The 288,358-nt window shown below is 40.7% G+C and overlaps 3 protein-coding genes across 4 annotated transcripts; 2 read left to right on the plus strand and 1 right to left on the minus strand.

The window, feature by feature from the left end:
• Window positions 1-14,275: 14,275 nt before the first annotated feature.
• On the plus strand, window positions 14,276-138,678 carry MAOB (monoamine oxidase B). Of its 2 annotated transcripts, XM_057717749.1 has the most exons (16): window positions 14,308-14,443; window positions 27,052-27,242; window positions 55,345-55,439; window positions 56,842-56,979; window positions 100,679-100,783; window positions 101,534-101,625; window positions 106,450-106,591; window positions 110,299-110,448; window positions 111,427-111,586; window positions 117,324-117,420; window positions 118,447-118,500; window positions 120,808-120,865; window positions 123,461-123,558; window positions 135,894-136,005; window positions 136,559-136,621; window positions 137,678-138,678. In XM_057717749.1, exons 2-16 carry the CDS (start codon window positions 27,185-27,187, stop codon window positions 137,828-137,830), a joined length of 1,575 nt encoding a protein of 524 aa, XP_057573732.1. In that variant the 5' UTR covers window positions 14,308-14,443; window positions 27,052-27,184; the 3' UTR covers window positions 137,831-138,678. The 2 variants fall into 2 exon arrangements, with proteins under 2 accessions (XP_057573733.1, XP_057573732.1); XM_057717750.1 differs by lacking the exon at window positions 27,052-27,242 and having other exon boundaries at window positions 14,276-14,443.
• LOC130841623 (NADH dehydrogenase [ubiquinone] 1 alpha subcomplex subunit 5-like) lies at window positions 106,792-110,292 on the plus strand. The gene has a single exon (XM_057717751.1). It carries the CDS (start codon window positions 106,978-106,980, stop codon window positions 107,317-107,319), a length of 342 nt encoding a protein of 113 aa, XP_057573734.1. The 5' UTR covers window positions 106,792-106,977; the 3' UTR covers window positions 107,320-110,292.
• Window positions 138,679-160,735: 22,057 nt separating the features above from the next.
• On the minus strand, window positions 160,736-234,954 carry LOC130842280 (amine oxidase [flavin-containing] A). The gene is made up of 15 exons (XM_057718917.1): window positions 233,973-234,954; window positions 215,025-215,119; window positions 205,234-205,371; window positions 186,404-186,508; window positions 185,301-185,392; window positions 178,192-178,333; window positions 175,470-175,619; window positions 174,883-175,042; window positions 173,900-173,996; window positions 170,125-170,178; window positions 165,134-165,191; window positions 163,854-163,951; window positions 161,592-161,703; window positions 161,324-161,386; window positions 160,736-161,137 (listed from the first exon to the last, which is right to left on the minus strand). The coding sequence occupies exons 1-15, from the start codon at window positions 234,952-234,954 to the stop codon at window positions 160,991-160,993; spliced, it is 2,493 nt and encodes an 830-aa protein (XP_057574900.1). The 3' UTR covers window positions 160,736-160,990.
• Between the last annotated feature and the right edge of the window lie 53,404 nt (window positions 234,955-288,358).

The raw sequence follows: 288,358 nt of genomic DNA on the forward strand, positions 1-288,358 counted from the left end.
TTGGCTCACCCAACTCTGAAGGCTGAGAAAGTCCCACGATCTGCCATTTGCAAGATGGCAGTCCAGGAAAGCCAATGGTAGACTTCAGTCCAAATCAGAAAGCCTGAGAATCAGAAGGGCCAATCGTTTAAATTCAAGTCTGAGGGCTGGAGATCAGATGAGATGTTCTAAGTCAAGCAGGCTGGCAGGAAGAAAGAGGGGCAAATTCCTCTTTCCTTCACCTCTTGTTCTATTTAGACCCTCAATGGATTGCATGATGCCCACCTACATTGAACAGGGTGATCTGCTTTACTAAGTCCACAGATTCACATGCTAATCTCATCCAGAAACACTCTCATAGACACACTCAGAAATAATGTTTAATCTGGGCACTCTGTGGCCAGTCAAGTTGACACATGAAATTGACCATGACACCAGGGGTGGTGCTAAGCATCCTACAATGCTCAGGACAGCCCCTACAACAAAGAATCTTCCTGTCCAAAGTGTCAACTGTGCAGAACTTGAGAAACCCTGATCTAGCCTGAAGCAATTTCAGAATTTAAATCATGTTCTTTCTTGGCCTCAGATGCTTTTAAAAAGACTTTTTAAAATGCATTTTAAGTCTGCCAGACCAGAGAATATGCTGTTCTATTAACACTTTCATATCAAAATGTTAGAGATCTAAGATCTAGTCTCTCACTTTTCAGTGTTCCAGCTCAAGAAACTTAACACCTATATTCTGGTTGGATAGTTCCCAAAATACAATCCTTAAACCACTAATGGGTGACAAGGGTTCCCCTGGAGAGCTGTAAATAGACCTAAAAATGTAAATTTTTACATCACATCAGTGTTTCTGATCACGTGCAATTCCATAAACTTTTGTTGAATTTTGTTGCACTAGTTCTTTTTCTACTGGAAAGTGCAATGAATAATGTCAACAGCTACGGAATCTTTTTCTCTGCTGAAGCCACTCTCAGTCAAAAAACAATTGAGAACCACTGCTATGAAAAACTTTTCTTTTCAACAGCTTCTCCTGCTCAGCCCCCTGCTGAGATGGTCCATTCCTTCTCTCTGCTACTCTTTACCTATAGATCTTGGTCTTCCTTCAAGACCCAACTCATGTCCCCTTACACCTCAAGTCCCCTTACACTCATGGATGTATTCATTTGTTTGTTCATTCATTACATACATTGAGAATCTACTAAACACTGCTACCACTATGCTAAGGGCTGAGGACATGAGCAACCCCCCCAAAGACAGAGTTCCTTGAGTAGCTCATCGTTGGAGGAATTCTGACCTCTGTTAATACTTCCCTTTCCCTACACCCCACAATTTAATACTTAATTATATCGTGCTACTTATTACTTTGACTTTTTTATGTGCTGATTTCTCCTCCTGAAGCAGAACAAAATGTCTTTTCAGGCTAGGGTTGCCAGAAAACTGGGCCATCCAGTTAAATTGAATTTCAGATAAAGAGCTAATGTTTTCAGTATGAGTGTGTTGCGAATGTTGTATGGGACACATTTATATTTTAAAAGATTATTCAAACAACAAGATTGTACTGTATAGCACAGGGAACTATATTCAATATTCTGTCATAAACCATATTGGAAAAGAATATGAAAAAGAATGTATATATATATATATGTATAACTGAATCACTTTGCTGTATAGCAGAAGTTAACACACATTGTAAATCAACTGTACTTCAATAAAATATATGAAAAAAAAGATTAGCAAAATGTAACTAAGCATCCTGTATTTTTATTTGCCTAATCTGACAACCTTGTTTAGAGCAAGGGTTCTCTAGTATTTTCTCTACATCTCCAAGGACATATGAGAGAGGCCTGGATGTGCAGTGAGGACACAAATAAGCACTCAAATAAGCAATTGTCTCATTCCTTTGAGGAACACAGAAAGTTAAAATATTCTCCCTCCAAAGGTAGGAACAGTGAGTAATTTGTTCTAGTTGATAGTGACATCATAGTTAAATCAGTTGTGATCTGAAGAAGGAGCAGGCTTCCAGGAAATGGTGGAGTTTAGGATGTAACTTCTAAAATATCAAAATAGGAGAGAAGAGAATCCAGGCCCTAAGTATTTTCTTCTTCCCCCAGGAGGATAAGGTGGAGAACAGTCTGTCTTTTAGCCTCATCCATTCCAGGGTGAGTTTCACATAGGGCATTGGTATACTGATAATGCAGGGAAACAACTTGTTTCAGTCTCAATTATTTGGATAATTAATCAGGGAAATTTGACCACAAATATTATTTTTTGTTTTCTTCTAGCACTTTGCTCTCAACGAACACTGTGCTATTTCTACAGTCAACATTGTAACTGAAAATACCCGGAGCTGCTCCTGAAATCTCAACACTGATGAAATGACTTGATTTAAATGCCCAGAAAGCATAAACAGCCATTGCCAAATAGCATCCATTTTGAGCCCAGCAGGTCAGAGTTTCTATTTGCAGCCCCAACTACAGGTGTTGCTTTTTGGAGCCTGAAAATGCCCTGCTGTGTGGAATTGGTCGGTAAATGTCACCCACACATAGCCCAAGTATTATACAAACAGGAACTACTGTCACACAAAATGCCATGACAACTTCATGACCTGTGAGCTTTTTCATACTTGTTTTTCATTGCCAGGAGTCCTGCCTTCTAATCTTGGCTTATAAATGGGTGCTATTGTTTGCAGGAAGAAGCGGTATCAGAGATGAAATTACTTCCTGTTCCTATTTAGAGCCTTCTGTCTGTCCCGCTGTCTCACTATTAGGGCCTGCCTGATGCTGACCTTGCTCCTTGTTCTCGAGCCTTTAGGTGGGCTGCTATAGGGATGTAACAGTGTAGATGTAGACCAAGTATCTCCAAAGGTCTTTTCCAGCTCTGTGGCCCATATCATCAGTCCTCTTAAGATGGAAAGGTATTAACTTCTCCTCTGTCTTGAGGAGACGGAAAGTTTATTTGAATTTGCTCTAGGGTATTCCAGGTGGAGAACCAAGAAACTGAATGATTTACTAGAGTAGGAAGTAAGGAAGATGGGGAAACTTTATTTTCTTTGGAATATAGCAAATCCTCTCCAACATCATTGGACAGTATTTTTCAGATTAACACAAATTTATCAGCCAATTACCAGTTTTCAAATCTTTTGAACATAATAAAATATGCTTAATAAAATTAGTCAACAGATTTTTAAAAATATCTTACTCTGAAAAATTTCATAAATGTACACAAGTAGAAAGAATAGTATATAAGTGAAGGAAGTTAGATAGAGAAAGACAAATATCATATGATGTCACTTATATGTGGAATCTAAAATAATGATACAAATGAACTTATTTACAAAACAGGAAAGACTCACAGACATAGAAAACCAGCTTATGATTACCAAAGGGGAAGGGGTTAGGGGGAGGATAAATTAGGAATTTGGGATTAGCATATACACACTACAATGTATAAAATAGATAAACAACAAGGATCTAATGTATAGCACAGAGACCTATACTCAATATTTTGTAATAACCTATATGGGAAAAGATTCTGAAAAAGAATATATATATATATATATATATATATATATATATATATATAACTGAATCACTTTGCAGTATGCCTGAAACATTGTAAATCAACTATACTTCAATAAAAAAATAAGTATAAAAAGTATAATTTATTCCTCATATACCTATCACCCAGCTTCAATATCTATCACTATTTTGCCAGTCTTGTTTTATTTACAGCAACCACTATTTTCTCCTAGTGTATTTTAAAGCAAATCTCATACATTAGGTTGTTTTGCACTCAAATATTTACTATGCATCTCTAATTGATAAGGATATTTTTACATAACCACCATGCCCTTATCACATATATCAAAATGAACAATAATTGTTTAATATCATCTACTAGCCAACCCATAGTCAAATTTCTCTATCTGGTCCCAAAATATGATTGGTTTACTCTAATCAAGATTCAAACAAGTCTACACATTGCATTTGGTTGAGTCTCTGAAGTTTCTTTTCTAATGAGCACATTTTAATCTTTTTTTGTTGGACAATTTAGAAAATATTCCAGGATTTCAGAGACTCTTGGAATCCTTAGTATAATAATAATTACACTGCACATGGCCAGATATCTGTGAGTAAGTGGTTACAGTATATAGAATGTCAGACTGTGGTTTAGAACTTTGGGATAGAGAGCTTCTTCCAAGTGATACACAAAGAACCAAAGTGAGACCATAGCCTTTGTCACATAGCTTCTTTCAGAAAATGTGTAAAGGACTTAGTTGAGCTTTGTTGGCTCTGTTGTACAAATGCTTTAGCTAACATTTTCCAATTTAAAACAAACACCTCCAAAACACTACCTAAAGTCAAGACTATCTGACAAATCACAGTAAAATTTGAAGACATTTCTACTGCAAGATTTGTATGGGTGTAAAGTATGTCAAGAAAGAGCTAATGGGTCATTTGATTTACTGAGAGAGAAAATACACCATTTCCAGTAGAATGAGAAGCTTAGCCAAAGCAGCTAGCTAGGGTCAGGAAGTTGGGGAAACCACATGGCAGGGGACCAAGAGAGAAAGAAAAAATCAAGCAGTGGTAACAGAAGCTATTGGGTTGGCCAAAAAGTTTGTTCGCTTAGTGAATACGTTGTTCAATACAGTTCTTGGTGAAAATGAAAAATGTCTTATTTTTACCTAAAATTGGACGAACTTTTTGGCCAACCCGACACATGAGGTTTCAGCCAAATGACTCAGAAAAAGGTAACTGAAGAGGGTTAAGAGGAGAAAAAAAATCCTGACTTTGTGCATTAATCTACCATAACAAAATATCATACACTGGGTGGCTTAAACAACAGAAATTTATTTCTCAGTTTTGGAGGCCTGGAAATCTGAGATCAGAGTGCCGACATGGTTGAGGTGTGGTGACGCTGCCTGGCTTGTATGTGGCCACTCACTGTATTTTCACAGGACAGAGGGAGAGAGAGTGGGGTGAGGGGAGGGGGAAGGAGAGAGAGAGTGCTAGAAAGCCTTGATGTCTCTTTCTAATAAGGGCACAAATCTTATCATTAGGCCCCCACCCTCATGAACTCATCTAAACCAAATCACCTCCCAAAGGCCCTACCTCTAAATGTCATCACACCGAAGGGCTTCAACATATGACTTTTGGGGGAACATAATTCAGTCCATAGCACATGGGAACCAAGGGCATGGAAAGGAATGAAGGACGTTGTAGTGCCAATTGTCTCAAGACACAAGTGCCACTGTTCTCTTGGGAAAAGCAAAGACACAAAGTATATTTAACAGTTTTCCTATCCCTGAATAGAAAGGGCAACCTATGTATGCCTTGGATGCAGCAGGAAAAAATGAAAGTGATCATATAAGAAGCATGATGCTGACCTATATAAAGTATACGAAAGCAAGGCTCAAGAAAGGCAGGCAGCTGTTTGGATTTTCCAACTAGTTTTGAGTACAGATAAAGCTGTTGAACACCTGGCCTTTTAGCAAACTGCTGAAAACTAGACTGAAAGCTCTCTAAAGATAGGGTTTGGGTCTCTACATCGTTACTGTCTTCAACGCTTAACACATCTGCCCTGTGATGGGTATTCAATCCATACATGAATAAGTGAACTATTTAGTCCTCACGGAATTACAGTGACAATACATGTGCAATGGTTACTATGCACCTGCCAACCTGGCCATATCAAGAGCTGTGAGGATGTGATAGCAAGTTTCCTGCCCTCAAGGTAGACATATGCATTCAACAAATAGAGTTTAGGGGACTTCCCTTGTGGCGCAGTGGTTAAGAATCCGCCTGCCAATGCAGGTGACACGGGTTCGAACCCTGGTCCAGGAAGATCCCACATGCTGTGGAGCAACTAAGTCTGTGCGCCACAACTAATGAGCCTGTGAGCCACAACTACTGAGCCCCTGTGCTGCAACTATTGAAGCCCACGTGCCCAGAGCCCGTGCTCCAAAACAAGAGAAGCCACTGCACTGAGAAGCCCGCACGCAGCAATGAAGACCCAACACAGCCAAAAAATAATAAAGCTCTCTTAAAAAAAAAAAAAGTTTAAACTGAGTGACAGCATTGGTGTTTTAGGGATTCCGTGTAGGTGGAGGTGAATTGGGCCTGAGCACCCCGGAAGGTTAATGGGAGCAGAGAGACTGATCTAGACATTGCAGGAGAGGCAAGGGCCTTGGGGAGTGGGAAGATAGAGCAATCTGGTGATGGGTTGGCAAAGACAGAGAACGGGGAAAAAGCAAAGACACAGAGGCTGGAATGCACCTGGGTGGTGATGAGGAGGCTTTTGCTCAAAAGGATATGCATGGGGAATTGTGGGGAGGGCTGCTGAAGGCAGGGGGACCAAGGTCAGCTCAAGGGATGCCATGAAGCCAGGTAAAGGGTCTTAGACATCATGTGGAACACCACGGGGACAAGGTTGATCACATTTACCCATCTTTTCTCTTAATATTTCTGCATTTGAGTCACTGTTAGGAATGTTTTCCTTACTCCTAGTTTATAGAGGATTTCTTTTAGCACTTGAATAGTTTAATCTTTTACATTTAAATTCCTGATCTGGGGTAGGAGGGAGACTCAAGAGGGAGGGGATATAGGGATATATGTATAAATAGAGCTGATTCACTTTGTTGTACAGTGGAAACTGGCACAACATTGTAAAGCAATTATACTCCACTAAAGATCTGAAGAAAAAAATTAAAAAAAATAAATTCCTGATCTGTTTGGAATGCATTCTGGTATATAATGTGAGATGTGGATTCAGTTTTATCTTTTGCTTTCTGGCTGTCTAGTTATTTTAGTACTATTTATTAATAACTCCATCTTTGGAGGGACATGTCAGAAAGACAAGTCAGCTTGAAGGGGCACCTCAACTCACAGACAATTTGGACATCAAAATAAATAAAGATAGTAGTGGATTATAACTTACTGAATAAAATAAGGATCCATGAGTCCATCCTGCTGTAAATAATGATCAAATACATTGAAGTTTTGATGAGGAATAAGATATTTACATAGTCTCAAAGTACCACGGAATACTTATTAACTACAAGAGAAAAAAATGACTTTATAGAAGAAGCCTGGAAGATACCACCTTAACCAAGATATCAAAATTAACATCACCAGTAACGGGACCAATTGAAATTGTACCTAATAGGATATGATTAGGAGAACACAGACAGACTTTGGTGATATTTCCGCCAAAGATGCATAAAATGAATCTAACCACAAGGAAACATCAGACAAACCCAAATTGAAGAGACATTCTACAAAATTCCTTGACTAGGGTCTTCTAAAGTGTCAAGATCATGGAAGTCAAGGCAAGACTGAGAACTGTTCCAAATTAAAGGAGTTGAAAGAGACAGCACAACTAAATGCAATATATGATTCAGGACTGGGTCATTTTGCTAGAAAGGACATTATTGGGACAATTGGCAAAATTTGAATGGAGTCTGAAGATTAGATCATAGTTGTGAGACAATGTTAATTTTCTCATTTTGACTTGTTCCTGGGACATATACACTAAAGTATTTGGGGGTCGCGGTGATGAGACATTGTGTCAACAACTTAATCTCAAATGCTCCAAGGAACAAAAGGTTCTTTGTATCATACTTGCAACTTTTCTGTAAGTTTGAGACTGTGTGAAACAACATAGTTACAGAGAAAAAACAACCTCTATCTTTTCCTGATTTGAGATTCACCTTTTATCACATGGTAAATTTCCATATGCAATTGAATTAATTTATGCAATTCTATCCCATTGAGCTGTCTACTCATCAATTAATGCCACTCTGTTTTAATCCTAGAAGTTTTTCTCCTGTTAAAAAACAAAATTCAACTGAGTAAATAAATTTAAAGATCTAATTGGCTTTATTCAATGATTGATGACTTGGGCAGCCTCCCGTCTAGCAAATCGAAAGGAGCTCTGAGGAGCTGTACAAAATGGAAGGTTTTTAAAGACAGGGCAGTGGTGGGCCAAATAAATCATAAACAAAATGATGAGTTATTTCCTTTGAGTGAAGGCAGGGTCTACTAGGCAGATTACCTCACTGGACTGACTAGTTAAGGTTACATTCCCAGGGAAAGTTGAAACTGCAATTAGATTAAGTATTAACTCTTGATTTGGTGATATGGGTTTAGCACAGTTTCTTTTTTTTAAACGCTACCTAGTAAGTCCAGCCCTCTGCTTCCCTTTATTTTTCTTCTTCTTTTTCAAGGTTTTCCTAACTATTCTAAGGTAACTGTCCCTATTTGCACATTCTTTTGTAAAACTCAAATCAACAGAAACAAACTACACATGACAAGAGATTTTCTTTTACTATTTATTTGTTTCTTTAAGTATAGTTGATTTACATCATTAGTTTTAGGTGTACAACATAATGAGTCAATATTTTTATAGATTATACTCTAGAGTTATAAAATATTGGCTATATTCCCTGGGCTGTATGATATATCATTGTAGACAAAGATTGTAATAAAGTAATAGGTTACAGAATAAATATACAAAAATGAAAGTCCTCCATTAAAAAAATATTATATTCAAAAATGTAATGAAACAAAAGAACTCATTCACAATAGAAAAAAATACCTAGGCATAAAATTAACAAGATACGTCTAAGACCTATATGAGGAGAATTACAAAACAGTTTGGAAATACACAGAATCATACTTGATCAAGTGGAAAAATATTGCATGTGCTTGGATAAAAAGAGTCAACATCATAAAATTGTTGGTTCTTCCCAAGTTAACTTCATAAATTTAACAGATCCCAGTAAAATCTGTCAGCCCCCTTTAGGGGTTGCCTCAGCTGTTGAAAGCTATGTCACCATCCCCAGGCAGTCCACAGCCAGTGGGGGATTGAGGCAAGTGTACAAAGGCCTGGCCCCTGCCCCAAGGGGGAACAAGTCTGCAGGGCCATTCCAGTCCCAGAATTCCCTGCACAGTTGGCTGAACCTTCCACTGGAAGTGAATTACAGGTCAACTTCTTTAACTTCCTGCTTTCTTCCTTTCCATCCTGCAGTCCTGGATCCTGAGAGCACTCCCTAATAAATCTCCTGTTCACTAACCTCCATTAAAGCAATTAAACACTCTGATGCCTTGCAAGCCTATGGGAGCAAACCGATCCCTAACTCAGTTCATGCACTTGTATCCAAGAAAAGGAAATTTAAGAACAACCAATCACAAATAGCCAACTAGGCTTTTCCCAAATAGGCAACTGCTTCAGCTCTAGCCAATCAAATAATTCCCTTGCTTTGCTTCCTTCTCCGATGTGTAAAAGACTTGCCCCTAGCTCCTGCCATCTGCGTGTCCCCAATCACTTTTGGTTTGGCACTACTTCATTCAAATAGATTTTTGCCCAAATAAACTACCCCAAATTTTAATGTGTCTCAGTTTATCTTTGAACACCTCTTTTCAGAGTCTGTTTCCTGAGTAATCTAGACTGTGACCCAGGCTGTTGGATTTGGCTTGATTTGTGAGCACATAATCCTCAGTCCTGTAGGATTAGATTTGGTACCCTCAACTTCATGTTTTGGGTACAAGGCTGCTCTCTACCCCTGAAGAAAATTATCTCAATCTCATTATGATACTGCTTGGGTTCCTGAGGAACAGTAAACTCCTGCCATGTCTCTAGTTTCCCCCTTCTCATGGAGTATTTTTCTTCCCTTCTAGATGTGGGTGTCTGACTTACAAAATGTGATGATGCTATACATCTTCTGAACAGCCCCCCATCATCCACAGCTGCTGGTCCTCATCCTGGCTGTACTGCCACAGACAAATGGATCTCAGTGTGCACTGCCGAAGCCCCGTATTAATTATGTAATATGTTGTATCTACTTAAGATATATTATTTTATGTGAATAGTTATATGGCTAATTGACATAGACTACATTAATATATGTATATGTAATATATAATTCTATTATTATATTCAATATATTACTATACATTACAGAGGTGCACTCAGATTTTCTACCTTTCGTGATACATTTCCAGTTTTTGCAGTAGATTGCGCAGTATCTGCTTCAATTATCTTTACAGTTGTTCAGAGTGTAAACCCCTAATAGTCACACCATCCATAGTGAAGAATATTTTTTTTTCCTTCAACACCTTGATTTCAATCATTTCTTATAAAGTGAATGTCTATTACTTAGAAGAGTTCAAGTCAGCTCAAGCCCCAGCTATTAGCATCATTTTGTAACATGTAACCCTCCCCACCAGGAATATGTCTTGCTGTGGTGGCCATTGATAAGGGGAGTTCTTCTTCTTATCTGATTACCATGGTCGCCAGACTTGATTGCAATCATCATCTGGAGTCCATTTCTTATAAATGACATAAATATCTATTTATAAGAAAACATGGAGAGATTATGTAACACAGGGCTACATAAAGATAACCAAAGGACTGATTCTGCATCTGCGACCTCACACGATGAAATGAGAACCATATAAATAAGAATAACTAATTGCAAATAACTTTATTCAAGAACCAATAGTTAGTATATGGGGGGGGGCTCTAATACTCATTTCTAATTTCTTCTTCCCCAAAGAATTAGTGAAAACCCTTAACACAGTGTTCTTGGGAATATTCTGAGCTTCTCTTCTTCCTGAGCTGAATATTTTGCAGTTTGCTCTTCCTCTCTGTGTCCCCTACAATCCTTGTCACCTGATACGTCACCCCTTGTTTAGGAAACCTTACTATGATTAGTAGAAATATTCTTAGTTTTGACATACAGTCACTGTGAAAAAAAAATCGCTTTCGGTCCAGTTGGTTTAGCACTTATATTGCAGATAGGATTTGTTTTTCTTCATCAAGCTCTGCAACATGTCTAGGTATGACCTCTGTCTTTCTGAAGCCTTGCAGCTTGGTATTTTGGCCTGAGACCATATATTCTGGGGCCCGCCCCTCTGTGTTGTGCCCCTTTGTCCCAGTCCTGCCCTGTTGTGGTAATGAAGTTATGGAGGAAAGAGCCATCCTCTGGTTCTTCAGGCACGAAGAGTTGTTTCTCTTCCCTCCCAATCTTGTGTCTATGAGCCAGCTCAGAGCATCCATCTTGCTGCCGGCCTGTTAAGGGGGGTCAAGAAGACCCAGATGTCCTCTGCCTTGCTCCCTGCCAGCTCTACTTTGATCCAGTTCCTGACCAGTTCCCTGGCCTTTGGCATCTTAAACCAGTCTATGAACTTTTTTTTTTTTAACCTGCCATCATAAACAAGATGCTGGCAGCACTGCTTGCCTTTTTTTTTTTAATTTATTTATTTTATTTTATTTTTTTGACTGTGTTAGGTCTTCATTACTGGGCGCGGGCTTTCTCTAGCTGTGGCGAGCTGGGGCTACTCTTTGTCGTGGTGCGTGGGCTTCTCATTGCAGTGGCTTCTCTTGTTGTGGAGCTCGGGCTTTAGGCGTGCGGGCTTCAGTAGTTACGGCACGTGGACTCAGCAGTTGCGGCTCACAGGCTCTAGAGCGCAGGCTCAGTAGTTGTGGCGCTCGGGCTTAGTTGCCCCGTGACATGTGGGATCTTCCCGGATCAGGGCTCGAACCCATGTCCCCTGCATTGGCAGGCGGATTCTTAACCACAGAGCCACCAGGGAAGCCCAGTCTATGGATTTTTGAGTTGGATCGCAAGCTTCTAGCCCAGTGTCCTGTGAAGGGCTTTGACTTGGATTGAAGCTGAGCTCACCCAACTCCTGGCTGCTTGAGGATGTGATTCCCCTCTAAAGCAAGTCCCTGAGGCCAAAAGTAAGCTCTTGGCCCATTGAAAGGTCCCCTACTGCCTTTTTGCTGTCCCCAAGGAGGGAATTTGGACACTTTCAGATTAGGATGCAAGCTGATGATGTACTTTTCACTTGGCAGAACCAGGGGCCATGTAACGTTTAACCATTGTTAAGTTGTTAAAATTCCTGCTTAACATTGTTAAAGAGCAGCCATGGCTGAGACTCTTTCATCATTTGATACTTCCAAGTTGTTTCAAAAAAGATTAACAGAGAAGTTTGGAAAAAGAAACTGGTAAAGTCTAAAGAACCTAATTTAAAAACAAATTTCCTATCCCCTGTCAAGCTTCCAGCTGTTTAAAAAAACAGTGAAATGTACAACTTAGATAAGATCTGGTGAACTCTGTTCTGCACAGCCTGCCTCTATTGAAACCTCCTGTGGCATCACAAGAGACTCACCCAGATATCTGTTAATGAAAAACTGGACAGCAAGAAAGAAGTAATAAGGACATTTTATCTCTTTGGCAGTCTTCTAATTAAAAAAAAAAGAAAGGAAAGTAAGTTCATTTTAATTGATGAAAAAAACGTGGCTTTCATCAAGTTGGAAAAGGCAGACAAACACTTCTTGGGGCAAACAGCATTCCTCTCTGCTTCTTGGTTAAAGCTGCTGAGCATCGCTCTATTGGAACATGAATTAGGTTCATGGTAATTGTCTGTTTTCATATTTGGTTTTCCTAGGATTAGCATCATTTCTTATTGATAAGGGCATATTTCCAATGATGAGCACAGTGCCTGACACAGAGTTGGTGCTCAGTAAATTGTTCAGGAATGGATGAATAAAAGATAATGCAAGATCTCTTCCTGCAGGAATTTATTATCTACCTGGAAAGAGAAACACACACACACACACGATGCTTCCTATCATTTTATCCATTGTTAATATTTTACTGTTATTTATTATTTACTAGTAGTTTTGTAGTGTTTGTAATAAGTCCTAAAGGTGGTAAAAAATGTTCTTTGTACCCTGGACTGTGTCCATTTTTTGCAATGCTCCAGCCTTGGGCTTGCCTCCCAGCTCTACCTGGCGTGCTCATCTTCCTCAACAGTTGATTAACCCCTGTTTATCCTTCACGGCTCAGCAGAGTAGATGTTTCATAAATGCTTGTATAATGAACAGACATCTTATCATTAAGATCACCTTGAGATAGGTCAGGGGCTTTGGACCATGGAGCCAGTTCTGCAACTGATGGGGAGCAGAGGCCTGGAGGAGAGGGGTGTGGCTTAAGGTGTGTCGTCCATACACAGCAGCACTGGCATCACCCGGAGCTTGTTAGAAATGCAGCTTCTCAGGCCCCACCCCAGACCTGGGTGATTTGTACACACATCCAAGTTTAAGACGCACTGCTTTTAGAGGCTTCATCTGGCCACATGATGCCAAGGGAGATGATGGACCTTGGGAGTTACCCCATCTAGGAGACTGAGGACCCTGAACAGGTTTGGACAACTGCCTGGATGTGTTCTGAACAGCACTTCACAATTATTTTTTGAAAAAGCCACCCTACATTGCTTCTTTCTGCTTTTGGTTCTCAGAGTTGGCTTTCTGAGTGGTATGAAGAAATACACCTCTGTTTTACTTGAAGCTACCTCAGCTTAACCACCTGTCATCTTGTTGAATCACCCTACGTCTGGCAAAGCCCAGACCCATGTCCCAGGGCCATAATTAATCCCCCTTGCTGACTTGGGCGGGGGGGGGGGGGTTTCTGAATTCTACCCAGCCCATCCAAGGCCTCACCCTGATACCACCAGTTTCCTGCCTCAGCAGCTCGCAGAGGGGACACACTAAGTTGCTCAAGGAGCAGTTGGCTGTTTTGATCACTTGCAAACATGAGACTTTTTAAGATAACCTTTAGGTGTTGCATGGGCAATACTAGGGAAGAGCCTGCTTGAGTTCACTGTGGGCATAAGGGCAGGGAAAGTGGGGAAAGAAGTGGGTATTTGGAAGGAGGTGAGAGGGCTTAAAAATCCCAGTCAAGTATATGCCAAGATAATGGCAATATTGTGTGGTAGATCAAGGTGGGTCTTGGAATCTTCCTAGCTTTTGAGAAAATTATGTCTGGTTTTTTACCTTGCCTTTGCCCCTGGCTAACTACTTTATCTCAATTTCCTCATCTGTAAAATGGGCTGTTGTGAGGTTTAACTAGAATTATGCATGTAAAATGCTTAGTAAGGTGCCTGGTATCAGAAAAGCCCTCATTTACTGTTTGCTATTCCCTCTATTGCTCCTTTCCAGGGAGTCATTGGGGGTGCTGGAGAAAGATACCCCAATCTGCCATCCTCCCCGCCCCCAAGCTGAATAGCGCACCAGGGAAGCTGATGCGGCGAAAATAGCATGCAGTGCAGAAGGCCAAAGGGTGGTGGCTCCGGGGATGGACTCTCGCAGGCCCTAGGTGACCTCTCTGCCCTGGCATCCTCCCTTCCCGGGTTTGCGCTGCGGAGCTCCGGGCGGGGGCGGGAGCTGTGCGCTCCAACCAGGCCGGCGCGTAGGCGGGCGGGCGGGGCTCCGCGACCCCACGCCCCAGGCGGACAATATAGCCGCCCCGCGAAGGCGCTGGTTCGCTGGGGCAGCGCAGCGGGCGGGGGCCGCGATCCAGACACCGGAGCGGCTGGCACCGGGGTGGCCCGGAGAGGGGCGAGCAACATGAGCAGCAAATGCGACGTGGTCGTGGTGGGGGGCGGCATCTCAGGTCAGTGGCGGCTGCGCACCCTCCCTCCTCTTCCTCCTCCAGGGCTCCGACAAGTGGCCGCCCAGGGAGGCACGCGGGGCGGCAGTGGGGTGGGATGTCCCCAGGAGTCCCTAGACTCTCCGTGCGCCGGCGGGGATCTAGAGGGTCCCGAGCGCTGCCTACGGAATCCTCCCTCGGGGGGAAGGATTTGGTGCGCCCCTGGACAGAACCCGGGGGCAGGAAGTCTGTTGAAGGTATGGGACTGGATTTTGAACTTCTCCCCCGAGAAAGCTGCCAAGCCTGAGCTTGCTGGAATTTTCAAATCGCGGGGGGAGGAAACGGGCAGGGGACAGCCTCTTACTAGGGGGCTGGCTTAAAGGTCCGTCACTCGCCCCAAGCAAAGGTCAGTCATTTCGCTCCAACCTGACCTGGACACTGCCCCCTTACTTGGAGCAGGCGTGCACCACTGCGTGTTGTTATTTTGGAACCAGGAAAACGACCTTGAACAGCTTCCGGTTCAGAAAGAAGGGATTGGACCCTGGGGCAGTCAATTACCAGCAATCCTCTTGACTCGGATTCTTTGTGGTTCCATGATTGCCATGGGTCTACCTGGGGCTGCAGGGCTTTCTTGTCAAATGCCTCTTCTCTCATTCCCTGCCCCCCCCGCCAGTGGAGGATGGCCAAGTAGCCCTGCAGGGATGGGGACAGAAACTACCCTCAGACACACAGAAGCCGGGAGAGGGACCATGCACACAGCAGGCCTCCCCCCCAAAAAAGCCAGAAGCCAGAAGAGGGATGGGGTCAGTGGGGGAACCCACCCTCTGAGGAGGGTCAGGAGGATCCAGTGGGGTGGAGTCAGTGGAAATGGCAATGCTTCCAGAACCACCTAACAGACACCTATGGATGCTTTGGCTGAACCCCCAGGACCTCCTGGTGCTTGAGCAGTAATTAGGACACCTCCGAAACCCATGAATGTGTTGGTTAAGCTGTGCGCTAACCGGATCTCAGGAGCAGGGCTCCACCATGCTCACTGTGGGGCAGGCAGGGCAGAGGTTGCCCTGACTCTCTTGTGCCAGGTGAAGAAACCAAGGTGTTGGATGTTGGGTGCTGCTCCTTCACTCCAGCCTTTCTCACCTTTGAGTCAGATCTCAGGCTACCACTTCTGTGTGCCTGGTCCCTCCTGAGCTCACCCACGCCAGGCTCTGTGGTCGGTGCTGCAGGTATACGGCTACATAAGCACAGCAGCACGCTGTGGTGGGCTAAGCCTATATAGATGCCATTGTCTTTCAGTATTTTTGACATCTTCTCTCCTAGAGGAACTTGGACTCATAATCACATGTACTTAGGTGTTTTAGAAAATATTGCTAGGTGCGTCTCCATGCTGCCTTGCACAGCACGCCATCTTATGGAAGCTGAAGGCTCTCTTTCTAGGCCCCCAAGGTCCTTTCCTTGCCCAAACTATGTCTAATGGGTTCAGATTCTTCTGTGTTGCCCCTTATTTTGGCCTTTCTGAGTCATACTCCACACCTTCAAGCTCACTCAAAAGTATTCATGTTAGACTCATACGGGAAGGATAGATAAAGGTTTAGCTATTTTTACAACAGTGGTGAATCTCTACTTTGACCCCCCAAACTCTCCAAACAAGGGACTGGTGAGTAGATCTGTCTTTTTTCAAGAACGTTGCATGGAATAGGCATTGTTCTAAAAGCCAAGAAAGCAGATTTCCCAGGCCTTACTCAATTGCTTTATCTGCTACATGAGGATAACACCAACCAGTCATAGCTAGATTACAAGGTCATTGTGAAAGGTAAGTGAAGCAATGTGTGTGAAAATGGCTTTGCAAAGTCTGGCATATGTATGACACACATTCTTTGCTCATTTATTCAAACAGTAGGCATTAGGGCAGGCTGCAGTAGAGGATGCAAAAGTGGATCACACTGTTCTTGTCCTGGAAGATTTGTCAGTCCAGGAAGGGTGATGAGGTATCCAAACAAAGACAATACAAGATAGAAAGCGGTAGGTACCACAAGAGGGGTCTATTCATTAATTCATTATCCATTCATTCCAGGAACATTTGCTTCCTGTCCCAGTCTTATCCTAAAGAGAATGAAAGATGAATTGGGCAAAACCACTGCCCCTGGGGTACTCACAAGCTGATGTGGGAGGCGGAGTCATGAACAAGTAACACTAATAACCTATGATAGATGCCTTAGTAGCAGAAAGTTCTAGGAAAGGTGAATGTCAAACTCTGCCTGAGACTATCTGGGCAGACTTCACATAGGAGGTGACATTTGAAGTAGATCTTAAGGAATGGATGTGAATTCACCAGGAGACTGAATGAAGAATGTATTTGAAGCTAAAGAACAGCTTATATAAAATCACATATATGTGAGATGTTCTCATGCTTAGGAAACATAAGAACTTCAGTGTGGAGAGTTAGGGGGACAAAGGTAGGTTGGGATGAATTATGGGGAGCCTTGTAGGTCATCGCCCAAAGATTTAGTTCCTTCTGTGGTTGATGAAGAGCCACTGATGAGTTTTCATTGACAGAATGATGTGTCGAGTGACAGGAATATGGTGATGCAAAAAGAGGGACGTGCAGAAGAAGAAGAGCAGGTTTGGGGTGAAAATGGGACATCTGGAGTTGGAGGTGCTGGGTGAACTCCCAGGGAGAGATGTCTAGCAGCTGGAAGTGCAAGGAACAAGTTGGGCTGACAGATTTGTGTGACAGAGACGTTTTAGTTGAAGCCACTGAAGTCCATGAAATGACCCAAACCATGAGTGGAGAGAGAAAAGAGGATACCCAGGAAGAACTTACTGGATTGGGGGGGGCGGGGGGCTTACCTCCTCTGCTGGGAAGACGATATTTATAGTCATTCTTTATCGTTTGATGAGAGAGATGAGGAAACTGAGAAACTGCAAAACAGTTAACCTCAGATCTTAGCTCAGGTGTCATTTCCTGGGGCAGCCTTCCCAAATCCCTCTAAATGGGATCAGATACCTTTGTTTAACTCTTCTCTGCCATCTTGTTCTTGTCCATGAGTTTTTAATTGTTCACATATTAACATCATCTCTCGTTCAATATCTTTCTCCTCCACTAGGCTGTATGCCCCTGGAACCTAACCCCCAGATCCAGAGCTCTGCTTAGTCCAGTTGGCACTCAAAATGTGTTGAATTAATGCATTTGAACTTTACACCAGCAAAGCAGCAAGTTGATTGGATCTGATATTCACATCCATTCACTACCAACCCTCTTGCATGTCCCTGCCAAATCGTATTGAGAATGGGAAAAAGCGGTAAAATCAGAATTTTTAGGATTTGTCGGTGACTGACACAGCGGTTTAAGAGAGTCTGAATGAGACTCTGGTTTTTTAACACTGTTAATTATTAAACTTGGGATATTCTGGTCATTCTGGTAATTCTCTGGTAATTTTCAAAGCTGTCAGCAAATTTTAATCACTCCTTTTGGGATGAACAGCGATGTACTAGGGGTACAGCTGGTTAATATATAACTTTCTTTTTTATTGTTTGAAAAATTCTAAGGCAACTGTAGAACAGCTTTTTGTTTTTGGCAATGGGTGTGGTGTATAAATGCACACCTACTGAAATCTCTTTCACCCAAGGAGCAGGTCATCTCTGGAAACTTGGCAGGGTAGCAGCATTTCCCACGTGGAGCTGGAGCACAGCTTATGACTTCTGCTCCGAGTCTCGGTTTTCATGTTTTGGTTTGGTAGAACCATGGAAACTATCTTTTGCAATTCTGGAGTGGCTCTTGCTCAAGCCTCAAAATCAAAGCTAAAAAAGGGAAACTTGAAGCAGAAAGAAGAACATTTTTCCCCCCAGGCTGGAGAGAGGAGAGCTGGCCATCTGAGGGTGGCAGGCACTTGGCCAACAGTCTGGAGGAGTGAGAGCCAGCTTTCCAACTGGTAACCAACATCTGGGAGGTGATCTGTGTGACCGGGAGGGCAGCCTGCTGCATGCTGGTGGGACTGGCCTCGACAGGGTGTGTCAGAGAGGGCCCATGAGGGATTGTGAGTTGAGGGATGAAATAGGCAGATGTGGCCTGTGTGTTAGTGGCAAAACCCCCACCTCACCTTTGATGAAGAAAGATGGAGAACTTCCCTGGACTCCTATAACCCACCTGAATGTTCTAAAAAATAGTCATCGGATAGAAGTGCTTGGAAATTTGTGTGTCCTAGTCAAGGACAGGATATAGAGAAGCAGTACGGCAATGTTTAAACAGCATACATCAAACATCAAACAGACTTGTTATGAATCCCATGTCCTACAATTACCTATTGCGTCACCTTAAAACTTCCCTCACCTCCTGTTCTTCAGCTGCCTTACCTTTACAATGAGGCTGCTAATAATGCCTTTATTAGTGGAGAGCTTGTTGCTAGGATTAGAAAGAATGCACATGAAGGACTGTACACAGTGGTCATTATGGTGTCAGCTTGTACCTTTTGGAAAAGACATCCTTTTTTAGCTTTTAGGGTTTTTTAATCTGTGGGAGCAGAGGCAGGCACTTCTGTGTAATCACATCTCCTTCTTTACTAACCAGTCATTTTTCTTGCTGTGAGGCATTTATAAGGTGGCAACAGGATGCAAGGTATATATGCAGGCATGGTTCCGGCCTCATCCTGCCCCACCCCTATCCCTGCATTCCCTCCAGTGAGGAACTTAAGGAGCTCAGACTTACCCTGGGCTTCAGAGCCACTAAATCCACTGTGTTCCTCTTCAGAAGAAATTTTAGAAGCCCTAGATCTGTATTTCATCACTGCTTCAGCCTGGCTATTATTCCAGTTCTGACCTTGTCCTCATTTTCAGCCACCTGATTCCTGTCTTAATTATAAGAAATAATAAATGGGACTATTATTTATTTCTTTAATAATGTTAATAATAAAAGAGCCAACATTTTGAGTGTTGTCTATATGCTGAATTGAATAACAGTGAAGTGATCCAAATATTAGCATCTGCCGAGCACCAAATGAATTAGAAATCTTTGTGTAGAAATCTGTTCTGTGTTTAGAACTTCTGACATGTTTATCTCTTAAATATATATTAAAAATAATTGGAGTTTGAGATTTTTCTTGCAGTTTAGCTGCTGACTTTCTTATATCATCTGTGTTCGTAAAAAGAAAGTAGGGCTGCGAAGTAGCATCCCTGTTACAAGATAATATTCCATGAGTATGTGTGTGTGTGTGTGTGTGTGTGTGTGTGTGTTAGGGTGCATGCATGCACAGCCACTAGCCACCTCCTCAACCCAAAGTTTGACAGTGGAGTCGACTGCCACCCTGACACTTCAGATCCACTAGTGGTTAGTGGTCATTCTGTCAGCCTAATTAACAATAATGGCCAAGGTCTGCTGTGTGCTTGCCACGTGCCAAGCCCCATTCTAAGCAGCTTACATGCATTCTCTATTTTAACCCTCCAAACCACTTTTTGAACTATTATCCCTACTTTCTAGATGAGAAAACTAAGGCATGGGAAGATTACCAATTTCACTTAAGGTGGCACAGCTGGTTGTGGTGAAACCACGATAAACACCATGCCTTAACCTCTGTGTTCTACCACTGCTGATTTCCTCTGCTCGCAGTGAAAACGTCACTGCAGGAGCAGTTAGTTCCTGTCTCTTAACCTTTGCCTGTCATCAGAACAGCTATTTCCTCTGTAACAATCACTTAGAATTTGTTTTGATATAATTTGTTCACACTGGAACAATGGAAAAGACATACACATTGAGTAATACAACTGATATGTAAGTCATCAAAGTTTGAAAATCAGCTGTTTTACAGCTCATACAGTTTAATATCAAAAAACCAAACAACCCAATCCAAAAATGGGCAGATGATCTAAACAGACATTTTTCCAAAGAAGACATACAGGCATATGTAAAGATGCTCAATATTGCTGATTATTAGAGAAATGCAAATCAAAACCACAATGAGTAGTTGACCTCACACCAGTCAGAATGGCCATCATTTAAAAGTCTACAAATAATAAATGCTGGAGAGGGTGTGGAGAAAAGGGAACCCTCCTACACTGTTGGTAGGAATGTAAATTGGTGCAGCCACTATGGAGAACAGTATGGAGGTTCCTTAAAAAACTAAAAACAGAGTTACCATATGATCCTGCAATCCCACTCCTGGGCATATATCGGAGAAAACTCTAATTCAAAAAGACACATGCACTCCAATGTTCATAGCAGCACTATTTACAATAGCCAAGACATAAGCAACCTAAATGTACATCAACAGATGAGTGGATAAAGAAGATGTGAGGTATACATATATATATAATATGCATATTATATATTATTTATATTATATGTTATATATATCAATTATATTATATATAATAAAAAGAAAGAAATAATGCCATTTGCAGTAACATGGATGGACCTAGAAATTATTGTACTAAGTGAAGTGAGTCAGACAGAGAAAGACAACTATCATATGATAGCAACTAGATGTGGAATCTAAAAAAATGATACACATGAACTTACTTACAAAATGGAAATAGACTCACAGACATAGAAAACAAACTATGGTTACCAAAGGGGATAGCGGTGGGGGAGAGATGTTAGTAGTTTGGGATTGACATATACACACTACTATATACAAAACAGATAACCAACAAGGACCTACTGTATAGCACAGGGAACCGTATTCAATATCTTATAATAACCTATAATTGAAAAGAATCTGAAAAAGAATATTTATATGTGCGTATATATATATATATAAATCACTTTGCTATACACCTGAAACTAACACAACATTGTATATTAACTATACTTCAATTAAAGAATGGTTAAGAGAAAAAAGAAAGAAAGAATATACACAGATGCATGGATTATCACTGAAAAAAAAATTGCTTCTAAATGCAACTGGTAGGGCAAGAAACAGAGAAAGAAAATCAGCTGTTTTGATGATTTCTGTATTTTTGACCATAAATACACAGGTGGCCTCTGTCTCAAATTTATCCTATAAACTTGAAGAGAGAATTTAGCTTCTACTAACTTATTTCTCTAATATTTTGGGCCTTGGTAGCATTTTCATGTTCCGTTGACATGGTAAAGTCAATATAATATTCTGGTGTCAAGTATTTCTCCAGATACCAGTAATGACAACAAATGTTGCTATCATCAAATTCTAATGTTCATACATTTTTTTTCCTGTCAAGATTCAAACTATATACATATATGCACTTGACTGATATATGCTGAATTAGAACTTCTGCAGTTTAAATAACATTTAAAATGAGTGAATATTGAATTATTACAAGTGACAAGGTCATAGTATCATGGCAGATGTCAAGTCAGCATCTGGGACAAATGAGATGTGTACAATATCATGTGACTCTGTAATAGAACTCCCACTTTCGTTTCATCTTTGGATTTGATGGCCATTATACTTATAGTCTTAACAGTGTTCCATGTGTATGTCTATTACTGGATCTCGTTTACCATGTTTAATTTAAATTACGTACTTAAGCATCTGTGAACCTTCACTTGGTCATAGGCTGCTCAAAATCAGGGACTCTGTACAGTGTTATCTCCCTATCTCTGGTGTTTAGCAAAGAACCCAGCTCACCCTAGTCCCAGAAATTTAATTAAATTCATAGAATCCCCTGATCAGGATCGTGGGCCTTCTCAGGCTTTGGATCCAGAGAAGGTAAGCCTTAGAAGCAGAAACCTGTTGAAAGAATGGGGCTAACCTTTTACCTCCTGGAGGAAGCAGGATAACACAGAAGTTAAACGCAAGGACTCTGGGAGCCTAAGACTTGGGTTTAAATCCTACCTGGGTCCCTAACTGTATAGCTTGGCTTAGTTACCTACTTCCTGAGCCTCCACATCTTCACTTATTAAGTGGAGTGATGGTCCTGGGGCTAACTTCTGGAATGCTCACTCGATATTAACTCTGCTGTTTCTACAAGTCAGCAGGCAGTACAAAACTGAGGGGATTCTGGAAACGTACAAGATTGAATGCACTTGTAAGTCCAAACAGTGAGCCAAATGGAGAGGCCATGTTCAGAATGAATGTTTCTGTCCCCATAACAGAATACTTTGGAAATCTTCTCAGGTGAAAAGTGCAGCATTACCATTTGGCAAGGGCCCCAGGTTTTTTGGGCTTAGCTTTTTAGGGATCTCTGAATAAAAGTCATTATTTTCCTTGAGAATGGTATGAAATTCTTTCCTGACTTTGACCATCCAAATTGCATAAATTTCTTCCGAGCAAAAAAAAAAAAAAATGCTTGCTGTAGGGAATTCCCTGCGTCCAGTGGTTAAGACTGCACTTCCAGTGCAGGGGGCACAGGCTCGATTCCTAGTCGGGGAACTAAGATCCTACATGCCCCCTAGCAAAGAAAAAAAATATTTGCTCTAATAGAATCATTGGTAACTGAAGATGGAAGCATCTTTAGTTTTACCTACTGGTGAGAATATCTGATATTCTATTCAAGGAAATGGCAGGCCAAGAGAGGCCAAAGAGCTGGTTCTCGGCCTCATACCCACTTCTTTTGAATAAAATCACTGTCCTGGAGGATGAACCCTTAACTTTAGGAGGAAGGGCAATGGGAACAAGAAACTGACCAAATGATGCTAAAAGTGGAAGATAAAAATCACTAACATTTCGAATGCACTGTTTCTACTTTCAAGTTCACAAAACGGGTCCGTCTTCAGTCTCCTCAGTTAACTCTGTAAACAAAGGCACTACAGAAAACCAAGTCCCAATAAGCAATGATCTCAAGTTAGCATGTGATAGTTTACTTAAGGGAGGTACAGAAAGAAGAGTAAGACCAAGTTCTTATCCTCAGAAACTTAAAATGCAATCAGAGACACAAGACCAGCACATACAAGCAATGAGAAATGACTAGAAATAATAAATGAGTTCTGGGGACTTCCCCAGTGGTCCAGTGGTTAAAACTCCATGCTTCCACTGTGGGGGGTGGGGGGCGGGTTCGATCCTTGGTCAGGGAGCTAAGATCCCACATGCTGCTCTGCATGGTCAAAATAATAATAATAATAATAATAATAATAATAATAAATGTTCTGTACTGTGGGACTCAAGAACTAAGTTAGATAGAGGAAATCACTGAAGACCCCAGGAATTGGAGAAGTCCTCTTTAAAGGAGTGGATTTTGAACAGTTCCTGAAGAACAGAGGTTTGGGGTTGGTAGAGAAGAGAGAGGCTTTAAAGATGGGAGGAATAATATAAGGCCATAGGCTCCAGCTGACAGGTGATATTTCTATTTATAGGAAGGTAAAAAGTGCAGCAAGTCTAGAATAGTGGGGTGGGGACATATGGGTAATAAAATTAGAAGGAGGAGGGCAGGATCAAGCAAGGAAATGTTGAAAAGCAAAATGAGTTAGTTAAACGCATATATAAGGAATCTAGAAACATGGTACTGATGAACCTAGTGACAGGGCAGGAATAAAGCCGCAGACGTAGAGGACAGACTTGAGGACACGAAGGGCAGGGGAAGGGGAAGCTAGGACAAAGTGAGAGAGTAACATTGACATATATACACTACCAAATGTAAAATAGATGGCTAGTGGGAAGCTGCTACATAACACAGGGAGATCAACTCGATGATGGGTGATGACTTAGAGGGCTGGGATAGGGAGGGTGGGAGAGAGGCTCAAGAGGGAGGGGATGGGGGATATATGTATAAATACAGCTGATTCACTTTGTTGTACAGTGGAAACTGGCAGAACAGTGTAAAGCAGTTATACTCCAATAAAGATGTATTAAAAATAAATTTTAGAAAAGGTGAGTTAGTTACGTTTTTCTGTGGTTGGAAAAAAAAGGAAGCATTGACAATTTTTACTATAAAGATAAGATGGGCAGTTGTGGGCCTGATAGGTGAAAGAAGGCAACCCTAGAGGCAGGGCAGCCAAAAGATGGGTAGTAATTCAGGAATAGGTTGAGAGGTGATCAGCTGATTATACTGAACTGAGTCATCTTGAAGCTCAAGGCAGGTCACAAGAGAAAGGGAGGGGAGGCAAGAATGGGAAGAAGTACTTCAATGGTGCACTCTGCTTTTTTCTATTTTTCTGAGAACATACCCAGAAAAGAAGTGTCACACAAAAAATTAATATTTCCTCCCTGAAGTTTTATAATTGAAATGGACTTGACTGTATTTTTAAATTTCCTTTTTTTGAAAAAATACAAGATCAAAAGATTTTCTTCCTAAGGGTTGTGACCCAGCTTGCTAAATGACAAACACACATCCTGGGCAATCTCAAACACAAAGTGAATAGTTCATCCTATTTTGTAACATAGAAGTTGTCATTGAAACTTGTTGTTTTGTGAGAGAGAGAGGGCAAAATCAGAAAGCAAGTTCAGGTAGGTCTGGCCTTTCAAATGTTAGTTATATTACCAATAGTCTCCATTTATGGCATCTGAAATGTCATAGTCTAGTTAATTTCCCCTTCATGTCAGAAGTTTACCCTCTTGATCTCATGTTAGTCACCCCCTGCCTGGGCCGTTTTCCACTCTGGACTCATCATCACCACCATCAACATTTATCAGAACTGCACGATGATGAAGGTGTCCTTCTAGGTCCTTAGTTTTATTTGCTCGCCTTCCAGTCTAAGTGATCCCCCCCTTTTTGTTCACCTTGCAGGCATTCCCAATGATTCTTTTATAGCAAATTTGGAATCCTGACCTTATCTTTTGGAACTGGAGCTACTTTTTATTCCTGTGATCCCAGTGGTGTTTCTGTCTTAAATTGTGTCTTTTATAATTATGTTTCATTCTATCTCATTTCTTTGGGTTCTTTTCCAGTTAAAACAACAAGCTCTTTGGAAAAGTTTTGTTATCCAACATGGCCCCCTTTCAGATAACTTAGGGTATAGTGAAGGATTAATAATCAAATTAATAACCAAAGTTCCCTCAAAATTTTTTAGGAAGAAAGGCCACTGATGGAAGATGAAATCACATTCCTTCTTGGTGATTTACAGCTTAACAATTGTTTTGGAGAGGTTGGAACACTTTTTAAATACTGTGAATTGCAAAAATAATACATATTTATTGTGAAAATCTGTAAATTACAGAAAGAGGCTGAAAGAAAATGAAAATCATCTATAATCGCCCCCCCCACACACACACAAAAACTGGCCATTGTTACTATTGTCACCTATATTTTCTTTCTTTTTTTAAATTAATTAATTAATTTTTAAATTTTTTGGCTGCATTGGGTCTTCATTACTGCGTGCGGGCTTTCTCTAGTTGTGGCGAGTTAGCGGGCTACTCTTCGTTGCATTGCGTGGGCTTCTCATTGTGGTGGCTTCTCTTGTTGCGGAACACTGGCTCTAGGTGTGTGGGCTTCAGTAATTGCAGCACGTGGGCTCAGTAGTTGTGGCACGTGGGCCCTAGGGCTCACAGGCTTCAGTAGTTGTGACGCTCAGATTCTAGATCGCAGGCTCAGTAGTTGTGGCACACGGGCTTAGTTGCTCCACAGCACGTGGTATCTTGCCAGACCAGGGCTCGAACCCATGTCCCCTGCATTGGCAGGCGGATTCTTAACCACCGCACCACCAGGGAAGTCCCTTTTGCAAACCATCTACTGTATTTACCACACTCACTGGTAGTTCTTTTTAAATAAATAGTATATTATGAGTGTTTAACCATGTCTTAAATGCTCTTCTTGTATATGATCTTGATAACTTTCTATTATTTCATCTGATTATATTTATTTACCAATCTTCTATTGCTGAACATTTGTGTTGTTTCCAAATTTCTGCTATTTTAAACAAAGCTATTATGAATATCCTTATACCTAAATCTTTGTGCATAATTCTGATTATTTCTTTAGGAAATTCTTAGAAATAAGTGTTGGGAATCCTTTTAAGGCATTTAGTAATGATTATGAAATTGTCATTCGAAGAAAATTTTATCAATTTAAGGTGGAATTTTAATAATGGGCTTCTTAGTTACTTCACTAGGAAACCAGTATTTTTCCCTCTCTGACACAACACAGAGAAAACCATGGTTCTTCACCAGTTCAGAGTTGTAATTTAATGAAATTGGCGGTACCAGTTTTTATAAATGATCTTTAGTCTTGTAAAATTTCAGTGGTGGCAAGTAATTCTTGCTCTCTACAACATGCAGGCAAACCACGTTTGCAATTAATACTTTATGCGTACCATTATTTACTAGGTATTTATATATTTTTATAGTGCTTTAAAGTTTTTTGAATACCATTATCCTGTGCTTCTGCAAGTTTGACATCATTAATTAGATAATTCTGTTGTGTTCCAGTGCAGAAAAGCAAAAAGAATAGTCCTGTAACAAACCATTTTCTATGATTATTTTTACCCGTCTAGATAAGACATGAATATAGCCTTTGTCCACAGTCTATTGTAAAAGCTGATCAAACAACTGTTTCATGTTTTACATTTTAATTTCCTCTCTAGTTTGCATTCAAATCCTATGATAGATTTTGGTTTATTTAGGAGTCCTAGAAGATACAGTTGACTGTTTCAGAATAGCCCTTTTATGCAATGCCAGTTAAAATGAAACAGTCCTTGTTAAGTACTGATGATAAGTGCGCAGAAAGGCATACACTCAAATGAGTTCTCCTCATTTCATCAAACGTGTTTTCTTATTTTGTTGTTTCTGCAGGGGAGAAAAAGAAGTCAGGTTTGCCCATTCGTTGATTCATTCATTCATTCATTCATTCATTCAATAAACCCTTATCGAGTGCCCTATTTACCAAGCATTGGGCTAGGCGTGGGAATATCCAGATGCGTAATCCATGTTTCCATCTTTGAAGGGTACACCAAGCAGAGGGAGGCACGTGCAGCTACATACAGGTGAATTCTCTGAGGGGCAGTGGGTGCTGAGAAAGATAAGTACATCTGGTTCTGATGACACAGAGGAGAGGAAGATGGCAGTTTCACCTCAGGACCTCAGAGGACCCAAAGGAAGACTTGGTGATAGGATTTATTGGGTAGATAATTAGCCAATTCAAATATTCTTCCATAAAATATAGCACTGAGTGGTTGAAATTTAAAGCTACATTCTAATATACACATGATATTGAAATTTCAGTTTTCTTCTTACTGTTAGCCCTGAAATGGCAGTGTAGTGGATGCTGTAGTGGGCTGCCCGAACCCCCTTTAGGACAGTAATTCCCCCACCTGTTGAGAGTGTTGGCTGCTGCTTGTTCACAGCTGAGTCCCTCTCTGGAAATTGCCCTTGACTGGGGGCAGCTGACTTCCTGCAACAGATATGGGGGTGTAGAGGCCTGGTCCCCTTGCCTCAATGCAGGACAGCTCTGAAGGGCCATCTCAGCTCTGGAGCTCCTTGTAGGATTGACTGAGGCCTTTGCTGTGATTGCATCTCATTCCGACTTCTCCCTCTGTCCAATTCTGCTTCCCTTACATTTTTACTCGTGTTGAACCCTGTTAAAGCTTCTATATGCAAATCAGGCTCAGAAGCTTCTTGCCATGGGCCCTAATCTAGACAGAAAATAAATTTTTGCTCTAACCACAAAGCTTCAGTCAGTTGGAGGTGGAGGCCGTTAAAGGACTTGGCTTTGTCCGGGATGCAAGATGCCAACAGGGCTGGGAGGGTAGTAAGCCTCATCAGTTCTGGATAATCTCTCTTAGGTGTCCTGAGAGTCCCTGGAACAGGGGTGGATGGTGGAGGCTGACCACTACACTGGCCCAAACAAGCTCTGGGAAAACCAATTCTCTCACCACTGTGTGTGCTAATTTAGAGGTGAGATTCATAGGCTCTGATCTGGACTTGCTACAAATATGGATGTCTTTACTGGGGAAACTTGTGGCATAAATTATGCAACAGACACCTTTAATCTGTGAAGACGATTCATATCAGGAGCCAACCATCTCTCCCAAGCTACCATTTTGGATCCAGCTCAGATTCTGGGTTCTTGGCAAAATGATGCTGTTGGTATCAACCTCTGTTCTTCCCCTAATCCTACAACCATTTCATGCAGCTTCCTGTAGGATTTCTCACAGGGAATTGGAGATACTGAAAGTGGTTCTAGAAATGGATGAGGGAATCCCAGATGGACAAGAGAGAAAGCAAGATGTGAGGGAGCTGTTGGTAGGATTTGAATGGAAAGGTTAATAGATTGAGGGTTTTGGGTTAAAGGACATTCATATTAGATGGATTTGAACAAGTGAACTAGAAGGACAGAAGATTGTGATTATGAGGGAGGGTGCTGTAGAGTTTGGACAGGTAATCTTTTGACTGTACTTCCTGGAAATGACAATTAATAGCATTTAAATAAGTTGCAACATTTTGAATCAGCATGTCCAGAGACAGGATTCTCTGTGTGATTCAACAAACAATTTAAAGACCAGAAAAATTAATGCCTTTTTTTTTTAAAAATAGTAATCTGCTCTTGGTTTTACAATTGGGCAGAGGAGATAACTATTCATTTAGTCTAAGTTTAGGGATGACTGGAAAGCCCCTCTGCTGGATTGAGAAAGGCAGGAATCCTGTGATTTGGGTCCTGAAGATTCCAAGTAGAGGTCTCTGTTCAAATTGCACGCACATCACTGAAAGGACAACCCCTCAAATGCTGAGTTGTGTGTGACTGACAGACACAGAATAGGGAGGGGACCCAAAGCAAGGTGCTCCAGGTCTGGCTGTGCAAAGCAGCTGGGAGACAAAGAAAGACTTTCCCTACCAGCTCATTTTTTTTTTGAAGTTGATTGGAAAAACATAGAAAAAGGCAAGGGCTGTATATAATTCAGCATTATATAAAGTCCAGTAGGGACAACACACTGTCCCATTCCACGGCAAAACAGAGAGGAGAGAGAGAGCCTATCCTTCCCATGTCCCACCAAACCAAATGTTATAGAGCTAGAGTATTAGTATTATGATGACATTGACACTTTAAGGATTCTGTTCTCTGATTGGAAAAGGGGAAGCACATTACTTATGGAAATGTATGTAAAATGAAATTGTAGGCTAGTTTTTAATCCTGTGATTCAGCCTCTTCTGTTTACTATCTACCGGAAAATCTTGGCTGGCAGCCTGCCAATCTGTCTCTGTCCATCTGCTGCTAGTCTTTGACTGAGAAAACATTGAGGGCCTTCTACGTGCCAGGTGCTAGGAATGAACAATCAGAAAACAGTTCCAGTTTAACACAGGCACACACACACACACAGGGAATAATGTTAAATTACATCTCTTGTGCTTATTTATTGTTGATACATGCACAAAAATGTCCCTTTGCAATGAAAGAAGCCTCCGTGTACCTTTCAAGAGATCACCCTTGGACCAAGTCAGAATAGATGCTAAGATAACTTTGCTTTGGGTTTCCAGGTGTTGTGTCCTCTGTTAGCTTCTTTAGTCTTACTCATAGATGGTGCAATATTTCTGGCCTTAGGAGGGGTAAGGAGAACATCACAAATGCCTTTTCTGTCATCAGAAATTGGGTTGCATGCGGGAATGGTCACAATCTGAAAGGAAATCACATGGTTCGCCCTAGTTAATAAAAGGGAGAACATCGAAAATACACTGCCTGTGATCTGCTTTTCTTCCCTTGTTCCTTTCTCTCTGATTTCATGAAGAATATGTCCAAAGGGAAATGAGTTTTCTGTAGATAAATCAGTGTGCCGGTCCACAATATTGCACTTCCAGTGGACAGGTCTGAGAAATGGGGAAAAATACAAAGAGGTTGAGCAGACTGCAAGGTAGCAAAGACAAAAACATTTTGTGTGGAAAAGAAAAATCATTTGGGGCTTATGCTTGCTTTATTTCTGGGTTTTATTTGTAAACAATACTATGAGAAGCTAATGGAAATGAGAATGCATTTTTTTTTCTCCTACTGTGTTCTTTAAAGGGTATATTTCAGTAAACAGATATCTTTTAAATCTGGCTTCCTTTCCCACAGATAAATTCTTTTGAAAGGAATTTATAGGTTTAAAGATTGCATGAGAGCAAGTTTAAAACCATTCTTTAAAATTGAAAGCATTAGTGAATTGTAAATTTCCAATGAATACATGTGTGTGTTAAGATATTTGAATACTTTTTCTTAGAAAATAGGGGTTTTTAAAAGTATGAGCAATTAGAATTTAAACCACTCTTCAAATCATGCATTCCACATATAAATTTGTGGCATTATTTTTCAATATTTTTTAAATACAATGGGTGAAGACCTCAATGGCAATGAAAAACGATGTCTGCATTTTTCAAATTACAAGTAATTTGTAAAGCGAGAGCTTATTCAGTCTTGCTGCTGAAACCATTGCAGCTATGTGTGAAGAACAAACAAAGCACATGTGCAAAATATAGTAACAAAAATACAACATCTCCCTGGCATTTCTAAAGGACCATGGTTACATATAATTCTGTACATATAAGAAAGGCAATATTAGGATTTTTTTCCTCCACAAATATATCCTTCCTGTAAGGTGGTATGTTCAGTATATTGATTTGTATAATTTTATACTAAGTGGAAAGTCAGAAGGAGATGGAGTGTGGAAACCCACTGAAAGCTTTTATTTCTCTCACACTCTTACTTGTCTGGTTAAATATTGTTTCCTCCATCTTTGGCATCTGAGCCTTGTGGTACAGCACAGTATAAGGGTGTTTGGGTCCTATAACCTGTTATTTAACTGATACCGTTTTCGAAAAGAATTCCCGCTGTCTAAAATATTTTAGCTTCTCATGCTGTGGGTTAACCAGGCATTTTAAACCATCACTTCTCATCACTCCCATGATCCCAGCGTTTCCTGCTTCCCTCCTCCTTCTCTAGCTACTCCTTCAGCCTCCTGTGCCAGCATCTACACACGTCACCTCCAGTGTTCCCTGTTTTTGGAAATAGTATCACCTTCAGACCAGTTTTCAAGCCCTTGACACTGATAGAAGACATTAGAGGGGTCCCACCATCTCCCCTCGGCATCCATTCTTACACACAGGGACCTATGGCTTCTGAGTGCTGCAGATCTTTGCCTGAGGGCTTTCTTTGCCCACTGGAACCCATAAGGGCTTCCACTCAGGACAGGCCAGCAATGGGGTGGGGTTAATGCCGCCAGCAGCAGCCGTCTTCCTAAGACTGACATGATCAATCAATCCCCTCTCAGTCGGAATCACTAAGGCGTGTGCTGCACAGTTTCCCAGAGGTCTTGAGTGGGATCAAGCCCCAGTTGCCCACAGTGACAGCCTGATGGATACTGTGCCTTTACTGCCTGCCTTCCCTTCCTTGTTTCATCTCCCCAGAGTCCTACCAGGGCTTTTGGACGTCACCTCCCAAATAAAGTAGTGGCATCCAACTCCTTGTTTCAAGGTCTGCATTTGGATATTAAAAAATATCTTTACTCCTTTTCTTATTCTTAAAGCCCTATCAGTTGCAGTTTTAAAATATAGCTTGGATGTGTCCACCTCACCGTCTCCGTGTCCCTCCAGACATGGGGTTACCCATGTGGACGGCTATAGTTTTGAATCTGCTGGCATATGTCCCGTCATTTGGCCCAGCCCTTCTCCAGTCCATTCTTTTTCTTTTTTCTTTTTTACTGTGATAAAATATATATAATGTAAAATTTACCATTTTAAGTGTACAATTCAGTAGCATTAAGTAAATCCATATTGTTGTGCAACCATCACTACCATCCATCTCCAGAATTTTGTCATCTTCCTAAATTGAAACTCTGTCCCCATTAAACACTAACTCCCCATTCCTCTCTCCCCTCAACCCCTGGTAACCTCCATACTACTTCCTGTCTCTATGAATTTGACTACTCTAGGAACTTCATATAAGCGAAATCATACAATATTTGTCCTTTTGTGTCTGGCTTATTTCAGTTAGCATAATGCCCTCAAGATTCATCCATCCAGTCCTTTCTTACACTAATGGAAGAATAATTTGTTTTTAGTGGGAAAGGGCAAATTTGATGTTTCTAAGTTGCAAAAAATATTTATTGTCAGAAGTGATGTAAACAAAATTGTTCAAAGACAAAGCTAACTACCCATCGGCCTGTATCCCATCCCAACCCTTCTGAGGTGACTCATGTTTACAGCCTGGCATGTATCCAGGAGAAAAGTCTGGAAGGATAATCTTTCTAAAATATAAATCTCATGAGGTTACTCATGTGCTTCAAACCCTTCAGCGGCCTTCCATTACACCCAAGGTCAAGTCCAAAATGATGACTGTGGCCCAGGCACACTGCAGACCTGAGCCATCCCTACAGTGGTAGCCTGATCTCCCATGACCTCTTCAATTCACTCTGTAGCCACGCTGGCCTACTTTCAAGTTCTCAAATAATCTACCATAGTCTCTGCGGTCTCTGGCTTTTGCACTTGCTCTTCACGTGGGTGTCTTCCTAGCTCTCCTCCTGTTACTGAAAGTGGGATCTGGCTGCTTGCTGCTCAAAAGCCAATAAAGAGGCAAGATTGGTGGAAAGGAAAATTTGCTTTATTTCCAAGGCCGGCAAACGGGATGGGGAAGGCCGACTCCTGTCCAAAGGCTGACTTCCCCTCCACTGACAATCAGTGGGCAAGAGCTTTTATAGGCTGGGAGAGGGGGCTACATGCAGAAACAGTCCAGTCAGCTCTGACACTCATCTTGATATTAGTCATCAGTGGTCTTACCAGCGTCTACGGCCTGGTTATCATGTAGTTAACTTCTTCCACCTGGTGGGGGTTTGGTATCTATAAGATGGCTCAAAAAATATGGCTTGGAATATTATCTATAGCCCTTGAGGAGGAACTTAAAGGTCCTTGACTATGTTTAATGACTAAACTATTATTATTTAATCTTGTTGGACTGTTCCTGCATTTTCTCACTTCTCTGATTAAACTTATTCTTTGGCTAAAGTTTTTACACAGACAAAAGGCAGGCTGGGGACATGGGGGACAGGGACCATAGGGTTCTGCTTCATTTCACTCCTTCCCACCTACCACTTTGGTAACTCTTGATCATCTTTCAGAGTTTATTTTAAAACTTACTTTTTAGGGGGAGGGTCTCCTTATCTGATAGCTTTCCACAAACTACACTGCACCCCCAGTTCTTCCTTCCTATGACACCTTGTTTTATACCTTTCCTGCCCTCCCTAGATAAACTCCAGGAGGGCAGACACTCTGTCTTGTTCACCACCTAGCACAGTGCTTGCACCTAGTAAGTTCACAGTAAATATTGATAGCTAATTAAGCCTCTCTTTGAGAACTGATTTTAGAACTTTGGGTTTTAAATTGCATTTGGACCCCTCTGTGTTATCCCTCTTTTTTGAGTTACTTTAATGTAGTTGTTATCATGGCATAGTAACTATTTTTTTTTTCCAAATAACATGGTTCACTTTTTTTCAGTTATACATATACATGTATCTATTCTTTCTCAAGTTCTTTTCCCAGTTACATTATTACAAATCATTGAGCAGAGTTCCCTGTGCTATACAGTAGGTCCTTGTTGGTTATCTAGTTTAAATATAGCTGTGTGGATGTGTAATCCCAAACTCCCAAACTAGCCCTCCCCCCATCCTTTCACCCTGGTAACCATAAGTTCGTTCTCTAACTCTGTGAGTCTGTTTCTGTTTTATAGATATGTTTGTTTGGATAATTTATTTTAGATTCCACATATGAATGATATCATGTGATATTTGCCTTTGTCTGTCTGACTTACTTCACTTAATATGATAATCTCCAGGACCATCCATGTTGCTGTAAATGGCATTATTTCATTCTTTTTAATGGCTGAGTAATATTCCATTGTATATATGGACCACATCTTCTTTATCCATTCCTCTGTCGATGGACATTCAGGTTGCTTCCATGTCTTGGCACTGCAATGAACATCGGGGTGCATGTATCCTTTTGAACCATGGTTTTCTCCATATATATGCCCAGGAGTGGGATTGCTGGATCATATGGTAGTTCTATTTTTAGTTTTTTAAGGAACCTCCATACTGTTCTCCATAGTGGCTGTACCAATTTACATTCCCACCAACAGTGTAGGAGGCTTCCCTTTCCCCCAGGCCCTCTCCAGCACTTATTTTTTGTAGACATTTTGATAATGGCCATTCTGACTGGTGTGAGGTGATACCTCATTGTGATTTTGATTTACATTTCTCTAATAATCAGCAACGTTGAGGATCTTTTCATGTGCTTCTTGGCCATCTGTATGTCTTCTTTGGAGAAATGTCTATTTAGGCCTTCTGATGATGGGTTAGTAACTATTAAACCACCTAGTTGGCTGGCAAAATTATATTTTTAATGAAAGGAATGTCCTCATTTTCCCTGTGTCTTCTTGTCCCATTTTCGACATCTGTGTCCTCAGCACTTATTTGATGGCAGCTATGGCTCTAATCGACCATAATACAGGCCACGGTCCCTTATCTGCATTTCCCAAACACCCAGAGCTCTGAAAATTGAAAGTGTTTTCAGGAGCTTTCGGCAAGAGCTGACCGAAACTGATGTGTCTGCTTTGCTATTCGTTGTATGTTTTACTGCAGACATAATAATGCTGGTGATCTCAGAGTGATTGCCCCAGTTGCCATTAGTATTATTACATAATATATGCCTAGGTAGTTTTGTCTCTCTAAAATTTGAAAAATTTGAAGTTCTGAAATGCATTTGGCTCCCAAAGCTTCAGATCAAGGCCACCTTTAAAAATATAGGGCTTCCCTGGTGGCACAGTGGTTAAGAATCCGCCTGCCAGTGCAGGGGACACGGGTTCGAGCCCTGGTCCGGGAAGATCCCACAACTAAGGCGCCCACGTGGTACAGCTACTGAAGCCCACACACCTAGAGCCCGTGCTCTGAAACAAGAGAAGCCACTGCACTGACAAGCCCGCGCACCACAACCTAGAGTAGCCCCCACTCGCTACAACTGGAGAAAGCCGGTGTGCAGCAACGAAGACCCAACATAGCCAATAAATAAAAAAATAAATCAATAAATTTATTTAAAAAATAAATTAAAATTATAAACTAGAGGATGGAGTACTTTGGAAAATATAATACCTAAAATGAGACAGCCATACATTTGTTTTGTTCATCGTGAGGTTTTAGGTTGTTAGTTGGTGGGGTTTTGCTAAGGAACACAGTTAGTTCATTGTTTTCAGAAAAGACCTGACTATTCCCACCAAACTTTTCAGCAAAAACTCAATATGTAGGAGTCCCAACAAAGTTTCCCAATTTTAAGCTTTCAATACTTGGGTGGCAGTTCTTCCATGGTGTCTGCTGTTCTGTCCCTCTGAGTAGGGCCATCGTGCAAGCTGAACCCCAGAGGACAGGCGGGTTCCCTACTCGCCAAAACTTGGCTGACTCTGGAACCTTCCATCTGCTAGTTTCTGCCAGCCCTAGTGTCCCTGTTCTGCTCCCTTGAAGCCCTTGCTTCTGTTTCCATGGACTGGAGATGCTGCAGTCGCCCCATCCACAGCACTGCACTGGGAGCTGCTCTTTCTACACCTGTAGGCTGAGGCCTCAGAATCCTCTGGTCTGAACCCCCAGGGAAGACAGTGCATCCAGAAATCCCTGCTCCAAAGGCCACCACATTTCCCAAGCAGCCTGATATGTAAAGAGGGGTTTTGTTATTATGGCAATTGAAGGAAATTTGGCATTATTTGTAAACCCAAGTCAACAAAATCTAATTCTAAATCTCTCTCTCTGTGTCTGTGTTTTTTCTTTTAATAACTTAACCAATTATCATCATTCTAGATCTTTCTAGTGGGGCAAGATATGACTATTATTTGAGAAGGAAAAAAAAGTAGCATGTATCTTGGCTTGGGTTCCCCTAGAAGCTGACCCTCAGACAGAATGTGAGTGCAAATCGTCTGTTTGGGAAGTGATCCCAGAAAACCCCAGAGAGGGGTTTGGAAGCCTAGAGGAGGTAAGAGGGTCAAAAAGGATGAATTTTCAAGCCTGTTTCCACTGTGGGTGACCAGAGCTCAATCCTGCTGGGGACACCAGGGGAGATAGTGAAGGATACTCCTCAGTTATCTCCACTGAGTTGTGAGGCAGCTGGGGTACTTTTATGGGTTTAGGTGGTACCTGCAGCCAGAAACCAGCCCTCGGGCAGAGTCAGTCATGGGCTTAAGTAGAAATGAATGAGGAGGGGATGTGGGGCGGTGAGGGGGGGGCGTGGACAATACCTGCTACAACATCTTTCATTAAAACCTCAACATAACTTTAAAAAAGAATGATCATAATTGTAAACCTCATTGAGTTCTAAAATGTCATCTTCTTAAGGTTTTTAAATGACAGCTTCATTGACATATACAATTCACATACCATATAATTCATTCACTTCAAATGTACAATGTAATGGTTTTTAACATGTTCACAGGGTTGTGTAATCATGACCCCAGTGTAACTTTTGAATATTTTTGTCCCCCCAAAAGGAAACCCTGCAACCATTTGCAGTCATTCTCCATTCCCCATCACCACCACCACAACCACCACCACCATCACTACCCACCTACCCTCAGCCCCTGGCAACCACTAATCTACTTTCTGTCTCTAGATATTTTCTTGTTCTAGACTTTTCATAATGATGGAATCATACCATAAATGACTTTTATGTCTGGCTTCTTTCACTCAGCATAATGTTTTCAAAGTTCACCCACATTGTAGCACGTATGAGTACTTCATTCCGTTTTATGGCTGAATAATATTTCATTGTATCATATTTTATCTGTTCATTAGTTGATGGATATTTAGGTTGTTTCCACTTTGGGGCTCTAGTGATAGTGCTGCTGTGAACATTCATGTACAAATTTCTGTGTGGACATGTGTTTTCATTTCTCTTGGGTAGGAGTAGAATTGCTAGGTCGTATGGTAACTCTATGTTTAACCTTTTGAGAATCACCTTTCTAATATTTTTAAAAATTTTATTGACATATAGTTGATTTACAATGTTGTGTTAATTTCTCCTGTACAGCAAAGTGACTCAGTTATATATTCTTTTTCAAATTCTCTTCCATTATGGTTTATCACAGGATCTTGAATATAGTTCCCTGTGCTGTATATACAGCAGGACCTTGTTGTTTATCCATTCTATATATGTAATAGTTTGCCTCTGCTAATCCCAAACTCCCAGTCCTGCCCTCCCCTACCCCCACCCCTTGGCAACAACAAGTCTGTTCTCTATACATAAGATTTTAAAATGTCATCTTCAGTGGTTTTCTGGATACCACATAGCGTGGATGCATCTAGAAAGTTGGTATTTTGTGGTGCCTTCTGGGAAGAGATGTTGACTGTATTAGCCCAGGAAACCGGAAGGAGACAGGAGGGGCTTGGCCAGTTGAGCTGCCTGCTTCTCCCATATGCTTTTCCCAGATGGCTGGGACTGGAAGAGATCCTTGGGGCAAATTGCCCCAACATTCACAGGAAAACCCTGACCAAAGAAAATACTTACTGGTGTGTTTAAGTATATGCTTAGATATAAAATGTGTATATTTACATGAATATATTTATGTGTATATTTAGTATTATATTTAACATGTAATAAGTATTTTCTTAGTAACAATCTTCCCACGAATGTTGAGGCATTTTAGTTGGCCCGTGAGCCTGGAATACAGATCTTGATGCCAAATTCAGTCCCTTAATGGGTGAACGATAATTGCATTGTATTCGTCAGTCTAGAAAGCACAATATAAACAATGTTATTAAGTTCCAAAATTTACAGGGTAATCTAATAAAGATGTATGGGTGGTGTTCAAAGAAAAAGCAATTAAGGGAAACAGCTCCTGAGCCTTGAAAAAAATAACATACATCCTTCGCTCCTTTCCCCACTCTCAACATCAGGTTGTCATTGAAGTAAATTTCATAAAATATCTAGTAGTTGAATTTATTTTTATTAGATTTGATATACAGCTTTGGGAAAGCACTTCTGTTGATTTACTTGCATACAATTTTTTTCTGAAATAGGGAAGGTTAGTGGCAATATAAAGACAGATAGACTATGATTTACACAGAAGTTTTGCAATTATGTGACTCTAAGTGCTTAATTTTAGGTCTCTAAAAAGTATAAATTTATAACAAAAAGTCAATCATTTATACAGTGGATCCTGGAAATAGCCCAGTAAATGAAACTACTCATATGGCATCACAACTAATAATTTTTTTTTACTAATTCTGGGTGAATTATTTTCATTAAGTTCATTTTTAAGTCTTATCATCCAAAGACAACTACTCTTAACATTTGAGTATGTTTTATTTCAGCCTTTTTTCATGCATTTGTTTGTTTTCTCTTTGTGTGTGTGTGTCACACATTTATATTTATAGACATAGTACAGACACAGTTTTATATCTTTTCACCTGATACTAAAACATAAGCATTTTCCACATTATTACAGTCTTAATGAATACAATTTAATGTCAAATAAGCTTACCATAGCTTCCTTAAATAACACCAGATTATTGGACATTATGTGTTACATGTGTGTGTTATAAATGACATTGCACTAAAGATCTTTAGGAATAATATTTTTTCCACATTTGATATTATTTCTTGGAATTGAATCATAGAGTAATAATTCCCGATTTAAAGATATGGACAGTTTAAAGTTTTTGACACATACTGCCGAATTGCTTCTTTCAAATGTTTTACCAGTTACTATTCCAACCAGCTTTGTTTCATCACATTGTTGGCAGCCTTTCATATCACCCATTCTTTTCAATCTTTCTCAAATTGTGCATGAAAATGGTATTTCTCAGTTTCTCAAATTGAGAGATGAAAATGATTGTTTTTAACTACTAGACAGTTGAACATTTTTCTTGTGTCTATTAGTCAATTACTTTTTCTGGGAGGGCTATTTTTATTTCAGTTTTTTTCTTAATTTGAGGTTAGAATATGGGATGGAATCTATTTTTCTTTTTGAATAAACCAGTATTTATGTATATGTTTCTGAACTAAGTGACTAGTATTAGAAAAACTTTAGCCAAGATGTTTAAATGCTCCTTGAGAATCATTATACCCTTCTAATGCATGTAGTCTTCTGTGAGCTTCTCATCCCCTTTCAGTGTACAGATTTCACACCCATGTGTAGGGCCAAAAGACACGGGTTCTGGCCATACAATTCTGATGCTGCAATTAAAATGGTTTAATCCAGTAAGTAGACTTCCTAGAACATGTTTTCCTTGTGGTATTATTCTATGCAAAATTTGTAATGTGATTCTACTACTTTTACAAACCCCCAGGGGAACATAGTGGTTTCAAACTTCACCTGTGCTAAAATGACTCCCAAATAGCTATATATGTTCAGCCAAAGTCAACAGATGGGAAAATAAATAAATAACTATTGGCTTTGTAGTTGGGTCAGTTATGAGACACAAAAGGAATTGGGGAAGCATGGGATACAGATGGACATAGTGAGACTGAGCTAAGAATGTACACGGAGATCCACCCAAAGATATACATGGAGCAGAGGAGCCCCAGAAATAGACTCATTGAATCAGAAATTCAGAGGGACAAAGGGGCACAGAAGAACAGAATATCACAGCATAACTTTGCAGATTTAGAATTTTGTTACTAAAGGCTGTTAAATGTATTTTTGCAACCGTGGGTGTAAGTGTTGACATTGGCATTTTCAGTTCTTTTTGCTCCTTTGTCTAGGAGGAATTTGTCAAGGATCACAGGACCCCCAGGTCTGGATTACACCTGCTTTCATCAAGATGGAAGCCACCTCTAGGTGGCTTCACCTTTCAACTTGGAATGCAGATTGGTATTACAATTTGGGGCTATGCCCAAAGCTTGGGAGTATAGAGTTTAAGGTACTCACACACACACACACACACACACACACACACACACACACACAATTTCAGCTAGCGCATAATATTAAAACACATTTAATGTACAAGAAATTTCTGTAAGCAGCTAGTGCAACATAGACCAGGTATCTTTCTGTTCCACAACCTAATGGTGCAGGCTTAGGATTTAAATGCCCCAGAGAATTCATAATTAAAAAAGCTTTTAAAATACCTCTTCAAAATATCAGATGCTTAAGTGATCTTCAGCTGAGGAAATAGTTTCGTTTTCTCACCAATGCCCAGACTGTGGTATTGATTAAAGGAAACTCTATAGCCTTTAGATGTGAGGCAGGCAGGTTCTGGCACTGACATTGTACTGTTAATATTTGGGGACCTGTTTGAATTCTTGTCCAGGTGGAAGACTCCATTTCTATGCTGACCCTTTTTCCCTTGCAAATTTTTTGTAATAAGTTTGTAATTAAAAAGATACTTAGGGACTTCCCTGGTAGCGCAGTGGTTAAGAATCCACCTGCCAATGCAGGGGACACAGGTTCGAGCCCTGGTCCGGGAAGATCCCACATGCCACGGAGCAACTAAGCCCGTGTGCCACAACTACTGACAAGAGAAGCCACTTCAATGAGAAGCGTGCGCACCACAATGAAGAGTAGCCCCCGCTCACCGCAACTAGGGAAAGCCTGCATGCAGCAGCGAAGACTCAACACAGCCAAAAATTAAAAAGTAAAAAAAAAAAAAAAAAAAAAAAGACTATAGTCATGATTTAAAAAAAAAAAAAGATACTTAGAACAGAAAATTTGGGGTTGAAAATTTTAAAGGGCACTTGTGATCAAATGGTTACATTGACATTAAAATAAGATTTTGAGTAGAAATGCATTCTGGTGAACCCACTAGAGTAAGTCCTTTGCAAAATGAACCCCTGTTAATCCTTTGCAGCTGAACTAGTTGACTTGTCTGAGTTGTTTCATGCCAGCAACAAATATTTATTGAGGATGTCTACATGTCAGATATTCTCCCAAGTGCTGGGAATAAAGTAGGAAACAAAACAAGTAAGACCCTGACTTCACAGAGCTTATAATGTAGTGAGGAGAATCACACAATAAATAACCAATGAATCAACCGAATAAATACCTACCTACACACATACAAAGTACTACCAGTGGCAAGTAATCCATGAAAACTAAAATAGATGGTGTGATGGAGCAGAATCAGGGAATTCCTCTTCCTTAGAGATGAGGTATAAGCTGAGATCAGAGATGTTGAACATGTAAATATCAGGGAAAAGAGTATTACAGGAGATGGGAACAATTGATGCAAAGCCCCTATGGTGGGAACAACTTTGAAGTGTTCAAGGAACAGAAGGAAAATCAACATGGCTGGAGTGGGATGAAGTGGGTACTAAAGCAAGATACGTAGGCAAGAGTGGGTTCATATATGGCCCTGTAAGTTAAGTAATGAGGTGGGATTGCCTCTCTGCGATGTCATTGGAAGATTTGAAACAGGGAAATGTCTTGAATTTGATTTTGCTTTAAAAGATATTCTATCCTATGTAAATTGAAAACCGAAAAGTAAGAGTGGAAGCAGTTGCAAAGCTATTGCAATAGTCCAAAGGAGAGACGCTATCATCTTAGACCAAGGTAATAGCAGTACGGGTGCTGAGAAATGGTTGTCTTGAGGTAGTGTTGACTTACTGATGTATTGGAGGGTGGAGTGGCCAAGGGAAAAGAAGAACAAGGACAGTTCCTGGATTTTGGCCTGATCAGCTGGGTGAGTGTGGTACCATTACTGAGATGGAAAAGACTGCAGAAGAACTGATTTGAGGGAGGGGACTTAACTCTGTTTGGGTTATGTTTGAGATGATTATTAAATAGCTGAAAACACAATTAAGTAGGCAATTTATATATCAAGCTTGAAGTTTCAAGTCTATAGGACTGAGTGAGATCACCCAAAAATGATTAAAAAAAAGAGGGGGGGACTTCCCTGGTGGCTCAGTGGTTAAGAATCCACTTGCCAATGCAGGGCACATGGGTTCGAGCCCTGCACAGGGAAGATCCCACATGCCATGGAGCAACTAAGCCCATGTGCCACGACTACTGAGCCTGCGATCTAGAGCCTGCAAGCCTCAACTAACGAGCCCATGTGGCACAACTACTGAAGCCTGCACGCCTAGAGCCGATGCTCCGCAATAAGAGAAGTGATCACAATGAGAAGCCCGTGCATTGCAATGAAGAGTAGCCCCTGCTTGCCACAACTAGAGAAAGCCCGTGCACAGCAACGAAGACCCAATGCAGCCAATAAATAAATTAATTAATTAAAAAAAATTTTTAATTAGAAAAAGATAGAGGTCCAAGAACTGAGTCCTCGGGCTCTCCAACATTTAGAAGCTGGTAAGAGGAGAAAATACAGCAAAAGAGTCTGAGAAAGAGAGAGGAAGAAACCCAAGGAGGTGTGTGGCCCAGAAACAAAGTGAAGACAGTGGGTCAAGGAGAACAAGGGAGTTCCCTGGTGGCCTAGTGGTTAGGATTCCGGGTTTTCACTGCCATGGCCCAGGTTCGATCCCCGGTTGGGGAACTGAGATCCCATAAGCTGCGTGGCACAGCCAAAAAAAGAGATGTTAATGCAGATCCTAAAGACATTAAAAGAGAGAGAGAGACAGAGACAGAGACAGAGAGACAGAGAATAAGAAGGAGGACAAGACCAGAAGCTGCTAAGAGAACAAGTAATTTAAAGACAAAGACTGGACCATTGGGTGTGCAATATCAAAATCACTGGCATCCTTGACAAGAGTAGTCTAGGTGGAATGGTAGCGTGAGAAGCTGACTGAAGTGAAGTGGGGAAATAGAGGTGGGTGAAAATAACTCTTTGAAGAAGTATCGTGAAGAGATGCAGTGGGCAGGGGTTGTAGCTAAAAGAAGATATTGGGCCAGTTAGGTATTTTAAAGATGGGAGATACCAGAGCACGTTTGTGTGCCAATGACAGTGATCCAGGAGAGGGGGAGAAATTGATGATGCAGGAGAGAAAGTATATGATTAGAGGATCAAAGCTCTGGGGGGAATAAGATCCAAAGAGAGTGGTGAGGGTTGACTTCCTTAAAGAAGCCACTTCATTTAAGTCATAGGAGGTAAAGCGGCACATACAGGCACAGGTGAAGATATATAGGTGGATTTATTATGGAAAGATAAATGAGTCCTTTCATTTTCTCAATAGAAAATGAAGCAGAGTCATCAGTCAAAGAGGGCTAGGGGCAGGGGAGATGGTGTCATGGAAGCTTAAGAAGAAAAGGTAAGAAATAGCCATTTTGGACAGTGGGAAATTACACACTAAGGTTCAAATATATTATTCATTTAATTTCATGAAGGTATCTGTCAATTGCAATAGTCAATTTTAGAAAAGAGATATTAAAATATTCTTTCTGAGGATGATTAATCAAAAGATACTCCTTAGATTGCTCCAAGTCCCTAATAAAAATGTTATCAACAGAGAAAAATTTGCTCTACCTCTTCCCTACTATGGTCCGTGGGCATTTGTCCAATCTACGATACAATTTATCCATTTGTTTTCTTATAGGTTAAAAAGAAGGTGGTTTAAGACCCAGTCATTTTTTTGTATGATGTACAGTTTGAAGAAATAAGAAAACATGGGAGGTTATGCCAATATTGTAAGACATGCGTCTATAGATAAATCATCTATACTGAATCAAAGGATGATTAGACATGCTATAAAAAGCCTTGAGTTGCCAATAAGTATTTGTGGGGAGGTGGAAGTTAAGGAGACGTAGAGGCATGATTAATTTCCAAGCCCAGCCTGCCTATCACTAGATAACAACAGCAGGCCCAATATATGCAAGTAATTTTGCACACACAATCTTTGTTTCAACTCTGCCTGCAAGGTACATCCCTGTTTTATGGACTGGAATTAGGAGAAGTTCAGAAGTTACTTGCCCAAGATTCCACAGTGCCTAACAAAGTGGGGTCGGAACCTCATTCCTCCAATTTCAAAGTCAAATACTTCCTAAGATGTTGGATTCGTTTATTGGACAGATATCTGTTGATTACATACCATGCAGCAGGCAATGTGCTAAGAGCCTTATATATTTTGCCTCAATTTCTTTTCACAACTACTTTAAATATTTCCACTCTTTTATAAGTTAGGAACTTGAGGTTTAAAGAAGGGGATAAATTTAATCACTTAACCAATGGTAGACCCTGAATATGAGAGGTGTCTAATATTTTAGAAAGATGAACGTTTCCTTTTTGAAGTGATACAAAGCCAATTTCACACAAGGAATTAATTAAAACAATTGGATTGGTCAGGGTTAGGGCCCACTGCTCAGCATGCAATCTAGGTATTTTGGCTAAAAGCACCTAAATTTGTTTTTGATTTGGGATAACTGAGTAGATGTCCTAAAGTGAATGAGGAACCTTGATCCCAGCTACAGATACCCCAGAAATAATTTGCCCCGACAGCAATAGATATTTTGTTTTTCTGTATGTTTTGGCACTAGTGTTCATTTCTGTGTGGCAGGTCCTCTTCCAATACTAACCTAACAACTGAGACCAGGGCCTCTCACTGAGATTTAGACTGATCCTTTTTTTTTTTACCTTTTTTGAGAGTATAATTTTCCCTAAAAAGAATTGAATGTAATGAACATATAAGTAATTTCATCTGAGTTCCATTTGAGGCCTTGGCCTCACAAACATTGCCAGCTTGTTTTGACTTTCTGGAAGCCTTTTATCAAACCACAAGCTGGGTTTTGGCCAGACATGGAGAGCTTTCAACCTATCTCCAAACTGTTGGTATGAAATAACAGGAAAAGCCTCTTTCCAAAAATAATTTGAGTGAAAAGTTTAAAATTATAGGGCTCCCAAAATATTCTTGGGGATTTAGATGCAAATTCTGCCTCAGCCTACCTTCGCCTGGCCCACCATGGTCTCCTCATTCTTATTGTAGGTGATCTAATAAGGGGTAAAGTATTCATTGCTATGGAAACCCTAACCCTGGGCTCCTAACAGACCTTGGTGCGGTTGGTTAGGGCAAATTGTCTAGAGACAGCTATATTTTGGGGGATAAGATGGAATTAAGTGAAATTTTCCCAAGAGAACAAAGGCCTGGAAACACTAAATAGTGTGGGATATGGAAAGAACCACAGGGGAGGGGTTTCAATATTGCTGGAGTATAAGGTGCAGACTAGAAGAGTTGGCCGAGGCAAAGTCATGCTGGATCTTTAGGGCATTAAGGGTAAAATGGGACAAGCGATCAGGAAAACTCGAGGATAAATTCCACGTTTCAGACATGGACTCCTGGGCAAATGACTGGGCCCAAGTTATGAGTCAGAAAAAAACCTGGGAAAACGGACAGGATTTGATCATTCATTAGTTTCAGGTTGGTCAGTTATCCTTACATTGTAAATATGCGGAAAACTAGGGATTTCCTTACTGGTTTGATGAAGAGCACTGCTTTGGAACAGGAAGAGCCATCATCTTTGAAGCCATGCAAGGAGCTGACGAATTAGTAATAACCCAGGGAAATGGTGCCCTCTGCTGAAGCCATATACCTATTAATGAGATAAGATCCAGATGGTATCTTAGAGCAGAGGTTCTAAACTGGTAGCCCATGGGCCTTCCTGCAGCACTGCATGTCTTGAAAGAAGAAGAAAGAGGGAAACTTCTAGTTTTTTACACTGTTGTTTCACCATTTCCACTTGGTGGAACTAAGTACACTTCCAGCCACCCCAGGAAGCTCCCTTTCCAAAAATATTACAGTCACCCTCTTCCCACCCCTGTGGTGCCTCTCCTGTTAGGCTTTGTTCTCCTCTAGAAGCAAGTCACGCTTGGATATCAACGCCTTGATAACATGCAGCTTAAGGACAATGGTGTGGTTGAAAATGTTTAATTTGTAGGGGAGAAGAAAGGAGGGTTTTTTTTTTTTTTTGAGGGGGGTTCTGTGACCAACCCTCCACCAGTTTTAGCCACATTGACCAAATGGACCAGTTGCTTTAGGTAGTATTTCCCAAAATATGTGAGGAGACATTTCTACCCTTGAGAAAATCGCTTCCATCCCCTGTCCCCAGTAAGTTATAGAGACTAAGAAATTATGTAAATAATATATATAGTATCTCCTGATGGAAGTATGCAATACAATAATTAAAGACTCTGAAAGTCCAGCTGGGTAGAAACCAGTTTAACATTTTTGGGTGTGTGTTTATTTTATTTTACAGCAGCTTGATAGCATATTAGCAACAACCATTGTTTTTTTTTAATTAATTAATTTATTTTTATTTTTAATTTATTAATTATTTTATTTTATTTTTATTATTTTATTTGGGGTCTTAGTTGCTGTGCACTGGCTTTTTCTAGTTTTGGCAAGCGGGGGCTACTCTTTCGTTGTGGTGCGCAGGCTTCTCAGTGTGGTGGCTTCTCTTGTTATGGAGCATGGGCTCTAGGCCCTCAGGCTTCAGTAGTTGTGGCACGTGGGCTCAGTAGTTGTGGCTCACAGACTTAGTTGCTCCACGGCATGTGGAATCTTCCCAGACCAGGGATCAATCCTGTGTCCCTTGCATTGGCAGGCAGATTCTTAACCACAGCACCACCTGGGAAGTCCAGTACCAACCATTGTTATACAGAAAATGTCAGCAAACATTTGAACATTTGTACTTAAGCAGTGTTTCATTCATCTTTAAGTTGGGCAAACCTTAAGTATTTTGCAATTTAAAAAAATATATATATATATAAAATCTGAGAAAATCCACCTATTTAAATTATCATCTTCATAATTTTGATTTTATGGCCAGTTTTTTAAAAATTGAGATAAAATTGACATATATTAGTTTTAGGTGTACAACATAAAGATTCAATATTTGTATATATTGTGAAATGATCACCACAATGTGTCTAGTTAACATCCATCACCACACATAGTTACAACTTTTTGTTTCTTTGATGAGAACTTTTAAGATCTGTTCTCTTAGCAATTTTCAAATATACAATACAGTCTTATTAAACTGTAGTCACCATGCTGTACATTATATCCCCATGACTTGCTTATTTTATAGCTGGAAGTTTGTACCTTTTGACCAGCTGATTTAACTTTTTTCCAGAATTTTTTATTGTGAGAATTTTCAAGAAATTATACAGTCAACACTCATATGCCTACCCACTAGATTCTACAGTTAACACTTTTGCTATCTTTGCTTTGTTCCATATTATCCAACTATCTATCCATCCCTCTTTTCATCTCTCAATCCCTCTTATTTTTTTCATGCATTTCAAAGGAAGCCACAGACATCAGGACTTTTTACTTCTAACTACCTTAGCTTATCCTTAACCAGCTTTGTTTGAATCTGCATTTCCTTGTCCTACACAAGCACAGAAATCACATATTCTTTATTAACACCTATTGATGTCACTCAAATTTGATGCTCCACAGGGCAGACTTTGGGCTAATGTTTTGGGATTATGAAGACACCACCTATGTAATGAAATCTCAGATTATTTAAAATTGTTGTCCTGTCTCATGTACATTAATCACATAATGAAAGGGGTTAATCTAATCACTTCATTTTACAGATGGGGAAAGTGAGGCCCAGAAAGGTGAGGATTCTTCTTTAACGTCATACAGCCCATTAGAACTATCAGGCGTAGAGCTTTTCTACAGAATGACGTTCTGCCTTGTCCTTGAATGAGGCTATGTTTTCCTTCCACTCTGGTCCTTGCACACCGCTGACTGCCTCGGTCTTTGGCTCACAAGGGTGTTTCAGGGGCAAAGTAAAACTCCTGGGCCATACTCCAAGCTAGGCTTCCAAATAACTGCTTTGTAACTTCATTTCTTCCGGTTACTTGTCACATCTCATCCAGATTTCTTTTCCTTGGCAATGTCCACATTTTATTCTGTTCTTCTAGAATTCCAAATTAATCATCTCATTTTTGGTGAAAGGAGATGTTTAAATGAAGAAGTGTTCAAAGTATTCTACAGCAGGCCCGTGACCCTCTTCTGGGCATCTGTAACACCCAGCTCTTTCAGAGACTAGGATCTAGGGAGAGGGTGAGTCAGAGAGGGAATGGTAGCTCTCCTATTTTATATTCTACTTTAAAGATGTTTGTTTTTCTAAAAATCATGTTGGTAAAAAAAATAAAAATAAAATAAAAATCATGTTGGTAATCTATAGGAGAGCTACGATCATGGCAATGAGATATTTCACCCTTAAACCACAGTCAAGGAAACTATCGTGGCATCATGATTATTTTCGATACTTAAAAAACAGTATTCTTAAAGGAGTGTGTGTTTATTTACATACATTCCATTGCATTTCCAAAAGAATTTGAGGCAGGTGAATTAAAGATTGGTTTTCTGTAACAATTTTTAAAATGAAGACTATAACACAGAAATTTGGAAAAGACAAAGCAGTAATTTTGGGTTTGCCTCCTGTTTTCATAGGAGAGCATGTTGAGGTAAAGCAAAAACAAATTTTGTCTGGCACGATGATAATACACAGAAGAGAACCCACTCCTTTCACACAACAAAGAAAGACAAGAGCTTGGCTATGAAACAAGACTCATTATGACTGCTGACATTTTAGGAAAATGCAATAATTTACATATAAAGCGCGATGAAATAATTTTTATGGTTTTAGACGTATTTTGAAAGGCCTTGGAAGGCAATCTCATTGTAGTGTCTCAGAAGCGGCCACACCTGGAGAAAGGTTTCTATGGCAGCTCATGAAAGCTTGATGTTCTTTTTCTCCTTTTCAAGAGCATAAATCATCCCACGGCCTGAGGCTTCAGTAAAGGTCTCCTTTATTTTAGAAGCTATTGCCATTTGTTTTGTGTTGTATATTTTGACTGTCTAAGAGAAAACAGAGCAAAGGGTTTCCAAGAGGGCTTGGAGTCTATCTTTTTCAAATTTGGGAGCAAGATGTGAATAATGTAACTCTAGACTTCGCTTCTCAGGGATCAAAATGATGGTACACATGGATATGTTTGGTTTATATCATGTGTTATTTCAGTTCAAGAAAGTGATCAGGAAAGAGGAGTCAGTCTGGACTTAAGGAGGAGGGACAGTTTGGCCACAGCATCTCTTAATGAATAGTTCAATGGCGGAGTCCGAGAGGACACTGCAACGCTCCAAATGTCTTCAGATCTGTCTGTAAATGATATGGTCCCAAGGCTTTGGGCATTGACAGGTTCCAGGTGGTTTTTATCAATATATTCTTTACAAGAAAGTTAAGAAAGACATATTCTATTTTTAAAACTCGGCATGCTTTGAGAATTTTTTTTAACAGCCTTGGCCTTTGTATGTTACAGGAAGTAATGTGACTAATGAAAAACACACAAGACACAGAAACAGAGCCAGATTTTAGACCGAGCTCTGCCATCGCTAGTTGTGTGATGCTGAGCAAGCCCTTGAATCTCTCTGAGCCTCCATTTTCTAATCTGAAAAACAGGAATAACAATGCGAGCCTCAAAAGGCTTATTGTGAAGAACTGAATGTGTGTGAATATTGGAAACTGTAGTGCTGTACCAATATAAGGTGGTTATTATAATTGGTTGGGCAGCTTTCTTTCCAACAATTTTTCTTTGAAAAAGTCAAGGGTATCCCTTCACCACTTCCAGTGTGATGAGAAGTCTGTTTCAATGTGTTTCAATATTTTAGTTTCTTATACTATATTAAATATATTATGTTTATATAGACACCATTGCAGCCATTTGTTTATTTCTTGACTAAGTAATTAAATGTCATCTTTGCTGAAGGGTATTAAATGAATCCATTCAACAAACATGTTAATGCCAACTGTGTACTGACATCGAGGACACAAAGACTAGATAATTAAATTCTTATCATTCAGGAAATAAGTTTTCTGAGCTTCAAGGCCATGTCATAAGCTGTTTTGGCTGATGCAGTGAACGAGGGGATGCAATCCAGCCCACACTCGGCCAACCAAGCACAGATGGGAGCTGCATTCACCCGAAGAAAGGATGCTGTTTTGAAATTTACCTGCCATGAGAGTGTGCCTTCTTGTAATTTGCACAAAGACCTAGAATGTGCTAGCAGTGGCCCTGATGTTTGTATGGTTCATGATGTTCTATGGAAGGCTTTCGGTGTTTCACCGTTAGGATGAGGAAGGCTGTTAATCTTGTTCGTTATCTGGGGTCATATTGCCTCGATTTGAATACTGGCTCTGCCATTCGCCAGCTGTGTGACCTCAGGTACATTATTTGACCTCTCTGTGCTTTGCTTTTTACATCTGCCCACTTCGTAGAGTTGTTAGGAGGATAAATAAGTTCTTATAGGTAAAACACTTGGAATAGAAACTGGCATGCAGTCAGTGCTCAAAATGTTACTGTTTTTAGTAATATCTTTACCTGTCTCTCTACTGTGTGTTGAAGAGTTCAACAGTTAACGTATGAATTCTACCTACAAATGCCGCTTTCCTTTAATGAATTTAATCTCACATTGGTGATATTTTTCTTCTTACCCCAGACCCTTTTGTTTGTGTGTGTGTGTGTGTTTGTGTTAATAACTGAAAAGGCATTCTCTCTAGAGATACCAAAGAATTACAGTTCTTTGATCAGAAGGTCACTTAGTTGTTTCTAGAATTTTCTCATAAAACCATTTGCTTTGTCAGAAGTGACAGAGGTGATGAGGGCTACTTGCATGCTTTTGGCTTCTATCCTTCCTGAGCGAGTGCTTATATGGTTTGCCAGTGTTATAGGGTTAGAGATGCTTTGAGGTACAGTGAATTTTTTTTCTCTGTTTTGGTTAACATGACACTTTTTTTTTTTTGGTAACTTTAAACTGAGAAAAAGTCCTTATGTAATATCAAAGTACTGATGTTTCATAAGGTTTTCAAAACAATTAACTTTGCCTTTTTTTAAATTGTATTTTTAGGCTGCCTTGGGTCTTTGTTGCTCTGCGTGGCTTTCTCTAGTTGTGGCAAGTGGGGGCTACTCTTCGTTGTGGTGTGTGGGCTTCTCCTTGGGGTGGCTTCTCTTGTTGTGGAGCATGGGCTTTAGGCACGCAGGCTTCAGTAGTTGCAGCACAAAGGTTCAGTCATTGCAGCACTGGGCTCAGTAGTTGTGGCCCATGGGCTTAGTTGCTCCACAGCATGTGGGATCTTCCCGGAGCAGGGATCGAACCCGTGTCCCCTGCATTGTCAGGCAGATTCTTAACCACTGCACCACCAGAGAAGTCCCAACTTTGCATTTTAAAATGCCCAAAAATTCTGTTAAATACCAGATCTTGATAGGAAGGACATGAGACATTGACAAAGCAAAGAGTAAGGCAGATGGTGATTTTGATTTTTCCCTTCCCTTCAAATTCCAACTCCTCCTCTGTTCTTAAGACACCAAGAAGAGGCCCCTTCATTACCTGCACTATGTACTTTTCAGTCTCCTACAGTATCTAACTCTTGGGCCATTTTCCGTGGCATAAAACTGAAAGCATAGAATGTTAATAAAGCTGCAAACCACTGATTTCTAGGTGTTTAAAATAATTTGAGTGTCTAATACAAATTTAAGTATCCAAATAATGGAAAGAGTCATCACTTTGATGAAACATTTTCCAAGTGAACTACCTGGGAAGGGAGATGAAATATTTTGATCATTTCATGGCATTAGGTTTTAATCTACCATTACTAGGGTGTACCATGCTGTGCTTATTCATCCAAGGGAGACTCCCTGAGCCAAAATACTGCAGATCCTGCACCATTTAGAGGTAACAAATGAAATGAGCTTATCAAAGGCCTGTAAGGGACACGTAGGGGCTGCCTCTGAAATTGCCAAGTGATCATTTGTTTGTGAAGTATTAATTGATCCTGCATGTTAAACTCAAGTTTAATTAGCTTTTTAAAAGTACGAAGTGATCATGCACTTGGTTCTAAATTGCTTGCAAAAATTAAATATCTGTTTAAGAGAAAAACAGATATTTTAAGATTCTTCTATTTAGATGGAGAGCAAAATGTTTTAAGACACTTTGCAACAATCAGTGTATAGAGTTACTGCATTTTTAATTTTTTCTTTTTGGTCCACGGGTGGTGGCAAAGAGTTCAGGTTTGGGGCTGAACCCTGACCCTGACATTTACTAATTGTATAATCTACAGCAAGTCAGTGAATGTCTCTAAGCCTCTATTTTTTTTCTTTTTAAAATGAGGATAATAACACAGCACTGTGGTGAAAATCAGATGGGCTTTGTGTGTGAAACGCTACTTCTTGACACAGCAAAGCAATTCTCAATCTTTTATGATGGTGGCTGTTATTACTGTTGGTTTTTTTTTTTTTTAGCTGTTATTGCACTGTGTCAGGAAATGATTGCTTAAGTGTTCCAACTGTGCCGATTACATTGTCTAGCTATTTCAGGGCACATGTAATTCTGCTACTTTATGATTTTTTTTCACAATAGTATTGCATTTTAAAATTCCCAGACTTCCCAGAAAATGTACAATCTCTTATATCTTTGTTCTGTGGCAAAATGTGTTAAAAGTTCCAAACGACTGACATAAACATGAACTCTTGGGAAACAACCCTGTTGTAAGCAGGGGCGGCTCTGGATACTCAGTTGTTTGCTTATTCTTTGATTAATCAAACATTAGTCCTTTGGCCAGTCATCACTGAGGAATCCCTTGAGAGCTACATCTTCACGATCTTTTTAAAATTTTATTTATTAAAAAAATGTATCGAAGTATAGCTGATTTACAGTGTTGTGTTAATTTCTGCCGTACAGCAAAGTGATTCCATTATACATACATATACATTCTTTTTCTAATATTCTTTCCCATTATGGTTTATCATAGAATATTGAATATAGTTCTCTGCACAATACAGTAGGACCTTGTTGTTTATACATCTTAACAATCTTAGTCACCTCTGGACCGGACTCCAATTCTTCATTTTCTTTGGTACCCCAAAAATTCCCTCCTCCTAAACTGCAGGGACTTCCTTAAACCATTGGTATTTGGGTCAATTATTTTTCAAATCAGTTTTTGTCAGTTGATATCCAACAAACATGAGTGAGTCAAGTGATGAGGTATTTCCAACAACGTATTCTCATATTGCCCTGTTTAAAGATATTTTCGTAATTTCTATTTATGCCTTTTTAAGGCACATGAGCATAAAGAACTCTATTCAAGGGTTTGACAAGACCCTGATTGTTTTAGGAAAAGTTTCTGTTTAGCATCTTATACTATTGGGTAACTGCACTTACGCAGTAGTACCTTTTGTGGAATACAAAATGCTAGTGTATATGAGTGATGTTGTGTTTCGTTCGGAGCCCTTTTGTTTAAGCCTCAGCATGCTCAGCAAGTCTATCTGAATTCCATGATAACAGCTGTTACTATGGCTGCATGTTATTTCATATTTCATTTGTCGAACTGATGCTTGATAAGAGAAATGGCATTGAATCGTCTGCAATTTTGACTCTAAATAGAAAGGTTCTCTCTCTCTTTTTTTTCTTCCTCATAAAGGTAAAGTTAGGGAACTGGAGTTAAAAATCCAAGCCCCGTATTTCTAAATTAGGGTTGTGCAATGCTTGTGCACACTGCGTGGAGGGGCTGTGGACTTTGGCACCATCACCCCACCACCAACCGGAAGTCCCGGTCTTGCCCCCAAGGACAGGGATCAGAAGATGGATTGACTCAAATAATGAAATGTCATATCAGCTTCTTTAAAAAAAAGATGGGTTTCTTCTTTTAGGACAGCTCATAGAGGGTGAATGAAGCTTTGGCTTTTCATTATGGCTTTTACGTTTGGCTCACATCTTATGTTCCATGGATTCTTATAAAACCACAAGATACAAGTGTGTTTTAAAAACATGTTGATCCAAACAAAGTGAAAAGTATCTTTTGAGATGTAATTTCTCCCTGAAGCAAAAGTTGAGAGATGCGATCTCTGAAAAGGATGGCTCTGAGGCCCCATGGAAAGCAATACTTGTAGTGGTTATGGAAACGGACACTGGAGCGAAACTGCCTGGCTTTTCTGCCGCCTCATTATGTGACCTTGGACACCTCTTTGTGCTTCAGTTTCCTCAGCCATAAAATGGGAATATCAATAGTACCTTTTTTTATTGGATTGCTGTGAGTATTCACTGAATTAATACATTAAAACACTTAGAATATCATCTCAAATGTTGTGAGCACTGTATGAATATTAGCTCTTTTTATAGGAATCTTTTCTTCTCACAGTAGTAAGATCTAAGAGTCCCAGAACTATTATTTTTAAAAGACAAAATAGAAACTGTTTCATTTATCTGTAAGGCACAGCATCTTGGCATTGCCTTGATTTTGTTTGGTCTCATAAAGCAAATGAGTAAGGTATTTGGAACTGAGCAAATTCAGTTCATCATGGAAAGAGCACCAGATGTCTGAGAAAATACTTACAAAACTCTGTAAGTTAAAGATGCAGAATTTTAAGATCTGTGAGATCAAAAACTACCTCCAGGATATACTTATACTAAAACTACATATTCGAGCTCTGCACTAAGCTTTATACTTTATGAAAAGTTACTGAACTCACTGGGTAAAGTTTTTTGTATATAAATGTACCTCAGTAAAACTGTTTTTTTTTAAGTTGAATTCATGATGGTGGGAATGTAGTAGGCATACAATAAGTATTTTTGACTATGTTAATAGTTGAATGAATGAATGGAGTCATTTCATTCTTCAGTGATGGGTCATGTGGGGAATTAGGACAATTAAGTGGGTTGAATTTTACGTCCTTGGTTTTGAAACTTCACATCAACTTCCAAAAGTTCAATTTTAATAGTATATCTTAGGTCCTCTTACATGTTTTGAAGGCCAACTCTCCCCCTCCTCCCAAATTTACCAGATTTTCAGATTTGCCTTGAGAATGAAGTCAATGGCTGCATTTGGTCCTGGGTTTGCTTGGGCTTATACATTTCTCTTTTGTGTGGCTTTGTGTTTTCTTTCATGTTGTCAAACACATAATAATGTAATTTAGTCTTTAAAGATAGACATTTTGATATCGTGACCAAAGAAGTTTTTAAGATTTGAGACGTTTACCAAGAATGAAATCCCTTTTACTCTTTCTAGATATAGCAGTTGCTTCCCCAGACTTGGAATCTGGGTCTCTATTGAGAAACCCTAGCCACTAGTAAGTCGAATAAGTTGAGCGTGACGATAAGCTATGTGTATGAGCTAACGTGGACTTTTCTTATTGGCTGTTAGCATGAGAAGCTTATCTGGAGTCCCTGTAGAGTGTTTGATGGATTTCTTCTTGTATTTTCTCCCAGGTATGGCAGCAGCCAAACTACTGCATGACTCTGGCCTGAATGTGATTGTTCTGGAAGCCCGGGACCGTGTGGGAGGCAGGACTTACACCCTCAGGGTAAGACAATGAGGATCGGCTGGAGAAATGTGACACTGAAGCTGAGTTTCTTTTTTCTTTCTGGAAGTCTTGAACTTCATTTGACTCGTTTTAAGAGAGTGAAAATTACTCTGAAACACTCTCCACAGCCTCTCAGTTTGCTTCCTTTTCAAGTCTTTCTTCTGTCCCTTTTCTCTTCTCGCCTCGTGACACTTGGCATTTGCCCAATAAATGATTGTACATATAATTAGGTGTTTGAAATACTTTAGTGAATAAAACAGAACTCCCTGCCCTTGTGAAATATATGCCCCCCACCCCCTTTTTTTTTTAGCGGAGGAGCTATGCAATAAACAAACAAAAACAGAGAAAGAGGACCTGCTCTGGTGTCCCTGACTATTAGGAATCCAGTTATGTTTGGACGTGTTCAAACTTAAGGAGTTTTTCTGGTCACCCTTTTTCAAAGGTTGGTCCTTAGTCATTGCAAGTGAAGTTAATTTAGAACCATACGAGCAATTTCTAAGGTTAGAATTAGGACCAAATATCCCCTAATGCTATCCTTCAAATGTCTGGATTAGCAGACCACAAAAGAAGTGGTCGTTTCCTGGATGGGCTTAGAGTTTATCATACTAAGTGAAGAAAGTCACACAGAGAAAGACAAATATCATATGATATCGCTTATATGTGAGAGAATCTTAAAAACTTCTTAGAATCTTAAAAAATGATGCAAATGAACTTACAAAACAGAAATGGACTCAAACATAGAAAACAAACTTGTGGTTACCAAAGGGGATAGCGGAGGGAGGGATAAATTAGGAGTTTGGGATTAACAGATACACACTACTACATATAAAGTAGGTAAACAATAAGAACCTACTGTATAGCACAGGGAACTATATTAAATATTTTCTAATAACTTATAATGGAAAAAAAGAATCTGAAAAAGAATATGTGTGTGCGTGTGTGTGTATACACACACACACGCACACACACACACTGAATCACTTTGCTACACACCAGAAACATTGTCAATCAACTATACTTCAAAAAAAAGATCATTTCTCTTCTTGCTTTTCTTCTAGCATTAGGTGCCTCAGAATTAGCCTGAAATGCTAAGTAAAGAGAAATTCATCAATAATTCATAGCTTACAAATCTAAGCCACTAAAACCCAAAGCATGTTGTGGTATGTCCTGAGAATGATGGGGTTCAGAAGTCTCTTGCCTATTTCAAGTTCTATCAATGTTGCTTTAAATGAAGGAGGGATTCAACAACTGCTAAGCTGGGTGAATGAAGTAGAGTTGAGAACGGAATTCAATTTTCTATGAATACACCTCAAGGTGTGTTTAGAATCTGTGAAATGTCCATTTGTCTTTTTTATCTTAGGAATAACGTTTTCACAAATTTTTTTTCCCCATGGGAAAACAGAACCAAAAAGTTAAATATGTGGACCTTGGAGGATCTTATGTTGGACCAACTCAGAACCGTATCTTAAGATTATCCAAGGAGCTCGGATTGGAGACCTACAAAGTGAATGAAGTAGAGCGTCTGATTCACCATGTAAAGGTAAGCCTGGACCAGCCTTTGAAGGATCTGAAGATGTCTCTGTAGGTATTTCCATGTACGAATTCCAGATCCTCCCCTCAGACAATCTCCTTCATCCTTGAATGAAGCAATGTATTTTATAAGTATATTTCAACCAATCTGGGATTTTTTTTTTTTTTACTGTTATCAAAGGAAAATTCTAAACCTATTTGGGAAGGCTATTGATGAAGTGGTATTGCCCATTTGATAAAAAGTTTAACAAAACCAATAGAGAAAAAAAATTGTGATTGATTTATTAAATACCTCTATTAAAATAACTGGGGCTCTTTCATGTGATACAAAGACCCATGTATAGTTTTAATGCTGCCCTAGACTTCACATTATAGAGTATTTGCAATATGTCTAATGTAATATTTTGAAATTTGGTCATTATGTCCTATATATAGGCTAAACTCACTCTCTTTTGGAGATTTACATAAAAGTAGGTCAAGTCTCAAATTCCATCTTTTGTGGGGAAGCTCCATGGATCTCCCCCAAATTCCTGTGAGTTTCCTGGGTTTCCAGTTCCCATGATCATTTGTGGCTCGTGGTTCTTGCTTTCATGATATTTATGCTTATTCACATTCGTGGCCTGTGATGCTCTTCTTTCCTTTGTTCTATGTCAACCTGGGTTCAAATTCACCTCTTTATCTTGATTTTCTTCAGACCACCCCAAGCAGTTGTGTACAGCAGACTTGACTGAAGTTTTGAACAGTGGGGGTGAGGGGTTCAATTGCAGAAACATAAGCAACTTAGAAATGAATATTCGACATTCTAATTCTAATAAGCTCTTCAAACAGTGTGCCCCTGGGGATTTCTTACTGGCCACATTTCTCTGTGGATCCTGGTCTCCCACCATGTTTCTGCCTTTAGATGCTTCTCGCATCTCGCTGATCCTTGTTTTCCCAGCATCATTGTCTTGGTCCAAAGTGTCACTGATGTTCTCTGACAAGCAAAGAGGCACCTACCCTGGACGCCACTCTGAAGTCCCTCAGAAGGATGGGCAGAGGTTTTGAATTTCAGTCTTTCCTCTCTCTTCCTTATTTGCCTCTGTAAGTGGAAGCAAGCAGTATAGAGACAAGTTCCTCACCAGAAGAAACCATGCCCTCAGGAGACAGAAGAAACTCGCAACAGTTAGTTTTGATTTCCATCACAATGTTGACACCTGGATGTTATTTGTGGATGATAGTATCAAGGACAAATAAGAGACTGTACATTGTGAATCATTTAATAAACAGGAAATAAACATCTATCTGATTTGGTATAATGTGGGTAACATAAATACATAAATGTTTTGGTTGACGTTCAGATTTTCTTTTATGAGCCTTTTCGCCTTGCTTCCCTATGTGTCTAGAGGAAAAAGAGACACAAGAATTAGAAATGAAAATGTAGCATGATTTGTTAAATATCCATCAGTAACACTTAGTAAACATCCTTCATTGCATTCCTTGCTTTTATATGTAGGTCATCTTGACGGATTTCTTCTGTCTTCCTTGTCCTAACATTTAAGACTTGCAGAGACTGAATTCCCAGAACACTAAGATCTCTTTCAAGTTTCTCCAGACAAAGGAGATGACTAGAAATTATATTCACTTTTCTGTCTTTGTGTGGGCAGGGTTTCTTGGCAGTCAGGAGCTATGTTCAAGACACTGTTTTTCTGGAAATCTTACGGTCGACATTATGTTCCTTGTTTGAAAGAGATTGATCACAATCATCAATTGTGGAAACGATGTTATACTTGAATTGTTCAGAGTGATGGCTGAATAATGATCCTTTCTCAAGCTATTTTGTATAATCCACATGCAGCTAAGAAAATATTATTAAGCAATATCTCTGACTTGATACAGAATAAATACATAGGTCAACATTGCTCTTTATGAAATTCAAAATAAATGTTATTGCTTTTTAATTATTACAAAAAGAAAGCATGTTTATTGTAAAAATATAATAAGAAAATGTGGCTAGAGAAAAACAATTTTAAAAACCCTCCAATAATCCTATCTAGAGAAAATCACTCTAAAATATTCTTTTGGTACATAGATTTTCATGTTCCTGTATTGCTGTTTTCTGACCTCTGCTGGAGGAAATCAGAAATATCAGTATACTTAAAAACATTGTATTGCAGGTGACATGATATTATACATAGAAAACCCTAAAGACTCTACCAGAAAACTGCTAGCACTAATTGATGACTTTAGTAAAGTAGCAGGATACAAAATTAATGCGCAGAAATCTCTTGCATTCCTATACACTGACAACAAAAAAGCAGAAAGAGAAATTAAGGAAACTCTCCCATTTACCACTGCAACAAAAAGAATAAAATACCTAGGAATAAACCTGCCTAAGGAGGCAAAAGACCTGTATGCAGAAAACTATAAGACACTGATGAAAGAAATCAAAGATGATACAAACAGATGGAGAGATATACCATGTTCTTGGATTGGAAGAATCAACACTGTGAAAAGGACAACACTACCCAAAGCAATTTACAGATTCAATGCAATCCTTATCAAATTACCAATGGCATTTTTCACAGACCTAGAACAAGAAATCTTACGATTTGTATGGAAACGCAAAAGACCCCGAATAGCCAAAGCAATCTTGAGAAGGAAAGTTGGAGTTGGTGGAATTAGGCTTCCTGACTTCAAACTATACTACAAGGCCACAGTGATGAAGACAGTATGGTACTGGCACAAAAATAGAAAGGAAGATCAATGGAACAGAATAGAGAACCCAGAGGTAAGCCCAAGCACATATGGGCATCTTATCTTTGACAAAGGAGGCGAGAATATACAATGGAAAAAAGACAGCCTCTTCAAGAAGTGGTGCTGGGAAAATTGGAGAGCAACATGTCAAAGAATGAAATGAGAACACTTTCTAACACCATACACAAAAATAAACTCCAAATGGATTAAAGACCTAAATATAAGGCCAGACACTATAAAACTCCTAGAGGAAAACATAGGCAGAACACTCTATGACATACATCAAAGCAAGATCCTTTTTGACAAACCTCCTAGAATCATGGAAATAAAATCAAGAATAAACAAATGGGACCTAACGAAACTTTAAAAGCTTTTGCACAGCGAAAGAAACCATAAACAAGACAAGAAGACAACCCTCAGAATGGGAGAAAATACTTGCCAATGAAGCAACGGACAAAGGATTTATCTCCAAAATATACAAGCAGCTCAAGAAGCTTAATACCAAAAAAGCAAATAACCCAATCCACAAATGGGTGGAAGACCTAAATAGACATTTCTCCAATGAAGACATACAGATGGCCAACAAACACATGAAAAGATATTCAACATCACTAATCATCAGAGAAATGCAAGTCAAAGCCACAATGAGGTATCACCTCACACGGATCAGAATGGCCAGCATCACAAAATCTGGAAACAACAAATGTTGGAGAGGGTGTGGAGAAAAGGGAACTCTCCTGCACTGTTGGTGGGAATGTAAGTTGGTACAGCCACTATGGAAAACAGTTTGGAGGTTCCTTAAAAAGTTAAAAATAGAACTACCATATGATCCAGTAATCCCACTACTGGGCATATACCCAGAGAAAACCATAATCCAAAAGAAGCATGTACCATAATGTTCATTGCAGCACTATTTACAATAGCCAGGACATGGAAGCAACCTAAATGCCCATCAACAGATGAATGGATAAAGAAGATGTGGCATATATATACAATGGAATATTACTCAGCCCTAAGAAGGAATGAAATGGAGCTATATGTAATGAGATGGATAGACCTAGAGTCTGTCATACAGAGTGAAGTAAGCCAGAAAGAGAAAAACAAATACCTTATGCTAACTCATATATATGGAATTTAAAAAAAAAAAGGTACTGATGAACCCAGTGAGAGGGCAAGAATGAGGATGCAGATGCAGAGAATGGACTGGAGGACACAGGATTGGGGGGTGTGAAGGGGAAGCTGGGACGAAGTGAGAGAGTAGCATAGACATATTTACACTACCAACTGTAAAATAGATAGCTAGTGGGAAGTTGCTGTGTAACAAAGGGAAATCAACTTGATGATGGGTGATGCCTTAGAGGGCCAGGACAGAGAGGGTGGGAGGGAGTCGCGGGAGGGAGGGGATATCTGGATATATGTATAAATACAGCTGATTGACTTTGGTGTACCTCAAAAGCTGGTACAAGAGTGTAAAGCAATTATATTCCAACAAAGAGCGTAAAAAAAAACATTGTATACATATGCATGTGCATATGTGTATATGTTTGATAGACCTCTTACTCTCTAATTCTCATCCACTAATGAATTTATGAAACAAAGGCTTTTTTCAGTCTTGATGAGGGTGCTTATCTGACCTCTTTGTGGTCGTATCCAGCGAAGCGCTACATGATAATAAATTACAGTAAAGACCTCAGAGCTAAGAAGTCCTCCCCAAACAAATATTTGTTCTCCACCATCATCATCTCCATGTCTTTGCTCATATGTTGTTTTTCTTATTTTGAACCTGCAAAAAGCATCTCAGATGGCTCCATCCATTCCTGGAATTATTGACCAGAACTCTGACATTTGATCTCCTACTACCTGCCAAAGAATATAGTTCAGAAATTTGCCTCCTCTGTCATGGTAGGCAGTACTTTGACCATTTGGACATTACTCTCTGTTACTTATTTCAATAACTATTGTTCCCACGTGCAAATGATGGTTCAGGCAAATATCTAGTATATTTGTGCCTTGTTTCTTCAGCGGATCTGCATGTATTTCTCAACCCCAAACCTGAGAATATCAAGAGTATGAAAAGTATGTTACTTCTCATATTGTCAGATCCTGTGATTCAAATCAGCCTGCTCAAAGACTCTGTTTTTTCAATTTCTTACATGGTCGTTAAAGGAAGACAGAGTTTGATGTGCAGCCTTAATAACACTGAACTAAGGAATTGGATATGATGGTTGGAATTGAAACCGGTGAAATGGAGCTACTCACAAAAGGAGGGTGGGGGAGGTGCTACAGCATCCCATGATAGGATAGCTATCCAAAGGAAAGGAGTGTTTTTCAAGAAGTGAGGACTCCCAGTATCACCAGTTCTCTGATAGTGCTAGAAGAAATGGTCTGTTGGGAGATGTGTTGTGCTCATAAAGGCCGCCTAACACGCGTGCATCAACCCCTGGTGTGCTGTGATGTGCAGGGAATTTTGCTGTCTGCTTCCGATTTGCCAGAAATGTTTCTATCTACTGAGTGGCATTCATTTTTAGTACTACAGTAGATCTGTCTTCTGTTGCTAAAATATGGTTTCCCAAACCTTGTTTGTGAATCAAAGATGTGATACCAAGCTATATTGGGATTTAATTAATCAGTGGGAAAAGTCATCGCTTTAGCTCAAATCTATATAATTTAGAAGGTATTTTCCGCACTTCTCAAACCAGTGACACAGTCCTTTATGCTTAGCAATTATTGTGAAACATCTGTTGAAGTTTTTAATCTGTTTCACAAATAGTCATGCCAATTTCTGCTAGGATTAGTTTAGAAGGCAGCTGTTTACTTGCCTTGGAAGTGACTTGTGAAAAATGTTCCCTTTTAAGGACTATCTCATAATTAAAAAGAAGATAAAAAATATAAACCTCTTAAGGGATCTTGCTGTATTTTGACTTGTGCGTCTTCCTCTTTCACCGTGTGTGTGTGTGTGTGTGTGTGTGTGTGTTTCCATGCTCACATGTGTGGTGGTTTTGTTGTTGCTTGGTTTTTGTTCTTTTGGATTCTTACTTTGAAGGAGTTGGAGAAAATTATGAAGTTTGGTACAATTTAGGCTATTGGCAAATAGAGTTCCTCTGTCTCAGAAGCTATTGTAAGTCTGAAATTTGGATCTAGTGTCTAGTCAAAGCATGAAACTGCTTTAGGCCCAAAGGCTGAACCGTTAGGAGTTTGGTGAATGTAAAGAGGTAGTGTGATTTAAACTTAGGAGCCCAACTTCACACTGATCATCATTTGCAAACTTCAGCTATCAGGAGAAACTGAGAAAAAAAGATGCTCTGGTCTTAGTCTACTTCCCAATGAGCAGAAGTCAAGCTCACTGTCAAAGTCCCTTTTGTGTTGTATGTGGTCAACTTCAGTGCTTGAAGAGGCCAATGGATGACAAGCCATCTCTCAAATATATTGCCTGCTGGTTGCTGCTACAACTGCTGTTGCTCAAGCAGCCTCGTGGAGGAGGTACCATTTGGCAGAGCCCTTCAGTTTGTTGAGAACTCTGAAAGCCAGTGAAAAAATGCAGTACATCAGGGGTCCCCAACCCTCGGGCCACAGACCGGTACAGGCCCATGGCCTTTTAGGAACCAGGCTGTACAACAGGAGGTGAGCGATGGGGGAGCAGCGAAGCCTCATCTATATTTATAGCTGCTCGCCATCATTTGCATTACCGCCTGAGTTCCACCTCCTGTCAGGACTATGGTAAGTTGTATAATTATTTCATTATATGTTACAATGTAATAATAATGGAAATAAAGTGCACAATAAATGTAATGCGCTTGAATCATCTCGAAATCACTCCCCTCCATCCCGGTCTGTAGAAAAATTGTCTTCCACAAAATCTGTACCTGGTGCCAAAAAGGTGGGGGACCACTGCAGTACACAAAAAGCACATAAACGCATAAAGTGAAAACTAGATCTCTAACGATAAGACCAGTTGAGTGAACTGCTTGGAAGAGATCACTGTCTCTCAGTGCTGGGGAACAGCAACAGAATTAGAGGCGAAATGTTGAAAAAGAAAATATTCAAAATTTAGTTTTGTTTGGCGAATGAAAACTGTCCTATGGTGTAGGACCTCAGCATCTCCCAGAAATCAGCGGACCGGGAGTGTCCAGTCTTCTTCAGACTCTTAGTATCCCCTTCTGCATGCTTCTCCCTCCAATTCTGTTAGTCCAGAGAGGCCTGGATCAGAGTCCAGGGTGTATGTGTTTCTTTCATGATGACAGAAGAATCCAGGAACAAGTTAGACAAAATCATGTATTTCACCCAGGAACCGCTGCCCCTTTCACATGAACTTCACATTTGCCACACAGAGCTCACTGGTTCTGAGAGTCTGCCCTAGCTGAGATGGGCTTCCTGAACCTTCTATTCCACCCCCACCCCCACTCCATTCCATTTACTTGTTGGAAACATATGTCTTATCATCATGGGAGATTCCCCCCGCCCCAAATGTGTTGAATAGTAATTTCCTCTTCAGCAAGTGAAACCTAGTTGTCTAGCGATCATTGTGAAGCTTGTGTTAAGTTATTCTGGAAACCAAAGTGCTCATTTGTGTTCTTTAGAAAATACAGGCAGATTTTCAACATGTAATCATTTGCTGAAAATGATGCTTGCAATGGCTAGATGTGGAGCAATATTTGAGGGATATGAGATGAACTTATTCTAGGCCTTCAAGGCTTCCTTTTAGAATTTAAAATACGATAAAATCTGTAAACGTATTCTCCATGTGCAAATACACACACACACACACACACACCCCTGGATAAACTTGACAAAAACTAGACTTGTGGGTAACACAGAGTTAGTTTTAAATTTTACTGCAGGTGAAGGGTAGAGAATGTGTGAGAGTATACTTATGATGGTGAAATTCATGAAAGGAAACAAGCCTGTCGCTTAAATCCTGTGTGAAATTTTATAGCCTCTATACCATGTCATCATGGGGTATGGCCAGCCAGGTAGTCCAAAGGAAATGCAATGACACGGGCTCAGCTCATCAGAAGATGGTGACTCATAAGGGTGATCATGTAACAGGTGAAAGCTTCGGGAGCCTGTAGGGATTGGCAGGAAGTACAAGATGGCCTAAAATGTGTTAGCCTACCTTGCCGTACCCTCACAGAGCCCATGCCTTTCTATTCGCCTCTGCTTCAACCAGTAAATAATACCAGTGGTAACGTTGCTCTGGTATGGACATCTAGAACCTTGCAAGAGCTTTCACACATAATGTCTTATTTGGACCTCACAAACGTGAGTCCCAAATAACTAGAAGTTATTTGGCTGTGCACTAGAAGTTTTGTCCCCATTTAACAGGTGAGAATGTAAAGGCGGAAGGGATTAATTGCATATGGCCAGAAGCGATGGAGTCAGAGCATGAACTGAGGTGCCAAGAGCTCGCTGTCCTCAGAATGGGAGGCTTTCTGTCATTTCCTCCTGAGCCCCAGCCCCTGGCTTGTTCACCTTCCTTCCCGCCAAACTTACACTCTCACATCTTGGAAAAACCCTGTTCAAGGTCCACCTTTCCTTAACATTTTCTGCAGTTGACTCCATGATTCCACTGACTCCGTCCCAAGTCCTGTATCCTCCTCACTTTCTTGATTACATTTTCTAAAAACCTGTTTGGAGGTAGGAAGAAGTCAGCTATTTGTACTTTAAGATTACCCACCACCACCACACACACACACACACACACACACACACACACACACACAACATATTTCGTTTATGTTTGACATTCTTGGGTTCTTATTTTTATACTTTCACATAAAGAAAGTTTTAGGTTTGCTTTTTCACTTATAAATATTTCACAAGTATTTTCCAGTGTCATTGAAAGCTCTTTGTAGATACCATTTTAATATTCTGTCACAAGAACATTCTGTAATATAGTGGATATTTTGCCAATCAGTTACTATTAAGCTTCCACACTCTATTCAAATCATCTAACGTGTAATGCACATCTAATATAGTTGGCTACTAGGCAAGGCATAGGGCTAAATTATTGAATTTGAGGCAATTTGGGGTAAAGTCAGTGTGGGATTTGTGCGATCAAAGATTCTTTTAATATGAAAAAAATAAACAACAAAAAAAGGAAAAATGACTAAATAAAATAAAGCAAAAAAAAAAAAAAAAACAGATTTCCATGGCACAGTTAAACCAGGAAAAGACAGCAGCCATAGATCATAAAATTTGAGAATTGATGACAAGAAAGTGTTTCCAATCCTGGCTCTTCAATCCCAGAGCTACACCACTGCTGAAAGCAAACATGTTACAAAGTCAAAAATCAGTAACAACTCCAACCATTTCTCTTAGAGATGCAGGGTTGGTAAGTACTTGGTCTGCCTTTCCCAGTCATCTAGGTGACAGTTTTGCCAATGCTTTACCAGTTTCTCTACTTTTCAATCCTGTGCCATTTCTTTTCTGGGGACCTGTATCCTGTCCACTACACTAATGACACACAATTTAAAATTTTGTCCTAGCAGCACTCCACTTCGAGGTATCATCAAATGATGACTCCAAATAAAGAACTAAGGAATGGATCAGCTTGGATGAAATTGGCGCTGAACATTAAATACGTTTAAATAAAGATTTAAACAAAGAATTGGAAGAATTACAATTGTAGTACAGAATGTACTACAGATCTTTTTTTTTTTTAAAAAAAAGCCTTTATATGGTAAAAATATATATATATAATCTATAAAATCAGAATGTGGGGAAGGTGAGAAGGGAAGAAGTATTAGAAAGGTGCTGCTGAGATCTTCCTTCATAGCATGAAATGAGTATACACCAAAATTATGCTTGTAGCTAATAAAAAAAACAAAAACTCAAATCTCTTAATGATTTTTATGATCTTCTGACTTTATGCTACAAGGCCCTTTCTCTTGGGTTATGCAACATATATTTGAAGTTTAACCCCTTCTTCAGTTCCCTTCATTTTATATTTCTTCCGTTAAGTTTAAGTACATTATGTCATTGAAAACCAGCAAATACAATTTGATCCTCAGATATTTGTATTTCTTTCTTTGCCCTTTATTTCTTCCTTCCTTTCTTCCTTTTTTGTTTCCTTCCTTTTTCTCTCTATTTGTTTGCTTGTCCATCCATATCAACCATTTATCCACCCATCCATCTTTTTATGTTGTAGATGCTTACACAGAGGTCTGGAATGTCATAGCTTTTTTTTTTTTTTTTACCTGCATGGTATGAGTTGAGGCAATTTGTTGCCTTCATCATTGTATTTTTGAGTACTGCTTGAACTTTTTATGAAGAGCTCCTCTCATTTTTATTTTAAAAAATGTAATTAGACACTATTTTTTTCACTTTCTTTTCCATTATAGTTTATTACAAGATATTGAATATTCTTTCCTGTGCTATACAGTAGGACCTTGTTGGTTGTCTATTTTGTATATAGTAGTGTATATCTGCGAATCCCAAGCTCCTAATTTATCCTTCTCCACCCCTTTCCCCTTAGGTAATGATGTTTGTTTTCCATGCACATACTCTACTTTTGAGAGTTCGTGGTTGATGAGACAAGGTTAGGCCCAGTGTTTCCAGCAGATCTCTGTGATTCTCGCCTGCCTAGGCAGCAGTCTCCTGGGTGACATGTCTATTAACAATATCCAAACTGCTTCCAGCCAGGCTTAGTGACTGAGCTTTGACCCTTTGAGTTTAGACAGTCTAGATGCCAAAGCAGCTGTTTGAATGCAGACCCTCAAAGACTCTTATCCTGGTATTACTGGGCCACAGAATTTTCCCAGTGTCTGCAACACACACACATACACACACACACACACACACACACACTTCATCATTGACTTTTTTTGTGACTTTGGCCATATTATTTATGCTTTTGTGCCTTGATTTCTCCATTTGCAAAAGATGGATATTTGTACGTGTCCTGCTGAGTACTCTGAGATTTTAGAGAAAAGAGAACAGAAGATACTGATTAACATTATTTTCACCTGGAAGACTGCTGTGATACACAAGATACTAAGGTTGTTTAGATAGAGCTTGTTCTCTTTCCTTTTGAAAAGGAACTTTTCTAATAGGCTCTGAGGAGTCTTACTACCAAGCAAAAATTTAAATGGTGAGACACCAGATAGGATAAAGCTCTACAAATTCTTTTCAAAAGAGAACCAGGTCAATAAACTTATCCTGAAAATATTTTCATGGGTTCCTTACACACTGAAATATAACTTCACTCACTTTAAAATCCAGTCTTCTCGTCTTCTTTGTTTATTTCCCATATTACTAATAGGCTAGGACATCAGCATTTGGCTGCATCTAGACTCACATGCCCAGACAAAGTAAATAGATAATAAAAAAAAAAGAAATTAAAATCCCCTTTTTTAGTTGTGTTGCCTTCTAAGTTTCCTTCCACTGCACTCTGATGTCTTCAGATCCTGGCATACGAGACAGTGGGTATTATTTGGCCCAATTGAGACCCTTTCCTTTGGGTTACTGAGAGCTTATATTCTTTTTTTTTTAAATAAATTTATTTATTTATTTACTTTTGGCTGTGTTGGGTCTTCATTGCTGTGCACAGGTGTTTTCTAGTTGTGGTGAGCCGGAGCTACTCTTCCTTGCAGTGCACAGGCTTCTCATTGCAGTGGCTTCTCTTGTAGCGGACCATGGGCTCTAGGCGTGTGGGCTTCAGTAGTTGTAGCACATGGACTCAGCAGTTGTGGCTTGTGGACTCTAGAGCACAGGTTCAATAGTTGTGGCTCTTGGGCTTAGTTGCTCCGGGGCATGTGGGATCTTCCTGGCCCAGGGATCGAACCCGTGTCCCCTGCACTGGCAGGCAGATTCTTAACCTCTGCACCACCAGGGAAGTCCCAGAGCTGATGCTCTTGTAGAGCTGTCAGGAGACAGTGGGCATGTCAGAGTTTACTAATCCCTAAATACCCAAGTTTAGAGAATCAAAATACATGAATTTTCCCCCTTTTGACAAATATGTGAAATCTGGGAATACTCATGAAAATAGCTTAAAGCAGCACTCTCCAGTAGAAATATAAGATGTGCCACGTATGCCATTTAAAATTTTCTAGTAACTATATTGAAAAGTAAAAAGGAAGGGTTAAATTAATTTTAATAATATATTTGATTTAATCCAGGATATCCAAAATATTATTATCTGAACTTGTAGTCAATATAAAACATTATTTAGTAAGATATTTTATATTCTTGTTTTGTATTAAGCTTTTGAAATTTGGTATGTATTTTATAGCACATTTGAATTTGGACTCCTTCCCTACTACATGCTCTATAGCCACATATGGCTAGTGGCTACTTTGTGGGACAGCAGAGGCCTAGAAAGTTAGCAGATTCTATGTATTTTTTGCAAATGTTTCTAATCCATCTTTAGTTTTTTAAAAACCTGTTTAAAACATATGTCTAGATCTTACAACATAAACCGTACATTATGGCATGGTTTAATTTTACTTATTCTGGCAACTCCAAATATATGGCATCACAAAGAACTTGGAAGTAAACAAACAGTGAAATTCCTTATGTGCCTGTTGCTTCCTAAGGGCAAACCAGCTTAGAATCCCTTTCGAAAAACTCTCCTAGGTGCCCAGGAAGACCCCATGTCCTTGAGATTTTCATGCATAAGGCAGCGAGCAAGTTGGAACTAAATGAGGTCGAGGTGGTCAGAGATGGTACCATAGAGAGTGCTTTGGACACTAGTCAAAACCTTAAAGGACATTGCTAAATAAGTCTAACAGGCTGACTTCATGGAGAGCATAAATCCTTTTTTGTATGATGGCATTACCTTAATATTATTTTAATAAAGTTGTTATATTGTCCCTGACTATGACTGACACTGGAGAAACCACAGAATTGGCTCAAAGTGTTATAAATGATTATTCTCTTAAAATATAGTTAAGAAAGATTCCTACAAGTAATGAATTGTAGCGAAGATAAGGCTATAGTTCAGTGGAAGATGTTTATTTATTCATTTCATCTTTCAGCACACATGCTCCATGCAAAACTCCAAGTAAAAGGGCTGCAAAGTGACCTGGAGCCTTTTACTGCTGACATTTACTGTTTCCTCTTTTTTAAGTTGGCAAATGTTAAGGGCAGCTGCTACAGACAGCGTCTAGTCATCTGCAAACCGAGAAAAAAAAACCCACAATTCATAATCACCTATAGTTTAGGCTCTCACATGGGGCCAAACACACATGTGCATTGTGGTTCCTGGAAACTTGGTTCAAAATTGAACTTAGTAACCATAGCCAACACCTTTTGAGATTTGAATATATGCAAAGCATCATTCTAAGCATTTGATATTCATTACCTCAATCCTCAGGAAAGCTTGATGGCTATTATTATCTCTTATTTACAAATGAGGACACTGAAGCACAAGGTATCTGGGGGATTTGCTCAAGAGCCCTCAGTTGGTAAGTGATGGAGTGGTGACTCCAACGCTGATCCACCTCACTCCAGAGTTTGTGTACTTGGCTCCCCAGCTGAGGTGCTGACCTACACAGAAAGAGTTGGGGGAAGTCTCAAGAAAAACAAGGAAAAGGGTAAGGATGCTGAGAACTTAACTGTGGACTCAAGCCTCTTCTTTCTGTTCAGGCTCTTGCCCTCTAATACTACTTTTCTTCTGCCTTATGCCTCATTGCTAATTTTTTTAATCCCCACTTGACCTCCTGAGACCCACCTGATCTCCTAGTAGCATTAGGAGCCCACGGAGGCCACTGACATGAACTTTCCATTTGGTTAAATCAAGGGCTATTGAGAAACATTGAACCATCTCATTTCATTCTTAATCCATGAATTTTAAGAAGTATTAAAGCTGCTCATTCTGGTAAGACTTCTGGAACTCTGTTGTATCAGATAAGCGTGAAAGTAGACAGCCTCACACATATCTCACATTCATTTTCCCCACTGCAAATTGTAGACATAATATAGTTAGAAGAAGCAGTGCTTTATGTACAATGTCATGCTTAGGCAGAGAAGAGAAGATAAAACTACACATTTAAGGGTGACCTATGTAGAGGAGATGTTTTGGCAGTCAAAGGGGGTCATTATGATACCTAATGACGTTGATCCTTTGGATTAGAAAGGATGAGAGTCCATCTGAAAACAACAGGTTGTTTTAAGCTGCTACCTCTCTTTCTAAGGCCAGGGTAGTTGTACTACTGCTATTTTAGGGACCTCATATTTCTCCATTATTACTTCTAGGCATTTCTCCCAGATCATTCTTGACATGTTGTCTATGTATCCAGGCTGGTTTCTTGAGTGTACAACCCTGGGAGAAAAAAGCAATAAAAAATACAGTAGAAGGATGAATGAAACTAAATTTTTATTAGGGCCTACAAGTACCTACATGATATGCCCCTTCCAACCTCCTGACCCAGCCCACTCTAATCCAGGCACTCTGGCTTCTAGTGTGTCAAGTTTATTCCTATCCCAGGGCTTTTTCACTTTGAAGCAGGTTAAAAATGGCCACATACAGAATCTAAAACAATGATACAAATGAACTCATTTACAAAATAGAAACAGACACAGAATTCAAAAACAAATTTATGGTTACCAAAGGGGAAAGATGGGGGTGAGTGATAAATTATGAGGTTGGGATTAACAGATACACACTGCTATATATAAAGTAGATAAACAACAAGGTCCTACTGTATAGAACAGGGAACTATACTCAATATCTTGTAATAGCATATAATGGAAAAGAAATATATATATATATATATCTGAATGACTTTGCTATACACCTGGAACTAACACAACATTGTAAATTAACTATACTTCAGTTTTTTAAAAGTTAAAAAAAAAAGATGGCTAGATATCCTTTGACACCCCTCCCATGGGGAGGGAGAGGTGGCTTCTATGCCCCCTCCTATTGGGAGGGCTCTGTCGCTGATTTGACCAGTAGAATATGATGGAAGTGATGCTGTTCCAGTTTTGAGGCCCAGGCCTTAAGAAACTGGCAAATCCACTTCTCTCTTGGAATAATCACTCTTGGAGCCTTGAGTCACATCATGCATGAAGTCCAAATACCCTGAGCCCACTATGTTGGAGAAGCCACATATACCTACTCTGGTCTCCTGTCCCAGCCGAATCCAGCCTTCCAGCCTTACCTATCAAGGCACTAGACTTGGCAGTGAAGCTGTCTTGGACGTCCAGCACAGTCGAGCCTTCAAATGATTCCAGCCCCAGCTGCTCTCTGATGTAGCCACACTAGTAACCACAAGCAAGAACAGCTCAGCTGAGCCCAGTCAACCCATAGAACTATAAGAGATAATAATAGGCTAATGTTTTAAGACATGGACTATTTCTTTATGCATCAATAGATAACCAAAACATACTTCCTACTTCTTCCATTTGGAATGCTCTTTCACAGGTCTCAACTCAGATATCCCCTCCTCAGAGAGACCTTCCCTGATAACCCTACCTTAAGGAGTAGCCTCTCCCACCCCACCTAATATTCTGTATCCCTGATTTATCCCTTCCCTGCTTTATTGTTTTTTCAATGCACTTACACATGCTTAACATCATATCATATATGTATTTGTTTTTCATATGCCTTCTCTTGGTAGGATGTATGCTCCATGAAGGCAGAATTTTGTTTCTCTTTTGTCCATTGAGGTACAGCCAATACTTGGATAAGGACCTGGTGCATAGCAGGCTTTAGGTAAATGTTTTTTGCCTGAATGACTGAACGAATAGGTCTTTGCCCCTATGTGAGCCTGTCCCTTTTAGAGTACAATTGGGCAGACCTTGATTTAGTATAGTTCTTAGGGGCAAAAGTGAAATATTTTAGTCAGAAGTAATCTAGTCCTAGAGATAACAAGTGCCTGCCTCATCTGATGTCAAGAAACCAAGAGACCCCCACCCCCCTCTCAAGACATACACCACCAGCTCCCACCAAAATTCCACAACTGAAGACTACTTTCTTTGTCCACAGTTAAGTTGCAAATAAACTTATAAAAACAGAGGCAAACAAAACTTACAAAAATCCTTGCCCTCATGGAGCTTACATGTTAGTTGGGTAGGACCAGCAGTAAACAAACAAAATATATAGAAAACCCAACTTATTGACCTAAAATAGAATTAGAATTAGCCATGCTTGATTTTATATCACTTTAAACTTGCAGTAACCGCACAATCAAGAAATATGATAAAGTGCAAAATAAAAAAGAGTATAAAATATGGATTTTCTTAAAAACGAAGTTAATTTAGAGTACCCAAAATTCATATATTCCTTTGTATGAAACTTTAAAAAACTGCTCTTTCTTAATTTAACGCTCTCAACTCTAATGGGTATAGGAGTTGATTTTCAAATATATTTTAGAGTTAAAAATTGGTTAATCACCAAGTTGTGGAATTATGCAAAAAGCTTTGTTTGGCTTTTAAAATCTGTTACTTTTCCCATGTCAAGATTTAATAATTTCTACAAAGGGCTTAAAGTTTTTAACTAGATCTGCTAAATCTCCTATATACATTAAAGCGATGTGTAATGAAACATTAGCTCAGCCATATTGAAAAAAATATATATATACATATATATATTTTAGGGCCTCACCAAGGAGGTGACATTTCAACAAAAACCTAACCCTCATCTGTAGGGTTTGCATGATGTAAATACTTCACTGTGGCTCAGGTCAACCTACCAACTTATCATTAAGTAATACAGAGCTGAGAAGAGAGGAGCATAATCAGTTCTCCTGAGTCCGTATGCACAAGCCCCAGCACCACGCTGGAAGGTCAGAGGACCTATAGGCAGTTATAAGAACATTGGCTTTTACTGTGGGTCATATGGGAATCCACTGGAAGATTTTATGTAGAGAAGTAACATGATCTGACTTTAGTTTTAAAAGTTATATTCTACAGACGGTCACTCATGAGCAAGTAGATACTCTGTGTGTGTATGTATGTGTAGGCACACATGCATATATATGCACATGAGCACGTGGTTATACGTATATTTCTTCTTCATAGATGTCAATTCTGCCAACTCTGCTCTTTCTTTTGGGTAGATAGGAAAGAAGAATACACATTCTTTCCTGTGAAGGTCTGATTCTCTCTCTTCATTGAGGCATTTAACCTAGAGCCTGCTGAAATAAAAATGCCATACGTTATCATGGCTTTTAAGAATATGTGGCTGGACATCCTAGATGGCACAGTGGTTAAGAATCCACCTGCCAATGCAGGGGACATGGGTTCGAGCCCTGCTCTGGAAAGATTCTACATGCCACGGAGCAACTAAGCCCGTGCACCACAACTATTGAGCCTGTGCTCTAGAGCCCATGAACCACAACTACTGAGCCCGTGGGCCACAACTATTGAAGCCCACGTACCTAGAGCCCGAGCTCCGCAACAAGAGAAGCCACTACAATGAGGAGCCCAAGCACCACAATGAAGAGTAGCCCCCGCTCTCCACAGCTACAGAAAGCCTGTGTGCAGCAACAAAGACCCAACACAGCCAATAAATAAATAAAACAAAATAAATTAAAAAAAAAGAATATGTGGCTTATTCAACTGTAGAGTTTCTCATAAAAGTGAAATTAGGCAAACATTGTGAAGCCTTGAGTTGTCACAATTAGTTATATTACTTCATTTCATTATTTGGTGATGAAAGGATTCTTAGGATCCTGCTCTGTCCTCCAGGTCTCAGGCTCATAGCATTCTATTCAAACGAATTTATGTACATTTAGGAAACGTAAGGGTTGTCAGCAGACATTCAATAACTTTGAAGGGGAGCATTTTGAAACTATACTTTGACCAGTCTGCATTTCTCATTACTATGGTCATGTTTAAACTTATTTTCAGTCAACATAAGTTAGCTAGCACCCTGTGGGCTGCTTTGGAATTCAAAGCGATCATATGAGACAATATCCCTGAATGGAATTTTACAATTGAAGCTATGCATAAGAATGGTGTTAGAGGTATTTTAGGAAACTTCTAAGTTAATAGATTAATTTTGAGTGAGTCTAAATGATACAGATCAAAGAAAGAGAAAATACTTGTATGGTGACAGACTTCCTGAACATAAATACACAGGCTTGAAGATGAAAAAAGTGAGATGGCTGAAAATAATGTCTAGAAGAAGAAAGAGGTAAATGCTTATAAATTTAACAGAGGCCATGAATATATCTTAAATACAATACATCTTAAAGAGGTCTCCCCTAGCTATGAGACAAACAGCCTTGGTCTCGGTGATCTTTTGCTAATATCTTCCAGCAACTTGAAGATGTGTTGGTGTTATAAAGTTCCTCATAGCCTTGAAAATATGTTTTGGGGGAAAGTCAAAAGATAAAACAACCAGCCCATCTGTAATAATATAAAGATTGGGATCATAGGCTTAGAACCCAGAGGACCTGGATTTGAATTTCTGGCTCACTACTTATTAGCTGTGTGATTTGAGGCAAGTTTCTTAACATCTCTGTGCCTCTATTTCTTAATCTAAAAAATGAAGATGATGATAACACCTTCCTTGTAGGGTTATTTATTGAAAGAGAGAGAAAAATTAATTAAATTTGTAAAATCCTTAAAAGAATCCCTGGTACACAGCAAATGCAGAGAAAGTGTTAGCCATGGTAATGATGATGATGATGATGATGGTGATGGTGATGATGGTGATGATGATGATGGTGATGATCGTGATGATGGTGATGATGATGATGATGGTGATGGTGGTGGTGATGGGGATGGTGGTAATTATGATGCTTGACTATTACAATCCTTATTTCTCTTTCCCACCTTCTTCTTGCTCATGACTTCTTCTTTGCATTGGTGGGTTTTCTTAAGCATGTGCGTGTCCATCAAAAGTACCCCTTAGATGGAAAAAGATATTCCATGCAAATGAAAATCAAAAGAAAGCTGGAGTAGCAATACTCATATCAGATAAAATAGACTTTAAAATAAAAAATGTTACGAGAGACAAGAAAGGACATTACATAAAGATCAAGGGATCCATCCAAGAAGAGGAGATAACAATTATAAATATATATGCACCCAGTATAGGACCACCTCAATACATAAGGCAAATGCTAACAACTATGAAAGAGGAAATGCAAGGCAGAAATAGAGACACAGGTGTAGAGAACAAACACATGGACACCAAGTGGGGAAAGCGGGGAGGGTTGCGGGGGAATGAACTGGGAGATTAGGATACCGAATTGTACACTCTAGATATATGCTGTTTATTGTCTGTTAACTGTATCTCAATAAAAGTTCTTAAAAAAAAAAAGTACCCTTTAAGTGAATTTCTTTGAAAACTCTTTCTTCCTGAAAATAATTGTTTCAAATAAGAAGATGCCTCTGGGATATTTCTTTCATCTCAGTCCAGTTGGTAAAGTTTGAATTTCCTTAGTGTCTTCGGAGTGTATGTAAAATTCACAAGTTGCCTCTTTGCCAGACTTGCCTCTTTCTTCATCTGAATCTCACTCCAGGTTTCTCCTGCCATGTCTCTTCTCTACTAGATTCCAGAAGGTTTCTCTAATTGGGATCTGCTCAGCATCCTTCTTACTGCCTCAACAAGTGACTCCTTTAAATCAACACTATTCCACCACCAGGGATTAATGTTCATAGCAGCAAAGCTCATCTGGGGGCCAAGGAAACCTTCCTATTTATGCGTAAAGTCTCTCTTGATTTATTCCAAAGTGGAGTTCTTATTTCAAAGCACTGAATTTGAAATCTTGGAATCTTCTGACTCATCTAAGTGAATCATCATTTTGGTCTGTGCTGTTAGAGAAAGTAAACATTTCCCCTCAAACTATTTATGGAATGAAGAGCTGGTTTCTTTACTGGCATTAACCAGTGGCCGACTTTGGAACTGGGTGAGTTATTCAGTGGAAAGTAGAATACATGTTGTGTTGGATACATTCAAGGGTATGAATTTCTGCCTTGTGAGGACCTGTCTGTAGAGAAAGGCAGACTAACTCTGGAGTCACAGCCCTTTGTTAAAGTCCTGGGCTTCTAGTAAATTCACTAAGGACCCCAGGCATGTCATTTACTGTTTCTTAGAACCCTCCATTTCTAGTCTATAAAGTGGAATTATGAGTTTCTACCTCCCAGTGTTGTCATGAAAATTAAATATGATAATATATAAAATGACTTTATAAATATCAGGTACTTTTACTATTTTAAAAAATCTTATGTGGTAGAGAAACCCTTCAGGAGGGAAATTTTTTTTGATAACTTGCTTTTTACACACAATTTTTCTAGACCTAGACCATCACATTTTCTCAGATTTCAAAATGATAGTCTGCTAACCCACAGAGGATCATAATTGACATCTGAGAAAAAAAACCCATTGTGAGAAAAATCATTTCTTTTAGAAGTCTTAATCTCTTTCTCTTTCTCTCTCTCTCTCCCCTTTGATGTTGTCTGTTCCCAAGTTACAAAGAGCTTTTTCATCTCCTGACTTTATATAGTTTAGGGACATCAAAAGCATTCAGATATCTTTGAAAGACTGGGGACGCACCTGTCGTCTGGCACCTGTGACCCCAGTGAGGCTACAGTTGGACTAGGAAAGGGGTGCAGTTGTTTGGGATTAGTTGAGCTGTTCTCTGAGGCTAGAGTTCAGGGTCCAGGTCTGGAGATTCATAGAGTTCTTGACAGAGAAGGTGGTTAGATGAGCACCTTCCCTGACAAGGCTATACTGGGGTGAGCAGTTGGAATTGACTGTTTTCTGCTGGTAAACTCCAGCATGCTGAGTGATGTTGTAAGGGCAGGAAACTTCACGTCTTCCGGTACAAAGTCATCCATGGGCTTATACAGTGGAATTTCCCTAGGGGGCCCCAGGGAGATGTGTTTGTAAAGGGACATTGTAGTTATTAAAATAGCATCCTTCTAAGCAGTTTACATATAGTATCTCATTTAGTCTCAATAATACCTGGAGTTAGGTATTATTATCCACATTTTATAAATGACAAAAGTGTCAGTGATGTAAAGGAGCTTACCTAAGGTCATAGAATCAGTCTGTTTCTGGAGCCAACGCTCTCAACCTCTACATGACGGTTGGTGAATAAAACAGAAGGAAATAAGGCCATGTGCAGCAACATGGATGCAACTAGAGATTATCATATTAAGTGAAGTGAGGAAGACAAATGCTATCTGATATCACTTATATGCGGAATCTAAAGGACACAAATGAACCTGTCTAGGAAACAGAAACAGACTCACAGACATGGAGAACAGACTGGTGGTTGCCAAGAAGGAGGGGGGGTGGGTGAAGGATGGAGTGGGAGGTTGGGGTTAGCAGATGTGAGCTATTATATATGGAATGGATAAACAACAAGGTCCTACTGTAGAGCACAGAGAACTATATTCAGTATCATATGATAAACCATAATGGAAAAAAATATAAAAAAAGAACGTGTGTATATATATGTGTGTAACTGAATCACTTTGCTGTATAGCAGAAATTAACACAATATTGTCAATCAACTATACTTTAATAAAAAAAAAGAATGAGAGTTGGCAATACCTTTTGTGGAAAGAAAAGCGTAGGGACAGGAGTGATGACATTAGTCAGTATTTACGCATTTGCTATGGGCAAGGCACTCTGTTAAGAGATGTATATGCATCATCTCACTGCTTGCTGGCAATGATACCATGACATTGATTCTATTTACAGCCACATTATACAGAGGTCAGACTGTGGAAGTCATTTGCCTGAGTTCACATGGTTACCTAGTGCCATGTCGAACATCACAAGCTGTGCTCTTACCTCTAATCGCATGTATGTAGACACAAAAAGGGATCTTTTTCAAGTGACTTCTGATGTCTGAGTATTCTGAAATAAGGGTTGGCCATGATTATGATTAAGCCAGTGTCCCATTTTTGCTAGTACTAATTGAGTCAGGTTTTATTTCTTTAATGTCCTACAATTCAATCACCTGTGATCTATTTTCCACTCACAACGCCTCTGACACCAGATATGTGGGTTATTTCCCACACCAACCAATTCTTTAACTCTCTGGGCATCAACTGGGTAACCTATAGTTCAATTCAATTCTGCCACTAACTACCTGAAGTTAGCATTGACTCCACAAATTAAGGGCTCAGTCCCACAAAACTGCCCCCACTTCAGATGCCAGTTGAAATTTCCAGGCCTCACCTACTTCTGACTGACCAGCTAGAAATCAAAGGTTCCCGTGACATACTCTTCAGGTTCGGAGATTTGCTGGAGCCGCTCACAGAACTCAGAGAAAACAGTTTACTTACTATTACTGGTTTATTATGAAGGCTACAGATGAACACCCAGATGAGGAGGTACATAGGGCGAGGTCTGAAAGGGTCCTGAGCACAGGACCTTCTGTCCCCATGGAGTTGGGGTGTACCACCCTCTGGGCACGTGGATGCATTCTAGTTCACCGACCCAGAGGCTCTCTGAACTCTCTTGCTCAGGGGTTTTTAATGGAGGTTTCATTTTGTAGGCATGATTGACAAAATCATTGGGCATTGGTGGTTACATCAAGATCCAGCGCTCCCCTCTTCCTCCCTGGAGGTCCAGGGAGTAATTAATGATTGGTTGCCAGGGGAACCAACCACTAATCACGTGGTTGGTTCCCTTGGCAACCAGCCCCCATCCTGAAGCTATCTAAGGAAGGGCCCATTAAGAGTCACCCTCATTAGCATAAACTCAGATTTGGTTGAAAATGGTTTGTTACGAATAACAAAAGACACTCTTCTCACTCCTATCACTCAGGAATTTCCAAAGGTTTTAGAAGCTCACAAGAAACTAGGGAAAAGACCAAATATACATTATCCAATATCACACTATTGAAGTAAAATTTTCCAAACCATAAAATATCTATATGAACATGCAATTTTACCACTCTTTAATAATGGTTATTTTAACAAGCATTCTATCAATTTTTTTCTATGAAAAACCACATTGGATTTATTAGTTAAACTATAATATTAGAACTGGGAAAACTATCTTTCCTGCAAATTATTTATGGAGGATTTTATGAAGTCTTTTAGTGAGACTGAAATGATCTTTTGTCTAATTTAAGATTACATATAAGTTAATGCAGCTAGCAGAGCACGTTAAAAATGCATAGAAGGGAAGATTTCAGTATTTAGACTTGTTTAAAATATATTGGAATTTGGAGGTCATGTGAACTTTAACTCCCAGGTCCTTTCCTAAATAACTCAAAACTTACAGTAGTAATTATTTTTTTAAGGCCCTTGGAAACATTTTTACCATGGCAAATTCACTCTTGCTCCTGTCACACACCTCTCTATGAACATGAATGGAATTTTTAAAATTATGACCTATGATGTCAAAGTGAGCTCTGCTTTGTAGGTACTCTATTACCTGAAAACTGGGTTTGCATCTTGGTGGGTGTCGAGCCAATAGACACAACCAAGCCAAAACGAGGGAGGGGGAAGGATTCAGTATTGTTTGCAGCAAGTAAGGAGAACAATGGCGATCTTTTCCAAAGCAGTGTCTCCCCAACAGCAAAACTGGGGAAGTTTTAAGCAAAAAGTTTATGCATATTTATGAGGGGGCTTGAGCAGAGGCGAATTCAGCATAGAATTGGGGTCAAAGTCTACAGAGTCCAAGGTTTAGTTGCTTCAAGTCAGGAGGGTCAACATCATCATTCCATCCACCACCTGGGTGGGGGCCTTAGTTCCTGCAGAACTCAAAGATATTGTTATGGGTATCACTTGAGCGGGAACCAGGACCCTGCTTTAATCCCTGCACTATTGTTTCTTGGCTGCTCCTCCTTTGTTTCCACATCCCTCTTCCTTCCCTAATTAGCAACAGTTTGAATCTGCACTTTGGAACTCAGGGAAGGTCAGGGAGGCTGAATGAAGCCCATTTCCTACAAACAAGAAACGGGAGACATAGAAAGGATTTGTACCTGGGAATGCCACAGGGTCTTGATCAGTTTCACTTAGATTCGATTACAAACTTCAATTACAAACGTTCTCCTCTCAATTTCCCCCTGTCAGTCTGTTAACCTATCTGAATATGTTTGTAGCAGCTATGGCTGTCTTTCTCATTTCCTTCAGTAAGTCTGGTGAGGATCGCGGAGAAGAAGATTGGACCTCCCCACTAATCCTCTCCAAAGAAAACACCCCTATTCTCAAAGGAGGTCCTGTTGTGCCTGGTTCTACATGTTTTCCATGTGGTTTGGGCCCCCTTAGAGCCTTGGGGGGATCTTTAGACATTGCTATAGTCTGTTGTGCCTGTTCCATTGAACGGCTGCTGTGGTGGAGTTTCCCAGGAGGCAGACTCTGAGATGGAGATGAGTGGGCACAAGGGTTATCAGGGGGTGCTCTGGGCATCGTCAGCTGTGGATAGGAGGGGAGAGAGGCAAGAGCTGGCAGAGGGAGAAGTCAAACTGTTGCAGGGAGGAAAAGGTGGGGCACAAGAGGAGGGTCACATCCCAGGTCTTGGATGAGTCCCTGGGACAGGCTGCCAAAAGTGGGTCCTTGGCTTTGAGCAAGAAAGAATTCAAGAGCAAGTGCTGCAGAAATCGATCCCACAAGAAACCAAGCACCACACTCGGAGGGTTGGAGAACTCAGGTTTATTGAGCCGGCGGCCCCAGACGAGCTGACGCTCCACAATTCTGGGCCCCGTTCTAGGTGAATTCTCTCCTTATATAGGTTAAGACACATAGCTACAATTGGCATTAATTGATTGGCTACAGTTGGCATTAATTGACTGGATTAATTGATTGGCTACTCAATTTCCATAGGTTACAGGTGATTACAGAGCACAAGCATTGCTAGGGGTCACATGCAAAGGTTTTCAAATGAAGGCAAGCAGGCATAAAGCTGTGAACTCCAAATTTTTCCTCATCACAAGCTGTAGTGAAGTGAAAGCAGGTTTATTTTAACACACTCCACAGACAAGGGTGTGGGCCATCTCAGAAGGCAAGAGGCCCCAAAATATGGGGCGGTTAGTTTTTACGGGCTGAGTAATTTCATAGGCTAATAAGTGAGAGGATTATTCCAACTATTTTGGAGAAGGGGTGGAGATTTCCAGGAATTGGATAACCACCCACTTGTTGGCCTTTTATGGTCAGCCTCAGCCTTTCATGGTGCCTGTGGGTGTGTCATTTAGCATATGCTACTGCAGTGCAATGAGCCTATAGTGAGGCATGGAATATGGTCTGGTAGAAGTCAACTTGTCCACCATCTTGGATCTAGATGGTCCTAACCAGTTTATGTCATGTCCTCAGTGGCTGTTATTCTTTTAAAAGTTGTGCCCTGCCCCATTCCTGTCTCAAAACTGTGTTATATTTTCAATGGAAGCCTCAGCTAACTCTGCAAGGGATTCTGAAGATGGGATGACACTTGAGAACTGTCTTGAGTGGGGCAGGAGTGATCTCGGGTGGCCTCGACCCACAGCAACTTGAAGCAGGGTTTCGGTTCCTGGCCAGTGATTGAGGTCGGGTAGCAGCGGTGAGAGCACTGAATCCTAGCCACTAGACCAGTGTTCAGTGACAAGGCCCTGGCCCTATGGCTTTGCAGAAAAGAATTCCCACAAAGATGGAAAGTAGTGAAACAAGTAAAGTATTTATTAAGAAAAAAAAGCAGAATATGTGTGGATAGACACACGGGCGAGCTCAGAGAGAGTCTCACCCTTGTGGCAGTTTGAATCACTTTTATAGGGCATTTCTTCCATGTTTCCTTTGATCAATCATTTTGATTTGCCTGGTTCAGAGTCCATATTTGGTGTATCTCAGGATTTTCCCATGTGTGTGTGCACATCTCTTTGCCAAGATGGATTCCGCCAAAGAGGCCTATGGGTAGGCTTGGCCACTTGACATCACTCCCCTTTTAACCTCCAAGGAGACTTTCTGTGCATATGCAGTCAGGGGAGTTCTCCTGGCTATCGGAATGAGGAATATGTGGTCTCTTATCTTCTATCTGGGCAGGGCCCAGCCTCTTCTCTCAATTGTCCTGTCATTCCCATCTCAGAGTATGGGTCCACAGGGAACGAACTCAGACCATTTGCCCTGGGGGCCCATCTGTCTCCTGCCTCAGGAGGACAAGACCTTTCTATCTTCACATCAGTCATTGGAAGTGTGCTTCCCAGAGAAGGCAGCATAACCTTGGACAAAGTGGTTTTTCTGCAGCTGGGATCATCTCTGAAGGGGCCTAAGAACCAAGGGCTGCCTGCCAGGAATACTCCTAGCAGGTGAAGAAATAAGACCCTTACTTCTGAAAGGGGAGATGAGCAAGCTTATCACAATGTCCACCATATTGACCACTTGGGTAGACCACTCTTCTCTTTAGTAGTTCTAGACAAAGCTTTACTTATTGGGGCTTTTGTGGACCTACTAATCTGGCTAACAGAATGGCTGTGGATGGAGAAGCAAAGGGGTGTTTGGGGTAAGATAGATGCAGTCATGAATCCTGCTGACTGCACTCTCCATGAAATAAATCCCTTTACTGCAAAACTGGGGATTCCATCAAGGGGCCTTGCAATACACAGCCATGTAGCCAAGTGACACCATGAAGCCAGCCATGTACCATGTTATAATTATGGTGCTGTAATTCTGTTTCTGTGGACCTGCCTCTCCAACTAGACTTTCGAGCTCCTTGGGCCTGGGATCGTGTCTTATTTCATTTCTGTGTCTTCAGAGTGTCACATGGTGCCTGTCTCATATCTGTGGTTAACAGGCTTTTACCGAATGAAAGAAATTGTCCAAGTGTTCATAGCACTTAAAAGTATGATGCCTAGAGATTTTTCCTGGGCCTATCCAAGCCTATCAGTAAAGCAATTTTAATTCTCTTTCATCATTTAGCTAAATATAGTGTTAGTTCTAATTTAGAATTATCCTTTGCTTAGGGCTTTTAAAGTCACAAACACTTTTAAGCAGACAGAATGGAATGGCAATGAGGTGGGCCTTATTGGTGCCTTCTGTTGCCTGTGCCCTGGTGACCATCCAGATCTTGGATCTCCTGCTGCATGAGGGGTGGTATGAGCTGGGGAACCAGCTTGACTTTAAGCACGGCTGAATTTGAACTTCTCTCATTAGCTAGGTGATCCTGGTGAAGTTGTTTATCCTAAGACTCACTATCCTCATCTGTAAAATGGGTCAATATGCAAATGTTCATGCAGCATTATTCTAATAGCCAAAAAGTGAAAACAAACCAGATGTCCATCAACAGATGAATGGATAAATAAAATGAAGTCTCTCCATACAGTGGAATATCATTCAGCCTTAAAAAGGAATGAAATTCTGAAACATGTTACAACATGGATGAATCTGGAAAACCTTATGCTAAGTGAAATAAATAAGATGCAAAATCCACTTATATGAGGTACCTAGAATAGGCAAATTCATAGAGACAGAAAGTAGAAGGAGGGGACTAGTAGGAGGGGGAAATGAGGTGTTAGTGTTTAATGGATATGAAGTTTCTATTTGAGATGATGAAAAAGTTCTGGAAAAGAGATAGTAGTGACAGTATGGTACTGGCACAAAAATAGAAAGGAAGATCAATGGAATAGAATAGAGAACTCAGAAGTAAGCCCAAATACATATGGGCACCTTATCTTTGACAAAGGAGGCACGAGTATACAATGGAAAAAAGACAGCCTCTTCAAGAAGTGGTGCTGGGAAAATTGGACAGCAACATGTAAAAGAATGAAATTAGAACACTTCCTAACACCATACACAAAAATAAACTCCAAATGGATTAAAGACCTACATGTAAGGCCAGACACTATAAAACTCCTAGAGGAAAACATAGGCAGAACACTCTATGACATCCATCAAAGCAACATCCTTTTTGACCCACCTCCTAGAATCATGGAAATAAAATCAAGAATAAACAAATGGGACCTCATGAAACTTAAAAGCTTTTGCACAGTGAAAGAAACCATAAACAAGACTAAAAGGCAACCCTCAGAATGGGAAAAAATAATTGCCTATGAAACAACGGACAAAGGATTAACCTCCAAAATATACAAGCAGCTCACGAAGCTTAATACCAAAAAAGCAAATAACCCAATCCACAAATGGGCAGAAGACCTAAATAGACATTTCTCCAAAGAAGACATACAGATGGCCAACACACACATGAAAAGATGCTCAACATCACTCATCATCAGAGAAATGCAAGTCAAAGCCACAATGAGGTATCACCTCACACCAATCAGAATGGCCATCATCACAAAATCTGGAAACCACAAATGTTGGAGAGGGTGTGGAGAAAAGGGAACTCTCCTGCACTGTTGGTGGGAATGTAAGTTGGTACAGCCACTATGGAAAACAATTTGGAGGTTCCTTAAAAAACTACAAATAGAACTACCATATGATCCAGTAATCCCACTCCTGGGCATATACCCAAAGAAAACCATAATCCCAAAAGAAACTTGTACCATAATGTTTATTGCAGCACTCTTTACAATAGCCAGGACATGGAAGCAACCTAAATGCCCATCAACAAATGAATGGATACAGAAGATGTGGCATGTATATACAATGCAATATTACTCAGCTATAAAAAGGGATGAGATGGAGCTATATGTAATGAGGTGGATAGAACTACAATCTGTCATACAGAGTGAAGTAAGTCAGAAAGAGGACAAATATTGTATGCTAACACATATACGGAATCTAAAAATGGTACTGATGAACTCAGTGACAAGAACAAGGATGCAGATACAGAGAATGGACTGGAGAACTCGAGGTATGGGAGGGGGCGGGGGGTGAAGGGGAAACTGAGACGAAGCGAGAGAGTAGCACAGACATATATATACTACCAACTGTAAAATAGTCAGTGGGAAGTTGTTGTAGAACAAAGGGAGTCCAACTCGAGGATGGAAGATGCCTTAGAGGACTGGGGCAGGGAGGGTGGGGGGGACTCGAGGGGTGGGGAGTCAAGGAGGGGAGGGAATACGGGGATATGTGTATAAAAACAGATGATTGAACCTGGTGTACCCCCCCCCAAAAAAAAAAAAAGAGATAGTAGTGATGGTTGTACCACATTGTGAATGTACTTAATGGCACTAAATTGTATACTTAAAGATGGTTAAAATGGTAATTTTATGTTATATATATTTTACCACAGTAAAAAAAGAGTTAATTTTATGACATGTGAATTATATCCTAATAAAGCTGTTATTAAAAAATAAGATTACTCTGTGGTGACCTAAATAGGAAGGAAATCAAAAAAAGAGGGGATATATGTATACATATAGCTGATTCACTTTGCTGTACAGTAGAAACTGACAGAGCAGTGTAAAGCAACTATACTCCAATTTTAAAAAAAAAGGTTAATAACAGTACCTAGTCCATAAAATACTCGTGAGGATTAAAAATGATATTTTATACATACTAGTAGATAGCCAACAAGGACCTATTGTTTAGCACAGGAAACTATACTCAGTATTATGAAATAACCTATAAAGGAAAAGAATCTGAAAAGAAATATATATATATATAAATGAATTGCTGTGCTGTACCCCTGAAACTTACATGGTATTATAAATCCACTATACTTCAATAGAAAAACTTTTTTAAAAACTTAAAAAAATGATATATGAGAAGTACCATGCACATGGTAAGTGCTTACCAAAGGTAGTTGTTACTAAGCATGACCTAGAAATTAAGCTTTTGTTTTAATGCAAAGGACCCCATAATTCTAAAAGGCAATGGTGCTTAAGGACTGAAATGTGCAGCTCTTTCTCCGGCCTTGAGATGGGTGCAGGAGTCTTCTGTAATAATAATAATAGTATATATAATACATATATATAATACATAGTATAATTATATACACACACACACACACACACACACACACACACAATTGGGTGAGAGCTGTCCTTTCCCAGAGGAAAAACGAAGTGCTTCTCCACTGTACCTTGACCCATTGTAACAGAAGAGCATCTGTTTGACCTTGATCACTGCGCTCCCACCAGCCTGAGCCACCCTGTGGTCTGGGATAAGTGTTGTCAAGACAGATTCAGTGGTATTTCAGTTAATCACCACGGGAGAGTGACCTGACTTCACGAATGAAGAACTCGTCATGAGCACCTTCCAAATATGTGATTAAAGTACAACTGCCCTCTTGGCATTGCTACTATTTGTTATGAATCTCCTCTGGCCTCTCTACACATGGTTTCAGATGAACACAGCATTAGATTTTTTTTTTTTTTTGGCTGCATGTTGCAGCATTGCAGGATCTTTGTTCCCCAACCAGGGATGGAACCGGTGCCCCCTTGCAGTGGAAGCCTAAAATCCTAACCACTGGACCACAAGGGAAGTCCCTAGATTTTTATTTATGGGTAATTGTAGATCATTCATTGTCATTGCTATAGGGCATTCCATTGTGGGACTAGAACTCAGTATGTTGGTCCATACTGCAGTTAATGGACATTTCACATTCTTGTGTATGTGTTTGGAAAACACCTAGAAGTGGGTCGTAAACTGTACGCATAAGCATCTTTAGTAGATCCTGCCAAAGAGTTTTCCAAAGTGGTTATACTATGTCACACTCCCATCAGCAGGACATGACAGTTCTGGTTTCTTCTTAATCTCACCATCACACTTTCTCAACCTCGAATCCGTGCCTCTTGGGGAAGGGCCCAAGATAAGTTTCAGTTACACTCTCTGGTTTTATATACAGAATTGCTTGTATGTGTCCACTTTACTGGAGAGATTACATCGTTTTCTACAGCGTTTCAGAGGGGCCCTTGTCCCAGAGAAGAGCAAGGACCACGGCTTCAAGTTGGCTTTCTTATAATCCCTAACGCTGTGATGGTACACACAGTGTTTACTTGAGCCAAGATTTCTCTTAGGAAAGCTAAAACTGCTGGGTAGCTGTCTCTATTTTTGAAAAGCACATTATGGAAGGCCAGAGCACGCTGGCATTTTGCTAGTGCTGGTGCATGTTGGGTAATGTGTTGGCAATGTTCAAAAATACATGCCCTAAAAAAAGAGATGATGTTTATTGGGATATTCTAGATGCCTGTGCTAATTTGATCAAATAAACACTTATGTGTCTACAAATTGAAAGAGTGAAAAAATTGGCACAGGAAAATGGATTTTAACTGTGGGCGTTATTCTGGAAACGCCTCTTGACGCCAATGGTGTGTCCTGATGGTTTGCAATGTGATACAGCTGGAAATGGCTAATACAAGCAGCAGAGAATTAGGGGCACAAAATCCTGCATCCTTCTCAACACCCTCTTATTCTTTGAGGTAAATGTATGGGCTAATTTTGGAAACTCTCCCCTGTGGAGACCTCCGTCTCCATCGGCAGGTGTATTTACAAAAGATTATAAAAGTAAAGAGGACAAAGATATTGATCAGGTTTTGGGGGAGGGGGGAAGAATTACAATTTTCAGCTTCCTGGTTGAAACACTTCAATTTTTTTCAGAAGATATTTTCATTGTGTTTAGAAAACAGTCAGACTTCTGTCTCAGACTCTAAAGCATTCCTCTTCTTATTTTAATATTATTTGCCTCAGTCAGTTTGGGCTGCTATAACAAAATACCATACATTGGGTGGCTAATAAACAACAGACATTTATTTCTCAAGATCTGGAGGCAGGGAAGTCCAAGATCAAGGTCGCTGGCAGATTTGGTGATGCTGTCTGCTCGCTGTATCCTCGCTTGGCAAAAGCTCTCCAGACTTTCTTTTATAAGGGCATTGATCTCATTCATGGAAATGCAGCCCTCATAACCTAATCACCTCCCAAAGGCCTCCACCTCCAAATACCATCACACTGAGGGGTTAGGTTTCAACATATGAATTTGGGGAGGGACACAAACATTCAGTCTTTAGCACTGTTTATCTATCCTTCCATCCTCCCATCCATCCAATCATCCAATGCTAGTCAAACACCAATTGAATATATATCACTCTTAAGCATTACAGCAGGAGGCAAATGATTGATTCTTTTCCTGAAGTAGCTGGAGAAAGAAGGCATACTAACGTGGAACACCTTGAGAATAATATCAAGGTAACAAGTACGTATAAATGAAATCATATAATATGTAGTCTTTTCACTTAGCAAAGCACATTTAAGATTATCCATGTCTTTGCAAGGTTTAAAAGCTCATTCCTTTTTATCCCTGAATATTTCATTGTATGGATGTACCACAGTTTATTTATCTACTCACTTGTTGAGGGACATCTTGATTGCTTCCAGTTTTTGATAATAGTGCATAAAGCTGCCGTAAACATTCTTGTGCAGATTTTTATGTTGATGTGTGTTTTCAAATCAGCTGGGTAAATACCTAAGGGCATAATTGCTAGATTGTATGGTAAGACTATGTCTAGCTTTGTAAGAAACTGCTAAACTGTCTTCCAAAATGTCTGTACTTCAGTACATTCTTTTTTTTTTTTAATTCTGATATAGTCCTGAAAAAGACAAAACTATGAAAACGATAAACAAATAGTGTTTGTCAGGGGTTCAGGGTTTGGGAAGAAGAAAGATTTGAATAGGCAAAGCACAAGAGATATTTTAGGAGGGTAAAACGATTGTGTGTAACAATGTAATGGTGAACATGTGACACTATGCACTTGTGAAAAGCCTGAAAACTTTATAGTGAGTGAATATTAATCTATGAAAATTTAAAAATCATTTAGGTGGTTAGGGAGGTCTCAGAATGGGATGCAAACTGTGACGAAAGAATCTAACTGTATTACAAGCGTATGAAACAACCTCACTGATGCGAGTGAAGGAAAAAGAGGCTGACTTCAGTAATTTTAGAAACGATTGAAATCTGTAAGGTTAAAGGTGAAAAAAATGTAAAAAAAAAAGGATAACAAGCACAAACTGCTATGGTAAGGACTCAAAATGAAGTGAACTTTATGTTTCGAGCACTGATGGGGGTTGTGAATTTCAGAAGGCTGCTTGAAGAAAGTGAGTCTTGAGCTGAGCATAGAAAGTAGTTTAAGCTTTGCACTGCTGGAGATGAGAAGGCAAAGGAGCCTTCGAAGGGCAGATGCAGCAACAATGCAGTGGTGAGGATGGTCTGCTGAGATCAGGGCACAGAGGCCACCTCCTTGGCAGCCGTCTTCTTCTAGCAGCCTTGAGAACCAGGCTCAGGAGCCTGCATTTGTCCCAGTGAGCAAGAGAACATCCCTGCAGAAGAAGAGAGAGGATGAATCTGCCTTCCTTTCTGTTCCTTGCGCAGTCCATCTCAGGATGCTTGCTGGGGCCTCTGCCTGAACTGCTCTCCCCTTCCTCAACTGCCCACCCCCCCCCCTCCACCCTGCCGCCGAGAGTCACATGGTCCCCTCCTCTCCTCTCATCTTTTCCCTCAAATAGTACCTTCTCAGTGTGCCCTTCCCTGTCCACCTTATTTAAAATTACAATCAACCCCAAACCACCAACACCCCCTCTTTGCTTTTCCTACTCTCTTTTTCTTCAGAGCACTTATCACCTTCCAATATACTATATGATTTTCTTCTTTATTTTCTTTAGTGTCTGTTTTGTTTGTTTATTTTGTTTACATGTATTAGAAGGTAAACTCCCAGGAGAGTAGAGACTTTTGTCCGTTGTCTCTCACAACTGTGCCCCCAGAGCCTGGAACAGTGACAGCACATAGGAGGTGCTCGAGAAATATTTGTTGACCTATGTAATTTTAAAATTTGTAATAGCTGCATGGAAAAAAAATAAGCAGGTGAAATTAGTTCTTGTTAATCCTCTCGGGTAGCAATGAGGGAGCTACTAAAGAATTTTTTCACAGCGTTATTGAAGTATAGTTGACATACAATAAACTGCATATATTTAAGGTGTAGAGTTTAAGATTTGACATATGTATACACCTGTGAAACCATCTGCACAATCAAGATAGTGAACATATCCACCACCATCAAGGCTCTTTGTGCCCCTTTGTAATTTTATATGTTTAATAGTAGATTTTATTTAACCCAAGTTATCAAAAATAGTCATTTTACATGTATTAAATATGAAATTGTTAATGAGGTATTTAACATTTTTTATATCAAATTTTCAAATTCCAATGTGTTTTACACTGTGTGTCTTGTTTCATACCAAAAAAAACAAGAAGAAGAAGAAGGAGAAGGAGAAAGAGAAGGAGAAGGAGAAGAAGAAGAAGAAGAAAAGAAAAGGAAGAAATATTTGTTGAATAAATGAGTGAATGAACTGGCATGGAAGTCATTTGAGGATGGGCTGGACTAGTCCTTGCCTGGGATCAGGAGGGAGAGCCACAGAAAAGATCTAGCTGGTCACTGAACCCATCATCAGCTTATACCTGATTTGTAAGAATCTCAAGTCGTTACTGGATCTAAATGTCTTCCAGAGACCTCCTTTAAACCAACTGAACAGTGGCTCACAGAGCAGAGATCTAAGTAAGAGCTTGGGCTCTGAATGCACAAACCTGAGGTTAAATTATGTTTCTCCTGCATGCAAGCTGTGTGACCTTTGAACAAGTTTCTCAACCTCTCTGTGCCTCAGAACTCATCTGTAAAATGAAACATACAAACAGCAATTTTCTCACTGGGCTGTTGTGAGAACTAAATTAAATAATTTAATTACAACTGTTAGCCTAGTGTCTGACAAATGGTGTTCAATAATTAGAATGAAGAGCCTGGGAAGTTTCACGATCAAGAGCTTTGGCCTTGGAATGTCTGAATTTCAGTCCTGCTGCCACTCAGTAGTTGTGAGACCTTGAGTAGATGACAGTCATTTTACCTCTCTATGTCTCAGCTTCTCCATCTGAAAGGGTGACCATGAAGATTAATAAATCAATACATGCAAAGTGCCCAGAACAAGGCCTGAATGGGGTAAACACTTGCTGTTAGCTGATGTAATTATTGTTTGTTATTATTATTTCTGCAGCCAGTACCACATGGCTAATTTCCTAATTTCTCAGCCAGTATCACCCCCATTTTCCCTATTTCTCCCTATATGGACGATTCTGTTCCAGAAAAGGGGACCCTTTCCAGGGCCCGAGAGTGGGCTCTTGTCTAACGTTAGCTCCAACATGAATTGTCTGAGGAGACACATGTGCTGACAAAGCAAGAGTCTTTATTGGGAAGGTCACCTGGGTGGAGAGCAGGAGGGTAAGGGAACCCACAAGGACTGCTCTGCCACGTGGCTCACAGTCTCGGGTTTTATAGTGATGGGGTTAGTTTCCGGGTTGTCTCTGGCCAATCATCTTGTTTGGCCCATATCTGGTCTGACTCAGGGTCCTTCCTGGTGGTGAGCGCATCTCTCAGCCAAGAGGGATTCCAGCGTGGAGGACTCTGGGACATTGGTCCTCTCCTCTCTCTTTTGGCCCCTCCCGAATTCACCCTGTTAGTCTTCCGTGGCAGCACCCTGTTTCTTATCAGGACCTCCTGTTGTGAGACAATTCAGGCAAGCGGGCCTGGCCAAGGCGGGCAGTTTCGGTCAACAGTTCCCTAACAACTCCAGGCCTTTCCTGTGCTAAGTGCTGCTGGCGTGTTCCAAAAATGTTGTCATTGTTGTCTGCCCCTCCCTGCAGCTTCGCCCATGTGATGATGCAATCAGAACACCGTGTTGATGCCAGGCTCCAAGGGCTTAGAAATGAGAACACGTAAACAGAAGAAAAAGCCATTTGCCTAAGTAGAGCGTCCTTCCCTCCTCCCCCACAGGGTAGATTAAATTTCTTTTTTTCCAAAAGTTAAGCTTGGCCCTCCTATTTTGTTTGCCTCCCAAGCATAGTCCTTGCCAAGCGCTGTAAAAATGATTGAGTTCTAGAGGGGCTGGGTGGCCTGCTCCAGTTCCCCGCAGTGAGGAAGGCAAGATTCCCACGAACAGCAGAGAAGACACCCAGAGGGAAATGTCACTGTCGAGAAGCGGGATGGAAGAAAGGCCAGGCCACCTGTTCTTACTGCAGAGACTGGGGTCAGCCTGGGAAATAAGATGGCAAAAGGGCTTCCCAGATGGGACAGACTTTAGGGGGTGCGGTCTTTGCCTCCAGACAACAAGGGTCAGGAGAAGAGCAAGACATCTGGAGCATCAAAGTTGACATGAGTGATGTGCCTGCCACCAAGCCAGCCCGTCTCTGAGACCTCTGGCCCACTCGTTGGGGGGACAATTGAGAAGACAGATTTCAAATGTTTTTCCTGAGCCTGCCGAGGCTCACGGGCTACAAAATAAGGCCATGCGATAATCGAGTTGGTTGCTGGGTTTCAGCAAGTCTGCTTTAAAAAGTTAGACATAAATCTTCATGCCAGGATTTCTGATTCTAGGAATTTACCCAAAGGAGATTAATCAAAAAGGTGGGCATGGATTTATGAGTAAAAAGTGGTTGTATAAATGATGGGGCATTCATCATGATGCCAGAACTGTCAGCAACATCCATTTAGTGACTGCATCCTCTTTGCTATGTACCATTTCAGTTAATTCTTACAATACCCCTGTGAGATGGGTACCATTATTCCAAATCTAAAGATAAGCGAACACAAATATTGAGCGACTTGCCTCTATCACACAGCTATCACGTTTCCGAGCCCATTTTGAATCCGTTCTTCGGTCTTTTAAAAGCCACCCTTCATTCCTTCTCCTGTGGTTCTATTCCAGCCCTTCTCAGACTTTTACAGTTTTGAAAGGTACTGAGAACCTCAAGTAGCTTAGGCTCTAGTGACTCCATCTCTTTGTATTTTCCATATTAGAATTGAAACTGAGAAGTTTTAACAATATCTATTAATTCACCTGAAATAACAATAATAACCCTATGACAAGTTAACATATTTTTATGGGAAAAAAGTGATTTCTAAAGCAAACACGAGCGAGTGGCATTGACTTTCACTTTGGCTTATGTCTTCCACATCCGGCTTGAGAGAAGACAGCTAGATTTTCATATCTGCATTGGCATTCAATCTGTTGTGATATGTTGCTTTGTTCCTGAGCTGGGGACTTACTCTGACGTCTTCTCATGATTTCTTCAGATGAGACAAGCCTCCCTGGACAATGTTCTAAATAGTAACAGTCACTAGACTGCTTCTACAATAGCCAAATCTGAGGTACAAAATTCTCACAGTACCTTTGGTCATGTCAAAGAAATTTAGACATTCCCTCCCTCCCCTACTTATTCCATGAAGCTTGAAGATTTGAGATTTTTGTGGCTCTAACAATAGTTCTTCCCTGGGTTTATTAGAAGCTTTCTCTAATCTTTTAAAAGAATACAGTTGGCTCTCCGTAGTCACAGATTTAACCAACCACGGATTGGGTATTATGTTTATGATCGTGGTTGGTTGAATCTGCAAATGCGGAACCCGCAGATACAGAGCGCCAACTCTGGGACTTGAAAATTCGCGGATTTGCGTATCTGCTGTGGGTCCTGGAACCAGTGCCCCGAGATCACCGAAGGACGACTGTAATCATTTGTATAAACTTAGCTAAGATGCCACCTGCTTGGATGTAAGACACCAAAGACTGCCAGTAAATGAGCACATAAAGAGGGTAAAGTCTTTTCTTCTTCTTTCCTCTTTACATATTGTTTGGTTTCCATTTCCTCACACAGAGCCCTTTGTGGTGGTCACGTCTCACTCTGGTTTTGGCTTTAGAGTTCTGAACACACCTCCTATCTAAGAGCGCTCCTGATTTAGGAGGGCTTTGGCAGCTGGTCTTTGACACTATCGCGTTGCTGGAAGGATTGCTGTCGGTGCAGCCTCCACTGTGTTTAGGACACCCATTGAATGAGAATCCCTAGGCTTCAGCTGGGGTAACATTTAAGCTGGGCTACTAAGCTGGCATCTATCAAGTGCAATTTTGGAAGCCCTACCCCACCTCCATCATATGCCTTCCATTTGACATATGCTGTACAAAGACCTTATCCTTGAGAAAGGAGGGAGGGATGGTGGAGAGGTGCCCATCTCGCAATGTGTCCTTGAGTTGAAGGTTAACAGGGAAGGAGAAACCGGTTACTGTTGTTGGATGGGGCTCCCTGTGCATGTCATGGTTTTCCGGGTAACTCTGCCCTCACCCAAAAGCTGATCTTCACCTTTTCCCGGGCCAAGCTACGAGTCAGACTGGAGTTCTGAGTTTCTGAAGCAATTGTCCTTATGTTCCCAGGAGCTGCTGTGGCTGTTAGTGCAGACCTCAGCAGTGACAGAGCAGACACCAATTAAACAAATCTGCTGGGCTCACACTCTTCTTCAAGTCACCTGCTGGTGATTTCTGGCAGAACCAAAGTGTTTGTGAAAACAAACACAAAGCCCTGAATAACTAAATAGTCTGGCTGACTACTAATTTCTTCCCCTCCATTCTTGGTCCTAAAGGTTTTTGCAACAAAAATGGGCTGCTCTTCTTATTGAAGGGGTGGCTATTTGACTTGCTCGTGGTTTTCTCTCTTTCTGATCCCCTTTACCTGTCGGCACAATGCCACACTGAGGAGTCCGGGGAGAGGTCTTTGTATGCCAGTCTCGGATGTACTCTGCCCTTGCGAGGTAGCATGATTTGGTTCTTCACGATGAGAGTTCCATCTCTCATCCCCTTTGTATAAATGGGTCTCTGGTGTGTGGCAAGAAGGGGGGCAGTGTTGCTGGTGAGGATATGCAGAGGCCAAAGTAGGTGACTTAAAAACCAGGAAGTTAATAATAGCATAGGAAACCTGCTATAAACTGAATGTTTGTGTCCCCCTCAAATTCATATATTGAATTCCTAACCCCCAATGTGACAGTATTAGATGATGGAGGCTTTGGGAGATGATTAAGTCATGAAGGCAGAGTCCTCATAAATGAGATCAGTGCCGTTATAAAGAGACCCAGAGAGCTCCCTTGTCTCTTCCACCATGTGAAGATACAGTAAGAAATGGCCAGGCTTCCCTGGTAGCATAGTGGTTAAGAATTCGCCTGCCAAAGCAGGAGACACGAGTTCGATCCCTGGTCCGGGAAGATCTCACATGCCACAGAGCAACTAAGCCTGTGTGCCACAACTACTGAGCCCGAGTGCCACAACTACTGAAGCCCACGTACCTAGAGCCTGTGCTTTGCAACAAGAGAAGCCACTGCAATGAGAAGCCTGTACACCACAACGAAGAGTAGCCCCTGCTCTCTGCAGCTACAGAAAGCCCACACGCAGCACTGAAGACCGAATGAAGCCAATAAATAAATATAAATAAATAAATAAATAAATAAATAAATAAATAAATATTTTAAAAAAGGAAAAGAAATGGCCATCTATGAACCAGGAACCTGGTCCTCTCCAGACACCAAATCTGCCAGCATCTTGATCTTGGACTTCCTAACCTCCAGAACTGCAAGAAATAAATTTCTATTGTTTAGAAAGCACCCAGTCTATGGTTTTAATGTTACAACAGCCCAAACGGACTAAAAGAAAACCTAAGGACAAAAGATCTTTTTAGAATTCAGGGCATCGTATGTGAAATAAATAACATGTTCAAGGTCACACAGCTGAGATGATATCCAACATTTATGCCAACAGATCTTAGGCATGCAAAAATAGTAATTAAAACAGTAACAGCTGCAGTAATAGCAACAACATTTATTGAGAACTGACAACATGCCAGCCATTGTTCAAAGTAACTCATGTGAATCATCTCATTTCATATTTCCAGTACATCTATGAGGTAGTTACTGTTATCCCATTTTACGCACGAGTAAACTGAGGACAGAAAACTTAAGCAACCGAACACAGCTAGTGAGTGGCAGAGCCATGACTCGATCCAGGTAGGCTGGCTCCAGAGTCCATGATCTTGTAGCTTAGAGTCCAGTGGGTGAAACAAAGTGGTAAATGCATGAAACTGGTGCAGTGGAATTAGTGGCAGGTAAAAGGTAAACGGAGAGCTCTGGGACACTGAAAAGGCCACCTAAGCCAGTTGTTTAAGGTAATCTGGGCAGGCTTCCTGGAGGAAGATGATGGGCCCAAGAGATGTTGAGTTGGAACAACAAGATTAAGTAACTCACTTGCTCGGTGTCAATCAGCTTCGGAGAGGCAGTGCTGCGATGGGACCCACATATGCTTTGTGGAGAATGGTCTTATGGCTCCATCCATAGGTTTCTACCGAATAAATTCTATGTGCTGAGCTCTGATGGAGGCATCAGTAGAAGTTTAATAAAGTCAGCATACAAATTGTATGGTATGTGAATTGTATCTCAATAAAGCTGTTTTTTTTTTTTAAGCCAGCTTACACCTAGTTGATTCTATTAAATACGACTTTTTTAAAAATAAAAGAAATGAAGTCTCCTTGGAGAAATGGCAAATCCTAGGGCTGGGGCAGAGACAATAGACGATGAGCTTGGAGAGTCTTCTAGTTCCAGAAATGAAGAAAGTGCTCAAGAAACAGAAGGATGAGGGCATGTCAAAAGGACACAAGAGCTCCCAACGACCACAGATGGAACAATTTGAGCAAGAAAATAAATAAGATAGTATTGGATTATAACCCAAAGTATAAAGTGAATAAGTCCATACTGATATAAATGAAAGAGTGAATAAATAAACAATAGGGGAGAAAGAGACAAATATTCCTTAGAGAAGAATTTTAAAAATTTATGTGGATACCTCCCTCCAGGAAGTAGTAGTCATCTCCTCTTGAGGATGGACTAAACTTAGTGACTCTCTTCCAAAGAACAGAGCAGGGAGAGGGGAAAATATAACTTTATAGTGGAGAAAGCTGGCAGGCACCACCTTAACCAAGGAATCAAGTTAATATCAGCAGGGATAAGTCAGGTGCCCCTAGAAGTGATGTGATGAGAAGGGCACCTTGCTTGTGTTATGTTTTTCTCCCGAACCCACGACCCCCATCTAAAAATGAAAAAAAAATTCACACAGATTCAGATTTAGAGACATTCTACAAAATACCTGACTGGTATCCTTCAAAACTGTCAAGGTCATGAAAAACAAGGAAAAACTGAGAAACTATCACAGACCAGAGAACAAGGAGACTTGGTGACTAAGTGTGATGTGGTATCTTTTGCAAGATCCTAGAACAGAAAAAGTACATTAGTTGGCAAACTGGTGAAGTTGAATAAAGTCTGAAGTTTTATAAATAGTGATGTACCGGTGTCAATCTCCAGGTTTTGAGAAATGTATGATGGTAATGTATGATGCTAACATTAGGGAAAACTAGTTGAGAGGGATACAGACACTTTCCGCACTCTCTCTGCAACTTCTCTGTAAATCTAATATTCTAAAATCAACAGTGTACTTAAAGCATAAAAGTCAACAAGTGTTGGTAAGGATGTGGAGCAAGTAGAACTCTCATACATTTCTGGTGAGAATGTAAAGCAGTAGAACCACATTGGGAAAATGTTAAACTTGAAAAGTTAAACATACACCCACCATACAGCTCAGCCATTCTGCTCCTAGGCATCTATCCAAGAGAAAAAAATATCTGTCTAAAAAAAGACCTGTACAAGGATGTTCATAGTAGCTTTATTCACAATGAATCAAAACTGGAAATAATCTTCAACAGAGGAATGGATAAACAAACTATGGTACATCTATACAATGGAATACTACTCAGCATTCAAAAGGGACTGACTGTCAAGCAAAAGAAGCCAGATAAAGGTGGAATCATACCACATTTTTAAAAAATTTTAAAACAGGCAAAACCAATCTATGGTGACAAAAGACTGATCAGTGGTTGTCTGGGGCTAAAAAGGAGGCAGGAATCGATTGGGAAGGGGCAAGAGAGAACTTTCTGGGGTGATGGGAATGTTTTATATCTTGATTGTGGTAAAGGTTACACAGGTGCTTACAGTGTGTCAAAAACTTCCCAAATCATGCATTTAAAATGGTTTCTTTGGGTGTAAATTATACCTCAATAAAGTTGATTAAGAAATGTGATAGTTAATTTTATGTGTCAACTTGGCTAGGCCACAATACCCAGATATTTGATCAAACACTCTTCTAGATGTTTCTGTAAAGGTATTTTATTTTTATTGTTTAAATTTTTATTTTTATTTTGGGCTGCCTTGGGTCTTCGTTGCTGCACTTGGGCTTTCTCTTGTTGTGGCAAGTAGGGGCTATTCTTTGGTGCAGCGCCCTGGCTTCTCAGTGCGGTGGCTTCTCTTATTGCAGAGCATGGGCTCTACACACGCAGGCTTCAGTAGTTGTGGCTCGTGGGCTCTAGAGCGCAGGCTCAGTAGTTGTGGCGCATGGGCTTAGTTGCTCCTTGGTATGTGGGATCTTCCCATACAAGGGATCAAACCCGTGTCCCCTGCATTGGCAGGCGGATTCTTAACCACTGCACCACCAGGGAAGTCCCTGTAAAGGTATGTTTTTAGATGAGATTAACATTTAAATTAGCCTTTGAATACAGCAGATTACCCTCCATAATGTGAGTAGACCTCATCCAATCAATTAAAGGCTTTAATAGAAAAACACTGAGGTCCCCCAAGGAAGATGGAATTCTGCTAGCAGATGGCCTTTGGACTTGAACTGCAACTCTTCCCTGGATTTCCAGCCAGCCAGCCTGCCCTGTAGATTTTGGACTTGCCAAGCCTCTACAATTGCCTGAGCCAATTCCCTAAAATTAAATTAATCTCTCTCTCTCACTGCCCGCTGCTCCCCCACCCCCAACATCCTATTGGTTCTGTTTCTCTGGAGAACCCTGACTAATACAAGAAGAAAAGTAAGCCTGTATGATAACTACTCCCTGAGAACCTTAGGGCCTTGTTGGAGAATGAAAAACAATATGAGCATAGAAATAATTATTAAAATATTTTCTGTGACTACAAAATCAGTGTGAGATGAATCTTTGCCGAATGACTGAGAGTTATTGTGAGATTTTGGTTGACTGTGGACCTTGAGTTACCCCAGTTTGGTTGCAAGATGATGTCAGAATGCACAGCCTGACTTCTGACTCAGGTTTTCAAATGAACCTAAAGTGGTTTCTGTGTCTGTCCCTGAACTGCCGTTAACAACTTAAGCCTCCCAGAGACGAATTGCATGCTGTCATATTAGTAATCCTTGGAGAAATACATGCCCTTTGTCTCTGTGTCAAGGTGTCTCTGCTCTTCTGGGAGAGCCAGGTAGTGTAAACATGTCACAAGCAAAACCTTAAAGTTGTCTTTTTTTTTTTTTCTCTGGCTGTGCTGCTTGGCTTCTGAGATCTTAGACCCTGACCAGGGATGGAACCCAGGCCACAGCAGTGAAAAACGCCAAGTCCTAACCACTGGAGCACCAGGGAACTCCCTAAGTTGTCTTTTCTTTCTTCTTTGACCTTGATCTCTGGGAACTCCTCTGTTGACCTAGCATATCTGATTCCTTGCAGACGCTTGCTGGACCCTGTTTTGTGGCCCTTCCTACAGATACCTGCATTCCTGAAATTGGTTTTTCATCACCTTCTGTCTTGGGTAGTATTTACAGCTGTCATTTTCTGACCCTCCACCATGCAGAGTCTCCTGGCTCTGAGATATTTGCAACTATCATTGGCAAGTATGAGATTAGGTAACCCCACTTCTGTACTGGCATTTACATTTTACATGGTAAGGGTTCCAGTTTCAAAAAGAAACCCTTTCTATTGTGTTTGGTGTGGCACCAAATTTATTTAGGTAACAGGGAATTTTGATGGAAATCTTTTTTTTTTTATAAATTTATTTATTTATTTAATTTATTTATTGGCTGCATTGGGTCTTCATTGCTGCACATGGGCTTTCTCTAGTTGCTGCGAGTGGGGGCTACTCTTCATTGTGGTGCGTGGGCTTCTCATTGTAGTGGCTTCTCTTGTTGTGGAGCGCGGGCCCTAGGCACATGAGCTTCAGTAGTTGTGGCACATGGGCTCAGTAGTTGTGGCTCACGGGCTCTAGAGCACAGGCTCAATAGTTGTGGCGCACGGGCTTAGTTGCTCCATGGCATGTGGAATCTTCCCAGGGCAGGGCTCGAACCCGTGTCCCCTGCATTGGCAGGCGAATTCTTTACCACTGCACCACCTAGGAAGTCCTTGATGGAAATCTTAATGCTGAAAAGTTAAACTGGGTTCTGAGGACACAAGGAACTAAAACACTTAAGTGTATATCACATATTGATAACATGATTTTGCTTACAGATATTTAACAACTTGGCATACTTTACTACTTTTCCATTGTAGTAAATGTTTCCTTTTAAAACTATCTTGTATCTCACAGGGCAAATCCTACCCCTTCAGGGGCCCATTACCACCTGTGTGGAATCCAATTGCCTACCTAGATCATAACAACCTTTGGAGGACAATGGATGACATGGGACGAGAGGTAAAGCTTCCTAAAGCTTCTTTGATGACAGTTGTATTCTGCATAATAAGTTTAGTATTTAAAAGAAAGAAGATGAAACATGTCACCAGTGTCTAGCACATTGTGTAGGACAGTAACTTGTCAGAAAGATTTGTGAGATGAATAAATGAACTTGTTTCTAAAAGTTCAAGTTCAAGTTCAAGTTCAACTTAAAAAAGAATGAGACATCCAACAGGCTGCTATTTGCCTGCTACTGATGAGAGGGGGGAAGATCTTATATTATCCAGCCTTCCTGGGATGATGTTTCTAATTTAGAATATACTCAGGACATAGCAAGTAAGACTTCTGGGTCTTTGAGTCACCACCATGCCCAAACCTGCAGCTCCTAAGTAAATATAGACAGAGCTTAACCTGAAACTCCAATTTAGACATGATTTAGTGCAGCTGTCTGATCTTTGTTAAGGAGTTGAATTTCTGAATTGTTCTCTCTAAATTATAATAGTAACTTAGTAGTTGATATTGGGAAACAGCCCGATTACAACATAGCCTTCATTTATGGTACAGGAAAAGTTATCATAAATTAAATATGGATTAAGTGAATAGGAAAGCTACACAGACAACATGGATTGTGCAGTAAAAAGCCACTATTGGGGGAATTTGGAAAACTTGTTTTTTCCTTCTTTGAATTAGAGTTTTTAATGCTTTTGAAATAGTTATTTAAAATGGAAAATTACATTTGCTTTTCCCCTCTGAATTGTCATCTGAATATAGATTCCCAGTGATGCCCCATGGAAGGCGCCCCTTGCAGAACAGTGGGACTACATGACAATGAAGGAGCTGCTGGACAAGATCTGCTGGACAGAGTAAGACCCACCATTAGGTGCAGGCATTGACTGTGACCCTCTTTCAGGTTTATTTAGCAATTCCATTCAGCAGCTATGAGATGAGTTGCTGCTTTGTGTCTCTGACCACACCATTTGGCCAGGTGGAGTGTTGAAAAATATTGGAACCATGTCCCGCCCTAAAGATGTCTATATATCAAATCTACTTCTTCGGAATAGTTTTGCATTGCAAAGGTGGTATTACCCCCTAAAGTCCTCAGGACGGACCACATTGTGCCACCTCCCTTATTTAGAACAGCTTAAAGGCCATCAGCTTAAAGATCTCATTTATCAAGCTGTTGATGTAGGGATACTTGTATACTCCTCACTGGTGGTCAAGTATGGAGAGAGTGAATCAGCACATGCATTTCGAACACCTATGGGATGGAGTGCCACTCTTCAAAGCTTTGAAGAGGAACTTCTAGAGAAGTTCTCTGGATAGTTCACAACTGTCCAGGAAACATAGATGACTGGACTGACTGCACCCCATTAGGGAGAAATGTGTAGCATTGAAAGAAAGTGTTCATATGAGTCAAGAATTAAACTATGGTTGGCAGAGTTGGGAACTATATGTGAGCTGTGGAAGCTATATAGACAGAGAGTGTGAAAAGGCCTCACTGCTCTTGGACAGCAGGGAAAAAGGAAAGGATGATAAGCGTTCCATCCCAAGCACGTGGTGAATGTGTGGTAAGCAGAGTAAGAAAATGGCATTCCTATGAGACGGTTCATCCATGCTAAACAGCATTAATTGCAAATAAGGCTCTGGGGTTGGTCTTCATTCTCTAGGCATAGGGCAGGGAAGTTGGAATATTGGCAACTAAAAGTAAAAAGTTTTTAGGGATATCTGAATCTCAGATATGAAAATAACCAAAAGACATAAAATTTACATACTTCTTCATATGTAAATTCAACTCTAGAATTTAGCTTAAAGAAGGAGAGAGAAAAGAGAGGGAAAAAGAGAGAAAGGGAGAGAGGGAGATTCAAAGCATTATTTTTAAAAGGAAAATCTAAATGTCCCATAATAGAAGATTGGTTAAATTAATTGTGGTTTGTCTGAAAACTGGAATGCTCTAAAATCTTTAAAAATCGTGTTGTAGAAGAATATTTAATGGCTTGGAAAAAATCATAGTGTTAAACAGATAGAAAAGCAGGCTGTTATCAAGTATGTACAGTGTGATATATGACCTCATTTCTAAAAAGAAAACTGTGTGGGCTCTGAAAGCAATGGGCATCCATCAGAATGTTTTTTAACATTTAATATTACAGTGCAAGCAGTTACCACATCATTAAAATTCTTCATCAAACATCATATTTCACGGTTGGTTGCAGACTATTACATGGGAAGTAGATACCGTAATGTGTGTATCTGTTATCATTTGACATTTTAGTTCCTCTATGAGGAACATGTATTTCTCCCATGTCTTCGGCCTTGGAAAGCAACCACTTTTGAAAGAGTAAAACCCTTTTATTGTCACAAAATCAATGCTTATTATTAATTACATCCTTTTTAACACTCATCTGATGCTATTTACCACTTGCTTTGAGAATGTAGTTTGTAATACAACTTAGTTTGTAATAAATCACAGTGTTTACTTTTAAATTTTATACCTGAGATTTTCAAATATAGTGAGTATTTTTTACCTGCATTTGTTTTATAACTCCTGCTCTAAAAAGCTTTTAATAAATTCATTTGGTCTTCTCTCTCCAGAGACCTTTGAAGCTCATTGAAGACAGGACTAATTATACTTCTTTGGTCTCATAGAGATCTGAGTTTTTCTGCCATAATCCTTGGCCTAATCCTCCTCTTAGTGAATATTCTAGGTTCCTGGCTGACAAAATAAAGCATTCTGAGATGTTAGGAATATATGAACACAAGGCAATTTTTAAATTTTTCCTGAGTAAGATAAGCATGATATCATTTCCTGATTTTCAAGGAAGTAATCCCCAGAATATCCAACCAACCATGGTTCAAACTAAAGCACAATCATACATTCAAAGACTAATGTTGATCATTCTTTCTGTTATTATCATTTATAAAGTGCTTTTCAGAAATATAGATTAAATTTATGATGTGGTCACAGATATGTAAATACACTTTTTAAAACCTATAACTAGAAAAACAATGCACCGAAATGAGTCTAGGGATTATCTTTTGGGGGGCAGAAATGTGGAAGATACTCATTCTCTCATCTTTTTATTTTATAAATTTTCCAAATTTTATATAATATGTATATATTTTTCACGTAGAAAATATAATAATGTTTATTTTTGAAAAAGTCAATGGGGCAAAGAACATGAAAATATTATTGCACTAGCTTCCTTGACCTTCCATCCCTCAGGTACTGTTCCTCTCATTTCTTTTCTCACTAAAGTTCCCAGAGTAAATCAAATAAAGGATTAGGAATGGCCTGGCCCTCCAGAGACAATTACTTTTAGATCTCCCTTGATTTCAAACCAGGGTTATTTCTTCCTCACCAAATAGTCAAAGGTAACAACTAGAATCACAGCACTATTTTTATGTTTAATATTGGTTATCTAGCTAGGGCAACATTGGTTTCTAGTTATACAACTCCCTTTACCTTATACAATCTGAATGCTCCTATACAATAAACAACAAAGAAAACAGGACATCAGGAATCAGCAAAGGATGTTTTCACTTTGAAGTAATAATTTAAACCAATCTTTGGATGTTTGCTTTAGAGAGATGCCAAAAATTGCCTCTGCAAAGAAAGCATGAGTCAGCAATTTCCATCCCTTCAGTTATCATGAGGAATGTTGCAAAACTAACTTTGTCACTTCAACATACATATTATACTATTTGCACGCTGAATGATGGGGACTGTCACAAGGTGGTTATGGTTGCAGACATTGTCCCAAGTAACTGGTATGTGTTTTGGGTGTGATTCTACAAACTTCCAGAGTCAAGGGACACTTGGGTAGAGAGATGTCCCTTGACAAATATTTGTCCCTGCAAAGTTGTCAGCTGACTATTTATAAAGTATTTTGAGGTATTAAAAGTATGAGGTTTGAATCAGGTATAATGTGGTTTGCAGTTGTACAATTTGGTGAGGTGTGCGCTACATATTATTAACTTCCGGAGACTCAGTCTCGGGGAAAACTAATAACTGTTATTTTTATGACAGATTGATAAGACAATGGGTTTAAAAAACCACGAAGTGTGAAAGAGTTCAATAAATGGAAGATGGTATTATTTATTGCACCCATTGTCAGCACTACCAGGGCAAATTCTGCCTCAGTTATAACCAGATTAACAACACGCAAACTTTATGTCAAAGTCAAAAGTGGGGTTGGTCCTAATTAAAGATATCCCAGAGTACACATTACTACTGGTGAATCTTAGGATCTGTTAGATTTAACTGAGTTGTTGGAAGTGCATGAGATCATTCACTTTCTGGTGTGGCTCCAGGTAGGATATAACCTCTCATCATTTAGCTGTCAACCTCAAGCAAAAGTTCATCTATCTATACTCTGTTAATCACTTTTTCCCCTCATCCATTCTTTGAGCTGGTCTTCCATTAGATAGTAAAATAACTGAATAGCATATCCTTTGAGCATTACGGATCACTTAAAAATAATGTTTAGGGAGTTCCCTGGTGGCCTAGTGGTTAGGATTCCAGGCTTTCACTGCCGTGGCCCAGATTCAATCCCTGGTTGCAGAACTGAGATCCCGCAAGCTGTGTGGCATGGCCAAAACATAAAGTAAAATAAAAATAATGTTTAATTGGTATTTCTTATCAACCATGTATTCATTTCATCTAACAAGTAATCTATTAAGTGCTTACTATGTGCCAGACACTATTTTATTAAGAGGACACTATGGTGAGCCAGAAAGTTAAGATCCCTGTCTCACTGATTGGTATTATAGTAGGGGAGACAGCAACAAAAAATAATAAACTGATAATTAAGACAATTTAAGACAGTGAAAATAGTTTTAAAGATACTACACTATGGTAAAATGATAGAGAATGCCAGGGTGCTGAGAATGTAGAAGCTGGCGCTCATTTGCATAGACATATAAGAGTTCATCTTTTTGAGGAAACAGAATAAGTAGAGAAGGTACAGGATGAGATAGGAAAGGTAGGCATGGGTTAGATCACTTAGGACTTTGGCGGCCATGGTAAAAGATTTGAATCTTATTCTGGTTTTGATAGGATGCCACTGGAGAGTTTTAAGAGAGGGAATGGCATGATTTACACTCTAGAAACAACACCATGGAGGGGAGGGCAATAAAAAGGTTTTGGCCTCAAGTGTGGTAAATAGATATTAGGTGAGGACAAGTGGAAGGAGAGAGACCAGTCTGGAGGAAATAAGTGTAATAATCCTGGCCAGAGATGATGCCAGATTGGTGGTAATGAAGGTGGAGTGATATGGTGGGAGACAACAGGACTTCCTGGTGGATTGGATGGGGGGAGAGGGATGGAAAGAGAGAAATTAAGGTTGATTGCTGGAGTGTTGGCCTTAGCAAGTGGGTGAATGGTGATGCCTTTTACTGAGACAGGGATGACTGGAAAAGTAGCAAGTGTGTGGGGAACAAGCATGACAGCATATAATATGGAATACAAGCTGATTCTGAGTTAGGTCTTTTGATTAAGGGGAAAACACATCTCATTGTCCCAAAATCTCTGATGTCATGCTTTATAATATGTGATTCTAGTGACTGTTTTCTGCAACTTGCCAAATTGTGCTCCACTTACGCAAGTAAGTTTACCGCTTGAATAATTTCCAGAGAATGAAGAAGATGCTTCCTTGCATTTGCCAATTTTGCTCTTCTTTCTTCTTGAGCAGATCTTCGAAGCAGCTTGCTACTCTCTTTGTGAACCTGTGTGTCACTGCAGAGACCCATGAGGTCTCTGCTCTCTGGTTCCTGTGGTATGTGAAGCAGTGTGGGGGCACGACCAGGATCCTCTCAACAACCAATGGAGGGCAGGTACCCATTCATACCCCGACTGTTCCAACAGAAAACCACCACTGCCTAAATGAAAGATTGTCATCATCCTTCAGTCATAAAAGGATGAAGCAGGAGACAGGCTTGTGGCTTTTTGAGCCTGATCATAGCAGCTCAAAGTAACTTTTGAAAGGGACGGTCTGTTGTTAGGTACCCAGGGCGACAACCCAGTGGCCAATGTCATTTTAAAATTAGGCTTGTCTCTTTTTTCATATATTTTTTGCAATTTTCCATTTGGATATACATCCGGTGATTATTTGATCAGTTGGCAAGAGAGAATCTGATGAACATAACTTGAGTATTTCTTGGAAAGCTCAACAAAGTCAGAAACATATTTTCAATTTAAAACACACACACCAGGAGCTGTCATGGCGAGCTTGCTTAAGAAGACCACTGGCCTTGTGGGATTGGCTGTATGTGAGACTCCACATGAGAGGTTAAAAATATTGTATACAAAGATTCTTGATGTTCTTGGACAAATCCCTAAACATGCAGCATATAGAAAGTATACAGAACAGATTACAAATGAGAAGCTGAGTATGGTTAAAGCGGAACCAGATGTTAAAAAATTAGAAGAGCAGCTTCAGGATGGCCAAATAGAAGAGGTGATTCTTCAGGCTGAAAATGAGCTAAGTCTGGTGAGAAAAATGGTGCAGTGGAAACCATGGGAGCCTTTAGTGGAAGAGCCTCCTGCCAACCAATGGAAATGACCAATATAAACATCATTAAATGACTTGTGTGTTGATGGGAAACTGATGTAATTAAATATTCTATTATGTTAAAAATATTTCCATATTATTGACATCTTATAATCAAGAAAACTGATACAGCACATATTTAGGAGATTTGTTAGAATCGTTGATTATGGTAATAGGGACTTGTGAATCAGTTTTTGATTTGTAGAGCATTCATTCAAATTATTTTGGAGATATTTTTTAAAACAGGGGTTGTGGGAAGATTTGAAAGTTAATTGGAAAAATTCCTATAGATCTTCAGTGCAGGAGCCATATTCAAAAGGTGAAGTATTTTTAGTAGTATCTTCAACACATCATTTTTTTTATTGTGAAAAAACATAAAAGGTACTTAATTATTATTGTTTAAACAAATTTGTAGGTCACTGTTTGAAAGTGAAGTAGTAAGAAAAAAAACTAATCAAATTAGAATTGATTGTACACTTGAGAAAATTGATTTGGTATTTGAAAGAAAGATTTTTATTTATAGTGGTAGTTGGAAAAACTTTTCCTTTTGTCTCATTTTTAAGGAAGTTAGCTTTCTGGCCCTTTGCCTTTAGTTTTCTTGATCAACCAAAGTATCAGTACATTAGGATAGAGATAGAATTTCTGTAAAAGAAGAGACACTAAGAGTTCCTAAAGTTTATTCAACATATATATGATAGGCTTATATTCAAAACATCTTAGTTGTAAGGTTATAACTTCCAAGTGGAATCATTAAGTAGTTTTCACTAATTTCCAATATGAGTGCAGCTGGGTATCAAACAAGATAAATGCTATTCAAAGAAGAGGCAGTTTGGTAAGTTTAAGGTTAAACAAAAATAAAATTACTTTTCATGTGTCCTCACCTTTTCTACCTAGCCTCCTCTCATTTCTCAATATTTAATTAAATTTGGCAGTTCTTACCTTCAAAGATAAGAACAAAGTACTTTTGTTTTTGTGTGTATGTGTGCAAGTATGCGTTTTACTATCTCTTGTGGCAAAACAAAACCTTTCAGAATGAAGAAAAAATGTATTTTTCTTTTTTTCCAAATTCCCCCTCTTATCTAGCTATAAATTGAATACTAAATGAGTATTTATAGTGGATTGAGTTAAATTTTAGCATCCAGACTGCAAGAGAAAGCTTCTGTGTGGGAAGTGGGAAAAGTATGAGAGGGCGAGTCAAGTCCAGGGGCTCTCATTCCCAGGTCCTAGCACTATCCTGAACTCAGTGGAGCTCACTATCATGACTAAGTGGAGGCAAGCGGACAGCTTCTCAAAATGACCTACTTATTTCCTTCTCTGTAAAAGAAGTAGAATTTGTGATTTATAACTTCCTTTTCAGTTCTAACCATTTGCTTTAATATATAATCTTATCGAGGTCAAAATATATAATTTTAAAGCATGTTTGCATAGCTGCGTTCGAGCTATTTTTCTGGCCAACCATTTTTTCAGGTCCTTTGGGTACTTGAAAACAGAAAGATGACTTGATACATACTTCCATTTCTCCCATGATCCTTGGGCATCCTATATATTTCACCAGCAGTGCTCCTGTGGCTGTTAATAAAAGGGGACTTTATATGATGTTTACATTAGAAATGCTAGTTGTAGTAATCATTGTAATAATAATGACTAATGTTTGTTAATGTTTGCCAGGCAATTTTGTAAGTACTTGAGTAATGTTATTCATTGAATCTGCCCTACAACTCTTAAGAGTGAGAAAAAAAAAGAAAAAAAGAAAACACATGCACCACATGGAATTCATTCATTCTTTTGTTTATTGCATATTTCCTGGGCCCCAGCCTTGTATAAGGCGCTAGGCTGGGCACAGTATGAAATGGATTAGAGTCCTTAGATAATCTCCTTGACAGTCATTTTCCTTTCCTCCCCTTCCTCTTCCTGCCCCCTCCTCCGCCTCATCACCCTCTTTCTTCTCCTCCTCCCCCTCCTGTCTCTTTCTCCTTCTCTGTTACCTTCTTCTTCCTAGACCTATTTGAAATAGTCTTTTTAAAAATTAACTGAACTGAAAATTTAGGAGGAGGCAGTCAGTTCAACTCTATGCACAATCACACAGAGCATTTGGAATCTTCTGCAGGTGGGTGTGGTGAGGTGAAATGACCTCAGTGGCCACAAAAACAGCAGGTCCCTGACCCAGGGTGAGACAGACAGACTGTAACACGGACTAAGCTGGCCTCGGGATGGGTGGGCCAGCAAGATTCTGAGGCTGAGTAACACGGAAAGGGGAAGCAGGCCTAGGTGTGCTCAGGTAAGTTGTGGCCCAGCAACCCAACCCAAGGATGCAGGTAGGACACAGAGCAGGGGTTGTGGCCAGGCAGGTGGGACATGGGAGTCAGGCTGAGGATGTCCAGCTGGGTTTGGAGCCTGGGAGCCCGTCAGAACATAACCTGGAAGGTGGCTGTTAGAAAACCTGCAGTTTTGTCAATAGCCAGCAATCATTAGTTAGAGAACAATGGTGAGGACTTCCCTGGTGGTGCAGTGGTTAAGAATCTGCCTGCCAATGCAGGGGACACGGGTTCGATCCCTGGTCCAGGAAGATCCCACATGCCGTGGAGCAACTAAGCCCATGTGCCACAACTATTGAGCCTGTGCTCTAGAGCCCGTGAACTACAGCTATTGAGCCTGTGTGCCGCAGCTACTGAAACCTGTGGGCCTAGAGCCCATGCTCCACAACAAGAGAAGCCACTGCAATGAGAAGCCCACACACCACAATGAAGAGTAGCCCCTGCTCGCCACAACTAGAGAAAGCCTGTGTGCGACATGAAAGACCCAACACAGCCAATAAATAAATAAATAAATATTTTTTAAAAAAGAAAACAATAGTGAAAGACACTACCCACAACAACAACATGAAATTGTATACCTCTCACAGTAAAGATACGTGAGGAAAACCAGCAGCTTAGTAATTTATATCCATTCCTATATTTCCTACCCACCTCTTGGGTGCTTTTTTCTTTCCAGGAGAGGAAATTTGTGGGTGGATCTGGTCAAGTGAGTGAGCGGATAATGGACCTCCTTGGGGACCGAGTGAAGTTGGAGAGGCCTGTGATCCACATTGACCAGACAGGAGAGAATGTCCTTGTGGAGACCCTAAACCGCGAGGTGTATGAGGTAACCAAGAGCCTTAAACCAGGGAGAAGAGACCAGAGTCCCATAGATAACTAGAGCTTAAATAAAGCCAAGAATATTCTAAACTTCATAGACAATGTCTTTGCCCAAAGTGAAAAAGTTCCATCTGAAAGAAAGGAAAAGGGAACCATAATATTTGGGGGTGAGGGGAGAGATTTATAAAACATATATTATCAACCCTCTGTATTGGGCTCCTACATAATTAGAAAAATCAAAGAAAATATTTATTTGATAAATATCAAGTGCTTCCTATGTGCCTAGGAGTTGGGAACATAGCAGTGAACAAAACAGATAAAATTGTCTGCCTTCGTGTGGCTTACATTCTAGTGAAGGAGAAAAGTTGTAATCAAATATATAGTTAAAATATAGACTATGCCAGATAGTGATGAGTACTGTGGAAAAAACCAAGCAGGGAAGGGGAAGGGCATGTGCCAGAAGGTGGGGGTGGGACCACTGATCATGAAATTTTAAATAAGGTCATCAAGGAAGGCCTCACTCAGAAGATGATGTTTGAGCACAGAACCCAAAGAGATGAAGAATTGAGCCAGGTGGCTCTCTGAGGAACAGTTTTTCAGGTAGACTGAACAGCCAGTGCAAAGGCCCTGAGGTAGGAGCAAGCCTGACATGATATTGTAACAGGATGGTAGTCAAAGTGGTAGAATTAGGAGGACTGAGGGGAAGAATAATAGAAGATGAGCTCAGAGATGTGACGGGGTTCCTTTCATGTATGACCTTGAAAGTGACTATGACGAACTTGGCTTTGACTCCAAGTGTGATGGAAAGTCATTGGAGGTTTTGAACTAGGGAACGAGAGCTCATTCTGATTCTAACAAGACCCTTCTAGTTGCTCTAAGAAGAGACTGAGTGGGGGACTGGGGTAAAATGAGGGAGAAATGTTAGAAAAAGAGCAAAAACAACCCACCAGCAATGTTTAATCACGTCCTTTTTTTTTTTTTCCAGGCTAAGTATGTGATCAGTGCTATTCCTCCTGTTCTGAGCATGAAGATTCATTTCAATCCCTCTCTGCCAATGATGAGAAACCAGATGATCACTCGTGTGCCTTTGGGTTCAGTCATCAAGTGTATAGTTTATTATAAAGAGCCCTTCTGGAGGAATAAGGGTGAGTATTTTCCTCAGGCTAAAATGTCCAAGAGACTTGGTGCAAAGTCATACATTTGCATGTAACTGTTTTTCTTAGAATTCGGAGGTAAAATATTCATCCAGGTTCTAAGGTCAATTCCATCGAGTAAAGTACATTGGCACAAACTCATGGAATTAACTTCCCTTAGAATATGATCAACTCTTTTTATAATTCAATATAAAGTTTACTTAATCCTTTCACAAAATCTTGTGAAAATAGGTTATTAACATTTTCTGATACAGTTCTTTAAAGCATGAGTTTATAGAGCCATTTACAAAGGTGAGGATTCTGAAAATTTCCAGGCAATTTCTCACTAGTGTCCAGATTCTACTATATGAAATTAAATTCACTGACTCCTTCATATATATTCAATAAGTGTGCTGCTCTACTGGATAGAACATTACAGGGATGCCTGCTAAAGTACTAGATTCTGCAGCAATGGAAATATTTCAGAGCGGCCCTATCCAGGACAGTAGCCACCAGCCACGTGGGTGGATACTGAACACTTAAAATGTAGCTAGTGAGACGGAGGACCTGAATTTTTCAATTTTATTTCATTTTAATTGCCTTAAAGTCAAAAAGCCACACATGGCTATTTCATTTTAATTGCTTTCAGTTCAAATGTAAAAAAAGCCACATATGGTCACTGTATTGGACAGCACCATGCTAGAGTCTTATCACATTTACTCTCATCACACCTCCTTTTCTTCCAAGAGGAGGGCACACAGGAACAGTTAGTACCTGGGACTGAGGGCAAAGGGAAGGATGGACTGAAATGAGGAGCTAGATTGCAGAAGGGAGAGGACGGTTGTGCTGGAGGCAAAGGGGGAAAGTTTCATATTCTTACCTTAGGGTGGTTCTTCCTGTATCTACCCCTTTCCGCCACATTGCAGCCTCCTAATTCTCCACCTTTGCAGGAAATTCTATTTAGGACTGTCATTGGATTGGTGCATCAGTTGAGCAAGTAATCTATCTTTTGCAAAGGATGGTGCAGGGACCCATGGAGAGCTTGCTCGTGCTAAGCTGCTTCCTCTCGTGACCCAGGCCACCTGTTTCAGACAGCTGGCTGCTGGCAAATAGATAAGGTTTAGGATGATGGAATGGAGATTTTTTTTCTCTTAATGACTCAGAATACTTTTATTTATGGAGAGAATCTCTAGCTTTTCATCCATGTCTGCAGACCTTTATCTTAGGTCAGCAGTGTGCTAGGCAAGTTCATTGTTAGGTACTAGTATCAAAAAGAAAATCCAAGATGCAAACTATTATGTATACAATGAGTAAACAACAAGGTCCTACTGTATAGGACAGGGAACTATATTCAATATCCTGTGATAAACCGTAATGGAAAAGAATATGAAAAAGAATAGATGTATACGTATAACTGAATCACTGTGCTATACAGCAGAAATTAACACAACATTGTAAATCAACTAAACTTCAATAAAATAAATTAAAAAAAAAAAAGAAAACCCAAGTTCTCCATCCTCAAGAAGAGGCTGGGTCTGACTCGGTCCTTATTGGAATGAGCCTTGAGTTACACTTTAAAAAATGATTGTAGACACGAGAACCTCTTCAAAGCATTTTTAATTTCTTTTGAGAAATTGAATGTATTTCCTCAACCAACCACTATTGAGCACCTATTGTACGACAGGCGCTGTGCTAGGCATTGGGAATTCAAAGGCATGTTTCCTTGCCCAGAAAATCCAGACTTGGGATGAAGCCAGTCTTGTAAGCTGATAATTGTATTACAATGTATTCAGTACACTGTTGATGTTACCGAGGGCTCCAAAACTCACATCCAATATCATTCCTGTTACCTTGATAAGCGATTCAATAACAATATTTTGAAGTATTCTGTAAGGGAATGAAATTTGAGGAAGCTAACTCTTGTAACAGGGTCTTTGCTTTGCGTCAGACTTTCAGTGCCATCCCTAAAAGCACTGTGATTAATAAGTAGTACAAAAAGCTCAGGAGATACGAGCTAACCAGATTCCAAGAGGGTGATTTTTGCAGCCCCCAGCAGCCTAGCACAGTGACTGGCACATATGAAGCACTCAGCAGTCAATCAGTCAAGATTGCTGTTTGTTTGTTTTATATAAGTGCAGCACGGTTTGGACTATTAAAGAGAAGGTAACTTTTTGCCTTTTGGTACAGGTAGCCCCAGCCAATTCTTGATGACTTGTAGAATGATTGTCCCAGGAATTCACATCTTTGTGAATTTACAAGGAAGGGCCCCCTCTTCTTTGCTGGTCTCCCACCAAATCATCCTAAGCTCAGCCACCCTCACCATCAGCACCCTGCCCTCCTGGGGTCCCTGTAGCTTGGTGGGGCGGGGCGGGGGGGCTGCATCACAGCCACCTTAGCTTTGCCTCCCATCCCCATTTACCTGCAGAGAGCAGGCTCTTGCCAAATCCTTGTACCTTTCAGTATCCCTTGCTTTTGTTCATCTACTTCATTTCTGTTTTCCCTTAAATCTAATATCAACTTATGTTTAAAATGACGGAAGCAGTACCTGCTTTTTTTAGAAAAATACAGAAATGAACTTATTCACTATACAACTTTCAAACAATGAAAGTGTATGAAAAATGTCCCTCTCCAGTTGCCTCTCCCCTTAGGGAACCACTGTTAAAACTGTAAGTTGTTTATCTTTAGCGATTCATTGTAGACATAGGTAATACTTTCAATATATTGTACATATGTATTGAAATGTATATATACTTTAAATGTATATTAAATAATATGTATAACATTTATATGAAAATATAATTGTAAATAAATGTTATATATTTTCCCCAAACTATTATTTTTTAAAAACATAATACACATTATACTGAAATTTGTTCTTTCCTATTAATGGTATGCCACAGACATTTCTCCACATCAGCGCATTTAAATCTACCTCAGTTCAACAACTGCATAAACAGTATTTCACTGTATGGCTCTATCAAAATGTACCCAGTAGTTTTGCTGATGATAGGCATTTCCATTGTTTCCAAGTTTTTGCTATTATACACTATGCTGCAATAAACAGCTTCCTTCATATTGCTCTGAAGATTTGAATAGGACCATTTCTTTTTGATAAATTTGTGAAAGTGCAATTATGAAGTCAATGGTTTTAACTTTCTGCCAATCAGTAGGGGGAAATATCCCATTTATCTATAATTTGTAAGTTTTATCATTAATAAGGCTTCAGGGCTATGTGAAATCATTTTGTAAATTATCTATTTATCCTGTGCTTATTCATTTTTTTCTGTATGTGTTGCAAATATTTTCTCCCAGTGTACCACTTTTTAAAAATTTGTTTGTGGTGGTTTCATCCTACTATGAAATATATCTACATTGGGCTTTTCTGGACCAACAATTCTTTTCCACTGACCTTTCTCACTGGGTTCCAAATATTTTTACAGCCCTATATATAAAAAATTAAACATCAACTATTACTGAATATATTTATTCCCAAATTATGTTCATGGACCACTAGAAAAATGTATTGTTTTTATTATAAAATATACAAGAGTAGTCATTTTTGAAAAGCTGGAATTGAAAAATAAGAATTTCTAATATCTTTCTCCACTATCCAGATGTATGATCTGGGTATGCACACCACACCTTGGAGAACACAGATTTGTATTATCTAGTCCTTTGGCAGCACTGTGCCATTTTAATCCCTGTGGCTTTATAATATATTTGCTATCTGGTAGGATATTCTCTCTTCCTTATTTTTCCTGTAATTTTGTCCTTGGTAAATGTCAGTTATTCTTCCAGATGAATGTGATCGTCTTTTCAGAACTCCTCCTTCCACACTTCCACACTCAAAAAGCTTCTCCTCAATTACTTTATTCTGAATAGTCCTCTTTATTACCTCCCATAGGTGCAATATCTTCTCTTTTCTCCTTGAGAATGTTACTTGCCACTTCGGGGAAAATTTCTTCTACTCTTTGTCTGTTTTTTCCTGAGAGTTCCTTTTAGTTTGTTAGTTTGTTTCTGCTTTTGTCCTTGCTTCTTTTGTTACAAAAGTTTGTTAAAAGTCTAGATGTCCTTGAATGGCCCTTCCTTTTTAAGAGTGAGGGTGGACCAAGCTAACCGGAAGTCCCATGTGCATGGGCAGAGCTCCTGAGCTTTCTACCTAGAAATGATAGAAATGCTACTGATGCCTCATGGTTTGTCTTGGCATGAACAGGACTCTTCTCTCTGCCCCTTGTTCCTTCACTTCCACCTAGTGCACCTACGTGGTGCAGAGGCCAGCTTTGTGCTGTGAAGGAAGTGTCCAAGGAGCCCCTCCACCCAGAAAGCAGGGCCTCCACGCCAGCCAGCCTAATGTCCTGCACGATCCCTGCATCTGGTCCAGCAGACCCCCATACGCCCAGTGTGTCCTTGCTCTTTTCTCTTATCACATCCTGTCCTCTTTCTTGTCTACTTATAACGAGGTGATTCCTTAACGATTTCTCTTGTATTCTTAAACCTTCTTAAATTCTTCAACAAACTTTAAACATTTCTCCTTCCCCTATTTCAGTTTTTTCAATGTTTTTCTTAACACCTGAGGGGCATGCAAATGCCCCTCAATCCAGCGGCTGACTAGGACATTGATTCTCATGGATGTAAAGTGGGGAGGGTCTTGGGGGGGAGAGAGAGAAGCACGTGCAGGTAAAATGGCCTACAGGTGTGTCTGCTCACACACAGGTCAGGGCAGTGCACACCCTCCAAGCTATTTCTCTGTTCTTTCTTCCTCATTTTGAAACCCACTCTTTGGATTTTCTATATGTTTGTTCCAAGGTCTTCCACCATAATTTTGTACAAACAACATCAATTTGCAAGGAAATGATGGAGCAAGAGGAGTGGAACACTGTAGTAGGATCTTATTATAACATTTCAAATTCTGCTATGACATTTTTGCCATTGCTCTGTTGTATTCTTTTGTTGAAATGACATATATTTTGTTCAGGAGGGGATTGAGAGAAGCACTTTTGTCCAGAATGAGCTGAAATTGTTTTCCAAGTTGTTCTGGAGGTCCTGTTTGAAATGAGGGTTTGGGACTCTGTGCATTTGATTTTATTTTATTATTATTTTTTCTATAACCAGCAAAGATATCTTTTTTCTTTTTATTTATTTATTTTTATTGGCGTATAGTTGCTTTACAATGTTGTGTTCGTTTCTGCTGTACAATGAAGTGAGTCAGCTACATGTATACATACATCCCCTCTCTCTTAAAGAAGACAGGAGGAAAAGTGGAAGGACTCTGTGCATTTTCGTTATCTGGGTCCTCTCTGCCCTGTCTCCAGATAATCAAGAACTAGTTAGCATCAAATAAGTGGCTCCTCATAAAAGGTGAATGTTCAGTCCCTTCTATTTTACAGGAATAGACTAGCATTTCTTTAACACATCTTTGGTTTTCTCTGATTTCTTGTGAAAGAGGACATCGGGACACACTATCAACAGCAAGGAAAACAAGATTTCATTAAATGGTGGCCTGAATTAATTCATAATATCACATTGCTTCTTTGCAGAGAGGGGCTTACCATTTGAGTTTTCCACCAAATGTTAGCTCCTTAGCCTTCCTTTTGACATCAGTTTGGTTTGCCTTTGCATATTTAGAGTATAATATCTTATTTTTCAGCCTTTGGGCTTCTCAAGCAGAAAAATGTGTGCTTCATTGTACCTGCTAAGGGTAGCTTGATAGGGCCGATGAATGCCTTTTTCCATTTTGCTCTTCTTCAAGATTACTGTGGAAGCATGATTATTGAAGGAGAGGAAGCTCCAATTCCCTACACGTTGGATGATACCAAACCTGATGGCAGCCATGCCGCCATAATAGGGTAAGGCATGCTTAAGGGGGTGTGATGGTCTTCTGTGTTGACAACGTATTCCTACACTATTCATAAATGTGCCCCAAGCTTCATTCAGTAATTTTTTACCCAAGGTCACTCTTCTCCAATCCAGCAGTAGGAAAAATCTTATTGCTTTTTAAAAAATAATGTCTTCCAACAAATAAATATTTAGAAAGGAATTAGAATACCAATAACATTTTAAAATTTGTTATACTAATTCTCTACTTTGTGTTTAGTACTGGGGGTTGATATATTCTGTAAGCTATCTTTTGTGAAAACACGATATGAAGATTTGACTTAGGGTGTTTCACTAAGAAGGCTTCTTGTGGAGGCTGTGTGGGCATCCGTGGTATTTACATGTGATGCTGAGATTTTCCAAGTCCCGCTAGAGAGGAACCAAGACCAGCCCAGTCCTCAGCTTAGCAGGGAAGAGCAGCACAGATAGAGATGTCATGGGGGGTGGTTACCTGGAGCAGCCAAAATTGAGATGGGTCTCAGGATGTGTATGGGTTTATTTCAGAGACAAGAGTCAGAACAGGGAGATCAAAGCCAGTTGTTAAGTTGAAGGCAATCATAGGGCTAGAAATGGAGGCGGATTCTAGAAGGCTGGGCACTAGGGAGATACCATCTTGAAGACAGAACCAAAGAGAAAGGACTGAATGAAAATAGAAAGTCTCAGACACATCTTAGATAGGCATTTGAGACCCAGGGCGTATTCCTATTGGACACCAGCCATGTAGGGGGAGATGTGTCAGTCATGGTATTATCCCAGACAAAAATTATGGCCAGTCATCTGTTTTTAGTCCCTTGAACCCCTAAAACTAGAAGGTGCCTTTTAGCGTTAGGAATGTAACAGGGAAATAGTAAAACATGGAACATAAAATAAGAGTGTATGATTTGTTTCTTCTGGTTCACTTTTAACTTGTACACTAGGCACATGTGTAACTCTAGAAATGAGGCCAGGATGAAAGCAACTATTGATCTTCCCTTCTTTTTCTTGTTTGTATGCTTTAGATTTATCCTTGCCCACAAAGCCAGAAAACTGGCCCGTCTTACCAAAGAAGAAAGGTAACGGGAATAAGTACCTCTTCTTTCTCTCCCTCCCTCACTCCTCCCTCATTTCCTCTACCCCGCTTTCTCTTCCTGCCCTGCTCTGTACTCTGTCTCCCTTTCTTTCCTCCTCCTTTTCTTCTTTCTACCCACTTCCAACTTAACTTTTTAACTTAAAGGTTGCTTAATACTATGTGTATTCCTAACACAACATGTCTGTTCTGTTCATTATAAGGGTCTTGTAGAAAGGCACAATGGTGATAATCAAAGAGCCAAAGCATTCACGATAATATTTATTGAGTTTATCATACATAAGATACCATGCAAGGAGCTATGGAGAATACAAAAATGCATATAGTCCAGGAGTTGAAATTTGACTTGGGGAAGAGATAACCAGGTAAAAAATGGCTGCATTGCAGGGCAGTCTGTAGTACATCCTGCGTGAATGATGCATAACTATGACAGATTATAGGTACAGAGGGACTAGTTTCTATGGAGCTGACAATTTCTTTCAGTAATTAATATTCACCGCTACCAATTATTTATTACCACACCACCACTGATCACATATTTACCAACTAAGAGCCCCTGAATTACATTATAGCACATTCCTCCCCCTCCTAACCGCACACTCCCCTGCCCCCACTGTTAGCATGCTGCTGCATTATGACTAATGCCATCCCTGTGCTTGGCCAGGGCTGTGGAGGTCCGATTGACCCACTCACCTAACAGATGTCCCCACTAGAATACTAAGATCCATGAAGGTAGGAAGTTTTGTCAGGTTGGTTCACTGCTGGATCTCCAGTGCCTAGAACAGTGCCTCGGACACATCTTTCCTCAGCTTGTCTTTTGATCATATTTATGGCTTATCCATTTTATACTATAATAAAAGTTTAACTTTTTATCAAGTTAGGTTGATCAGTTTGTAAAACCATTGCTTCTGAATGGTCTAGCATGTATCGAAAAGACTTTCCCATTCCAAGATTATGTTTTAAATTACCCATTTTTCATGACTTTTCTGCTTTCATCTCTTATGTGTAAATCTCGGATCCTTCTGAAATATATTTTGGTGTAAGAAGTCACATAAGAGTCCAACTTTGTTTCTTTCGTGGATAGCCATTTGTCCCAGTGCCACTTTACTGAATAATCTGTCTTTTTGTCATGGGTTTACGATGCCCACCTTTATGATTCTAAATTCCCTTGTGTATTTGATTCTATTCCTGAGTTGGTTTTCTTTACTCTGTCTGATTGTTCCTCTGCTTGTGCCGTTTATGTAAAAAGAAACTAGAAACAAAGAAGGAAAAAAAACGAGAGAAAGAGAGAGATGAGGGGAAGGAGGAAGGAAGGACAGAAGGAAAGAAGGAAGGAAGAGAGGGAAGAAGGGAGAGGAAATTAGGCATTTTCATATACTTTTGTTTATAGAAAGAGCTCCTGGGTTTAAAATAAGAATACTTTTGAAAATCATTGGCCTAACTCTGAATCACCTGTAAGATCCCTTTAACAATACTATTCTATAAAAATCAGACTGGAAATAAGCCTAATCTCATACCTTAACTAATTATAACTTTTGGCTTACATCCAATCACCTCATAAGACTAAATTTCTTGAGCTACCATTTATTGAGCGTTTATTACATATGTATGTATAGGCTTTATATCAGTGGTTCTCAAACTGAATCACCTGGAAGGTCTGGGAAAACACAGTTGCTGCCACTGCTGTTTCTGAGTTAGCAGGTCCGGAATGAGGTCTGAGAATTTGCATTTCTAACAAGTTCCCGGGTGATGCAGCAGCTGCTGCTGGTCCTGAGACCACACTGTTTTACCACCATTAGTGAAAAAAAATCAGGTGAGTTGGTTGATAAAAACTAAAGGTCAGAGAGTTTAAGTGATCTGTTCAAGACCTCATAGCATGGAAGAGGCAGAAGCAGAATTCGAAGCTTTTCCTGCTCCACTTTGCCCATTTCCTCTTAGTGGGATGGGGAGAGAAAGGAAGGTGAGCAAGAATTGTGTCTCAATCCTCCCAGAATCTTTAGTGCTTAAGAAATTGACAGCGGGTACACAATGTTTCCTTGAATGAATGAACAAATTGCTGTGTGATGCCCCAGTGATTCCGGCACTGCATCACTTTTTCTTTAAAACTATTTGTGACTTCATAGATTTAAGCTATTGGAATTAGACCTAAGTGCCTTGTTTTGAAAAATTAAAAAGAAATGTCAAGTGGAAGCAATAGCTCAGAATCTTTTTGAATGATGGGAATCATAGGTACATCTTTCGTTTTTTTCTTCCTTATTCATTTTCATTTATTTTTTCCCCTCTCTTCCCATAGGTTGAAGAAACTTTGTGACCTCTATGCAAAAGTTCTGGGCTCACAAGAAGCTTTGCACGTAAGGCTTCCCAACCCTTCCTTAAGGGAGAGAGATCTTGCTTTTCTTTTTTGGGGGGGGGGGACGGGGCTGGCAGGGATGGGCTTATGCAAGTAGAGCTCTAGAGCTCATGTTTTTCCCTGATCTATTCTCGGAAGAGTCTGCACCACAGAGTTGATCAGCTTATGAGCTGTCCCAGACAGTACGGGCCCTGGCTGTGCTAGTGGCAGCTTAGGGACCCTGCAACACTGATGTGTTTTAGCTGGTGCTACCCTCGTCCCTGGTTTCAGAGCTCTTCCTGTAGCAGGGAAGACATGCTAATTGGCTCAAGGTGAGCCCTGTCGGCTGAGTTTCCTAGACATCTTTGCAGGTAGCCTGAGGAAGCTGTGATCTTCAAGTTCAATAAATAGTTCCCCTCCTCACTGAGTGGTTAAAGGCGAGATGGGACAGGGTAGGGAGGCATTGTGGTAGGGGCATTTGGTGATAGTTAAAGGGCCCAATGAGCCCATAACCAGTAGCCATAACCACTTCCTTCATCAATATTTAAAACAATGAACCGACATTCTTGTTCCATTCACCAGACTGCTGGGTTTTTAATGTTTTCACATGGATCACATCACCTTTTGAAAGCTATTATTAAATCCAGTTATCCGTGAAGCATTTGAAGACAATGGAAAACGATGTACAAATGAGCAGTTAAAGCATGAGAAAAATCTAATGAAGGGCCTAAGAATGTTTAACTTGTTAAGCCTCTTAAATCCAAATCTCTGCAGTGCACGCCATAACCTAGTTGAACAACCTCATGGCTTCATCTTATCCCTCAAACACTTATTTTGCTCAGCTTTGCAGTGGCTGGCTTCCTCCTAGTCAAGTTGTGGCTTTTGAATTTGTCATTTTTGTTCATCCTTTTAAAGCAGGAGTTACTTGTTATAGGTGAAACACATGCTCTTGAAGCTTTGGGGGATTCCTTCTCAGCAAATGAACAGGAATGATGAACTGATGGATTTGGAGAGAAACATAATAATGATGAAGAATGTGTTTTGTTTCATTTTTTGCTTTCATATTCCATTTAGCAGGTTTAAATATAAACATAGTCTCTGGGCACAAGGGTAATACGAGTGAGATAGCAAGACCCAAAGTATATACGCATTAAAAATTAATCCTATCACAGCTGCTAAAATTAGTCTTTCTGTTTAAAAATTCAGTTCAAAATATTTCTCCCTGGTAGATACTCAAGTTTTTTTGAAGTTATGTTCTGAGACACCCTGAGGCTGAGGCAGTGCAGAACTGAGGTTCCTCCGACAAGCTGTGAGATGGTTGTTTGCGGAACCCCCATGGGAGGCGAAAGCAGTTGTTCTCAAGTTCCCCAAAAGTTGATCATTTTTAACATGGGAAAGTCTCTTTTCCTAAGAAGAATGATTAATTGCTGATGATAAAAATGAGTTGGTCCTGGGAATTCACTGGCAGTTCAGTGGTTAGGACTCTGAGCTCTCACTGCTGAGGGACAGGGTTCAATCCCCGGTCGGGGACCTAAGATCCCACAAGCCACAAGGCACGGTCAAAAAAACAAAAACAAAAACAACCCCCCCCCCACACACAAAACCAAAAAATGAGTTGGTACTGCTGTTGTTTGCTCTTGGCATAGAGAGGGGCACTTGCTTTGGTGTCTGTCCTGGGAGCGAGGAAAAGTGAAAGATGAAGTCCAACCTTTCTTCTGATTGCCTGGCTGGGGACAGCTGGAGAAGGATACTCACAAGATGGTTGTTGCCCTCAGATGCAGAGAGGGAAGAGGGCTGGGCCTGAGGCATCGGAGCCACTTACACCCCTCAGACAGGGCCTTGTGCTTTGTAAATAGGATTCATTACAAATGACTATCCGAAGTCCCATGTGTGACTTCAAATTTTTTAAACAAAACGTCTTTTCCAAATCTATTTTTACACTATCATTTTTCTCTTAAGACTTGCCATGTTGATTTTATCTTTTCAAAATAATGCTTATTGATAACACATGTTTAGTTATTTCAATAAAGAGCTTGAACTTTGCAAAATCTCAGCTAATGTTTTGCCTGTTCATGGCAAAAACATATTTTTCAGACATGGTTGCCTGCAAGTATCGCCATCAACAAAAGTGCCTACATACCTTGAAAACATTAATTCGTCTGTCCTAGCTTCTCTTCACAAAGTTGACTTGCACCAAAAGCATGAATCTGATCATTCTTTTTCCTTAACAGGCATGGTTTTCTACTTTTTTCCTCCTCCTTACTCCAGTAAGCATAAATCGCTTTTTAAACTTGTCGTGAAACCATTAGGCACTAAAAACTTCTTAATACGTAAGTCCGATTTAAACATGGAGCTAGACAATTGCAGCTTATGAACGGTACCTGGGACATGAATGAACCAAGTGAGAAAACTTTCTAAGTCAGAATTTCTTAGAAGTTTATTACCAAGGACATTTTCCTGCCCAAAGTCATATCTCTAAAAACATCAGGATAATAAGGCTCTATTTCAGATAAATACTGATTCTCCAATATGAAGCCTACTGGACTGTGTTTGATTTATTCAAGACTAGATTGCTTCCTTTGAGTCTCCTTTGAGTTTTTGTCACTCTGCCTTGCAGCCGGTGCACTATGAAGAGAAGAACTGGTGTGAGGAGCAGTACTCCGGGGGTTGCTACACGACCTACTTTCCGCCAGGGATCATGACTCAATATGGAAGGTAGAGCAAAAGTGGGCCCAGTTCTAACTGAAACTCCCTGAACCTGAGTCCATAATTCTAAGAAGGTTTATGTAGCTCTTCTCCCCTGTTTCTTGTAAATGCTGAAAAAAATCACCAAATCCCCAATTTCTTTTGTATCCTGTGACTCCCACTAATGAAGTCATTATAATTCCACATCATGGTGGTGCTTTTGACTCTTAATTCTTATGAAGGAACAATCCCAAGCAATAGAACCAAAGAAGGTTGCAGCATAAGAATAGGAATGTAAATAGAGTGTTCACTTATATTGTCAGAAGAAGTATCTTTATACTGAGTTCAGGGCTCAGTGGAATTTCCTCAGTTGGTACTGTATAAGTGCCAACATGAGAACAGCATTATAAAAGCAAATTGAGTTCTAGACTGGGGGTAAAGGGACTTGGGTTCCACTCCTGATTCTGCCAATAACCAACTTTATCATCCTGAACAGGTCACTTCTCCTCTCTGAACCTCACTTTCCTTGGCAGGTGTATGAGAAAGCACAAGGTGGAATACAGAAGACAAGAATCAATATGTTAATGACAGCATAAGTTATTTTTAACGTCTTCATTGAGATATAATTCACATACCGTACAAATCGCCCATTCAAAGTGTATAATTCAATGACTTTTAGCATGTACAGCATTGTGCAGCCAAGTATGAGTCATTGGTGTTTAGTTTGTTTCTATTTGATGACAACAACAAAGTAGGAATTAGTGGTATAGTAGTAATTATTATGACCATTACAGTAATACTAAAAGAAGCAATCATTTAATGCCAAGAGCTCAATCTAAACAAAATAGGAAATGTAGAGTAATGAGTAAAAGGCAACTGAGTATGCAATCAAAAAAGGGTGTGAGTAAAGGTAAATGGCTAATCCATCTGTTTGTGAAAACCAGTCAAAGAAGGATTAAAACCCGCTGGTGAGAAGATCCATAATGGCTTTGGTTAGCACTTTGCTCATCTTCCTGAAGATGACAAAATATCTACAAGATCATTCTGGGGCCAAAGGGCGCCACCTGATTAGCTACTGGATCATTAAGTTAATTTTTGGATATGCTGATTGTAGAATATGTCAATAGTAATTGTTTCATTCAGCACTTATTGGCTAAGTGCCAACTTTTTGCCAAGCACTCTGCTGAAAACGTCAATATATAGGCAGACCTCAAAGCTATCGTGAGTTTGGTTCCAGACTACCGAAATAAAGCAAGTCACACAAATTTTTTTTTCCTTTTTGGTTTCCCAGTGCGTACAAGAGTTATGTTTACATTATACTGCAGTCTGTTAAGTGTGCAAGAGCATTATGTCTAAAAAATGTACATATCTTAATTAAAAAATACTTTGTTGCTAAGAAATTCCAAGCATCATCTGATAACGCAGAGTTGCCACAAACCTTCAATTTGTAAAAAAAAAAAAAAAATGCAATATTTGCAAAGCGCAATAAAGCAAAACACAGCAAAACAAAGCTTGCCTATACCAAGATAAGCTGACGTTGTTAGGAGCTGGAGTAGGGATGGGGAGAGGAGGGACTATCCAACATTGACTCAGACATACTATGGTAAGTACTCTAAGAATAGAGGGGCATAAAAATGCCATGGGGACCACGGAGGGATGGGCTCGACTTACCTAGAGAAAGCCAAGGAAGCTTCATAATACACACACCACTTGAGGATTGTAGAAGGCAGAGAAAGGCTATTGGGGAGTGTATCCTAGGCAGACGGAACCATATGAGCAAATGCTTCCTACAAGAATCCTACAAGTTCATGGAATGTCTGGGGAAAAATTGCACGGCTGGGCACTGTGGGTGATTTTGAGGACAGAATGGAGAGCCAGAAAGGCAGGTAGGATCCTTTACTTCATAAAAGACATTCAGGAGTACAAAACTTAACCTCTCATCAGAGAAAGACCATCAGTTTTGTGATATGATTAGATTTCTGACCACAGGGTAGCTAGTTTCATGCTCAGTCCCATAAGGAGTGTCAGGAAAATGCCTTTGGATCGATGGGGTCAGTGGGGGGCGGGGGGTGAGGAGGGGGAGGAGACTCACCTACACTAGCCTGACCCTGGCCACATGAAAGAAGCAAGATAAAGCCCATCATATCAGGCATTGGTGGTGACATGGTGGCACCCTCCTTCATCTTTATTCCTTCCCAGGGCCATGTTTCAGGCTTCATATGATTAGCTTCAACTTGTAGGGTAGAAACTGAGGCAGTGCATATCTTAGTGACATGCCTCTCAATCTGAGCTAGGACAACTGGCCCACAGGGCTTCCCTTGACCTTTCAGGTCCATGACATTTGGGATGCTACAAGGAATTTTATCTTCATGGCCTGGAGAGTACACAGTAAATGTTCTGCTTCCAAATGGAGGACAGAGGACAGTACTGAAAATACAACTTTAGTAAAACAAGAAACACACATTTCTTTTTTTTTTTTTGAGGTTTGTTTTTCGTAGATTTATTTTAGTTTCTATTCTTCAATTCAGTTTTTTTTCAGATCTTTATTGGACTTATAATTGCTTTACAATGTTGTGTTAGTTTCTGCGGTACAACAAAGTGAATCAGCTATATGTATATGTATATCCCCATATCCCCTCCCTCTTGAGCCTCCCTCCCACCCTCCCTATCCCACCCCTCTATAAACAAACATTTCTTAAGGTTTTTTTATTTTAAGAAATGTGTGTTTATTTCTTAGACTGAAATACTAGGTTGGGTTTTTCTGTAAGATGGTATGAAAAACCCAAACGAAATTTTTGGCCAATCCAATACTTTAGTGATTAAGTGGTAAAACACATAAGGAAATATTTTACTCTGCCTAGCCACAAGAAATATACATGGAAATATCTTATAGTGTCTATTCCCTCACTTGCAGGAGATAGGGCAGGGATTTTTCTTCCCTAGTTTTTGGGCTTTCTTTTTCCCAAAGGAAGAAGATCTCCACATGACAAATGAAGGGAAGATATCTTTGCCTTGCTCGGTTTTTACATTTTTACATTCCAATAGTCAGCATGATTAGTTATCTAAGCCTTTATTTTCTCTTCTAATATTTAATTCTAGGATTTGGCCAGGCCTCCCAGAGGTTTCCAATTTGGATTCCCTCTGTTTGAAAACAGTGAACATGTGGTGAAAACAGCACTGTTTAATGTACATGGAAAAAGCAAAATTACCTTCTCTTGCTGGGAACCCTTCCTGAATACCCTTAGGCTCTCCAGCCCATGCTGGCTATGAATAATTCCAGATAATGCTGTGTGTTATTATTGGCATTCTAGTATTCTCTAATATCTTCTATTCTCCTCCCCTTTTTTTCTTGATGGCTACAATAAAGGTAGGTGAAGGAAAACCCACCAATTCAAGCCAACTCATTTGGTTTTCTATAAAAGGCCCAGTGGTGTACAGTGTTGACTAAGATAGAGCCTGGATGTTAGCTCTGGACATCCACATGCATTATTTGGAATATAATGGAAACCTGGAATAGGATGAATAATGACATGTTGATGGTGCTTCCCTTATGGTATTTTTGTCAGGGTAACAACAAACTGCCCCTCCTAGAAACCAAGTGCTGTGACACTTCTGTCCTTTTGTGTAGCATATGGACACTCTTTGTTAACTAGTGATGATGATGATACACTAATAAAAGTGTATATCATAAAGACAGAGACTTTGACATCTGGTCGACCTAGTTCAAATCCTAGCTCTGCAATTTTCTAGCAAATGGGTCTTGGCAAGTCAGCACACATTTCTCCAAGCCTCAGTTTCTTCATGTGTAAAATGGGACAATGGATAATTGTATCTATGCCATGGAGTTCTTTAACAAAATAAAAAAATAATTCAATAGAGGGAGGATGTATAACCAGGTGGTTAAGACTGTGGGCTCTGGAGTAGATGACCTGGGTTCAAATACCGGTTTTGCCACTTACTAGCTGTGACCTAGAGTAAATTACTTCCTCTTTGTTGCTGGTTAGGTTCCCCAGCAAAGCAGACTCTGAAGCAAAGATGAGCATAAAGGATATGTACTAGGGAGAGCCTAGGCATCAACATCTGTGGGAGGGAGACGAAGGAAGCCGGAGTGGGTAGAGAGAGAAGTTGGGCTTCTCCCAGTGAAGTTTCAGTGAAGACATCAGTTGACCCTTCAGGGAACTCTGGGAATAAGATGGCCCTTCAGAAATGCCCCAAGTTGGGGCGAGGGGTCCGGTCTTTATAGCCCTGTGATGATCAGTCACTGGATGCAACTGCTGCTGGAGGGAGGCATGACCTTGAACAAGGCAATTTTCTTTCTTTCTTTCTTTTTTACTGGAATATAATTGCTTTACACTCTTATACCAGTTTTTGAGGTACACCAAGGTCAATCATCTGTATTTATACACATATCCCCATATCCCCTCCCTCCCTCAGCTCCCCCCCCCACCCTCCCTGTCCCAGTCCTCTAAGGCATCATCCATCATCGAGATGAACTCCCTTTGTTATACAGCAACTTCCCACTGGCTATCTATTTTACAGTTGGTAGTATATGTATGTCTATGCTACTCTCTCACTTCGTCTCAGCTTCCCCTTCACCCCCCACCCCCCCAAACCTCGAGATCTCTGCTCCATTCTCTGCATCTGTGTCCTTATTCTTGTCTTGTCACTGAGTTTGTCAGTACCATTTTTAGATTCCGTATATATGAGTTAGCATACAATATTTGTCTTTCTCTTTCTGACTTACTTCACTGTGTATGACAGACTCTAGGTCTATCCACCTCATGACATATAGCTCCATCTCATCCCTTTTTATAGCTGAGTAATATTCCATTGTATATATATGCCACATCTTAGGGCTTCCTAGGTGGTGCAGTGGTTAAGAATCCACCTTCCAATGCAGAGGACATGGGTTTGATCCCTGCTCCAGGAAGATCCCACATGCCGCGGAGCAACTAAGCCCGTGTGCCAAAAAAAAAAAAAAGATGTATATATGCCACATCTTCTTTATCCATTCATTTGTTGATGGGCATTTAGGTTGCTTCCATGTCCTGGCTATTGTAAAGAGTGCTGCAATAAACATTATGGTACTTGTTTCTTTGGGGATTATGGTTTTTTCTGGGTATATGCCCAGGAGTGGGATTCCTGGATCATATGGTAGTTCCATTTTTAGTTTTTTAAGGAACCTCCAAACTGTTTTCCATAGTGGCTGTACCAACTTACAGTCCCACCAACAGTGCAGGAGAGTTCCCTTTTCTCCACACCCTCTCCAACATTTGTTGTTTCCAGATTTTGTGATGGTGGCCATTCTGATCAGTGTGAGGGGATACCTCATTGTGGCTTTGACTTGCATTTCTCTGATAATTAGTGATGTTGAACATCTTTTCATGTGTTTGTTGGCCATCTGTATGTCTTCTTTGGAGAAATGTCTATTTAGGTCTTCTGCCCATTTGTGGATTGGGTTATTTGCTTTTTTGGCATTAAGCTGCATGAGCTGTTTGTATATTTTGGAGGTTAATCCTTTGTCTGTTGTTTCGTTGGCAACTATTTTTTCCCATTCTGAGGATTGCCTTATTGTCTCGTTTATGGTTTCTTTCGCTTTGCAAAAGCTTTTAAGTTTCATGAGGTCCCATTTGTTTATTCTTGATTTTATTTCCATGATTCTAGGAGGTTTGTCAAAAAGGATCTTGCTTTGATGGATGTCATAGAGTGTTCTGCCTATGTTTTCCTCCAGGAGTTTTATAGTGTCTGGCCTTAGAGTTAGGTTTTTAATCCATTTGGAGTTTATTTTTGTGTATGATGTTAGGAAGTGTTCTAATTTCATTCTTTGACATGCAGCTGTCCAATTTTACCAGCATCACTTCTTGAAGAGGCTGTCTTTTTTCCATTGTATATTCTTGCTTCCTTTGTCAAAGATAAGGTGCCCATATGTGTTTGGGCTTACCTCTGAGTTCTCTATTCTGTGCCATTGATCTTCCTTTCTATTTTTATGCCAGTACCATACTGTCTTGATCACTGTGGCCTTATCATGTAGTCTGAAGTCAGGAAGCCTAATTCCACCAACTCCAACTTTCCTTCTCAAGATTGCTTTGGCTATTCGGGGTCTTTTGTGTTTCCATACAAATCGTAAGATTTCTTGCTCTAGTTCTGTGAAAAATGCCATTGGTAATTTGATCGGGATCGCATTGAATCTGTAAATTGCTTTGGGTAGTACAGTCATTTTCACGATGTTGATTCTTCCAACCCAGGAACATGGTATGTCCCTCCATCTGTTTGCGTTGTCTTTGATTTCTTTCATCAATGTCTTAAAGTTTTCTGCATACAGATGTTTTGCCTCCTTAGGCAGGTTTATTCCTAGGTATTTTATTCTTTTTGTTGCAATGGTGAATGGGAGAATTTCCTTAATTTCTCTTTCTGCTTTTTTGTTGTTAGTGTATAGGAATGCAAGAGATTTCTGTGCATTAATTTTGTATCCTGCTACTTTACTAAATTCATCAATTAGTGCTAGCAGTTTTCTGGTAGAGTCTTTAGGGTTTTCTATGTATAATATCATGTCATCTGCAAAGAGTGACAATTTTACTTCTTCTTTTCCAATTTGGATTCCTTTTATTTCTTTTTCTTCTCTGATTGCTGTGGCTAACACTTCCAAAACTATGTTGAATAATAATGGTGAGAGTGGACACCCTTGTCTTGTTCCTGTTCTTAGAGGGAATTCTTTCAGTTTTTCCCCATTTAGAGTGATGTTGGCTTTTGGTTTCTCATATATGGCTTTTATTATGTTGAGGTAATTTCTTTCTACGCCCATTTTCTGGAGAGCTTTTATCATAAATGAATGTTGAACTTTGTCAAAAGCTTTTTCTGCATATATTGAGATGATCATATGGTTTTTATCCTTCACTTTGTTGATATGATGTATCACAGTGATTGATTTGCATATATTGAAGAATCCTTGCATCCCAGGGATAAACCCCACTTGATCATGGTGTATGATGTTTTTAAGGTGTTGTCAGATTCTGTTAGCTAGTATTTTGTTGAGGATTTTTGCATCTATATTCATCAGTGATATTGGTCTGTAGTTTTCTTTTTTTGTGACATCTTTGCCTGGTTTTGGTATCAGGGAGATGGTGGCCTTGTAGAATGAGTTTGGGGGTGTTCCTCCTTCTGCTGTATTTTGAAAGAGTTTGAGAAGGATAGGTGTTAGCTCTTCTCTAAATGTTTGATAGAATTTGCCCGTGAATCCATCTGGCCCTGGGCTTTTGTTTGTTGGGAGATTTTTAATCACTGCCTCAATTTCCGTATTTGTGATTGGTCTGTTCATAGTTTCTGTTTCTTCCTGGTTCAGTCTTGGAAGATTGTATTTTTCTAAGAATTTATCCATTTCTTCCAGGTTATCCAATTGATTGGCATATAGTTGCTTGTAGTAGTCTCTCATGATCTTTTGTATTCATGTGGTGTCTGTTGTTACTTCTCCTTTTTCATTTCTAATTCTGTTGATTTGCATCTTCTCCCTTTTTTTCTTGATAAGTCTGGCAAATGGTTTATCAATTTTGTTTATCTTCTCAAAGAACCAGCTTTTAGTTTTATTAATTTTTGCTATGGCTTCCTTCCTTTCTTTTTCATTTATTTCTGCTCTGATCTTTATGATTTCTTTCCTTCTGCTCACTTTGGGGTTTCTTTGTTCTTCTTTTTCTAATTGTTTTAGGTGTACGGTTAGGTTGTTTATTTGATATTTTTCTTGTTTCTTAAGGTAGGACTGTATTGCTATAAACTTCCCTCTTAGAACTGCTTTTGCTGCGTCCCATAGGTTTTGGGTTGTTGTGTCTTCACTGTAGTTTGTTTCTAGATATTTTTTGATTTCCTCTTTGATTTCTTTAATGATTTCTTGGTTGTTTAAGAGTGAATTGTTTAGCCTCCATGTGATTGTATTTTTTGCAGGTTTTTTCCTGTAATTGATATCTAGTCTCATGGCGTTGTGGTCTGAGAAGATGCTTGATATGATTTCATTTTTCTTGAATTTGCCAAGGTTTGATTTGTGACCCAAGATGTGATCTATCCTGAAAATGTTCCATGTGCACTTGAAAAGAAAGGGTATTCTGTCGTTTTTGGATGGAATGTCCTATAAATATCAATTAAGTCGAGATGGTCTGATGTGTCATTTAAAGCTTGTGTGTCTTTATTTATTTTCTGTTTGGATGATCTGTCCCTTGATGTAAGTGGGGTGTTCAAGTCTCCCACTATTATTGTGTTACTGTCGATGTCCCCTTTTATGGCTGTTAGCATTTGCCTTATGTCTTGAGGTGCTCCTATGTTGGGTGCATAGATATTTACCATTGTGATCTGTTCTTCTTGGATGGATCCCTTGATCATTATGTAGTGTCCTTCCTTGTCTCTTGTAATAGTCTTTACTTAAGTCTAATGTGTCTGATATGAGTATTGCTACTCCAGCTTTCTTTTGACTTCCATTTGCATGGAATAACTTTTTCCATCCCTTTCCTTTCTGTCTATATGTATCCCTTGGTCTGAAGTGGGTTTCTTGTAGGCAGCATATAGAAGGGTCTTGTTTTTGTATCCATTCAGCCAGTCTGTGTCTTTTGATTGGAGCATTTAATCCATTTACATTTAAGGTGATTATTGACATGTGTGTTCTGATTACCATTTTCTTAATTGTTTGGGGTTTGTATTTGTAGGTGTTTTCCTTTTCTTGTGTGTCCTACTTAGAGAAGTTCCTTTAGCACTTGTTGTAAGGCTGGTTTGGTGGTGCTGAAATCTCAACTTTTGCTTGTCTGGAAAGCTTTTGATTTCTCCCTCAAATCTGAATGAGATTCTTGCTGGGTAGAGTATTCTTGGCTGTAGGTTTTTCTTTTTCAGGACTTTCAGTATATCCTGCCATTCCCTTCTGGCCTGCAGAGTTTCTGTAGGAAGGTCAGCTGTTATCCTTACGGGTTTTCCCTTATATGTTATTTGCTGCTTTTCTCTTGCTGCTTTTAATATTTTTTCTTTGTGTTTAATTGTTGTTAGTTTGATTAATATGTGCCTTGGTGTATTTCTCCTTGGGTTTATTCTGTATGGGACTCTCTGTGCTTCTTGGACTTGGTTAATTATTTCCTTTCCCATGTTGGGGAAGTTTTCCACTATAATCTCTTCAAATATTTTCTCAGACCCTTTCTTTTCTTCTACTTCTTCTTCTGGGATGCCTATGATTCGAATGTTGGTATGCTTAATGTTATCACTGAGGTCTCTGAGACTGCCTTCCATTCTTTTTATTCTTTTCTCTTTCTCCTGCTCTGTGGCAGTTATTTCCTCTATTCTATCTTCCAACTCACTTATTTGTCCTCCTGCCTCAGTCATTCTGCTGGTTATACTATCTATAGTATTTTTAATTTCAGTTATTTTGTGAATCATTGCTGTTTGTTCTTTAGTTCTTCTGAGTTCTTATGAACTGTTTCTTGTACTTTCTCTATTTTGTTATTGAGATTTTGTATCATTTTTACTATCATTACTCTGAATTCTTTTTCAGGCATTTTTCCTATTTCCTTTTCATTTATTTGGTCTTGTGGGTTGTTTTCCTGCTCCTTTGCCTGCATGGTATTTCTTTGTTTCCTCATGGTAGTCCAAACTTTTGGGGTTGCTTGTCCTGGTGATAAAGGGCTTTATAGAAGACTGTCCAAGCCCCACACTAATGTCCAAGTGTTGAATTAAACAAATACTAAGTCTAGGAAACACATACATGTATAAGACACACAAGTACTGAATTCATTAGGACCCGAAAGAAGAACCCCAGTATGCTATCAGATATTCAAAGAGAAACCCAACAGAAATTGAAAACCAAGACAGAACAAAACAGAAATAAAAGCAAAAACAAGCAAACAAACAAATAACACCTTACACTTACAAACACAAATCCAGGGAGATATTGAAAGCTAGGATCAAATATAAAAAAGAGCTAGAGTACCACCAAACAGAAAGGAGAGTCTCAGAATGAAATTAGACAATTGTACTAAGGACTAAGATAAAGACAAAAACCTTATATTAAATACCAAGGCGGTGTGTCATCTGGAGAATAGAGCAAGGAGTCTGAGCAGATCGATAGTGTTGCTTATATGTTAAGATAAAATAAACTAAAAATGGATGGAAGACAGGGGACAGAAGATCGTAGTGTGCCTGGAAATATGTAAATGAAAAGAAGGGAATAGAAATGTATAAAGGATAGAGATGAAAGGAAGGTAGGAGAGATATATAGTCCATGCTACCAAAAACTTAGCTAAAAATAGAAGTATGTAAAAAGGCTAAAAATAAAAATAGAATAAAAATAGAATAAAAAATATGTTATAAAAATTGTAGATCCCTTAGGACTAAGATTATAATTAATAAAAAAAAAACTGGAACTGATCCCAGAATGGACCAGTTCAATAGAATTGATACTAATATTTCTGTTTCCTTAGAGTCTCAGCTGTAAGTGTCCTTCTACTCATCTTGGGTTTTTTGTATTATTCTGTGACCAGCAGAGCTTCCTTTATTGTTCATCTGTAAGCGTTGGTGTGTGGGGAGGGAGAGGGTACAGTATTGGCTCCTTCCCCTGGGAGTGAGTGAGCAGTGGTGCTCTGTCATTTCAGTTGGGCTTGGCTCTGTCGTTTCAGTTGGGCTTGGAGGTGCCTGTTGCAGAGGGATGCCGGTGGCTCAGGTGTAAACAGAATGTCTCAGAGTTGGGCCTCTCTCCAGGCTTCTTTGTTCTTGGCAGCTTCCCTGCTGCCAGCATTCCAAGGGGTTTTAAGCTAGCCCCACCCAAGGGCCTGAGGGTCCCTGTTATCCCTGGGTGCCTTTGGTGGCCCACAGGGGTCCCTCCACTGCCTGCTGCAGGTGCTGAAAGAGAGAGAGAGAGAGAGGCTATGCCTGTGGCTCCTCTCCCCCGCCCGTGAGCCTGCAGCATTCAGCTCCCATCGTGGCCGAGCAGCTTTTAGGGGCAGGCACTCCTCGCCGCCGACCTCTTCCCTCCTGTCCTCTCAGTCCATCACCTTACTGGCAACAATTTTTCTCACCCTGAACTAGCTCTCCAGTTCCCTCGCTCCCGCTCCCAGACCCTCTGTTCAGCTGTGAATCGACATCTCAGTCCGGGAACACTGAGCTGTGGTGCGGACCCTCCGTGTGTTTCTCACTCCCTCCTGTCTGCCACAGCTCAGCCGCTTCACCCTCTTTGAGCCGTTGTAGATGCCTCCCTACCGGTTATGTCGGGATCCTTGCAGTCCTTTCTGGTGTCCAAGGTCATCTGCTGGTGTTCAGTTGGTTCTCTGTGGGAATTATTGTGTCTTTTGGTGCGTTCCCAATGCATCTGTGGAGAGGGATGCATTCCACGTCCCTCTACTTCGCCGCCATCTTTTCCAATAAGGCAATTTTCTTTAGTGGAGGCAATCGCCAAAGAGGGTTGACATCAGAAGGCCATCTCTAGCAGCACTTCCAGCACCTGGGAATAAGTCCTTCATTCTTTTTTTTTCTTTCTTTTCTTATTATATGATTCCGTTTATATAAAATCCTAGAAAATACAAACTATAGAGACAGAAAGCAGATCAGTGGTTGACTGGGGGGAGGGGCATGGAATGGGCCAGGAGCAGGGAGGAACAGCAAGGTCCTTCATTTTTGAAGGGAGGTCTAGGGAGTGCACCACAGTGTCCACTATAGCACCTGTACCTCCATATTCTCATCTGAAAAATGGGGATTATAATCATACTGACCTCATAGGGTTGTGGTAAAGATTAATGCACTTAAAAGAGTGCTTGGCATCCCCCAAAATGTTACCTGTTATAATTTAATGTAGTAAAACTCTTCACACTGGTAGAGCGAAGTGCTCAATGAATGGTCGTCTTGGAGCCACAGTCATATGCACAGATTTGCTAAATGTTACTGATAGAAAAGGTTTTAAAACTCATTGGATCATGCCCCTTTCGAGATGGGAAGCCAGAGCTCAGTGAGAGGAAGTGATCTGCCAAGTTCATTGGTGGAGTGACCAGGTGGGAAATTGGGGGCACATGTCTCCCAGCTCAAAGCTGGTGAACCATAAAAGGACCTCTCCATGACTGGGCACATATAGTCTCTCACTTTATGTGTGTGAAGCACATACTTATTTTACCTGCATTGATGTCAGTCCCTTTACCCATAAGCTCTTGGTGCAGGGGTGAACTTTGGCTTTTATTCCCTTTTGTCTGTGACCAAGACCATGCAAGAACTGGAGGAACTCATGAACATTGTTCCAAAATTGCCAATGAACTTCCTGATGTTTAGAGCCTGAGGAAACTGACCAGCCTTTGTCTTTGTGGGAAGGCTCTCCTTTGGCTCTCTGAGACTGACCACTTTTATCTCTTTGTTTTCGTTTCAAGGGTTCTACGCCAGCCAGTGGGCAGGATTTACTTCGCAGGCACTGAGACTGCCACACACTGGAGTGGCTACATGGAAGGGGCTGTGGAGGCTGGGGAGAGAGCAGCCCGAGAGGTAGGACTGGGGTCATGGGCTGTAGGGAAGGAAGCAACTCATGGGCCTGACAAGCAGGTCAAAGATGTCTGAGATCCTGGAGGCCAATTCCCAATTAACCCCCATCTGAAGGACCATGAAACACCCTTTGAATAGTAGTCTCAGGTGAGATGAACACCTTAACCCAAAAGTAACAGTGAGTCCAAGGTAAAAATAGTCCATCGCCATGGCTATACTTGAGAGCTGACCTAGGTCTACTATTACCGAACCAAGCATGTTTACATTAGGACTCAGAATTCATTTATATATTTTTCCGATAATTCCTCTGACCTCATCTCTATTGAGGCGCATTCACGGCTACTAAAATTTATGGTGAGTTCAGTGGTTGGACCCTCTTATGCCATAGATGGAAGACCTTTTGGGTCTTTTTAAAGGTTCCGTGGACTACACTGGCTTTTACCCTGGTGTTCTTGATGGATATCCCAAAAGACATTGTTAGTCCTTTATTTAAAGAGCAGATTAGGAGAAGGATGGTGTCATTTTTGTTTTTCACCAAGATGCTCTTTCTTTTCAGATCCTGCATGCCATGGGAAAGATCCCAGAGGATGAAGTCTGGCAGCCTGAGCCAGAGTCTGTGGTAGGTTATATTTTATTTCATGAATTTCAATCTCTTTCCTCTAAAAAACAATTATTTGCAAATCGAACACACTCATATATATTCACAGACTTTCCCCTAAGTGATTCAACCTATGAATGCTTAAAGAGATGCCATGGGTTAGGGCAGAGGTGAGGGATTTAGAGGAACTTTGCTTAATTTGCAGCTGCCACATGCCTTGCAAATTATTAGGAAAAATAAATTATTGTTTTGGTTGGGTGAGACATTACTCGCAGAGTTTTAGACTTATTAAGAACTCAATAAATGCCTTTTGAATAAATCTCTAACTTGCTGATGGGGGGGATGAAATGAAAGGAAGATATGTCAGTATCCCCTGTCTGGGGGCAAAGGAGTGGAATGACACGCAGCAGATTTAGATTAAAAATGCGTTTTCAATATACCTATCATTTTGTAATAAAACTCCAGGGAATTTTCCCGACTGGAAGGAAGGACGCTTAGAGGATAGACTGAAATGCATTATAGAGGACAAGGGTCTAAAAAGTCAAAGTTATTCGTCTATCAAGTGTAAGGTCAGAAAACAGTAGCCCAGCCACTCCAAAGTCATCCTCTTAGTGTTTCTGTCAGAGATAGGATTGAGGACTGAGTGGACCACAGATTCATTCACTCAACAGATATTTATTGTGCACCTGCTCTGCATCAGCCCCTGGGATAATGGTACAGTGGTGCTTTCAGAGCTCAACATGTGGTAGGGAGAACAGAGGATAAAAAAAAGCCCACATGCCATGAAGACAACATGCTGAGAATGTAAAAAGAGGAGGCCATCTTAGATTGGGGACACTGGAAAGGCTTCTGGAGGAAGTGAGGGGTAAACTGAGACTTGAAGTTGGTGGTCAGAATTAGTTAAGTAAAGGGCCCAGTGGGGAATGGGGAGTGAATGTTCCTAGCAAAGCGAATGTGAAGTTTCATGGCCTAGAGGTTGGCAAGTGTGAGTCACAGTCGGAGAACTGGAGAAAATACAGACTTTCTGGAGCACAGTGCACAAGCCCTGTACTGACACCAAATGTTCTCTGAACCCAGGATGTCCCTGCGAAGCCCATTACCACCACCTTCTTGGAGAGACATTTGCCCTCCGTGCCCGGCCTGCTGAGGCTGATTGGATTGACCACCATCTTTTCAGCAACTGCTCTTGGCTACCTGGCCCACAAAAGGGGGCTACTTGTGCGGGTCTAAAGAGAGCGCATCTGTAACCACAGTCTCTTCTTCTTCTATTTGGTGTTGTGGGTTTGGGGAACGAGTTGTAATAAGTTCCATGAAGACACAAAGAATGTAGAGTGAGGTGGGGAGCATGATGGTAAGTCAGACTTCTGACCACAGGAAACACAGTCTCTCTATTCTGATCCCCGTGTATTGTCTAGTACCTAGCTTAGCACTCTCTCTCACCCATTTCCAAGTTCACTGGCCCCAGAAGCTTTACAGTAGTTAAACAGGCTTGTTAAAGGTCCTTGCTATCCTACAATATATGTTGCCCAGGCCCAAAAAACTAGCTTTTTCCTATCTCTGTGGCTTTGTGCTTGTCCTTCCTCTTACCTGTAAGGGCCACATCTTCCAAGTTCTCTGCATTTGTCCTTAGAATCCTGTATTGTTACAGCTGGGAGAACTTACACACCACTTTGTCCTCACTTTCTATCTTAGAGTTGAGCAAACTGAAGCCGAGAGAGTGGAACTTAATTGTCCAATGTCCAGAGTAAGCCACTGATATTTTGTTGACTAGCACACAGGTCCATTGCTTCATCCCATCTCCCAGGATGCATTTCCCAATCACCCTCTCTACTCCCTGCCATGGTCGCTGATGGTGTCCCCTTGTGTGGGTTTACTCTGTACTAAGTTGTTTTGTGCTACTCAGATGCTACTCAGTATATATCTTTAAGTCTTACTGTCTTGGGCAGTGTGTCTTCAGCTCATTTTAATTTTTTTGAGGGTAGGAGTTTTGTCTTTTCTTCCTCTTGTATCCTCCATTGTATCTGGATACAAAGGTTAGTACACATTTGGGTAATTACAAATAAATTTGATTGACCAGATGTCTGTTGTCTTCTCTTTTTGGGTAATGACTTTCAAGGTTTTGACAGATCAAATCAAGATCCAGTATTAGATATATAATTGTGGCTTAAAAGCATTTAGTCAAAATTTCTTTGAAGCTCAGATGATGCATGCATTTGGATTGTGTGATCCATCATGTGTGACGTCTCTGTGAGCACTTGGTAAATGATTTATAATGATATGATAAGGATGCTAAAAGACACAGCTCCTTGCTTTCACTCCCCTCCCCCAAAAAAAAGGCTGTCAAAATAATTGACATATTAATAAGCAAGGAGCTTTAACTATTAAGATGATTATAATATTTCAGTTGACCTTTCATATTTCTTATTGGCGCAAAGCTTTTTACTGGGTACACTCATTAATTTAAAACCATAGTTCCACAGTCCATTAAATCCTATTTGAACTACTTTTTAAATGAGATCATCATATCAAAGTACTCATACCTCTCAACTCCCAAGGTCAGTTTTTATCGGGATATATTTTAAATCCATAAATGACCATTCTCACATGCTCCTTTAGAAAATGAAGGTTATTTTTCTTAGCATAAATGAAATTTAAGAAATCTCCCAGGATTAATCAATAACAGTATAGTTTCTGATTTTTACAGTGACATTTACATTCATGAATTTGTAGGAACTGCAGAGACTAAATGAAGAGATTAAGAACCCACTAAGACTTCTATAACCATTTTTGGTTTTGGATCTGTCTAGAAATACAATGTATTTGGCCTAGGAGTGTCTACTTGAGCATGCTCCACTCCAAAACGGTCCCGCCCAGCCCAAGAATCGTCATACTACTAACTCCAGCACATCTGTTAGAAAAGAGTCAAATAAGGAATTACCTTCTCCAGGAATCTCCTGAACCACTCATCCTCCAGCTGGGCCAGTGGAGAATGCCCAGTGTTCTCCCAGTGTTACATGCCTAGCCCTCTTGCCCTGCACTTACCCTATGATATTGCAGTTGTGCAATCTTGTTAAATTACAAGATTTGTGTGCCAAGTTACATTCGATATTAGTTATCAAGGTAAATCCTGAGATAGACAAAAACTTTAAATGAAAGACCTAAAAACCAATTTCTTGTCTAATGAAACCCCTCACCCGTTTTGAGCTTATGAAAAGAGTGGGGAGGATTTTTTTTAATTTTTTATTGAAATATAGTTGATTTACAATGTTGTGTTAGTTTCAGGTGTACAGCAAAGTGCTTCAGTTTTACATATATATATATATATATATATATCCTTTTTTTACATTCTCTTCCATTATAGGTTATTACAAGATACTGAGTATATGTCAAATCTAAAAAATGATACAAATGAACTATTTTACAAAACAGAAATCGACTCATAGTCATGGAACACAAAATTATGGTTACTGAAGAGGAAAGCGGGAAGGGATAAATTGGAAGTTTGGGATTAAAATATATATACTACTATATATAAAATAGAAAAGCAACAAGAACCTACTGTATAGCACAGGGGCGGGGATTTTGAAGGGGTAGACTCATGAAGAGGTCTCTTTAGAGAGAGCTGCCGTGCTTTGAGTCCAACACACCCCAGAAAGAAGGGCCAGGGTTTTACTTTCTCTCCAAAGTTTTGTGAGAGGAGCTTCAAGGACACCCCTTCAAGAGCTTGAGACACCCCAGCGCAATCTAAAGCCTTGGCTTCTGTTCAAGATGCTCTGACTAAAGAGTGAGGGAATGCCACCAAGATGGCCAGAAAACAGAAGCTGAATGGGGATGAACATGGACTAACCAAAAGAGAGGTCGGTCTATGTCGTGGTAGACAAAGTCAGAAAGGGGCATCACAAGAGAGTCCCTGGAAAAAAAAAAATCCATAAGCGTCCCCAGAAGAAAGAGTCAGTTCTCATAACAGCCACGCCCAGAACATATAAAACTATCTTATAAGAGGACCAGTCAAGTAGGAATGTCCAGGAGCCCTTTTCCCTCCTCCTTTCCACACCCAACCTGTGAAGTCCCAGAATTCACAGTTGGCAAGCCAAGCAAGGAGTAGAGAAGGAGAGGAAAAGTTAACCACAGGTTCCTGCAAGATGGCATGACAGCCCCTGAAGCTGGTCCTAAGAGGAAGAAGGGAGAAAATCAAACTCTAAATCAGGTTTAGAGATTTGATTGTCCCACAGTATTAGATATTCAAATTATTGAATTGAAGCTGTGCTTTGTGATTTAAAGAAACCACACGATTGCCTCTAATTTAAGAGTGATTGGTAAAGTCGTAGACCTGCCAGGGTTTTCAACGAGAAGGGGAGAAACTTCCTTCACTGCACAGGTTTAAATGAACAACAGAAGATAAAGCTGTGATTTCTATACATCCTATTCAATGCACTGGTGTTATTGTCACCTATTCTTTAGAGCAGAGACTGATTTCTATTCATTTTTTCATCTTCCTTATCTCTTATGGTGCCTAAGCCATCAAAGTGTTGCAAAAAATAAATGAATTGGATTCCTGTAATTTTCATTATAATTTTGGATTTGACAATCCTATTATACCTACTCCTTTTAAAGAGAATGTATCTGTGCCATCTTTTGCAGAGAGCTAATTTTCATTTTTCCTCATATTAATTTTGAAAGTATCAACTGCCTTCTTGACTATATTTTAGTTGAGGTAGCTCTAATAACTGGTTGGATCCAGTTTTATGCCTGGGTAGGTGATGAGTCTCAAGCAGTCATTCTCAGCTGCGGGTACACACCAGAATTACTAGGGTGCTTTGGAAAGACCCACATGTCCAAGCTTTACATGGAGAGTCTAATTGAGCAGATTAGAAAGAAGGCAAGTGTCATCATAGATCTTCTCTGTGAAGGTCTCAGCCAAGGGCTAAGAAACACAAGTTCAAAGGTACAGTAGGGCTTGGACATATGGAGTTGAACCTTTCTCAGAGGCCTGCTGCTCTGTCTCCATTCTCTGTTATATCCGTGTGAAAAGGAGATGCTTATAAAATACTTGGAATAAAGGGAAACAGTGTTCTTCTATGAAAGTTAAGCATTAATTCGACATGTTAAAGAGTGAGACATGTTCCCTGGATCATAAGAAATGCTTGACTGGGAATTCCCTGGCAGTCCAGGGGTTAGGACTCCGAGCTTTCACTGCCGAGCACCCGGGTTCAATCCCTGGTCGGGGAACTAAGATCCTAAAACCCCGCAAGCCACGCAGCATGGCCAAAAAACAAAAGCAAAACCAAAACCAAAACCAAAGCCAAAAACCGCTTGACCTATTGGAAGGCATAGTGGTCTTATTCTGGGTCCTCCCCCCAAAAGTAGAACCTCAAACAAAGGCTTTTATGCAGATAGTTCACTTTGGGAAGTGATCTCAGGGCGCAGAAGTGGGATTAGGAAGAGTGAAACCATGCAGGAGGGAAAGCCATTCCAAGGGTGAGTTATTGAATTGGTCATTGCTGTGGGCTACGGGTGCAACCAGGGACCCTCTGAGGAGCCATGCAGAATGCACCTTAGAAGAGATCACCCAAGGGAACCAAAGAGGGGTGTATTTATCTCCCATTGGTTTACGTTTTCCTTGGACTGTTAACTCCCTTCCAGGTTTGTCCATGTATCAGAATGGCCAGTGAAGACAGTGCTCTCAGTAACTTGCATATCTGGTTGCAGCAATGGCTGGAGTGAGAAAATAGGCTGAGAGGATATGGTGGTGCCCAAGAGGTGTCCTACATATAGGGGCCAATATACAACTTGAGAAGTTAAAAGAAGCACAATGTTCTTTGGTTTGGTCTGGTTTTGGGGGGGGGGGGGGTTGTCCAAGAGAGAGATTCTGAATCTTGGGGGAAAAAATTCTGTTTGTGTGACACTCTTGTGGATATTTTTTTAAAATGTCTATTTATTTACTTTATTTGTTTTGGCTGCCCCGGGTCTTAGTTGCGGCACTCGGGATCTTCACTGAGGCATCAGGAATCTTTAGTTGAAGCATGCGGCAGGCATGTGGGATCTAGTTCCCCGATCAGGAATCAAACCCAGGCCCCCTGTGCTGGGAGCATGGAGTCTTACCCACTCGACCACCAGGCAAGTCCCTCTTGTGGATATTTTAGTTATAAAAGAATATATTCCAATTTAAGATCTTCAAGGCTGCAATGACTGAGGGTCAATCCCAACTACTAATAAGGTGTCATGCAAGAAAGAGGTCTACGAAACATTGAGTGCTTGTCATGTCAGTGGCCTCCTTTTAAAAAAGTGGTCAGAAGTGGATTTTTGCAGACCAGTCACCAGCTTTTGTGATCTTATTACTCTGGCCACCACCTATTCGACTAGGATTGAGTCCTGAGTCAAAGATAGAATTCTATGAGTGGCCAGTAGCCCATGAGATGACCTGGCCCAAAGTCTTTCTGGGGCAGTGGTGAAGATGAAATGGACACAAGGAGGGGGCAGACGAAGGCCCAGGAATGGGGTAATGATATCCGATCCTGAGGGAGTGACAGTAGAGGGGCTGCTGTGTCACTTGACCTATTTATTGATGCATCTCAACAGCAATGACCAAAGTTCCAGGACATCAGAAGATTTGACTGAACCCCAGTGGCCTGATCTCCCCTACTTCTTCACTTCCTCTAGTTTTTCTATGGAAACTGAGTGTATCTAACAGAGATGTCTTTCCTCTGCCAACATTTACCTCCCTCCTATCTGCTTCCTCTTCAACTTGTGCTTCTCCCCAATGACCTAGTCCTCTGTCATTGTACACCTTTTAGGATCTGCTCTCCTGGACAATCTGTTAGGATCCCTTAACTTCCATTTTAGCCTTGGCTCCAAACTAAGAAGGACAAGTTCTCATTTCCACAATAAATTACATCTTGTAACCAAAGAGAATAGTCTAGAATGGTCTGTGCTCTAGGAGAATGTATAGGCAACTTGGTGTAATGTGGTAGTAAGTTTGTGGTTTGTTTCTTGTTAGTTTGTCTTTTAAGTGCTGAGGAAGACTCATCTGAGTTGAAAATTCTCCTGGAGAGTGATCTTATTGACATTTCAGCCTGTGGACACTAGAAGCCAAGCTCCTGTATTAGAAATAGCTGATCTAATCAGACCCTGCACTTAGCCTGGGCTGCTACTTTCTGATGTGATTTTTCTTGGCATCTCTGCTGAGATCACGTAATGAGTCACTGACAAGTCACACACCACTCTGGCAGAAAGACATTTCAGCCTCTGGCCTCCATCCATGATCACTTTGACCTCTTCTTTCACCTTTCTTTACATCTCTAATCCTCAATCATTTCTTCTGTAAGCATTCTGGTTCAGTTTATTCTCCTTGAAAATCCATTTCCCTGCAAGGCAAAATGCTGAGTGGCACTGAGCTTTTGCTCTTGAGTTTGACATATCTAACTGTCTTACCTCTAGGCCATTTCATTGTGTTATAGTTTCTTTTCCCTAACCTGCTGTCAAAATCTTTTCAATACCAGAATCTTCCCTGGGTTTTAGAAAATCAAGCAGAAATTCCTGGAGTTATGTGGGCCGGTGGGAAGGAGACCACCAGCTGTTTCAGAAAAGACTTAGAGCTGGCCTGGGCCCTAAGTGCCTCATGCCCATGGTTGATCCCTCCTTTCTGGTCTCATGTTGTCCTCTACCTGCCCTTCTCCTCTTCTGCTGTTCGACCTCCTCTGCTGTCAGACACTCAGGCCCTTAGTCCACTGGTCAAGCCTGCGTTTGGATAAATATAACTACTTCTGGAGCTCAGAACTTGATGATGTTGGCCCTTTGGACTATGCATCCCTATGTTTTGGAAGCACTCCAAGGACAGAATTTGTCTTCAAAATATTGTCCTCTAAAAGTTGCTTGGAGGGAGTTCCCTGGTGGTCTAGTGGTTAGGATTTGGTGCCTTCACTGCCATGCCCTGGGTTCAATTCCTGGTTGGGGAACTGAGATCCCACAAGCCGTGTGGCATGGCCAAAATAAAAATAAATAAATAAATAAATAAATAAATAAATAAATAAAAAGTAAAACTGCTTGGTATCTGAAAGCCAAGAAATAAGTGATGTGTCTTTCAGAAATATAAGAGCCTCCCTGCCAACTTCCCGCATCCTTGAGCTTCCTTTGCTTTAGGTGCCCAATGCCACGGACACTTACTTAAGCAAAGGACAAGGTAGGCGATGAAACCTGGCATAGAGAGGAGGAGTATGAGGACAAGGTTTACAGAGGGGGCTCTAGGCATTACTGGTCATTCCACAATGGCCATCTCTTCTTGAGCCACAAGTTAGGACAGAATGTTGGATATTAGACTTACTAATATTCATCCTTTCACTGCTTTCCTAATAGAATCTTGATTTTGTTTAGCTATTCACCTACCACTATGCCTCAGGGTAGGTAGGCTGGCCACATCCTCAGTCCAAAAAGGTGGGCACTGGCTTGTCTAAGCTGAATGTTGTGGGCCTGTTTCCTTTGTGAATGGTTAACTTAAGCCTGGATATGTTATGTAATTCTGGCTAATGGCACAAAAGAAGTCTTCTTGGGGGGTGGGGGGGGTGGGCTGGAGCTTCTGGAAAAGAGTCCATCACTCTTCAAAACAGACCCATGAAAGAAAATTCCCATCCCATCCTTCCTCTGGACATTATCAGTGTCTCGATGTAACACTTGTAATGGTTGCAGTCATCTAAATTTCAAGCTAAGGATGAGGCCCACACACAGGAAAGGTCAGGGCCGAAAGAGTCACAGAGAAATGCAGTTGTAGCCTCCAAGCACCCTGCTTACAGCCTACCCTGTCTCGGGAGTGCTGGTCAATAAATTCAACAAGTTGGAATACAGATTTCCGGTACTTACGGTCCAAAGCATCCTAAAAGATCCACCTGACTTGGCAAAAATTAATACCTTTTTATAAGGCTGTCTTTGGATAATAATCATGCTTATTGTTAATTATAATATAAATTATAATAACAGCTCCTTTCATTAAACATGTATTGTATAGAAGACACTGTACATTATCTCATCTTATCATGAAATCACTCCCATCTACATTTGACAGATGAGGAGTCTGAGTCTCAGAGATGCTATGAGGCTAAGGTCTCATAATCAGTAAGTAGTGGACATGGCTTCAAAATCACCTGGCAACCCTATGAGAGTTCTTTTCCCTGTCTATACTCCCTGGGCCAGCCTTGTAAGATCACTTATCCGGAATATTTAGGACCCAACCTTTTTGAATTAACTAGTATTTCCAAAGGTTAGACATTTTTATTTTCAAAAAAGCTTTTTCTGGCTCTCTTGCCACATAATCTAGTCCCAACATCTTCTTGACAATGTTCTTTTGCCCATTCCACGATACTGATGAAAGAGTGGTAGTCATTCAACAGTAACTCAACAAATATACATCGAATACTCTCTCTATTCCAGGTATTTTTCTACGTGCTGGGAATAGAGTCGTGAGCCGAAGTGAGAAAGGCCCTATCCTCATGGAACATAAAATCTAATAGGTAGACAGTAAATAAGTAAATAAGTAAATAAATAAATGCTGTCATATATTCTGTCAGTGGAGAGAGGTGTTATCAAGAAAATATAAGCAAGATGAGGGGGTGGGCAGAGAGTGATGTGGTGGCGGGTGGGGATGGCTATAGAAAATTTGGTGGTCGGGTTAGGCTTCACTGAGAAAGTGACTTTGAAACAGTGATCTAAATGAAGGGAATGAAGCTTGGTGCTATTTGGAAGAAGAGCATTCCAGGCAGGAGAAATAGGAAGCACAAGGCCCAGAGGGGAGAGGATGTGGTTGGAGTAATAAAGGAAGAGAAAAGGGGCCAGGGTGACAGGAGTAACAGCAGCGGAAACTAGCGTCAGGAAGTGAGGTTGGAGAGTTAGATAGGGGCCAGATCAGGCAGGGAGTCTTAAGCTATGCATAGTAAAGGCTTTGGATTTTATTCTAAGTGTGAAGACAATCCACTGGAGGGTTTCTAGTAGGGGAGTGGGATGTTTACTAGAATCACTCTGTAGTGGACATTGTGGTGCACTGCCTACATTCTGCCTTCAGGACTGCTGCTCTCATTCTCCCAGCTGCTGGAAGCTGGGAGGCTGACAACTCAGGGCTATGTCCCTTTCTGTGGGCTGAAGAAAGCCCCCAGGCCCAAAGACATGCCCCTTCCTAAGGGGAGCCCACATCCAATGACTAGGCAATGAGGACATACAAAGGACCATCCCAGCTTCACAGCTTCCATGGGATCAGTTGAGGCCTCTGTTGCAATTGCATCAGAGTTCAACTTCACTCTCTGCCCTGTTTTGCTTCCCTCCCTCCCTCCCAGGTGTTGATTCCAAGGGCCCCCTCCAATAAATTTCCTGCATGCAAATCTCCATCCCAATGTTAGCTCCTTGGGGAATCCAGCCTGTGACACACTTTGCAATGTGGAGTAATGTACAGGAAGAGGGGAAGCAGGAGGCTAGTTCAGGACAGTTTTCCAAGCCAGAGACTCTGGTGGCTTGGTCTAGTATAGTAGACTGAAGATATCTATTAGATATCTGTGGACATCTAAGTGGAGATGTTGGGTAGTCTGTTCATTCTATCTGTTACAGTTTAGGGGAGAGGTTGGGTTGATGATATAATTTGGGAAGCCATGGGATTGAGTATAGAGAAATGTTTGCGGATGAACCCTGAAACATCCAAACATTACATGTGAAATGTTCAGTATATATTTACTCAAACAGCTGTGATCCTTAAAAGGAACATATCTAAGAAGCATTGCAATTGTGTACTTAGAAAGACTACTGTGACTTCACTGTGACCACCCATTATAAGCCACATTATTATAGCTTTTCAATGATTATAATAACCTGATGTTAAAAAGTGAGTAGTTGTTTTTAAAAATCTCCTTTCAGCATTTCTGTTATATATTTCTGGAGTTCAGACACCTGGTTAAACAATCTGCTGCTATACTTAGGTATTTGTTTATTGTCTGCTACCTCCCAAAGAATTTGAGACAATATCCAGCAGGACATGTAAATATAAAGTTAATAAAACAAAAACAGAAAATCAAGACTCGTGCCAAAAGGAGATGGTGGGTGAGTAGTAAGTGGATGAGCAGAAGGTGGACGAGCAGCTGGACACAGAGAAGGCCAACTGCTACGTACGCAGGAAATCCGAGGGACTTAGCAGGGACACATTGACCCAGGCCTGAAATGTTGCTATTTCATTTTGTCACACTGGTGAAATAGTACATCAGAAATCCTCTTGGATTGGGGTTTCTCAAAATGCACATTCAACTCACCAAGTGGATTCCTGGCACGTCTCACTGTAGTGTAAATAAGCTTCACCAAGTTGTGGTCAACCCAGAATAAAATCTACTCTGAACATGAATTTCTGGGCAACATCAGCCCAAGGTGACTGCAGGGTGTTAGGAGACCCAATGATTCCTCCTTTCCCATGACTTTCTGAGCCCCTCTTTCTGCCCTCTTCCTCCATGTCAGCTTTTCCTCATGTCTCTCCTTGGCTTTCTCCTGGAGCCCTTTCAGTCGGTGACCTCCTCCTTTCCCAAGATCCTGCCGATGCCCAGAAATAAACCCACGCACTTATGGTCAACTAATCTATGACAAAGGAGGCAAGAATATACAATGGAGAAAAGACCGTCTCTTCAGTAAGTGGTGCTGGGAAAACTGGACAGCTACAGGTAAAAGAATGAAATTAGAACACTCCCCAACACCATACACAAAAATAAACTCAAAATGGATTAAAAACCTAAGTGTAAGACCAGATACAATAAAACTCCTAGAGGAAAACATAGGAAGGACATGCTTTGACATAAACTGCACCAAGATCCTGCTGATGGAGGGAAGAGGGTCCTGTGTGCGTTTAGTGATTCCCAGGGGCCAGCAGGGGGATGCTAAAAGATTGCTTTCATGCCTTGACCTCAGAAAGATGGGTTCCCTATTTGAAAGAATTCCATGAAAAAGTGGAGGGTGAGAGAACTAAAATAAAGTTAGGTGAGCTGGGGAAGGCTGCAATGAGTTTGATTGGCTTTTTGTCTATCCAGCTGACTGGCCTGAGAACCTTCCCCTGGGTTCTCAGTACCTGCAGGCAGTACTATCTCCTCTGCCTTGGGCATCCTTCCGTGTTGTCAGCCTGGAGAATGTCTACATTTTGTCTTCAGCCACTCAGCTCCAGTATATCCTTCTCCAGGAAGCCAAGGAGAGAAGTCAGCTGGGTCCAGTGAGGCTCCTCCCCGCAAAGGCAACCCATCAAGGGTCCCAGTGCCAATCACACCAGAACACCTGTTTTGGTAGGGTGACCTGGACAGGTGAGTGGGGCAGGGCGCAGGATCCCAGGTGGGGCTAGCAGGTGATTCAGTTGAGGTTCCATGGAGACTAGTGCAGGTGAATTCAGGGGCCCAGACCTCAGCAGGGGTATGAAAAGTCATATTCAGCTGGGGAGGGGGTGGGGAGGGTAGGAGGTTGGCAGCACCTGGGTTCCAACTCTATTCTTGCCTCCTAGGGAGGTGTGGTGAGAACGCAGTGGTTAAGGTGCACAGTGCAGACCACTGGTCTAGGACTGGGTCTCAGACTCCATGTTCTCACAAAGGGGCTGCCTGAGGGGACAGGACAGAGGCTGCATGCCCAGCAGCCATCAGCAGTCCCCTGGGAATTCTGTGGGGGGCCCAGCCTCTGCTTCTTGTGTGTGTGTGGTGGGGGGAGTTCCTGCCTGAACTTGAAAGTGTGCCCTGCACTGGATTAAGATTTCCTGTTGTTATTCTCTGCCAACCTCCCTAGAAACCCAGACTGAGGATGGCTGGACCTTTGCATGGCAATTCAATCTTTTCCGCTGAACGTTCCCTGACCACCGAGATTGTCGTTTCCTTTCACTCACCCTGGCCACGCCCCCACGTTGCCTCTGCCCCAGGAGACAGAATTGCGTCAGGCACGGGCTCCTTCTTTCTGTCTCAGAGGGACTGGTCATGCAGATCCAGTTTTCCTAGACACTGATCCATGAAGGATGTTATCTGCCAAGCGCTTGAAAGCACCCACCTGATGCTAAACAGCCCTCATATTGTCCCAATACTGTCTTTTCTCTTTACCTAACTAGGAATGTCTACTTTGGACAGATTCATGTGTGTGCCTGGGTGTAGGGGTGCAGAGGGTGGAGGAGAAGGTTGGCCCGACTTTGAGAAGCCAGGGGCTGCCCTTCCAGGGTGTGCCCTGTGTCAGTCCTAGCCCTTGAAGTGAACTGAGGCGAGACTAGATTTGTTCCTTTCCATGCTTGTTAATTTTCTTTTCTTTAAATAAAAAAAAAAAAAGGAAAAAAAAGTGTGCTTGTTAATTTTAATTTGTTAATTTTGTATTTCAGCCAGATACCCAGCTTCCCCTCAAGACTGGGCATGTCATAAATGATCGAGTGAAATAAATAATGAATAAATGCTTCTCTCTTGGATTCCAATTTAAATCCAGGGAACCCTGGTGAGATCTGAGGGCTGGTCTTGTCAATTATTTCTTCCAGGCTAACCTCCGGTTGCTAATGGGCTCATTTAAATTCCTTCTTTTGAGGACATGTTACAATGGAAGTAAAATAATTAAAAAGCAGCAAACTTGAATTTGTGGTTGGATACGTTTGAAGCTATGTCATTACCATTATGATACTGGGCACCACATGGAATTGTGGTCCAGGCAAACGACAGTGGGTTTTAGTTTTTCTCCTGCAAATGATGTTTCATAGTAAAATCTGAATATTAATGGTGGTCCTTGATCCTTACTTGCTTATATCTCTATGTGTACCCCAAATACTAAGTTCAAGGCAGTGCCTTCCAAACTTTTTCACATCATATCACACAGAGAAAAATGACCGTATTTTTATGGCATATTTTGTACGTGAATAAGGTTACTCCATGCCTGGAAGTGACGAGCTTGAGGGCTCTAGGCACGTGAGACCCCATCCCTGTGCCCAGAGGGCTGATGGCCTCCAGATCTCTGCACACGTATAACCCATCTGGGGTGGGGGCTATCATCTGGGGAGACATCAAACATCATTTAAACAAACATGTAGGGGGCTTCCTAGGTGGCGCAGTGGTTAAGGATGGAAGATGCCTTAGAGGACTGGGGCAGGGAGGGTGGGGGGGACTCGAGGTGGGGGCATCAAGGAAGGGAGGGAATATGGGGATATGTGTATAAAAACAGTTGATTGAACCTGGTGTACCCCCCCCAAAAAAATAAAATAAAATAAAATAAAATAAAATAAAAAAACATTTAACGCCGGAAAGCAGGAGAGAAGAGTGGCCAAGAGCAGAGAATCTGGAATTGCAAGACTGGACTGAGAAGCCATAACACTTTTTTGAATAAAAACTTTATTTAAAAAAAAAAAAAAGAAAGAAATAAACAAACATGTAATTTTAAATCTTTATGGAGGGAACATAAAGACAATGATAAGGAATTATGGTGGACCCTAATTGTAAAATCGTTTTTTGGTTTCTGTTTTCTTTTTTTTTTGGTGTAATTTTGGTAGTTTTACAACCAAATAAAGAAGTGTCCTCTCCTTAAAAAAAAAAAGGAATTATGATGGAGAATTAATGGTGGGGAAGGGATTGTCAGGAAAGGCATCTCTGAGGCAATGATATGTCATCGGTGACCTGAAGGATTTAGCCACGTGAAGAATGGAGAAAAGAAAACAGAGAGGCAACTCAGACAGAAAAGGACTGGCTATGTCTGAGGATTTATAAACAGAACTGGATGGCTGGAAGTTTCTGAGGGAGAGGGAAGTGGTTCTAGGCGAGGATAGGGAAGCAGACAGGGAATAGGGCATCCGAGGCCTTGTGAGTCGTGAGCCGTCACATCCAAAGTGCAACAGCAGCTATTGAAGGGACGTTGTCTCTGACTGAGGATCAGATTTGCACTTTGAAAAAGATCACTCAGGCTACTGGGTGGTGTGGTTTAAAAAAAAGAAAAGAAAAGAAACCAGGGGATTTCTTTTTTGTTTTTCTTTTTCTTTTTTATTGGAGTATAATTGCTTTACAATGTTGTGTTAGTTTCTGCTGTACAACAAAGTGAATCAGCTATATGTATACATATATCCCCTCCCTCTTGGACCTCCTTCCCATCCCTACCATCCCACCCATCTAGGTCATCATGGAGCACTGAGCTGAGCTCCCTGTGCTATACAGCAGGTTCCCGTTAGCTATCTATTCTACCCATGGTAGTGTATATATGTCAATGCTACTCTCTCAATTCATCCCAGTCTCCCCTTCCCCCACCCCTACGTCCACAAGTCCATTCTCTACACCTGCATCTCTTTTCCTGCCCTGCAAATAGGTTCATCAGTACCATTTTTTAAGATTCATATATATGTGTTAGCATAAGGTATTTGTTTTTCTCTTTCTGACTTACTTTGCTCTGTATGACACTCTAGGTTCATCTACTTCACTACAAATGACCCAGATTCATTCCTTTTTATGGCTGAGTAATATTCCACTGTATATATGTACCACATCTTCTTTATCCATTCATCTGTCGACGGACATTTAGGTTGCTCCCTTGTCCTGGCTGTTGTAAATAGTGCTACAATGAACATTGGGATACATGTGTCTTTTCGAATTATGGTGTTCTCAGGGTATATGCCCAGTAGTGGCATTGCTGTGTCATATGGTAGTTCTATTTTTAGTTTTTTAAGGAACTTCCATACTGAAACCAGGGCATTTTGATAGAAGAAGACTAATGAGAGAGATGATAGCAGAGGAGAGAAGTACTTCAAGATGTATTTTTAGAAATAGTAGTCATAACAGACCACAAACTGCTATTGCATCTTCATTTTTGTTTTTTTTTAATTTAATTTTTATTTTATAATGGAATATAGTTGATTTACAATGTTGTGTTAGTTTTATGTGTACAGCTAAGTGAGTCAGTTATACATATACATGTATCCATCTTTTTCAGATTCTTTTCCCATGTAGGGTATTACAGAATACTGAGTAGGGTTCCCTGTGCTATACGGTAGATCCTTGTTGGTTACCTATTTTATATATAGTGGTGTGTATATGTTAATCCCAAATTCCTATTTATCCCTCCCCCCATTCATTTTTGTTTTTAAGGTTAACATTTACCATTACTAACAGCTTCACCTGCCTTGTCCTATTCAATGCTCAGAACAAGTGATGAGCTGCACTTAACAGGTGAGAAAATCTACACTCAATACCAAGATTCAAACCCAGGCCTAGCTAGCTCCAGAAACCTGCGCTCTTCACACTTATGCTCTCCTACCAAAGAGGGTGATTTAACCAAGAATCTGTTTCCAAAGAAAATTCTTAGGGCTAATAAATCAAAATGTACATGTAAGAATAATAAGTATTCTCAGTTCTGTGTTAAATCTAAGAACTGAAACCAACATTCCTTCCTGTCCCTGAGCTAAATAACATGGGAACTAATCAAAAATAACTTGGCTACTTGTCCCAGGAAATACTTGCTCATCGTATACAAAACTTTGAACTAACAAAAATAGATTATTTATTGAGGCAGCTTGTTCATCAAGAAAAGACGCACTTCAGGACCACCACCTCAGTATGCCTACCAACCCTAAACTGTTTTATCATAGACTCTGCCGATGCGACCAGTTTTCTTTCAAGACTGCCCTTAAAAATCGCCCACCCCAAATTGAAAACTATAAAAATTCTATAAACCTATAAACCCTGCTGTAATTTCTCCTCTCGAGACGCTGCTGAGACTGTCAATGTGATGTTTGCCCTTACAACAGTGAGTCTAATAAACTTAGCTTTGCTTGATCAACATGTTTTCTGGTGATCTTTTGGGAGGTCAACGGTTGACAAGTGTCTGGTAGGAAGCTCTGTTGCCTAAAGGGAGGCCTGAGAAGAAGGTTCTTATACGAACCCAGTATTCAGCTGTGTGCAGAATCTGAAAGAATTTGGATTAGAGAATAGAAATTTATTTGAATTGGAGAAGAGAAATTTTTGTTCTCTAGTTTATTAAAGGTACAAAATTGGAGTCTAGTTTTGTGCTTATGTAAGACAAATACACTTACTTCTCAGAAGCACAGATTCCAACCTTTTTTTCATCTGAAAAGCAAAACTGGGAAATGGCTACATTCAGGTATGTGTGTGGTGGGGCAGGGGATGGGGGCATTGGTGGGAGCAGAGGAGAGCCCATGTGGTTTTAAATCATTAAAATTCTACTTAATGCTCCAAATTCAGGTGCCTAAAATAGCAGGAATTTGAGGACAGGCCAATACTGGCATTTAACTCTTACTTTTCAAGAACATCAAGGCCCACGTGGTAGGCTGAAAAATGACCCTGACAAAAGTGTTCACACCCTAACCCCAGAACCTTATGTGGGAAAAGGGATTTTGCAGATGTGATTAAGTTAAAGATGTAAAATAGGGAGATTATCCTGGGTTATCCAAGTGGGCCCAATGTAATCATGTGTCCCATAAGAGGGAGGCAGGAGGGTCAAAGTGAAGAGGAGGTGACGCATTACTGGTAGCAAGAGACCAGGGTGATGTGGCCATGGGCTAAGGAGTGCTGGCAACCTCTAGAAGCTGAAAGAGGCAAGGAATGGATTCTCCTCTGGAGCCTCCTGAAGGAACCAGCTTTGTTGGCACCTTGATTTTAGCCCAGTAAGACTCATTGCAAACTTTTGACCTCCAGAACTGTAAGATAATACATTTGTGTTGTTTTAAGCCAGCTGAGTTTGTGGTACTTTGTTACAAGAGCAATAGGAAACTAATGCAGACCATAAAATTAAATGGCTGACATAGCAAAGGTATTCATGATGATTGTGAAAGAAGCTGATCTGCCCTCACTCCCTTTGGCGCACTTTCCAGTGAACTTGACTTCAGGATGCACACTCTGGCCTGCCCTGCACAGTCCAACACCAGCAGATGGGCCCCCGTCTGCATCTCCTGTGTTCCTTGGTTGGTGCTGACACATCGACCCATGGTAGCTGGCTGAAGACACTTACAGGGCAAGCAGGACACCTTTACTCATTTTCTTAATAAAATCTAATTCACTGCTAGACTTGGTGTCTATTTAGTCTGGGGTGCACAGTTTACCAGCTTAGATGTTGGTCTTTTCAGGGCAGAGTGACTGAGGTTCTTCCTGTTTAGTTCCACTGAGATCCCATAAACTGAACCTACAGGACTCTGAGGCATCATTCTACATGTCAGGCACTATTAACCATATGTTTTCTGAATTCATATACCCAGAATAATATAAGCTGTTTGGGGGACCTCCAAGTTGATCCCAGTACAATATAGTGTGTAATCACAATTTTGACTCCCAATACTTAACGAGTAGTTGTAGATGTTTATTGCACAAAATGACTCCAAGTCAAACTTCCTAAAAACCCTCCTTACATTCTGTCTTGCTAGGCTGTCAAGGCAGCTTATGAAAACCCTTCCATCTCTCCACCTGCACTCCATAGCCTCAAGTTGATTTTCTGAAAATTTCTCTTCTTCAGCCCGATTCTCTTCTCCTGCTTTTCCCAGATTGGTTCCCTGCCAAATTTAAGATAAAAGCAATTCCACCTCTCTCAGCTCCCACCAATGTTCTTCCTTACCCATTACTGAGATGGACACAACAGAGGCTGAAAAACCAAGTTCTAACAAAAAATCTTACCGGGAGATTAGGGCAGTGGAAAGGCTGTAGATACTAGACATTAATATGTTTGATCCGTGTCGCAACTGGAAAGTAAGCGAATCACAGGTAAATGTGTTTGGAAGAAATTCTGGGTGGAGGTGACGCCTCTTAGTTTAGCGAAGGATGAAATTGTCTTGAACACTTTAGGTTTTCCGTTGGAAGGAAACAGCCATGTTTGGCCAGAAGATGGCACTCTTTTAAAACAAATTTAGGCAGCCCCTTAGCACAGGGGGCTTGGGAGACAGTGAGTCCTAGTTGACAAAGACCTGGGAGTGCAGAGAAGGGCCAGGTAGAAGGGAACAGAAAATTCTGAAGGGGTGAACGATAGTCAATGGAGCAAAAGGGACTTAACATTGAGCACTTACTGATGAGGCTTGTTGTGGTTTTCTTTAACATTTAGCCGTGCCATCTGCTATGGTCTGAATGTTTTGTATCTTCCCAAAATTCATGTCGAAATTCTAACCCCAAAGTTGATGGTATTTGGAGCTGGGGTCTTTGGGGGGTGTTTAGGTCATGAGGGTGGAACCTTCACGAACAGGATTAGTGCTCTTACAAAGAGGCCCCACAGAGAGCCTTTGCCCCTTCCACCATGTGAGGACCCAGTGAGAAGTCTATGAACCAGAAAGCAGACGCTTACCAGACATGGAATCCGCCAGAGCCTTGATCTTGGACTTCCCAGCCTCCAGAACTGTGAGAAATAAATTATTGCTGTTTATAAGCCACCCAGCTTATGACATTTTTGTTATGGCTCCCCAAACAGACCAAGATGCCATCTCTTTTTTATTTCCTCTCTCTGCCATAGATAGTGCTCTTACTGACTTGCTCCACAGTGATGCTTATAGAGGTTTGAGGACAGAGCCTCGAAACCTCCCCTTAAATCTCATGTCCTTCTGGAAACTCTGCCTGCATTCATAGTATCTCAGGCTTTCCTGCCATAGCACTGAGCCCAGCCACAGTGAATGTGTTGGTGTCTACAGTAGGCTATGTGCTCCATGCGTTAGGCTCTATCTGTCTTGTTTACTGCTGAATCAGGGAACAGAGCCCTAAGCTCTGATAGAGGAGAAGAAATTCTTACTGTTACCCAACACCATCCTTTGTTTCCATCCCGGTCCTCCAGTGTCTTAGCCAGCTTCTCCAGGCTAAGGACTATGTCTTGCAATTTTACCACCATCTCAGTGTAAAGTGGACAGTGTGGTTTTAAAAAGTTAATCCATTCAATATTGATGTGCTGCTTACTAGAATTATATCATAGTCAGCAGAGATTAAATGCTGACAAAAGAGCTACGATTTCTATCTTATAGAGAGGGTGCAGTTTTTCTAATAAACTTTGGCACTGCTCTTATCAATCATGATGTTGACACAGCAGAAGATAAGAATTGCCTTGGGATGGGCTGCTGGAAGGGTTATTTCTTGAGGGGAATTTCTGGTCTAAGAGGGCTTTTTTTTAACCTCTTAGTCTCCATCTTTTTGCTCTTAACCAGGCCTTTCTTACCCATTCCCAGTAGTTTTACAATGGTTGCTGGCCTTGATACTCATATTTCAAAAAAAATCAAAGGCATACCAAAAAGAATTTGTCATTCACATGATGTAAAACCAAACCTTGCATTTATTTATTAGAGATTTGAGAACAATTTGGACCTGTGAGCAAAACCTTCATATGCTTTGCTTGGTTAGGAATCTTTTAAAGGAATTTGAATATAAACATTCTTCTGAGGGGCAGATACTTCCCAGGTCAGCCACAGTCCCTACTACTCCCTAATGTCTCATGCCTGCTGCTGTTCATTTTTAGCTGCCTGACTCCTGAAGACACTGGATTTTGGACTCCTGCTTATAAATGCACATCCCCCCGACCCCCACATTTAATCTTTCTATTAGTAACCTGTAGAGGGGGCTCCTTCATTGAGACAGAGTTTGAATCATTTCCAGAGTACCTTCCAGTTTTGACTTTTGATTTTTCTTCCACATAAATAGTGCAGAATACAATCTACTATAATACAAAAATAGTGCAGAAATACAATCTTCTAAAAGCAACTCTCTTACGTTATAGGGATAGGTTCACAGAGAGAGCTCCATCCTATCTGTAAACTCAAAGCTCAAGTCCATGCTATCTTTTACCTGACAAAGCATAGCTCTCTCTATTTTTGGAGGGTGTAAAGTAGATACTGTGGGTGCCCCTCCCTGAATTCCCCAGCTGCTGGGATTGCAGGCAGAGCTGAGTTCACAGCTGCAATTCCTCACCTAAGGAAACACCCCTTCCCAGAGGGCGGCTAATGAAGGGATACAGAGATCGGACTCCCTTGCCTCAATGGGGGACGAGTCTGAAGGGCCTCCCCAGCTCCCTTTTAGAATCTGCTGAGGCCCTGGCTGCAACTGCTTTGTAGGTCAACTCTTGCCCAAGCCTGCCTTCCTCACCTCTTTATGTGTACATCCTGAGAGCCATCCCCAATAAACTTTCTGCCCTGACTCTGCACCTCAGAGTCTGTTTCTAGAAAACCCAACCTAAAGAGTGAACTGCAGAAAGGCTGAGTGACTTGCCCCTGCCATACTGATAGGCAAACATAGCTGGAACTCTGGCAACAAGTGCAGAAATCACACAATGTTGCCAATGAAAAGAACCCTTGGAAGCCATCAAAGGCAACCCACCCTTTTCCAGATGGAGAGACCAAGGCAGAGAACCAAAGCCTTTGTTCAAGGAAACATAAGCTAATTAGGCGAGAAAGCTCTGATCAAACTTCACATCTTCTGTGGCCCAGCTGGGCAGACAATACTCTAGCATTTAATCAGCTCCTGGGAAACCTTGAAAAAATGCAAGTCAAACTGAACTTTGAGAATTTGGAGTCAATACCAGGTGGTTTTTTTGAGCCCATCCTCCATGGATAACGTCTCATTGTGACCTCCGGCTATAAGAAGCCATTTAACCTTCAAACCATCACCTAAATAGAGGAGGCAGGTCTGAATCAGAGGTGACAATGCACTTTATTAACAAACAAAACTGTACCACACAGGCAAAATCGTACTTCAATGGCAACACATACACACATGTGTACTCCCATGTGTAGCACTGGGGCATGTTTCAAACAGAACATTAGGCACCAAGTTCACAGACTAAACATAGTTCACAACCCTTCGATATTTTGTCTTAGGCTAATATAAGTCCTTATTTAACAGTCGTGACAAAAAGATTAACTTTTCAAATCTCATTCTCAGCCTTACTATGGAGTGAGGCTGACAGCCTTCAGAACTGTGAAGTGAATGCCTTAACAGGGCCAGGCTCGATCAGCTGCTTAAACTGACAAGCATCTCTGGGTGGACAAGAAGACCAATGGCATTTCGGCGTTGGGCCACCTCATGTATCAATATGTTGGGAGTTCTCAGCTCCAATTTCATGCCTAGGCACACCTGGGCTGGCATTCATTTTTGATACTCATCTGTAGCTTAACAGGGCTGATCTAATTAGGATGAATTAATTGTTCTTCTACAAAGTTTGAGAAGAGGGTAAATCATACAGTCTGGAGTCCTTCAACATTTGACAGTTAAACCGTTGCCAGTTGAGTTTGTCAATATTTTCCCAAAGGTGCGTCAGAACCGAGTTAATCAGTAAGCAAACAGAAACAACTGAAACAGATCAGGGGTGTGATTTCTCAAAGCAGTTTGGTATAAAATGCAGCTTATGTATTGGAGCATATCCAAGACAATACCAAAACTCCCAAGTTGGCTAAAACGCTTTTCAATTGCAAGGTAAAGAGTGGGAGAGAAATCCTGCTCTTTGCTCTTAGGACATAATTTTGGATTTACAATAAGGTTCATTATGTAATAAACTTGGGTTGGTTCCTCTGGTAATCTTTGAATCCCATTCAATAAGAAACAGACAGCAGATTAGACTTATTGGGAGATAATGGAGATAAAAAGGATATGAAACAAAATACTGAGTATGGGAGAAGATACAAGAAGCAGTAGATTCATCAGCTATAAAACAACCGTGTGACATTTAGTACAAGGGCAAAGACAATGGTATCACTATTAAAAATGGTATCATTCTACTATAAAGGGTACACTCTATTATAAAAGTATAAAATAATCCAGATGCAGAATGACTGACCTGATTAATTTTAAAAAATGAATTTCAATCTAGCTTGTGTAATAAATGTGTGGAAGTAGGTCCATCAAAATTTTAATTGATTTAAAAATTTTGGCAAATAAAGAATAAGATTCAGCTAGCTAGAAGCTTCATTTAAAATGAAATGCCTCACTCATCAGTGATGCAGGATGAGGTATTACTGGGTACCTACCACTTGGGTAGCTGGGTCCACAGAATCTTCTCAACTGCTTTATTTGATCACATCTGTGTTGATTTTTCCGAGATATTTATATGAAAAAAAAAAAAGAAGTACTTTATGGCTAAAACCTTTGGAAGGGGTTTTTAAAAATCTGACCGCACTACACGGCTTGCGGGGTCTAAGTTCCCCAATCAGGGATTGAACCCGGGCCTTGGCACTAAAAGCATGGAGTCCTAACCACAAGACTGCCAAGGGATTCCCCTGACAGTTTTTAAAATGGGAAGGATAAGAGGTGAGCACTGTTCTGAGCCCACATTTCTCCTAAGATAGAGAACTTAGTCTTCATACATAAAACCACTCAATTTCATGTCTTTTATAAATCTTAGTATCTAAAGCAAGTGAGGTTATAATAGGAGCCCTAATTTCCTTTCTGTATTTGATAGTCTCAAGAAATAACAATCGGAAATTTGTCATGTGTACTTATTTGAGAGAAATTGGCATGATGGTATTTACTCAAAGGTAACCATGTCGAAGACATATTTAAGTTAACAGATCTGCCCAATTTTACCATGGCCATAGGAACAAAGAAAAAATATATGCCACTCGGGCCCTTCAGAAGGCCAGGGTCTACCTGAAGAAAGGAAAATACTGCTTCCCTGGAATTGGCAGAAAGTTATCATTGACAGTGAGCCAGGTGATGTCTAGCCATGTTCCAGGAGGATGAGAAGAAGCCTATTGCAGTCGGTCTCATGCTGAGTGAATCATGGCTGCCTCCTGGGGGACAGTTTTGCCACTATTTGACTCTGCTCACCTGGGGAGCTACACAGCAAGTCATAGCAAGTCAATTTAAACATTATACCTTGGTAAACACTGTCCTCTTTAAGAAGAAAAAGAAGAAAACTACAAACAAACTAGCATGAAGACTAGATGTCTAGAAACTTCACAAGAATTAGAAGTGGTCAGGAGATTCCTAAGGCAGCAGCCCACAAGATGTTGTCCCCCCACGGGTCCGAGGGCCTGAATCCTACCTCCACTGCTTTCCCTCATCCAAAGTGGGAGCTGTGAGTCTCTGGGCTCTGGGCCTACACTTCACTCTTTGCTAAGGACTTCAAAGGACAGTCATTGGGCCTTAACCTACTCGACCTCTATAGAGAGAAAGTTAAATGCTTCATTTTTGTGATCATCAGGTGTTTTGTGTTAAAAGGGAGAAAATCAGGACACAGAAACTGTTTCTTATGAGCACGTCAACTTTAACTTCTTCAAATTAAGAAATTGATCACAATGTTATTTTCTACCAATCAACATGAGCTGGTCTACAGACAAATCACAGATGGAGCTTGATCTTACAGAAATTAAGGAGAGATTAAACTGAGGTGTTAAATCAGTGAACTTAAAGATGATCCGATGACATAGCCTTTCATTGGTCAACATTTTGCTTTTGATGACACTGGGAAAGAGCAAGCAGAGAGCATGAAGCCGAAACTTCAAGATCGGGAGAGCAGCCTGAATTTGTACACCATGAAACAGAGGGCAGTTATCGAGGTGGAAAATCCGACGATCTTCAGCAGGCCTGTTACTGAAGGCAGGTTCCTTTCCCAGAAGGTGCGGGTGATTTCTGCAGCTGGAACATCCTGGATGAATGAACATAGATCATTAGCAGAAAACTCTCACATGGACAAGGAGGGGCAAGACATATCTGTAAAACCAGTGTGTGGATTTGCCCTGGAGAGTAGCATCTACCATGACATCAGAGGCTAGAAGATGAGAGATTTTTACATGCAATTTCTGGTCTATGGACATGGAGGTGCCAAACTTACCTCTGATTCAGGTTCTTGGGTCCAGATGTCTTTCTTTGCTACCTGCCCTAAAGCATTCAAGACCTGAAAGAAAGTGGGCATGGTATTATGACATGAGGTTCTGTAGTTTCGACAGATTCAAGGCCCTACTGGCCACAGACGAGCCTCATAAATGGAATGAGGGGCAGAGAAGTAGACACATAGATTATCAGTGGCACGATCTGGAAACCCCAGATGCCAACTATGTCGCTGGACTCAGGAGGGAAAGCGACCCGGCTTCCTGTCTTACCTCTCTAGCTGCCCGTTCCCCAGCTTCTACTGCTCCTTCCATGTAACCGCTCCACTGTGTGGCAGTCTCCGTGCCGGCAAAGTAAATCCTGCCTACAGGCTGACGAATCACCCTTCAAGGGAACAGAGAGGTCACACAGAATTACCTGGGAAGGTGCTGAGGATAAATGAGCCAGTCACTGCCCTCATTTGCCCCACAGAAGACAAGGAAACTCAAATTGTTTCCAAAACTCCCGTGCAACTCAGCCAAAGGTGAAAGGCTCCTCCTTGTTTCCTGGGCCTGCACTGAAGGATCTGAACTTTCAAGCCTGAGAGAATCGTCAATCACTAAAGGTGGTAATGAGACCTTTTCCTGGCTAGCCAGAATTAGAATATAAGAATGTGCATTAAATCCACACTCAGATTTATTTGCTGTGTATTTCCTATTTGCAGTCCATTCTGCTCTCTACAGTAAGCGGTGTTTTCTTCATGAGATCACATCTGACTGCAGACCCCAGCCATACAGATACTCCCAGGGGGCCGGGAGGAACCATGGTGGCGAGCGGGAAGACAGGGAGAGGAACTGATTTCTAGCAAAGGAGAGACTCAAAAGATTATATGTCCATCTCCTTAAAAAACAACCTCTGGGAGTTTGGAGTTAGTAGATGCAAACTATTACATATAGAATGGATACACAACAAGTTCCTATTGTATAGCACAGTGAATTATATTCAATGCCCTGGGATAAATCATAATGGAAAGGAATATAAAAAAGAATGTATATAAATGCATAACTGAGCCACTTTGCTGTACAGCAGAGATTAATACAACATTGTATATCAACTATACTTCAATTAAAAAAAAAACTTCTGTACAGTTAGTTTCTATGCATTTACCTAGAAACTGGCTGAGGGTAGCAAAATGGGCCTTCTCTTATGAAGAGGTCCTGGTGAAGAGAACCACGGAAAGGCTGGGCTGAATAAGCAACTGTCCCCTCCTACCTGGTCAGCTTTGACTCCTGCCACGTCTGCAGCCACTTTCATGAAATCTCCAAAACTCCACCCTAAAGGCCTTCACCTCAAACCACTGCCATGCCTTTTTCCAGCTCAGGAATCCTTGGCTTCATCTATACCTGATCCTAGTCCCATCTTCCAGACTTCTACTTTGACTCCAGAACTACTCCAGTTCATCAATACTGTTATCATTAACATAGGCTATTCATTCTCAGCTTGAGATCTGACAGAAATAGCCAACACTAACTGCCCTTTGGAAAAGGAATTACAAAAAGCACCTAAGACCTAAGTAGCTTTTCCCATGAATCATTTAATCTTTCATCAGATATTGATGACTTTCACTGAAATACTGCACGAGTCTAAAACGATCGATTCTGGCATAAACCTAAAATTGAACTAAAATCATTGCTTATTTAATAATTCAATTAAGAAAAAAACAAACAAAAAGCTCATGTAAGGAAAGGGTTAACAAACCCTTCTTCCTTTTCTGTGGACACACATGACCTTGAGTTATCTTTCTAGTTCTGTTCTTCTAGAAACCTGATGAAGGTATAATGCCATGTATGTTGCCAAGCAACACTGCTTATGGTAAAAATGGCTCTCCTCCACCCCCACACTGGTAAATTGTATCTAGGATGGGAAAACTGTCATGAATTGCAAATATCTGTGAAGAGTCTATAACTTTGGGCTTTCTTGAGTGTGGTATCTCTTGTAACTGGGAACATGTGCTGCAGGGATCCTGGATACTGCCTATGAGGCTGTTATAAGAGACAATGGCTCCTGTGAGGCATGGGGCTTCTAAGCTAAGGTGAACTCTCCCATCTTGTGTGCATGTCAACTCCCCGTGAGGGAGGAGGCTTCCCTGTGAAGAGGAATATCCGATGCTGCTCTGCTGGCATGACATGTTTAGCCCATGTCCTTCTACGCAGACTGGTGCCCAGGAGCCTAGGGTAGCTGTACGAGACTAAATGCTCAGTTGAGTTCAAGAAAGCCCCTTGGAGGACACTGCAGCTTGCAGAATTCTCACGTGTACCACTGACATTTGAAATCCTCACCTGTGTTCTGCGATTATGCTATGTGCTGTCAGCTACTGTTCTATGTACGGACATACTTCTTTTCCTATGGACATCCAGAAATATACAAATTGACTGTCTGGGACATTAGAAATAGGAATGCTGACTCCTATTTTTAAAATTCCCACTGAGCTTTGCTTATCTATTTTTGAGTTTGGCGCGCGTCTTGAATCACTTGCTATAGTGTCTGGGTAGTACCTTCCATACTGAGTCATGATCCCAGGGGGGAAGTAGGCAGTGTAGCAGCCGCCGGAGTACTGCTCCTCACACCAGTTCTTCTCTTCATAGTGCACAGGCTGCAGTTTAGTGGGGAGAAAATTTCAAAGGGAAGACAAAGCTGTAATGTCACCAGTCAACAATAAAGGCTCTTACGTGCTTTACTTTAACAAAAAGTTTACGTTAAAAAAAAAAAAAGCAGCACTGTTTTCTAACTTAAGGGGAAACACAAGAGTACCAAGTAATGGCCTTTCGTGAGGTACCAACTGACAAAACATGTATACTTTGACTTTCTCAACCTCTTTCCTAGGAGAGACATGAAATGTTCCAATATCTGGAAGAGAGAGAATCTGCATTTTTTGAAGTCTTTAAGACCCCATCAACAATCAGGTTCTGGAAAGGTCTCTGCATTCTTTAAATAACAGACTGTACTTCCCCACCTACCAAGGCATTACTGCTGAAAAAAAAAGGGGGTGGAACAGAGGAAGTAGAAGAAAAGCACAGTGTCTAAGAAGAATGCTTTTTTCAGAACCATTTCTCTCAGCTGGAAATGTGAATGATGGGAATCCTGCTAAAAAGAGGACAAAGATGAAAAATGTTTCCCGATGGACATGAGAGAACCTTCTCTGATTTCCTTAACACATTCTGCAAGTTTATCCTTTGAACAGTTCAGAGAAAACCCCCTGAAAGAGCCCCCAGCTATCTGGTAGGGTCTTTAAAAAGAATTTCATTCTCATAATTGCTTTCAATGGTGGATTGAAAGCACTAAAATTCCTAAATGAAGTATGAATTGAGTCTGCAGATGGAAAAACAAATTAGCATGACTTTGACCTGGGCAGAGAGTCCAGATTCAGTCTATCTTATCAAGTATATACTACTGTGTCTTCACCAACAAACGATGATACAGCTGGGATTTTATTCTGCAGAAGTCAGTTGACATTGACAAGAGGGCAGGACCTCTGTTCTGCGAACTGATCTCAGCCACCCTGGAGACAATACCTGTAGCTTCTGCCTCTCATTACAACTGGCTGCCAGTTACCCAGTGAACATGTAAACAGCCCAGGAAACTGCTGCATCAGAAAGTGCATGCACTGACAGCAGCTTTTAATGGCTTTTTGTGATCCCTGAAGTTAATCCTCCAGTAAGCATACCCCTTTATACTTTTCTTCATAAGTCTGTCAGGAAACCAGAATCTGCTTTGCTTTACCACTTAGAGCAAACAGAGCAGAACCTGCTAGGGATTAAAGCTGGGGATTTCTTACTTGTAAAGCTTCTTGGGATCCTAGCACTTTGGCGTACAGCTCACAGATTTTCCTCTTCCTATAGAAAAGAACCAAAAAATGTTAAGGAAGTAACGACTGATGAGTATAGAATAAACACAATGAGTTCTAGGGCTCTTGCCAATGAACCAGATTTATTAAGGGAAAAATTAAAATCAATGGCCTTCTGTAACTACATAAGATGAACAGTTCCATGAATCTCCGCACTCAAATTAACTCTCTTTCTGAATGTGGTCATGTGTTTTGAAGATTCAACAGAATTTTTCTTCTCTTTTACATTTTTTGCCTCTTTCACTACCTAATACCATGTTTATTCAAGATTAAAATGGGGAAAATGAGATTAAGTTCAGTTTTAGGAATTGATTCTAAGTCACTTTTCTGGAATATGTAAAATTCTAAAATAATCTCTTTTACAAGTCTATAGTAAGTATGATGGTGTATTTTAACTATCTTATATTTATGTTTTAAAGATCTAGGAACATATAAAGCTCATTTAATCTTTTTGTTTGTTTGTTTTGTGGGACCACTGGGCATGTGGGATCTTAGTTCCCTGACCAGGGATCAAACCCGCGCTCCCTGCAGTGGAAACACAGTGTCTTAACCGTTGGACCGCCAGGGAAGTCGCCATTTAATCTGTTAAACATAACCTAAAACATGCTATACCAGGAGAGGCCTATGGTCATTCCAGGCTAATAATCTGTCACTTGACAGAATGGTCTGTGGACACAGTACTGGGTCCAAAGGGCATCTGGGGGGGGGGGGGGCATGATGTGCTATGTGACGTTACCTCAAACAGTCTTGGTCAGCCTCATAATTTATTATGTAAATGACCAGCACAGAACAAAGCACATCTTATATCTTAAAAATCAATAGCTTAATTTTTCTAAGCACTTCTTGAAAAAAATGCATTTTAATCTCACAACCATTCTTGGTGAAATTAAGAAGTTCGAATTTACTAAAATCACCCACTTTAGAAATGAATGGTTTTATTTTGGGAATTGTTTGAGCAGGTTCCCACTGATCTAGTTATATACTTTAGGTATTTACCTTCTTTAGTCTTTATATAATTTAAATATTGAAAGTGCTCCAACATAATAAGGACCTACTGTATAGCACAGGGAACTCTACTCAATAGTCTGTAATGACCTATATGGGAAAAGAATCTAAAAAAGAGTGGATATATGTATATGTATAACTGATTCACTTTGCTGTACACCTGAAACTAACACAACATTGTAAATCAACTATACCCCAATAAAATTTTTTTTAAAAGTGCTCCAAAATATTTTTTACAGGCTAATAAGCAACTGGAAAAAATCTGCTAAATAATGTGGTAAACTATTTATTTCAAATCTGTAAGACAAACATTAGAAGCTAAAGAGACAAATGGCAAAAAAATGTTGAGCTGGGGAGGAAGGGGTGAAGGGAAGGTTATAGTTATTAGTAATTAGTTATTAGTAATAAACAGATTTTAAAAGATGCCAATTTGGGAGTTCCCTAGTCAGGGAGCTAAGATCCCGCAAACCATGCAGCATGGCCAAAAAAAAAAAAAAAAAAAAAACCCCAAAAAAACAAAAAACAAAAAACACTGCCAATTTAATGTCACCAATTACATTAGAAAATATTTTTTAAATGTGTCCCCAATTTCTCTTTATAATGTGGGACAAAATGTAACTTTATTAACTGATCCGAATGCTCACACTTACACCATTTATACAACTCCCAGAATTTCCATCTTGTGGCTATACAGCATTAAGTCAAAGAGAGGAGGTGGAATTGTAAATTGTTCTTTACTCATATCATTTTACCATGGAGGATTTTAAGGGAGAGACAAATGCCACTTCTGAGGTGATATCGCACAACATTAAGTAGCTATTTAAATTCCAGTACAGACAGGCAAGATTTAGTCTCCTTCAAGGAGCTGTTCATACTACAGATCAATAATGATAAAAGAAAGGCAGAACTGGAAGAAGTCTCAAGACTACTGTCCACCTGTCTATCTCTCTCTGTCTAATCCAAGCCCCTCATGTCAGACACAAGGAGGCTGAGGTTCAGTGCGCTGAAGAGACTGTCTCAATATCACTCAGCTAATTAAAGGCAGGGTCAAAGTTCTACTCTCCTGAGCATCCCTCCTGTAGTAAGGGCTCAATAAAAATTTACTGAATCAAAATCCATCCTCAGCCAGGTATGGTACCCTCTTTTCCTACTCTATGATAAGATAGATGACTGATTCTTACCTACTTCACAAGAGTGTTACAAGAAATAATTCTGACATTTTGAGTCAATTAGAAAACAAAAGTATTGGGCTTCCCTGGTGGCGCAGTGGTTAAGAATCTGCGTGCCAATGTAGGGGACATTGGTTCAAGCCCTGGTCTGGGAAGATCCCATATGCCGTGGAGCAACTAAGCCCGTGCGCCACAACTACTGAGCCTGTGCTCTAGTGCCCACCACTCTACTGAGCCCACGTGCCACAGCTACTGAAGCCCGCACAGCTAGAGTCTGTGCTCTACAACAAGAGAAGCCACTGCAATGAGAAACCCGCGCACCACAACAAAGAGTAGCCCCTGCTCACCACAACTAGAGAAAGCCCACACGCAGCAACGAAGACCCAACGCAGCCAAAAATAAATAAATAAATAAATAAATAAATTTATTAAAAAAAGAAAAAAGCATTGACAATCATTAATCTGAAAAACTTAATAATGCTTAACTTATTTTCAGTACATAAATCATAATAAAATCTTTATTAAAACAGAGTGAACCTTAACATCTAATCAACCTACTTTGTAGTTAATTTTTCATTCATGAACAATAAACGAGTAATAACAGAAATATAAATCATTATTTACTATATTTCACATTATTAAATGAGTCAAAGATTGTTTCATACAAACACACCAGGAAATTATCTTCTCCATCCCTTCCTCCCATTAATATAAAAATTTTTTAGAAAAGTTATAGAGGATAAGGGCATTGGAGCAATGCAATGATTGATTTGCTGGGCTCTAAAAATAACAGAACATACTTTAAATGACAGACAAAAGAGGTCACTGTGCAAGCTGAATTTACCCCCTGGTTTCTAAATCTGGCTGCTCATCATCATCACTCAAAAGGCTTGTTAAAAAATACAAATACTCAGGCCCCACCCCTAACCTACCAAATCATAAACTATCAGCCTCAGAAAAATATATTTTCCAAACATTCTTTGGGAAATGTTGATGTAGTTGGTCCTGAGAACCATTACTTTAGTCAATGACACTCAGCCAGAAAAAGGAATGAAACTGAGTTATTTGTAGTGAGGTGGATGGACCTAGAGTCTGTCATATAGAGCGAAGTATGCCAGAAAGAGAAAAACAAACACCGTATGCTAGCTCATATACATGGAATCTAAAAAAATGGTACTGATGAACTCAGTGGCAGGACAAGAATAAAGACGGAGATGTAGAGAACAGACTTGAGGACACGGGGCAGGGGGTGGGGGGAGCAGGGGAAGCTGGGACGAAGTGAGAGAGTAGTATTGACATGTATACACTACCAAGTGTAAAATAGATAGCTAATGGGAAGCTGCTGCATAACCCAGGGAGATCAAGGCAACTATCAGTGATGACCTAAAGGGGTGGGATAGGGAGGGTGGGAGAGAGGCTCAAGAGGGAGAGGATATGGGGATATATGTATAATACAGCTGATTCACTTGGTTGTACAGCAGAAACTGGCACAACAGTGTAAAGCAATTATACTCCAATAAAGAGTTGGGGGAAAAAAACAAAACATAAACAAACAAATGACATTCAGAGTTCTAAGGGTTTTTGCCTTATAAAAATTTTGAGAAGTTTAGCCAGTATGTGGAATCATAACCAAATGTCTACATCCAGGCTGGTATTTATTTTACTATTAATAAGGAGGGAAAGCAGGAAATCCAAAAGAAAATGTCAAGCTTAGTGTGACGTAATGAAAAAAAGTACGCATTAGATGCTATTCCTGACTGTCAGAAGCTAGCTGTGGAGCCTTGAACAAATCATTCGTCATCACTGGACCCCCAAATTCTTCCTCTATTGAGTGAGTAGGCAGACACTAAAATAGTTCCCTTCCTGACATCAAATCTCATGGTTGCTCAAAAAAAAAAAAAATCTGTGTGCAAATGTGGGTACTTCTGCGGCCTTTCCCTGACTTGCAAAGTCATCAAAGTAACTTTAAAAGCAAGGGCTGCTAGTGGATTTGCTGCTTAACTTTTACATTAAATGCAGAGAGACGTATACATTTGCATGTGTATCAGCCCTCTTCAAAAGCTAACAAAGGATTTAGGGTTACCCTAAAGAAGGAAAGCCCAGATATGTCCAGAGGCAGCCTCCCAAGAGCCTAATGAGTGTTTCCAGGTAAGAGTTCCAGGTAAGATTTTACTTGAACAAAGGATTTCAAGGCAAAACAAAGCAAAACAAATACAACAAAACAGAAAGAGAGAAAGGGAGAAGAAAAGAAAAAAGTCATTGTCCTAAAATAATTGTTTTCTAATAGGAAGCTCTTGGGAGAAGGGAACATCAGAGCTGTGTCCCAGATAATCAAAGGAGCATACTTTTATACACACAAGTTGGAATAGGGTGGAAGACCTATGCATGGATTTGCTTTTCAGAAAACATACATGTCAGAGAACCTTGGAGAAGGGTTAATGGTCTGGCAAGGTGATTGGGACTTGGCCTCTTAAGCTTTGTTCATAGCTAATTTTTTATGTGAGTTTTCTCCATTCATCTTACTGGGAAAGCCTACTTCCCAACCACTGTAAAATGAACACAAAGATGTAAAACTAAATTCATATGGGCAAGGACTGAGTCAAGGAGACGTAGCAAAATACAAAAAGGTCAATTTATTGGGATTTTGAGATTAATGACTTACAGTGCTTTTCATAATGCTGTTATACTGTTAGTGCAACAAGCACAATATAAAGCTAATCTTCTACATGTTTCAGATGTAAATTCTTACCTTATTTCTTTGTGGTCTTTAGCGAGGCGGTCAGCTTTTCGAGCAAGTATGAAGCTAGAAAGAGAGGTTACATTTGAACGATTAGGCCACAGTGGTTTGTCTTAGTTGTCTCTTCTTTTTAAAGTGTTCTTGCCTCTACCTTCCTAGCCTTAATAAACTCTCCCACACCCTCCCACTATTTCCCTCCACTAAAGCAAATGCCAGGCTGTCTTCCTCTGCTTCTATGTCCAAAACCCCTGCTAGGCTGTGGGCTCCTAAATGACAGGTCACCTCCTACTCAATATTTTACCCCCAAAGTTTAGCACAGGTCTTGGCATACAGTAGGAAATCAACTGTTAGATGAATGAATGTTGCATTAAATGATTATCCTGGTAATGACTGTTGCCATCTGCCATGTACTTGAAACAAGCTGGAAAAACAAGTATCAGTAAGTGCTTGTTGGGAATTCCCTGGTGGTCCAGTGGTTAGGACTCCGAGCTCCCACTGCAGGGGGCACAGGTTCGATCCCTGGTCAGGAAACAATAAGATCCCGCATGCTTTGAGGCTAGACCAAAAAAAAAAAAAAAAGTGCCTGTTGTGGATGCTGTGGTGGGCCACCCACATCCCTCTTCAGGACCAAACACTCATTACCCTTGGCTCACAACCAAACCCCTCCCTAGCAACTGCACTCTGCAGCAGAGAACTGCCTGGCGTAGGGTCCCATCCTAGAATGCCTGGCTCCGGAGTGCAGTGGGTACCAAAGCCCACCCCCTCACCTCAGTGCAGACACCTCTGTAGGGCCATCCCTGCTCCAGAGCTTCCCAAGGGATGGCTGAGGCCTCTGTTGGGACAACACTGAAGCCCGACCTCTCCCTCTGCGCAATCCTGATTCTTCCCCTTCCCCACAGGAGCGCTTCCCACAGCAATTCCTGATGAGCTTCCTGCACCCAAATCTCCATCTCCGAGTTGGCTTCCTGGAAAACCGGCCTAGCACAGTCCTCAAATTCAGTGACTCAGTAAAACTCAGTTATAATCTGTCTGCTTCCCTTTAATCAAATAGATTCTATTTATTATGCTGATATTACTAATTGCATGTATATTTTAAAGAATTGAATTGTGACAAGAAATCCTTAGTTATACTATTATTAGAAAGCTTTCAAAAAAGCCAAATGAGCTACAGGACAATGAAATTATTTCTCCATTTAAAAAAAGTTTTAAAATTGTATTTTTTTGTTATTGTTGTAGACCCAAAAGACAAGTAGATCAGGACTGAAGATGCAAGGGCTAAAAACAGATATTCCATCCTCTCCCTCACCTCCCCCCCCGCCCCCGCCATTAAACTGTTCCTCAATTTGATTGGCAATTCCTTTAGAGTTGTTATTCGAGATCATTCTGGGAAGCAAAGATACAAAATGTATTTGTGTTCACCCAGAGAACAGTATTTCAGAGAAAGATGTGGACTGTTTAAGAAATTTGAACCATTGGACTTTTGAGGGTATAGTTATGATTTTGCTTGATTTAATGAACACTATGTCATGGCTTGCTGGTAATGATTTTAGTTCAATTTTAGGTTTATGCAAGAATCAATCATTTTAGATTTATGCAGTATTTCAATGAAAATCACCAGTATCTGATAAAAGATTAAATGATTTATCTGAAAACCTTTTTAGACCTTGGGTGCTTTTTACAGTTCTTTTTCTAAAGGGCAGTTAGTGTTGGCTATATCTGTCAAATCTCAAGTCATGAATGAAATAACCTCTTTGATCTAATTGTAACAACGGACAGCTATCATTTAACTTTCTTTGGTGTTTTACTGGGGAAATTAAACACCCTGGCTTTGGGCTGGGAACATTTCACAGCTCTAAAGTACAAGGTCCTTTCCAGTTTCCAAAAGGCACTAGTTAGCACAAACAGTGCTGGTCAATCATACCATCCCTATCTTCAAGGCTTTCATTGCCTAGAGCAAAGAGCAGGCTGGAGGCAATATAGCTTCAAGGCAAGAACAGGTGGAAGCAATTGTCCAGATAAAACGTAATCTGTTTTATGGTTTAGGGTTAGGGTTAGGGTTAATTCGATTAGGTCTAATCGAATATCACTTTCTAAGACTTGCCTAAATAAACCCATTACCATCTAGAAGGCTTCTGCAATACATGTCTTTGTTAATAAACCTAAAGAAAGCCCAGAAGAGCAGATGCCACAATATTTAATTCCCAGGGCAAGAAGAACATCAATATTCTTTCATCTACAGTTGGCTTGATCTTGACCGACAGTCTCCTGAAACCTCTACCTCAACCTCCTGCTTTTCTTGGGGCACACGGAACGGGACAGCAAACTGCCCACTCTGTATATTTTCTTGCCCAGCGGGGTCAGAGATGAACAGGGTGCAATGTTCCTATAGTCGTTTTTTTTATTTTTTAAATTTTATTTATTATTTTGGGGGGGGGGTACACCAAGTTCAATCATCTGTTTTTATACACATATCCCCGTATTCCCTCCCTCCCTTGACTCCCCCCCCCACCCTCCCTCAAGTCCACCCCACCCTCCCCATCCCAGTCCTCTAAGGCATCTTCCATCCTCGAGTTCCTATAGTCTTTACATTGTGAGTACCTGCCCTTACCAGGGAGGCTGGTGACATTTCTTATATTTTACAGCCAGAGAAGCGGTTACAAAATGTCTTGTTGGCAGTCCAGTAGCACAGCCTGTTTTCTAAGTCCCTAGGGTCATGGGTCTGCTCCTTTTGATTTTGTAATTTCCCTTCAATGATGCAATGCACGTGAGCTCAACTCTCAGGGTGACGGGGGAAACCACTGCTCTCTAAAATCACTCGACTGCTGTAGAAGCTGGGCCTTTCATTGCAATGTGGTAGAATAAACAGCCCTTTTGTTTGTATTGCTTTGAGGAGGACTAAAAGACACGGCAATTGGGAGGCTACTCCTTAGAAATATCTTTGTGGGAGCTCTAATTCCCTCTCTGGACCCCTAGTCTCTAGAGGGCAGAACAGCTGTGTGAGGGGATGGTAGGAGAGGGAAAGAGGTCTCCTCTTCCAGACACAGAACCTTGCCCTGGACCATCTCTGGTGAAGTGGCCATGGAGTGACCTACTGGAAAAAGTGCCCTACACTCAAGGCTTGGCTCTCCTTTGAACTGCACTTTCTCATTGGTCAGCCATCCTATCTCCCAGGGTAACAATTAACATATTTTTCTTTTCTTCTCTTTTTCTTCTCTTTTCTTTTTTTTTTTTTTTTGGCCACGCCACACAGCTTGTGGGATCTTAGTTCCTTGAACAGGGATTGAATCTGGGCCCTTGAAAGCAGGGATGCAGAGTCCTAATCATTGGACCACCAGGGAATTCCAACAATTAACAGATTAACCTTTGCTGTGTAGTGATGTTTAGAATGGAGAAATGAATAAAGCCCAGAAAATATAACCTAGGAAGGTTTTACAGGATAAAACAGTTCTCATTCCAGAATGGCTGTCAACACTCTGTAGGCAAGCTGGTCTACCATCCCGCCTGTCTAGCTGCATTTTTCACTCTGTCCTCCACATGTCAGTTTCTTGGGGGAAAGAAATATATGGGCACAAGTTCACAGTGGTATTAACTCTAGTAAAGTTTCTCAGTGTTCTTGTGCCACATACTCTATTACTCTCATATTTTCATATATGGAAACATGGCATAAATTGTCCGTAGGGTTATTTAGCATTGCTTGAGCTCGAGTCCAAAACAATGTGTTCTGCCAGCACCCACACCGATATACCAACAGAGTTTGGAAAATGCAGAACCCCCAGCTCTAACTTACCCCATGATGGCGGGCAGCGATCCATCTGGTTTGGTGTCATCTAGGGTTATTGAAATTGGAGCTTCCTCATCTTCGATGATCATACAGCCACAGTAATCTTAACCAGAAGAAAATCAATAGGAGATTGAGTAACCTCATCAGAGATTTATATATATATATATGTATATATATATATACACACACACAACTATTTTGCTAAGAGGAAGGCGAATCTTAAATTATTAGTCTTTGCCCCAACCCTAAAAGTTATTTCCTATTAAACACACACACACTGACTATACAAGGATGTCTGGTCACCCGGACATATTAGAAAATGACCCATCTCGGTGACCATTACATAAAGGTCAGGTATGATCAATGCATGAGTAAAACTGGAAGATGGCCCTGGAGTCCTGGCATGCATGGGAAAGAGAGGGGTATGTTAGAGGGAATCACCCCTGTGAGACCATGGAAGAAGTGGCAGGAAGGAATCCTTCAAGTATGAGCTGAAGGCTTAGCAACAACAGACACCGTATCTGCCTAGACCCTGCCTTGTTTTATCCTCACAACACCCCGACAGGAGGTCTCATTGTTACCATTTTACACAGAGGCTGAGGCTGAGAGAGATGAAGTGTCACTTGAGGCCCCACAGCTAATAAGCAAGTGGAGCCCAAGGAGTGTGTGACTTCAAAGGAGCGCTCTTTCCATGGTGCTCCTTTGTCTCACTCTGCTCACGAAGAGGAAGTGGCGAGACATGTGCCAGGAGCCTGGACAGCGTGGCCCCGCAACTGGAGGACCTCTTCCTTCCCTCTCACTGCCAGAAAGTGCTCTTGGGGTCATTTTGTGTTGCCGGGGGCTATGAGGAGTGGACAGCCTGAGATTTCTGATCCCTTCTCTACCAATTTGAAACATTTTTCTTTTCTGTTCAGTGTGCAGTATTTGATGTTCCTATAAGAACATGGTCTTCACTTAATACAATTTAAACATGAATAAGTGCAACCTACCCTTTTTCTTCCAAAAGGCCTCCTTGTAATACATCATGCACTTAATGATAGCCCCCATTGGAAGACGTTGGATTAACTGGTTTCTCTCTGATGGAAGCTCTGGTCTGAAGTGTATCTTGGCAGTCAAAGTTGGAGGGATGGCACTAATTACGTATTGGCACTAAAACACACAGACACAAAATACCATCTTAAACATGAGTTGAAATCTTTGCAGGGAGCATGAAACATCCCTTTTATCCTTTTTAATGACACTGAGCAGTAACAATGTACAATATGAGGCCACTGTGAGGCAATAAAACAGAATAAGGCAGTCAACCAAGGCTGGTAATTTGAAAGACTGAGTCAGAGATATGCCAGCTTTAATTACACCACTATTTGGATTATATCAACATTTGGTTAGAAGCTGCAGTTGACGGAAGACCTATTTAATAAAAGCTCCTTTTTTTTTTTTTTTTTGGCCTTGATGTGCAGCATGCAGGATCTTACTTCCCCGACCAGGGATCAAACCTGTGGAAGTGGGGAATCCTAACAAATGGACCACCAGGGAATTCCCATAATATATTCTCCTTTTGAGGAAACTGGATTACCTCATAAACTTCATGATTCAGCGTCTCTATGATGATGTTGTCACCTGACTGGTCAACATAGGTGACAGGACATCTCAGCTTCACTCTGTCCCCGAGAAGTTGCATTATCCGTTCGCTTACTTGACCAGATCCGCCTACAAACTTCCGTTCCTACAGAAGGTAGGCAGAAAAGGAAATGTTATGAAAGCCCAAGGAAGGAAAATCATATTTACTACTGATTAGAAACTTTCTGAAAGTCACAGGCCATACCTCCACCCTCTGCACCCTTAACTGTTGGAAGAACTCGTTAGGACAGAGGCAGTCTATCAAGATACCTCAACCATCATGCTCTACATAGTGTCTGGTGACAAAAAGCTGCTATCGGTTTATAAAATCACAGAATGGGGGGGAGGAATAAATTAGAAAACTGAGGTTGACACATACATACTACTATATATAAAATAGATAAACTAATATGGACCTACTGTATAGCACAGGGAACTCTACTCAATACTCTGTAATGGCCTAAATGGGAAAAGAATCTTAAAAAAGAAAAAAGAGTGGATACATGTGTATGTATAACTGATTCACCTTGCTGTACACCTGAAACTAACACAACATGGTAAATCAACTATACCCCAATAAAAAGTTAAAATAGATTAAAATAAAATCAAAGAATCAGAAGGAAGATTCCCCTATACCATGGGCACCTTGACCGAAAGCAAATATCAGCAAATCTGTGGGCTTCAAATGCCCTAGAGTGCAGTGCATGGAGGGAGCCTTGGGACAGGGAGGGTGCTACGCTTCTCCCAAGGGATGCGGTTTCTTTTTTTTTAATTATTTTTTTCTAGTTTCACTGAGATGGGGATGCAGTTTCTAACTCCCCTAGGTTTCTTAAAGTCCCAACCCAGGGCTGTCTACACAGAACAGGCTTATGGTGCTCTCAAGGATCACCTGGTCATCACCAAATGATGTTCTAAGAATCTAAATCTCAGCTGTTGAGAACTTTCTGCCAAGACATCTGGAAGTTTCTCTGCGGGGGCAGAAGCGTGAAGGCTGGGCCTCTGCCTATTCCCCCAGACGTTGTGCAATAGTTCCCTTGAGCAGCTCTATAAGACCACGAGCGCTCTGGCCTAGAGCCATCTGCTACACTCACCATGGAAATGCTTCCAGCTTAATCTAAGGCCAGTCCTTAATACAGTGTATTTTGTAAGACCCAGGGAGAATATTTTCAGCCTGCTGTAGAAGATTCTTTGAATGGTTAGAAATACATGTAGGTAGACTGAAGCACAGCCCGACATTTGACAATTAGGTACCTCGATCACCTTCTTCTGGAAAGCCTGCCTCAGCAGCTACACAATGATTTTTACAAGTGAATAACTGGCTATTGTTCTAATGACACAACCACAGTTCTTTACAAAAATATTCCCGAAGTAGTTTAGCCCTAAATTCATAGTCTATTCTTCCTCACAAAACTGGGACCATTTAATTTATAATTTGACTTCTGTTTTCCAAGAGTTGCTTTGAATGTTAGTATCGTGGAAAGACCATGAACTATTTCCATCCTGTGTTCAGTATCCACTCTTTCATGTCCAGGGTTTCTTGAACTAAACTACTAAAGGAAAAATCTCAGTTCTTTGTAAAGAGGTTGTGATAATGGTCTGAGATTCATAATCTGAACTGGGCCCTCCAAAAGGTCGTGTGGAGTTTGCCTAGAAGTATCTTGGCTCCTCTGAATGAGGGATATAAATATAAAATACGAGTCAAGATATCTCAGAAAGTAAAAGATAGGTTAAAAGGAGTAATGTGGGATTTCTAGGTGTAAAGACACTTAAAAAATGCAACTGCCTTAAGGTTCCCAAAGCTGAGGGGTCAAATGGGAAATGACTCTTGGAACCACAAGAACAACTTGGGGACTTCTGGAGATCTCCCAAAGAGAGGAATAATTCACTCAGTTAACAATGACTACACCTCCCACTATGAAACAGCATAAATTAGAAGTAAACTGCTCTTAATTTATCCCATCGAGGCATAACATTCCTAGAAAAGAGATACCCATTTTCTTTCGATAAGGGAGAGCCTTGAAACAGAGAATCTCAGAATCTGGAAAATCAGGGAATTAAGATTCTGGCTTCACCACTGGTTTGCTGTGTGTCCAGCCAGTGAGCCAAATGAGTTCATTCCTCAGTAATGGAGGTGATATGGAAGCTGGGCAGATGCCAGTGGGCAGTGAAAATTTAGAAGCCGGAATGTAGAATTTACTATTGAAAGAGTGACCAGTAAATCACTTGAATTGGAAGAAAGAAGAGTCACTTCCATTCTATAACAGTTAACATAAAATAATAACTCTGAGACACAGTAGGGGACAAAAAAGCCTCATGTCTGGAACAGAGATGACTTTAACTACTGTTTTACAAGTACTGGAACTTTTTGGAAATTAGTTGATTTTAGTAATTTAGCTTCTTCTACATAAATAGTCTAATTTTACCTGCTTCCAAAAGGAAGGAACCAAATTCCTCAAACCTAATTAATTCAAAATGAAACATTCTGTAGTCGTGAACTTATTTTCAGGAACAAGAAAAGGAAATGAGAAATTCTGTTTCCAAAAAAATTTTTGGAGGTCGTTTCAAAATTCATGTTTCAAATTCACTCGTTTCCAAATATGGAAGCAATTATTAAGATACTGCACCAGATGAGGTCGAAATCACAAATAAAGTTTAGTGTGAGAATGGATACTCCATACCTGGCCCCCGTTGGTAATGGAGAATATGCGAGTGGTGCCTCCACACTGTTTCACATACCACAAGAACCACAGGGCAGACACCTCGTGAGGTTCAGAGGTCACGTTGATATTCACAAAGAGAGATGCAAACTGCCTGGCAGTCCTGGTCACAGAACAAGAGCGGAAGTCAGGAGTAAATACATATATGCTTCACAGGTCATCATCATTTTAAAACACAGTTTAGCATGGTTACAAAACATTTCTATTGCTTTTGAAAAAAAACAACAACTCATGGGCTCAATTTCTGAAGGAATGCAGATTTTAACTCTTGGGGAAAATAAACCTACTTTTAGGAAATCATGGGTTAGTCCAAACCTGCTAATCCCAATGCAGTCTAAAGGGTTAATATGCTTGTCAGGGTTCATTAAGGATACCGTTTTCATTTATTTGAACAAACTTCCTCTCCTCAACACCTCCACTGCCCCCACCCTGGTCCAGGCTACCACTGTCCCTCACACCTGCATTAAAACAATGGTGGCTGCTCCTGGGCACCCCTACCTGCTCATATGACTACATTCCCTCACGATCCTTCTCTACGTTACAGCAATTTAAGTCTTTTAACAGTCCAAAACTTAAAAAAACAAAAACAAAACAACCCACTCTGCTTAAAACGCTTCAATGACATTCATGGCGAAAGGCAAAAGTCTTGAATATGGCCAATATATCTTGTACCATCAGCCTCTCAACAACTTCTCCAAACTCCCGTTCCATCACTTCCTCATGGCATCTTTATGGTCCAGGCATACTGTCCACTCATTGCTAAAACATGTCAATCTCCCCATCTTGGGGCCTTCATAAGCTGTTCCCTGTTCTCTATACTGGGAGGGAGAAAACATTTCCCACACTATCCAACCTTCACATCACCCACCATTATTTGTTGCTAATTACTGGAAAATACCATGCCTCAACCATTTATCCTTCCATCCATCCCATCCACTATGACTCATTCCTGAAAGCAACCATCCCTCCCCTTCACTATTTTTCTTTGTCTACTACCGCTTGCTACTGGAACATCACCCCCCTCACTAACCACATGTCTCCTCCATCCACTATGGCTCATTCCTGAAAGATACCATTCACTACATCATCCACTTCTCCTGTCTTGCCCCATCACTGTGGCTCACTCCTGTGAGATACCAACACCCTATACCACCCTTTGGTCCTGTTTTATCCAATTCATTGTGACTCATTCCTGGAACATATATCCTCTCCATACCCATATGTCCAATCTCCACTCATCCATCATGCTCATTTGTGGAAGATAGATCATCTCCCAACACCATTCATCAGTCCTGTACCCCCCTTTAAGATACTATTCACTCTTCCCATCTCTCCCGAAAACTGATACATCATTGGAGGAAAACAGCCCCCCACCATTAACTGCAGGTCATTCCTGGAAGATACCATCCTCCTACATTATCCATCTTTCCTTCCTCCATGCACTGTGGTTCATTCCTGGAAGATACCATTCTTCCATTCTTCACATCAGCATGCACCCCCCACCCCCCTCCACAGTGGCTCATTCCTGAAAGATACCATCCCCCACATTACTCATCTATCGGTGTGTACAGCCCACCCAGTCTGGATCATCCCTTCCTGATACTTTGCACCCACAAAATTCACCCTTCCTGTCTCCCCTCACAATCACTGTAGTTCATTCCTCATACCACCCTTTCATACCATCCACTCTTACTGTAACATTCCCTCACCCAGCACTATAGTTCCCTCCTGGAAGATACCGTCACACCAATGACTTCCTGTCTCCTCTAACCACTGTATCTCATCTTGGAAGATACCATTTCCTCATTATATTAGTCCTGCTATATCTCCCATCACTGTGGCTCATTTCTGGAAGATACCATCTCCTCACACAACCACGCCATCTAATCTTCCTATAGATACCCTGCACATAACTGGTGCATTCCTGGAAGATGCCACCCCCACTTCCCCCCCACACCATTCATCATTCCTGTCTCCCTTCATGCCCTGTGGTTCATTCCTGGAAGATACCATATCCTCACACCATCCATTATTTCTGTCTCTCCTATCAACTGGCTCATTCTTGGGAGATATCATCTCAACATATAATCAATCCCTCTGTTTCCCCCCATTTTACTATGGTTCATTCCTGGACCACACCATCTCCTCACACCATCACTCTTTCAGTCTCCCCCCACATACTATGGCTCATTCCTGGCACATATCATCCAAACATCATCCATCTTTCCCGTCTTCGGCATCTACAATCACTGATTGCTGGAAGATACCATCCTCCCATGCCATCCACTCTTCCTGTCCACGCCATCCACTATGGTTTAATCCTGGGCATACCACCCCCACCCCCATCATCCATCCTTCCTGCCTCCCCCTACCCACTGTGGCTCACTCCTGGAAGATGCAGTGAATGGTATCTTCCAGGAATGAGCTATAGTGGATGGGGGAAGACAGGAAAAGCATGAGGAGATGGTATCATCCAGGAATGAGCTGCAGTGACTGTGGGGGAGGCAAGAAGGGTGGAAGATGTGGGGACATGGTATCTTGTTTTCCCCCATCAATGTGGCTCACTCTTGGAAGATATCAACATCCCACACCATTCATTCTTCCTCTTTCACCCCATACATTGTAACTGATTTTTGGAACATATAATCCACCCCACGACTACATGTCCTGTCTCCACCCATCAACTGGCTCATTCCTGGAAGATACCACCTACTCTTTCCGTCTCTCCCAACAACTGTTCACCAGTGGAAGAAAACATTCACCTCGTGATCCATCTTTCCTGACTCCCTCAAATTAACTGATACCACTCCTGGAAGATACCATCCCCCAACAACATCCATCTTTCCTGTCTCCCCATCCACAGTGACTCATTCCTGGAATATACTATCACATCACAAAACCACACCATCTAACTTTCTTGTTGACACTCTCACCTCCCCATTACTGTGGTTCATTCCTGGAAGATACCATCCCCACCCATCCACCCTTCCAGTCTCACCCTACCTATTTGGCTCATTCCAGGAAACTATCATTCCCTTACTATAATTACTCTTCCTATATATCCCCCATCAACTGCTGTATTCCTGCAAGATACTATCCCCACCTTTCCTGTTTCCCCCATCCACAATAGCTCATACCTGGAAGATACCATATTCTTTATGTCCCCCCCCCCCATGGTTGACTCCTGGAACATACCATCCTCCCACACCATCTTTCCTCTACACATCCACAGTGGGACATTTGTGGTAGATACCACCCTTACACAACATGGACCCTTCCTGTCCCCACCATCCACTATGGTTTAATCCTACACCCCCTACACCTTGCACCCTTCCTGTATCACTCCCCCTCCAATCCACTATGGCTCATTCCTGGAAGTTCCCAGCCAACCTCACATACACTGTCTCCCTTATACACTGTGGTTCATTCCTGGAAGATACCATCCTCCCACACCATGCACTTTCTCCTAACTACTGCCATCTACAGTGACTCATTCCTGGAAGATGGCATCTCACACTATCCATCATTCCTGTCTTCCCCCATCACTTGTCTCATTCCTGGAAGATACTATGCCCCCACATTATCCACTCTTCCTCTCCCTCCCCCCTCCCCAGTCACTATGGCCCATTCCTGGACGATACCATCCCCTTACAGCATCTACTCTTCACTCTTCCTGTCCTTCCCATTGACAATGGCTTATACGTGGAAGATACCATGTTCTCACACCATCCACCTTTTTGTTGCCCCACCCCCCATCAACTATGGCTGACTCCTGGAACATACCATCCCATACCATCCATCTTTCCTGTCTCCCACATCCACAGTGGGACATTCCTGGTAGGTACCATCTTCCCACAACATCCATCCTTCCTGTCACCATCCACTATGGTTTAACCCTGGAATATGCCATCCCCTCACACCATCTACCCTTCTTGTATCCCTTCATTCACTGTGGTTCATTCCTTAAAGATAGCATCTCACCACATACATCCTGTCTCCCCATGCACTGTGGTTCATTCCAGGCAGATACCAAAATTCACCAAATATCCATTCTTGCTGTCTCCCCCTATGCACTGTGGTTCATTCCCGGAAGATACCATCCTCCCACACCATCCACTTTCCCCTATAACCACCATCCGCTGTGGCTCATTCCTGGAAGATGGAGTCTCTCACACCATGCATCATTCCTGTCTCCCCCAACACCTGTCTCATTCCTAGAAGATACCTTGCCCCCACATCATCCACCCTTCCTGTCTCGCCCTATAGTCACTGTAGGTCATTCCTAAAAAATACCCTCCTCTCAACCCATCTAGCTTTCCTGTCGGCCCCTCCCCCCAGTCACTCTCCTTCATTGCTAGAAGACACCATCCAAACGTCTAGTCTCTCCCCAAAACTGACTCATTACTGGAAGATAACATCCTCCCATACCATCCATCCTTGCTGTCTGACCCCATTAACTGCATCTTATTCCAGGAACATAAATCCCCCTATATCACCCATCCTTACTATCTCCCACTATGTTCTGTGGCTCATTCCTGGAATGTATCATTCCTCCACACCATCCACCCTTTCTCGCCAACCCCCATCCTCTGTGTCTCACTCCTAGAACCATCCCCCCATACCATCCATCTTTCCTGTCTCCCACATCCACAGTGGCTCATTCTTGATAGATACCATACACTCTTCCTGTCGCCACCATCAACTATGGGTTAACCCTGGAACATAACATTCCTCACAGGATCCATCCTTCCTGTCTCTCCCTTTGCACTATGGCTCTTTCCTGGAAGATATCATTCCACCAAACCATCCATCTTTCATGTCTCCCTCCATCCACTGTGGCTTATTCCTGGAAGACACCTTCCTCTCACTCCACCCACTCCTTTCTCACCCATCAACTGGCTCATTCCTGTAAGATACCACACCACCACACCATCCATCCTTTCCCTTTCCCCCATGCACTGTGGTGCATTCCTGGTGACACTATCCCACCAAACCAACCATCCTTACTGTTTCCCTTATGCACTACGGGCTTATTTCTGGAAGATACCATCTTGTCACATTATCTACCTTTCTCCATGTACACCCATCCACTGTGGCTCATTCCAGAAAGATATCACCATTCACATCATCCATCCTTACTTTCTCCACCATCCACTGTTGCTTATTCCCTGATGACACCATCCCCTCACACCATACTCTTCCCGTCTCACCCATCAACTGACTTTATTCTTGGAAGATATCATATCCCCACATCATCTGCTCTTACTGTCTCCTCCATCAACTGAGCTATTTTTGGAAGATACCATGTACACATACCACCCCTCTTTCCTCTCTCCCCCATCCTCTGTGACTCATTCCTGAAAGATACCATCATCTCATGTAATATATCTCTTATATCTTCCACCAACTGGTGCATTCCCCGAAGATACTACCCCCACACCACACACCCTCCCCCATCTACTGTGGCTTATTCTGGAGGACACCATCCCACCACATCATCTATCCTTCCTGTCTCTACCCATGCACTATGACTCATTCCTGGCACATACCATCTGCCCATACCACCCACCTTTCCTGTTTCCCCTGTCAACAGTGGCTCATTCCCAGAAGGTACCATTCTGCCACACCATCCACTCTTCCTGTTCCCAGCATACAATATGGTTTATTCCTGAACATACCAAGCCCACACACCATCCACCCTTCCTGTCTCCCTCCATGGTTAATGGCTCCCTCCTGGAAGATATCATCTCACTACACTATACATCCTTTCTGTGTCTCTCCTCATGCACTATAGCTCATTCCTGGAAGATACAGTCCTACCCATCCACCTTCCTATCTCCCCATCTACCGTGGCTCATCCCTGAAGATACCATCACCTCACACCATCCACTCTTCCTTTCTCTCCCAACAACTGGCTTATTCTTGGAAGATGACATCTGCACACACCTTCTATCTTTCCTGTCTCCTTCCATCCACTGTGGCTTATTCCTGAAAGATCCCCTCACAACATCCATTTTCTTGTTTCCCTCATGTACTAGCTCATTCCTGGAATATACCATCTCCTCACAGCATCCACTTTTCCTAACTTTCCCATCCATTGTTACTCATCCTGCAAGATACCATTTTCCCACACTAAACACCCTTCCTGCCTTCCCCCATCCACTATGGCTCCTTCCATAAAGATTCTTAATTCCCACAGCATCCACCCTTTCTGTCTCCCCCCATCTATTATGGTTCATTCATGGAAGATACCATCCTCTCACACCATCTATCTTTCCTGTTTTCCGCATCCATCATGGAACATTCTTGGAAGATTCCTTGCCCCGACACCATCCATCCTTCCCTGTCCCCTCCCATCCTCTATGGCTCATTCTTAGTTGATGTACTAACTCCTTGGTTTCTGTTTAAAGATTGCTTCAACAAGGAATCTCTCTCTTGCCCTCAGACAGGTCAGGTTCCCAGTTTCAGTCTCTCCTAGAATTATGTAATATGTGTATAATGACAGTCTCTCCTGCTAAAAATATGTCAACTCCTTGAGGTTAGGAGCCATGCCTAACAAGTTCACCACCATTCCTCAGTGCTTCGTACTGTGCCTTCACACAGCAGCCCCCAAATGCTGGCTGAATGGTCTGTAAGTAACAGCTAATAACACAGATTCTCAGTGAAAACATATAGTTTATACTTTTCATTAATATAGACTAGCTTCCCTCCAGTTCTTCTGCATTTATATGAAATTACTTTAATATCTTTTCAAATTGCTTCTGTAGCTGACCTCTATATTATCTGAAAACCCAATTACTTCTTTTATTGCAAAGCACACAACCCTTTCATTGAAAAAGTGTTCAACTTCCTTCACCTACTTTTCTTCTTATGTTTTAGATTCATTTTATGTTCAGTCCTGCTCTGAATGTCTAAAGGGCCCTCAGAGTTGCTACTGATGGAAAGGTCATTGTTTCCTCTTAACTTTTTCCCTATAACTTATGAAGAAAAGCACTGCAGTTCAAGATAGGATAGAGATGATCTGAAGGGAAGATTTTAAAAAAAAAACCATTTTAAATAGTCAGATTTACTTTGTCCAGCAGATTTTTTCGATGAGATCTTTCATGGTCATTTTATCCCACTCCTCCGCGTGTGGGGCCTCCCACGGTGCATCAGCTGGAATCTGCAGAGAAAGAAGGGCCCACGTTTAGGTCTGATGGTTACTGCCCACTGTCCTGCCAAAAGGCCCTCAGGAGAACCTCTGAAAACTGGTTTCTCTGTCTATGGTGGAATGGATGATTGGCATAGAATTCTATGTATAGATAGTGGTGGGTTTGGGAAGGATAGCTCTTTGGATTTTATGCCTTAATGCTGTTGCCAAAATAAAAATAATAATAATACATAAATATATGTATAAATTAATATGTAACTGATACTATGTATAAAATAGACAACTGATGGGAACATACTGTATAGCACAGGGAACTCTACCTATTGCACTGTGGTGACGTAAGTGGGAAGGAAATCCAAAAGGGAGAGGTTATCTGTATGTGTATGGCTGATTCATTTTGTTATGCAGTGGAGGCTAACACAACATTGTAAAGCAACCATACCCCAATAAAAATGTTTTAAAAAATGTAATTATGATGGTCCTCAGCATCATTATTATTGAAAGCTAACACCCATTTTAAATCCCCAAATTAAGTTTGAGAGAGTGATGATACAGAGCCTGATACTAAGTTAAAAAAAAAACAAAGCAAAACAAACCCCCTCCCCCCAAAACGAAACAAACAAAAACTCTGGGGAAACGAATCCTTCTCTCCTTTACCATCTCAAGTGACATAACGTATGGATGAGATCACTGTAAGTAGGACTCCTGGCAAAAATATGTCACATAAATTCTCAGTGGCATAGGTTGAAAACACAGGCGCACACATTAGTATCAGAGGCAGGGGGGTTTGAATCCTAGTTCCCTTGTTGTGTGGTCTTGGGGAAATTATGTAACCCCTTGGCACTGATTTTCTTCATTTGTAACATAGAAATATTACCAACTTGGCAGAGTTGTTGGCTACACTGGAAACGATATGTATCAATGTCCAGAGCAATGCTCCATGCACTGTGGAAGGATGGATGTTAAACGTTTGCTATTGATATTCTAGTCACAGGTCATGTGCAAGCTGCACACATATTTTACCTCCTTTCCCATGTTATCCATTGTCCGCCACAGATTGTTGTAATCCAGATAGGCAATGGGATTCCATACTGGAGGAAAAGCACCCCGGAATGGATAAGTTCTCCCCTATAAAATTTAAGAGCAAGGGATAATACCTTAAATTAGGATGACATTCTAAAAATTCCAAACCAACCAGCCTAACAGCCATTTTCAAAGAAACAGGATCCTCTACTGTGTTGAAAACATCACCTTTGATGGGCAGTAAATATATTTTACCTATACAAGCCCCAAATTTCAATTAGATTAGCAAGATCTCCCTGGTGTCATATTACCTGTTTTTAATTTACAGGAAATCATAGCCTTCAACTTGTTTCTCCTTATATAGAATAAACAAACAAACAAACAAAGGTAGCTCATCCCAGTGTCTAACGCTGATGCCACAATATTCTCAGCTCTTGACTTCCTATCTAATCTCTTTGAAAGGATGTTCCCACTCAGATGAGAGTAGGATGATGACACGTAGGACTGTCTTTGGACCATATACAGGATTGGAATAAAGGGGAATATCTCAAACTATGTCTTAAGGTTCACACAGGCTAAATAAAGACTGACTAGACTACAGACCATGCTGGAAGTCAAGAATCAAAATATTAGAAACATGGAATAACGGGCATTTGCCATTTTGGGTTGCCCAGCATCCATTCCCCTTTCCTAGTAGTACTTTGGTTTCTTCTTGGGAAGCTGCGTCTTCTCCTCTATGGATAGATGTGTAGAAAGGACAGTCCTGGGTACCATCTCCCATTACAGAAGGTGATGGGTTAGATCCTTTCTCCCCCCTCAGCCAGGCTGAGTGTCTGTGATATGAGTTTGGCCAATCACACATTCTCAGAGGACTCTGACCCTGCAGTGGGTCACCCAAGGACAGAAGAAAGTTGACTCTGGGTTCTCCTTCCCCATGGCAGCATGCCTAGCAGGTGCTTCTTGCTATAAAGACCATGGCTGTGGTTCCTGCCCCTAAATTGCTAGAGTTCCCCTGGTCTCTGCCCATTCTCAAGTATAGTCCTTTAGCCTCCCATTGATTTTGTGGGTCCTCTGATATCTTTTCAGTAAATCCCCTCTTGTGAGCCCAAGTTGGTGTCTATTGCTTGGTACCAAGACCTCCAACACAAAGACAGCTAATTATTAGCCACCAGTTACTTCATTTCAGTTGTGTGACAGGCACTGTGCTACTGTGAGGGGAGGGTGAATCCGTAGGAAAAGAGAGCAGGTCTAGATAGTTTCTAAGGCTTTATTTCCTTTTTTTGTTTTTTTTGGCCACACCGCACAGCTTGCAGGATTTAGCTCCCTGACCAGGGACTGAACCTGTGCCCTCTGCGATGGAAGCGCAGAGTCCACTGGACCGCCAGGGAATTCCCTTTATTTCTTAATTTAATTCCTTTCTCTTTAAAACATCTTGTGAATCTTCATAAGTTAAAAACATTGTCTATTAATACAATTTTGCATGAGATTTTGATTTTATCAAATAGAAACATATTCACTATCTGTAGAAAGCCTACTGTGTACACTGAACAATATTAAGAGCTGGATTTTTAAAAAAGGGCTAAAGCAAACTCCTGACCATCAAGGCAGGGACATGAGAGATAAAAGCATTTGCATTCATGTGTGCATGCTCACACACACATTCCAACTGAGTAAGAATATATGGCAGACATTAAGTGGCAAAGAAGTAATTTTCCTTTCCACAGTAGCAAATTCAAACAACCTTGGCAGATTATGTGATCTGATTTCTTATCTGAAAATGCTATGTGGTAGTGCTGCAATATAACTTTTTAAGACTCCAAATCCTTTATTATCATCGTTACCACCATCACCACCATTATTACTAACATTTATTAAGATCTTTTACCATGACTGGTACTGGCCTAAGCTCTTCATATGTGTTATTTCATGTAATGCTCACCCCAACCCTGTGGAGGCAAGAACTATTAATATTCCCATTTTATAAATGAGGAAACTAAAGCCCAGGGATATTAGCTAGAAAACAGTAGGACAGAAATTTCCTGCTCCCAAAACCTTTGCTCATAAACATTGAGCTTTCCAGCCTCTTATATGGTTGATGGAATGTTGAGATAGTTTTGTCCTAGAGACATTTTAAACTTCCTGATTAAAAGAAAGAGAACTTTGAAAATGTGAAACTTATAAATCTTCCAAACATCTTTTATGTTTCTAAGGAGTAAACAAGGAGACTAAGAAGCTCTGGGGTAACAGGGTCAACTTTGAAAAATGCTGAAGCATGTTCTGAGAGAAACGGGCAGGCACAAAAATAACTATGGAGAGGCAAGAGACTGGGTTAAGTAACGGATCACAGGCAGCCTTCAGAACAGTTGGTTCCTGTTATAATTCTTTCCTTAACTGAAATCGGGAAAAATCTATATGTTCCTTATGCTCAAGTAATAGTCTCATACCAAACTGATCTTTGCTTTGAAAAAAAATTGTTTAAAAAAAACCTTAAATATGCTTAATCATCTGGGGACATTAAGTATTATAAATAAAATTCAACAAAATGTGTCCCACATTCTTAATGAACATCTACCAGGGATGATACCAACCAGAATGTGATTTCACACAAGGTCCTAAAGACCCCATGACCTGAGCTTTGATAAACAGAGAGAGGTGGCAGGCGAGGTGAAGAGTTCAGGGAGAGAGAAGGGTCTAGCCTGGCAATCTTTTTTAGAAATGGGAGCCATGGAATATTTTCAAAGAAGATCATAAAGGGCCACCATGACATTAATTTTTATCCAGTTGACAGAAGCACCAGTTGATAAAAAGATTTCATGAGTGTTTCACTCTTAGCAGTTGTTGGCTTCTCTGCTCTTATTCCACAGAAAAACCTAAATTTGCTAAAGAAATGCATATATGTGGGAACAGGCACGTACCTCTTCCTTTCTCACAAGCCCCTGGAAGGCTTATTTCCTCCATGGCCTGCTTCTAAACTAGACAACTCAAGACTACTTGTTGCATGTGTAAATCCCTAAAGTAGGGCAGTGGGAGGGCCCGGAGACAGCTCTTGGTTGGGCGAGAACTGCTTGCGAATGGACCTTCTCAGTATCCTGAATGTGATTCCATAGTTTTCCCACAAAAGTGACAGCTGTTTCTCAATCCTAAACCACTTCTCAACAACAAATGCCTTTAAGACCTCAGAGTGTGAGAGGGATCTCCCAGGATACTTCTACATGGCTACTACTCTTTAAAAATAAAAATTAAAAAAAACTCGGGTAAAAGTCAAGTTCATTTTGTGCCCACACTAGGAAACCTTCTTACCCTTCCTAAGAGGCCTTTAATCTCTAAAGCGTCTTTGACACAGCACAAGTTGTTGATGTTGAGTAGAACACAATGTCCCTGGAACTGTGCCCCAAATACTTAAGCCTCTTTGAGAAACCATACCTTCAATCTATCAATGTTCACAATAAAGGGAGACTACTGCCAGGAGGGGACAGTGTTTTTTTTCATTTTAATTTTTAAAAAAATTTTTGGATGCCTGCCTCATTAGGGCAGGGGGAGGGCGTTCTTAATACACTGATGCTGCTGAGCAAGCTATTTTATGTTATTAAAATTTTACTATGAAATATGCCATATATGATAAAAATAGATAGTTCAAAGAGGAATAATGGAATGAACATGTGCACACCATCCAATTAGAGAAGTGATATCACCAGAAATTTAGAAGTACACCATGTGCTTCTCCCCAATCACGTCCAGCTCCCTCTGCTCAAGAGGGAGCCATTGTGGTGGATTTTGTGTTTACCATGCCTTTTCTTTTCTTCCATCTCCCCTGTATACATACCTAGATGATACATGGTTTTGTTCTGCCTATTTTTGAGCTTTATATAAATGGACTAAGACACGCACTAATGAAAATGAATAAACTATGAATGACACCAATCAACATGGATGTACTGGGTTGGCCAAAGTCCAACCCAATATCTTTAAAATATGTTGGTGTAGGAATTCCCTGGCGGTCCAATGGTTAGGACTTGGCGCTGTCACTGCTGGGCCCCTGGGTTCCATCCCTGCTCAGGGAACTAAGATCCCGCAAGCCATGCAGCACAGACCAAAAAAAAAAAGTGATGGTGAAAGAAGCAAGTCAAAGATTACATATAGTATGAGTCCATTTATGTAAAGCTCAAAAATAAGAGGACAGTTTATGGCTCCCACCTCATTCTTTATTGTTGGTCCTGGAACACAGGTCAGCAAGTAGCATTTCCCGACTGTCATGTTGGAGAGTTTCAGCTCTCTGTACTTTTATACTTTAGTTAAACAAAAGGAAATGAGTGTTATTAAAGAGTACCACAGGCCACTGCGGAAAGCGGTCAAATATTTTTCTTTAATCATCTTGAAAATAAACAGATATGTTCTGTATTGATTGAGGAACATGTCTGCCCAACCCATATGAATTCCTTGGCACCCTTCTAGTCCCACTGTTTTGTGACAGGCCTGTAAGAGAAATCTTTTGGTGGTTTATTTTCTATAGTTAATAGTAATGCTTTAAATAAAGAAATCATCTAAAAAGAGACCCATTAAATAGGATCATGTTGTATTAGTAGTTAAAAAAATCATTTTCTTCCTCTTTCCCCATATGCAGGTAGCCAAACTCTTTCCAAACATTATACATTGTGCTACTTTACCTAGAAAAAGCCATCATAATCGACATGGAAACAGCTCTCCTATCTTTTTTTCTTTCTTTTTTTTTTTTTGGCCATGCCATGAGGCTTGAGGGATCTTAGTTCCCCAGGGACCAGGGTTTGAACCCGGGCCCTCTGAAGTGAGAGGGCAGAGTCCTAACCACTGGACCACCAGAGAATTCCCATATCTTATCTTAATGTATTGGTTCTCCCAAGTGGCCATCTGGTTCCTTTGCTCTTCTTTGCAAGACCCTCTCTTCTCTCATCTACTAACTCCCTCAGGGTTTGATCCTCAGCCTTCCTTGGGCCCACCCATTTCCCTGGAGAACTCATCCATCATCTGGATTTGTTATTATTATATTTGCACAGTGTCATGGTTTGCATTTTCATGCCTCTGCTCCCTCTACCTCTCACACAACTTCAAGGGCTAGCAGCACATTCCTAAGTTTGTGACCTGATTTTCATCTTATGCTCAGCTTCCTCTCTCAGGACTTGTATGGCTAACACAATGGGCACTTGAGTTGTGCAATCTCATCCCTGGAAAAAGAGAACCATTAAACTCAGGTATAAATAATGCCATAACATCAAGAATAAAAGGTTTCACATGCATTGTTATGCCATCTTTCCCAAGGGACTCTAGGTATTTACGGACATTACAAACAAAGCATTTAATATAGAGATAATATGAGTTCTTCTGGAGGCTCTTGCGTAAGTAAAGATAACTGACAGGGCACTGAAAAAAATATTTTTCCTCTTTACAAATGTCACTAACTCAGGAGAACTAGTTAGAAAAAACGATGAAAATATTACACTGTGAGGACAAGCAGCTGTTTTTAACAGCTTTATTAAGATATCATTCACATACTCTATAATCCATCCATTTGAAGTGTACAATTCAGTGCTTTTTAGTATATTCACAGAGTTGTGAAACCATCACCACAGCTAATTTTAGAACATTTTCATCACCCCAAGAAGAAAGCCTTACTTATTAAAAGTCACTCTCCATTCTCTCCCACCCCATTTTGAAGACCTGCCAAACTATTTTGCAAAGCAGCTGCCACCAGCAATGAATGAAGCCTCCAATATCTCCATATCCTTGTCAACACATGTTATTGTCGTCTTTCTGATTATAGTCATCCTGGTGGGTGCAAAGTGGTATCTCATTGTGGTTTGGACTTGCATTTCCCTAATGACTAATGATAGCCAAAGTCAAACCTGGCTTGGTGAGTGGAAGGTCATATTGTTGAGCCCATACACCATCTCCATCTTTGATGCCATGGCCACTTTGTATGTGGGCCCAGTGAGCAAGTGATAGTGGAAAGAGATGGTGTCATGGCTTTGTACTGTGTTAATTTGTTCAGGCTGAACTGGATTTCCCAGAGTTTTCTTTCCTATCTATTTCTGATTAAGGTAGGTCACAAGAGGGATTCTTATGGGAAATTTACAGAGTAAAAGTGAAGCAGCCACTCATTTTGTACTTCACACACATTGTTGCTGATTTTCATGGCATGAGATAGCATCTGGTCCTGCAACCACTCCATCCGCCTGGGATGCTCCTGCAGTTTCTCCAACTCCTAGGCCTGGTATATGTATTTAGCTCTATGATGACGGGTCCTGGCTTCTGCAAGACACGCACAGTGTCAAGACCAGAGGCAACAAAGACTGACCTGGACTCCAGCTCACGCTTGTGGGTTCCATCTTGTTCTTGCTTTCCCCCATCATACATCTATCTTCCCTTCCTGACTGCCTGCGCTTCAAACTCCAGCATCAGATGCAAAGACAAGAGCCTTACAAAGACTCCCGCAATCAGGTAAGGCCAAATCCCTATAATAAATCCTTTTGTAGTTTAGCTTATCTCACTGAACCTTGACTGATTGGGCTGATATCCTAAGGATGGATCATCTTGTACCTGATTATTAAAGCTTACTCTGCAGCAGATGCCCAATGGTCAGCATTCAACATGGGACACAAGGACAACCCCAGGCAATGAGGGACATGGATAAATTATCTCAGCTTCTCTGTTCTTCATGAGGCAATTCTTTGGCACAGGCTACCCAGTTCCTCAGGGAGAACTAGGCAGAATTGAGTCTCTTGCCCACAGCTGTAATAACTCATTTACCCTTTATTGGCATTTATTCCCTTCCCTTCTATAACACTGTCTTCAGGCTCTATATCTGGAGGCTGGTAAAGTGCTATATTAAGGTCTCTTGGATATTTGGAGTGATATCCACTCTTATAGGGAGTTTGGGGGGAAATGTATCTTACACCGAAGTCTACATAAGTTGATATTGGTGTTTGATGTGTCTAGTACTTGAGTGGAATAGCTGAGACATTAGAGGAGAGGTGGACAGACCCTTTTGAGAACTTTTTCTTTGGGGACCTAGAGTTTTTAGGGAAAGGTACTCTTCACTGTTAACAGATTTGATCTAGAAAGATCGGTATCACTATCTCTAGTCAGACTGAAGGGGCTTTGGTCCCTGTAGAGTGGTGGTTCTCAACCAGGAGTGATTTTGCTCCCCAGGTTATACATGGCAATGTTTGGAGACTGTTTTCGTTGTCACAAATGGGTGGAGGATGCTGCCAGATATCCTACAATGCACAGGACGGCCCCATTACAACAAAGAATTAACCAGTTCCAAAAATCAACAGTGTCCTGGTTGAGAAACCCTGCTGTAGAGTCATATATAAATGTGAGTGAATATCGTTAACTTTTCTGGAATCCAACCCTTTCCATCTGCAGGATTCCTGGATGTGTAGCAGAAGTTGCCTCAGAATGACTCAGGGTACAGAGCATAGGGATCCTGCCATCAGGCCTACTAAATCAGAGGTGTGTGTCCAGGCAATCTATATTTTTAACAAATCCCAGGCAATTCTAATGTTCACTAAAGCTTGGGTCTTATCACATTATAGTGTTTGTATAAAATTCCTCCTATTCATTCAGCTATTCATGTTGTCATATTATTTGGATGAAGAAAAGTAAAAATAAAATTACCTAATCTCATAAACCATTTGTTTTTAATCCTTACCTCTGTTAAACTTCAAAACAGACTAAAGGAAATGGGGACTTCCCTGGTGGTCCAGCGGTTAAGACTCTACGCTCCCAATGCAGGGGGCCCGGGTTTGATCCCTGGTCAGGGAACTGGAGCCCACATGCCGCAACTAAGAGCCCACATGCTGCAACTGAAAGCGCGCATGCCACAACTAAAAGATCCCGCACACTGCAACTAAGACCCCGCACACTGCAACTCAGACCCCGCACACTGCAACTAAGACCCGGTGCTGTGAAAGAAAGAAAGAAAGAAAGAAAGAAAGAAAGAAAGAAAGAAAGAAAGAAAGAAAGAAAGAGAAGTATTTTTTTAAAAATTAAAAAAAAAGACTAAAGGAAATGATGATTTCTGTTATGGTTGTCTATTTTGTTCATTACTATTTATTTCCTCTTAAATCTTTTTCTTAAAAAATCATTTAGTTTCTTTACTCTTTTCCTTACATTTTTGATTTTACTAGCCTGGATTCCATGTCTTACTTCTCTTGCTTTTCACTGCTCCAAGGTAAAATCTTCTGATCATAATAAGGGAGATGCATCATAGGGTAGTAAATTTGGGCAGCTTTTGATAAATTTAGCAAGTTCACTATGTCTTTGAAGATATTCAGAGGTCCACATTATATATGTGTTAAATTTTTAATATATATGTAGGTGTACAGCAGGCATACCTTTGTTTTATTGCATTTCACTTTATTGTACTTCACAGATGCTGTGTTTTTTGTGTTTTTTTTTTTGTTTGTATTTTTACAAATTGAAGGTTTATGGCAACTATGTGCTGTCAGACGATGGTTAACATTTTTTAGCAAAAAATATTTTTAAATTAAGGTACATACTTTTTTTTTATACATAATGCTCTTGCACACTTTATAGACTACAATATACTGTAAACATAACTCAAGTGCACTGGTAAACAAATTTGTGTGGTTCACTTTATTGCCATATTTACTTTATTGCAGTGGTCTAGAACCGAACCTGCAATATCTCTGCGGTATGCCTCTGTGTGTGTGTGTGTGTGTGTGTGTCTGATTGGTTTAAAGCCAGCTGGTACCTGGCAGGGGCAGAGTTCATGTCTCCACGCTTTTGGTTCAGACTCCCCTGGCCCCCACCTCTGTGCCTCAGTCTCCATCCCAGAAAGATTGGACCTGCAGTGCCACTGAGCTGCATCCTCGATGGAGAGACTATTAGGATGTGCTTCTAGGCCTGGAGGTTGTAGGCATGAATGAATATTCATCTGAGAGACACATGGTCCCAAAGATCTCACCTAGCTGCCTAGGTCGGAAACCATTTCAACTTTCTCTGACACACTAGAGCACTTTGTTTATTGCTCCTGGCACTTTGCCACTTTCTATAATGGTTTAAACTGACTTAAGAACATGTCTTACCTTCTGGACTAGTCTTGACACACCTGAGAAGAATTTCCTACATTGCCTTGTAAATATCAAGGTTCTAAGAAATGCTTATTAAATGAAGAAATCAAAGGAAGAGTGGAATTCTTGTTTTTTATAGCCCATCTCCTATCACATCTAGCTGTCCCAGGCCCCAGAAAGGGTCCACTCTCCTTCTACGCAAATGACGCCCTCTTTTCCCACTTTAGACAAGACCTTCGAACGAATGCCAATATTGCACTGATTTTTCCTTAGCAATTCACACGCATACCTTTTCTAAAAGAGCCATAATCAATATTACCATCAAATTTATTAGAATTCACTATGTGTAAGGTACTGAAGGGAAGAGAAAGATGGGAGACTCAGTTTCTTAGCGAACCTAAATCCCTAAAAATATTTTCTATGTTAGCATTTCTCACGCTGATCTTTCTGGATGCTCTATGAAAATGAGTTCCATGGTCATAAATCTGGGGAATCCTGGCTTACAGTTAAACAGCTTTTCTTTGTAATTGCCGGTCCTCATACAAATCCTAATTTGCTAATGGACATCTTGGCTCTCAAAGATAGGGTTAGAATATGGAGTATTTCCAACATTTATCTGACCAACAAACCCCCTCTTCTGCAAAGCACTTTTGGGATTAATATTGCTTGGAAAATATTCCCTTCGGCATGTTTTTTTCATATTCTGGCTGGCACTGGTAGAGGCCTGAGAGAAAACAGGAAAACATAGGCCAGAAAGAAGACCTACAATAACCAGAATATTTTCCAAATGCTATAAATGGGAATAAATTCTCACTCATACCTCTCCTGCACAAAAGGGTAGATCATCCCACAACACTGAGTCAAATAGGAGAAATCAAATGAAGTAGTTAGGGGAACCATTGAGTGAAACTGCCCTCCCTGGCCAGGCATGATGGTAACTATTTGCATGAGTTATCTTGCAACAGGAGGTCCTGGTAAGGAATGCAGAACTAACAAGCTACCACCAACTGGAAGAATTCAGGGAAGGTCAAAGGGAGAGAGGAGACGCCAGTCCATATGTCCTGCCAACCTCCCAGCATCCTTCTCGCTGGAATCCGTCTTGGCTGAGCAATGTGCACGCCACCAGGAAGGACCCTGAGTCAGAGAAACTAACCCCATCACCATAAAACCCAAGACTGCAACCCATGTGGCAGAGCAGTTCTCCTGGGTTCCCTCATCCTCCTGCTTTCCACTCGAGCACCCCTTCCCAACAAAGTTTCTTGCTTTGTCAGCACGGGTGTTTCCTCAGACAATTCATTTCCGAGTGAGAGCTCACTCTTGGGCCTGCAACAAAATCACTTGTACATCTAGCTAAAACTTCAAGTGCTCTGTGCTGAGACTCAGGTCTGAGCCTCTGCCCCCTTGGAACAGGGCAGCACAGAGAAAAAGTATACCAGAGCAGGTGGAGAGGGTCAAGGGCAAAGCAGAGCTTGCCAGATAGGCTGTTATCTGAGAGCATTCACTTTGTGTATCCCAGTGACTGGGCAGATGCAGCCCTGACACTCTACTGAATGGAGTTACCTCAGTGATGTGTCCTGAGATCACGATGGCAGAGATGTAATGAGGGCTTGCAGAGGGAGGGAGGATGGACCCAGGAGCCATCAGATGCTTAGCACAATCTTCCCAACATCTGGATATCAGCAAAGTATTTTTGAAAACTCTACAGATTGGAGGAAAGTCACAGATACTCAGGACTTCTTGGGTGGGTACCCAAATAAATATGTAGATTAGCGAGTGATTGCACTCATATCTGTGCTTCAGGGTCTACTTTTATCACCTGCTTTTGGTCAGGAAGTGTGAGCCAATAGTGATTTCCTCACATGTCTCTAAAGCCTGATTTTTTTTTCTCGGAGACATTTATCTGCTGAATATGGCTATGGAAACTAGGCCATTGGGTACTTTGGCAAACACACAAAATTAAATCTCAGCCCTCAGGCTGTGTATCATTTGAGTCTGACAAATTACAGGAGAGCTATGGGAATGAAAGCAAATGGAGTAATGGTTCAGTAATTGTTTTCTTTGTTTGAAAAACCTGACATGAGCAAAGTCTTTTTTTTAAATGAAAAGGAATCAATTCAACAGCTTTTGGGATCAAGGTGTTCATTACATTTAACTATAATTAAGACTCAAATTTTCTGTGATTCCACCTAGAATTTTCTTCCTCCTGTTGCACTAAACCCAAGCACAAGGCAAAAAATAAAATGAAGTGCTATGAAAACAATACTGAGCTTTTCAAATACAAAGTATCAACATTACTTCCATTATTTGTCTCTTTTCAGTTCCAAGTTCTGTGTTTGCTAAGGTTAATTATCAACTAGGCTTTCACATCTGTCTGTCTCTATCTCTCTCTCACTCACTTCTGTTGGACCCTGAACGAAATACTTACATTCTTACAACTTTCTCCTATCTCTAAAGTAAGAATAACTGTCACTGACTAAAACTCTGAGATCCACTAGGTTTTCAAAAGGTGTTCTTTCGTTGAGTTTGATACACAAGTGAAAAAGCTTGGCATCCACACCTGAGACAGAGCATCGATCCTGTTAAGTAGCAGGACAGGGCAATGACAGAAACGACTTTCTGGCTGGGTCAGTGGGACAAGAGAACTTCCCTTTATCAGGAGGCCCAGAATGGACAAGATATGGGATTTGAAACTGAGCAGAACCCTCTGGGGTCCTCCCTGTAACAAATCCTTTCCACAGCTCAATTTTTAGTTTGTAGGAAGTAAGCTTCATACAGCCTCCTAGACCTTCCCTGAGTTCCAAAGGGCAGATTCAAACAGTTGCTAATTGGGCGAGAAGGGATGCAGAAAGCAGTCAAGAAACAATAGTGCAGCAATTAAAGCAGTCCTGATTCCTGCTCAAGGAATATACATAATGATACCTTAATCAAGTGGAGGATGGTAACTTCAGGCTGAGCAGATTCCTGGAGAAATGCCCTGTTACCTCACCACCAACCAATCAGAAGAAAGTCACACACCCTGCAGCCCGCACCTCAAATTTTGCCTATAAAAACTTCTCCACGAAAACCATGGGAAGAATTCAGGTTTTCTGAGCGCGAGCCACCATTCTCCTTGCTTGGCCCTGCCATCAACCTTTCTCTACGCCAAACTCCAACGTTTCAGTTTGTTTGGCCTCAACGTGCATCAGGCACTCAAACTTGTGTTCGGTAAGAGATTCATAGGACATTAGACGTGTTTTAATGGTTTCAACTATTAGAAGGCTACTCAGCAAAAGTTTAAAAATTCAGGACCAATGATTAAGCCTTTTGGTTGGGGTATTTGGGTGTGTGCTCTGGGATGGCAGTAGGGGCTACCAAGGGAGTGTAACGGGGGAGAGCTAAATCGAACTTCATGTTCGATCTGTTTCTTTGATTTTAGCCTTTGCTTTTTGCTGCTTTTATTATTACAATCATACATACAGGCCTGCCTCAGGGAACCCTGCCCCTCTGCTGTTCAGCTCACAGGGAGACAATGTGACCCTGCCCACCTGTGAATAGCTGCGAGAAAGAAGAAACTAACACATTCCCTGACCGAGGCTGGTCATTCCAGGAGATGTTTTGCAAGACTGATGGCCCCTTTACTTTATTTCCTCAGTGCCTCTCCCTCTCTGAGTCTATAAAAGAAATTGGCATCCAGACCTCGATAAGATGGTTTATTGGAGACACTAGTCTGCCATCTTCTCAGTCTGCCATCTTCTCAGTCTGCCGGCTTTCTGAATAAAGTCATATTCCTTGCCTCAACACCCCGTCTCCCGATTCATTGGCCTGTTGTGTGGCAAGCAGAGTGAGCTTGGACTTGGTAACAGGGGGAAGTAGAAAGCAAGGAGGGGGGCAACTGGGGGAGATATGAACCTCAAACTGGCAACTACATTCTAACCTGAAAGGTCAGAACCTCTAAAAGTTGTGTAATCATGGAGACTAGAGCAGTTTCTCCTGAGGAAGCTGCTTTTATGTTTCATTCTATTCACAAGGTTTTTTTTTTGCCGTAAACCAAAGTGCCAGGGCCCCACTTAAGGAGGTAATCATAAAGTTCCACAGCCTCAGTGAGAAACTGCTTTGTGTCTGACCTAATCCGCTTTCTATGCTTCCAGTGAAGGCCAGTCCAAGGTGGGACAGTGACTCTAGACTACTTCTCAATGAAGAGCTAGAAAATGCTTTCTGTAGTGAACTGCTTCCTATTAAAAACGTATGAAAGGAAGATGAAAAGTGTTCTGTAGATGGTAGCACAGCACTGTGAATGTACTTAATGTCATTGAATTGTCCACCTAAGTATGGTTAGGATGGTTACTTTTGTTATGTCTATTTTATCACAATTTTAAAAAATAAAGGGAAAATCAAATAATTAACCTGACTTTGCTATATATTGGGTTGTCATTTCAACTGAGTAGAAACTTTATTCTCTAGAAACTAAATCTGAGATTTACTCCTGAAAGTTTATAGGAGAAACAAAGGAGCCTTTGAGAGAAAATGGCGAATGCTGATTTCTGTCATTAAGCTATCCTATAATCCACAAGAAGTAAATGAAGTCTTTTAAAAATGGAGAGGAAAAAAGAATGGAAGTTACTAGCACTATTTTTCACAAGCTATGTCTATATATCTTTATACTGAATACTTGATAGATCAGAGTGAAAACATGTAAACATTTTTAGTCTCTCTGCTTTTAAGTCCTATGTATAATTGTAACTTAGAGGAAAAAATCCCTTTTGTATTACTTCATTTCTATGATCAAACAGAATTTCTTATGAACACAGGCCCATTACCGCTTGTCTGTCCTTACCTAATTGTCTTTTTTCATCTTCTACTCTGACTTATACAAATTACTTTAAATACTCTTTTTCTATTTGTGAAACCAGGCACAGTATAATGGCATAAAATAAAATACTCTTGTCTCAATCATACTTTGACTAATAAGTTTACATAAATCACTTATGAAAAAGAATATACAGCCAACGATTCCAAGCCATGCCCCAGACCTCTAGCCTTAGCATTTTAACACAATAACAGAATCTGTCTTCTTCAGCCTGCTGAGCCTAACTGGGATGGCCTGGGGGTCTCTCAGGAGTCAAGTGGTCACTGAAGGCCAGAGGGGGACCAGATCCATGACGCAGGGTACAAGAGAAGAGGCCACGCTGGTGAACGGTGCCACATAGGACTCCCAGGCACACCCACTCCCCACCAACCCCTGGAGTCCACAGGAGCCCTTACTGACAAAGTGGCACCTTAGGACTCCAAAACCTGTTGGGGTAAGGTGATTTCTGTCACATCTTAGAGCAGGTTATTAAAGGGGTTCACAAGTTAACTCTGCCCACAGAATAAGGAACAATGTGATGTAACTCACAGAACCTGGGCTCAAGGGCTGGAAAGCCTCACTTTAGCTCCTAAACTTTCTGAGCCTCAGTTTTCTCATTTGTAAGATGGGGAAAATAATGCTCAAAGGATCACTGGGAAGCTCAAATTAGGTAACACAGGTATAGGCACATTACAGATGGAAGGCAACACCAATGCATAGAGCCAGGAGGGATGAATTTAGGTGGCTAAAAGAAAGGTGGCAAAGACACGACAATCAACATCCCTACAAGAGCCTAACACCTTTGGCTTCTTGAGTTTCCTACTGAGATGGGTTGAAAGTGAAAGTATAATTTTCTTTGAAAACAAAAGAGTTGGTGAGTTGGTATGGAAAGGTGTTAAAAGCAGCTTAAAAATATAGTGTCCCCAATCTAAAAGAAACACCCTATTAGAAGCAAGGGGTCAAAGACGCAGTTATATCTGGCAAGCATTAACACAAAATGATAGAAAAGACATCCTCTGTTTTCAATACAGGCTACTGGCTAAAACAGAGTTCACCTCTTAGCAACAACAAAAAAAATTACTTAGTATTCCAGAACACACACGTTCTGAAAAGCCTTTGATTTTAGTCGTTGGCATAGAAACATGGAGTAAACGGCTGTGGGAAGAACAGAACCAATACTCAGAAAAATTGCTTGCTGAGCTGTTACTATCAGGAAAGCCTATGTTGTTTTAAATAAATCTTTATCACACCATTCTCTAAAAACAAATGTGTGGTATATATTTACAGTCTCTATTTTTATTTAGAGAGGATAAGCAGGGAGAAGATGAGAATGCATGAAAATGTGAATGTCTCCTTTACAGCAGTTCCTGCAAAATGTCTTGCTCCATCTCTGGCAGTGTTCCTCCTCTTTACACCCTACCTGCATCATTATGATCTGGAGGAACCCAAGGGAAGCAAAAAACAAACAAAGAAACAAACAAACAAAAGACCTGGCACGGCAAAATTTAACAAAAGAGTCTCGACAACTCAGTGAAACTAATTCATAAAACAATCGCCATGATGGTGCATCTTCTTTACGAACACAAGTAATCAATCAATCAATCCAAGAGGCATTCAAATCCACCTGCTTCCCTTACACCTTCCAAAAGGAAAGAAGAAAAGAATCCATAGGGAACTTTTTTTTTTTAACTTTTTCAACTTAATTCATTTATTTATTTTTTTGAGGTACACCAAGGTCAATCATCTGTATTTATACACATATCCCCGTATCCCCTCCCTCCCTCGACTCCCCCCCACCCTCCCCACCCCAGTCCTCCAAGGCATCATCCATCCTCCAGTTCCATAGGGAACGTTTTAGACATATCTAGCTGACACCACGTCAAAGCCACCTTTTAGGTTAAAGACATGATTAATTTATATTAAGTTCACAAATCAGATACAGTCTCCCAAATAAAGCCATATCAAAGTCACAACATTCGTAAAACCTGTTCACTGTAGGGACCAGTCAAGAACCTATTACATGAGAATCAGGATCTACTAAACCAGAATTAGAACAGCAATTCTACTGACAAGGTCCATGAAGGATACAGGCAGAAACGTTAGCTAATATTACTTATTTACTGTTGTTATTTACTTATCTCCTCCCTCGAGATGGGAAGCTCCATGTGGGTAGAAACTTGGATCATGTATCTACCACTACATTTCCAGCCTAGAACAATATCTGGTACAGAGGTGATTGTCCAGTAACTGCTTATTGAAACAATCAATGAATTTAGCATAACTATGTGAACCTTCTAAAAATGAAGCACATAGACTTAAGTCTCTTGGAGGAAGGGACAGGTTACAAAACACCACCCAACATCTATCCCCAGTGCTTCAGAGGCTCAGGCTTAGAGCTCCACGTAGTCATGTCAAAACTTGCACTGTAAATACAGTCTAGCAAAGGTCAAGAATAGCTCTCTGATGAATACTGAAAATCACCCCAGAGGAGGTTGAAACTGGATGCACTACAGTCCGCTGACAGAAGAAATAATGGAGGCATTCTTTAAGGCTGTGCGTTAGGAAAATTTAAGAGCTGAAGCAATCTGGATCATAAAGAATATGGCTTGGTTTAACTAGACAGTGGCAATCTTCCAGTGATTCACCCACTTCATTTCAGTGTTACTTACTGAAAAGAATCCACCCGTATTAGATTACAGAAGCAGGGATTGTCGCGAGAGCTGATGCAGAAAGTGTCACAAAGACAATTTGCATTATTAACTCAATACGCTATCATGCCGGGGAAAAGTTCATTTTTCCCCCTTAGAAGCAAATAGAACAGTGAGAGTTGAAATACTCTTAAATAAGTGGAATTATTTTTTGTTATACAGTTTATTATCAGTCTTACCTGGAATAGTTAAATGAATATGTTCCCGCTGTTTCCCTAATCTGGCCTCCTCACTTTCTACTTTCCTGGTCATTATGAAAAGCATCCACTACACTGAGTACTTCTCATTGCAGAAATGACAAGATTTATTAGAAACACTAGCAGAAAGGCATTCATTCAGATAAAATAAATTAACCTCTAACTGATTCAGTAGTTTTTGTTTGTTTGTTTGTTTTACTTTAACTTTGCTGTCTACCTTGGGTGAAAATAAGTGTTCCTCAGCAGGTTCAAGTATGTGAGAGGATCATCCTGGTTTAATAGTAAGTGTTAATATTTCTATTCTCCGTCTTTTCGTTAGATGAGATTATCTTAAAAGAACAGTGTTTAGCATCTTAAATATGTACTTATTTGTCAGTAAATCCTAAAATTCATGAAGAGCACGTGCTCAGGGGGTAGGCAGACCATTACTAGTTTTATAGCTTTGTCGAGTCACTTTACCTCCCTGAACCTTAGTTTTCTCCTCTGTAAAATGGGAATAATCATGCCTGCCTAGCAAGGTGGATGTAAGGATTTAATGAGTGGAGGCATTAAAAGAATTTAGTTGTTTGTGAACCTCCAGGGAAAATAAAAATCTCTCAGCACTTGAATGTTAGGAAGGAAGAGATTATAGCCATGTGTCTGCTCACATTACAGGATAATCATCAGACTCATTTGCTTCCCAATTGGACTAGACAGTGAATTTACACAACTGTTTAATTAGCAGTTGAGTGCAAAGGATTGGATTTCTCTCCTTCATTAAATATGATAATACAGGTTAAAGTGCTCAATAAAGGTTAGTTATTATTCTTACCTTTGTTGTTACTTACTAGTCCAGGTAAATATCATGCCATGCAGAAAACACAAAGTGGGGAAGCAAAGGAGTTTTTCCTTTTTGGTCATGGCCTACTGAAGCCAGCATTCATAAACACTTTGTGTAATATTTTTATACTTTCTTCATTTCTCCCTTGACCTCTGAACCCAGTTCCTTTTAGGCTACTGGTTTGTTTTTTCATGTCTCTCCCTGCAAGTCTCTCTCAAGCATCCCAAACCATCCCAAACCAGCTATCAGAGTTTCCCAAGATTCCTGATCTCCCTGATTGCACATCGATGTGCATACACTTCAAGTATCCTTCATTCCCTGCTCTGAAAGGCCCTGAAGATGCCAGACCCACATGATTGCTGGGGGTGGAGCAGAAGTGTAGATGTGTCTGTTGAGAAGTGATGTGGTTACTGGTGTGGGAATCCTGGCATTAAAATGAGTAAATAACCCCTGTCCTGCCGACGCTAGTTCCAGGAAGTGGGCTGCAATGTCAGATTGGAAACTTGATTTCTCAAGGTACATTTCCAGACTCCAGCTGCTCCATGTTTGGCTTCAGTAAGAAAAAATAACACGGGCAACAGCTGCTGCTTCTTGAGTGGATATCAGCACTTAGAGTTTAAACAATCTCTTGTTTAAACAGCAAGAAACTACACAACTGAGCTAGACTTCCCAAGACTCATGGCTAGGTGCAGAGAAAATTATCGAAGTGTGCAAAGAAATGTCAGGTAAGGATGAGGATGAATGACCCACTCAAAGTCTTAAGAAGTAGCGTCAAACTGTTGTGTTATTTGGAGCCTTAGAATTGCCTCACAGGTGCCTCAGGGGCTGCCTGGGCTCGTGTGTGTGTGTGTGTGTGTGTGTGTGTGTGTGTGTGTGTGTATTTCTGGTGTCTCCCCCACTCCCAGAGGGAAGGGAAGGAAGGAACCTCCCATCACCCCTACTCCAGTTGGACTAGAGGTGGGGGTGTAGCCTTCAAGGGCTACAGTGGGTGAGGTGGAGGAGGACCAAGCTGAAGCATGACTGCTTGCAGTGATTCCAGGGGTCCACAGGGATTTTTTAAAAAGAAAGAAAGAAAGGCAGAATACTACTTTAAAGCTGAGAACCTACTTTTATGATTGCTTTGAGAAAAAACCAACTAAAAACAAAACCAAATGTTTTACCAAATAAAATGCTCCCCCATTGGTCACTTGAGTAAAACACCAGGCTTACCTTGACATATTGAACAAGACGCTCATTTACGTTCACTTTATAAGTTTCTAAACCCAATTCCTTAGATAACCGTAGGATTCTGTTCTGAGTCGGTCCCACATAAGCCCCGCCAACATCTACGTAATTGACATGTTCATTCTGAAGAAAGAGAAAAAGTGGCCAGAAGACTTTAGTTAGAACTAGAAAAAAAAAGTTTCTATGTCTTATAAAAAATAACCCTGCTTAATTTTTACAATTTAAATGTGCCTTACATCTCTCTTATAAAGTGCCACTGAAAATGGCAATCCTTTCTCCTTTGCTCAAGAACTGTCCCCAATCCTATATGACACCAATCACTAAGCAATCCCATTTGTCTAGCTATTGGTGAGGCCGATTCAACAAAAACATGCATTAAGAATAAATTGTAGTACACTCTGCCGATCTAGATCCTTTTCAAAGCATTTAGGCTATTATCTATGCTTTTCTGTGGGATCATCGCTGGAGGGGCCACCCAGAGACTTATTAGGCCTAATTCTCTGATTTCCAGCAGATGAAATCTTCAATCAGCCCACACTGGTGGGCTCCTGATCCTATTTTAAAACACTTGCAGGGACTTCCCTGGCAGTTCAGTGGTTAAGACTCCACACTTCCAATGCAAAGGGTGCAGGTTCAATCCCTGGTCAGGGAACTAAGACCCCACATGCTGCATGGCCAAAAAAACAAAACAAAACAAAAACAAAAAAAACACACTTGCAGAGAAGAATGCATCATAGGAAAAGAATACCAAAAGGTATGAAAAGATTCATATATCTAAAAAATATTTTATATTTATATTTATATATTTATACATATTTATATATATTTATATATATAATATTTTATAAATATGCAAACCTTCCTCCATACACTAAAATTTACTTTCCTCTTCTTAAATCATTCCTACATTTTCCCAAGCTTTTTTAGTAACACATTTCCCCATGATTTAATCAATAAATTGTGCATTGGTGAATAACTCCTCCATGTGTTTGTAATAACTTCTTATGGGTCTGTTTCTGTTTTGTTGTTTATACCAGTTCTAATTCATGTTGTCTTTTCTCCTTGTTTGCCTGATTATTTTTTACTGTGTCCCACTCACTGAATTTCAGAAAATATAGAAATAATCTGAATCTTGGGAGGATTATATCTCTCTCAGAGGGGATTTATGCCTGCTTCTGCTCAGCACCTGGTAACTGCTAACAATACTAGATAACTTTATTGCATTTTCTGTGCCCGAGATGATTCGAAGGCAGGTTGAAATGCAACGTGGCCTACTCCTTTTGCTGTTCACCCTTAGCATTAGGATGCAGTCCAACCCAAAGCATAAGGAATTACCAGCACCTCCCTCCATACACACACACTTTGGTGGGCTCTGGACCTGACCTTCAGTTGCCCTAGCCTTGTAAGACTTTTGAATAGTACTTCTAAGTCTCTGTCTTGCTTCTTCAGTGGTCACCAAACTCCCACCTCCCCACTCCCAGGGGAAAAGCTGGGCAATGTTTTCTGGATGTTGGTCTAGTGATTCTTTACTACCTTGTTAGCTCGCTGATGCTTTGAAGATGTGTGTGTGTGTGTGTGTGTGTGTGTGTACAGTGCAATTTGTTTAGTCTCCTTGTATGTAGTGGGAGGGTTGGAACAATTTACATAAATCTGTTATTTCCAGAAAACTGATTGTCTAGAATGAAGCAATCTTGCCTTCCTGGGGTAATATAACCTGGTATTATCTTTCCACTACAGGATATGCTTTGCTAACATTTTGTTTAGAATTTTTATATCTATGTTTATAAAGTGAGACTGAGATTGCCCTGTGATTCTCCTTTCTTCTCCAGCCCTTGTCTGTTTTCCTGCATTAAAGTATTGTTAATCTCATGAGTTAGTGATCATACTTATTTCTATTCTCTAGAAGGGTTTGTATATAAATAGAATAATCTATTCTTTGAACATTAGGTAGAACACACCTGTAGAGCTATCTAGGCTTAGTGTTTTCATTGTGGGAAAAATTTAAACTACAGGTTCAATTTATTTTGAGGTTAAAGCACTACTCACATTTTCTATTTCTTAAATCAGTGTTAATTTTTACAAATTATATTTTCTCATAATATTACACATTTCATATGTTGCAAAAGTATTGCTTTAAAATCATGACCTCCTCTTTTCATTTATTTATTGTTTATTGCATCAGCATTTATAGCTTTATTTTCATTCCTTTTATTGTTTAGAGATGTCTTTTTCCTTTTTCTTGAAAAATCTTATCAGACACGTCTATTTTTAATGACTTCAAAGAATCAACCTTTGTTTCATTGATCATCTTTATTGAGTATTTATTTTCTATATCATTGATTTATGCTCTTTTTTTACACTCAATTTTCTAATTCCCTGCATGCTTAGCTTATTCATATTGAGACTTTTCTTCTTTTCTAATAGAAAAATTTAGGCTATGAATCTTCCTTTAATATGGTTTTAGCTACATCCACAACTTTATTTTATTTTTTTAATATTTATTTTATTCATTTATTTATTCTGGCTGTTCCAGGTCTTAGTTGCAGCACATGGGATCTTCGCTGCAGCATGTGGACTCAGTTGCGGCACGTGAACTCTTAGCTGCAACAAGCATATGGGATCTAGTTCCCTGACCAGGGATCGAATCAGGGACCCCTGCATTGGGAGCCCAGAGTCTTAACCACTGCACCACCAGGGAAGTCCCTCCCCAACATCCATAACTTTATTTTAGTATTTCCATTACTGTGCAGTTTTAAGTATTTCCAAATTTCCATTACAATTTCTGTCTAAATCCATGTTTCTAAAAGTTTTGTTGTGTTTTAATTTCTACAACTGGAATGCTTTTTAGTTATCTTTCTGTCATAATTGCATTGTGGTCAAAGAATATTGATTCGATGATATCAATCCTTGAGGCTTACTTTATAACTTAACACATGGTTGACTTTCAAAGATTTTCCATTTCTGCATGAAAAGAACTTAGAGTCTTCTGTTAAGTAATATGCATGTTTTCTACCTGTCCATTAGAAAAAGACTGTGTTCAGCCTTCAGTTTGCTTCATTTATTATTAACTTATGTTTATCATTTAACTTATGTTAAAAATCCCCTACTCTATTGGGCATTTATCTTTGATTCCTGTCAATTTTTGCTTCATATTTTGAGGCTACAGTATTCAGTATATACAAGTTTAGAATTGTTTGGTCTTCTGGGTCTTTTATCACTAGGTACTGATACTTAATTCAACAAAATAATTTTTTGTTTAAACCTTATTTTGCCTGATATTAATATACTTAAAACACTGTAGATTAGTATTTGTATACTATCTCTTTTTCTATCTTTCAGTCAGAGTTTTCTTTATTCTGAAGTTTCCCCCCTTTTAACTGAAAAGTTTAGCCCATTTACATTTATTACTATTTCTTTTAAAATGTCTTAACTTTACTTATTTTACTATGGCTTTCCATTTGTCCCACTTTAACAGTTTCCTGCCTGATTTCTTTCCTTCTTTTGGATTAAAGGTTTTCTTTCTTTTGTTTTCTTTTTCAGTTTTTTCTTCTACTTGTTTGGAAGTTATACAGTCAGGCCTACTCTTTTAGACATTTTTCTAGCTATACTAACATGCATACTTAATATATTCTAAAGTTTATCAATATATTATCTTCCCTTTGAAAAATATAAAATCTTCATGCATCAACTGTGATCACCCTTTTTCTAATCTGTAAACCATAAAAGTACCTCGCTTCAGGTTTATCTGTCTCCTAACAAATTTGACATTATTTTGTTTTATTCTGTTGTTGATGTTGCTGAATTTTATTTAAATATTTACCAATATCTTTGCTCTCTTAAATTTCAGACTTTTTATTTGCTATCATTTCATTCTTCTTAAAACATATCCTTTATAATTTCCTCTAATCTGGGTCCTAAACTCTCTATTTTGGTCAGCCTGATAAAAAGATAGTTCTAGCAAGTAACAAATTCTGGTTACTTCCTCTTTCTCTCTCTCTCTCAGAACAGTGAAGACATTGTTTATCTTCTGGCATCTATTTTTGCTGTTGAAGGGTCACTCATAAATCTAATGACTGATTTTACCAGTGTATGCATAACTTGTCTTTTTTGTTTCTAAGAAAAATTACTTTTAGACCTGAAAAAAATTTTTAAGATCTCTTTTCTTTCATGTACTGCAGCTTCTGTATCTGGGTGAGAATTTCTTTTCCTTTCTCATGCTATGGACCTGTTAGCTTTCCTGGTGTCTGCCAACAATGCTGGAAAATCTTCAGCCATTATTTTTTTATACCATCATAATGCTATCTTTCATGTCTTAGCTGCCCCTGCCCTGGCCCCACATAATGTATTTTCCATCTTTATCTCAGAGCTGCACTGTAGATAATGTCTTCTGATCTAGTTCACTAATTCACTTCAGCTGTGCCTAATATACTGTTTAATCTGTCCCTGAGTTTTTAAATTTTAATCAGCACATTTTCATTTCTAGAAATTATTTTTCAACTACTTGATCATTTTTTAAGCAGCATCTTTTCCCTGCTACTAGCTTTAAGTACTTCTTTTCTTTAAAACATGCTACAGTAATTTTTTTATTCTGTGTATAATTCAACTATTACAAAATCTTTCTGGATCGTTTTTTCTACTTGTTTCCCTTTAGTGCTTTGTTTCTTTGTGTGCTTTGTCACTTTTGACTATGAGTTGCTAATTTTCCTTAGAATTTATCCTGTGTAAGTTACTTGAGGCCTGGGTGGAAAGGATTTGAGTCTATTTCTGCCAGCCACCTTGGCACTTCAAATATTTTGTCCAAGCTTTTTCAAACCATATAGGTAGCATAAATTTAGATGGAAGCCATGAATGAAGGCAAGCTTTAGTTTTCTCCCTTTTTGAATAGAACGGTTTATTTCTCTTTCACTTTCATGTACAGAGTATAGTACAAGGGACTCCAATTTGGATTGTTTCCTATTAAATTCCCTACCTTCAAAAAAAAAGTTCCCTACCTTCAACAGGTTCTAGATTTTATCTCCTGTTCCCTGCAGGCCATACAGCCGTCACAGTGGAATTGTAAACTCTTCAGAATTCAGTAGGCATTCAAGGTGAAAGTCAAATTTTGAGCTCATTTAATCCCTAGGCTTCATGTTTTTACTTTGCTTTGGGGACTCATTAGTTCATTCAACAGCTATATCTTGAGCACCTACAAGGTGCCAGGTACTGTTCAAGAAGCTTCTGTTATATCAGTGAAAAAAATAAAGATCCCTGCTCTCGAGGAGCTTTCATTTAGTAGGAAGAGACAGAAAATGAACCACAAATATAATAAATTAGTATCTTAGAAGCTGATAACAACAATAAAAAAGAAAAAAAAAGAAACAACCTAGAGAAGGAAAAAACAGATTGAAACTGCAGTGGAGAGAGGGAAAGATTTCAGCTTCAAATACAAGGGACATATAGGTGATATTTGCGTAAAGACTTGAAGGAGGTGTGGGAGTTATCCATGTGCATATTTGGGACAAGAGCATTCCTGGCAGAAGAAAGAGCCAGTGCAAAGATTCTAAGGGAGATGTGCTTGGTGTGTTCAAAACACACAGGCCAGTGTGTCTGGAACAGAGTGAGCAAGGAAAAGAGGATTGGAGATGAGAGTAGAGAAGTTGTGGGGTGAGGTGGGATGGGGAAGGGGGCAGATCATGGAACGCCTCACAAGACACTGAAAGGACATTGGCTTTTACTCTGAGAAGGGGAGCCTTTGGAAGGTTTTGAGCACAGAAGTGCCAAGATCTGACTTAGGTATGAAAGGCTCATTCTGGCTGTTGCACTAAGACCAGATTATAAGGGACAAGGGTAAAAAGCAGGGAAATTATTTAAGAGGCTATTGCACTAATCTGCCCTAGAGACAATGGTGGCTCCCACGAATGGAGGGAAGGGTTGAACTCTGGATCTATTTTGAAGGCAGAGTCGAAAGAATTTCCTGGCAGAATAAATGTGGGGCCTCACAGTGTTGAACATGACTCCGAGTTTTTTGGGAGTTGCCATCCTCCCTTACGGGGAAGGCTGCTGGAAGAGTGTTCTTTTTTTCTTTTAAATCAGTTTATTGGTTTGTTTCTTTTGTTTTATTGTGCTATCGAGTTGTATGAGTTCCTTATAATTTGTTATTAACCCCTTATCAGATAAATGGTTTCCAAATATTATCTACCATTCTGGTTGGTTGCCTTTCATTTTGTTCACGGTTTCTTGTGCTGGGGATGAGCTCTTAATTTTTATTTAATTTATTTTTTTGGCCACGCCATGTGGCATACAGGATCTTAGTTCCCCAACCAGCGATCGAATCTGTGCCCCCTGCAGTGGAAGCGCAGAGTCTTAACCACTGGACCGCCAGGGCAGTCCCTGGAATAGTGTTCTTGATGAAGAAGAAAAGAAATTCAGTTTGGATGTGTTAAGTTGCAGATGTCTGTTCAACATCCAGGAGATCTGCAAACTTCTAACTTCAGGGCAGCACAATATATTTCATTCAGCATTTTATTTATTTTAAGAGGTAGAGTCAATCAGGGTTTCCATTCTGCCACAATACCAGAAATGTTATTGTTCCTTTGACTTCTTTCATCTGTCCCTCATATAATCCTAACTTTCCCTTTGACTAACTACTGGTGTTGTCCTCCAAACCTTCTCTAGTCTCCAACATCCTTTTTAAAATATGAAGAACAAAACTGGAGCCAGTACTCCAATAAGTTTCACAAAGACAGCAATAGAACTCTTGGGAGTTTCCAAAGAAGATGTCTTTAGAACACTAACACTATTTAAAGTAAATAACCCTAAGCGAAATAGTAAAAGGAGCGAGGCATTTTACAGAATGTTTCTTTACCAAGTCGAAACATTCAAAAGGAGGTGCCCCAGATTTAGCATGAAGATACTAGAACTGTAACACCATATTCTGCTATGTTGCCTCTCTGTCTTTAGGATCTTAATTTTGATCTCATTACTCAGACTTTGAAGAGGTCACAAATATGCAACTATATCAGGAAACAAATACACCATCCCTGCGGTAGCCCCGCAGGCATTTCAACTTCCTTCATTTGGTCCTGAAGAATTATGGGGGAATCACACCAGGAAAAATCGGGACGTTCTGAACGAATAGAAGATCTAGCTGAACAGCTGTTGAGTGACAATATCAAATTTGACATTTCGGTAGTTAAAGATCCAGAGTCATAGTTATGGCATCTCCTCCCCAAATCCTAATTGAGTATTCTAGTGGAAGAAACTGCAACAACATTCAATTCAGTTTCTGACTAAATACCATTTCTGTCCCTGCTTTTTGTAAAGCCCCTTTTTTGTCCTTCTACTTATTTGAAATCTTATAGATGTCAAGTCCTAGCTTCTAAGCATTTCAGAGTTCCTTTCTCACATACCTAAAGGGAATTTTAATATGATGCTCAATACATAATATTTCCTGTATGGTGCTGACATATATAAATGATGAAGCATGACAAAGCAGCTTGGGGCAATAACATAGATGGGGATAAGCATGTTGGAATTTTCATTTCCCTTGTATAAAAAACTTGTTTCTTAACTGAAAAATTCGCAACACGACTGATGCTCCTATTTAATAACCAAAAGCTTTTTGAGATAAGAAAAGTAGGACAAAGGGACAACTTAATAACTATCTCCAAAATGAAGGAATTTTTTCAGAAAATGACAGGAGAATCATATCTAATAAGGTGGTACAGGCAGAATATGCAATTTTTCTTTTGCACTAACACACTGCCTTCAATTAGAACTTGAAGTTGGAGGGGGCTTCAAGTACATTTAGATTATATCTCACTGCCCAGATGAGAAAACTGAGATGTAAAGTGCTAATAGCACTTACCCAAGGTAAGACAGTGTGTCAGGCCAGTACAGGGGCCAGAATCCCAGTCTCCTCACCCCCAGACCAATAGCAATAATTTAAAGCAAGTGAACATACAGCAAAGAGCAGCACTTTTGTAGCATCCCCTAAGGATCTTACCAAAATGCAGAGTCAGATTCACCAGGTCTGGGACAGCTTGATAGATTCTGCATTTCTATCAAGCTCCAGGGTGATTCCGAGGCTGCTGGCCCACAGGTTATTGTTGAGTAGCAGGGTTGTAGGGTGCTCTTAGAGCTGAGCAAAGTAAAAAGCAAGCCTATGATACATCCTTGTACATCTAAAAAGGCAGGAAGTGAATGACAGAAGGAGAGCTTGGCTTGGTGTGATTGAAAGGGCTGGTACAATATCCTAGTTCAGATGCTGGTTGGCTATTTCACATCCATTTATATTCCCCCTTTCCCATGCCTGTTTCTATTATGCAGCCTGGAAATGTTAAATACTTGGTTTCCCAGGCTCCCTAGCAGCTCAGCGTAGCTGTGTGCCCCAAATCTAGCCAATGAGACTAAAGCAAATGTCTGCTGGGGTCTGCTGGTAAAGAAAAGGCTTTGCTGCAGATAAGACTGGGGCCGTCTCTTCATGCTCTTTCCTGCCTTGAGTGAGGACTTGATGCTGAGAGATGCTGCAGCCATCTGGTTACCACTAGGCAATAAGCCAACAGGAAAAGAATGGCTGAGCAGAAAGACAAAAAGAGCCTAAAGCTTTGATGACAAAGCTGAACCCCTGCACCAGCCTGGACTACCTGCCACCAGATTTCTTCTTATGTAAAATAACTGAATGTTTGTATTGCTTAAACCATTGTTATTATCCCTGCATAAGCCGTTCTGTTATGTCTGATACATCTTCTAATTAGATAGATGCTTCCTCTCCTTCCAGTCACTTCAACAGTCTGGTTTTGTCCTTATTGCCAGTCCCTAGCCTTTAACGCTCTATTTGTGTGCTCTAGCAAAGGGGCTCATTAGTGACCTTCTAAATGCCAAACACTAGGGCCGTTACTCAGCCTTCATCCTGTGTCAAATGCCCTTGGCGTCTGATTCGATTTATTGTCCCTTCTTTCCTCTACTGATTTTCATGGCACTAATCTGGTCTTCCTCCTCTGCCTCCACTGCTTCTCTCTGGCTCCTCTGCCTCTGCCCCCCTGCTTAAATCTGCATGTTCCCCAAACTTCCATCTTTGTCCCTATTTCCTTCACACCTTACACCCTTGCCTGTGTACTTTCATCACTTCCAGATTTCAACATCCTGCAACCATTTCTTTAAATAGTAGGAAACATCAGTTAGCATGCATTTTTCCAAAATGGTGACGTAAGCCCAAGTATAAAAAGGCAGTGATGAAGCAAGAAATGGGCTTCCTTCTCATGTCTAGCTGACCCCACCTGAGCAAAGAGTGCCTCTGGTAGCAGCATACCTCTTACGGAACAAGGACTAAGGAAAAAGTTACACGGAAATATGCTACATTTGCCTCTGCTTACTGTGGTCACAGTTCTTTTAAGTTGTGTATCCTTGGATAAATAAATAAGGAACCTATACTGTGTGTGTATGTGCGTGTGTGGTGAATGTATAGCCACTTCAAGTCTGGCCAAGCTGTAACCTCACCTGAGACACTATATACTCTATTTAGGTCTCTAGTATGGAAATGATGATGCTGTATTGAAGTCATTTGTTCACATTTGTTTTTTTCACTAGAATGTAAGCTACTGAAGGTCAGATGCTGTCACTCTTTGGTGGGCGTTTGTTGAAAAGAACAGATACTTATTTAATGCAGTAATTTGAGGTTATGGAGGACCAATGGCTTAACTGCATAAACTCGTGAGATTTCCTCCAGCTCTGTGACTTCCAGGGACCCCACTTCTAGTCTGTGTGAGGTTGTATATGTAAGTATTAAAATCATTTACCCTCACTGTGTATGTTCTTCCTCCAACTCTGTCCCGGGCTTCTAAAACCAAAACATTAATTCCATGTTCTGCTAAGAGTTTGGCGGCAGATAATCCTAAAAGGAAAAAAAAGGAAAACAAAGTCGAGGAACATATTAACATCTACATGTGAAACATTCAAGATTTAAACAGGCCTACATTTAATATAAATGCAGGCATCAGACACAATTCATTCATTCTGCTGTCTATCTAATAAATTCTGATCACACTGTGATAAATTGAGCCAACAACATTATAATCTAGCACATATTATATTGCCTATCATAATCTAATTTTATTATCATAAGATTGGTTGAAAAAATTTTTAAAAATAAATATATTATATATAGTTTGGGTTTTGGTGATAATTGAATCATATATTTGTTGAACCACTAAGTCAACCCTTATCACGGCCCTCTTCTAGAAATCCTGATTGTGTAAACAGAAGTATGTTTTCCTGGAAATTCCCCCCAGCTTACACCAGCCCCCAGTATCTTTTGCTTTTCTCAATTTAAACGCCCCCTATACTGACCTCCTATCATTTATATCTGGATTACATGCTTGCTACATCTTGTTTTTCCCACTAGACTAAAAGTTACCAAAGGCAGGAACCATGTTTCATACTTTATTTTCTCAAAGCTGAGTACAAGATTTCACTCAAAATCAAACACCTTCATAAAAGATAGATTTTTAAACCCAGTATAATAAGGGAATCCCCTGGCAGTCCAGTGGTTAGGATTTAGTTCTTTCACTGCTGTGGCCCGAGTTCAATTCCTGGTCGGGGAAATAAGATCCTGCTAGCCACGTGGAACTGCCAAAAAAACAAACAAAACAAAACAAGACACCAGCCAGACAGTATAGTAATACCAGAAAATCAGAGGAAAATGTTGTGGATTAACATCATATAGACAAGAGGGCAGACAGCAGTATCAAGCAGTATCAGCAGTATTTCGTCTTGTGGAACTGAAAACCACAGCCACAGAAAGACAGAGAAAATGAAAAAGCAGAGGACTTTGTACCAGATGAAGGGACAGGATAAAACCCCAGAAAAACAACTAAATGAAGAGGAGATAGGCACCCTTCCAGAAAAAGAATTCAGAATAATGATAGTGAAGATGATCCAGGACTTTGAAAAAAGACTGGATGCAAAGATCGAAAAGTTTACCAAAGACCTATAAGAATTAAAGAGCAAACAAACAGAGATATGCAACACAATCACTGAAATGAACAATACACTAGAAGGAACCAAGAGCAGATTAACTGAGGCAGAAGGGCGAATAAGTGACCTGGAAGACAGAATGGTGATCATCACTGATGCAGAAAAGAATAAAGAAAAAAGAATGAAAAGAACTAAAGACAGCCTAAGATATCTCTGGGACAACGTTAAACGCACCAACATTCGCATTATAGGGGTCCCAGAAGGAGACGAGAGAGAGAAAGGACCTGAGAATATATTGGAAGAGATTATAGTTGAAAATTTCCCTAACATGGGAAAGGAAACAGCTACCCAAGTCCAGGAAGCACAGAGAGTCCCAGGCAGGATAAACCCAAAGAGAAACATGCCAAGACATATAGTAGTCAAGTTGACAAAAATTAAAGACAGAGAAATGTTATTAAAAGCAACAAGGGGAAAACAACAAATAACATACAAGGGAACTCCCATAAGGTGAAACAGCTGATTTCTCAGCAGAAACTCTGCAAGCCAGAAGGGAGTGGCATGATGTATTTCAAGTGATGAAAGGGAAGAACCTACAACCAAGAATACTCTACCCAGCAAGGATCTCATTCAGATTCGATGGAGAAATCAAAAGCTTTACAGACAAGCAAAAGTTAAGAGAATTCGGCACCACCAAACCAGCCTTACAGCAAGTGCTAAAGGAACTTCTCTAAGTGGGAGACATAAGAGAAGAAAAGGACCTACAAAAACAACAACAAAACAATTAAGAAAATGGTCATAGGAACATACATATCGACAATTACCTTGAATGTAAATGGACTAAATGCACCAACCAGAAGACACAGACTGGCTGAATGGATACAAAAACAAGACCCATATATATGCTGTCTCCAAGAGACCCACTTCAGACCTAGGGACACATACAGACTGAAAGTGAGGGGATGGAAAAAGATATTCCATGCAAATGAAAATCAAAAGAAAGCTGGGGAATTCCTAGGTGGCGCAGTGGTAAAGAATCTGCCTGCCAATGCAGGGGACATGGGTTCGAGCCCTGCCCTGGGAAGATTCCACATGCCATGGAGCAACTAAGCCCGTGCACCACAACTATTGAGCCTGTGCTCTAGAGCCCGTGAGCCACAACTACTGAGCCCATGTGCCGCAACTACTGAAGCCCACACGCCTAGGGCCCGTGCTCCACAACAAGAGAAGCCACTACAATGAGGAGCTTGTGCACCACAATGAAGAGTAGCCCCCGCTCTCAGCAACTAGAGAAAGCCTGTGTGCAGCAATGAAGACCCAGCACAGCCAATCAATCAATCAATCAATCAATAAAAATTTTAAAAAAAGCTGGAGTAGCAACAGTCACATCAGATAAAACAGACTTTAAAATAAAAAATGTTACAAGAGACAAGAAAGGACATTACATAAAGATCAAGGGATCCATCCAAGAAGAGGAGATAACAATTATAAATATATATGCACCCAATATAGGAGCACCTCAATACATAAGGCAAATGCTAACAACTATGAAAGAGGAAATGCAAGGCAGAAATAGAGACACAGGTGTAGAGAACAAACACATGGACACCAAGTGGGGAAAGCAGGGAGGGTTGGGGGGGAATGAATTGGGAGATTGGGATACCAAATTGTACACTCTAGATATATGCTGTTTATTGTCTGTTAACTGTATCTCAATAAAAGTTCTTAAAAAAAATCATATAAAGGGTGCCTGCTATCAACATGCAACATGACTTGTCACTGATGTTAATTTTGACCACCTGGTTGAGGTAGTGTTTGCCAGGTTTTTCCGCTGTAAAGTTATTCTTTTTTTCCCCCATTCCATGCTATACTCTTTGGAAGGAAGTCTATGTACAGCCTGCACTTAAGGAGTAGGGAGGTATGTCTTACTTCCTTGAGAGTGGAGTACTGACATAAATTATTTGAAATTCATCTGCACAGGAGATTGTCTCTTCTCCCCCATTTATTTATTTATTTATTTATTTATTTATTTATTTAACCATGTACTTACATCCCTATGGACTCATAGATAGTTGTTTTATACTTTGGGTTATAATCCAATCCTATGTTAGTTATTTTGTTGCTCAAATTGTTTCAGCTTTGGTCACTGGGAGGCCCTTGTGTCCCTTTGACGAGCCTTCCTCATTGTGTGTGTGTGTGTTTAAGCACTTCCTTACTTTCTGGTATTATGAGACGTTCCAGGCTCACCTTGTCTTTCTCTGCCCAGCCCTACAATCTGCTATTTCTTCAGTGAGCCTTGGTTCCTTTTATTGGAGAAGAGTATTTGAAACCAAGATCTGGACTCTAGGGCTTCCTAGGTGGCACAGTGGTTAAGAATCCACCTGCCAATGCAGAGGACACAGGTTCGATCCCTGCACCAGGAAGATCCCACATGCTGCAGAGCAACTAAGCCCATGCGCCACAACTATTGAGCCGGCGCGTTAGAGCCCGTGAGCCACAACTATTGAGCCCATGTGCCACAACTACTGAAGCTCATGCACCTAGAGCCTGTGCTCCGCAATAAGAGAAGCCACTGCAATGAGAAGCCCACACATCACAACGAAGAGTAGCCCCTGCCCGCCACAACTAGAGAAAGCCTGCGTGCAGCAACAAAGACCCAACACAGCCAATAAATAAATAAATAAATTTATATATATATATATAAAAAAAAGATCTGGGCTCTAGGTGTGCCCATCACCTCTGGGCTATCATTGCTTCTAGGACCTCTCAGCTCACAGAGTGAGGAAATAAATGTGCGTATACACATTTTTAAATCTATCAATACATTTTTTGTACTTCAAATGCTGTCATACCTAGTTATCTTTATACTCCTATTACAAAAATTATGAAGCAGACTACAGAGATAAACATATTTCAAGGAGAAAAATAATGTTAGAATATTAGGGTGAAAGAGAAATAAGAATGACACCAGGGATAAGATTAGGAAATGACACAAATGATACCTAAATACGTATACAAGTGGTTGAGGAGAGGAAGTACGTTTAGTGATTTTAAAAGCCAGTAACTTGACAGTTCACTTCTAATGGTCTATATCCTAAAGACAAAAAAGAGCTGCAAACATTTTGTTCAGTAATCATTTTGTGGGTGCTAGGATTAGAACTATTATTTTGAGGCCATTATATACGTAATGTGGAATAAAGCAAATGAATAATTGGGCTGCTATCACTGAGATCCAGGGTTTGGGGCCTGGACATAAGGAAATTCGGATGAGAGAACAATGAAATTAAGTACAAATCTGAGGCAGGAAGTGTACAAGATGGGTCTGGAACCTCAAGCCATCAGAAAGCAAGGAGGCTAACAGAGACCACGAAAAGTGTGACAAAAAGGCTCAGAAACCTACCTATGTGAACTACCACTGGCCAAAGATGGAACAATTTGAGTATCAAATAAAGATAACAAAGGCAATGGTGTAAATTCACTCATAATAATACTAAACAAACAAACAAAACCTCTCATTGGTCACCTTTGGAGAACGCTAAGGAACCAACTTATTAAAAAAAAAGAATTTGGCATTCATTCTACCTTCCTTATTTGCACCAAACCGAAGCAACCAAATAGGTAACAAAGGGACGTTTTGCTGTATAAAAGTATGCTAGCTAATAAGTGAAGACAGAAATGATTAGAACGTCAGCATTTTGCAGCCCCTAATGAATAGATGTAGTGCAATGATTGTCAACCGCTGCTAACATGACAAAAAAAAGAGAGAGAGAGAGAGAGAGAGATAACCAGACGTTATCTGTCTCCTAATGGAAGCACATACCACCACGTAGGAAGAAGTTAGGAAGGGAGGAAGGAAGGAAGGAAGGAAGGAAGGGAGGGAGGGAGGGAGGGAGGGAGGGGAGAAAAGGAAGGAGTAAACAAGCTAAATTCCAATGTGATCCAGTCTCTAGACCTGATACTTAGGGGCCAGAAAAACATGTTAAATAATAATGAGGGTGAGTCAAAAATTATCCGCATTCTGATTATATTAAAACTTCTATAAATTCTACAGCCAGAGCGCGAATAATTTTTCACTCACCCTCGCACTACTGGGATGCAATCAACAAAATTATAGGAAATTATGCAGGAGTACCCTGGGTTTTTTTGTTTTTATAAACAACTTGCCTACTCCTGCTCCCTCTCCCCTTTATCACCAGCTTTTCCTACAATAAACTTCTTACATGGCCAGTTGTTTTGTTTTTGTTTTCGTTTTTTGTTTTTTGCTTTTTTTAAAGCTCTTTATTGGAATATACTTGTTTTACATTGTTGTGCCCGTTTTTGAGGAACACCAAAGTGAATCAGCTGTATTGATACATATATCCCCATATCCCCTCCCTCCCTAGTTATGTTTTGATATCTGCTCTCAGAGAAGCGAGACTGGCACAGTATTTTTTTCATACACAGAAGGGTATGAAATATACATAGCCACCATCAAGGATGAGTTTGGGTCTATAAGATCTAAAATGCAGGGAGGCTAAACCGTAATATCCAGCACTGCTATCTGCTAATGTTTGTATACATTTTTGACTCCTTCAAGTACAGTGTACCCTTACATTGCTGACATCCATCCAAGATTTAGGTATGCAACGGACATTTGGAATCTGCTCACAAAGAAAGGCAACCCCTGACAGTTTAAATAAATGCAAATCAATGTCTGCAAACCTTGGTGCACTGTGTTTTCTGGGACACAGCCAAAGGCTTCTTCTGCTGACCATCATAAAAAAAAAAAAGAATGAAGTTGTGATGAAAAACATGTTTAAGAGTAAATCTTTGTTGTTAGGTCTCACTATTTCTGTAGGATTAAGTTCTAGAAGGGAGATTACTAGGTCAAAAAATATGAATATTTTTTAGGCTCAAAGCACCACTCTATATTTAAAAGCAGAGAAAGTCAGATGCAAAAAGTTTAATTTCTTCCCAGTTCCCCTTAATCAATCTAACCATAACCCATTAGATAGATAAAAATACCCTCGGGTTTGCTAGAATTACTCGAGTAGCTCCTCTTCTAAGGGAGGAGGAACTTGCCCTCTGGAGATGCTGCCTAAGGAGAAGCAGAGGTGGCTCTGAATTCCAGCAGCAGTGAGACCTGCAGAGGTCCAGCCCCTAGAGGCAGCCTGGCAGTTGGTTTATCACTTTACATCCTACAGATCAATTTCAGGTGGCTTTCCTGTTGCCTCTCACAACCATTCTTTGGAATAGATTTCATTACCCCATATTCCGGATAAGAAAACCAAGTGCCTGATATGCCTACAACAAAGTCTCCTGAAAAGTGAAAATTTTTACTTCTTACATTCTCACTTATAAGGCTGCAGCCTTAATAAAAGCGAATCTAATGTGTAGCTCTAAACAAGTTTGGTGAGTGGGGTTCAGTGTCAATAGTAAATAAACTACTCCAGAGGCTAAAGTGGCAGCAGGGGGCGGGGAAGCAGGGCTAGCTGAGTCAGGACAAAGGAGCACACCAGTGACAAAGATCGTTTAGCACTTTGGCATTTAAGGATATAAACAAAATTAAAAAGCTGGGGAAAAAATGGTTGTTTCTGCATTACAGGAAAATAATTGGCCCTATCTCAGCAAGGAAAGTTTAAGCTCTTAGTTTGAGAAATAAGGAACATGTTTAAAACATTTAAAAGGGATTCCAGAAAAATGGCTTCCAAAAGGTATTGGAATTTGAAAGGGGAAGTTTTAAGTCATTGAGAAAAATATTTTTTCTAAGATGCTGAATAAATTGGGGGGGGGGGGATGTTTCAGTTTGCATATTTATTGTGAAGAAGACTGATAAGGAACTTCCACAGTAATTTTAAGATAGAAAATACAGAATATGGAAATAAATTAAGATGCCATTAGAAAATGTTATTTTTGAATAACAACTAATAACTAATTTTGAATAAGTAACTCAGTAACTCATAAATAAAGCACAGGCAAACACTTGCAGTCCAGAAAGACTTTTTCTAGTGTATCAACTGTGGCTATCTGTTGATTTGAATGGAAAAAAAAAAACTAAGATAATGCCTGCTTCAAGATGTAAGTCTTGGATTATATTCCCTAATTTTCTTTTGTTCTTATTCTGTGTATCACTATGCATTCTACCCTCCCCTCATCACTACAAAATTCAATCATCACTTACAGAAAAAAAATCGTATCTCAAATGTCAACTCCACAGATTAGGTTAAGGGCTTTTGACATAAATTTCAAAATAACTAAATAAAAGCCTTTTTTTGGTAAATGGGATAAAATTGTTAGAAAAGAAAAGGTTTTTAAATCTGGAGGTAAGTCACAAAATACAATGTAGCTACTAAAAAACAGATTTTATAATCAAATATTTTTTACTTTCATATTTGTTATGAAAAGAGAAAATCTCATATTAAATCTATTTCATCTTGCTTCAAAGAAATATAGATTAGCCAAAGCTAAGAGCATTGTGCATTACAGCTCTTCCTGTCATTCATTTTCTATCTTTTAATCGCCACATGGAATCTAGGCCAAGAGAAGAAGCCTGCTTCCCACCCACCTCTCCAGGGACCCCTCCCCACCTCCAAGACAGGGAAAGGGTTTAGCATAGTGGTATGCTGGTAAATGGTTAACAACCATCCCTGGCCTCAAGGGATGGAGACGACACCTGATTTGCAGCATTTGGATTTCCATGGGATATATATATACTCTCATCACGGCTGATTTAAAACTACCAGTGTGATTACAAGCTACCAATGTGATATCATTGAATGTGAAACTGGGAAGAGATGTGTTCTATCAGGATCAGTCCTTTCAAGACAGTAGAAGCTGGCTCCAATACATACTGTTAGACCTGTAGACTCCTGGCCTCAGGTCTGAGAGCGGAAGGGTAAACAAGAGGGTAAACAAGTTTGGGAGAGACAGACTATTAAATCTGCAAGTGTATGAGATTCATTGGTGTCCTAGACTCTCAAGTATCCTAGTGTCTAGCGTGTGAATCTCCCATGGGCGTGTTTGAAGGAAGAGGTCTAAGTGGGCACTGGCAAAATATCCCTGCACCTGCACCTGCACCAAGAGCTCTTCCTCTCCTAAATCATGGCAAACTGAGCTCATTAGGAGGAAAAGAGCCCCAAACTCCCAAATGTCCTGGGTTTTCTATGACAGTAGAGAGCCTAGAGAAGCTAAATGCACAAAGAGTTTGCTAAAGCCCTATTATGTATATAAGAATCTGATCACTTTCAAAATGCAAAAACCTGAAAAAGGGAAAATAGCAGATCATGGCACAAGAGAAACGTTAATTGCTCTGCAATTAAGTATTTTAAATAGGGATGGTGAGTTTAAAACAATATAGTTGCTCTTCTGGTTTCTTTCTCTTCAACCATTTGGGTTTTAGAGAAACCAACATAAAATAGGTAATGGATTTATTAGAGAGACTTCAAAAAGAAAAACCAAGTCCGCTAAAAGCACACCTCATATGAGAGTTCAGGCAGTTGTTAATCCTGGTTATTAGATCAGGAGGGCCTGGGTGAGATGATATATGCAGCCAGCATCGGTGTTGCCATGGCAACCGCAAACCAAGCTCCAGCTTCTTAAAGCCACTGCCCATGGAAACTGTGTTGCCACAGATTCTGCAATGCTTCCAATGTCCTGAGATGGCTACATCCCCACAGAAATGGGATAGGAAATGATTTAAGCCACACAAGCACACCTAGAGAAGGAACTGACATCAGCAACGAAGCCTTTGAGGAAATGGTCCTTTGCTTCCTGGGCTATAAACCTGTTACTGTGGAACCTGGCTTCATACTTACCCCTGCCTTCTCTGCCTCGCAAAGGGCCCTTTCCTTTACCTTACTTCTTCAAGTACATTCACATTAGGAAAAAAAGAAATCTGTCCATTTGACTCATGCTACCATTTCCAGTTCAATTGTTGATTTTCCTTCTACGACAAATGATGAGAAATAAACCTTGAAATGTAGCATATTCCTCACAAAAATTGTCCAGTGACCCCACTTTCAATACAGACAAGTGATATAATCATCTGTCCCAATCTGTTACCCTGCTGTATTTTTCTTCTTAGCACACATCACCACCTGGCACTCTATATACCTCTGCTGCTTCCCACCACTGCAATCATAGCCACTCTTGTCCAAACCATTGTGGCCTTTTGCCCTTGTCCAAGGCAACATGACCTCTTGCCCAGAGATCTGCCTCTTACCTAGTGTGTTATATGTGTTATACGCCTTTGCATCCCTAGAACAGAGCCTGCCATGTTGCAGGTGCTCATTGCCATGAACACGGGAACCATATACCAAGAAAATAAAACCATGCTCACCTGGATTAGCACAACAGGGAAGTTTCTAATGCTACTTAGATTATATTTATCTCAAGCAACTGAGAAATACGGACAAGGACAGGGTGCCTGGTCATTTAAACCTTTATGCCCAAGTAAATTAGCTGATTCTTAATCCTACTAGTACATTTTCTGGTCTTTGAACCAGTATCACACTTTTTTAGCAAGAGAATGGAGAATATCAATGTGTACACAAACTTGTCCCTGACACATATGTACATACAATACAGCCATTCTTATTATCTATCTATCCATCTGTCTATCTATAGCCATCTGTATTTTGTGCTTCCTTTCAGAGAATAATTATCTGCTTTTGAAAATGCCAAATCTTCTGATCCCTTTGATAAGCTAAAAAGACAGAACTGTCTCAAATGATAAATAGATAAAAGCTAACAATTAACTTCAATTTGCCCTGAATTCAACAGACTGGTTGTCTAGACAGTCCTACTTCATTTGATTATTGTTCAGCATTCATTTTCACTTTAGATAAATGGATCTCACACAACTTAGGGAATGCAATTACCCCTTAATTCATTATTTGCCCCACTCTTTCATTGAAACTGAAAATACACCAAGGGCGCTCCACACTGCTTGTCCTCAGATTCTGCACACTAGGATGCACCATGGTTAGGCAGCAATTTCCAAAATCTTTTATGGAATACTAGTCTTCAAGATGCTCTGGGGGAAAGTATCAATGTTCATGGAAGCTGGGACATATGCTATTTCTCCTTCTGGGAAATGTATGGTACACACTGGCATGTTAAAGGCTCTGATAAGTCCTGCAGTGAAGAGACTTGTTTAACTTAGCATTTCTCCACCTTTTGCCTTAAAAAAATTACATCTCAAAAAATACACTTTGGGAAAGCTGGTTTCATCTTTTAAAATATTCTCAAATCTTTACAGTAATAAACTCACCTGGGCAGGGTCCCAAGGGAACAACACCTAGAGCACAGGCTAAGTGTTGAAGCAAAGCTTTAGTGTAGCTATGGCTTATATTCTGCTGGCTCTCCTAGTTTTCCCTGTTTATTTCTTAAAGCGGCATTTTTCTTCAATTTTGATGTTCATCACCACCTATGAATGTGTATACTGTACATCGCATATTAAATATTTTAAGTTAATTTTCTATTATTCAGTGAAGTTGATCTCTGACCAACAGAATTGGACTCTTGTACTGAATACTCTGAGGAAAATAAAAAGGACAGTCAAACATCAGGTCATACTGAAGTTTTAGAAGCAATGTTCCCAAAGAAGGAAAAAAGCAAAACCCATAAATTTTGCTGAAATCACATAGTGAGTGCTCAATCAATATTTATTGAATGAATAAATGAATGAATGAAGAATACGTGCAGACATGCAAGAAAAAGGTCTTTAACTTAAGCCACAGCTCACAGCCAACTCATCTAATCTGAAAAAAAGTCACCTGAAAGGTCATCCTTGTTACATTTCAGAATTTATCCAAAATCCACAGCACTTCTGCCACGCATTATTTCCTCCATGAAACCTTTTCCTGTCATTTCCTGAACCAACCTCAAACACCAAGGGCACTTTAGGTTCATAGTTGTAACCCCTGCTACATAGAGGTGTCCTATGTCTCACACGCTCACTGGAGAGACAAATGGACTAACATAAATTAGAGAACTTAACTCTTCCATTTGGGTCTGAATTTTGTCAGATGGCTTCAACGACCAAGGACCTTTATAAAGTTATTACAAATGTATATTAAATCAAAATGTGTATTTAATATCGATGGCTTCAATTCAATATGTAAAATCTGTAAACACCAATCTTAGAAAACTACTTAAAAAATCACATTGACCACCACAGCCTTCCATTTTCTTCACCAATGTGGTCTCCCGAAATTCTTCCTTTTCAAAATATGGCAGGTTCACTGTTCTTTTTATCATGGTCTTAAGGTAGGAAATGCAGGGGCCTTATTTTTCAGCCTAGATGTCTTAACTGTTTTTATTATTGTCTATTTACATATTCATTACTGGTAACTGTCTAATGACCTAATGAATCCTTTGAATTCTTATTTTTCACTTCTGTGAGTCTCAGTATCAGCCCCAAATCTTTATATATAGGGACAGTGACAATGGAGAGGTTTTCATAGTATCGGATGTTGGCCTGGTGCAGGGAAAAAAAAAGTCTATGCATAAAAATATGCTTTTAGTTTTGGTGAAAAGGTTCAATAGCTTTCATCAGATATTCAAAGGGACATTTACTCCAAAAGGTTAAGAACCACTGATCTAAACTATTCAAGCAACTGCTATACATTGTCCTAAAAACACCAGGAATGGACTTTTCAAAAAGGAAATACATTCTTCATATAAAAGTCATCTGTCTTAATAGGATGCCTAATATTTTTAAATTTAAAAGTGCATGAAGCCGGGGAATTCCCTGGCTGTCCAGTGGTTAGGACTCCGCACTTCTACTGCAGGGGGGCACAGTTTCAATCCCTGGTTGGGGAACTAAGATCCCGAAAGCCATGTGGCCAAAAAAAAAAGTTCATGAAGCAGTAACATGCCATGTAATATATTCTAAAATATAAATTACTGTAAAACAACAGCCACTAGTTTTTAGAGCACCAAGCCTCAAAGTAAAACAACAATAAAGTTGACTGCAGTTCTATGAATGAGCCTATAAAGGAAGCCTAGTGAGTCGGGGTATGGTCCAAGGTCAAGTTAAGCCACTGAGAATTTTGTGGCGTTTGGTAATTCATTTGACCCTCCTGAGCCTCCGTTTTGGTCCCTTTGAGCAATTCCGTGACCCTTGAACATGGTGAACGTGTAATTAACTCAACTCTCAAAGCTTATCACCTGGTTTTTATGTTCGTATTGACAGTCTTACCTAATGAATCAATTAAATATTGCTATAAAAGTGGGATTTATTTCCTTTGGCCTAGCAACAACTAGAAAAGGGCTTTTAAACTAAGGCTCAGAGGAGCCATGGAAAAGGTATGAATGAGTAAGAGAGACCCAGACCCTGATTTAAGTTAGTGTAGGATGTCAATATGACAGATGATGAAAACCGTTTCCAGAATACAACATGGAAGGGAAAAAAGTGTCAAGAAGGGGGTCCAAAAGAGAAAGCTGAAGAGACAGACCTTTAGGAAGCCAACTATATTGAAAAAGATACTGGAAGATATATCATGCATAACTTAATCCAACCTCTAACTTTACAGATGACAGAACTGTAGTTCAAAGATTTTAAGCTGCCCTAATTCATATAAGACTAGATGACAACATAGTAAAGAACAGATTATCCAAAGGAGAACACAAATTGCTGGTAAAACTGTAAAACATTTTTCAAACAAAAGGATAAAACGGTCCTAACAACCAACTTGTCTCAAACACTTACAACATTTAAAAATGTAACTAGACTTCTTTTGATTCATTTTGTGCAGTTCTAATCATTCAAATTTACAATGAAAAGTAACTGTCATTATGAAATCTATCTCATCCATGGAAGTGTAGACTTCAAACCGGTGCCAAATGGATGTCTACACTCTTGCAAACCCCTGTATGTGACATGAAATTACAATATTACCTCAGTCTTTTGGGGTATACCTGCATCCAAATAACCAGGGATCGAACCCATGCCCCTTGCAGTGGAAGCTCGGAGTCCTAACCACTGGATTGCCAGGTAAGTCCCTAGATCTATTGTTAAATATATTTTTCACATTAACTGAGTATTATGTATAGATTCATATCAATCAGTATTGGCCAAATGCTAAAACTGCCCATTAAATGTCAGATAAACCCCAAAGCTCATTCAACCATAAGGACATCAAAAAATCAGAACCCAAATAAATGTGATTCTTGTATTCTTTGTTCAACACTGAAAGTTAATAAAGTAAAAGAATCCTAGCTTATTTCTGAGGAAAAAAAACTAGGGCCAAGAAGTGTCTGAAAGGCAGAAAATTAATGCTTAGCTTGCAGTGAACCTCAGAGTATCTAAATAACCAAGGCACTGAAACTAAGTGGCATATTTTGTAATGTAAGCTTTTCTTAATTACTACAAAACCATACAGTACGTGCTGCCAAGTTCTGGGTTAAAATGCTTAAAACACTCTTCACAGAAATGATTCTTCAGGGTGCTGTATTTCAGCAAAAAGGGAAACTGTGGTATGTTGTGGACTTGCTGGCAGGCTTCAGAACATTAGTCAATCTTCTTGCGAAATGGCTTTTGTGTCTCCGATGATGAGAAAGATTCCATCCCTGCTGCTCTTACACAGCACAGTGTTCTGGGCGACTATGCTCTCAATTCTTTTAGTGGAGCTCAGCTCGTGGATACAAATATAGGGAGGTTCTATTGCTTAGTCACTATTTGGAAATCTCTCTCCAGGACCCTTGGAATTTAATTTAAAAAAAAACAAAACATAGAAAAATGTTAATCACCCAGGACTATCCCATATTATGACGAGAGTGTTTTCACTGTGCCCTGGCTAACTGTGGGGCAGATGTGACACACTGGGGTGATCTCAGTAACTACCAGGACCACATTGCTAGACACACAGTAGGCAACTGTTTTCCTTCTCTGGAACCATTGTCATGGGTTTAAATTAAACACTCCTCATGTATGACTTAGGGTCCCCTGATTCCGTACCTGTGCTCCTGCAGACTCTCTTGTTTGGTATGTCTTTTTTCCATCCTCTTATCTCTACCTGTTAAAATCACACTTATCTCTCAAGGTCCTGGCATTTTGTTCAGATTCATAATATTAATATTTCTTTCACTGTGTGAATGTCAATTACTTTCACACTTGATTACTTCTTGCAAGAGGGTGGAGCACCTTGTGGGCAGGGACACCTCTTACTCCTCTTTATATAGTTCTTGCCCCGTGATCTAGCTACTGCCTGGCATATGGTAGAGGCTCCCCAAATGCTTGAACGAGTCCAGGCCCCAGAACCACCCCTGCCCATAATGAGCTGCTCTGAGAGGTACAGCATTCCCTTTCCCTAGATATGTTCAAAGCTGCAGCCAGATAATTACTAAGGAGATGCCGTCGAGAGGATTAAAATCTTAGGTGATTGGACTAAACTGTCTTTTAAGAACTCCTTTGGCCCAAAGACTCTGAAGGATGCATTGTTCCCTGGAGATAGGCTTTTTTTCCCCTCTTTTTCTTTTGTTCTTTCTCCCTAAAGAGAGCTAATTCAGAAATTCTCAGTTAGGAGCAGATTCTAAAATCTTGCACCACTGGATTTCTGTCATTTGTTGTATCTGTGTCGGCTCATGAGTAAGAAGTAGTGTGTAAAGTCAGTGACTCAACTGATATACTTAAAATAACATCATGAAATAGGACATAAAACAAGTTCAAATGGTCAGATATAGATTACAAGCTCCACAAGAGGAGGGAAAAATCAAGAACTAGAACGATTAAGGAAAAGAGCTTTAATTGGGTAGTGAAGAATGGAAAGGACGTTAATGTTCAGAGAAGCACTTCCGTGTTAAGAAAAAGAACAGAAACAGGGAAGGAATGGAGGGACAAAATAAACATGGTGTAGCACTGAAGACAACAGAGCAGTGTGACTAAAGCTATGTTAGGGATGGTGGGAAATGCCACTGGTCCAACAAGGTGGGACTAGATACATGGGGTGGCAGCGGGGTGTGGGAGCTTGAGAGGCTGGTAATAGACTATTGAATGTCCTGAGCGAAACAAGGTGATGAGAGAAGTGTTTTAAAAAATTAAGTCTAGGATGGACATGAAGGGAGAGCCCAAAGGGTGGCCACTTGGAAGATGGTCATAACCTGGTGAGCTGAAGAGGTTAAGGGTCTGCTCTGGGGATGGGGGAGACACAAGAAAGGAAACAGCCCCAACGAGGAGTTAGAAGGATCTGTTGACTGGGTGTAGAAGATAAAACAGAAGGATGCATCAAAAATGATGGAAAGGATGGTGGTGCCAAGAACAGAGCCAAAGAAGTGAGGAAGAGAAGCTGAGGTGGAGGGTAAGGAGGCTTTTGAACATGTTGAATATGAAGTAACAATAAGACAGTCAAGTGTAAAATATCCAAGAGCAGATAAGCTATGGGACAGGAATTGGGAGAAAGTAAAGGATTCAAACTAGAGACTTAAGAGCTTCCTAGAGATAAAGGGAAAGGTAAGGTCTGAGAAGGAAAAAGAGAGGGAGAGGGTGCATAAGAGCCCCAAAGTGATGAATAGTTGCACCTCGAGGCCATTTCAAAAGTAGAAGTTCACAAGAATATGGGCACAGTGGAAGGAACAGAAAAGGAACAATCAGTGTGGGATAAACATTCAGGATTCCCTAGTGTCACAGAAAGTGTGAAAGAAGTTTCAAAAAGGATTTGGTGATAGATGACGGATGATGGATAAAGGCCAGAGCATGTGGAAGACACCATTATACTACTTACAAATGAGTAGGGGAGGGGTTCCCCTTCTCAACTACTAATAGAGTATATAAAATTACTTAATTGGTGAGTGGGAGGAAAAAGGGATTTTGTGGCTGGAAGACATGCTCTGTTCTATGATTTTCAATGACAAAAGGGAGATATATTAAGATGCTGCTATTTTTTGTGCAGAGACAGTTATAAAAAAATGAAAGATAATTCTGTTCAATTCTGGATTGCTTTTGAGGAATTTAGGATTTATACACTTCTGGGAGCTATTTTGTTATATGATAGGAATAGCACTGTAGATGCAAAGTATTGGCCATATATTAGAAGTATGTGGGTAACATTAAAATGTGCCAGTTCTGACACGAGTTTTAAGAAATATCCAAAAGCACTTAAAACTGATATGAGGACTATTACGTAACTCATGGGATACTGCTAAGCACACACAAAGATGATGTGTCTCTGGACTTTCTAGGTGGCGCAGTGGGTAAGAATCCGCCTGCCAATGCAGGGGACATGGGTTCAAGCCCTGCCCCAGGAAGATCCCACATGCTGCGGAGCAACTAAGCCCCTGCGCCACAACTATTGAGCCCATGTGCTGCAACTACTGAAGCCCACGTGCCTAGAGCCCGTGCTCTGCAACAAGAGAGGCCACCGCAATGAGAAGCCCACGCACCACAACGAAGAGTAGCCCCCGCTCACCACAACGAAGAGTAGCCCCCACTCACCGCAACTAGAGAAAGCCCGTGTGCAGCAACGAAGACCCAACACAGCCAATAAAATAAATTAATTAATTAAAAAAAAAGATGATGTGTTTCTGAGCTCAAGACCCCTTGAGAAGTAATGCCTCTCACCTGCTCATGAAACATCCAGTCTTTGTGCAGAGCTTATCCTGAGCCAGACTTGCATCTACTTCCATTTTAGTTTGGAACCATCTGGCAAGACACTACAACCAGAAAGCAATGTTTCTGGTCAGTTTGGGTGTTAAAATCAAACCTGACTGATAAGAGATGATATTAAAGGGATCCCAGTGCCTTTTCCACTGTCACTGATGAAGTGGAAGTTGGGTTCTGGGATAGGAGTGTAAACTACTGTGTAAGAAATGCTCTCTTCTTCCCCTGAGTGCAAAGGAACCAATTAATAATTAATAGTGACCATGTTAAGATCCAGGTTGTGAGGTGCCTGAAGCTTGTATAATTTGGGTGCCCTCTTCAAGAAAGAAAAAAGAGAATGCAAAATTACAAGATTCAGTATGAAACTGGTTATTTATTTAGAATGAGAACTACAAGGGACCTGCTTGTAAGGCCATAGAGCATAAGGATCACCAGCTACATGGTAAATCCAATTCTGTTCACAACCAACTACTTGGAGTAAAGTGTAGAAAGGGAGAAAGAGCCAGTCATCAGGCAGAGAAAAAGTAAAAGACAAAACGCTCCTTAGGGAATACCGTAACACAGAACAAGAAAAAGATAAGAATAAAATCCCAGAGAGAACCCTGAATTGTGAAATATGAATGATATGGAGATGGGGATGGAGACAGAATTCCTAATCAATGTACACAACATGTTATCATCATATTTCTTTTCCAGTGATGAACAATCACATTGCTTCTAGGAGCCTTGCACACAAGAACTAGGCTTTTAGAAACACCAGTCCACTTCATTGCAGGCACTTAAGTGTTTGCTGAATGAATAAATAAGCTAATAAATGAATGAAGAGAAACAGGGGAAATACTTCTTTTTCGTACTCTCCACCAGGATCTGCTTTCCTGATGCTCCAACATACATGTGTGTTTTTGCTGGCACTGGCTGGAGTTGTCAAAGCGACACCTCATGCCAACCTCTTCTCTGGTGATTAAGACCTGTTATCTGAAACAGGCCAAGTTAAAAGCTATCTTCACCCAAAATTCATTTGTAAGCATGTTCAGAGTCTCCTCAAAAGGATTATATATAAAAATGGCTACTTTGAGGCACCCTACTTATTCCCTCCCACCTTATTTCTCCCTCTTTCTAAATTAGATCCTGCAGGTATATTTCAGAAATGATTAACATACTCCCAGGTTCGACAGACTAGTGTAGGACTCTAGCTAGAGCTGAAACACAACTCCTAAATTTCAGACATTTTACCAATTATGACAATATAAGTGACAACTTAATAGATCAGTCATGATGAGGTTTCCAGGAAGATCTGGGAAAGCCTCACGCATCACTCAACTGGTCAGCTACAAATCCCAACCAGGACCAGAGGGACCCAGGCTTGCCAGCTGGCTCATCACAGGACAAGATTCAGGCAGTGGGGAAAGACACAAACAGGGCATTCCCTCATCTGCGCTCAGCCCCTGCTTCAGAGAGCGATTCCATTTGGGCAATAAATGCCCTACACTTTCTACAAGTTCTAAAACAGACAAACAAACAAACGAAACGGCTGGAGAAGGTTAAAACTAAGAGCCCAGCCCTCTCCCCTCGCCCCCACCTTTTTTTAAAAAAAGCTTTTCCTAAAAGATTCTTCCTCTTTCCTCTCCAGTTACCAAATTTTCCAGAGAAAAGCTCTTTGAGAAGAGCCGGACTGGAATAACAGTTACTACCTCAGTATTACAAAAATCCGTATACTGATGTTCTGTTTAGGGCAAAGGGCGTGAAATCAGTGACGCAAAGCAGCCACCTCAGGAACTAGGAGTGAGGGTCTTAAATGGGAGAAAATCACTGTCACTTTCCGGGCTAGGTGATTTGACCTCTGCAGAGTTACCTCCGTTGCTAGGTTTTGTAAAATAGGGACGCATAGAGTACCCACCTCACAGGACGGCTGAGGATTGAGAAAATCCACGTAAACTGCTAAATATAACTGCACCGCAAGAGCTAATTAAATATTAGTATTTCATAGTAGTAGTAAAATTATTGTGCCTGCCCCCCCCCCCCCAACCCCAGCAAAACCAGCTCAACCCCACTCCCTCCTCGCAGGATCCGGGGCTCGGCCACTGTTGCATTCTCGCTTGCGCAAGGGAGACCCCCACCAAACGCCACCTTGCGACTGCAAGTCCCCCACCCCGGCCCGGCCAGGGTCCCTCAGACTAGCGCTACGGTCCACACTGACCTGAGATGCCGCCTCCTATCACGACTACGTCGAACATGTGGCCCGCGCTATTCGCCTTCTCCTGACTCTCCATGCTCTGGTTCAGGCTCTCCCGGGGCGTGGGTGTAGAAGTGGGTCTGGCCGAGGGCGGAGCGGACTTTTCTACCGACTCTCGGGGGGAGTCCGAGGGCGGAGCCGATTCCTCCACCGATACCGGGGCGGAGCCCGGCGCTGAGGGTGGAGCGCACCCTGGCACTGGTACTTCGGGGGAAGCCGGGGGCGGAGCCGATCCTTCCATCGATGTACGGGGGTAACTTAGTTCTGAGAGTTGGGTGGACTCTTGTGTCGATACTCGGGAGTTCACGGGAGTAAGAGATGCTTGTATCGAACTCCGGGGAGTGCTGACCACTGAGGGCAGGGAGGACCCTCGTATCGACGCTCGGGAGGAGTCCGAGAGCGGGACAGATCCTCGTACCAAACTCTCAGGGAGGCTGACTACCGAGGGCTGGGCAGACCCTTGCACCGACTCTAGGGAGGAGCTCAAGAGCGGGACAGATCTAGGTGCAGATAGCTGGGGTGGGTCGGGCTTGGAGGCCTGGCTGGACTCTTGTACTGACAGTCGGGGGGAGTTATTGGGTGTAGGGAGCCCCTGTATCGAACCCCAGGGGTAGCCAGGTATTGAGGGCCGGGTGAACCCAGGTAATGACACTTGGGGAGTGTTACTGGGTGGTGGAGGTGCTGGTGCGCATATTCTGAGGAAGCTGGGCACCGAGGGCGCGATGGATCTTTGTACCGACCCTCGGAGGGAGTTCCTGGGTGTAGGAGTTCCTGTTACTGATACCCGGGTGGAGCCGGGTACTGAGGGTGGGGCGGACTCTTGTCGGGAAAATCGGGGGGACACTGAGGGCGGCACAGATCCTTGTACGGATACCCGGGGGGTGCTGGTGTCCGGGTTAGAGGCTGGGGCGGCCCCGTCTGTGGTGGTCGGGCGGGGGACAGACATAGCGACTCGGTCGTTCAGACGGCGGGTGCAAAAGCCAACCTTGGAGTCTTTATCAGTTCTCAGGCCAGGAGCGGGGCTGAGGCAGGAGGGCGAGCTGTGGCTCCGCGAGTGTCCCGGGTCCTATGCAGACGCGTTGGTCAACAGGGAGCTGGAAAAAGAACTGGAGGTGGTACGCCACTCTGAATAGATGCTGCACGCGGACGTGGAGGACAAGGCCGCGCCCAAGGTGGAGGCCGGGTTCGGGATCTGGGCTGCGGGGTCCCCAGCTCTGGGCGCGCGCTGTCTCTCGCGCCCGCTCCCGCCGCCGCCGCCGCCGCCGCTGCAGCTGCTAAGGGCCGCCGAGTTGTGAGCGTTCATTGTTCTGGAGCGCGCGCGGGGGGCGGGGCTGGCGGCGGCGTAGTGCTCTCGTCGGCCCCTCCCCCACGGGCGCGCGCCTCTCCCGCCCAGGCTGCCCGCGATCCGCACTCCCCGCGGGGCGGGCAGGCGAGGCGCCGAAGCGGCCTGGCTCCGCTTTCCCCGCCTGTACGCGGGGCGCGCTCGGGGAGCCCTCCCGCCGGGTGTGGCCCGGCTTCGCCCCCGAAGTGTGTGTGGGGGGGGGAGGGTGGCCTGGCGAGAATGTGGGTGTGGCCACGTGGGGGTTTCAACCTGGTGCTTTTATTCTTACACTTTAACTAAATGGGAAGGAGAAGGCGGGGATGGCGAGGTGGGCTTAGGGAAGCGGGTACCGAAGGAAGCAGACGTAGAAGATGTGGTCGCAGGGCCACCCCCCCCCCAACCTGGTTTGGCTCTTTTGTGACGTCACAAGGGGCCTGTGAAGTCTGCGCAGTCGCACTCCCTCCCTCGGGAGGGCGCGGGGTGAAGTGGGAACTGTCCCTAGGGGGAGACTTGGCAGTTAATTGGTTCTCTATAGGGTTTTTCAAGCTGAAGTTCTTAACCAAAATCAAAGCAAGTAGGCGAAAAAATTAAGAACTCAGCTATCACAGATTAAGTGGGACCTGCAGTTTAAAAGCGAAGGTTAATGGATGACTAAAGTGCAGAACCAAATAAAAAAACGTTTCCCCATGCTACTGAAAAGAGGACTATTTAGTGCCTATATTTTATTGTGCAGTCAACCTCTTGTCTTGCTGCTTTTATCCCTTCCTTAAACTTCCACCTTATCCTCCTAAAGCTGAATTTGTCATCACTGGAGCTCTCAAAAAGATGTAATTTTGACATGAATTCAGAATAAGTGTTGAAAACTCTAGGAAGTTAACTAGTATCCATTCCCACTTATAAACATCTCTTGCTCGCCTGCCCGCCTCCCCCCTCCATTTGTATCAAATAGTATCTTGTTGAAGAAACTGTAAAGAAATGCAGATTCAGTTTCTTCTTTATCCAGTTTTAATAGCTTTTACTTTCTAGCAAAGGAGTTGAGACTTATGACTAAAGTGGTATCATTTTTACCTTAGACTTTGAAGCAAAGAAAATAAAGCCTTCAGCCCTTTCTAATGTGATTCTGTCCAACTTTTTCATCAGTCCCATTGCTTTATTTTCATTCAAATATTTGATTTCATGCTACGTGCTAGACACGGGGCAAGGTACTTGGGATACACAGGTGACACAAGACAGTTGGAGACCTTCATTGACATACAGCCTACTAGAGTAGTTGTGGAGGAAATAAACCACATGCTTGGTGTGTCAATTCACACTCTGATAAATATTATTTTGAAAAGATCCCTAGTGATAAAGTGTTAGGATGTCCAGCCCATTCTGGAAGTTAACTTTAGGCAAGGGAGTGGTATATAAAAATGTCCTAGAAAGAGAGAACAGTGTGGTAGAAAGAAGCATAGTTCATTGGAGCAGCTGAAAGCCAACCCATGGAACTAGGGCAAGGGGAGGAGCACAGGAGGCAAAGTCGCTGAGATCAGCTGAACCAAAGTAAGATCCTCGATCTGTATTCTTAACCAGTGGAAGCCACTGCAAGATTTTAAGCAAGGAGCACTATGACTAGATTGAATTTTGAAGAGGTCTCTCTGTCTGCCATGTGAATAATGGGTTGAAGGGGATAAGAATGGGGAGATATGGGGAGACCAAAGTTTGGAATTCTTGAAAGGAAGAGGTGATGGTGTCTTGGACTAAGGTCCGTGGTGGCAGTGGAGCTGGAGAGATATGGACGTATTAGAGACATTTACATGCAAAATGACAGGACTTAGTTGTGGCTAGGATTTGGAAGATCACGAGCATGTTTTTGGACGTGAGTTTCAAGTGCCTTTGTGACATCCAGCTGAAGGTTATATAGTAGGAAATTGAATATAAAGCCTGAGACTCAAAGCAGGAGTTCGGCTGAAGACAAAAATGTGGGAATCTTATTAAATAATGGATGGAATAGATGGGCAGAAATATGAGTATTTTCTCTCTTCATTTTACTTGTTTGTGTTGTATATTTTGTTTATCTTTTGTAATAAAAACAATACAAGTTAAGATAGATACATAAATAATTGTGATATATCATATAAGTATTATTTCCTCCCTTTGTGACCTTGGGCAAATTACTTCTCTGTGCCTGTCTCCTCATACAATCTTTTAAGTTGTTGTATCAGTCAAAGTTGCAGCAGAAAACAGCACACCTCAATTAAAGAAATCATTTGAAGAGAGTATCACAAAGGAAGTATTTTAAAAGATGTGGGAAGAGAATTGCCTGGCAGTCTAGTGGTTAGGACTCTGCGATTTCACTGCTGATGGCCCGGGTTCAGTCCCTGGTCAGGGAACTATGATCCCACAAGCGGCACAGAGTGGCCAAAAAATAAGTAAATAAAAATAAAAAGTTGTGGGAAGATAGAGAGAAACCACAAGGAATCGTGCAGTACCCATAGGCTAGTGAGAGCAAGAAGGCATGACTATAAAGAGGTAGGGGGTGAGAGCAGTAATCAGAATCTGGTGGCAGAGGTGTTTGTAAAGGGCTACCTGACACCAGCTGTGGCCTTTAGTTCAGAAAGGCAGTCAGTCCACAGGAAACTCAGAGAGAGGGAACCAGGACATATAAGCACCCAACCTCCTTCTCCTCCCTCCCTCCAACAATCTCCTGCTGGTCCTCTTCATTCACCTAAGCTAACCAGAAGCTAGAAGGCAAGGAAGCCTGTTGATGCAGTCTCTACAGGTCAGCCTTCAGGGGACATAACAGGCTAGAGAAAAGTGGTAGGTACACCTGGCAGGGCCAAGAGAAGATATCCCATAACTTTGTAGTGAGGTTTCAAAGAGCAAATGAATATACAATACTTGGATAATTACTCAATACATGCTCACATGTTAATTTCTAAGAACTACATTATATTCATGTCACAGACTGTAGTTTACATAACCATTATCCCCTTACATTAAGCATTTAGTACTTTCCATTTTTTATGTAACACCCAACATGGGGGTTGAACATTTTGGTGCATAAAATATTGTACATATTTCTTAGAATTTCCTTGAGATAGAATCCTAAAAATAGAATTATGGGATAAGAGAGGAGGAGCATCTATAAAACTCTTTGATTGAAATTACCAAATTTCTTACCCAAGAGATTGTCCAGATTTATACCTCATCAAGAATGTCTAAGAATGGCTGTCTTCTTACCACTCCAATCCAACATTAAGTTAACTTTTTAACCTGTAACTTGAAAGTTGAAAAGTCAACATGGTATTGCTATTCTAATCAGCATTTCTGTGGTTATTAATGAAATATTTTTCCACGTATTTAATAGCCATTTCAATTTCTTCTTAGTGGATGATCAGCTCCTGTCTTTCTGTAGTTAATTTCTGTAAATGCTTTATATAATAACACATTAACCACTTGCTTGGTATTTTTACTGCAGATAGCTTTTACAACTTATATTTTAATATTGTTTATGGCATTTTAGATATGCAGAAATTTTAAATGTATGTGATTCTATCTATTCTTTAGTGACTTCTTCGGGGATATGTGTATAAAAACAGATGATTGAACCTGATGTACCCCCCCAAAAAAAAATAAAATTAAAAAAATATATATTTAGTGACTTCTTCCATTGCTTTTAAACAATATTTATTTATTTATTGGCCATGCAACTTGGCTTGCCGGATCTTAGTCCCCTGACCAGGAATTGAACCCCAGCTATGACAATGAGAGCACTGAACCCTAACCACTAGACTACCAGGAACTCCCTTCCGTTGCCTTTCTTTTTTTTTTTTTTTGGCTGCATTGGGTCTTCGTTGCTGTATGTGGGCTTTCTCTAGTTGTGGTGAGCAGGGGCCACTCTTCATTGTGGTGTGTGGGCTTCTCATTGAGGTGGCTTCTTTTCTTGTGGAGCATGGGCTCTAGGTGCGCAGGATTCAGTAGTTGCGGCTCTCAGGCTCTAGAGCGCAGGCTCAGTAGTTGTGGTGCACAGGCTTAGTGGCTCTGCGGCATGTGGGATCTTCCTGGACCAGGGATTGAACCCGTGTCCCTTGCATTGGCAGGTGGATTCTTAACCACTGTGCCACCAGGGAAGTCCCTCCTTTCCGTTGCTTTTAAACTTAGAGATCTGCAGGAATAAAATCTATGTTTTCTTCTGTTTTTTGATAATTTGATATTTTAAAACTGAATTATGTAATCCTAATCTATTGGCATGTATTTTGTTATGTGCTGTGGGGTGAGGTTCTAAATAACACCACCCTACACACACAAATAGTTAACCAATCATAACAAAACCGTTGAAAAATCCTTGCATTCTCCACTGATTTGTTTTACCTCATATAACATATATACTGATACCTGGTTTTGAACTGTTTTGTTATACTGACCTCCTTGTTTTTGCCACATTGCCATCAATGCCACATTGATTTACTTATTGTTGCTTTACAGTAGCCATAGGTTTTGCCAGAAGGAAGGATTAATCCCTTCCCAATGCCCTTCCTTACAAATTATTTACTATATTCTTACATATTCTTTCTGTTAATATATTCTTATATTTTTAAATGAATTTTAGAATCATTTCATCAGTTAAAAACTCTTTTGGTTAATTTAATTGGGATGATGATTATTCCTAAACATGGATCTAGGAAATTTATATTTGGCAGTCTCATTGCCAAAAGAGACAAAAAAACAGAAACAACCCCCCCCCCTTTTTTTTTCCTTGCCTGTGCAGCATGTGGGATCTTAGTTCCCTGACCAGGGGTCGAACCTGTGTCCCCTGCACTCGAAGCAGAGAGTCTCAACCGCTGGGCCATGAGGGAAGTCCCTAACATTTTTTTAAATTAATTAATTAATTTATTTTATTTATTTATTGTCTGCGTTGGGTCTTCATTGCTGCACACAGGCTTTCTCTAGCTGCTGAGAGCAGGGGGTACTCTTCATTGTGGTGTGCAGGCTCCTCATTGTAGTGGCTTCTCTTGCTGTGGAGCACTGGCCCCAGGCACCTGGGCTTCAGTAGTTTCGGCACATGGGCTCAATAGTTATGGCTCACAGGCTCTAGAGCACAGGCTCAATAGTTGTGGCACACAGGCTTAGTTGCTCCATGGCATGTGGAATCTTCCCAGAGCAGGGCTCGAACCCGTGGGCCCTGCATTGGCAGGCGGATTCTTAACCACTGTGCCACCTAGGAAGTCCAGTCCCTAACATCTTTTTAAAAGACGTCTTTATCTTCAGAATGCTTATAGGAAATTGTTTTATTAATGTCTGAAGTTAAACAATTTTGTGAGAATAATATGTCTGAGTGTGTGTGTGTGTGTGTGTGTGTGTGTGTACATGTATCATAGATCCTTTCAATCTGTGGATTTTTAATTTTTTGGCCATTTTTATTAATGGCCATGCTAGCACACTTATTCTTCTACTCTAACTTGGATTATTGCATCTGTTTTAAGTGGTTTTTTCCTGAGAAACACCTAAAATTGTGTTATTAGAGCATCCTTCTATGTCCTTATCATTACTGTCATCTTTGTCTGTTCCTCTGAATTTTGAGAGCTAATCATGTGTATCCTTCATATTACTCATTTAATTTTCTGCAGTGCTAATTCTATTCTTTATTGTTTCTACTGTAGATTTTGACTATGCCATTTCAGTTAGGTTTTTTTTTTTTAAAAAGCAACTTTAAATTCTTATTTCATCCAACTCTATTTATGCCATATATCTCAGTAGAGCTTTTCCTTTTGATTTCCTAGTTTTGTTTCACAGAGATCTAGTTTTATGCATTCAGCATCAACTGTTTTTGAAAAGGCTCTTCTTTGTCCACAGATATGGATGGCACTTTCATACACTGCTTCTTCAAGTGCAAAATGGTACAACCCCTGTGGAGAAGAATTTGGTAATATCTAACAAAATCACTTATGCATTCACCCTTTGAACCATCAGTCTTAAATCTAGGTTTAGGATTGGTCTAAAAGTTCATTCGGAGTTTTCTGTAATATCTTAGGGAAAAACTCAAACGAACTTTTTGGCCAACCCAATATTTACCATAATGATACACTTCTGCAAATAGGAAAAAACATAATTTATTGTGGAATTACTTTTAATAGCAAAATATTCAAAACAATTTACATGTCCATATGTAGGAAACTGGTTGCATAGACTTTGATATGTCTACACAATGAAACTATACAGCCATTTAAAAAAAAGAACGAAATGGTCTCTAGGGACTAATATGAGTGATTTTCAGAATATAAGCGATAAAATCAAGGTATGAAAAAATACATAATAAAAAATACATAATATATCTTTATGTGAACATATATGTGTGTGTGTGTGTATTTGTACCTTCATGTAAGAAAAATATTAACATACTTGCAAAAAGAAACATAGGAAGGATAAATCATAAATGGAGAAATGTATGAGGATGTAATAGAGGGGGTAGGGATGGGAGTAAGATTTCTCTGAGTATTCTTTTTTTGGGGTGGGGACTGTGTTGGGTCTTCGTTACTGCGAGCAGGCTTTCGTTGTGGCGAGCGGGGGCTACTCTTCATTGCAATGCGCGGGCTTCTCATTGCAGTGGCTTCTCTTGTTGTGGAGCACGGGCTTTAGGCACGCAGGCTTCAGTAGTTGTCGTGAGTGCACTCTAGAGTGCAGGCTCAGTAGCTGTGGCACACGGGCTTAGTTGCTCCGCAGCATGTGAGATCTTCCCAGACCAGGGATCGAACCAGTGTCCCCTGCATTGGGCAGGCAGGTTCTTAACCACTGCGCCACCAGGGAAGTCTGGGTCTTTGAATTTACATTTTGCACTGGACCATGTGAATTATGAAACTAGCCCTGACAACAGCTCCCCTTGACCAGGCTCCAGTCTTGAATAAATGTCTATCTTCTGATCCTACTGTGTCCATTGTCTACTGCAGGTAGTATAAATATATTAAAATTGGCTGTTCATATATCTGTTGCCATGTTATGGGTTCTGATTTTTTTTTAGTGTAATCCATTCTTAAAAAGGATAAATGCCAAGAATTTATGCATTGTTTCTGTTATTTTATGCCTTTATCCCTCTCATTTTCTACCCATCTCTTATTCCATTGTAAACTGTTACAAAACAAAATTCGACAGTAAATTTTTAAGATCTTATTGGCTTTATTCAGTGATTCATGAATCAGGCAGCATCCAATCTAGCAAATAGAAAGGAGCTCCAAGGCGCTGTACAAAATAAAAGATTTTTTTTGTAGGCAGAAGGGAAAAAAGAAAGTTATACTAGGCAAAAAAATGTATTGGTCATTGCAAAGTTCCTTTCCCTTAAGGGATGACAGGGGTCTATCTAGCTAACGTCACTAGTGCCTATCAGGCAATTCCTGATTACTAGTTTAAGATTCCATTTCTAGGACAGCTGAAATTGTTATTAAGTCTCAGTATGATGATGTGGGACTTAGCATAACTGACCCCATTTGGGACCTGTTGTCTCATTCTTAACAAAATGAAAGAAGATCACTCTAATTATCTTTGTGGAAGAGACACTTATCCCCTGATATCTGTTTTCCATTTCTTCCTTAGAAATAGAAGCCACAGTTTTTGCAGCTCATAATGAAGACCATAATTTCCCAGCCTCCCTTGTAGCTAAGTGTGACTAAGTTCTGGCAAATAGGTATATTTGGAAATATCATGTGAAACTCCCAGGAATTTTTCTTAACGGGAGGGATTGTCCCCTTATCTTTCCTTCCTGTTACTTGGAATATAGACACGAAGGCTGGCATTCACGTTGCTATCTGGGACCATGAGACAAAGAGGCTGGCAGAGTAATAAGATGGAAGGAGTATGTACATTTCTAGACTTCTTTTACATGAGAGATATTTCTTTTTGTTTAAGCCGTTATTTGGAGTTTTCAGTCACAAACAGCTGAGCTTAATCCTTCTGATATTGTTCTTTAAATGAATGTGGAACAGTAAATATGTATCTACTGTTGCCCTGCTCAAAAAGGATATCCCACCTGTTTCTGTTTAGGTCCACCTTACCAGGGGCAAAGATTCCCCTTTCTTGCCTCCTATCCCCACCTCTTGGTCAAGGATGGGGTGGGAAAGGAAACTTACAAATGTCCAATATTGCTGAAGGATGTTTGTTCGGAGGTTATCAGTTGGCAAAACAGGGGGGAAGGGGATCTCCTTTACTCAGCACTCTGGTTATTGTGACAGAAAATTCATTCCTTCCATTCTTCAGTCCCTCTTCCATTTGAGCCTCTACTTTGCCATCTCTTTCCACTTTGCCTAAACTCTGTCTCATCTGATCTCTGGGAGAGGAAATGCTGGCACACATTTCTGAGACTCTTCATTTGACCCAAAAGTCAGAAGTTTCTTTGAATATTTTTAATGTATCTTTATTTCATCTACAATGTAGACTGGAGGAGTGAAATTGGCCCTCTGTGTATCAGTGAGATCAGAGGGGACAGGGAAAACCATAGAACACAATCAGAATAATACTTTGAGATATAGCCCCACTGTGGAAAGGAACCACACTGTTTATCATGGTAATAACCAGAGATGGTATCACTGAGATACGACATATGTGGTCCAAATGAAATTCTCAGAAGAGTGTACCACATACAAGAAGAAATCGAAACATTTGAGTTTCTTAATAAGTGACAGGTGACTTAAGTTCAGAGTAAGGCATTGAATGTAGAGCAGTGAGATAGGAACTAACTACGTCATCTCAGCTGGTCAAGGGCTGAAGTTAAATTTTTATACTCAGACCACAAGAGCTGCTGGTTCCTTTAAAGAGGTTCTTGTGTGCAGTGACAGAGGATCAGGGAAAGGTAAGGCTTTCCAAGCACATCAACATCAGTTCTTTCCCAGACTTCTAGTCAGCAATGATATTGAATCAAGCCCTTTGGATAATTTTTTTAATGTCGTCTCTGGCTGTCTGCATCAATAGCCCCTAGAGGGGCCGTGTCTGACATTTACAAACGTGTTTATCCTTCCCTTTACCTAAATAGACAAAGAGTTGGAGAACCCTCTGAATCATGTGGCTCTAGGCAATTTGCAGTCCAGGCTTTTTAAATCATCCCTTTAACTTTCAGTATTTCAAGACAGAATTTGAACAATAAGAACGATGAAAAAACAACAAGCAAACAAACAGGCAGTGCTCTCCTTTGAGCAGATAAACAATTAAGCTCAAATCAGTCTCACTTAAGAGATGCAGCTCCAGGCATTCTCCCTGACCAGGATCAGGAAAGCGATGCAAAATGGTAAGGTAAACAAACAATTATCTCCACAATTTGATCAATATGGAACTGGAAGGACAGGCAAACAAGATGTTCCTTAAAAGCATCATCTTAAGAGGGACTTGAATTACAAACCAGATAACTGCTTTCAATTTCCTCAACTTGTTCTTTTGTATAAATACTGTTCAAAAAAGCTGGGGCCATGTGCTGGTTATTCGCCATTTCTCCCTTCTCCACATTGATTTTCTACCATTCTCTACCCTGTTCTGACTCCCGTGGAATACATGGCCTGGGCGCTCCTGCCTTTCAGCTTCTGGTTGGTTTAGGCCATAGGAGTGGGGGGTGCCAAGAGAGTGAAGGGCAGGAGATAAAGGTCAGGGTGTTTATTCCATCAACATCAACGTCTCCCCACCCCCTCCCCCAATTATATGAGGTCATGGCCATGGTTGCTTCCCTCTAACTCCTTCTGTCCTGCCATATTCCACAGCGCCAGCTCTCAGCTGGGATCCCTTAACATCATTTCTTCTCCATGCCCAACCAGGCCAAGTAATGACTCTCTATCATTGCCAGTCCCTACGTGCTTTAGTATCCTTTGTTGGTTCTCTTAATCCAGCTCCTACTTTTGTAAATGTTCCCTTCTTAAAAAGTCTATTCAAAAATCCTATCTGAATTTGCCATGTGTTTCTGTGTTTCTGATCAGGATCCTGATTAATAGTCAACTGCATCAATGACCCTGTGATAAGCGAGACTTCAGAGCTATGTTTACTTTGCATGTTCTGTTTTTCAATGAGTCCCTTAAACATATTTAAAAAATGAGGTTGTAATCCCAGTGTATATGCATGGTGAGTATACCATTCTAAATTTGCTGAGCTGGAAAAGAATATTTAAAAACAGAAGGTGTGACCTGATACCTATTATCACTCACCACAATCCTATACGTGGGGGTGAAAGTTCTTTAGAATAGTTTGGGTTGATAAGTATGAGCATGTCAGCCTTATTATTTTCCATTGCTTCATGTTCCAAATTAAAAAAAAAAAATTGGAGCTAACAGCTCTTGTTACAAGTACAGAGAACCTGTGTCCACGGAAATCCTTTCAGTTTACATCTGTGATACATTAAGATAAATTTTTTTAAAAATTTCCTGAGGGGGGCTATGTGTATAAAAACAGATGATTGAACCTGGTGTACCCCGCCCCAAAAAAAATAAAAATAAAAAAAAATTTCCTGAGGGAACTAAAATCTGAAATGGTGATTATTGTAATAATTTTTTTTTAAAAAGATGAGGGCCACATAGGGCCATCAGAGACAGGGCAAGCTGAGAGAGTTGTGGATAAAAAGTCATGAACAGGTACTATGCAAATATTAAAGTTCCCAGACACTGCACAGTCTTCTGACCACTTCTCTATGGTTTGAAGAGGGGAGGGGCTGGAAAGCCTTGGGTATTGTCTCTAAGCATGTAGTTGGTATATAATGGGGATTTTCTCAGGACACACTAGCAGACCCCGTATGGGGAGTGTACAAGAAGACCACAGATTTTTAGAACAGGGCATCTTAACTGAGGGTCAACTAATAGAATTCAGGAAGATCTGTAATCTTGAGAGGGGAGAATCTTACATTTTCACTTCTGATGCCGAAAACTCTGCCTCTGTACACTGGTGCTGAATCTAATCTTGGAAACAGAGTTTTGGGTGAAGTAGACAGAGTTTTGGGTGAAGTAGACAAGAATAGCTTTATTGCTTTGCAGGCAAAGGGGGACACAGTGGGCTCTTGCCCTTGAAACTGTGTGTCCCAACTCAGGAGGATTTGATGAGGAGTTTTATAGCAATGATTAAAGGGTAGGGTTGCTGATAAGGATTAGGGTGTGTGCAGGGCCTGCATTCCTTTAATCTGGTGTTAGGTAGTCTCTTGAAGTGTTTCTTTGGTTCCTTTAATCTGGCCTCAGGAAGATGCTAACATCTTCTATTTGTTGGGGGTTTCAGTCCTGTAAAGAGCTCAAAGGTATAGTTATGTGTATCCCTTGAGGCAGAACCAGGACCCTGCCCCAAGGCTGCACTATTGTTTCTTGGCTGCTCCTCTGCATCCCCTTCCCTTTCCTGATTAGCAACAGTTTGAAAGGCTTCCCTGCCCAGGAGCCCCACAGGGTCCTGCTCAGTTTCACTTTCACTAACCTCTAACTGAAATTAGCATTTTTTTTCAATTTTGTATATGTGGGTAACAAACCATAGTAGTATTAGCAGTGCATGTGACTTTGTCACCAACAAGAATCACAAACATTGTTATATCATATAGTAGTTCTTGCAGCTATCTTGAAAATCCTTTATATTCATTACAATGCTTCAAAATTAGTCACAAAGTCCTGCTTTGTGACTGCTAGACCTTTCTATTTAGTGTACTCATAAAGAATTTCATGTATTATTATATTTTAATACTTTGACAACTGTGTTTTAATGTAATTGGTTTCTTTGTAATCTTAGATTTTTTACTTCATTAATTTAGAAAAAAATATTATCCAGACTGCCAAAAGGTCCATAACACAAAAATGTTTAAGATCATCTGCCTTAGTCAACCATCTCCAACTTAGAAATCATTGAAAGTTTTCTAGTCTCTATTGATTTTTAGGTCCCAATGACCACTTTGGTCATTACTTTTTGAATGATGAGAACAGAGGTTTGGCTTCTGCTGAGTCTAGGAGGGAGTAAATTCCATGGATAATGCTCCCAGGAACACTGTCCCTGGAGGCAGAAAAATCCATTCTCTATTACTTTTCCAGTTCCCATCGAAGGGTAACACAATATGCCACACCAAACTATCACTTTGGCATAAAGATTATTTTGAACTGGAGGCAAATGGGAATCAACAGAAGCAAAATGAAGCCTGCCAGAACTTTATCTAAATAAAAGCAGACACTTCTGAGAAATGAAGACTGCTGTAAATCCCCTCTCCCAGGCAAGTTTTATGGCCATGAGGAAGATGGAAAGTCAGCACCAAAATGGACCTGCACAAATAACCTTTGCCTTCCATTAGTTTCTGCCCTGTATTTACCTTCCCACAGTTTGCTACCCTTGCAAGCCTGAAACCTTGTTCTTTTGTCTTGTCAAATCTCTGCAAATTTATTGTTCTGTTCTTAAGAGACTATATAAGCCCAAGTTTTAACCACTCCTTGAATTACTCATCACTGAGTGCTCCCATGTGTATGCACGATGCACATGTTAATAAACTCTGCTTGTTTTTTCTTGTTCATCTGTCTTTTGTTAGTCTATTTTATAGGGCCTCATCTGGAGAACCCAAGATGGCTGGAGGAAAAAGAGTCTTTTCATCCTCTACACCATTTTGGAAAACTCACCTGCCCACAACTGAAGAGCAAAGGACAAAACTACCAAGTTTAATAGGTCAAAGTCATGGTTTGCTTATTAATGCCTGATGTCCCAGCAGAAACAGCAAAGAGCCCTTTGAACGCTTAGACTAATGTTTTTTCTGCCCTATTATCTTTGGGCTACATGAAGTTATCACTGCAGGCAAGTTTCCAGTTGTTCCAACAGGGCTGCTTCTACCTTGAACTCTTCTCAACAACTTAGATTGTGTATTCATTTCTGTTTGCATTGTTCAGCTTCCCAACTGGATTGCATACCTCCACATGACAGGGGCTGTCTGCGTTTCATGTCAGTAAATGTACTAACATAAGTTGGTACATGCTCACCATCATCACTGAAGTTATTTCTGAATGATGGTCCACACAAACCATTAGCAATCATCCTTGACATACACATATCACTATTGAAATGTTAACACTTCAATTTTTACAATATTGTTATTTGGTAAATTCCAAGCAAGATCGGTAGTCTAGTTGATCATATTGCCAATGTCAACTTCCTTTTGGCCCTCTACTCTCCTGCCCCACTCTCCACCTCCTACACATACATTCTATGTACCAGCAATAGCAGCACAATGTTTTATAATGTCATCCCTTTATTTGCACTGCATCCTGGGCTTCATTCTCCATCTGTATGAATTTCTGCTTGGATGACCTCTGTTTGTCCTTTTAGGCTAAATTAATCATTATCTCCTTAGGAAGATGTATCTATCAGTAAATGTTGCAGAGTCCCATTTGCTTCAAGGGTCTGCCTTTCTAGGCAATCCAGTTTCCTTTCTTTTCCCCTACCCCCAAATAATCAGACTTAGGGTTTTTATTTCCCTGCTGTCCTCTCTTTTTTTATTTTTTGTTTTTCTCATCATCTTCTTGCTTGTTTCACACTTGTGTTACCCCCACACTTGCCACTGTCCATGTCAGAACTTTTAGATGTGAACCTATTTTCTGTTTACATGGTCATTAAAAACAAGATTCAAAGCTCATTTTCATCATGTTATCTCAAAGCCATTTGCCAAAAGGATCCAGAGAAGATTTAGGGTGAAACAACAGTTCGAAAGCAGCCTCAGAGGGAAGATATATTCAATAGGATTAATCCCTTGCTTCAAGGAAGAAGACAGATCCAATATTCCTAACTTGTTTAGGATATCTACTTCCGTGGCTGGCACATCAAATCAGGGATAGCAGACCCCCAGGCTTCTGGCCTTTCTTTGCTATCACTCTCCCTCTCATTCTTTCTCTCCTTCTACTTGGCTCTTACCTAAGTAAAATGTAAAATCTTTCAATTGGGTTTAAGTTTTAAATACTAATGGATGCTTGGGGCAATTGGCCGTGGGTGGTGTTTTATTAAAAGAAGAGATGCTGCAGGATGGTATGTGTCCTCACATGCACTTTCTAGCCACCTTTCCTTGCCCACAGAATAGGCTGCAACTTGTCAGGGGAGTGCCTGCTGTGTATTCCAGGGGCTTTTTAATTTTTTATATCCCCCTTTCTTGGATGGAGGAACTTTAGATTATATTTTGAGCCAGGATTTTATTTGCTCACTATTCTACTTTGCTCTCCCCAAATCTCTGAGGAAGAGATTGGTATTGTTGATATTTTAATAGAATATCTCTATCTCTCCCAGGGGTATTATTACATAGATGATGACCCAATGACCAGAAAGTCACTAAGTAACTAACTGTCCCTTCCATAAGATTCTTCTAGCTCTGCTGCTAGTCCCTATGTAGCTTTCCAAGCAGTTATTTAAAAGGCAGGATGTATAAATTTTATATCCCTTTTTAAAGGAATTCAGTCTTACTGGGTTTTTTTTTTGTTTGTTTGTTTTTTAACTTTTTATTTTTTTATTTTTACAGTAAACTGCATATATTTAGAGTGTATAATTTGGTATTCCAGTCTCCCAATTCATTCCCCCCCCCAACCCTCCCATTCCAGTCTCCCAATTCGTTCCCCCCCCAACCCTCCCCACTTTCCCCACTTGGTGTCCATATGTTTGTTCTATACATTTGTGTCTCTATTTCTGCCTTGCAAACCGGTTGATTTGTACCATTTTTCTATAGTCCACATATATGTGTTAATATACAATATTTGTTTTTCTCTTTTGACTCACTTCACTCTGTATGACAGTCTCTAGGTCCATCCATGTCTCTAAAAATGTCCCAGTTTCATTGCTTTTTACAGCTGAGTAATATTTCATTGTATGTATGTACCACATCTTCTTTATCCATTCATCTGTTGATGGACATTTAGGTTGCTTCCATGACCTGGCTATTGTAAATAGTGCTGCAGTGAACATTGGAGTGCATGTGTCTTTTTGAATGATGGTGTTCTCTGGGTATATGCCCAGTAGTGGGATTGCTGGGTCATATTCTTATTGTTTTTTACAAACTTTGTTCTACTGAATATTATCCCTTCTATTATTTATTTATTTATATTTTTATTTTTAGCCCCACTGTGCTGCTTGCAGGATCCAGGGCCATGGCAGTGAAAGCACCAAATCCTAACCAGTGGACCGCCAGGAAACTCCCAATTTTTAAGGGCTTTATTGAGGTATTATTGATGTACAACAAACTGCACAGTTTTAAAGAGTATAATTTCACGCGTTTTTACATATGTATACACACCTGAAACCATCACCACATTTTTAAGAAAATGAACATATGCATCGGCCCCCAAAGTTTCCTTGAGCCACTTTGTCATCCTTCTCTCCTGCCCTTGCTGAATCCTAATTCCTAGGCAGCCACTGATTTGCCTCTGTCAGTGTAGATTAGTTTGCATTTTCTAGAATGTTGGATACATGGACTCAAAACAGAATGTATTCTTTTTATCTGGCTTCACTCAGCATATTATTTTGAAATTCATCCAAGTTATTATGTGTATCAACAGTTCGTTCTTTATTTCTGATATGGGGTATTTGTAGATGATGGACAATCATAGATATACCACATTTTATTTATCCGCTCACCTTCTGATGGACATTTGAGTTGATTCCAGTTTTTGGTTATTACAGACGGAGCTGCTATGAACATTCATGTGCAAGTCTTTGTACAGTTTTATACTTTCATTTCTCTTGGATAAAACCTTCAGGTGGAATGGCTGGATTGTACAATGGAAGTATGTTCGACCTTTTAAGAAACTGCCAAACTGTCTTACAAGTGGTTGTATTGTTTTATATCCCTACCGGCAATTTATAAGAGTTTAAGTTCTTCCATATCTTTGCTGTATTCTGTTGAATACTGAGTGTTGTGTTGACAAAATGGACTTGCTGTAATTACACCTAATGAGAAAGGTGGTTTTTTTTGTTTTTTTTTGGCTGTGCCGCGCAGCTTGTGGAAATCCTGGTTCCGCAACCAGAGATGGAACGTAGGCCCACCTTGGCAGTGAAAGCGTGGAGTCCTAACCACTGGACCACACGGGAATTCCCTTTGTTTTTGTTTTTGGTATAGGAGTGCATGTACATCGGAGATTGAGACAAATAATCATACTATTATAACACATGTTATCTGCTCTTAAAATCCAGGTTCCTATTACCTTCTTATAGAAAATCATATCCCAATGAGAAGAAATAAGACAATAAAATTCAAGTATTAAAAAATAAGAAAACCATTGATTTCATATTTCATAGCCAAGGTATTTTAACACAGATTAGGAATAATTTTTGCAAATTTATATGACAAGAGGATAGATGATACATTTCTCTTCACATTTTTTGGGTTTGAAATGTAAAATTAAACATTCAAATTGTTTAATGATGAACACATTTTTTTTTTCTGATGATACATAAGTGATTTGCCAAGTACTGCTCTGGTAAAGGAATAGGCTTTTATATGTATCAAACTCATCCAGGGCAGTGACCCTAAGGAATTAAGTCACAGACCAAGCTATCTGATGAGCATTTCTTCCCTCAAGAATTATTGCTTGAAAAACGCAGAGAAATGCAATAGAAGTTTGTCTGTGTTTCTAGTACCTCACTGTAGATTTTACTCTGGAACATTCGTACAAAACATAAAGCCATTACCATCTCTTCTGGCTGTACACCACTCAGATAACATGGGGACTAACTGGTTAACGATGAAGCAGCTCTTTCTGCCAGAGCTAACACCAGTAGGATGCAGTCTCCCTGCCAGAAAGTCCTTGGGCTTTGCTGTTGATGGCTTTATGGGTTGAGTCACCTTGAGGCAAATTCCCTTTGGTAGTTCAGTAAATAAAGTCTTTTTACTGCATTTGCTAGAGCAGATAGAGTTAGGGCAATGATCCAGGGCTTTGGATTATTTAAAAACCCTAAAATTCTTGAAGTCATCCCACAGTGGGACAGTGTTTTAACCTGCTACTGTATTGTGTTCCAATCGAAGTTTCAGTGAACCATTCTGTCTGATTGCTAGAGACAACCGGTGTGAATGAAGCATGTCCAAGACAACAGAGATCATCTTAAAATTAAGTAAAACTGAGATACACAAAATCTTTTCAGCATCTTAAATTGTTGAGAAAAAAATATTTTAAATGTGGGATATAATTGTTCAAAAGCGATTATCAGGTGGAAGAGAAAATTTCCACTCAGTAGCAGAGAGGAAATACAGAATGTATGTATCTTTTAAAATTTCACTTAGCATTGTTATGAGCATTTTCCAAATTTTTATGAACTCTTTGTAATCATTTATGATTGCATAACAGTCCATCAAATGTATATATAGACTTAATGTCTCACATTCGTTTTCATGTTTTTGCAAATTGAATTAATGTGATGAAAAAAATATGTAGAACGAAGCTTTTCCCATATTTGGAATTGTTTCTTGAGGATAGATTCCAAGAAATGGAATTACTTTAACAAAGGGTATTAATCTTAGTTTTACTATCAAACGTTAAAGTACTTCCCAAAAAGACTGTGCCAATTTGCACCCCACTGCCAGTAAGTAACAGCTTGTTTCATTGAAACCTCACCAGGGTTAGGCATTTTATAACTTTTTAATGCATGCTAATTTAATAGGGAAAATATTGCTTTCTTTTAATTGCATTTTAAGTTACTAGAGATTGTTTTTAATATTTGCTTGCTTTTGAGTTATCTGCTCATACCATTAAACATTTATATCATTTGAATATCCATGTTTTTATTTATTGATGTATGTGAGCTTCTTAGACATTAAAAATATCAACCCTTAGTCTATCCATGCACAATTTACCACAGACGAAAACTCAGCACTTCTGCCTGCGTCTCCAGTTTTAAAATAGCCGTAGGTTGAAACATCCCTAAAACTAAAACTGAGGCTAAGCTAAATCTTTTTTTTTAATTGCAATTTTGTTACCGACCCTCCACAGTTGGTCCCCAGCAAGGGTCCTTCTGCCTGGTGTCCTTGGAGCCAATGGAAGGAGACCGATTTCAGTTCAGAAGCAAAAAGAAACTTTTACTCCTGATCAAAGAACAAGAAGAAGTGCGAGGAAATGCTCTCGGCACTGACCAGGCTGTGGATGGGGCTTCTTTATAGAGCTCTGAGTCGGGGGAGGGGGTGGAGTTCTAGCAGGGCGGTGCAGGCGTGCTGCTCACAGCCCATAGGGGGCAGGGCACAGCATCTCCGCACGTGACCTGCCACCACCATCTTGAATCGAGGTGTTGGTGCTGCCGTTTCGAACTAGGAACTCCGGTCTTAAGTGCTGAGTGCAAGGCCTTTGCACGCAGAATCCTCCAAGCAAGCGAAACTAGACTAAGGACAAAGGAAAAGAAAAACGTAAGACTTTATTACCCAGATTCTATTTGTATTTCCTGGGCATTGTTTATGGGCTTTGCCGGCAACAGTTTCACGTTGACCTCCTTTCTTTTCTTTTTTTTTTCTTTCTTTTCTTTTTTTTTTCTTTCTTTTCTTTTTATTAAGACTCTTACGCAGTTTATTTAGTCCTTATGGCGGCATTGAAGTGACCCCCATAAACATGCAGGCTGTCTTACCAACCTGTTTTGCTCTAACTTGCTTCTTAGTAAGCTTTTTAACCATAGACATAACGTGAGAAGCTTCAAGATTTTCAAGTGGAACTGACTGCAAATAGAATTTGGTTTAATTATTTTGTGTTTTTTTTCCCCCGGGTATTTATTTGAGACCTATAGAAAAATGGAAACAATAGTACAATGGTCTCTCATATACCCTTCATTCCTTCACCCAGATTGACTAATTATTAACATTTTGCCACATTTGATTTATGTCTGTATGTTTATATATCTGTATACACATGACCTGTTGTGTGTATGTTGTTTTTTTTTCTTTTCTGAACGTTGTGAAAGTCAGTTTAGAAAAGAGGCAACAAAAGAGGAGAACAATCCAGGGGGACATCGCTCTGCTCTGTAGGAGGGATGATGTTGTGGTGGCATCGCGAGTGCTAGGAGGAGGCTGGCACAGGGCATCCAGGGAGTGTACAGGAGACACTGCTCCTCAGTCTCTTCTGGTAGCCAGAAGAGGTTTCACGAAGGAAGTGGCAGGTAAACCACAACCTGAAGGACAGTTTGCAATTAACCAGGTAACGGATGAAAGGGAGCATTCAGGCCAAGAACACACCATACCCGAAGACCTGGCGGCAGGAGGAGGGCATCACGTGTTCGAGGAAGCTGCCGTGGACCCAAGTGTCCCGATTACCCAGGTTAAGGTGAAATACAAGGGAGAGCTGCTGCCAAAAGGGGAGAGGCAGATCTCAGAGGGCCTTTTCAGGCAGGTTAAGGAACTGAGAGTTTATCTTGAGGACAATAGGGAGCCATTGGAGGTTTTCAGTGGGGTTAGGATATGATCAAATTTGCAATTTTGAATGATAACTCGTTGAAGAGTGAAGAAAGAATGAGGAGGTTTGAGAAGAGGCAGGAGAACCCGATAGGAGGCTGTTGCAAAGATCCATCATTGAGATCACGGAGTGAGAGTAGAGAGAGGTAGGTGGAGAGTTTCCAGAGGAAGGATAGGCCGCGGAGAGCATCTGGAGTGCAGGTGTCTGGCTGGAGGACCAAGGGAAGTCGGGGTGAATCCAGTTTTATAGACTGGGTGGCTGGGAGAATGGTGGAGCCCTTTCCCTTTCGAGTGGTCAGGGAGGGTGGAGATAATGAGCTCAGCTCTGGTTGTGTCTGAAGCACTGGTTGGAGGTCAGAGGAGATGTGCAGGTGGTACCCTGAGTGCCAGGGTGGAACGTTAACCTCCATTCATAGTGTCTCAGTTTACCACTCCCAAAACAATATTCCAAGGAAGATATTTTCTGCGGCGTTCATATTTTAACTATTTGCACTCATGGTCTTTCTGTTTTCCAAGCTTATAATACCTTCTATATTTTATAAGAGTTTGTTTGAACCCTCTTCCCAGAAAACTGATCCTGAGTCAGAGCTTAGTGTATAGCTTATTGTATAGGAAGTAAATTCAGAATCATTCTCAGGATCAAAATCTGCGGGGAAGTGAAGGAAGCAGGACCAGGTGGGGGTGAACTGTGCTGCAGACACAGCAAAGGTCTCAGCTGATCTCCCGGGGAGCTCTGAAGCTGAGATGACCCTTCAGAGTTGTTATCCTACCCTGAGATAATGGGACTAGGCTTTCCACCCCAACCTTAACCGGTCATTGGATGAAGTCTACTAGAGAGGGAGTGTGACCTTGAGGCACTTGGCTTTTTTTTTTTTTTTTTTTTTGTATTTGGCTTTTGGCAATTCCTGGACTGGGACTCAACTAAGAACTATCAGCCGCCAACATTCCTGGAAATGGGGATAGTGAGTGGCTAAGTCCTCAAGGTGGAATTTGGGATGATGGATCACGGCATCTGCTACCGGGTTGAAAGCACTGGCAAGACTTGCAGTTCTTTGGGTCAACTGAGTCTCTGCCACACCTGGTCTTCCACAGGCCTGGGAAGTTGAGTATGGCTTTGTTAAACCTAATCTGGTCTCAAGTCCAATCAATTCTGGGTTTTATCTAGTGCTTTGCCTTAGAACTTTGGATCAAGTTCATGTTCTTCCTGGGACATAGAATTGCCATTTCTGAGGCTCACATAGGGGCTGCGTGGCTATGAAGGTTTTATCTGAATTACACATACTCACCTTATTGGCTAAAGAAGAGGCCTGCACCAAGCCCTCCAGATCTGATAGGATTCTGGGAAAACTGGACTTCCTGAGACCATTATATACCAAAGTGGGTCTCACGTCTTCCTTGTCCTCTAATATGCCACATTCTCTTTCAATCTGGACTTGATAGCCCTTGATTGGTTCATAAATCAGTCTTGAACTTAAATGTTGATGGAGTGGTTACCCAGGCGCTGACTTAAATGTGTCTATCAGCTTTGAGGTGAAATTTCGAGGCCCCAACAGAGGATAGTCATTTTGCAGGGTCATTTCTGTTTATATATATGTATATATTACCATCTACAGCCAGGCAACAGATGTACAGAGGCGCCTAGAAATAAAAGATGACTGTACTCAGAGCCTAGCTATATCTATGGTAAGACTTGGTGAATGCCTAATGAAGAATCATAGCTCCATTGCTCAAAAAAATGCCAAGTGCCATCCAGAGCAGGTGAGGAGGAGTCAAGGGAGATGTTAAGGGGAGTTGTGAAGATTGGCAGTACTCACCGAGCATCTTCTTATCAGCCCCTTCTTCCTGAGGTGGCCCAACCCCATTGGCTCTGCCTCTTCTCTTCCGGATTGCATACTGTACTGCTCCTGGAGTCAGAGGAACCTGACTCTAGGCTTTCTGCATGTGCCACTATAAAGAAATTGGGTGACTTTCCTGAGCCTCAGTGTTCTCCTCTGTAAATTGGGGGCAATAGGCCTGGCCTGGTTCTTGTGATTGTTCTAATGGCATTAATGTATTATTACTTTGTTTCTTGAACACCATAGAAGTACAAGGTGTTCCGCTTAAGTCAATTTTTTCAGATAATAGACCCAACTCGGTGGCATAATGCTAACTATTTTTAGCAGAAATCTTTTACAAACTACATTATACACTTGAAGTTTTGGAAAGTAGTTCACAATAAACATAACTTAATCTTTTTGATCACTTAGGCCACCATTATGAACATCAGTTATTGTACCTCGATGTCATATGGTTCATATTAACTACGTTTTTCCTCGATTTTAACTTTTTTTTCCCGAAATATAGTATACATCCAGAAAAGTGCACAATGTGAACACAACTGGGTAATTAGCACGCAAATAAAGAAACAAAACCTGCACCCCTCCAAGAGAAAGCATTATCCTGACTTCTAGTAGCATAGATTAGTTTTGCCTTAAACACTATCTCATTGTAATTATGTTTATTTAACAAGGAGAATTTATCATCTCTTCTTATATGCTCTCAAAAAGTTTATCTTATGTGTAATTCAGTGTACTTTCATTCTGCCTTGTTTATTGGTTAGTTGTTTTTGAGCAGTTCATTTATTCAAGCTACAGTTTTGAATGTGGGCTATATACCAGGCACTGTTCTAGGAACTGGGGACGAGACACACATAGTCCCTGCCCTCATGGAATTTACATTCTAGTGGGAAATACAAACAACAAAAGTAAACACATAAAATTATTACAGATTGTCTTTAGTGTTATGATGGGAATCATTAAAATGCTATGATAGGTAGTAAAGTGAAACACTTTTTGTGTGCACGTGTGTGTGTGTGTGTGTGAGAAACACATTTAATGAAATTATCGAGGAAGTTCTTTTTCAGGAGTGACATTGAGGTTGAATAAGAGCCAGTCACGCAAAAAGCCAGGAGAAGCATGCTCTAGGCAGAGGAACAGCAAGTTCAAAGCCCCCAAGTTGAAAAACAGAGTTTAGCATATTCTAGGAACTAAGATGGGGCCTGTGTCTCTGTGTGGAGGAAGTGGGTTTTTTTGTTTGTTTTAGGTTATAACTTTTTTTTTTTTTGGAGGAGGTGTTTTGAATGAGGGAAGTGTGGAAAGGTAGTCAGGAAAACATGTAGGGTCTTTCGGGGCATGGCGACAATTTTGGATTTTATTTTCTGAGCAGTTCGAAACCCTTAGAAGGTTTTACATAGGCGAGTATAATGATCTGATCCACATTCTAGCTGCTGGATATCGGGAGGAGACGAGTTAGAAGGTGTTAAAGACTAGACGAAAGACTCAAAATGGAGTTGCTTATGCTAAGCCCCAGGTTACCAAACTGAAACATAATTTAATTACAGTTTCAGCTCTCCCAGGAATGGAATCTTAAACCAGCCAATCAGGAATCTCCTGATCAGCACTAGTTAGGTAATCTGACTGATACACCCCTGTCATCCCCCAAAGGAAAGTAATGTCACAATAATCAATCTGCTTTTTTGCCTAGTCCAGCTTCCTGGTTTCTGCTTCCTTCTGTCTATAAAATCTCTCACCTTGTATGGCTCCTCAGAGCTCCTTTCTATCCTCCTAGATTGGCTGCTTCCCAATTCATGAATTGCTGAATAAAACCAGTAAGATTTTTTAAATGTAGTTGAATTTTTATTCTTTGATAGATGCTACTGCAGTAGTCTAGATGAAAAGTGCTGGTGGTTTGGATCAAGATCGAGGCAGTGGAGATGGAAATACCGGTCAAATTCCAGACCTGTTTTGGAAATAGAATTGACAGGGCTTCCCAGTGAGTTGGATATGGGATGTGTGTGTGTGTCTGTGTGTGGTGTGTGTGCATTTGCGGAGGGTCGGTGAAGGAAAGGAAGGAGTTAATGTTGACTCCTGGGTCTCTCCTCCAAGCAACTAGATGAATGGTGGAATGGTGGGGTCGCCATTTACTGAGAGGGAAGCTTCCTTTTTTTTCACCGGTTCCTAAAATGAAGACAATGTTTTTTGATGGTACTAGGTGAATGTTTGTTAAATAAATGAATTGAATATCCTTTAAGATCAACTGTTACTTTTTTAATGGTCAATGTACTTCCCCCTAGTAAGTCCTTTTATTTTCTAAAATTGTTTTAAACATTTATTTATTTATTGGCTGCATTGGGTCTTAGTTGCTGTGCACTGGCTTTCTCTAGTTGTGGAGAGTGGGGGCTTCTCTTGTTGTAGAGCACAGGCTCTAGGCTCACAGGCTTCAGTAGTTGTGGCTCGCAGGCTCTAGAGCGCAGGTTCAGTAGTTGTGGCGCACGGGCTTAGTTGCTCTATGGCATGTGGGATCTTCCCAGACCAGGGCTCGAACCTGTGTCCCCTGCATGGGCAAGCAGATTCTTAACCACTGGCGCCACCAGGGAAGTCCTGGCCACACCTTTTAATTTCTTGTTTTTAATCTTATGTGCCCTGGGAAACCCGATAACAAAATCCTCTCAACTTTCTGCAATTACACCTACAAACCTTTATCAGCATTCACACCAGTCTTTTTCTCATTCCTGTGCTCTGAATTCTATCTCCTTTAGTATTCACACTATTTCTGGGCATTTTCATCCCCTCTCTTCCTCTTCATCTCCATTTTCCTCCCCCACTTTTATTTTTAACCCTTTCTTTTCTACACTTTCTTTCCCATCAAAATGTAAATCTGCAAATATCTCCCATTCAAAAGACAAAGGAAAAAAAGTCTCTCTTTTTAAAAACTGAAGTACAGTTGATTTGCAATATTGTGTTAATTTCACAGACATAGAGACTAACTTATGGTTACCAAAGGGGAGAGAGGGGAGAAAGACAAAGAAGTCTCTTTTTGTCCCATCTGCTTCACCTATTGCTTGCTTATTCAATCCACTCTCATTTTCTTGCCCACTCACTGTCCAGGCTCTCTCAACTCCTTTGCACAGCCACACTTCTAGAATGAATTGTCTATACTTGATGTTTCTCCTAATTCAGCTCCCACTCTAGCAATCTGTATTCTGTCTCTACTACTCTGCTCAAGCTGGTTTTGCAGTTTATCAGTAAGCGTTTTTTTGTCACTAATCTAATTAACATCCCCCAGTTGTCATTTTATTTGGCTTCCCACAGCACTCAATGTTCCCTCTCTCCCTGAGGCACTCTTATCCCTTTCCTTCTGGGGCACTACACTCTTGGATTTCTATTTACTTTTCTGGTAGCTCTCTCTGACTTTTTTTCTTCTACCTCTTTCTGGATGTTTTTTGTCTTTCATTATATTGCCCTAGGCATCCGCTCTTCCATTCCATGTCCTCTGACGGGGTGAACTCATGTACCCCTCTGGCTTCCTTTACCAGCCACACGGTGAGGACTCCCAAGTCAGATGTTGCTTGCGAACTCCAGACAAGATTCATCCGACTGCCACCAAAATATCAGAACTCGTGTGTAGGCACCATAAGCTCACTCAACAGGCCTAGAATAAAATTTTTCATTTCCCCAGCCATAACTACTTCTTCTGCTCTATTATCTTAAAGAATGACATCATCTTTTGCCTGGCTGGAAAGTCAGCCATCCCTGATTGCCTTCACTAGTTTAGGTCTCCCTGCCACATGTTCCCTTAATTCTCCTCCAATAATGACACCATATTTTAACATTTGTTTTATAATACTACGTATTTTATTGGAGTCATTTGTTTCATTGTCTATACACCGCCCCCCCCACCTCCCATGTAAGATTCATGAGGGCAGGAACTTTCTATTTTGTTGTCATAATCCCAGCTAGCATAAGGAGCTGACCTATAGTAGGTGCTCAATATTTGTTTAATGAATGAATGAAATATGTTAGAATTGTGAATAAACTCAGAATAATAGTTTGGGGCTCTCTAGTATGAATAAATTACATGGGATTTAGCGCATGAGCTTTCTTTTAGGTGATTAAAGGGAAGGTGAGGAAAAGGCATAGATGTTTCCTGTCTATTGTTAGGCATTTCTTCAGCACTCTTCCTCTGACACTCATTAAAAAAAAGTTCCAGACCTGAAGTCAGATAAATGCTCTTCTGGCTTAAACCATCACTGCCTACCAAAGTATTTAAGCAGTAAATAGACGACCTAAATTTCAGGGGAAAATATGCTGTTCTTTTAATAAGCAGTTCTGCTAATTGTTCTAGCCAGTTCTTCCATTTTCAAAACCTAGTCTCATAATCAAAAGGGAATTTGACAATCCTCCTGTGTTTAGAGAGTTTTAAGTTATTAAAATCAGTTTTTATTACATTTTCCTATAATTGTTCACATGTATTTTTATTTGCTGATTTGCTTCTGTCTCTTAATGTGAAGTAATAGGAAAAATATATATTGGCCTCTGCCCCCAGTTCCTGGCACAGAGCTCTTAAAACCCTTGTAATTTCCTAAGTGATAAGAGTACTAGGAGCATCTTTTGTTTTAATGAAGCAACGCTTGGTAGGCTCCTGGATGGGGACTGGTCACCAGAAAGACCAAGCTATGACCAGAAGCTTGGAACGTTCAGCCTGATCCCCCATTTTCAGGAACGGGAGGCGGGCTGGAAATTGAGTTAATGATGAATCTTGCCTAAATGACGAAGCCTCCATAAAAAATCCAGCGGTATGGGGTTCAGGGAGCTTCTAGGTTGGTGAACATATGGAGGTGCTGGGAGAATGGTACACTTGAAGAGGTCCTGGAAGCTCTGTGCCCTTTCCCATATGCCTTGCCCTATGCATCTCTTCTATCTGGATGCTCATCTGTACCCTTTATCTTATCCTTTTTATAATAAACTAGTAAATAGTGTTTCCCTGAGTTCTGTGTCATGCTAGCAAATTATCTAACCCAAGGAGGAGGTTGTGGGAACTCAATTTATAGCCAGTTGGTCAGAAGTACAGATGATAACCTGGGACTTGTGATTGGCATATGAAGTGGGGGTGGGGCAGTCTTGTGGGACTGAACTCTGACCTTGTAGGATCTGATGCTAATTCTAGGTAAATAGTGTCAAGATTAGATTGGATTGAATTATAGGACACCCAGCTAGTGTCACAGAGAATTGCTTGGAGGGGGAACCCCCCCACACACATTTGGTGGCCAGAAGTGTCAGAAGTGAAGTGTTCTATGTGAGTAATAAAGAAGAGACACACAAGACAAGTGAGTTATTCCTACTCATGTAGTAAGTCATAGAGTTGAAATGAGAAAATAAGTACTAAAAAAATCAATACTGAGTGAGCATTGCATAATATTGGTGGACTGTCCTGTGAGAAGCGTTGTAATCTAAGATTACTAATTCCTTTAGAGCTCGACAATGTAGGCTTCATTTCAACCTCTTCATTTTCTATATTTTCTGTATTTTTAAAATCCTTAAACACATATGAAAGATTCATTGCAATATGAAATCTCTGTTTAAAAACTACAAAAGCAGCTCTATGTGACACATTTTTTTCACACAGAAATCCTTGACCCATTATCTAAATACCACAGCTGTCACTGCTTTCATGGAATATATCTTCTAAATATAGAGCAATTATTAATCACACGATGGGTGCACATACTGTGCAAATGTCTGGAAAAGGAAAAGGAGACCAACATGCATATTTGACATTATAAATATATCACAACTTGGCATATCAACATATTCCCCTAAAAACACAGAGCAAAAAACGAATCTCGGGATTAAGACTAATCCTGAAGTTACATAACCTTGGCCTTTCTCAGTGATTTGTAACTTATAGTAAGGCAGTTGTGCATATACACATACATAATACAACCTTAATAATTGCACATTTCACCTAGAGTTAGGGATCTTGGTATATCAAGATGTGAGTTATTCACTTATGAAAACTTCCCAGGAAAGCCTCATCACTGACAAACGAATGCATCTTTTGTTTTCCTTAGGCTTCAGGATTCTCAGGTTTGCCAAATTCTAGGGTTAGTCCTAGACCCATGGAAACCTGTCTTTCTCTTCTGAGAATGTCTTGTTCACTGCCAAGTTTACTCCATGGTGCTGTTCGTCAGGGAGAGAGACTAGAACAAAGTTTACACCATTTATTATACTCCAAAACTATAATGCTTTCCACCTAACCTGAACATGATTGCCTTATATGTCTGTAATAAGTGCTTAGGCTTTACTTATAACTTCTGAATACAGATCAACTGATTTTAGATTAATGATCATCTACCATTAGTATATTAGTTATGTAATACTGCATTACAAATTGCCACCAAAATTAGCAGCTGAAAGCAACAAACTTTTATTACCTTCCAGTTTCTGTGGGTCAGGAATCTGGGTGCACCTTAGCTGGGTCCTCTAGCTCAGGGTCTCTCATGAGGCTGAATTCAAGGCCTTGGCTGGGGCCACGGTCATCTCAAGGCTCAACTGGAGGGTGACCCACTTCCCATCTCATTCATGTGGCTGTTGGCAGGATTCGGTTCCTTCTGGGTTGTTTGGACGGGGGGCCTCAGTTCCTCCCTGACTGTTGGCTGGAGGCCATTCTCAGTTTCCTGGCACGCGAGCCTCTCCTTAGGGCAGCTCACACCATGGCAGCTGGTTTCATCAGAACAAGCAAGCAAGAGGAGCCAGAGAGAAAGGGAGCAAGGCAGCAGTCACATTCCTTTTGCTCTGATTTCTGGGAGATTTCCTCATCTATATTTTCCAAACCATCTATTGAATTTTTAAATTTTTGCTATCTTGTTTTTGAGTTCCAATAACTTCTTTTGGTTGTGTTCTGAATGTTCCTTTTGTTACAGTATCCTAGCCTTTTTTTCACAGATGCAACATTTTCTTTTAACTCCCTGGGGACATAAATAATTAAAATACTTATAACCATAACAGTTCAACTAGAGAGGCAGAGCCATGAGGGTGTGTGTGTTTGTGTGTGTGGGTGTGTGTGTAAATCTTGGTGTCTGATGCTAGAATGTGAAGCCCACAGGGCAGGCAATCAGGAAGGAAAGATGGTTGTAAAGTGGGGAAGAGAAAAGGCAGGCTAGAACCCCACAAGGACAGACTGAAATCCATGTTGGTTTTTGTTGCCCCTGACCTTAGTGAGTGTGGCTGTGATGCTTCATCAAGGAGTAAAACACACATACATCTGCCTCAGGAATCGGAGATGCTGCAGGAGAATCCAAGGGAAGGTAGAACAGTTGCAGGTCCAGCTGCTGCCTCACACCAATGAGTGAGTCAGCAGTTCAGAAACAATATGTATGAACTACAAAATGCCTGCTGCTTCCCTTCTGTGCTCCAAATTTCCCAAGATTCTCTCCTGTGGCTGACCCTAACTGGAAACATACAAGAAAGGGAATGCTGGGAAAGGTAGTTCAGCCTAGCCGAGCTGACACATTATAAAGCCACCACAATTACCAAACCACTCCTAGAGATTGCTAGCTAATCAATTATACCACAACACTTAAAAATGCATCTCATAGAGATTTATTTAGTCATCTGACATTTATTGATTCCCAATAGATACAGTCCCTACTTTCAAGGAATTCACAGTTCAATGGGAAAAAAAAAGAAAGAGAAAAATCAATGGAAAGCAAGAGTTCAGAGGCAGTTCCAGAACTCTACATTCTCTGGTTTCAATAATCTATTCCTCACCATTGTCAGGCATGAAAAGGAGACCAGAGCTCTGCGTGTTTCTGGCAAAACCTCCATAACCAAGCCCTCTTCACCCTTCACTATCTGCCCGGAGAGAACCAGGATGATCTCACAGTGACATGAAGCCCACAACAACTCCCCATCTCAGCTCCCATTTGTCTTCCTTGCTTTGTTTTTCTCTGTAGCACTTACAACCTTCTGACACGATTTATCTTACCGAATTCTTGTTTGTCTGTCTTTATCCATTAGAACATAAGCTTTAAATGGGCAGAGAATTTTTCTGTATGATTAGTGTTATGTCTTCAGAAGAAACTGCCTCACACATAATATATGTTCAGCCCATATTTGTAGAGTGAAAGTAAATCATCTACTCATCTCCAGGAGGCAACCCACAATATCTATCTATCATGCTTTTATTGAACTGAGAAAGAGATGCAATGAATAAAAGATATTCAGATGCCATCATTATCTGTGACTTTGGATGGCATGAATGTTCTGGAAACATTCTGTTTATTCATATATTCAGAAGAAATGATCCACAGAGACAACCTCAGTGAGCTCCCTTGTCTTACCTTCTGAGGAAGAATGTAGAAGAATGCTTACCTTGCTGCTTTTTTTTTTTTTTTTTTTGGCGCACGGGCTCAGTTGCTCCATGGCATGTGGGATCTTCCTGGAGCAGGGATTGAACCTGTGTCCTCTGCATTGGCAGGCGGATTCTTAACCACTGCGCCACCTAGGAAGCCCATGCTTGGTGTTTTTGACAGACCACCAGTCCTCTACTGATTCTGGTTTTCTTAAAATTGTGAAGACTTTTTCTAAAATATTATTTGAACCTGAGCATATTCACATAGTTTTTCAGTTCTACACATTTTTATACTCCAACAGTTTCCAGGTTTATAGATAAGCTAAGACAATAATCTCTGGGTACCAATTTGTCTCAAAAGGATAAGTTAATGTCTTCTTCCCCAAAACACTTGCTTGGCGTTGCCAGTATGCACGGCCAAATCTGGGTCTGTTTAACCCAGATAAAAGTAAGAGTAACTGAGAAGTGGGTTTTAAGGTGCACCATGATTTTCTGCAGAACCAAACTGCCATCTATTCCTCATTGTGTAAGAGGCAGTGCTATGTGCTCACCAAATCCCATTTCATTTTCCACTATCTTGATACACAGGAAGGTTACAATTCCCAAATTCTATTGCCTTGAGATTGCAGCCACTGCACTGGATTCTGGACAATGAGTTGGCATGTAGAAGTGGGTGGAGAACATGTTTTCTTTCTTCCTTTTTTTAATTGGAATATTATTGCTTTACACTCTTGTGCCAGTTTCTGCTGTACAACCAAGTGAATCAGCTGTATTTATACATATGTCCCCATATCTCCTCCCTCTTGAGTCTCCCTTCCACCTTCCCTATCCCACCCCTCTAGGTCATCACCAGTCATTGAGTTGATCTCCCTGTGTTATATAAGCAGCAGCTTCCCACTAGCTATCTATTTTACATTTGTTAGTGTGTATATGTCAGTGCTACTCTCTCACCTTGTCCCAGCTTCCACGGGGGTGGGGGAGAACATGTTTTCTAAATGTCATAGCTTCAAGATGATGGGGCTTCTCACACCTTGGGTGACTGAGTATATAGCACAGTTTCCCGTTGACTGTATTGATTATATAATGTGAGTGAGAAGTAATCTTTTGTTGTGTTCAGCCCCTGAGCTTTTAGGTTTATTTGTTACTGTTTTCTGACTAAGCTACCCACCTTTGTTAGGAACCTGTGACTGAACTGAAAGATTCAGATTTAGATTAGAATTTTATTCTGGTTCCTAGGCAAACATTTCAGAAAAACCTACTTTACTCCACAACATAGGAAGTTTGTAAGTAAACTAGGAGTTTGCTGGGATCCCTCCGTTCTTTATTAAGAGGTGTCATCTGCTTGTCTATAACCATAGCCAAAACCTTTGGTCTTATTTTCTGCATATGTTCTCTTCAGAACATTTCTCTTAGGGGCTTGATGCTTTCTGCTACCTTTGGCTTAATTGCAGGAAACTTCCCAGGGCAGGAAGTCACCAAGATGTTCTCTCTCACAGATATGGGGGATACCCTCTGGCTACCCTGTCCCCAAAGGGATAAAGTGTTTTTAGAAAAGAGGAACAGAGAGTGGAGATATAAATCAAAGTTCTTGCTTCATTTGAGTTTCCATCTCCTGAGGGATGCACCCAGAGGCATGGGTCTTCCCTTGGAGAAGGCCACCCTTCCCCAGCTTCCCCTAATTCCTAATTGGCTTTTCTCTCCTTAGTTTTGGCCTCTGCTTCCCAAGAATACTATCTTTCAAATCTTTCCGTCTGAATAGTCTCTCCTCCCTATCAGGAAGACCACATCCCATCCCACAGAAGATGGATGTGGCTCTGTGTTTAACACAGAGATGCACCGCTCAGCTCCTTCTTCAAGGAAGGATTTGCTACCTGGCTATGAGGAGTGGAGTCAGCAGGCAGCCTCCAGCTGTCAGTGCCTTCGGGGTCTGCGTCATCTGCAGAAAGCAGCCTTGTGGGAGGTCAGGCCCTTCCAGGGCAGCCCACTTCCAACGACAAAGGGAGGCAGTGGTATAAAGGCCCCGCTGTTTTGTCCTGATGGGAGACAGCTCTGATGGACAATCCTATCTTCAGAGATCCTCACTGGATTGAACTACACTGTATGGGGCCTGCACTGTAGTTCAGCTTCTCCCTCTGCTCCGCTTTGTTTCAAGCATATTGATCTCTAATAAGCATCTGGTACCCCAGACTCTATCACAGCATCTGCTTCCAGAGAACTCAACCTGCAAGAGGTTCTCTGGATCCTGTCTGGTTTCTGAAGTCATCACTAAATCCACTCCATTTTGCCAGATAGACCTTGATGTTTGTCACCGGCTGTTCTGCAGGCAGGCAGCGGTGGGGGTAGGGTGTGTGTATGGGTGGAGATCTACTACTGTCTGGGAGAGCTGTCAGCTATGCAGCTCAGTGACCTAAACACCTCTTTTAAATGCTATCACTCATTTCTTTTAGACATCATATAATCCAAATACATATTGAGAAAAAATATTCCCTCATTTAGCAAAGAGCTGTCTCTGCTTTTAGATACAGTGTAATATGTCTCTTTTTTGGGGTATTATTTGAGAATAATACAACTGCTGTCATTCATACTTCTGCTGTAATTCAATGATTCAATTCTGCCATGGAAAAGAAAATTAAATGGGACAGATGAAAGTCATAAGAAGTGTTAGGCATAAATAGTAATAAGTTAGAAGCTCATAGGATGTATGCAGAATTCACAGGATGTGTTAAGTATAGATAATGAGTAAGCATGTAGCTTGTGAGACAGGCAGAATGTATAAGAGGTTTTAAATTTAGATAGTAAGTTAGTAACCTAAAAGATATGTTAAAAGGTAGAAAAAATGGAGTATAGAACAGAATAGACAAGAGTGTTCTTATGAATAGAAAGTAATGGATAAACCAAGACCAAATCATGATCATGCTACTTCTAGTTGACAGTTATGTCACTCTTAAGTTGGCCACCCATTGGTGACATCCTGTAGGGTACAATTATGGCTTCACACATGCTCTTCCCAAGAAAAACAAAGGAATCTCATAGCTGTTCAGCAGGCTTATTGACAAGCTATATCTGTCCAGGAGTGCCTGTCCCTGGAACCCACAATACATAGTTTTCTAACTACACGATCAGTGGGCTAAGGCTGATGTCGAAGAGAACAAGAGAGAAGGAGAGGGGTGGGGAGGGGGGAGGGAGAGAGAGAGAGAGAACATTCTAAAGATTCAGGTGTTTTCCCACCCTGCTTGTCTTAAGTGTATTACACTATCTCATCTTTTCCTTCTTGTTTCTTGTTGTGTTTCAAATAGATTTGATAAACTTTATGTTTATTATTTGCTTCATAATTTGGCCTGTGAACCTTTCTGTTCTGTAACCTCTGGGATCCTGGGATAGCTTGCCTCATATTGATGATGGCTACCATTGCATCAAAATGATTTCCCACATGATGCGGTAGGTCAGCAGAATTTTGTTTTCTTACTAAGCAACTCATTGCTCTTAATAGGCAATCACAACAGAGCACCAGAAATATTTAATAGAAATTTTTTCTGTTTCATGCGGAAGCCCATTAATTTTTTATGTCAATGATTATTGTGGTTTTGAAGTAAGTTCACAAGTTCTTTGATGTTTCTCCTTTCAAGATAGGATGTGGAGTTTAATTTCCTTCTGTTTAAGTGTGGACTAGACTTAAGAGACTCACTTCTAATGAATAGCATATGGCAAAAGTGATGCTATACAATTTCCAAGACTAAGTCATAGTCACATTGTGTCTTCCTCCTTGCTTTTCTCTGTCTTGCATCATTTCCTCTTAGGGAAAACAACTGCCATGTTGTGAGGCCACTCAAGGAGCCCTATGGTATGACCAGTCTGGTAAGGAACTAAGGCCTCTGGCCAACAGCCACATGAGTGAGCTTGGAGTTGGATCACCCAGCCCCAGGCTTTCCTTCTCTTTGAGTGTAGGATGACTTCAGTCCTCGCCAACATTTTGATTATGACTTCAGAGCAGACCCTGAATCAGAACCACCCACTAAGCCGCCCTCAAATTTTCAACCCACAGAAAGTGTTAGATAAATATTTATTGTTTTAGGCCACCACAGTTTGGGGTAAGTTGTTACTCTGCCATAGGTAACTAATGCGATAATCCACTGTGATGGATAGCTGAGGGTGAGTGGCTCTTACATATGAATATTCATGGAAAGGGGTCTTTTATTTCCTTCCAAAAGTTTGACTTTATCTTGTGACACACAGAGAGCAAGGAACCAGCAATTGGCAGAGAATAGAAAACAGCATCTCCAGGTTTTGTGGAAAGAATTGCAGGAAACTCTGCATTTAAAATTGTTTAATTTTCATGAGGCTGTGCCACCTTCATGATATTAAAAAAGCTTGGAATAATTTTCTTTGCCCTTTCCGTGTTTGAATGATCAATGATCTCTCCAAGGGAGTCAGTGCCTCATCAGAGCCAAAAACCTCATGTGGATTTCATGCCTTCTCGTTGCTCCTCAAATTTGTATTTAACCTAAAGGTGTATTTAACGTATCAAAACCCCATGGAAAAACTATGTTTACTTAATTTAGTATTAGGCTTAAATCAAACTTCAGGGAAACTCAAAGATTCAATACTTGCAGTAAAACTGATTTGCAGTCCTGCAGCAGATTAACTTCACAACACAATCGAGTTTATGGGCTTCTCGTTACCGTGGCCTGTCCATCTTGTGGTCATGCCCAAATCATGTTTTTTTCTGGTGGACTTGATCAATGGTCCAAAATGTTGGGAGACAGAAATATGTTGGCTTTTAGCAACTCTTTTACAGTCCTGGCTTTCCATGAAGGATTAGCTGAAAATCTTGAGGGACGACTGACTGCATGCCTTGATTTTCTGTACCAGTACACCCACACAATAGGAATTGTTTTAGAAATTTGTTTCTACATTTTATAGTATTTCCAAAACTTTGTGGCATAAATATACATTTTTGTCCTAAGCTTCAAATAACGCTCACTGGTTTGTAAATTCCATGTGGGCTGTGTGGAGCAAAGCAGAAAGCACAGACAGGCTTTAGAACCAGACAGATGTGGGCCTGAATTCTGGCTCTACTGCTTACTAGCAGGCAAGACTCAGGCAGCGTACCTAACGTCCTTGAGCTTTGGTTTCCTCCTCGCTACAGCAAACACGATTGCAGTCTCGTAGGGGTCTTATAAGGGCTCAGCGAAGTCATGTAGGCTAACGATCGACTGTCACGTGGTAGACACTCTTCCCTTTTCCACCTCTATCTGTCACTCTCAGTCATTACCCATGCCTTCCACCCATGCAGGCTCCAGAATAGTTCATGGTGCCTCCTGCAGGGTTTCTCAGGGAATATTCATTGAATTTAGGTATTATTATTTTATTAATTATATCAATAATACTTCCTTCCCGCAGCCTATATATCCAATCCACGGGAGAATCTAGTACTTTCTTTCTTCAGGATATATCCTGCTTCTGCCCTCTTTTGTCACTCACCCTTGGCACCATCCTAGTCCAGGTGTAGAGCAACGTAACCGCCTCCAACTGGCTTTCCTTTTCCACTCTTGATCTGCTTTAGTGCCTCGTTCCAAGCAGCAGCAAAAGTAATCTTCTTAAAGTCTGAAATCAGTCATGTCCCCCTCTACCTCAAAGCTCTTCCTTGGCTTCTCTCTGTACCTGGAACAAAAACCGACCTCCATCCCATGACCTACAAGGCCCCACATCACCTGTCTCTGCTCACCTCTCCAACCCAGTCGTGGACCACTTGCCCCTGCTTGATGTGCTGCAGCCCCACTCGTTTTCTCTTGCTCCGACATGCCCAGCTTTCCCAGCCCAGGGATCTACATAGGCTGCCGCCATGCTCTCCCCCTCTGATCTTCGTGGAGCTGCTTCCTTCTTACTTCAGGTCTCAGCTCAAATATCATCTTCCTAGAGAAGCCTCCCCCAACAACCCATTCCAAAGCAGATTTCCCTTTCCTTCTGTCTTCTTCTCTATATCAGCCCCTTATTTCTCTTCTGCATAGTATCTCTGACAACTTATAATTATTGTACTGAAGTCTATGTTTAATTGATTTTTCTCTCTCTCCCCTACAACCATGTAAGCTCCATGAAGTCAGGGTGCTTGTCTCATTCATCACTGTTTTCCCAGTGCTCCTTGCATCTTACGGTGAATGGTATAAAACATTAGCTTGCCCCTCTTTTTTTGCTATTTGACCATCTTCATATTACCTTCCTTCCATCTATATCTGATGGGTAAAGAATGATATAACGTTTTTGATACATTGAGAACAAACCGTTGATTGAGTTAGTCTGCGTGATTTACCTTTTCAGTAAAAAGCTTTCACTGAGTCACCCAGACAGCTTAGTAATGGAGCTTGCAAATAAATACAGCTTAACCAAAAGGCTTTAACACTCCTTTAAATGTTAAGAAAGGCTACAGAATATATTGAGGAAGGGGATCAAAGAATGTTAGCTTTAATACATTCCAAACATGAGTCAAGAACCCTACAACAAACAGAGGGTAAATAAGCTACTGTGTTAAGGAAGTAATTAGCTAAAAAAAAAAAAGGTCATCTAGCACATAATACCCCTACCAAGTAAAAATACCCACTAAGGTCATTTTTAAAAATTATTTTTAACATTTTTATATTTTGGCCATGCTGCACAGCATGGGGGATCTTAGTTCCCTGACCAGGGATTGAACCCACGCCTCCTGCAGTGGGAGCGCAGAGTCTTAACCACTGCACTGCCAGGCAAGTCCCCCCACTAAGGTCTTTTACAAGGTTCCTCTCGTTAGATTATTATCATGAATCCTCAGTAGGAGCGCTTCAACACAAGGGTGCTAAGGATAGTACGAAACACCCCCTAGGTCTGCCTGAGCAGAAACTCCAGTCATCAAAACAGACTGCCAACGTGTGTCAATGGAGAGCTCAGCCTACAGGTCAACCTGGATGCAGCGTGCATCCCACACGCCAGTGGAGTAGCAGAAGAGCTTTCCTCAAGGAGCATTTGTAAGAGGAGAGAAAGTGCTAACAGTCTGTTCCACAATAAAGGTTTCTGTGACAGTCACATTCTGTCTGAGACCCTCCAGATAATTCCAGAATCCAGTTGATGCTGGAAGGGGGCGGGGGTGAGACAGGCATTGATGAGTCTCTCAGAATACTTTGTTCCCTCCCAGTGCGGACAGAACTCTGCTCCTAGAAATATTCCTCCTCCTCATCAAAGGAGTCAGTTTCCAGAGCATAAGTGCAGGCTGGATTGGGTGCTCCCTTATATTCCTGAATTGACTGTGGAGTCAGTTGACAGAGTAAGAGCATAGCCAGCTGTTGGAGGCCAGCCATTGCCTTGTGTAGCACAATGCTGGCACATAGAAAGCTGTTTTGGTTAATAGTTTTTTTTTTTTAAATTTTGAAATAATTTTAGATTTAGAGAAGAGTTGGAAGATAATACAGAGAGTTCTTGTATTCTCTTTGCCTAGCTATCTCTAATGTTAACATATAATAACCATGTATAGTTATCAAAACTAGGAAATCAACCTTGGTATTATACTATTAAATAAACTAAAGACTTTATTAGGATTTCATCAGTTTTTCCCACAGTAGTCTATTGACAGCTATGATTTTCTAATAGGAATACCTTTGAGTTAAAAGGTAAAAGGGAGTACATGTTTGATAAAGTCAAAAATGAGTCTCAAGTGCTGGTATTCAGCTGCTAGGTCAGGAAGCCAGTCTAGATAAAGAGAGTAGAGCAGCCAAACATCGTTTAAGTTTTCTGAATGTTGTCAGGATACACACTTCTCCCTCCTTAATTACGTCAGTCTTTTCTTTAGGCACTCTAGCTCTTTCTCTAGTTAACTTTCTCTGCTGTTTTCTTCTGTCAATCTCTTGTCTTTGGGAATTAGTGGTCCAGGTGAGTGACAAAGTGGTTTGTGAACAACGAATTAGAGCAGAGGGCCAAATTTTACTTTGCCCTAGATTAAGAGGAAGCATGAAAATTTCTAAGTGCAGCCAGTGTGTGGGAATTGTAGCAAACAACTGAAAATAAGTGCGAATAGAATGATTTAACAGAGACGGCACTTGATCCAGGCACTTTTGATTTTTTTCCCAACTCTAAACTTCTTATTCTTAAATGAAATTAAGTTTCTACATCTGAATCTGGTGTCTGCCATGGAGTTCTAAACTAGAAAGTTCTGCCTGATACTTAATTACTTGGGAAAGATAAGAAAGCAGACATTAGAATTTGATTTGAGGTAATTTGTTTCTTAGAGACTGCATGGGACAACCACAGATCGAGGATTTGAGACACCTTTTAGATTCTTGTTCACTCTCTTTTTTGTTCCTTCGTATGTAAATTCTCTTCTGAATACGATTAACTTTCACTGCTGGAGCTGTGAGTTTAAACAAGAGGATTTCTCAGAAAACACTCCAACAAATTCTAAAAGCAATTTATTAACTATGTGCAGATTATCCCTGTAACGGTAGGACTTATCTTGAAACTGGCACTACCCGGCTTTCTTCTTGGCAGTAAGACCTGCCTGAAATGAATCAGAGTCTTGGCCCATCAGCAATAATAACTTTACACTGTGCAGCGCTCTGCAGCTCACAACACGTTTCTACTTTTGTTCTCATTTCATCTTTAGGCATCTCAGTGACATCTGTACTTCATAACTCAAACAACAGAAGCTTTCGGTGTGTAGTTGCCCAAGGACACAGAGTTAGTAAGTGACTGAGTTGGGACGAGACTCTAGGTTTATTTCTTTTTCCTAGCCAGGCAAATTTTTGGTCTTAACTCCAAAAAAAACCCTTAGAACCTTGGATACTGCAGTGCTGCCCTGCATGCTGCAGGAGTCTTTGTGTGCTTGCTCTTCTCTAGCAGTAGAAATGGCCTCAAATTTCAATAACGTTCAAATGTCAGTGACTTTCAAATGTAATTTGTCTTTGGCTCTGAAATCAGTTGGCCAAAACTAATCTAATAACGTGGGGCTTTCTTTGTTTAATCACATCATAAGAGAGGCAATAATAAAGGGCTTTCTCAAATTGTCAGCAGGGGTTATCTCTTTTTATTACTTTAGCTGTTTCCAGTGAAAGTTTTTGCTGCTATAGAATAACTAGAAAATCTAGATCTGTTCTAGTGTTACTGATCTTGCCTCTTCTAGACTCTTGCCTTGATAACTCTCCCCAGTCTAGCTTTTGTTCATGTATGAGTTTGCCTTTCTAATATTGTTAGGACTCAAGAGAAAGCTTTTTTATCTTGGGTTTCCTCATCTGCAAAGCACTATGACCTCAGCTTTTCTTGCTCTTAATACCATTAGAACTTTTAAGATCTTATCAGAGTTGGACAAAGACTGAATTTCATGAAAACACTTGGCAGAAAAATCATGGGCAATGGATAGGCCCTGCTTGGATATGATACAGTAAAAATTAGCATAGATTAAAAAGGTAACAATCTGCCTTGCCATTCATGAAGTTGAGATAACAGGTTAAGTAAGTTGTAAATTGTCAGGAAACATTTCACGCCAGATCATCACAGCTGTAAATTATCATAAGAACATGCTATTTTTTTCTTAAAGCAAAACATGGACATTACTCCAGTTTATTTTTATTATTTTTATTTTTAAAATTTTATTTTTGGTTGTGTTGGGTCTTCATTGCTGCACGTGGTCTTTCTCTGGTTGTGGCGAGCAGGGGCTACTCTTTGTTGCGGGGCATGGGCTTCTCTGTGGTGGCTTCTCTTGTTGTTGAGCACGGGTTCTAGGTTCGTGGGCTTCAGTAGTTGCAGCACGCGGGTTTGGTAGTTGTGGCACATGGGCTCTAGAGCACAGGCTCAATAGTTGTGGTGCACATGCTTAGCTGCTCCATGGCATGTGGGATCTTCCCGGACCAGGGATGGAAACTGTCCCCTGCACCAGCAGGCAGATTCTTAACCACTGTGCCACCAGGGAAGACCCTACTCCAGTTTATTTTATGACACTACCATTAATATGTAAAACTGATGATGATAATATGAAAAGAAGAAAGGAAAGAAGGGAGAGCAGGAGGGAGAAAGGAGGGAGAAATAAAGCTATAGGACAATATGACAGCTGAAAACAGGCTCCAGCAATATACCAAAAGAAAGCTACAGTATGACGAAGGGAACAGTGTGGTTTGAGATCAGGAAATCTATCAACCCAATCCATTACAGCAGCAAATTAAAAGAAAAATAACCATATGATTATAACAACATGTACTGAAAAGGCATTTGATAAAATATAGCCCAAACCTCCTTCTTTGACTGCTTCTTTCTTACTCAATGAGAAACTCTGTTCTCTAAAATCATAGACTATCAGAAACTTAACTGTTTGAAATTAGATCAGTAAGATGAAACTCCCCACTCTTGCCTGGAATGTCTGAGTCTTTACGACAGAGCGAAGCAGTCTGGGTTTCCAACCCAGGTGCAGATAAGGGGTTTCAGGATACAACATTCCACATCTATGTTATCCCTAAGGCAAGGAGCTTGGGATCACATCGCAGTGCAGACCTGATGTTGATGTGTCTACACACTGCCCTGCTTTCCTTTGGAGCCCATCATTTACCTAAGTTCCACTCCGCCACTCCCCCAATCTTACAAGGACTATCTTTTCTTTTGGTGGGAGATGCCCCATGTTGTTCATTCTTACCTATTGCAGTGAGTCAACAAACCTGACTCTGTCAGACTACAGGTTTGTCTCTGATGGTTTGAGGCTGATTAAACTAAAGTAGACGGCCAAGGGGGTGGTTGGTTCTCTAGGAAAAAATTGTTTGTTCAAAAAGCACCAGGGCAAGACTCTCTGAAACAAAGAGAGCTGAGCCTGTCAGATTTTGGCTATTTGGGGTTGTTTTGTAAGTTGCCTATGGCCGAGATTTTGGCCAAAATGTAGCTTAGCAGAGCCTCAGTGTCATTTGCAAGCAGTTTTTCCCCTGCTGTGTAGCCAGCCCACCCTCCCCCATTGCCCATGCATGTCCAGCTCAGTCTTATATTGAGAATAAGGAAGAAATTCAAATACTTTTATGCTGGCTTCTAGATAGAGGTTTCTCTTGGAGAATGGCATTCTTTAACAAACTTCTCAGTCTTTGCTACAACCTGATGAGACTCTTCAGTAGTCAAATGAGTTAATATTTGTAGGGACAACTTCACTTGTGACACAGACCGAAAAGCAGCCCGGCCTGATTTGAGACCAAAGAATCTTTCCTTGGCCAGACATCACTTATGTCCCATGCCCGTGAATGTTAGAAAGCTAAAGTTCATGGCTGGTAATCCCTTTGGCTTTCTATCTCTGATATACCTTATTTCTCATCTTAGGTCTACAAGTGAGGGAAACAAATTAGAAAATTTAATTACTTTTCTTATTCTTCATTCAATCTCTGATTCAGACTTTACTTTTTACCCACTTCTTCTACCTCTTAAACTTGGATATATTGTTTTAAAATACCTAAGCAGCTACCTGTGGAGAAAAATTGAGCCTAAAATCATTGTCAGCTCATATCCTTTAAGGTGTTAGGGGCTTGACTTGACCTGCAAGGATCTTAACTCTGCCTGTAACTTTCTGTGTTTACCTTGTGTACAGCTCTTTGCTTCTCAGTTTCCCAGTCTGTGAAAGGGTAGGTGGTTTCCTTCCGTGTCCATAAACTCTGCTGGACTCTAGAATTTTGCAGAATTTCCTGTTTGGTTGCCAGAAGCGCCTGGGACTCTGAGTCAGGCTTTGCTTTGCAGAGATTTGCTCAGCTGCACAACTACTCCTTACCATGTGAGGGCGCTGTGTGGCTGCAGTTCCCTTTGACTGTCTCTAGACATCACATAGACTACTCTTTCAGGCACCCACAGGTAACCTTTAACCTAACAGTAGTTTTACCTCAGGACAGAGGCTCAGCTCAGCTGTGGCCATGTTGTGATAGCCCTTGGGGAGTAAAACCAGTGGGGGACCCCTAGGAAGAGAAGAGACCTATTGGGCAGAATAACAGTGAGGGTGTGGACAGCCTGGTTGTATATGGAGCTGAGGGTGTCTGAGAGATTGGAGTGGCTCCACAAGGGGGCTACCTGCTGTTTGGAAGCAGAGAGAAGGGCTTGGACGAGTAAGTAGCAGTGCCTCATGCTGTGTCAAACACGGATGGAAGAAATCTTAAAGGCAAGTGGCCAGTTAAAAAGTCAAGTTGTCACATTGAACATTTAAATGTTCAAAGAGAAAAAGTGTTCCCTAAAACAACAATTGTAATGTTAAAAAAATTAGCCATTAAAAGATCTGTTGTGATATTTGTTGGATATTTTTCTTTAGTTTCAGACATTAATTCTGAGATGTACAGCTTTCTTTTTTTATCTTACCATTATTTCTAAGTCAAGTGGATTGATATTTCAACACCGTGCCTGCCAATATGCCTACAAAGTCATCTATAAGTGTCCAAATGAACCCAAATTGTTGGTCATAATTTTGATCATGCCTTTATTTCTTCTTTCTTAGGGAAAAAAAAAAGAAAAAAAGGAGGTGTTATTTTGACTATTTGGCTTAACATATTGTGTTGTAGATTATCCTTCAATGAACTATTTTAAATGTTTAAATCAGGTGCCACTTAAATTTATTTTATTATATCATCAATAGCTGATTAAAAAGAACCAACTATTTCTAGTAAAAAAAAAAAAAAAGTCAACTTGTCATTATCAGATAGAGGATAATCCACTCTGTTTACAAGGGTAACTACTCCAAAAAAACCCCCCAGGAGTTCTGAGCCACAGACCCCATTTTTTTTAAAAAAAATTTTATTTTATTTATTTATTGGCTGCATTGGGTCTTTGTTGCTGTACATGGGCTTTCTCTAGTTGCAGTGAGCGGGGGCTACTCTTCATTGTGGTGCGCAGTCTTCTCATTTTGGTGGCTTCTCTTGTGGAGCATGGGCTCTAGGTGCACGGGCTTCACTAGGTGTGGCACGCAGGCTCAGTAGTTGTGGTGCACAGGCTTAGTTGCTTCATGGCATATGGGATCTTCCTGGACCAGGGATCGAACCTGTGTCCCCTGCATTAGCAGGCAGATTCTTAACCACTGCGCCACCTGGTAAGTCCAACAGAACCCCTTGATGCAAGTAAGCTAAATAACTGATGGCAGCTGGGGATTTCTAGGATACTGGGGAGGAGTGATGTACCCCAGGTATTGTCCAGCTGATGAGCATTCAGTGATAGATACCAGAGGGACAGAAGCTGTAGTTTGTGTGAAGTTGTTTTTGGGGTGAGCAATTGCCGACTGAAGTAGAAGAGGTGCAACATTCATGTTATGTGTGGCAAATGAAATGGCATATGTATCCTTCGAAGCCCACTGATGTACCTGAGATGCCTGAGAGTGATGGGGGAGGAGCTGTGGGTGCAGACTTGAAGAGACTTGAGCTTATATGTGGCTTGGGCTGAAAATAAAGTGGTTTAGTCCACACGTCGTAAAGTTTTACTAAGCAAGGTGGTTGTACCTGGAGTAAATGTGGTACCTGTGTTAAGTCTGAAATATGCCATTTCTTTGAAGATGTCCACTAGGGTAGTGCCACAACCGCCACTGGGAAAATTCATACAAAATCCAGAGGTGTTCAGAGCTTGGAAGAGTAAAAGATCTTCAAGTTCCCATCCCTTGTTCTAAGCCAAATTCAGGTGTCAAAAGTTGTTTTTCAAAGGTTGCCTATTATGTCACCAGGCATCCCTATATTACGAGTGTGAGAGAAGGAAGAGGTGAACACAAACTTCTTGGAGCTGTTGACTCTACCTGAAGCAGGATCCCAAGGATACACTGCCCAGGTAAATTCTCCTAATTCCGTTCATAGTCTTGGATTCTGTCCTTGCTATAGGTGGGCATGCATCTATTGTTCAAGCCAAATTGTTTTCTCCTGATTCAGTAACAGCTAAAAGTCCTCCCTGAAGGCAGGCAAGACTTGGGGTATCCCAGAGGTGTAGCTTAATAAAGACCTGTGACCTTCACCTGTGAAGGGTCAAGAGCAGTTAGAGGATGGACTGGGCTACACTCTAATCTTGGTGACATGGCAAAGCTTGAACTCTCCATTAGCCAAGCCCTGGAACAACAACCCCTGCTGCAAGTTAGTATTAGCAAACTCAGTCTGTCTGGCTTCCAGAAGGGACTCTCCTTTTGCTATGGGTTGGGTCCTGGGAATTAGGCCGGTTGTGCAGGAATGTAAAACATAGAGGCAACTCCCTTGTCTCTGAGTTTGAAATATTTGTAGCAATGGAGCACTTGACATATGACTATGAGGAGCAGGGCGTTGTGGGACACAGAGATAGGTCTGGCGGCACAGCTGAGAAAATAGTGGCTGGATATTGTGGTAATGCTGATGAGGCTGGTAGCTTAAAGAATCCTAGTGCCAAAGACTCGATAACATCAGTAAACTAAGACACTAGTCTGTTTCTCAGGGTGGTCTTGTGAGGTATTGCCCCATCCCTGGCAGGGGCTACCCATCAGTAGGCGGCTTACATTTTCTGCAGAACTATTGGACCAAGGCTTGCTTCACGAATCTGCTGATTCTCTTTAATAGCCCATCATGTTGGACTGGAGACAGGTTTTTTCAGCCACACTACTCAGAGGGATGAAATGAGCATGGGAGATGGGAGATACAACATAAGGTCCCGCTTGTCAATGTCTACTACTGGGCCAGGGTGCTTTGTAGTAGAAGGGGCAAACACTCTCTGAGCCTGGGCATCACACTGTAGCAGCCCACCTGTAGGCATGCCTCCTCTGTGGAGGCTAGCATGAATGTGGCTGGCTGCAGGGCCCCATCTCCTGTTCAGTGGAGCTCAGCAGGAAATGTGTATGGGGAGGTGAACAGAGTTGATCTCCAGCCATTCTCAAATCTACTCACGTAGAGGCTGGGCAGCCCCTTGGGCTGGGTCATTGCCTCCTTCACCTCCATGTACCTCTTCCTGGGCTTAATAATTGGGCCAATGCCATTGTTCATTCGTGTATGTGCATAGAGCACATGTCTTGTGATGAAAAGGCCGTGGCTTCTGTATGGGTTACCAAATTGCATGACTAGAAATGTGGGTGTGCCGCATATCACCCCCTCCTTCATAATCTGGGGCCTAAAAAATGTTGCCGTTCCATTCCCTATGAATTTTGGATTCTGTAGTTCCATATTCAATTATAGCTGAACAGAAAAGCTGGACAAGTGGATGAGCTTGATGGAATTAGTCTGGGATGGTAGCAATGCAGGCGCTGCAGCATCAGAGCAGTTACTACTTGAGATCATAGGGCTAGTATTTCTGACCCAGTGGCTTCTCTGCAGTCCTAGTCTTCTCAGAGACATCTGAGTTGCAAAGCTTCACTGCCTTCATGGGAGTCCTAGAATCTGAGAGGTTTGTTTACTTTGATCCAACTGATCAATGAATGGGTCCTGTAATGAGAGGGGAAACTCTGGTTCCAACAGCTATAGGCTTTGCTCAGCTCTAATTTGCTCACCTACCAGGGGAGGCTTATAAGGTTGGAGCTCTCTTGGAAGTAAGTAAGGGGTAAGAAGTTTGGGCATCACGCTCAGATCCTGAACCTCGGAAATGGCCTGGTCAGTGTAATCAGCCTGGACATGTACCAGACCTTGGGTTTGATGAACCACTGAATTCTGTACTTGATTGACACAACTCCAGTGTCCATCCCTAGAACAAATCTGTTCCTTTGCAAATTGGGATCATCCAGTTTTGTTTCTTACTTTTCTAGGTCTCCCAGAGGTCTGTTAGACTTTTTGTTGGAATATCTCATATATGAAAGACTTCCTAGTGCATGGATTATAGCACCTATGTAATCATTTGCCTGATGAGGCCAGGGAGGGTAGCCTTTGCTCTGCAGACTCTCAGCCCTTTATAGTTGTGTTCTATTATAAGACTCTTGGGAGCCTCAATAGTGCCCTATTAAATTTGAGGTTACTGTTGGCAGGATCTGCAGCTAGGACAGCAAATAGGCAAGGCTTGCATCGAGGAAACATCAGGTAAATGTCCGCTTATGTCTATTCTAAAAATAGGACATATAGGGAAAAAGAGGAGCAAGTAAAGTGGAGAAGAAGATGTCTCAAGCTGAGCAAGGGAAGTAATTGAATACATTTAAGAAACAGAATAAGCAAATGTTCAAAACAGAAATCAAATAATGGTACTTATAGGCAACTTTAGCTAACAGAAAGAACAGCCAGGAGTAGCTGTCACTAAGTCAGGCAGCCAAAAGACATGGCATACTACTTTATCCCCATCATCTCAAATGAGTGTTAGTGCTATTAGTGAGATGACACGTGTATATCAGAATTTTAGAACCAAGTGCCGTAAAAACAAAACAGGGTAATGTGGTTGGACTAACTACAGCAGGGTGGCTATTTTAGTTAAAGTTATGAGGGAGGCCTCTTTAGTGTAGAGACCTGAGTGGGAAGGAAACAGCAGAATGAATGCCTGCAGGGAGGGAGTTTCTTTTTACCAGAACTGTAAGTGCAAGAGGACAGAAATGTGACCAGGGTGGCTGAAGAGTGCTGAGTAAGGAGGAAAGTGGAAGGAAATAAGGCAGACAGGGGCTGGGTGATGTAGTCTTGTAGACCATTGTAAAGAGTTGGGATTTTTTGTGAAGTATATTTTCAACTCGTTGGGAAGTTTTAAGCAGGGGCGTGATACTTGGTGCATGTGGTCCATAGGTCACCCTGACCTGTGCAGGGGTGAGACTGGAGCAGGACCAGTTAGGAGGATTTGGCAGTAGTCTAGCAGATGGTGGTAGCTCAGGTAGCTGTGATGGAAGGTAGTGAAAAGTGGATCTAATTTTGAAAACTTTGAAGCTTTAACTTCCATGACTTTTGATGATTTGGCTGTGGGATACGAGGTGAATCAAGGGTAGCACAAAATTTTGTCCCCGACTACTGGGTAGATTGGCTGAGATGAGTAAGACTGGGTGTGTGTTTGGGGGTACTGCGTGGGGATCCTGGAGAGTTTGATTTTGAATGTGTCAAGTCTGATATGCCTAAATACGCAAAGTGACAAACTACAAACTGATTGAGATCAAGAGCAGTCATTTATCTTTGTATCTCCAGTGTCTACCCCCTGACACAAAGCAGGTGCTAAAATGGTCAAAATGGATAGAAAATTGCCATTAAAAAATTACAGGGAATACCTAGAGACTGTCACATAGAGTGAAGTGAGTCAGAAAGAGAAAAACAAATATTGTATATTAACACATATATGCGGACTATAGAAAAATGGTACAAATCAACCCATTTGCAAGGCAGAAATAGAGATACAGATGTAGAGAACAAACATATGGACACCAAGTGGGGAAAGCGGGGAGGGATGGGGGGGAATGAATTGGGAGATTGGGATACCAAATTGTACACTCTAAATATATGCAGTTTATTGTCTGTTAAAAAAAAATTCCAGGGAATTCCCTGGCAGTCCAATGGTTAGGCCTCTGCGATTCTGCTATAGGGGACAAGGGTTCGATCTCTGGTCTAGGAACTAAGATACCGCATGCTGCATGGTGTGGCCAAAAAAAATGTATAATATTATAATTATGGAATTCAGCAGGGAACTCATCATTCTCTCAGTAGGAAGCTTCTCCTACTCCATCCTTTGTTTCCTGATTATCTAGTTTTTCTAGTGTACAAATCTTCATTTTCCATTGACTGGTTCTCTTTGTTTCTGAGACCATGGAATATGGACCTTGTTGATTAAACCACAGTGCCTTCTCTTCAGTGCATTGAAGTATTTATGTGTAGCTTGTGTGTGAGTCTAGGTTCTGGGTCTTCCTCAGAGGACCTGCCTGTAACTCCTAGCTGCCCTAGGCACATTGCAAATGACCCCAGGGTTGTCATGCTTTGCTCATAAGGTTTCTTACTGGGGCAGGAATATTCAGTTAGATGCATTAGATCTCAGGGGCTTTGGTTTATATTTCTACTATCTGATTTAGTTGGAAAAACTCATCTTTCTTACATCTGTTATATAGCAGTGAAGATTTACAAACTAGTATCAACTCTGCTACCCACAGTGAGAATGCTAAAGCTGAGAGGTTCTTCTAAAAAATCAAATGTAGCTCTGCAGAGATTGCCATTTGGGGCTGATATAAAAATCTGCTTTACAAATTTGCTTATAATAATTACAAACAAGCTATATCAGAAATATCTATTTGCTTGCATCTTTTAAGGGTTAAAGACTTTTCATATACAAAAGTCAGAGGCTTCATCTTTCCTGTTGTTCCCAATCAAATTGACAATATTGGCCACTGCAGTACGCAACATTAGATTGAGGTAGAAAAAAGTCAGGGGCTCATTGTCACTATACTATATTTCAGTAGAGCATTTAAAAAAATTCTGCAGTGATTTCTCCTGCCCTTTGGAAGATGTGTTCTTCTCTGCAGTTGCAACAGGGGCTCTGTGTCTTTTTCACGTGGACTACTTAGACAGTTTGAAATCTGTCGGCAGCTCAGAATAATGTGTATAAAAGTCTAAACTAAAACATGTTTTCAGATAAAATAATTTGGAAGGTATCAATTTTAAAGCAAACTTGTAATATAAAAATATGTACCTAATGCTTTAAAAAATAAGACAATACATTTTAAACACAGGCAAGTTAAAGTTTAAAGACAGCAGTGTGAAGGCTGCTTAGCTTGAATCACAACATTGAATTGGGGTGGTCTTTGGGCAAGACAATATGCATGTCATATTGGGCATCCAATCAGTTCTGATTTTCTTGTTTGTTCAATGGATACAAATGTTGAAAAATCTCAACTTCACAAATGCCTTGTTTCAAAAAGAGTTAAAGCTTCCCCAGTTCACATTGTAAGGCAAAAACACTGGACTTCTCCAAGGTTTTTTGAATTAAATTCCAGTTGTATTAAATCATTTGCACTAAGATCAATAAGCTATTTTACAACTCAACAATATAGAAATAACCCAATTAAAAATGGGCAAAGGATTTGAATAAATACTTCTCTTAAGAAGCAATACAAATGGCAAATAAGCATATTAGTCATTAGAGAAATGCACATCAGAACCACAGTGAAATACCACTTCACACCCACTAGGATGGCTAAAATAAAAAAGATAGACAATAACAAGTATTAGCAATGATATGGAGAATTGGACTCTCATACATTTCTCCTGGGAATGTAAAATGGTGCTACTGCTGTGGAAAGCTGTTTGTCAGTTTCTTAAAATGTTAAATATAGAATTATCACATGTCCCAGCAATTTTACTCCTAGGTGTATATCCAAGAGAGTTTAAAATATACATCCACACAAAACCTTGCCCATAAATGTTTATAGCAGCTTTATTCATAAGAGCCAAAAGTGGAAACAACCCAAATGTCCATCCACTGATGAATGGATAAACAAAATTTGTCATATCTATACAATGGAATATTATTCAGCAATAAAAAGGATGGACCTTGAAAACAATATGCTAAATGAAAGAAGCCAGTCACAAAAGGCCACATATTGTATGATTCTATTTACATGGAATGTCTAGAATAAACAAATCTGTGAAAACAGAAAGTGCTTGCCAGAGGCTAGGAGGAAAGGGGAATGGGAAAATGACTGCTAATAGGTTTGGGATTCTTTCGTTCTTTTTTAAAATATTTATTTATTTAATTTATTTTCATTTTTGGCTGCATCGGGTCTTAGTTGCAGCACGTGGGATCTTCGTTGTGGCACACGTGATTTTCTCTAGCTGTGGTGTGTGGGTTTTCTCTCTCTAGTTGTGGTGCACAGATTCCAGAGCACATGGGCTCTGTAGTTTGCAGCACATGGGCTCTCTAGTTGTGGTGTGTGCGCTCAGTAGTTGTGGCACGAGGGCTTAGTTGCCCTACTGCCTGTGGGATCTTAGTTCCCTGACCAAGGATAGAACCCACATGCCCTCCATTGGAAGGCAGTTTCTTTACCACTGGACCACCAGGGAAATCCCTGAGATTTCTTTTTGAGATGATGAAATGTTTGGAAATTAGATGGTGGTGATGGTTGCACAACCTCCTGAATATACTTAAAAAAAACACTGAATTTAATACTTTAAATTTGTTAATTTTTTCATATGTTTATTATATCTCAAAACCACTATTTTTAAAGAAATCAATAGGTCATCTTTGGCCAAGCCAAATTCTTTGAAACAGTTTTATATTTAAGAAGAGATTACAGTTGTATAACAAAAGGAGTTCAACTCGAGGATGGAAGATGCCTTAAAGGACTGGGATGGGGAGGATGGGGGGGACTTGAGGGAGGATGGGGGGGGAGTCGAGGAAGGGAGGGAATACGGGGATATGTGTATAAAAACAGATGATTGAACTTGGTGTACCCCCCAAAAAATAATAAGTAAATAAATAAAATTATAAAAAAAGATAATCAGCCACTTAAAGCAAAAATAAAAAAAAGAAAAGAAGAGATTACAAACCCATGGTTCAGTCTTACCATCAAGAAAAGAGTTCTGCAGTGTTTCCAGGTGTTCACAGCTATCTTTGGTCGGTGAACTGGACAGAATTTTGAATTGCAGCTTCATCTTGGTAAAGAACTTCTTCCAGCATTACAAGTATGTGGCCTTCTGTGCCTTTCTAGAAAAAGTGGTTTTCATGTGTAATTGGTTTTCTTGCAAAAATGATTTTTTAAAATGGGGGTGGGGTATTTTCACAGAATGGTATATGACTACCCTTTGTAAAATACCTTGTATCACCCCTGTGCATGTCTTCACTTCCTAACTCTGTACAAAAAGAGTATAAGGAGAAAAACATCTGTTACTCGTCACATTTACACTGCGCGTGACCTATAACATTGCACAATCTGTTAGTAATAACTGTTTAAATGTCTTATTTAAAACGACTTCAACTCAGATGTGTTTGAACTTGCCTGGCCATGTACTGTCTGTTACAAAAGTCATGCTGCTTTATGGAGAGTTGCGTTCTCATTTGAGTGTCCCAGTTTCACAAAAACTTAACAAGAATGACTCACAACCTTCCATGTATAGACTGAAAAGGAATTATAGATAGGGAGTCCAGGAAAGCAACCTGGCTTTCCTGGTCGCCTATGAAATAACTTTCTATTTCGTTCCTCAGCAGCTGAATGTCTACCCGACCCAGAGTTGGGCAACTGCCTTGTCCCGATATCTGTATACACAAACACAGTGATCATGTGACAACTGGTGGCTAGTCTACTAGCATAGTTTTGAGGTAGTGGTAAACATAACTTTGAGATCTGCATCAAGGTAATGTGGAATAAAAATAACTGATTTCTATGGTGGCAAATTCATAGGTTCTGCTAATGGTGACCGTATTAGCTGAAGAAGTACTAAATTTAAGTTAGCGGTTAGTAAAAATAAAGATGAATGCTTTCCCAATCAAATTAAAATTCCATGGATATTACACTACTTTGGATCCCTAACCTAAGAACCCCTAGTGTAAAAGATAGATTGCTTATTTTGGCCTGCACCACATGGGTCACGGTCATCCCTACTGTGGCAACATATTTTATAAGGCTACTTACTCAGATACATTATTCTGTGAGGCCAGGGATCTAATTACAAGTGTTCAAAGGATCTCTGACTTTGAGAAAGAGCTCTGAGACTCCTTTACCTCATTTAAACAACAACAAAAAGTTTTATTTTGAGATAGTTATAGATTCACGGTAATTTGCAGAAATAGTAGAGAGAGTCCCATGGACCCTTCACCCATCTTACATAACTATAGTACAGTGTCCAAACCAACAAACTGACATTGGTACAATTCTTTCTCGTGTTTCAATTAGGATATTGGGCTGCCTTGATCTTAAATTAATCACTTAAGTTGATAAACATCTACTGTTTAACCCAAAGCGCATTTTGGTAGTTCTCAGTCTGGAGTACTTGGGATTTGATAGCAAGGGTCAAATCTCTACCATGTGACAAGAAACAAGGCTCCAAATTCGGGGATGTTATGAGTTATGTGTTACACCACTTCTCAGAAGCCACCCTGTGTCCATGCGCTATAGCCTTGGACTTGCCCAATCTTTTGGGCAAAACTTCATCTTTGCGAACTGGCTTTTATCTTTTCTCTGCAAGTAGTTGTGGTCCAAAAAAGAGTTCCATGGGGCCTTGAGAAAACCTGCCTTGTGCTCTCAAGATGTAAGATGAAAACTGACCATTTACATTTCTAGCTTTTCTGACTTTTCTAGTTTTGTTGACAGCTTGAGCCGCTATCTTCTTGAGCGTGAATAGCCCAGTGAGACCTCTTAATATCTAAGATATACTAGGGAATACCTGATAGACTATCTAGCTATTTGGTTTTATTTAAGGCATGATAGACCTCAAGTGCCGTTAGGAATACCCTCTGCTTCATGCAGCACCATCAAACACTTGCTTTATATTGTCTCAGGTCTTGATATGCCAACACTTAAAATTCAACATAATAAAGTCTGTCTCAGCAACTAGGCATAATATCTCTTTAAGAGGCAGGGGTCTGTCTTAGTCATCTCTCTCTCCAGCACATGAAAGCTATACGAGGTCTGTGGAATGAGGACATGTATATTAGCAGAAAGCCAGAGTTCAGCATTTTGTACATCTCTAATACATTCCTGCTCAACTGCTTAAAGTATCTTCTATGGCTTTTTGACCACATTTTCCAGATACTCTCTACCACCCAGGCTGGGGCCACGTCTGTGTTATCACACCCCCTTAGTGTGGATATGCCTTTAAACTGAGCTGGAGAAAGTTGAGTGTGGGCTTGAAAGGTGTTGGAGTGGTGGCCACATGGTCACAACCTTTGAAAACAGTTGTGTAGTTGTGCTATGATTGTTAAATGGACCACCCGAGCCCACCTAGGACTAGTCCATCAAATGACCCCTAGAAGGTGGTGTTAGCCTTAATCTGGGGGAGACTCTGCACTGAGTATTCGTGCTTCCTCTCACACAGCTCCCTTGGTGTTCAGGTTGTGAACCGGCAGCCACCTTGCAAGGTGCTACATGGTACTTTCAGGGGTTCTAAGACTCTGCTTTGAACCAAGGCTTTCCATATCTGTTTGGGGGACTTCTTTGAGATTACTAGAGGCTGACCCCTCTCGCTGTTTTCTTTGCTGCCTTTAATATTATAAGTTGGGCTGGCAGAGATGGCTAAACCACCAACACCAGATCCTTGTTTCACTTTTGTGAGATCATAGGCCACTGTGGCAATGCTTGGATTGGAATGCCATGTCTGGAACATTGGTGAGGCTGACACTAGGTAAGTCAGCATTCTCATGATTAAGAATGATGACCCTATTGGCTTTGTTCTACAAATAAACATTTTATATCATCAATCTTTATATCAACTTCATTCCTATGAATTCTACATAATAAAGGATATTACCGATAGGCTGAGCATCCTACCAGAATACTATTCTTTTTCTAAAGACAGTAAAAATTACCACCACTTTTTAGCAGTCTTCCATCTCAAGTGAAGTTTGCTGTGAGTGCAAGAATTCAGTAACAAGGTCATGGCAAAAGCATTGTAACCTATTTTTTTTTTTAAATTCAAATAGCTCTAGGTTTCAATATAGTGCAAGTGTAACTCATAATAGGGTGGTAACCTAATTTGTCTA

Source organism: Hippopotamus amphibius, chromosome X (genome assembly GCF_030028045.1).
Source record: "Hippopotamus amphibius kiboko isolate mHipAmp2 chromosome X, mHipAmp2.hap2, whole genome shotgun sequence".
Lineage (NCBI taxonomy): Eukaryota > Metazoa > Chordata > Mammalia > Artiodactyla > Hippopotamidae > Hippopotamus > Hippopotamus amphibius.

Excerpts from the sequence above, each read along its gene's own strand:
- MAOB (XM_057717749.1), top strand. The coding sequence starts at position 27,185 with ATGTTTCCATCTTTGAAGGGTACACCAAGCAGAGGGAGGCACGTGCAG. Across the intron at positions 120,866-123,460 it reads GCTCACAAGAAGCTTTGCAC|CCGGTGCACTATGAAGAGAA; the intron begins GTAAGGCTTCCC and ends TCTGCCTTGCAG. Across the intron at positions 136,006-136,558 it reads GGGAGAGAGCAGCCCGAGAG|ATCCTGCATGCCATGGGAAA; the intron begins GTAGGACTGGGG and ends CTTTCTTTTCAG.
- LOC130841623 (XM_057717751.1), top strand. The coding sequence starts at position 106,978 with ATGGCGAGCTTGCTTAAGAAGACCACTGGCCTTGTGGGATTGGCTGTA.
- LOC130842280 (XM_057718917.1), bottom strand. The coding sequence starts at position 234,954 with ATGTCTGTCCCCCGCCCGACCACCACAGACGGGGCCGCCCCAGCCTCT. Across the intron at positions 205,372-215,024 it reads GAAGAACATACACAGTGAGG|AATGAACATGTCAATTACGT; the intron begins GTAAATGATTTT and ends CTCTTTCTTCAG. Across the intron at positions 173,997-174,882 it reads GGCCTTTTGGAAGAAAAAGG|ATTACTGTGGCTGTATGATC; the intron begins GTAGGTTGCACT and ends CTTCTGGTTAAG.